At 45.6% G+C, this 245056-nt stretch overlaps 2 protein-coding genes, 1 long non-coding RNA gene and 1 other non-coding gene across 10 annotated transcripts; 2 read left to right on the top strand and 2 right to left on the bottom strand.

The window, feature by feature from the left end:
- Positions 1 to 3303: 3303 nt before the first annotated feature.
- OSBPL3 (oxysterol binding protein like 3) lies at positions 3304 to 163614 on the bottom strand. 7 transcript variants are annotated; one of them, XM_036010488.1, is made up of 25 exons: positions 163278 to 163614; positions 144033 to 144163; positions 109048 to 109097; positions 79263 to 79503; positions 64196 to 64312; positions 63979 to 64032; positions 62923 to 63036; positions 59467 to 59634; positions 58726 to 58849; positions 57650 to 57753; positions 57354 to 57446; positions 55925 to 56081; positions 45551 to 45678; positions 41882 to 41989; positions 36584 to 36718; positions 35570 to 35663; positions 31318 to 31568; positions 28511 to 28648; positions 20927 to 20990; positions 18460 to 18538; positions 17131 to 17275; positions 14090 to 14234; positions 10692 to 10818; positions 8777 to 8899; positions 3304 to 5759 (listed from the first exon to the last, which is right to left on the bottom strand). In XM_036010488.1, the coding sequence occupies exons 4-25, from the start codon at positions 79353 to 79355 to the stop codon at positions 5663 to 5665; spliced, it is 2658 nt and encodes an 885-aa protein (XP_035866381.1). In that variant the 5' UTR covers positions 79356 to 79503; positions 109048 to 109097; positions 144033 to 144163; positions 163278 to 163614; the 3' UTR covers positions 3304 to 5662. The 7 variants fall into 7 exon arrangements, with proteins under 7 accessions (XP_035866381.1, XP_028381961.1, XP_028381962.1 ...); XM_028526160.2 differs by lacking the exon at positions 109048 to 109097; XM_028526161.2 differs by lacking the exons at positions 41882 to 41989; positions 109048 to 109097.
- Positions 160474 to 162003, top strand: LOC118497043. Its single transcript, XR_004899589.1, has 2 exons — positions 160474 to 160862; positions 161056 to 162003. It is a non-coding gene; the product is annotated as an uncharacterized LOC118497043 (long non-coding RNA).
- Positions 163615 to 218911: 55297 nt separating the features above from the next.
- LOC114507970 (ferritin heavy chain-like) lies at positions 218912 to 223682 on the top strand. Its single transcript, XM_036010464.1, has 2 exons — positions 218912 to 219008; positions 223210 to 223682. The coding sequence occupies exons 1-2, from the start codon at positions 218912 to 218914 to the stop codon at positions 223680 to 223682; spliced, it is 570 nt and encodes a 189-aa protein (XP_035866357.1).
- Positions 223683 to 227022: 3340 nt separating this feature from the next.
- On the bottom strand, positions 227023 to 227126 carry LOC114508234. Its single transcript, XR_003685491.1, has one exon. It is a non-coding gene; the product is annotated as a U6 spliceosomal RNA (small nuclear RNA).
- Positions 227127 to 245056: the final 17930 nt, after the last annotated feature.

The following is a 245056-nucleotide window of genomic DNA, read 5'->3' as shown; positions in this document are numbered from 1 at the left end:
AAAGAAAGAAAGAAAGAAAGAAAGAAAGAAAGAAAGAAAGAAAGAAAGAAAAGAAGAAAGAAGAAAGAAGAAAGAAAGAAAGAAAAAGAAGAAAGAAAGAAAGAAAGAAAGAAAGGAAGAAAGGAAGGAAGGAAGGAAGGAAGGAAGAAAGAAACCTGCCTAGTTGCTACCAACGTGCCACTTTTAAAGTAGAGCGATCAGGAAATTAGAAGGCGGTGTTCCGGCTCCGTGGTGAGCAGACTCCGGTCAAGAGACTACGCAGGGCTGGCAGGGCCTGAATGGTCTGGGGGACGTGCGCGCATATGTGTGTGCGTGTGTGCGTGTGTGCACGCGCAAAATCACCTCCAGGACATTGACGAAGTGGGTAGTCGATATATCTTTCCCAGTCGTGTATCTGCTTAAAATATGACATTTAATAAAGAAGAGAGGCTGCTCTTAGCTCATTAAAAATGTTTCAACAATAATGTGGAGAACCAAAGAGTTTCTAAGAAGCACAGTTAATTGTAATTCACCCTTGGTAAAATAACTGGAAGCCAAAATTATTTAACAAATTCTATCCTCCCCCCCCCTCCCAAAAAAGCAAAAGAGGTTCTTATGTCTATTTACTTGCCGAGAATTCTTCTGAAAGCTCGGACGTGAACTAACCTAGTGAATATAAGGTCCAGGTGCTGGTTTTTCCTGGACCCTCCCCCTCCCTGAGGTCTGAGCTCCCAGAACAGCACCTGGGAGGGGCGGGGCGGGGCGGGGCAGGGCCGCGCCTACTCACTGGGTTCAGGGAGGGGCCAGAAGAGGCAGCCGTTGGGGTAGTTCTTACTCCCTCTGGCCTGGACTCTCAGCCCCTGGTGCGGGCCCCTCCCCCCTCAGAGCTCCAGCCCCTGCTGGGCGGCAGGCACTTCCAGCTGCTGCTGCTGAGCCTTAAACCTGCTGCTATCTCAGCTGCCTAGGGCCCCTTCACTGAAGGCTCTTGAACTACAGGGGATGTTGGAATCTCCTGCAGGGAATCCCAAATAATACATGCATAATAAGACGCCCTTGACTGGTGTCACCTTAGATGGTGTCGTCCTGATTTGCTGGCCACTGATGGACATCAGCTGTGCTAGTGCTGGTATTCTGTCAGCATGACCAGCAGATAATATGACTATGATTGTAAACCAATGGCCTGGAACTTGTCCATCTGAACGGTATTGCCTCCTCAAAGCTGACACTTGAGGATGCTTTAAAACCTACCCCTATGGTGATGGCCCACATGGTAAAGCATGCTGAGGCTGCCTTTTAAGGTTCCTTTAGTGTTCGTGACACATTAACTTGAATAACGCTGGAGAATGTTCCTCCTTTGACAGCTGATTTAGCTCCTAACAACAGGCAATACACATCACATACATGAAAATTATCAATAACTTCATTATGTTTATATGTGACTTTCACCAATGCCCTGCAAATGTCTTTTCATAGCTGGTTTTTTCCTTTCTTTGAAGCCAGTCGAGTTTCATGAGCTGCTCTGGGTCACCTCCTTCGTGTTTCCAGGGATGCAGAGGCGTGACTCCACGTGTGTGAAACGCTGCTCTCTGTGTGTTGCACAACACGGAACACCGCCAACATACCCACGGACTCCGGGGGAACCTCAGGGGAAGCTAAGGGCGTTCCTGGCATTGCACAGAACGTGCTTGGGTGTGTGGGGAGATGAGTCGGCCACTCGGAAGGGCCCTGAAATTGGTATGAATAGTCGCTTTCCTTTCGCATGTGAGGACACACAGAAGATGAGGCTATTTCCATAGTGCCCTGAGGCCAACCTACAGGGTGCCAGCTGCCCCAGGTCCCCAGGGCTAAGGATTGCAGGACCTGCATTTGCAGTGCAGCTTGGAAATGTTGGGGCCAAAGGCAGGGCACGCATGTGTCCCACGTTTCCTTAAGCCCCAGGAGATCCTTGTTTTCAGCCCCCATCCCTGCAGCCAACCTGGTGCGTCTTCCTCCTCGGAAGAGCCTCGCTCTGTCCCCTCTCAGCAGCCACACAGGCACCCCTACCTGGGAGACCAGACAGAGACGGCGTTTTCCACGTGATTTATTCAGTCAACTAGCTACATGAGGGGGATAAACAAAGGCACAGGGGGTGAGTTGAAGGGTAGGATTTAAACAGAACACAATCTTATAAACGGCTAGATGGAAGATATTTACAAATATCCATTAAAAAATAGTATCCTCTGAGGGTCCCAGAGGAAGATCACGAATCATCAAGAATACCATAAACCAGCGGCTTCCATTCATTGCATTCCCCCAAACCAAAGTCTCCAACAATGCTTTGCGTTCCAGACTGCCGTGATTTGCAGAGTTGTGTGATACATTGTGTCAATGCAGAGAAATAATGGCTAACATTGAGTAACAGATAAACACAGTGCAGAGGAAAACTGATACATGAAAATAGCTATCATCTGGTAGCAAAAATAGATATATGCCGATGTTAATATCAAAATTAAAGACATTCAAATAAATTATGCCAATACACTGGAACTACTACCCCTAAGGTCATAAGAACAGCTTCTTATTGCTCCTACGCATAACTCAAGGGTCCGAGGAAATTCTGGGAGAGCTGGAAGGCATATGGAATTAATAGAATGTGCAGCTGACCTACGACAAGGTTCAATAGCCAAATACAAACTTTGTAGTTTATCACTTTTCTTTTACAGTCGACACTGTTCATAGCAGAATGAGACGACTCATCATAAATCTGGAAAACACAGGTAAAGGGCAGTGCTCAAAGCCTAAGCCAATGATGCGTGAGAAGTAACTAGAAGTGGAGTATGAGAAAAGCAGCAGCCTGGATAAAGAAAACATTTTGGTTTGTGTACATTTCTCTCCTTCAGAGTCCCCCAGGGGGGCATCCTGGGGACTCGGTAGGTAGCTGGCCTGCTGGCCTGAAGTGGACTGCTCCGTGCGTACCAGGACCAGCCTGGGGTCCCAGGGGCTGACGTGCACAGGGCAGCTGCCATGAGGTTTTGTGGGTACATCTGACTCAGGGAAGTGCTGACCTCGGCTTTGGGGCCTGGGGACCAAAGTGATGGGCTGCCCAGCTGCACTGGACTGTAGGCTCCTCCCCGAATGGACCTCCAGCAGATCAGCTGGGGGACCTCCCCTCCCCGCTGGGGGGAGTCAACAGCGGCCACAGGAACAGCTGAGTGCCATGTGGTGGGCTCACCAAGTCCCATTTCCAAGGATATCTGTGCGATTCACCATACATTGGGGACAGAATTGGAACTAAAAGGCTGGTTATAGCAAGTGTCTTCAATGGTGCAGGGATTGGCATTATTGAATCAGGAGATCTGGAGTCCAGAACACTGGATTTTTACCTCAATTCTACCCCAACAATGCCATGTTTGGTTTCTTCATCTTAATTAAAAAAAAAAAAAGCCACCAAGCTATGAATTAGGTGGCAAAGTGCTTTTGAGAAACAGGGACTGAAGGGAAATAAGGAAGCCACGTCCTACTCAAGGGGGCGTTAAGGTGACAGTATCAGGATGCATCCCCAAAGCTCAAATGTCCGAAAAACCCTTTCGAGATACTGGCACAGACTAGTGGATTTTAAAATTTGCATATAGTTCTGTATCACATTTTAACTCCTCCCCCTCCCCATCTCAAAGAAGATGACTACAAAGATGATATTTGGTCCATTCATCCTGTGATTCCAAAATACAACCCAGTATCAGTTGAAATAAGAGCATCGAGGCAAAGAATTTACAAATACTGCAGGACAAAGCTACATCTGTCCAGTTTTGTTTTTTGGGTTTTTTTTTTTCTTTTTTGGAACCAACTTCTAGAGCAGACCTACTTAATAGTCCGTATTACTAAAATTCAACTTCTATCTTCACTCCGTGAAAACCAGATTTGTTTTCCCCTGGAGTACCCTGAAGTCCACAGCCTGCTCCTGCCCGTCTGGGGGCGGAGTCTGGGCCCATGCTTGAAAAGAGGAGAACAAAGCGCCCACTGCAGACGGTGGCTGGGTCATTTAACGGCTCGGAAATGGAAATGCTATTCACATTGTGTTCACCGTGACATCGTGATGAAAGGGAATGGATGAGTGCGACATCTGATGAGTTTACTGTTTTAAAATGCCGGTCACTTGCAGACTCCTCTCCACTTTGGAAACCTGGCGTCGTCCCACTGGTTCCTCGGTGTGACACTGACAAAGCAGGCGTTCCTCTTTCTGGTATTTATCCTACTTTGCTCTTCAGAGCATGCTACGGGCTCTGAAGTTATGTAAGTATCTAAAAAAATATTTTCGGGAGCAATCTTTTACACCACACCATTTTATTTCACACTCCATAGAATTATTATGGACGTCAGAGTAAAAGGCTTAAAAATTAGGCTTTGGTTTTAATGTAATCTGGGCAGAGGCTGGAATTGCTTTCGGTAGCACAATTTAACTGCTGCACAGACTCCATTCTCGTAACTTGAAATGACACATTTACAAAGACGAAGCTTCCCCTTCCGGCAGTTATCATCTGTAAAATTCAGGGCTGCTGCGAGACTCACAAGAGAGGGACGTGAGTAAGAAGAAAGTGCGGGAAAAGGGTAAGACACCAAAAGCTTTATCAGAGCTCAACACAAAGGAAGAACATCAATTCTCTACACACGTCTATAAGGCAGATGGTCCGACTTTTTATACAAGATCTAAAATACAGTGCTTATTAAGAGGTAGAAAATACCACAACAGTATTTTAAAACAATCAGTTATTTTGCTAAACGTGTACAGAGCCACACTGGTGCATGGAATGTGCTGGATGTTTTACACTAAGCTGGGACACTCCACACTCAGTAGGGGTGTGGTCCGACAGGAGAGGAAGCCGGGGCGTTGGAAGCAGAAAAGAGTTTCTTGTCAAGCATTCAGCTCTAAGGAGAAATTTCCCGCTGCCTCTCTGGGATTTCATTCGGACATTTAATGAATGGGGATTCTCTCAGATTAACGACAATCCTCTGAGCCATGACCTGCATAATTCCGCACATAAGGCAATAAAAACTATGGGGAGGGATGAGCTCAAAGGCTTCCTCTTCAAGAAGATACCATCTGCACCTCGTACAAAAACACACATTCCACCAAACTTACACCATCCTCTTTACCACTACCCATATGCAAATGAAAATGCAAATGTCCTTCAGAATCCAGCACCAGCAGGATCGCTCTGTTTGAGCAAGTCAGTAGCTGTCTGAGGCAAAAAGAGATTGAGCTACCGAATTGAACCTGGGTAGCGTCCTCATGGGTGAGTCACCCTGGGCATTCTTGTTCCTTAATGCACCCGGGAGAGATGGATTGTTTTTTTCTGCAACATAATTTTATAAGGCATAAATTCAACTTGAATTTTCCTAACCTTTGGAAAATTAGTGTTAAAGCTTCTTTTGCAACCCACGCATTAACAATGAATCTTTCATTTTTATTAAATACTTTATATATAAAAAAGAAATATCAGGGTGTTCTACATGTATATAAACAATCATAACATTTGAAATTGGAAAGAACCCTACTGAAGAAAAGATAGAGCGCTTGAACACTTAAAACGCCAAGCTAAGCACAAGTGAACATTCCAGAGAACATTTTCTAAGTGTATAGACACAGGTTTGTCACTTCAGAAAGCCAACACAGAATTACGAGAACGCATCGCTCGGTTTTCATTTTTCACCACAAGACAGGATGGTCCAGCTGGGAAAAACCAAGATCTTTCCTGAGTTCCAAGTAGGTGCCGTTGCTCACCCAAGAGTCGTCGTCGGATTTCCTGTGGAAGAGGAAAGAATGTCTTGAAGGCTCTTGAAAGCACTGCCCTCTGCGCTCTCTCTCTCTCCCATCCCTCCTCTCCTCTCCTAGCCCTGCTATCATTCTCCCGTGCCTGCAGGATCCCTGAGAGCCCAGCACTGGAGCTGGGAGCAAACTGGAAACCACCTTCTGACCCTCTGCGGCGAGGAGAGAGCCACACCCGGGGTGGGGCTGCGTACTAGCCGAGGCAACCAGGCTGTTCCTATCATGTGCTACGTTAACATTAAGAAGGAAAGGAATAGGAGGCGGAGACAGTCTGGAAAAAACCACCTTGGTTCACTATTCTTTGACGATAATGCACAAGTCCAACTTCAAAAGGCAGAAAAGGGTGACTAGCTGGAAGTGTTTTTCCTACTCCTGTCTCCCAGGTCTTGTCGGAGGCAACCGTCTTACCAGCCTCACCCTTGTCGGGGGAATCTCCTGCCTGCAGGAGCAGGCCCACAGACTCCACCCACCCCCATGTTCCACATAGTGGTAGTCCTCTGTGGGGCCCTATCTCCTGAGCTTTCGACGTAACAGTATATTTTGGAGGCCATTTTCCACCATAAAGTCAGCAAACTACAGCCCTAGGCCCAGTTCCAGCCTCCAGCCTCTGCAAGACCGTTTTATCGGGACACGCCCACCCGCATAAGTGCTGTCTATGGCTGCTGTCACGCTGCCGAGCGGGGTCCAGCAATCACCACGGAGACCTCACGGTCTGCAAAGCTAGCAGAACCAACCATTTGCCCTTTACAGAAAAGATTTGGTGACTCTGGCCACAAGAGATTCCGCATTTTTTTAAAAACAGTTACATAATAGTCCATGGTGGGGATGCACCCCAGTTTAACAGGTACCCTACTGGAGGGCATGGAGAAGGTTGTTTTCCATCTCTAGCTACTATAAGTATGTTTATAATAACGTAATAACACATACGCTATTTCATAGGTACATGAGTAGTTACATTAAAAAACTCTGTCAAAGAATTTGTCAGAGAGAATGTGGATTTGTCATTTTGATGGATACTGTCATGTGTTTTAGAAGCGAAAGTAGAGGTGCCTGTTTTTCCGCTCTCGGGAACACAGGTCATTCTTTCTTTCATATTTGTTTCCCTACTCCAGTAGAGGGATGTGTCTAAAGTGAGCCCATCTGCATATCGGAGACTTCACTAGGAAACGAAGAGGCCCCGTTCTGCCCAAGCTCCAGTTTCCACGGGAAACTCCTGATGACGTTTTCACTGCTCCTCAGCGAGCGTGCAGGCAAACCTCCGAGGCCCCACACGCCCGCCCCTCGGGCGTCTCCTCGCCGGGACCACGGCTGCTGAAGACCTCGTGCCTTCTCTCCAGGTTTTTATTCGCCACGTGCAACACTCTGGCAGTTTCACAGAGAAACCAAAGGGAAAAAAAGCCACGGCCCTTGGCTGTAGCTGTGTTCTGTCCTCTCCATTCCAGACACAACTCTCAGATGCAACGACGGCCTGCACGACATGTGATATTTTGCATTTAAATGTCCATGCGCTTCCCATAGGCCTCCGCAGAGCGTGTGAAGTCATTTCTGATGCTTTCGCATTACATCAAGTTGATGAATCTCCTTACCTAGTCCTTGAGACAGCTTGGTTACCCCCAATTTTTAATGATTCTGAAAAATACTGTGATGAACATCTTTATAATTACAGATTCTCCTTGTTTAAAAGTGACACTAGATGATTTATGAGGAAAAAAAAAGAATTGACCTACTTAAGGGTACATGTGAGTATCTACCAAGTCATCAGTCTATTTGTTAATCTATCCATTTACCTGTCCCTGGCCTGTTTTCAAAAAAAGTAATTTAAGGTCTTATTTTTAAAACATTTATACAAAGTTATGAATATTTGGGGATGAAACTCTGGCCAGTCAGCCTCCAACTGCTCACACCCTGAGACTGTAACAATGATCAGGAAGGATCTGGCAGGATCCACATCAACTTTGAAAGAAAAAGCATTGTACTTGGGGGTAAAACATTACTTATTCCCAGTTTGCTGTTTTTGAATACATACTTTATATATTTTGCTAGTTTGCTGCTGTGATATATTAGTAACTGGTTCCTCCCAGAAGTGTTTCTGTTGCCCGATAAAAAAACAATGACAACAAAACAACAACAACAGAATCCACACAAACGACCACAAAACCCTGGTTTCCCTGAAAGCAAGACTCGATGGGAGGGCGGGGCCGGAGGCTACAGCTCCTCTGCATCTGTGTTTTCATGTTGATTGGAAAAAAAATGAATAAATAACAACCCCCCTGAAGCCGTATGGAGCCCTGGCCTGGTGGCCCGAGAGCCAGGCCCCGGCCCAGGACACCGCACAGGCCCCTCCTGCCGCTGCCTCTGGTCCCCGGCCCCTGGTTCCTCCTTGGGCAAAGGAAAAGGGGGGTGAAGGGCCAATGAGCCCCGATGCCCCTTCCACAGCTTCACGTCTGTTTTTAACAAGACCCTCTCGGCAAGTTGAAGAGTGATTCTTCCGCATCCAAGCCCAAGTGTGTTGGGACTTCTGCAACTGAGACTACTGCTTGGACTTGGCATTTTGGGAGCCGGTGGGGTGACAGCTGCTTGTGCCTGTCGCTGTGTATAATGTACTGGGTGGGCGACCAAGCTCAGGCATGGATTTAACAAGCTGGCCGGGCCCCGGAGCCGGGTGATGGCGGTCTCCTCGCTTCTCCACTAGCGCTGACTCACTGACCGCTTCCCATGCGAACTCGCTGGGCTAGAGGCCAAGAGGCAGCTGGGCCGGAGCAAGAGGTGCAAAGCAGAAGTCACTGCAGCTGGGAAGGACGGAGGAAAGGACAGCCTAGAGCCAAGTGTCACAGCCGGGCGGGCCCTCACGCAGAGGGAGCTGACGTCCCCACACTGAAGCCGGGAAAATGCCAAGAACGCTCTTCCGTGGGGACGGGGCACCCCTGTCCACTCTCCACACCAGAAGCACCAGGTGTCTCTACTACCTGTCGACCCCCAGGGCCCAGCACACACCTGAAGAACCTCGGCTGGTGCTCCATGTTATTTTCCTGTAAGACCCGCCGCCTTTCTCTCTGCAGCTGTTCAATCCTCTGCTTCTGTACTTCAGCTTCTTCCACCTTCCCTTCTTCGAGAAACCTGAGGGCATCGAGGAAGAGAATAAAGGAATCCGAATCCCACGGACTTATAACGATCACTACTGCTGGAACCGCATGTGTCCTAACTGGATACACCAGACGCTTTCCTGCACACGAGACTCCCCTTCCACCCTTCAAACGGTATTTGAGGGAGTAAGGAAAGATATTATTCTTTGAACTGGTGGTTTATATACATGGTTCCAAAATCAGATCTATAAAAAGTAACTTAGAGTCTCCCACTCTTCCTCGTCTCTAATTCTTCCTATCGATCTCCCCCCCCATCTCGCCCCCTTCACTCCACCTGTGTTACTAGTTCCTAGTGCATTCTCCTGGAGATTCTTTATGTGCGTAAAGCAAACACGAATGCACATCCTTACCTCTTCCCTCCCTTTTGCAAACATAAGTGGTAGTAGGCTGTGTGTACTGTCTATACCTTGGTTCCTTTTGCTTTACTTTCTACTTAATGACACAGGTCAGGGCAAACGTAGTTTTACAGTTGTGAGTACATGGAACAGAGTTCACTCCTGTTTTATTTACTAATTGCTGTATTATTTGCCACACGAACAACTGTAGACCTACTTTGCCCCCCCACCCCCACCCCGGTGTAACCTGGAGCCCTTCCTGGGTAGCCCATGGACACCTGCATTTTTCAAAGCTGTACAGTGTTCGGTTGTGTGGATGTATCTGACTTTATCTTGACAATTTCCTACTGATAGACATTCGGGATGTCACCGATCTTTTCATGTTACAGTTGATGCTGCAACAAAGGACCATGAATATCTCTCATTTTGCACATGGGTTAGTGTACTGTAGGGAGAAATTTCCAGAAGGGAAATTGCTGGGCTGAAGGGGGAGTCTGTAATGTAAACAATCAAACTGCCCTTCATGGGCATTACAGTGATTTATGTCAACGCCAGCAAGGCTACCAGAGCGCCTTTCCCCACAGGCTCAGAGCACGCCACGCCTTCGGATCGTTGCCATCCGTAGCTTAAGAAACGGCACGTCCGTGGGGTTTTAAAAATGCGCATTTGCCTGAGTCAGATGAAGCGTCTTTTCGTGTTTAAGGGATATCTGCACTTCTTATTTTGTGACCTGTTCGTTTTCTTATGTCCATTTTTTTTAACGGGTTGATCTTGATTTCTAGAAACAGTTCATGAAATGAGTAGCAGATATAAACTTCTCGGTTTGTTATTTATCTTTTGACTTTGCGTCTACATTTTATTTACTTTGCCACGAAGAAGGGTGTTGCGTGTACGTGTGTGTTTTTAAATAAAGTCAAGTTTTACCCCCTTTTTCCCTTCTGGGTTTTGAGTCTTACTTAGAAAGGCCTTAGGGGAGAGATCATCCTCCCCGTTTTTCAGAGTCAGAAACTGAGGCTGAAGAGGATGAAAAGATGGGTCACATGTCACACAGCTGGTCAGTGGCACACGGAGACTCAAACCCTGGATCTCAGCGCACCAGAATAATTCCAGTTCTGGGCGGGGAGGACGCGGATGCTTTTTACCCTTTCAAATGCACAATGCATTTTTTAATTGAATGCAGTAAAACTCTTAAAAAAATTTCTTGATATTTTCACAGGAATAGGGCTCTCCCAATGAACAGAAGTCGTGCCACATGCAGACGGAAGCTGGGCTCCGTGGCGTCCGCGTGACGGTTCTGCGGTCCCCTGCACCCCATTCCTGATGACACCGTCTGTCTTTCCGAGGCTCCTCTGGGGTCCAGGAAGCTGTTAATAACAGTCTATATAAAGCTCTACAGCTCTGGAGACAAAGATGGAAAAAAAGGACCCTTACCTTTGGTCTGGCCTAAACCGAGTGTCAGTAGGTGGTAACAGAGCCTTCAACAACGGATCAAGTTCATTTAATTCTAGTGCAAACTGGGTGAAGCCGTAATATTGCTCGTAGCCTTTTGGCATGGGATCTGCAAGAAAGAGAGACCGTTCATCCCCAACTTGCACTGCAGTTACGTTCCATTTTAACGTCCTCACGCTTTTCATCTCAGACCAGCTACGATGTTTCTCTCTCAGCGTTACACTCTTCCGTTTGCATTAACACGTTCTGGCTAACGACGAGGGCTGGATACTCCCTCTACATTTTCCTCTCTGGAAGTCTTCTTCCACCCACCAGGGAAAGGCCCCTCTGTGCGGTTACACGGCAAATTCACAAAACGTCCTTAAGTTTCCATACTGTGTAACCCGGAAAAAGAATTTGTTCCTGAAACAAACTCATTAAAAAGAACTCTAGATCCATGTTTCCTCACTAACAGGACTATCACTCTAGAGCATCCATTTTTCACTGGAGAGACGTCAGATTCTCCTAAAACTCTGTCTTCTGCCTGCAGTCATGTTGGACCACCCCCCGTCAGTGCTTAATAAATGTTATTCTTCCCTCCACACCTGCCCCTCTTTTCCCGAACTCCTGCCCTGCCGAACCTTACACATTTCCGTCAAAAACCCTCTCAGCGGAGCCAGGAACAGAGGTGGGTCACACTGGCAGAAGCACTGGCAGCTGGACCCGCAGGGGACAGAGGACCCAAGACCAAAAGGACAACGGCCTTTGGGCTGCTGGCATTTCAGAGGACGGGGCCTCAGAGCGAGCTGCCCAGTGGCAAACCTGTCATCCTTCTGGAGCTGCGGAGAATGGCTGAAGGGGATTCAGAGAACGTCCGGCTGCCACTCCCACGACAGGCCCAGACCACCGCGCAGGCAGGGGGTAGGGGCCAGGCAGCCTCTACCTCACAAAGGGCGAGGCCACCCTGCAGCACCAATGGGCCAGGCTGCCGCCAACCAGGGCCTCAGGGAGATTGGGAAAAGGGCCCACTGACCCAGTGGACCCAGAGGGTTGAGCGTTGAGCTACAGAGGATTATCCTGGACCCTTAAGATCCAATAACATTTTTCCTTGCTGGTTTTTAGCCTTGCTTGGGGCCTGTCCCCCTCTCCTTCACTCCTATGTCTCCCTCGTGGGATGCCTGCCCTATGCCTGTCCCACCACTATATTCTGGAAGCACATTTGGTTTCATAGGCTCACAGCTGGGGGGGGATGAATCATTCCTCATGTCTCACCCCCCACCTGATACAGATGATATTTAACAAGACTTCGGAATTTAGAGTTGAAGCTGAAATGAGGCGAGACTTTGGGAGGCTGGTGGGATGGGGTGAACACATACTGCACGTAAGAAGGACATGCATTTGGGGGGCCGGGGTAGAATGCTATGGACTGAATGTCCATATCTCCCCCAAGTTCAAGGCTTGAAGCCCACCCGCAGTGCGGCTGTTTTGGAGACGGGGCCCCTGAGCAGGTAGGCACGGCTAAATGAGGTCGGAGGGGTGGGGCGGGCCCTGGGCTGGCGGCTGTCTGCACGGATTCTTCCCCGGAACCCATGTTCTCCAGCTCCTTGATCTTTGATTCTTCCCCAGCCTCCAGCACCGCGGGAAAATCAGTTTCTGTTGTTGAACCCCCCGGGTCTGCGGTATTTTGTTATGGCAGCCCAAGCAGGTTAGTGCAGGTGTATTGCCCTGACTTCCAGCTAAAGATCAAGCTAAACCCCCCAAATTTGCACTGGGCAAATCAAACCTAGACTAATAAAACCACTCATAGCCCAGGCTCTAGTTGTTCACATACAGATGCAAATGTGTTCCGTGAACTTTTCTACAGACCACTTCTGGACGTTTCGAAGTCCTTGGTCAAATTCTACGTCTATATCTCTGTGTATCCTAAGTATGAAATCACATCAAAGCTTCCTAAAGTGCCCTCAGAAACCTGTCCCTGTCTCCACCCACCAGACTGAAGAGGGGGCTTTGCTTGGAGACGGGCCAGGACGCTGGAGGCCCAGGCAGAGAGAGAGAGCCCGTGAGTAAGACACCGACAGCAAGAGTGACAGCAGCTCATACAGCTCTCCCGTCCAGGTGCTGCCTTAGCACCCAGAGGGGATGGGAGCCCCGCTCTGCGACACAGGCTCCAAGCAAAGGAGAGCGAGTGCTTCCTTGCAGGACCCCATGTGCGCCTCTGTGCCTCTGCGGCCAGGGAGGCGGCCTCGGGCGGCCAGCTCACGCTGACTTCCGGCGACCTGGGCGATGGAGGAGGAGGCGGCTGCTACCCACTGCGGCCCCTTCCACAGGCATCTCCCTTTCTTCCTTGCTAATGGGAAGCTGCTCCAGTCCGGTGGCACCGTGTCCTCCCTAGGGGGTGAATCCAAAGCCACTGGATGCTCTCCGGGCTACCCAGGTGCCCCACATTGCTGCAGGATGGGTCTGGACCCGCTCCAGGCTGACAGAATGTAAAGACACATTCGCTGGGGGACCCGAGGAAACTGAGTTCCTGAGAAAAGCAGGGCATAAGTGAAGAATGCTCTTTTGTCCTCCCTTCTCCCTGCTTGGTGGCCTGTCACGTGGGGATGTGACAGTGACATGTGACAAGGATTACATCCAGGAGGGAAACACAGCCACCATATCAGGAGTGGCAGAATGCACCCTCCCTGACCTGTGCTCCTGACACAGGCAAGCCGTTTCTCGTCAAACCTGGGGCCACCCACCAACTTATTATTAATTATTAGCCCATTTCCTAATGGTTTAAGCCGCTATTAGAATGGTTTTCTTGTTTTGATCAGCCTAAAGCATCCTAATGGTGGTCTTTCAGAACAATGGTTTTTTAATATGACCACAGCTGGGAAACCTACTTATCAGATTAGAAGATGAACTAAAGTCTTAAAACATCCTGGGGTCTGTTAGGAAGGTCTGGCTGCCCCGGTCCTTCCTCCCACGGCCACCCACGGGGCTCAGCATCCCTGTGGCACGACAGGAGCGATCAGAGTGGCTTGTGGGGCTGGATGGACCTGGGGGATCCCTAACTCTTGTGTGCCCCAGGTTGCCCTGCTTTTCCGGGAACATTTCTCTCTTTGCCCTGCTCTAGCATGACTTCCAGTACTTCACTGTACCCCTTCTTAGTGCCCAGTATAGGCACAGGGGTGAGGTGTGTTGACGGGAAGACAGAACGACTGGGGAGTAGCAACGGCTTCCTTCTGGGAGTAAGAACCCAGACCTCCCTGGCCACCGGCGGAGTCGCTGATAAGCCCGGGGGATGCGTCTGAGAGATGACTCGGTGAGTGAAGAGGGACGACAGCTCACATGCAGCTCAGCGCAGGCAGGGGGCGCCAGTGGACACGGATGCGCCCCGCCCCGCCCTCCATACTAACTCGCTATCCAGACACAGGAGGCGGAGGAGGCGCCGCCGCAGTAGATGCTGTCGTGCCACTTCCCGAAGAGCCGGCGCACCGCCTTCCCGCTCCGGTCGAACACGGTGCCTTCGATCTCACAGGCGTTGGTGCTCCAGTACTTCGCCTAGGAGTCAAGTGGAAGTGGTCTGTTTAGTATTATGGGGTCCACTTATTACAGACACTGAGAAGGGTGGAAAAAGGGAAAGGAGAGAACCATAATGATAATTCTACATTGCATATAGTTCTCCAGTTCTGGATTCTATAATTTTTTATTACACTTTTAATTATGTAATAACAATTAATAGCTAACCCTTTATTTACGGTTTGCAACTCAACGAACCAATATTTGATACGTTTCTTTCCTGGCTGTGTAAGATACATTTTCTTCTACGTTTTCGACACACAAAGTAATAAGGGAAAGTTTAGTTCATCCACATCAGCCACAGAGTGTGCTTGGCCTGTAAGCCCCCCCCCCCCGCCCCCGCACTGCCCCCCCCCACCCCCGAACAGCGGTTCCCTGGCTCTCGCTGTGGGCCTGACTATTGCAGCTGGAGAGAAATATACCTCTCATAATTTTTTTCTCTAAAGGAACAAGACAGTCTTTGGTAAACCAATAAAGGTGGCTGCTTCGTAAACCAGCATATGTTCAGTTTCTCCTATAATTCCTTCCCCAAGTATAGATCTTTTCATCCAATCTACAGGAACCTGAGGGAATCCATATGACACTGTGGTTGGACCTGGTCTCAGACCAGATGAGCTCAGCTCAGCTCAGCTCAGCTCTGCCTTGAGGCTTTATGCAGTACTACACCAGGCCCGGCAGAGGGAGCTCCAACTTCCTAGAATTCATTAAAAAAAAAGAAAATCTCCCAATTACTTAGCTGCCCCAAAAAAGTCTCCACTAGAAAAAGGGAAGGCATTACTCCACAATTCAAAAACCCTATTACTATTTCCAGCCAAAACAGAACCCATATTTGGAAACCAATAAAGTTGAGTGGCATTTTCAGGCCGTAGTCTGACGGGTTGGCCTCCCCATCCCAAGTCTGTGCTCAGCATCTTGACCTGAATCAGAAATTTGAAAGTCAGTTCTCACGTCCTGTAAAACTGAGGAAAGAAAGATAAAAATACTGTCCAGGCTGTTCAGTTTGTTCTGAAGCAGATGTCAGGTTTTTTCTCACACATATTTGCCAACAAATCCAACACTGGCAACGGGATGGGGCCTCGGCGGGAGGCAGTCCCGACCCACGGGCGCCGCCGCCCGCGGCGCCTGCTCGCAGGCTCTCTTTCGGCAGCAGGCACACGGCCCGAGTTCGAATGCTCTTCATCTCCTGTGTCTACAAAAACCTACGCTCTGGTCTGAGGTGGACAAGGACCAGGCGGCTGGGAGACAGGGGAGCCCAGCACATCTCCTCGCGGGGAAATGCTGAGAGCTGGGCGGCTCTCCCCTGCAGGAAGAGCGTGCAGATTCTGCACCAGGCTGCCCTTTGCTTCTTTTTTGCAGACAGCTTAGACGAAGCTTTCAAAGAGGCAGGGCCATTTTTATTTAATGCCAGATCACTACTAGCTTTGTGTCTGACTACAGCCCAGTCTGACTTGCAGGGTGTAAAAAAGACCCCAGTCCACCTGTCCATCATGCCCGCCACCAGCTACAGGTGGACCAGGGGGTACCCCGTGAGATCCCATGATGAAAACCAAATACCTCAGCTTAGAATTCACCTTAGCTCAATGCAAATATTTTTGAGGGTGGGGGTGACACTTTCAGGCCCTTTGAAGTACTTGAGATTTTTAACAGCAAGAGGGCATGGAAGGAGGAAGAGAGGAGCAGGAGGGCCGCCACCGAGCCAGGTGGGAGGGAGCGCAGCCCACTCCACGCGTTCGCCACAGGCCCGTCTGCTCACTCATCGTGCGGATGGGCCTCCGCTGGGCGCCAGGCACCACTTCCAGGCCGCAGGCTGCAGCCCTGAGCAACACAGACCAGCCTTCCGCTCGCTCTCCTGGGGCAGGGGTAGCAAGGAGGGCGTGGGGTACAGCAGATAAACAAGTAAACCCACAGGGAGCAAGCTAATCCCAGTCAGCGATGACAACTTCGGAGAAGATGGGATGTGATAACAAGGGGGGCAGGCTGTGGGAGGATCTGGGAACAGGGGTCCAGGCAGGGAAGACAAAGAGAAAGAAAGAAGGTCGGTGGAGCCCAAGGACCACAGTGAGGAAGGACGGGGACACTGAGGTTGGAGGGGAGGGAGGGGATGTGTGTGCGTGCCTGTGTGTGCACGTGTGTGCGCATGTGTGTGCACATGAGTGTGTGTGAGCTTGAGGGGTGGGTAGGGAAGTGCGGACTGGGCGGGGCTCGTGGGCCCCTGTAGGGATGAAGCTGGTACTGTGAGAAAGACGGAAGTTGTCAGAAATCTGGTCGAATATGACACAATCTTCTTTTTAAAAAAAATGTAGTAAAACATACATAACGAAACCTACCATTTCAACCATGTGCACGTGTACAATTCGGTGGCATTAAGCACATTAATGATACTGTAGAACCGTCACCTTCTCTCACCCCAGAAATTGTCATCCCCCAAAATGACCCTCTGAGCTCATCAAACACTCCCTCCCCAAGCCCTGCCCCCCAGCCCCGGGCCACCAGCATTGCACTTTCTGTCACCATGGCCCTGACTGATGTGCGTCCCTCATAAGAATGGAATCACACAGCATTTGCCCTTTTGTGTCTGGCTTATTTCCCTCAGCATACTGTCTTCAAGGTCAATCCACACGGCCGCATGATGACCTGTTTCAAAAGGCTCTCTGTGGCAGCTGCACTGAGGATGGACCAGAGGGAAGGAAGCAGGACAGGAGGAGCCATGGCCCTGGTCCAGGTGACAGAGGTGGACTGGGACCAGGGAACCCCTGGCATGGCTGGTCTGCCGGCACAAAAGTGAAGGTGAAAAGTTCCCCAAGATCCCCTGTGCCCCTCAGCCCCGGCTGTGCCAGGACCTTCCCGGGCCAGAGCGCCCAGGGCCACCAGAGCTCACCTTGGTAAAATTCACTTTGCAGTGGCAGGAATCGTCATTCCGGTTCTTGATGACAATCTCTCCATAATGCTCAATCCACCTCTGCCCGCTTAAGATGTTATGGATGCAGGAGGTGACTTTGTTCCACTCAAAGTGATCTCCGAAACTAGAGGGGGAGAGGCGAGAGGGACAGCTCTCAGCAGAGCCCGCAGTGCACGCAGACAAACACGCCACTGTCACAAACAAGTCGTGTCAGGAAACACTCATTCCTGCACCCAGGGAACTGGCATGGACGGAGCTGCTCAGCCATGCTGGGCGGCCTGAGCTTTTACTCTCCAGGGAGGCACGTGTGCCACGGAGTCAGGAATAATCAGGCTCAGGCAGGCGCTCCGGGAGCTGTCACCAGAGGCTTCTCTACAGCGGGTCATCTCCGCGGACAGCCCACTCCCTCTGACACAGGAGGGAACTGAGAGCCAGAGGTGACTTGCGTGAAGTCCCCAAACAAGGAAAGGGAAGTGGCAGTGGGGGAAGGCTTTCGCAATCTGCTCCCCCCCCCACACACACATGTGAGCACACACATATAGGTACACATATATGTATGCATGTAAATACATGCACATGCAGGCATATGCACATGTATCTTATGTATAAATCTTCACATACATATATCTTAAGTATTTTACAATGAGAAAGTGTTCAGACACTAGTTACGGAGATAAATAATAATTATGAGGATAATGGTAACCAGACCGAGCACTTACAGGGCACATACCACGGGCCACATACGATTTTACATGCTTTGCATATACTATCTATTTAATCTCTGCAGCAGCCCAATGAAGTAGAGGGTTGATATGCCCAGTTCAGAGATGACAGCACTGGAGATCAGAAAGGTTAGGGCACCTCCCAAGGATGTGCAATTAGTAAGGAGCAGAATGAGGGAGGGCACGTGGATCCTGGGGGCGTGGTTCTGGATGCCATGTTCTGTTTTGTGAATAGTGTCAACAGTCCCTGATGGATCAAGGCCAGATCTCCCTTCAAAGAAATCTCGACAGTGAGGCAGGACTGCAATGTTAAAGAAAAACCACCATTCTTAACTTTTTAGAAAGTGGAAATGAGTTTTCAGAAAGCATCTTTTCAAGGGATTTTGGTCTCCAGGAAGCACTTTCATTTGAGGGAAATAAAATGTGAGGTTGTCAAAATGGGAACGTTTGGACTGACTGTCAAACAGATTAAGAAAAAACCACTCAATGCCTTGGGAGTGGGGTGGGGGGGACTGTGGGCAGCCTGTCCTAAAGCCATTATCTTGGCCCTGAATTCTGTCAAGTTCCCACCCACAGAAGCACTTACGTGGGCAGAGTCACGTGGGTTGTGCCAATGGGGACAATTTCCAGGGATTTGCCCCAGAACTTGTTTTTCCACCTCACATCTGAAATACAATAATACCACATGTTACACATTTAGCGGGAGAGCTAGGTAGATAAAAGAGTTCTTGGGCCACGTAGATGGTCGATTACGACACAGGACAGTCTGTCTTCATAATAAAACCCATTACCATACAGGATGCCTTTGTGACTTTGTATGCAATTCAGCGCCCCCTTGGGAGAGCCCCCTCGGGAGAGCTATACAACGGAGTATGTTGTGAGGCGAAACGGCCCCAGAGGAGAGGAGTGGCCACCATGCAGGAGGCCACCAGGCCGAGGAAAGTGACTGAAGGCAGAAGCCATAGCCTGTTCAAGGTGGGGCATGGGGTGTGGTTCAGTCTGTTGGTCTCAGACTGTCCAGAGAGAACACAGACAGACTGGGTACCAAAAATGGGCTCCAGCCCTGGCTGGTGTGGCTCGGTGGACTGAGCACCGGCCTGCCAACCAAAGGGTTGCTGGTTCGATTCTCAGTCAGGGCACAGGCCTGGGTTGAGGGCCAGGTCCCCAGCTGGGGGTTCCAGAGAGGCCACTGATCCATATTTATCCCTGGCTGGTGTAGCTCAGTGGATTGAGCACGGGCTGGGAACCAAAGTGTCCCAGGTTTGATTCCCAGCCAGGGTACATTCCTGGGTTGCAGGCCATAACCCCCAGCAACCGCACATTGATGTTTCTCTCTCTCTCTCTCTCTCTCTCTCTCTCTCTCTCTCTCTCTCTCTCCCTCTCTCTCTCTCTCTCTCTCCCCCTCCCTCCCTCTCTCTCTCTCCCTCCCTTCCCTCTCTAAAATAAATAAATAAATAAATAAATAAAATCTTTTAAAAAAAATGGGCTCTGCAGCCTGCCTAGGAAGTCTGGTTTGTGTGCCCTGGGGAGAAGAAGGTGTGTGTCTGGGCAGGGGACTGACTTTGCAAAGACAATTGGCAGCAGTATGGAGAACAGAATAGGAGCAGGAGAGATGAGGAGCAGGTGAGAAGTTACCAGGCCATGGCAGCTACTCTGGGGATAAACAAGGGTGAAGTGAGCCCAGACCGTAGCGGTGGGGATGGAGTGGAAGGGAACGATCCCAGAACCAATACAGACATAGAGATAGAACGGGGTGACAGATCAGATGCAGAGTGTGAGTGACAGGGAGAACTTGGGGATGATTTCGGACTTCTTCGACTTGCATGAGTGGTGGTGCCAACAGGGAGACGGGGAACAGAAGGAGAAAGGCAGAGACCACTGACCCCTCTGGCTGCGGCATGATGCTTCAGGCCACAGGGGGGCAGAGGTGACAGCAGGGAGGCCAGTGGGGCCATGGCCGATGGCCAGGACAGAGGCGGAGCGGGCCCAGGATGACCCTGGCCACACGTTACATGATTTCATTCACATGAACTATCCAGGAAAGGCAGATCTATGGAGAGTATGGTCAGTGGTTGTCTCAGGGTGAAAGAGACTCACGGAAATAGGAAGTTGTGGTGGCGGGGGATTTGATAAATAGGTTTCTTTTGGAGTAATGATAACGTTACAAAAATTGATTGTGGTAATGGTTGCACAACTCTGTAAATACACTAAAACCCATTGGCTATCTCGATAAAGGTGCCTCAAGAAAAAGATAATTGGCCATTTAAAGCAAAAACAGCAGTAGTAGCAATGTACTGCAGGATTCATAATATACATGAATAAAACGTACGTCCACAATAGCACAGAGGTTGGGAGAGCAGAAATGAAAGCATATTTTGTAAGTTTTTTATAATACAAGCAGAGTGGCACATTACTTGAAGGTAGACCGTGATACATTAAAGATACATAATACGAATCCTAAAGTAACAACTGAGAAGTGAAACAAAGAAGTATAGCTAATAAGCCAGCAAAGGACCTCAATCCAAAAGGCAAGAAAATATTAATCCATTTAGAAAATATCTGTAGCCTTATTTATTCTTTGGAACAACCCATGCCCTCCCAAATCCAAAGGGAACAGTTCTCAAATTAAAGAAAAGTCAGCAATATAATTTTAGAAATAAAATTAAAAAATTTGAAAAGTAAAAACCCCTCTGCTATCTAGACTCTGATAAACAACTGAGTATTTTTGTGTCTCTTGAAATGTGAGGCCTTTCAAGTGTCTATGGAACGAGATAGAGAAAATGTTACAGGAAAACAGTGGTGACCCCACGATTGAGAATTTTTTGAAAGAGGGAGCAACTAAATTATCCTCCTGACTCCTCAGCTGCGAAGCAGACAAATGTCAGTTACTGCTCAGGGATGACAGGCAAGAACACGAGTGGATACTTCCAGCAAGCCCACAACCAGGGCCCACTTTTAATCTTAACAAGCATTCGCCAGCAGCTCCTTATGACACAACTCTATAACATCCCCCCCAAAATACTGGGGGTCAGATACATTAGTCAGCACATTACCTTGCCAGAAAACAAAGTTCCCCGACTCCGCGTGACATGCAGAGATAGGTGGGTGGTGGCTGACCTGACGGAAACAAAAGCCAAAAACAAAACAAGTTATTAATTTTATCTCTTGGGAAGTGCATTCTGTCCCCCTGGCACTGAGATGTGACAATGCTCAGCGCCTCTTCAGCTTCCTTTCAACCAGCCTGTCCTTCACAGGGTACCCTGAATGCGGCCAGCTTGGATTCGCTCAAGTTCGTCAGCGATGAGAAGAAACTGGGTGAATGGGAGCCTCTGGAAACCTCGGAGAAAAGCGGCCAAGGGGGCGAGTGATAAGGACAGAGACACATTTGGAAAGATGTGAAAATAAAATCAGGGACACACAAGCACTGCCCACTCATAAACCCTACATATAATCTAACATTGTCTACCAAGGTCAAAATCCCTATTAACCTGTTCTGAAAGTACCTGCGTTTAATTAAATTATCAAATCACAAATATTTTTAAATGCTACTTCTTGGCAACACAAAAACTAACTTTGCAGAGGGGTGGGGTGGAGGGATTGAGCGAAAAGAAAAACAAAGGGGAAAGAACTCATGGACGCAGACAACAGTGTGGTGATAGTGGGGGGAAGGGCAGGGGGCGGGGGAAGGTGGAGGAGCGCAGAGGGGATAAATGGCGATGGGAGGAAACTTGACTGGGCGAGGCGAACACACAGTGCAGTGCACTGATGACATGTGGCAGAACTGTGTACTCGAAACCTGTATAATTTTGTTAACCGGTGTTGCCCCAGTAAATTCAATAAAAAGAAAACTCCTGGCCTTAGCAGATTTCACTCTTCTGAAAGTCACAAATCTAACCTCTTTGCCAATTACCTATAGGAACTGATTCAAGATTAAGATAATTTTTTTTAAAGAATCCTGTTTCTACAAAGAGCTAAACTGATAAAAAAAATTTATTCACTTTCGGTGAAGATAGAAATACGCAGTCGCATTCTAGGAAGGAGAGGCCCCTGCAGCGGACTGTAGCGCGCCCCCTAGCGTGCGCCCTGCCTTTCATCGCTGCAGCCACCACTTCTGTTCAGTTCAGTAACGAAGGCGCTCTTGGGAAGACGGTGCCTCCGTACGTAACTTGAGGCTCACGGCTGGTGCAGGTGCAGTTATTGTAATTCAGTGTCAGTGAGACCGGTCATGGTGCCAGCCGTGTTTCCAGAAATTCCTGCCAGCTGCTTCTTACCAAAGTATGTTACACTTAGGGCATCCAGCCCGAAGGCTTCCTGTTACACACGAGGAGACAGACACCAGAAAGGTTACGGAAGGTTCCCCGCCACACGGACAGGGAATAAGTCCTGGTAAAACCAGCAGGTTTGGTTCACAGCATGGTTTGGGGGGAGAGAGAAGAGATCCTCAAACCCACCCGCTCCGGAGCCTCGGCTGCAATGAGGGACACGGTCTGAACACCACTTCTGGGCGGCACCCCTGCAGGCAGAGAACAGCAGGGCCAGGACAGCCTGGAGCTGCCTCAGTGCTGCGTTTCTGTCCATGTTAACCCAGTGGCGACCCACAGAGGCGTCTGAGTCTTAGTTGGAGTCGGAACTGACCCAGCCCCGGAGCAGACACTCTCTGTTAACCTACTGCCTATATCCGGTTTAGACTGGTTTCCCAGCATCCCTCTTCCCTCTGATTGGCGAGGATCCCCAAACATTCAGGAAATTAGCATATGTGGTTTTTATATGCACGTGTCTTTCTATAAGCCTAAGGTCAATGAGATGCCGTTGGTGGAGAATTCTTGTAATTGATTTATGTATTTGAAGGCTTTCTTCACCCTGACCTAATCACTTTTGATTTATGCTTTGAATGCATCAAAAGGTAAGAAGCAGATGGGAAAACAGCGTATTTCAACATTTGTGTATTTTATTAAGTTTTTCTTTTTTGGATGTATAAAAATATCCCTTAAATACATCGATTCTGCAGCTGTCCTGGAACATAACTATATAGTCCTAGTTCCTGGCTCACCTCTGTCCTCGAAGGGCAGCTGTGGAAAAGAGGGCAAGTGCCAGATGGAAGGGGGGGGGAACCATCCAGGGAGGGACCCAGTGGCCAGTCTCTGCACCGCATTCATCGGACTTGACCGATCCCCATGAGGTGCCGGGCCCTGCCCCACTCACTGCGGACACCGTGAGAAACAAAAACCTCCACCCTCGTGGAGCTGACGTTTTAGTGCAGAAGTGGGTGAGGCAGACAATAAACAAATGAGTACGTAATTTGTCAGTAGGGCCAGTTTTTAAGGATAAAGCCAGCCATAAGGATGAGGGAGGGATAAATGGTAGTGCTGTCCCAGACAGAGTTATTGGGGCAGGACTCCCGATAATGGAAAGTTCTGGGGTGGAGAGAGATAAGGAGGTGAGCCACACAGAGAGCTGGGAGAGGGGTGTCCCAGGCGGAAGACGCAGCCACTGCCCAGGGCTGGCAGGTGCTCGGTGTGTTTTAGGAGAAGCACAAAGGCAGCGTGGCTGAGGCTAAATGAGTGAAAGCAGGAGGGGGCGTGTTTCTGGGGGCGGCATCTTGGCGGGCTTGGTGGGCCCTGGCCAGGACTTCCGCTTTCATTCCAAGTGACAGGGGAAGTCACTGGAGAGTTTAGAGAACCTGTGCCTCCTACTTGAAGCAATCACTCTGCCTGCGGGCGAGGAGCCTGCTATGGAAACGAGAGACCAGACAGTGAGTCTGTTGCAATAATCCCCGTCATTGATTACAGTGGCGTGGGCACAGTGGCTAGCACCAGTGGGCGGGCAGTGAACACGGCTGGCTTTGGAAGGAAGGCTTCTGCACAAATGCCCTAGGGTTTGCTGGTGGATAGGATGGGGATTATAAGAGACTGAGCTGTTAAGAATGATGCCAAAGATACTGGCCTGACTGGGGGGAACATGCAGTTGCCAATTATTTTCTCTTCCCCTGTGTTCAGAGTTAATCTCTTATTTGATATACACCTGGGTCCTTGTGAAAAAAAGAAAAACAACAGAAAAAAAAAACACATAAAGTGAGGACTTGACCTAGAAAAGGAGAGGCACTGGTTTAGCTACCTTCCATTTAATTCACTGCTAGTTTTACTGGAACAGCTTGAATCCCACCCCCCCCCCCCACAAGGTCTTTAAATAAGATGTCACTGTGATCGGCAGTAAACACCTCTGGCTTCTACCAGATAAAAGAACTGTTCAGAGAGGCGGCGTGAGGGTGCAAGGAGAGGAGTGACAGGCACGGGTATTCACAGGCTGTCCGAGAATTTTTGTTCCAGTTCCCCCGATGCGTCACAGAAAAGGAAGAAGGGCCGAGCCCGTGGAGCAAAGGGAAAAAACCACTTCATCTGAACTTCTCCCATTTTAGTAGCTGTCCGTAACTGCACTCAGTGTTCCTGCCACACACTCTTGAGGGTGTGTAAATGGTTAGGATGACAGGAACACAGGGACCCGACAACTGAAGTTTCAGGTAATTAGGAAAAGCCACTTTTAGGTAATAGCTTAATTGCACATCCTAAATTTAGACGGCAAACCTGTCCCAAAGGTACATAGAGAAGCAAAACCAACTGAAATGAGTTTTCGGAGCCCTGCAGCCACGGATGAAGCTCAAAACGCTTCATCCACTCTGTGCTGGGCAGCAGGAGCCTCAGTCCCTGTGGGGACAGAGGAAGTCCCTTTTTCCTGAATTTCCCCCTTTTTTGGGCTTATTCAGAAAGCCGAGGCTGAATCAGATTTCTTGGCACAAAGGAAGCTCCTTCCCCGACACGGTGGAACGGATGCCAGGGATGTTTATAATGGACTCCTGGAAGCACCCAGTCCGCAGGGGCCGCCCGCCGGCCCACAATGGGGGCAGAGCACAGAGTCCTCCCGTGAGTCTGGAGGATGAAAGGTTGGAGTGGCCAGGGCAGACAAAATCCCGTCGTCTGAACAGTCCAAAAAAGGCTATTTTCACAGGGGCAGCCGATAAATCCAGTGGCTCTGAGCTGATAAATCCAGTGGCAACTAAACCTTCACAAGAGATTTCCAAAAAAGGTGACGGACAGGGGACCAGGGAGTGGAAACAAAGGGCGTTAGCCGAGGGGGACTGGACCATGCTGCCGCCTTCAGTCTCGGCATCCCCACCTGTGACTGATCCTCTCCTCACCGGCCACGCTGTGGGCATTTTGAAGATCAAATGAGACCCCCTACCAGTTTGAAAAGCGTGAGGCACCCTGCATGCCCAGTTACGAGGAAAATCGGAACAACAAAGGTTTTCTCTGGTTTCCGACCTCCTGAGTCACTTTGACATTGCATGTTTGGGTCTGTTAGGTGGGAAACAACACAGCTCGATGTAGCTGAGCTCTGGGGCGCACCTCGACCTCCCTGATCACTGACCACTTCGGACATCCACGCGCCCGCTGAAACCACGAGGCGACAAAACCCAGGGCTTGGAGGAAAGGCACCGACATTGCCTTTCGAACGATGTCCAGAAAACATGGCAGAAAAGCCGAGTGACTCTTGTTACTTTCTGGTTCCTTTCACTTGGAGATACGCGGTCCATCAATGCCCTTCCTCGTTGGAATTCCACCCCAAAAATGCTAATGTGGGGGCCCTCCCCACTTATTATATTAGTCCCTCGGTGACCTCCACTCAGGGTAGAGGTGCAAGAAGACAAAGCAGCCCCTGAGCTCTGAAAGCCGAAGTCTGTCACCTGCACGTGGAGGGCAAGGGCAGGGTCGTGCGGTCTCCAGGAAGGTTCAACGTCCCCTGGGCCGGAAGCGGCAAGCAGGTGGTCCGGCCCCTTGAATTAAACAGCCACCTCTCTCTCTCTCACCACATGCACCTCTCCCCAGTGATCAGTCTCTGGGGGAAGCATGCCTGGTCGTGCTGACAACACCTCTGCGTCCCGCAGCGGGTCTGTTTTTCACGGTGAGTGCACGGAGCAGCTCTGTAGTTCATGCATCAGCCTCTTGTAACCTCGGCGTGGCTCTGTCTCCGAGAGACGCATCCATTCTCGGGGGTATGAGAAGAACTAACTATCTAAGGCCACGAGGCTAAATTCCACACACAGGAGGTGGCTCCCCGTGATCGGGGTGGGTGGTATCACCCCGGGGAAGCCAGCTGTGAGGACTCTTGGCTGCCCCATGCTGGCTTTCTGTCCCAGACACACCGGTGACATTAGGCCCCCTTCAAAGCACTTGAGTGAGTAGCGCAGATACAGTATATCTTATTTCAACACTCCTCTTACTATTCTTAACACTGTATATTTAAAAAAATTTTAAAAGTTGCCTCTAAATATAAGAACAGTAACAATGTGCTGAACATGTATTATTCTCAGTGCAATAATACTCTATATAGCAGTATATTACAATTTCACTTAAGCCTTACTGCTACCTATGAGCTAGCACTACCACTCCTATTTTATAAAGAAACAACTGAGCCCTGGCTGGTGTGGCTCAGTGGAGTGAGTGTTGGCCTGTGAAGCAAAGAACCTATGGACTAAAAGGTTGCTGGTTCGATTCCCAGTCAGGGCACATGCCTGGGTTGCAGGCCAGGTCGACAGTGGTGGGGGCATGGGAGAGGCAATAACATACTGATGTTTCTTCTCCCTCCCTTTCTCCCTTTCTTCCCCTCTCTCTAAAAATAAGTAAATAAAATCTAAAAAAAAGAAACAACTGAGGCTCAGGAAATTTAAGTCGCTAATACACGGCCACACACAGAGTAAGGGGTGGACTTAGGATTTGAAAGCAGGTCTACGTTATACTCAGCACACCCTATGCTACTAACAATGCCCAGATCGCTTTCCTGCCTATTTCCTTGGGATCCATTTCGTGGAACTGAAGACTAAGTTATGTAATGCTCTTTCCATTTCTGTGCGCATGTGCCCGGGAGCTGCACTTTCTCTCTCCGAGTCACCACAAGAGATACACAGGCAGACCCTGAACTTGGCTCTACCCTGTCAGGGCTCACAGGGTTGAAGCTTAGCTTAGACGAGCTCACATTACTATTGTTTCTCATAGCCACTCATCTTATCCTGATTGTCAGCTGTAGTTTGGGGCTATTTTTGGCCTTTGTTTTTTCACATGAGTGCACATAATGCCATGGTAACCAAATTATATTTTCATCCCATTTTAGGTTAAGTATTTAAATAACCCAGATGAATTTGAATCAGATTATCGTATTTCTTTAGCTACTGACTTAACCCCCTACCTCCCTAATATCAGTGTTTAATTCCTCAGTTTAGCTTCTGGCTGGAAGGCCACAGACACCGTGCTTGGGGGTTGCTGGGGGTCCGTTCTCCTTCGAGCTCCAGCAAGCACAGCCTGTGACTGACAGTTCCCACGAGCACCGTCTTCATAGGCCTCCAGCCACACCCCCGCTCCTTCCTTTCCCCATAATGCACGTCCATTGACAAAGAGGGTAGCACGTGACAGGAAGGGAAACCATATTTTAGAAAACCCCACCCCCTTTCCCCTAAGTTTTCTAAGAATCAGCAGGAGAGACATGTATCAAACCAATCACGTTTAATGTCCCTACGGGGCCATTTAGGGTTATATGGTGGTTGGACGTGTTCAGTCACAGCCTTAACCAGGGAGGAGAATTGTTTTTTATTTTTATTTTCAGTACCTTTGTACCCATTTTTTTGCCAAACCATTCCTTATTACAGGCATTTTGGACGTTGCCAGTGTTACAGTATTGCAAGCCATGCCGTCAAGCATCAGAAATGGGAGCAAACACACATGTAACACTTTTTACTTCCTGTGTCAGACCCTGGGCCGAGTGCTCTGGAGAGCGTTTCTCACTGAACCCTCACAAAGCCGCCTGAAGTCTGCGCCATATCACCACCCCACCGCAAAGAGGGAACTGAAGCGCAGGGAGGTGAAGCAGCCTGCCCCAGGTTACAAACCTAGGGAACAGGTAGAGCTGGGATTTGAACCTATGCTGTCTAGACCCAGAGATACTGTTCTTGAACATTTTTCTCTGCTAAGTCTGAGATGGGAAGAGTCTTGTGGAAGCTTAAGGAACTCAGGCTGTGTAAGTATGAAGTACACCCATCCATTAGATGAGGACAGGCATCTGCAGCCCCCACCCCACTGCATTCTCCCAGCCCCTGGAGCAATGCCAGGCACACGGTACGTTCTGGAGAAACATTTACCGATTCAATGTATTCTTACCATCAGAGTAATGCATTGATTTGGCGCTACCCAACCTGATGGGGGCGCTCATGCTCTAGAACGATGGTGAAAGCAAGTTGAGAGCACACATTTTAAACCTCTACATGGCAGTTTGGGCAACTGCTTCTTACTCTGAAATTTTCTCTCACTAGGACTTGGAACAAACAGAAAGGCCTTGCCAATGCCTATGGCCAAGCGAGGGAGCTCACATTGCTAGTACCCTTTGTGCCCAGGAGTGATGGCTAGGTTTCCACGGAAGGGAACGCGATCCTTCTCTTTATGTGCAAAAGCACTGTAATCATCTCAGTTGCTTTGAAGCCGGTGAAAGGAGGAAAATAAATATTTCAAAAGCACATGTAAGGGGAGGCATAAGCAACTCCTTCAGCAGAAGCGGACAAAAGGCTGCGTACACAAACAACAAGGGTGTACACCCACCTGCTCTGAAAAAAACTGGAAGCCCTTGTCCTCTCGAATACACTCGTACGTTTCTCCGAGAACCGGGTTAAAGGGCTTACTCCCGGCTCGGAAGTAGCTGGACGCGTAGGCCGACACGGCGAAGGCGGCCACGTACACCTAAGGCGAGGGAGGGAAAAACGTAGTTATCTCTCTGTGACCGTGGTTTGTTTCAGAAAGCCAAAGATTCATCCCGGGTGTAAAGCCAACCAAACCAACTTTGGTTTAAAGTTGCAGGCTTGAGTAATGTTTGTTGTGGCCCCGGAAACAAATGAACCAAACATTTTCAAACTCCCCATTTGTCCCGATGCCAAAAAGCTGGCAGAGGCTTTCCAGATAATGATATTTACCATGAAATGCACTATTTTGGGGGCTGTTAAGCAGAGGGCAGTACCTCTAAACCTGACAATACCTGAGAATCCTGATACCGTGCTGAGGTTTTGAGGGGGGAGGAGGAGGAAGAGCGCTTAAAAAAGCCAAACCTCCCTCAAAATTCAGGAATAAGCATCCTAAATTGAACCATTCCCAATCCGATCCTGTAGAAATCTCACAATTCATTTTGACAAAAGAAAATCTGTGAGCGTCATTTCCTAAGCCTGGACAACAGGCCACCAGGACAGAGCATGGTGCCTTTTACAAAGTTCTGCTTTGGGGAGAGGAGAAAGGGGAAACTCAAGAAGGAAAAGAGAGGAAAACTCTGGGCAGACATGCAAGATTCATAAACACCCTCCCTGTGAGGCGCTCAGCATCTTTATTTGGGGTAACAAAACACACATTATTATTTTTGTTTTTTGGGGTTGATGGGGGCAGCTAAAAAATTAACCCTAAGTACAATGGCAGCTTTCCCTTTATACTGTTGAGTAACAATTGCCACGTTTCCTCTTCCTAACACTTTCATGAGGTTTCTTATCTTGGAAAAAAAAAAGCTGAATGCCCTTCCTAAATGTTCACTGGTCGCACAACTTCCCTCAGCCTTTTGCAAACAGGATCCACTTTACCAGCTCACACTACAGAACACCCCAGAGCAGCTGGACTGTTTACAAAAAACCAATTCATTGTGTTCAATTCAGGCTTTGTTCTGGAAACCTGGGTGTCTATTCTCTCTGCTCCCTCAGATGTGCGTTACCTGTTACACAGCAAGGCTGCCCTGTCTATGCTGAATGCTGAACCAACCCTGAATCGCCTTCACAGTTTAAAATATACCAAAATGTATAAATGAGCCTGGTGTCATTCATAACACTGGGGGAGATGGGAGGGAGGGAGCAGGCACAATGCAGGCTCCTCCTCTTGGGCTGGAACAGGAGAGAGAGTCCACCCACAGAGGAGTGAACTGGACCCCAGGGTAAGCTTCCTCCTCAGTGCTCCCAGTACTTTCCCAGGATGCACTGTGCTGGAATGCACCACCTCTCCTCAAGCTTCTTCTCAAGGTCAACCACACCAATCAATCAATCAGCTGAACAACCCGAGGGTTTCTAAATTGCCACCAGCATGAAGCACCTTTAAGAATACTTTCATCTTCAAAGCCAATCATTTTCTTTAAAGATGCTGACTTTTAACACTTGCCCTGGAAGCTAGTGCTTCCCTTTGTTTGGCCGAGAGTCTCTGGGCAAGAGCGACAAAGAAGGTTGAAAACATGCAGTGCTTGTTTCTCTCCCCTGCTCTGATTATCCCGTGACGGGAGAAGTCCCCGGAGACCACGGGGTGACTGAGGGATGTCTCTCTGCACCCACTAGAGCTCCCCTTAATCTTCAAATCACTTAAGTAATGAAGCCTTAATTGAGGTTGAAATTGCAGAATGCTTAGAATTTAGAAAAGAATGGTGTCCTGTATCAGGCAGAGGGCGGTGACTTCAGGACCTGAAGCTAAGGGGCTGTGCCAACTCCAGTTTAGCCAATCGGCAACCGCCCAGGACAGAAACTCTTGGGGGAAGCCACGGTGGCCCCAGCCTCCCACGCAGTGAATGACCTTACTGGTGAGCAGGTAGCATGTGAGGAAGCAAAAAGGGGAAGAGAAATTCTTGAAGAACAAAGTCAGCCACAGTTGCAGAGAAGGCTGAGTTCCGCAGTCTCACCGCCACGGAATCCCCCACGAGATGGGGAAGGATGAGCAGCACTTGGAAGCCCCTTCACTGGAAATGCTAACTGAGTAGAGAACAGAAGGTGAATTTTCCTAGGATGAGCTTAAAAAAAAAAAAAAGCTCTACAGAATCAGACAACAAACCACCCCCCGCCCCCAGCTCTGTAGAATCAGAAGGGGTGGGAGAAGAAGAATGTTTCTTATGTGAAAATCTCTTCTGCGTTATTTTCTGAAAATCCAGGAGCCTGGGCAATTCCAAAAATAAACAAAAACATCCTCCAGGGAAATTTACCCTGGATGAAAAAAAAAAACAGCTTGAGAAATTAAATCTGTCCAGCCAGATAGTAAAAATAAACACCCCGACAGCCCTTGAGACAGATGTTTTCCAGCCAGGCTGGTCAGAACAGCCCCACTGGAGGCCGCGGGGAAGAAGCCGCACAAACCCACAGCGCAGAACTACCCCCAGGCACCAGGTGTCACGGAGAAGCGCCCCCCACTTCCCCGCCACATGGCAGGCAAGTCCTGACAGGTGACTGAGAACAGCCAGGCAGAGGGGAACCAGATGCCACTGAGAAATGAACCATCAAAAGAACAATCCCAGGGAACACCAGAAGGGACTGGGGCCCTGGCTCTGGCGGTGCTGGCTCAGCCAGGCCGTGAGTGTGGCGCAGGCGCAGAGGCGGAACAGCGCAGTGGGCAGGCTGAGTCCTCACCATCCTCTCCACGGGGTCGGGGATCCGAGCGGCCTTGTCCAGCAGCTCGCTGTACTCCAGCTCCTCGCAGAGCCTCTGCAGCGTGTTCAGGGGCTCGTTCAGCTCCACCGGCATGGCCACCTTGGACAGGTCCTTGCCTATGTTATTCCGCAGGATGTTCCACACGCTGATGTTGCTGGTGTTGGGGCAGGGCGCCGGCAAGCACGTCCGCCTTCTGGACTTGGCTTCCCCACCGCTTCCGAGAACCGGCTCTGAGAGGGAAATAAGCCTCGTTGTCTTATAAGTCCCTTCACTTTATTTCATTATTTTTAAGAAACCCATAAAGGAAACCTTACCTAAAAAAATACTCAGTTTTACTATTAATCAGTGATTCAGAATATGGTGGAGAGTCATAAGATGAAAAGAATCCTGCACAACTAAATTAAGTACCAAAATTACATGCACTAAAACTCATGGACCGCATTCACAGAGAGGCCTTCAAGCTCCTATTCAAAAGCTAGTTCCTCGTGCTCTACACACACTTACACTGAAACTGGAAACTGGGTTTCTATGTCCAGAGCAGGTTACCCTTTTCACTTTTAAACTCTTTTTAAAGAGCACTTCAGCCCTGGCTGGCGTAGCTCGGTGGATTGAGTGCTGGCTGCGAACCAAAGTGTCACAGGTTCGATTCCCAGTCAGGGTACATACCTGGGTTGCAGGCCACGGCCCCCAGCAACCGCACATTGATGTTTCTCTCTCTCTCTCTCTCTCTTTCTCTCCCTCCCTCCCTTCCCTTTCTAAAAATAAATAAATAAAATCTTTTAAAAAATGGTTAAAAAAAAGAGCACTTCAAATTCCAAAAAAAAAAACCTCAAAACTTTTAAAATCTTTTTTTAAAAATCGCTTTAAATTCTGATACAAACAATTGTGTTTATTACAGGATAATTATGAAGAAAATGAAAGTCTTCCATCATCCCACTACCCAGAAATAGCAGTGATTTATATTTTGGAGCATTTTCACTTATTATTTTCTCCATGGATATAACTCATATTACATGGCTAGATTTCTGCCCTGCTTATTCAGTTAACATAAGTATTTGTCCGTGCTAGTCAAAATTCTTCCAAAACATCCTTTGTAAATAACCGTAAATAAAATGCCACGCTACAGCGCCATAATTGAATGAATCACTTGTCTCCTGCTGCTCTTGGATATATCGCAATGTTTTGCTATGATGCAACAACGTAGTGAGTGTTCATATTCCCAGATATTTGATCATCTGATTATTTTCATAGGAAACACAGAAATGGGATTACTATGCCAAAAACTATGAACATTGTTAGACTTTTGAGTTGTACGACCAGAGGGCTCCCCAAAAAGGCTGTATCAGTTTCCCGTGTATCAGCAGCTTGTGTGACTGTCCCCCCGACCCCGAGAGCTCCTCAGGGCTGTCATCGTGTGCTTTTAATTTTTGGCAAATTCTAAGGTGGACAGTGTTATCTTCTTGCTTTTAAATTCCGTTTAGAAATGTCCTAGTGTGGTTTGGGATGCTTTTAAGAACATGTCTTCGTTTCGGAATCGTCTGCTTTCCTATTTATACATTGAGACATAATCCTTTGTTTTTGTATTTGTTTGACAATTTAATCCCCATTTGACATTTGCTTTCAGTTTGGTCCAGTGGTTTCCTGATGAATGAAGCATTTGCATGTCGCCTTTCATGCCTCTGTCAGTCTCTTCCCTCGTGACAGCTCCCGTTGCCTCCTGCTCTGGCATTCTTTCCCCATCCCAACGGACCCTATTTTCAAATGAAATCTTTTGCCTCACACCAACTTAGGAGAAAGTGGTGAGCTGATCATATTTGAATATATCTATTTGTTAAAAAGAAATATTTAACAGTTATTCTTTATAGAGCCAATCACCCTGAATAAAGAAGCTGCTGTGATGAACAGAAAGGTATGAATGAAACTGGGGTCCTATTTTGCAGTCCTATGTTTATCTAAGCATCCAGTTGATTGTTGAATTTGTTTTCATTGCTCAACATGGGTAAAAATCTGATTGACACAAGTAAATGGCTGCAGATGATTAGAGTTTTTAAAAACAGTTTTCCATGTAATTTCAAAATATTTTCTTAGATGAAACTAATCTAAATTTGAAAGAACACTCTACGACTACTACTAAGGGCTAATACGTATCGAGCCTTTACCCTCAGCAGCAAGTCTCCCAAGTATTATATACATTAGCTCACTTATTCTTTTTTAAAAAATAGTTTTACTTATTTTTTATTTTATTTTATTTTATTTTAGAGAGAGGGGAAGGGAAGGTGGAAGAGAGGAGGAGAAACATCGATGTGTAGGTGCCTCTTATGTGCCCCTTGCTGGGAACACTGCCCACAACCCAGGCATGTGCCCTGACTGGGAATCGAACTGGCGACCCTTTGGTTCACAGGCCAGCACTCAATCCACTGAGCCACACCAGCCAGGGCTATCTCACTTATTCTTTATAACAACCTCTTGAGGTAAACAGTACTATTATTCCCACTTTATGAATAAAGAAACTTATGTACAGAACAGTTAAGTCCTTGCCCTAGAACACATAACCAGTGAGAGGCAGAGCTGGAGTTAAGCAAGGAAATCTTACCCCTGAATATGTATTCCTAATGACTTAACCCCCCCATAGCACCCATATGGTGCAGCTCCTGTGTGATTTGGGGGGAAAGACATCAACAGGAAGCACTCTAAATGCCTAGCATTTAAAATGAGCTCAGAGAAATTCTAGGGTAATAATTTATCAAGGCCTTGATCCCATCCTATTTCCTTTTGTAGGCAAACCTGTGTCAGAGATTGTCAAAAGTTATTTCTTTATTGTTCTTCAATTACAGTTGCCCCCATTCTGCACCCCCCATTGTTCTCCCCTGCAAAAGTTATTTCTACATCCAATCATTTTAGTAGAGCACTGACGTTTAGAAATCTAATCTTCCTCAGCAACTGGAGGGCGTTTATTTTTGTTTCCAAATACTGCAAAGCAGAAAGCTGGGTTAAGCCCGTTGTTTGTTCGAGGCAGTGTTGGTCAGCATTCTAGTGAAATGGCTGTGGATGCGGTAGAGAAAACCAACCTTAACCTCTGACATGTTGTTTCTAGCTGGTGTCAACTCAGCACAGCTGTGGTTTTAGGTTTGAGGGCAAGTCCCCTGTTCTCAACTCTGACCTCTGAACCCTTGGCCCCCTTCCTAAGGTCTCAAAGAGGACTTGTTCAGTTGTTGGTCTTCGTCATCCACGGTGTACTATATGGCAAGGGACTAAGTGATGTTTCTTTATATTTCTTTGAATTCACCTTGTTTTTCTAGAAAGCAAGTAGCTCCTAATAGTGTCAGTCTTCTGCTTTGAACCACTGATTGATTCTTAGACTTTCCCACCAAAACATTCATCTTTCCAGAAACATTTCAAGCAAGATAGAGCCTAATGAGCGTCTGACTTCCAGCAGGTGGATGCTAAAAGGATGTTCTTCCAGAGGGTGGTCAAATGACCTGCCTTTCTTGTGCTCCCCAGAGAGTAGGCTCATGGGCATTCAGATAACAGCTCAAAATCCTCATATTTCACACATGCTTGCTGAGCCGGGAAGCACTGAAATATCAAGAAGGACCTGACCCAGTCCCCGTCCTCCCTGTAGATGAGAAAACAGGTGGTGCTCTTGGGATCCAATGCATGGCTCACACAAACCAAGATGTCCAAGGCACACAGCGTGCCAAGACTGGGAGTATCTGATGCTACAGTACTCTTGCAGAGAACTGTCCAATGGACAGATCCCTCGTGAGGGCACCTTGCTAAACAGACTTCAGTCTGTTCACGGAACTGCTAAATCAGAGCTGTTTGGGAACAGCCAGGTACTCTAGGTACCCCCCGTGGTTCAAACAACATTTCCTGGGCATCATTTCTACTTCTGGGATGAACCAGTAATAAATGAATATCTTAGGGTAACTTGAGGGCCCCCACTTCTTGGAGATGTAAGTTTATTACTTTTATATGTGTTATCTTAAAGAATTTGAATCTAAGTTACTACTCACAAGAGAACGTTTACTATATAAGCCCTATAGAATTCCTAAATTATAAAAACCACTAGAAACTCAAGACAAAAAGTTATACTCTAATACGTTTGCAGAAAGAATGACCATATAAGAGATATCTGTTGCATTAATCTTTGAGTTTATAGAATTGGCATGTGTTTATTAGTAATCCGAAAAGATCCAAGCTTTTAGAGATCAAATAATTTAAATCTTACCCACAGTTTGTCTCTCACTATCTAAATCATTACTGAGATTGTCCACAGAAAGGTTATCACTTATGTCGCTGACATACGAATCATCCTCAGAAACCTATGAGAAAGAAGAAATAATAAGCCTTAGAGTGAGAGTAAATAAGCCAGATTTCCATAACCCATTTACTAATCGTCAAACAGCTTGAACCCCATATTGCAAACCTAGAGACCTAATTTTGGATGCTCTTTTTATTCAGGCCCACACACCTGTCTGCACAGGAGGTGTTCACAGTGAACACCTGTTATTGAAATCCTTGAACTTTCTTGACTTGTTCTCACAAGGAAAACAGGGAAACTCAACATATTAGGTGTTGCTAAAATTCTTATTAATTCAGGCTACATTTTCAGAATTTTTTAGTGCTTGGGTAGAATGAGTTACAATTTGTCTTTGAACTCTTTGTGCAAAAAGAATCTTCTATAGAAATTAATAAACAAAATTAGTGCATCTATACTGAAGGGGTAAAATTACCAATACACACTCATACACAGCAATGCCAATTATGATACCACCTATTCAGGAAAGTATGTTTTTATTAACTTAAAACAATATTGTTATATATTATAAATTATTATAATAACCACATTACAACAGTGTAATAACAATAATAGTGTGCTGTAAATTAATATATAGGTCAAATTCAATGATAAAAAAATACAAGACGCTAATTTCTGGCCCTGTAGTAGAAGTAGTATATTATCAAATAGCTAAGAGTCAAAATGATTAGCATGTAATTGAAAAGAGGGATAACGAATCAGGTAACAGAAATAAGGAAGTGCCCAACACCTACTTTTACAAACTTTTTTCTCTAAGATCTTGTATCCTTTTGTGTTTTGGGGGGGTATGAGTTATAAGAAGATCCTCAGAATATAATGGTAGAAAGCAGCAATGGAGTTTAGTGTTTCTAAATATGGGCATCAGAGAATGGGTAAAGCAACCAGAGAGATTCTGGGGCCCCTAACTGGAAGCAGCACTCAAACCTCATTTTCTGAAGAGCTTGGAGATAACAGAACTTCCTGTGCATCAAAAAACTCTGAAAGGGAGTCAGTGATGGAGAGTCGACTCTCATTGGAAAGCTGATGGACCAGAGGTCGGTTGTCATCTGTGGAGTTTTCCTATTGAACACAAAAACAAAAATACATATATTTAGAAACAGTCTCAAGAGCAGCAAAATAAACAACGGATTCTGTAGCATGATAGGCAAGGTCACAGGCCCATGCGAACAAGCAGCTCGAAGCAGAGTTAGCTCCAGAGTGGAGGAGAAACAAGCCTCACACAAAATAAAATGAAAAATGAAGGTCTCCTCCAAACGGGCACCTCACGTACAGGCACATCGCTGGCTGCTCAGGCACGTGAGCAAACTCGAAGCAGAAAAAGACTGTCCAAGTCAGTCTTTGTCCCACTTAAGAGAAAAAAATCCCAACGCTTTCTGAATCACATCCTCTTATTTTCTGCCACTGCAGGATGTTTGAAATTTCCTCTGAATTGTACTGAACGCATGTGTTTGCATGGCTGGTTCAGAGCAATGTAGCTTTCTTCGGCCGCACGTGCTCCCTGAGCCAATATGCTGCTTTTGAGCCATCCGTTGGCAAATGAACAGTGTGTTTTGGTCCAGAAGTGCCCCTGGTGGCAGATCATTCATTATTCATGGATGAAGGAGATAAACTCTTTTCTGTCTCTCCCCAACCACAATGACTCTTCGAGGGAAGGAAATTCCCAGTCCCCTTCAGAAGCCGCTACGCACAAATAGCACAATAGAATATCTCGATTTTCTCATCTGGCCTGGCTCTCCACCCCCTTCTTCACTGCGTCTAGGCTCTAAACTTTCCCACTAGGGCAGGGGTGCCAAACCCATTGTCACGGGGGGCCACATCAGCCTCATGGTTGCCTGCAAAGGGCCGAATGTAATTTTAGGACTGTATAAATGTAACTACTTCTTAACAGTTAAAGCAACAGCTCGGTGCTGCTGCCGGGTAGAAACAAGGTGCCGGGCCAGATAAAACAAGGTAGAGGGCTAGATTTGGCCCTCGGGCCTTGTGTTTGCCAGCTGTGCACTAGAGAATATGCTTTCTATTCAAGTTGTAAGTGAAAATTCTATTTGCCTCAACAAATTGAGCAACTGCTTTGCGCCGGCCATGGAGGGACACGATGATGGGCAAACCAGGTTTCTGGCCTGAATGAGCTTGGCAGAGGACACATCCAGTACACAAGACCAAGACCGTGGAGCATAAGGATTCTAGAAGTGAAGAGGAAGGTGAGATTGAGTCTGTCAGGGGACTCCTGGTGTGGAGAGGGCTTCCCAGAAGAGGTGACACCTGACTTGACCTTGAGGAATGAGCACAGACTCAGGACAGGAGGGTTCGATTCCTCCCAAATGGAGAAGATGGTTGCCCTGGACTTCCCAATAGTTCCCGTTTCTCACTGGGCTGCCAAAGGAGCCGTTTCTACGTCTTTCCCAGAAGTTTTACAAGTTCAGAACACGCTTCCCAGCCTCATAAACAAATTCTACCCGTGATGGGGATGCTAAAACAGGAGGGCCACAGCAGGGTTTCATAATTAATAAAGGGCAAGTGGTCTCTTTATGAAATGTTTACTCCAGGGACGCATTTCAGTGTGTCTCCTTTCCTCCTGGATTCTTCCTATGACAGCTGGCCCAAGGTATTCACTGAAAGATCCTACCCATTTTAATATCTACCCCAGCTTTCCTTTTTTTTTTTTAACAATTTTATTTATTTATTTTAGACAGAGGGGACAGGAGAGAAAGAGGAAGAGAAACATCAGTGTGTGGTTGGCCCCTCACGTGCCCCCTACTAGGGACCTGACCTGGCCCGCAACCCAGGCATGTGTCCTGCCTGGGAATCAAACCAGTGACCCTTTGGTTCGCAGACAGGCGCTCAATGCACTGAGCCACAGCAGCCAGAGCTTTGTATACAGCTTCCTGAAAAGCAGGCTTCTCCTCTACCCGAGGAAAGGATCACTGTAGGACCTGTAAATGACGCACCCCCGCTGCCACCTGCAAACCCAAGGCCTCCCCCGCACAAGGGGTGACGCCGGGGTGAGTAACAGAGCTCCCCGAGCACTTGCCGAAGCAGCGGGGTTGTCCTGTCTCTGGTGAGCCACTGCTACATAAGACTCTCATGATTTATTTACCCGTTCTACTCATTAATTTATCACCAGCCACTCACGCTCTCTCTGCCTTTCACCCAGACTGATGCGTCAGAAGGATTTCTTGGCTGCTTCCTATAAATGCCTACTGATCTCACAGGGTCTTGTACAACACAGGACCTCGTGTGTTAAAATATTAATCTGGACACAACTGTACTTGAACAGTAAAAAAAATATTAATCTAGTCAGTTCAATTAAATAACATCCCCTGAAGTCTGCAAGGCAGGAGCAGTTGTTTATCTACTTTTTACACTACGAAAGGGTAAGTACACGGAGAGAAGGGGGGGAGGGAACAAGCAGTCCCCGCACATTAAAGCCGCCACGGGGTCTGTTTTGATACGTTTCTCTACAATCCTTTTCATATACGTAGTTTTGCTTTGAAATAACTGCCTTTGAAATATCTACCTAATTTATAAACTTCCCCCAAACAACACTGCAGCATAATCATTCTTTTCAAAATTAACATTTCTTCTGAAGATAAAAGTAACATGTGTTCAAAAGAGGACATACAAAAAGCAAATAAGCATCCCATCCAGTTTCATCACCCAGATGTGGCTCCTATTGATCTATTGGTATATTTTTGTATTAAAATATTTGTATAGGGATTTTTTTGAAGTTTGAAAAACTAGGATTGCGCCCTGGCTGGCGTAGCTCAGTGGATTGAGCGCGGGCTGGGAACCAAAGTGTCCCAGGTTCGATTCCCAGCCAGGGTACATTCCTGGGTTGCAGGCCAGAACCCCCAGCAACCGCACATTGATGACTCTCTGTCTCTCTCTCTCTCTCTCTCTCTCTCTCTCTCCCCCCCCCCTTCCCTCTCTAAAAATAAATAAATAAATAAAATATTTAAAAAAAAAAAAAAAAAAAAAAAAAAAAAAGAAAAACTAGGATTGCACTGTACAAAGTCTTGGGTAGTCTGCCATATTCACTTAACATTATATTGTGATCTTTTCCCCAGGCTGTTAAGAGTTCTTGGAGACAATAAGCTTCAGTTGATAGACATCATTTTACATTAATTGTGTGCCACAGAGAACCAATTCCTTCATTGGAAATTGAGGGCGTTTCCAAATTTGTAAAGATGGTGAACGTGTTTGCAAATGTGTCTTTGATTACATTTCATTATTCCTTAAAATCAGTTCTCAGAAGCATTATTTAAGATGTTTAAGGCAAAATACACATGACCTAATTACATTAACAAGTAAAAGAACCCCTATTTTCTCTATACCTATAAGGGCACCAAATACTTTAGACATATTCTGTGCTAATCTAATTATTTTAATTGACATTTATCTCTTAAGATCTAGGTCGAACTTTTTTCCTTTTAAAAAACTACATGTCGAGATGTTAATTTTGGAGGAGGCTAGGTCAGGGTACCTGAGCCCTCCCTCTGCATTTCTTTACAACTTCCTATGAATTTATAAGTATTACTATATAAAACGTTCTAAAAAATTATCTGTATTTAGGGGTTTTGATGAATTGTTTCTCTTTCCCCATTTACTTGTTGAGGTCTTAAGTTGCTTGCTATTATTTATTAATGATTTAAGCATGAAATACATTACCACCTCCTTAGCATTAGCTAAGTTTCTCATTTTTCATTGAAAACATTTTTCCTACTCTATCACCTACATTATTTTTTCACACACACCATTTTTCCCCCCTAGGAACAACGATAGCCAAATCCTGTCAACATTTCTTTTGTAATTGTTCCTATTGCTTTCACACTTAGGAAGTCCTCCCTACTCTAAGCCCTTTGATAAATATTTAAATCAATATTTTTCCATTTGGATTTTTATATTTAACTCTAATTCACTGGCTATTCATTTTCATGTGCAATGGGAGATGCAAACTGCTCTCCAAATTGCCTTTGTGCTGTGCCCACCTAACTGACTGAACCACCGGTCTCCCTCCCCTCGATTTCTGAGCCTCCTCGATCCCGTGTTTTCCTGGCGCAGGCCGACAGCGAAGGCCACCCCAGGTGATGCAGGGGTGCTCGAGGCTGCGGGAGATTCCGTCTCAGTCTGGGCCAGAATGACTGAGAAGATCTCTTGGGGGGAGCAAAAGTGTAGAGGTAGTTCACAGGCGACCAAAGCTTGGTCTCAGGCATAGTAAGAGGCCTGTGGGCTCTGTGGAGAGAAGGCACCGCCCTCAGCAGAAGAGAGGGTGCCACCCGCCATCACGTGGCCGCCTGTGCTCCAAACGGCCCTGAAGGCCCCTGGGCGTGGCACGCTGGGCACCGACCCACTTTATCCCCTCCTCATTGTCACACTGCAGAATTCCCAAGGAGCGAAGGGATTGTGTGAGGTTTTGTTTTCTTTGAGGACAGGAAAGGGAGAAAGATGGATTAGGTATTAGAAATTCCTTTTAAAATGTACACACGTGAACCTTGTATGTTACCTTCCTTATTTTTTATTTGAAATGCACTCAGTCTAATAAATGTGTGAATAAAATATTCAGCATATCTGAGGCAGGCATATAAATACGAGAGATAGCTATAAAACAGGTTTAACCCTAATTACCCATTTCCATTTCTCAAGCAATTCATTTGTATTTTTCTGAAATTTCTCACTGCAAACACACTCAAAGAGTATTTTAGATGAACACCGCAAGTCTTAAGAAAAGACATTTTTAAGGAACTATTAACTGGCCAAAACCCTTCAATTGTAGTAAGAGTCTTTTTTCCCTCATTGGGTAAGGCTGTGCTTTTAAAAGGAAAGAAAAGAAAAAAAATCATGGGAAAGGAAGAAGGGAACGGCCAAGAAGAGAGAGAGGGGGCCGCACAGAGGAAGCACAGATGCCGGCGGGGAACTGGGAGGCCAAGGTCAGGGACATCGGGGTTTCTTGGGGAGTAAGAGGAGAAACTGTTCATCTCTCCGCAGTTCCCACGGCAGTCACACCTAGTGGAATGGGGTGGGGGGGTACTTGAGAGAAAAGTGGGGGAAAGAAACACAAAGGGAAGAAGAGTTCTGGGGGGAAAACAGTCTTTAACATGCAGGTAGCAGCAGAGTCAGGAGGGCCTGGCACCCCGGCCGCTGTGGGTGTGGCGGTGGGTGCGAGCCGCCCTCTTGGGGGGGGCAGGGGGACCACGGAGACGCCACGGGAGGAGAAGCCTTACCCACCTCTGCCAGACTGTCCGCCGACCTGGCAGCAGCCGGGGGGTCGAGCAGCAGAGACTCGGCATGGATTCTGCATAAGCGTTCTTTAAGGTCTGTGTTTTGTGCTAGGGCCTGGAACACGTTAAAAATAGCGTTTCAGAAAAGCGCCACAGTGGGCCGCGTGCAGGAGCCCCGAGGGGGCACGTCCTGGTGGGCTTCTCTCCCGGAGTGCCACCCAACGGGACACGGGTTCTGAGATGCCTGGGAAATGAAAGAAAACTCTGGAAGCAGTGGCCCTTCTCTAGTCCCATTTCCAGAGACGGGAGGAGGGGCTGTTAGGAAGGCTTTCTTTTTGACGGGGAAGGAAATCACAAACACCTTCAGCTCTTCTTCTGACCAGCAGTTTCCCGGCTGTATCCACAGTGTCCCTCAGTGTCCCCAGGGGCCTGGCTCTAGGGCCCCACTGATACCCAAATCCACGGATGCTCATGTCCCTTTTATAAAATCTTCTCATATACTTTGAAGCATCTCCAGATTACTTATAATACTACATACCATATAAATGCTGTGTAAACAGTATACAGGTACACTGAGGTATACTGTGTTGTTTAGGGAATAATGACAAGAAAAAATGTATGTGTTCAGTACAGACCCAGCCATCACAATCACCACGACCTTCATAGGCCCAACTACACAGTACACTTCAGCGGCAATGTGACATTTTTTAAAAATAATATTTTCTATCCTTGGTTGGGTAAATCCGTGGATGTGGAAGCTGTGGATACAGAGGGCTACTGTAGTCTCTTTGTGGAAGTCACTCCCAAATGATTCCAAGCTTCTTTCACCTTTAGAAAAAGATGCAGCTCTCACTCCTTATGATTGGCTATATTTTAATGTTATTTAATGATCACACCAGTTGAATTGAATCTTAGAAAGTAGAATTTTGTGGAGGATTAATTGTATTGTTCCCCAGTATAGGTGCTGATTGTTGTATTCATTCTTTATGATTATGATTAAGATATTTGATTAAAAAAAAACAACAACTCACTTACCTGGATCAGGGCTAAGAGCCAGGGCCCTGGCCACGGGAGGCGGGGGCGAGGTGGGGACACATGGATGCCCACCCCTGGCCTCTCTTATCCCCCGCTGGGCTGGGCTGATTTCCTAACCCAACCGCCCACCCGGGAAGGAACTGGCCTGGCGGCAAAGGAAGATGTTGCCGTCATGCTTCTTGACCAACCCTTCTCCAAGCGCTCTGTCTTGGGAAAGGAACAAGTTCCGCAGACACTCCCATGATGGGCTCCTCGCTGCCTGCACACAGACCCACCCCGCCCGTCTCCCCCACGCTCTCCCGGGCGCCTCGGGGCCTCCCACCCACCAGGGCCCACACACAGGTCCCCTGTGGAGAAACAGAAGCCTGTGGCCCTGTCTAATCCACGGCCAGGGTCTCAAGCAAGGATTTTGGTTTTATTTGTTAGTGCCGTGGATGGAATGGGTTATTTGGAAATTCTCGAAAATCATTTAGGAAATCCTGAGTAAAAGTTTCTTAAACACACAGAACAGGGATTGTTATAAGTAGCAACAATCTCTACACTGTATTCTGGCCGGTGTGTCGCTGGTATCTTAGTATAAGTGGCTAGAATCCATACCCGTGGCTAGAATCTTACTATGGCTTCAAAAATGTGTGAGTTTACGAGCTTCTTTTTCCTTTGCAAGCTACAGGCAGAAAAAGAAAGATATCAAGACTGCACAGACAGCACAACGTACCCAGCCTGATAGCCCCAAGACGGCTCTATCGGGGGTCCAAGACAAAAAGGAAAGAATCTTCTGATGCAGCTTAAGTTTCCATGATCCTGAACAGGGGTGACAAGGAATCCTTTGGCGAAGGCAATGACACCTTTGGCCTGGGCTACCGTGGCCAAACGCGCATCGATGGCCCCACCAGCCCAGCAGATTACCTAGAGGAGGCCAGGCTCCACAGGGAGGAGGCCAGAGCTCCATGGGGAGAGGGCAGGGGAGAGGACGACCACAGTGAAAGGGACTTGGAGAGCCCATAAGAGGGAGCTACCTTCTAAAAGCACTGAAAGCAACCTGGGAACAATAATAAATGCTTTTTTACCAGTAAATAAACTTAAAAAATAAAGCACCCCCTTGCTTCTCTCAGACCAAGTGAACGCCCCGTGTGAGCTGGCCACTAGAGTCCAAAAGGCGGCATTTCTATCTCTGACCTCGAGGACCCCAGAGCTCCTCAAGGCAGACGTCATTAAGGCTCTACACATGAGGTCGGTCCACATTACTTCTTGTTTCTTTCAAAGGTAACATTCGTGGAATGTTCGACCGAGTGACTATTCCTGAAGTGTTTTATTAGGTACTACTGGCCATGCATTTACCATGAACGTCGCACCAGGAACCTTACTCGCTTTCTCAGTAGCATGGTGACAGGGAACGTGAGTGATACGTTCCCGCTCTCTCAGCTGGCTTCTGAAAACAAGATCCTAGAATTCGTGGCCCCTCCCTAAGCCTAAATAGCAAGTTTAGTATGTCTGCAGATGATAATTTCACAGGGGCACACACACTCTCCTTTTACCACAGGAAATCTGAAGCAGGAACAAAAGCAGGAGCAAATAAGCATGCGATTTTGAAAGTTCTCTAGCTTTTTGTAGATACAAAGGGAGCAGCCAGACAACATCAGCCATTAGAAAGAAGGGTTCTAGGAGCCCTTCACGGAAGCCTAACTGTTCTGACGGATGAGCTGGAGCAGATGACAAAAAGGAGAGACAGGGAGTGAAAGACGGAGCAGCTCCCTGGGGAACATCTGGCGCTGGACAGGGGTTCTCCTGCTGTCACACAGGCAGACGATGACCTTCAGGGCAAAGACTCATCTCTCTCTGCCCATGGGCGGGACGGCGGGTGGGGGAGCTAAGTGTTGCCTACTATCAAATCAAATCAAATACAATCAAATCAAATACAATCATACCCCAGTACTCGTCAGCTTCAGACCTTTTCAAACCTGGTACTCGCCACATTTTGATGAGAAAAAGTTTCAGCACTTGGCACTTGCTCAGGGCTCATCGCACATGCTAGAACTTGTATGAGGCATGACAACACCCCATGAAAGAAAATTTTTAATGGCAAAAATTTGTTTGGTGCTCATCGGTTTCGGCACTCATCACAAGTTCCAGAATGAATTAACGACGAGCACCGAGGTACCACTGTAATTTTCACATCTCTGAAAGAATGGGAGTCAGAATCGGTGCTGTGAAGCAGAGAAGATCAGAGGGAATTTAAAATTTTGCTCTACGGCCTGTTATTTGGAAAGTCAATCAAAGCTTGTGAAGTCTTAGGTGCAGAAATCTCCCAACTGTCAGATTTTTGTAAGCATTAGCAAACCAGTGTCTGTCAGACGCACACAAACACACAACAAAAGCTTTCCAGAAACAGAAGAATCAAGACGAAGAGAGGAAACCAAACCTGAAGTATCTTATGCTCAATGAAATGCTAGCTCCTAGGATTGGGGGTGGGCTTAGTTTGGGTCTTGAAGAAGATCTGAAGAAAGGCTAGATAGAATACCATTTAGATCATTTGTTTGGTTTTCTCATGAATTTTCAGCACAAGCGTGGAGGTGGAAAGCGCGGGACATTCATGAGCCAGGCCCCGTGGTCAGGTGTGTCCGTGCACAGGCGGGGCACTTACGGAGGACAGGGCGCGCTTCAGGCCCACCACCTGGGCCGACGGGGACGAGACATCCTGCTCCAGCAGCTGCTTCAGCTTCTCTCTCTCCGCGGATATGGTGTTGAAAGCTGACCTTAAAGTGAAGTAAACTATAAAGATATAATCATTATGAGAAGGAATGCAGGAAGAGGCGTGGTTAAAAACGAGACACAGAGAGATGTATTTCTTAGAAAAGTTAACAGCCCTGAATATTTTGAGCACGGGAAAGGCACACTCTAAATTGACTGTTGAAACACGCATCTGGAAATGCACAACACCGAGAGGGCACCCTAAGGTAACCTACGGACTCTGGGTGACAATGACGTTTCAATGTAGGGGTACTGATTGGAACAAAATGGACCGCTCTGGTGGGATGCTGATAGTGGGAGAGGCTGTGTGTGTGAGTGTGGGGGGGGGGGTGGTTTGTATATGCTGATCCTGTGCTTTATAAGCTCAATTCTGCTGTGAACCTAAGATTGCTTTAAGAAAAGTCTATTCAATTTTTTAAATCACATTTGTCAATTCCAAAGCACCTACCCACTATAAAATTCCATAATTGTATGACTTATCACCAGGACGTTTTGACACTTGAAAGGACTATACTTCCGGATTCTTATTAATGTTGAGTTTTGCTTTTAAGACTGGAAATGTTTGAAAACAAAGCTATTTGGTTCTCAGGGTAAAAATAGTAACAATGTAGTAGGGGAACTAAAGCAGCACCTTAACTAGGTGACCAAAATTAACCACCAATGAGTCAGATGGGTTTTGTGTTACGTGGGGGTGAAACACCCTGAAAAAGACACACCGTCATTCTTGTTGTACACCAGCCAGGGACGGACAATCTGAGCATGATCACGAGAAAACATCAGATGACCCCGAATAAGGAACATCCTATTTTCAAAATTTGGCCTATGTATCAATTTCATTAAAGCAAAAGAAAGGCTGAGGAACTGTTACCAATTAAAGGGGACTGAACGAGCATGACAATTATATACAGTACCTGATGGACTAGAACTCAGGGGTGTCGAACTCATTTTCACTGGGGGCCACATCAGCCTCTAGGTTACCTTCAAGGGCTCACTGTAATTTTAGGACTGTGTAAATGTAACTACTTTTTAACTAGGGCCAAGGAGCTCGGCGCTGCCACCGGGTAAAAACAAGGTGCTGGGCCGGATAAAACAAGGTGGAGGGCCGGATTCGGCCCAAGGGCCTTGTGTTTGCCACCGGTGAACCAGATCCTATACTGAAAGGGGAACGTGCTATCAAAGAACATTCCTGGGATAACTGACCACATTTGAGTAAGGAGGCAGAAGAGGTAACAGCACTGTTTCAATGCTAAATTTCCTGGATTCCATAACTCCACTGTGGTTAAGAATACCCCTATTCTTAGGAAATGTACACTATGATATAAATGCATTAAAAAGGCATGACATAGGATTCCTACTCTCGCAGCTCAGAAAAATAAGCACACGTGCATGTGGATATGTGTAGAAAGAGGTAAAATGTGTGGCAAAATATTAAAAATGGTGAATTTGGGTAAAGTACATATAGGAGTTATTGGTATTATTCTTATAACTTGTTGATAAGTTTGAAATCATTTCAGAATACATAAGGTGTTACCTACCCTCTTCCTTGTTAGTCTTTCCAGCTGCTTGACCCAGAACACCCCACCTCTAACCCGGCAGCCAGCTGCTCTGCTCACTTCAGTGAGTATTCAGGTACAACGGGAGCTTGGCACTATTAGGCACTCAGATGCCGGCACTGATGTTTAAACAGCCCAAGTGCCCCTCAACAGGTGAGTGGATAAAAAAGCCGCGGTACATTTACACGATGGAATACTACTCAGCAGTAGGAGAAATTTTACTTTTTGCAACAGCATGGATGGACCTCGAGAGTATTAGGCTAAGTGAAATAAGCTGGTCAGAGCAAGACAAATACCACAGGATTGATTTCACTTGAATCCACTTACATGCGGATTCTAATGAACAAAATAATGTAACAACAGAATAGAAACAGAATCATAAACACATAGGAGAGAAGTTGTCAAAGGGGAGGGTACTCGGGGGCTGGGTGAAAAAAGTGAAGGGATTGAAAAACCACACAGACACAGACAATAGGATGGTGACCGTCAGAGGGGAGGCGGGTGGGGGGAGGTAGAAGAGGGCCAAGTGGGGCTAAATGGTGGCGGAGGAGACTTGACCTTGGGTGCTAAGCACACAGTGCAGTATGCAGATGCTGTGGTATTGAGTCGTATACTTGAAACCTGTGTGGTTTTATTAACCAATGCCACCCCAATGAATTCAATTTAAAACACCCACTAATACATACAGCAAAACAGGTCATCAGGTGTTGGGCACAGAATGTACACATGACCTCCTACAAATGAGGAAAGTGCCATCTAAATTACTGGTGATGGCCATCACATCTGAATATCATCTCCCCCATCTCCTTCATTATACTTTGTTTCAGAAGGGCAGGAAGAACGACGAGACATACTTCTCAAATGGCCTGGTGTATTATTGAATCCCATGGCTCTGGATTTTTTAGAGACAGTTATTCAAGAGTGGCCCACTTAGTATGACGGGAACTACAGGCGCATTATTGGCTGGCTTCTTTCCGTTCACAGCCGTGAGGATGACCGAACCTTCCCGTAGGCTGCCGCTGAAATGGTCTGAGGCTGTGGTGTTGAGCAGTGGACTTCGAGCATGTTCACAGTCATAGCACAAATAAACACTCTGTTTAAAAACACACACATTGTGGTGCTTCTGTCTACATAAGACAGAGGTCACAGGTCAACAGGTACTGAATTTTCTAATAACGGCTATGGAACACACTCAGCTCTTTGATTTAAAGGGTTCGATTGCGCTGAAATGAAATGGCGGGCAGCCCCGCAGAGTGACCAGCAGTGTGGGCTCCAGCACCAGCCCTGGACTTGCCCCAGCTCCATCCCTCCCTCGCCGTGCGACCAGGGGCAAGTGTATGATGACGCGGTTTCCTCATTTGTGGATGGGGATGGTAATAGCGTTTACTTCCTAAGACCATGAGGGGATTAATAGGATAAAGCAGGTAAAGCACTAGCCCACTGCAGAGCACAGAATAAATAACAGATGTTACTGTGATGGTAACAGGGATGGTGAGGAGAGAAGCGCAGGACAAGGCCAAACGGTGGAGACTGCGGTCTTCCGAAATACAGGCAGCAGCTTTAGGGGGGTGCTTTCCTCTGTTGCCAGGACAACGCCTACAGATAACTGCCTGCAGGGCAGGGGTTCTATGAGTGAGGGGTTGACCAGACTCTGTGGAGCGGTGGGAGAGCAGACCCAGCTGGAAAGCACCGAGCCCCCAATGGAGTCACAGCCTCTCGTGCCCTCATAGGCGCTCCCTCCCGGCCTGGGCGACGCCGCAGAACACGCCACCCAGCTGAGTGGGTCCTGGGGAGCTGCCACTTTACTGCCGTTGTTTTGAAGTTTCTCTAGTTTATTATTAGAATTCTTTCCTGTTTAACATTGAGGTAAAATTAATAATATAACATTCGTTTCAGGTATACAACAAAATGATTCAATATTTGTACACACTGCAAAATGATCACTGTAGTAAGTCTAGTTAACATTCATGACCTTACCTAATTGCAAAAAATTTTTTTTCACTGTCTTATTTATTGCTCTAAATTAAATAAATGTGGCACTCAGCTGGTCACCACTTTACTAAATCAATTCCTCTGGCTTCCAGATGGCCTGCCCAGTTGAACACTGGGCAGTCAACCACACTGGAAGATTCCTATTAAAATTTTTTAATTGGTAGAACATACACCATTTGGTTCAAAATGCATAGCTGATAAGACTGTGGTGGGCATAAAGTTAGCAGAAAGAACCTCATATAGTCTCTTTCTTTCTTTCTTTCTTTCCTTCCTCCCTCCCTCCCTCCCTCCCTCCCTCCCTCCCTCCTTTCTTTCTTTCTTTCTTTCCTCCCTCCCTCCCTCCCTTCTTTCTTTCTTTCAGAGGGTAGGGGGCAGGGAAGGGAGGGGGGATAGAGAAACATCAATTGGTTGCCTCCCATACGCTCTCTTACCTGGGACTCAGCCCACAATGTAGGTACATGCCCTGACCAAGAATCAAACCCGTGACCTTCCGTTTTATGGGATGCTGCTCCAACCAACTGAGCCACACTGGCCAGGGCATAGTCACTGTATTTAATTTTAAGGTGTAAAGCACTCTCTAAGCCACATGACAAAAGGGCTCAGAAGCCCAGGTCCGCATGCACTAAATTTCTTCAATGACTGCTTGGGCTCCCTCAGGGGACATTAAAACAGTCCTTCACAGCAGCCTCATGACCTGGCACACACAGAGCGCTGACTAAAGGCTGCTCATAGGGGGTCACATTTACATTAATCACCGAAGACACAGAACCTCAGAGGTCAGGAATATTCTCTGTGACGGGAGAGCTTCCTTATAGATTTCTAACACGATGCCAGAGAAAAAGAACGCTGAATGGCCGTGTCCTGTCAACGGGTATCTGATAATAAACAAGACCACATAAAAGTCTTAGGCGCTCACAACTGCCCGGAACCTCAATGATCATGAAGGCCACCGCCACACAGAATGACCAGCAGCTCTCCACCTCCAAGGCCCTTGTTGAACTGTCTTTGGTTCCACGCTTCTCAGAGCATTCGGTGTCTCCCAAAGTGGTCCACTCTTCTGGGGTCAGGAAGTCCTTTGGGTTCCTAACTTGACATTGTCCCCAGTGGCTCCTCCTTGGCAAACAACTACTTCCTCTTCCTGAGGTTTTCAAATATTGGAAGGCAATTCTGGCATCTTGGTTTCCTCATCTCTCTCCCAGGCTATCTTCAGCCATTTCTCAGGTCCCCTCACGGTACTTAGAGGGACTGGGGTCGAGCCTCTTACAGAACAGAATGCCATAGGCATCACACAGCTGACACTTCGTGGTCACTACCTGTATGCTCCTCTGGAATTTTCTCTGCATCAGAAAGGGATAAGGTCTTAAGGAAGACGGGACAATCACAAATGTCACCTTTCTGGTAGCAGTGTGGTAAAAGGTTAAGAAATTTTGTAACAAGGCCAACGTGACCCACAATCCTGCCTCTACCACTCAGTTACTGTTTAGATATCAGACACACCATCAGTTTCCACCTCTGTATGTGTGGGTGATGCCCATGTCTCAAGAATGCTTTAAGGAAACAGTGAAAAAACATGCTATTATATAGCACCCAACACACAGTAGGACTCACGATTTACCTTTCCCTGTTTTGAATTGAAACCACATTTTGGTGAATTTTCTTTAGAATGTTAACATCCCTAAACTATCTGGGGTGGTTTGATCTTTGGTAATCTGAGTCCCTTAATTTTCAAACCTCATAGAATGTTGAGGGTTTTAAAATGCTTTCTAAACTATATTTTATCTAAATGGTTCTTTAAATTTAAGTGTATGGACTGATTTAATTAAATGGTCCTACTTACTGATTATTTACATAAATACAATTGCTTAGCAGATCTTTATGCTAAATTATGTTTGATAAATGATATGGCTTTTCTTTAAGCCATATATGAGTATATCTTTTAGCTTTTAATTGATGAAAATAATGTCACTGTGACATACTTGGTTTTTTATTCAATGCTTCCATATGCTCAAAACCATTAAAAAAGTGACCACTCAATTTGACTTTGGTTGGTAAACACACAATATAAAGATGATGTATCACAGAATTGTACACTCAAAACCTATAATAATCTTATTAACCAATATCGCCCCAATAAATTTAATTTAAAGATAAAAATAAATAAGTAAATAAATAAACAAAATGATCACTCAGTTAAAACTCAACACGGGAAGAGATCCAAAAACAAAAGACTATCAAGTTTAATAGAATTTAATATTGTTCTATTGCTAGCCTTTACATCTGTACATGAAGATGTCTCTCACTGAAAACACCTTCCACAGACTGCAGAAGTATCTGTGAAACCTCAGGTTTTCCCTTCCAAGGGAGACCGTGAACTTCCACTTCGATCTGGAGCACCCTGACCCCAGTCCTATACGACTCCTGGCTTCCCACCCTAAATCTGCTCCCCAAGTCCAGTCATTTCGGTTCCTGTCACTACTGGAACTCTCATAAAATATCCTTGTAACAATATGCAACAGTATGAATTATTTCTATTCGGTGCAAATTGATCATGGAAGACCATTACAGGATCAGAGAGCTAAAAGAGTCAGAACAACCACTTAGGACGTCTCACAGATGCGGCAGCTGAGGCCCAGGGAGGTCCGGCGCGGCCGAATGCCCGCAGCCAGTCCGCCACAGAGGTGGCGCAGGATGAACGCCTGCCCTCTGACTCAGCGGGCGTGGGGGCTAGCTCCAAAGGGGCTTGTGATTTGCAGTGTTCCTGAAGTATGTTCTTAAGAAATTTTAGCTCCATCGTGATAACAGCTCATAGCTGTTTGGAGAGGAGGCGGGGAATTCCCCAAATAACATTGCAAATAATTGAGTTAAACAAGCTCATAGAACTTCTGCTGCTCGACGGACTTATCAGGACCTTTAATATTTATCGTCTCTTGCATAACTGCAGAGGAAACTACAGTCAACGTTCTCCAGACATTTTAAATCTTTTGTTTTCAAAGCCTTTTATGGGTAAAGTGCTCCATAAAGTACAATTTGGGGAATGTGATGGCTAATACATGCTGTGTAAATTACTTATGACTTTTAGATCTTAGGACTTTTTGTTTTTTATGTGTCAGCATAAACACAAAGCCAGACGCGTGAACCAATGAGAATTAGTTCAAAGATACACCATAAAAAACAAATTTATAGTCTATAAAACATAACAAGCACTTTTTACGATGGTTATATATTGGTTGCCTACCATTTGCTCTAACTTCTACACAACAGGGAGAATTCCAATGCAATTTAACAAGTTGAAGAAATGGTGGGTATATAGCAGATTACAAAATCAGTAGAATTCTTGGCTTTAGTTCAACTGTGCTGGAAAATAGGCAATAAATTAGCAATGTGGTCAAGAAAGTACAATCAAGTGTCAGCAAGAAAATCAGGCTTATGCCGAAGAAATGTATGGGAGCGAGAAAGCATGAAGGTCACGGACTTTGGGCAAACCTGAGAGCGAACTTTAGCCCATGAGGCCTCTGAGTTACAGCCCGTGGGAGAGACTCCCGAGATTCTGCAGTCTCTGTGTGGGTGTTAATACGGCAGGAAAGGACCGCAGTTCGTCAGGCTCCCTGTGGAGGTCGCTGTCTATAAGCCCACCAGGTGCTAGCTGTTGTGGAATAAGTGCGCCCCAGCCTTCCTGGGAGCACAGACCTTGACCTTGTCTAGGTACGTGGTAGCTCTGCAGCCAGTGGGCTTTCACAAAGCCCAAAAGACAGAACCGCTGGCTGAGGCCATTAGAGACTGTCTATGAGTCTGAGTCTGATTCTCTGTAGGAGGATGGGATCGATGGATCCACTCAATAACGCTCTCCTGCTGGGGAGGCAGCTTCTTCAGCAGAGGTTAAAGCCGGGCTATTTCCCTTCTGTCGGGAGAGTGATTTTCCCACCTTTAAAAAGACAGTTCATATTATTAAAAAGTAATGGTGCTCTATAGGCTTTTCCTCCCTCCAAACCTAACATGCAATGCCCTAGTTATAACGGATCCTTTAACAGCAGAGAACACACAAGGGGACGTGAGAAGAGTCTTATTTAAAGGGCCAGGGTAGCACGGCCACCCATCCCACAGAGGGATCATGTAACAGCACTGCAAGACGCTGACAACGCCCTAGTAAGAACTAGGGCCAGAGTCTGAGGTGGGCACTGCAAAGAGCATAAAACGGCTTCCTCACAGCCAACGTGTTTCAGGTTTGTAGGGCGAGGGAACAGAGAGCTGAAGGAATTAGTAGTGGGAAGGGAGAGAAACACAGGTCTAGGAGAGCAAGGCAAGAGAGAGAAGGTCTTCTTCCCCGCAGTAAACACAGCCCTCCCATTCAGAAAAATTTAACCCATTTTCTCCTTTAAAAATGATGTGTAAAGGACACATGGACAGAGCCAAAGGGGTAGGATCGAGGGTTAGGAGGTGGGGGTAGGTAGAACAGGGAGGGGTGGGGGTGGGGGCAAATGGAGACAATTGTACTTGAATAACAATTTTGAAAAAGTAAAAAAAGCCCTGGCTGGCGTAGCTCAGTGGATTGAGCGTGGACTGGGAACCAAAGTGTTGCAGGTTCGATTCCCAGTCAGGGCACATGCCTGGGTTGCAGGCCATGGCCCCCAGCAACCGCACATTGATGTTTCTCTCTCTCTGTATCTCCCTTCCTTTCCTCTCTAAAAAATAAATAAAATCTTTTAAAAAAGTGAAAAATGATTAATATATGAAATTTAAAAGATAAGCACAAAGAAGATAAGTATTTATTACTCCAGCCTCCATCACAAAAATGCTGGTGTATCTCCTTCTAGACTTTTGAGTATATCTGTGTATACCAGGCTTGTATAGTTTATTTCTTCTGAAAAATTGGGACCATGCCTATATATTGTTTGTGACCTTATATTTTTAGTCAACGACATGCTATGAGCATCTTTCTATCTCTATAAAATAACCCTGGCAGCCCCGTCTGTGAGGGCATTGAGACACCAGGGGAGGAGCACAGACTCCAGGGTCAGGCCAGTTAGGATTCAAGTCTCAGATTGGCTGCTTTCTACCATGTGACCCTCAGGGAGTTCTTTGGCTTCTCTAAGCTTCAGGTTTCTTAACTGTGTAACGGAGAAGACAGCAACACCTACCCCATAGGCTGTTGCTAGAATTAACGAGACAGTGCATGTAAAGTGCTTAACAAATACCTGGCAGACAGCTCGGACTTTGGAAGAAGGCAGATGTTAGTATTATGTGGCTATGAACTCTTCTGCCATATGATTCTATTACATTGAAAAAATCTAGTCCCTCGACTGTGGGGCATTTCGGTTATTTCTAATTTTTTAAAGCTTTCTATTTTGAAATCATTATCGACTCCCAGGAAGTTACAAAAACCATACCGAGAAGTCCTGAGCACCCTACACCCAGGTCCCCACAGTGGTGACGTCTCGCATAACTGCAGCACAGCACCACAACCAGGGAACTGACACTGGGAGAGCCGACAGCTCCTACCCAGATCTCACCAGTTCCACGTGCTCTTATTTGTGTACACGTGTGTAAATACAGGTCAGTGTGATTTTATCACATGTGTAGATCCATGAACCACCACCAGAATCAGGAGACAGAACTTTCCATCACCACCAAGTCCCTCTTTCTAACCTTTAAAATCACACCCATACTTTTCCCCTCTCTTTCCTCCTTGTCTGTAACCCGACAGCCACTAATCTCTTCCCCCTCTCTCTAATTTTATCGCTTCAAAACCGTTAGTAAGTGGAATCATACACTATGTAATCTTTCGAGATTGACTTTTCAGTCAGCACAATGCCCTTGAGATCCCCTCAACTTCTTGTGCATAACCACAGTCTGCTCCTTTTCATTGCCGAGTAGTGTTCCATTGTAAGAATGTACCATAGTTTGTTTAACCACTCACCTGTTGAGGAACATTAGCGTTGTTCCAGTTTTGTGCTAATACACATAAACTTGCTCTAAACATTTGCATACAGTTTGGTTTTTGTGGACTTCAGTTAATATTTTCTCTGGGATACAGGCCCAGGAATGTGAGTGAACACTAGGTTCATGGTGTGTTTATTTTTATATAAAATTTCCAGACTGCTATACACAGTGGCTGTACCATCTTGCATCACCTCCAGCAATCAATGAGAGAGCCAGTTTCTCCGTATTCTCACCAGCAGTTGGTGCTGTCGGTACTTTGTTTAGTGTTAGTGATTCTTACAGGTGTGTGGTAATAGCATGGTTTTAATTTGCATTTCCTAATGGCTAATGATGTTGAACATCTATTTCTAATTTTTGATGTGATAAGCAATGCTACAATGCATATCTTTACTGGAATAAATTTTAATTCCTACAAATGGTTTCTTTAAAGTGGAGTTACTGAATAGGCAGATTTTTTAAGTTGAAACATAATATCATAGTGTACTCCAGAATAGTACCAATTCGCACCCCCATTGGCAGAATATAAATTGCTCAACTCTTAAATTATACCTAATGCTCTCACTATTTCCCCTAACAGTAATGTTAACAACAACAAAAAAAAAAAACCTTTTTGCCAGTACATTCCCTACTCCCAGGGACATAAAATAAAATATAAATTGGGTTGCCTAAAATCTCATAGATCAGCAAACTACCCTACTAAGGTCCCCTCTCCAAGGACAGCATACATTCAGACTCACATTTAACATTTCCATCGGACACCTTAGGGAGAAAGCAAGCTCACTCACCTTTGTGGGCAATATGACACAGATCTTCCTGCATTTTGGAAAACTCGGATGAGGTTTCAGAGCCGTCGGAATAGTTTTTCTCTTCTCCAAAGTCTAGCGTTGACAAATTAGGATTGGAAGAGTGCAGTCTTTGTGGGCCAGAAAAAGGTTTAGGGACCTGAAGTGACACCAAAAGGAGATATTACTTTTCAGATGCAAATTACTTAGAATATTTATATGTTTCTAAGACTGGAAAGTAGTAGGCAAAGGACTATATGTAGGAAAGTCTTTCTGTTGAATGATTACTTATAAGGAAAATAAATGAAAACTCAGGAAAGCACTTTCTATTGCAAGCTGTACTGGCTTCTTGCAAAAATAAAAATGGGTGAGAAATTGCCTACAAGCAATCAGTCGTTTACGGGGATAAGTTAAAAGACCCCCCCCCCCCCCCCCCGGGAACGCCTGAAACCTCGGACAGCGCTGAATCATCTGGGCATGCAATTTAAAGCTTATGAATTGTTTATTTCTGGCATTTTCTATTTAATATTTTTGGACCAAGGTTGACCATAGGAAACAAACCAGGGGGAGTAAAATTGCAGTTGAGGGGAGACTGCTGTATTCTTGACAAATAACAGAAGCATTGAAGCTACAGGCTGAAAATGGCCACCCAAGCTGCCATGTTCTTTCTCAGTTCCATTCAATTCCTTCCTCCCCGCAACGGTCATCCGGGGTCTAGGTTGTTAGAGTGGGTAGGATTTAAAACGTGTGTGTGTGTGTGTGTGTGTGTGTTTAATTTGCTCCTGGTGCTTCTACAAAATGATCTAATTTCTCACATATTTGTACAGAAATCACTCTTGTATTTAGTTCAGCCCATAAGCCGCTTCGAACCAAAGAGTCTACAAGAATATGACAGATGACGTATCTGTTACTTTCTGGTTTATTCCTAATGATGTTGCAGTTTAACATGCAATGACCAAGCTGCAGATCTCGGCCTCTGGCTGAGCCGGTATTGGGAAAGCCAGCAGTTAGTGTGGCACAGTAAACATCCGACGGGAAACTGGAGACAAGAGGCAAAAAAGCATCTGCACATCACGTACCCAGAAACTCCAGCTCAGAGGGTTGAGGAATCCACTGAGCAGCAGCAGAAGGGGCGGATCAAAGTGCCTACTCAAGCAGGGGCGCGGCAGGCAGGCCCAGCATGAAAGGAGGAGAAACCCAAGTCCTAGAAATGGCTATATCCCTCCAACCTCACACTATTTTCCCTTACACAATATCCACTGCATACCTACTCTAGTGTCCAGAAAAACCTAAGTGATTGAAGTCATCTCTCCGCACAGGGTATGTGAGAGAATAACTAGAATGCCCACTTGTCTATTCTACTTGAGTTCAAGTAGCCCCTAGTGCTCGGGGCGTAGAGAAGAATCCAGCCCGTTGGGGAGGCAGTGGTTACCTGTAGTGTTCCTTTGGCATCTTTGCCAATAGCTCTGGACCGCCACCTCCTGTGTGATCTTTTCTCCTTTTTGGGACTTTCAAAAGCTCCACCCTTTGTTTCAAAATGGGAAAGAGAGCACAGACAGTAAAGTCCACCGCAGCAACAGGGGAAAACACACAGCAAAGTGATGACTTCCATCCCCTTGACCTTGCCAAAGCATCTGACCAGACAACACCCGCTGTTAGCAAAAGGCAGGGAGGAGAAAGGAAGGCAGAAGAGACTCGGAATGCAGATGGAGGAGGGATCCGGCTAACCTGGATGGCGTTGATAGCTGGCGCCGAGTATGTCCGATGCAGCACATCCATACTTTGGAGCAGCTGGCTCATTTCTAGCAGGTAGGAGTGACAGTGTGCCAGGTCTGTGGGGGAGAAGCAAAGGGCAATGCAGGAGCACTTAACTTGACATTCAGGTTTCACTGTGTAGCTAGCACCAGCTACTTTTCTCATTTACTTATATTGGATGCACATCTGTAAGGACAGGAAATTTGACTTCCTTTTTTTTTACAAGAGAAGCAACAGACTGTTGTGGATAAAGGCATGGATCTGGACAACCAGGCTGCTTTCTTTTGAATCCACTTAATGAACTGTGAATCTCGGGCACATTACAGAACTGCTTAGTGCCTCAGTTTCCCCAGCTGGAAAATGGGGACAATTATACACCTAGCTCTAGATAATTATCCTAACTAACAGGATGGTTGGGAGTTAAAGGAGCTAATGTATGCAGTGTGCTTTCAGAGTGTTAGCACATTGTAGGCACAAATCGTCACCATCATTTCAAATGTCACAATAACAGGGTGTCACTGTCCACTTATTAGGACCCGGTACAAGTTAAATTAGTGAAGGTTGCACCGGCCTTAAAGATAACTTGGTTGACCATGGACCTGCATGAGGGCCCTGATGATCCTCTGCAGATCGACCTAACAAGAGTTAACAGTATTCTTAAACCAGTTCCTGGGTCACTAACTCAAGAACAGTCCTCAGTTTGCTGTTCACTGGGCGACAGTAGCTGGTTCTGCCGTGGAGTCAAAGTCCAAATGCATTAAGATCATGCCACTCAAACACTGGTGTCATCAGAATCGCTTGGAGAACCTGTTAAGCCTGTTCACAGGTCATTGGGATCCCGGGGCTGTACGCAACCCCAGGGGAAGACGTGAAACTCTGCAAGGAAAGTGTCACGAAGTGCAGACTGAATAAGCAAAACATGCGAGGGAACGCAGCCCAGTGCTGGGGAAGGAGGTAAGCAGGAGGTAAGTTCACCTGAGGTGTGAACACACGAGCAGTGTAACCTCAGAGCCGTGACGGACAGCAGCAGAGGTTGTGGGTCACTCTACCTTTTGAGCATTGCTCCATGTCCTCCGAAGACTGCAGCCACAACGGAACTCGTGCCTCCCCACCACAAGGATGGGACAGATTGCTGCCGGTCTGAAGCGAATTCTGCTTTGATATACTGCTGCGCTGTTCCACGGAACACAAAAACACGTTGTAAGGGAAAAGACCCCCGTGCAGACACGTTAGGGTAAAAGGGCACCACCGTGGGCTAGTCGCTCTTGGGATCCCTCTTCCTGTAATTGGAAAGAAGCTTCTAGCAAAGCACTCCTCTGAAGAACTTAGGTCGGCCTGTCGCCTCAGCTTGGCCATACCATGCTGGGTGGCCTTGGACTAAAGTCCTTCATGTCTTCTCCTGTCAAGTGATAATCATATCAAAATAATGATATACATGCTGGGAGATTTTGCAGTCTTGTATAGCCACAAATGTCCCTGCTGCATTTCACAACCAGGTAAGAAAACCAAAGTCAAACTGGTCAAGAGAAAGCTGGAGCGTTCAGGGCTGATAAACCCCTCTTTTCACGCTCTGCTTCAGTCACTGTCCCAGAAAAACCAGAGAAGACAGATGCTCCCCAGACCCGGCTCCGACTGGCTGGGCAAACAGGCCCATTGAAACCAGCTCAAGCTTACCTGCGCCTGCCCCCAAGCCTCCCCTTCTTCCAAAACAGCACCCGCCCCCGCCAAGGTGGGACTTCCCCACCCAAAGCCACCCCCTTTTTTTAGATTCATTATTGGCAACTGACTACCTTTTTACTTGACATGGAGTCAAAGACCCCATCCACAGAGTCCGTGACGGTGGGTCCCGGGAAAAAGTGATTGGCTTCATGGGGAAACATGGCAATTTCGTTCTGACGGTACATCCTGTGGTGGCGGAGTCTGCACACCCACTCCTCAAAGACGTCCAGGGACTTTACCTGAATTGTGTTCAGTTAAAAGGAGGAAACGAGAGTGTCACTCACTGAAAGGAACCATTCTTCACCAAATCAAGGTCACCCTGGACACCCTCTCTTTTCACACTGGCACGTGCAGAAATGTAGAAATATCAGTTTATTGACTTAGTTTACATTTGTGTGATCTATGGGAACAAATTTGAGGGGGAAACGGAGAGTAAAGACGGTCTTCATAATGTACATATTTAGGCCGTCTATGAAAGGGTCCAATCGTTACGCTATTATTAAGAAAGCAAACCAGTGTGAGTTATATTAGACAACTAAATCTGAAGTTCACATTCACACGTCTCCAAGCATTTCCAAGTCCTCTTATCTGAGCTTTTCCTCTCCCTGCTGAAGATATGAGCGCCCTATTTCTTTTCAAACTCTTTTATAATCAGGACATTTCAGATTAATCTTCTCTGAACTGGAATTAGCAAATTCTTCCTAAAATACTTAACCAGGTTAATCTTCTCTGTCAAAGAATACATTGCTGAGGAATACATGTTAGTACATGTGAAGGTTATTTAAAAGAACATTTCTCCTGCTCTCAGAAACAGAAAAAGCCAGATAACTATTATTGGTGATCGCCAGGATTTCTCAAACACACACACACACAAACATTTAGCCATTCTCTCTCCACAGATGAGTATCTATCTATCAATGTGTAATTTCCATGAAGAATAATGTTTGTAAAGAGTAACTTTTAGGACAAAATATTTCAAATGTTCATAAAAGTATGACAAAGACTATAACGGACACCTATGCACCATATACATTTCTTAATAGTCCACATTTTTGTGTGCATATAAGGGCATATTAATATTTTCAAAGTGAAAAATGACATATACCTATATATTGGAACACCAAGACTCATGCAGTGGCAATTTATAACACCCCAAAAGGATGCATAGTAGGTTAACTTCTAAAAGGAAAAACTCAGGCCAATCCTGTTATAACCTTTACAGACGCCGCTGCTGAGGGCAAGGACGTGGAAAGAGCTGAGAGCAGCATCATTCACTGAGGAAGTGTTCATTAGAAGCAGGTACGAGGCTCCACACCCCTCCAGGGGCTACTGAACATGTATAGGGAGAAGCGACACCAGCGCTCACCTCTCTGTCTCCCCTAAATCGTGTTTTTGAAGTATATTCATTTCCCAGATGTGGTTAGCAGGAATGTTACAGGCATCTACATCACCCTGAGCACTGACCTCCCCTCAGAGGCCCCTAGCAATCGGTGCGTCCAGGGTGTTCATCGAGACTCACTGGGTACTGGTTGAACAGGGTAGAAGGATAAAAGCACTTAATTAAAGAACAGACCTGGGGTCTGTTTCAGCCCTTCAAGTGGCTCTGGGACCGTGGATGGACAGCAATGAACTCTGCTGCCAGAGCCCTCATCTATAAAATAAGAGAAAGGGACTGGATGAGCCCCATTTAAAAACTGCCTGCCTCTGAGGCCATAAAGTAGGAGCCTCAGATAACTACCCAGACCTATACTGACAGTCACAGTTGATGTTCAGAGAATGAATAAGAAACACAAATAGAACTTGAAGTGAATCAACGCAGAGAAGTATGAAACTGTGTTAATCATGATATTAAGCACTTAATGTATCTTAAGGCATTCTAGTTCTTTAAACATTAGGAATTAATAATCACTTTTATTCAGTTAACTAGAATAGTGGGTGAATAAGAACCTATAATTTCCTGACAGTGTCAAAACACAGAACTAGGAGCCATTGGAACTATGTGGAGAAACAATCTAAATTATTCTAAAGAAGATAGCCCATTTAAATGGGAGTACAGAAAACATTCTTTCTTAAATCTATTTTTAAAAGATTTTATTTATTTATTTTCAGAGAGGGAAGGGAGAGGGGGAGAGAGAGAGAGAGAGAAACATTAATGTGTGGTTGCTGGGGGCCATGGCCTGCAATCTAGGCATGTGCCCTGACTGGGAATCAAACCTGCGATGTTTGGTTCGCAGCCTGCGCTCAATCCACTGAGCTACGCCAGCCAGGGCAAATCTTTCTTTTTTTTTAATGAAGATTATAGGTCTCTCCCTTCTTTAGTTCACACTAGTTGTTCTCAAGCAGGGGTGATTTAGCCCCTCCCCCCAGGGGACAGGTGGCGATGTCTGGAGACATTTTTGGTGGTCATAACTGGAGGGGGTTGTTGGTGACATCTAGTAGGTAGAGGCCAGGATGCCACTCAACATCCTACAAGGCGCACGATTGGCCCCCACAGCAAAGAATCCTCCAGGCCACCGGGTCACTAGCATTGAGGGTAAGAAACCCTGCTTTACACAATTAACTGCACCCACAGGCACAGGCGTAGGCTGGGAAACAGAAGGGCCTGACTGTCTTGTGCGGTCAGTCACTCACAGGCACGCGCTGGGTGCATCTGCCTGGGCACCACATGTACGCGATGGGGAGGGACCCCTGAAGACACGGAGCTCAGAATCTCGTGCTTTTACTCTCCCAGCTCTCAGCCCCCATTGCCAGCAGTCCAAATAATGCGGCCAAGTGAGAAAAGAGTTCTAACATTTTCTCAATTTCCATCATGTGGGTGCCACCAAATAATTATATACAATAACTGAACTTATGGAGATTACTGTAGGCCAGGTATTATATCAAGTTTCTTACTGGAATAATTCCTATTTTGGGTGGTGAGAAAACTGAGACTTTCAGAGATTAAATAATTTGCCAGAGGCCAACATCTAGTAAGTAACCAGGCCAAGGATTGAACCAGATCTGAATCCACCGAGTTCTTGTTTCACTCTTTCAACCATCTCTACTACCTGCAGGACAGAGGGGCAGCGGGAGTCAAGCAGCGCTGAGAGCTACTATTTAGAAGCCTGCACTTTAGGGGGAAAATTCTTAACATTCAATTTAATATGAGCATTTTAATGGATCTATCTAAAAGTAGCCAAAACTATAAGACTAAATATTAAATAGTATATTTCAAGGAACACAGCTTAACCTGCAGTAAGTGGTTCTTAACTAAAGATGGCACCCTCCGGGCCAGGGCGCCCTGTATTTGGAAACATGACGTTCTGGTTATTGGTCACAGCCACAGTCACGGGGAGTGAGGGGAAAGGATGCTAAACCTTCAGCAGCGTGACAGTCCCTCACAATAGTGCCTGTTAGAAATACTTTCACACTGAAGATCTACCTGTTGGCCAGGTGTTTGGAAATATTGAAAAGGCATCGCCAGCAGCCCCGTATGGCAGCAGGAAGGAACTCTGCAACGGGAGCTGGCACCCGGGGGGTGGCCTCACCTTCAGATGGTAGATGTGCTCCTCTGTGTCCAGATCTATGCACTTGGACGACTTCTTCACAGACATCACCGAAAGCCCAACATCAATGCAGCCATGCAGCTTCTCTCTCTCTATCTGCAGAGGCAGGCAGCGGTCACTTGAGAGCCAGGTGTTAAAGTGACCGTAACACCCTTGACACTCCTTCCCTCTGCCGTTACCTGCACACCCACTCGCAGCAACCCTAAGAACTACGGCATATCGAGCGTTTAGCGTGGACCAGTACTGAGCTCTAAGTGCCGTACGTGTGCCACCTTATGTACCCTGGGAGGGGTGACGTAACAAGGGGTTTACACAGCCACTGAGGAAGAAGGTGAGCCCCGTGGACTGACTGCGCAGCAGCGAATTTACCTTCGCCTGCACTGCCTCCTGCAGAATCAGCTTCCAGAGTCTGAATTCATGGGGAAGTGATTTGAAAAGAGGAATGGGGACAGGGAGTCGAGGCAGGCTACCTCGGGTCTGACGTTAGGCACACAATGCTTCAGGACGAGCACCGCGAGGAGGGGGGCGAGGAGAGGAAGGAGGGAGGAGGGAAGGGCCCCCATGCAGAACCAACAGTCATTCCGAGCCCCCTTGGGCCATCTGCTCAGAGTCAACACCGAAGGGGCACTCCATGTCACCTTCACCAAGCGTTCTCCGCCAAACCCCTCAGTCACCCTAACAGTGGGAGTGGTGCTCGCCCTGTGCTTTGTTCCTGTTCTCACTGCGGAAATGTCTTCTCCCACCCACAGAACTCCTCAGTGTGACCCTAAGGCCCAAACAGTCCCCTGGACACACAGTAGGGTGTCGAGAGGAGCCCCCCACCCCCACTCAGCAGGTGAACCGAGCCCACCTTGAACCCAGAGCCGGGACAGTGGGGCGCGCGGCCACCTCTGCTCCATGTGATTAAGTACCACCCCTCTGGGGCCCCCAGGTCAGAGAAATGGAATCCGCCCCCACCATGTGCACAATCCCACCTGTGAGCTGACAGCCAGCCCTTCTGAATTCCCCAACAGCATGTTGGGTTGACACGAGACTTACATCAGATTGGCTCTTGGCATATTTCAAGATTCCTTTGTCCAGATAGAAGAATCTCTGTGGGAAAGAAAGTGCAATTCAGGAAAACATTCCATTTAAATGGCCACCCTTCCCTTGGTCCCAATTTTCGACTTCAAATTAAGTGCCTAAGAACCGAGTGTTGAGTGCGGTAGTCTGGGTGCAAATAAAGGTGAGGCCGAGGCCAAGGCCCGTGTCTTACCTTGTGCCAGCCTTTCAGGGGCCATTTCCGCTTTTTCAGCAAAAATCCTGTCTGAACTGGTGGCTCCTGGGTGTAGTTCATCTCTCCCCTCAGTCCTTCTACCACTTCCCAGCTGTCCTGTTCCAACGAGAGAGTTCATGTTAAATGGCTGCCTTTGAAAGTAATAATGCACACAGCAAAGGAAACCGTCAACAAAATAAAAAGACAGCCCACACAATGGGAGAACATATTCACTAATACATCTGATAAGGGGTTAATATCCAAAATTTACCAAGTCCTTACAAAACTCAACAACCCAATTAAAAACCAGGCAAAGGACCTGAATAGACACTGCTTCAAAGAGGACATACAGACGGCCAATACACATATGAAAAGATGCTCCACATCACTAGTCATCAAAGAGACGCATATTAAAGCCACAGTGAGATACCGTCTCACACCTGTCAGAATGAGATACCCTCTCACACATTTACCATCAGTAAGTCAACAAACAGCAAGTGCTGGTGAGGATGTGGAGAAAGGAGACGCTGGTGCACTGTGGGTGGGAATGCAGACTGGTGTAGCCGCTGTGGAAAGCAGTACGGAGATACCTCTAAAAATTGAAAATGTATCTGCCTTTTGACCCAGCAATCCCACTTCTGGGAATATATCTGAAAGACCCCAAAACACTAATTCAAAAGAACATAAACACCTCTGTGTTCATTGCAGCATTACTTACAATCACCAAGATATGGAAGCAGCCCACGTGTCCATCAATAGATAAGTGGGTGAAACAACTATCAGATATTTACACAATGGAATTCCTCTTGGCCATAAAAAAAAGAAGGAAATTTTACCCATTGCAACAGTATGGATGGACCTGGAGAGCATTATGCTAAGTGAAACAAACCAGTCAGAGAAAGACAAATACCATATGCTTTCACCCATATGTGGAGTCTAACAAACAAACTGAACTAACAAGCAAAACAGAGACAGACTCATAGATGGGGAACAGATGACAGCCAGTGGGGGCAGGGTGGGGGGAAGTGAGGAGGTGGAGGGGTTGAGTAATAGGGAAAAAGGAACCATGGACATGGACAACAGTGTGGTGACTGCTGGTGGGAGAGGGCTTTAAGGGGACTAAATGGTAATGGGAAAAATATAATAAAGATTATATATTTTTTTAAAAGAAAAAATAATAATGACACTAAGAAGTCCTTCATACTATCAGTAAATCCATTCAAGATGGAGAGGCTAGCTGGGTATATTGGGAAGAGATTCAAATTTAATTTTTATACCATTCCTGGATTTTATGGACTTAATGCTGTAATTTAATGGTATCACATTTGATTTTTTTTTCCAAAAAGCTCTTAGAAGGGAAAGTTTCTCTCTCTTTTGGTGCTCAAACCTTGGCAACCATGGCAGAGAGAAAAGATTTCACTGTTAAGTTCTATTTTTGTTCCCTTTGATATTATCGCACAGTCACTGTTTATCCACCACTAGACCTCAGTCTGATTTTTAACCGAAAGCTACAGACATGAGGACTGAAGGAGGGGTAGGGTGACATGGGAATATGGTAAGGCTGCCTTAAGAATTGGATAAAAAGGCCCAGCTGGTGTAGCTCAGTGGATTGAGCGTGGGCCTGCAAACTAAAGGGTCACTGGTTTGATTCCCAGTCAGGGCACATGCCTGGGTTTTGGTCCAGGTCCCTGGTAGAAGGTGCACGGGAGGCAACCACACATTGATGTTTCTCTCCCTCTCTTCCTACCTCCCTTCCCGTCTGTCTAAAAATGAATAAATAAAATCTTTAAAACTATTCTAACAATGACATTTTAGCTGCAGGTTATTATCTTCAAATTCTAGGTATTTAAATATTGAAAATCCTGAAGCATCAAAAAAGTACTTTTGCAATAAGTATTTTCATCTTCTTCCAGCAATTTTGTTCCCTTCCCCCTTTCTTTTGTTTCAGAAGCTTTCTGTTGGCCAATTATTGCTGTTGAGCTGTTTGCAATTTTGAAGATGTACAAACAGTTGTTACAATTAACCTCCCATTGTTGGCTACTAGGTTATTTCAACTAATTGACTGAAAAAGAATTTTTAAAAAGGATGCAAAAGAAAAACTAAAAATTCTGAAGATTTATTTTTAAATGCTTGACAATGCACAAATCATCACAAAATTATCCCAAGATAGACCAAAACTGGCAATACTTCAGTGGTAAGATAATGGACCTTTTGATTACTATTTATTTTTACATTTTTATTAGGATGTAATATACATATGAAATGCGCAGATTCTAAGAGTACAGTTCGATGAATTTATACACCTATATCCTCAGTAACTACCATCCAGATCAGAGAGGAAGCATTTTGAACACAGGGTAACTAAGTTTTGACAAACTGTTACTGAGATATTATCGACATATAACAGATATGTAAGTTCAAGGCATACAATGTGATGATTTAATACACCTCCACTTCCTCACAAAATCACCACTTTTTCTGTTGGTGATGATGATATTTAAGATCTCCTTTTCTTAACAGCTTTCAAGTACATTATGCAATATAGTTAATTACGGTCACCAGGCCATACATTAGATCCCACCATGCTATGTATACTTTCTAGTTCCAGGAAAGCAGGAACCTTTTCTGTCTTGTTCACTACTTAACAGAGCCTAGTATATACAAATATGTTAAACAAAGTAATGAAGCAATTACAATAGCTAACATTTATTAAGCATCAGGAAGTGTGCTAGTGACCATACTTACAATATTGCGCTTCATCCTTGCACAATTCTGATACTGAATTTATTGTCTCTTTATTTTTTGAATAAGGAAACTGAGAAAAAGAGAATTAGATAACTTCCCCAGTGCTATAAAGCTGCCAAATGACTGCAAAAACCTACATCTTTCATCCCTCTGCTCCATATGATAGCATATTGTATATTCTACTGCAGTTCAAATACGTGACTTCTGATGAGCCAGAAATAAATGCCATAGGGCAGGGAAACAGAGGCGGGCAAATCCAGGAGGTGGCCAAGATCCTGAAACAATCCTAAGGAGTTAAGAAACAATGCCCTCTGGATGCTGACAAGCAAGGTCTGCCCCCCGCCCCCCAGACCTGCCACCACACCCACAGGGGCAGGGAATCTGGAAGCAGCCACATCTCAGCTCCTGGGTCTTGTACATCTGAATGTCTGCCCCATCTGCTCCTCAGCTGGGGACTCCCCTAGCCTCCTCCTCAAACAGAAACTCACTCACTCCTCAGCACCTGCACAAACCTCACTTGCATTGTCTTGTCTCCCTCACTAAAACTCAGTTCCACAGGGACAGGAGCTGGCTATTGTTTATTATAATCTCACTACTTGGGACACAGGGGCCTTAAATAAATACTTACGCAGTGAATGAGCCCGAGGAGCAAGGGAGAGCACAGAAAGGACCCACAAGGCCTTTAGTACAGTGTGCTGGATTGGGACGAATGGGTACTTGGGACAGAAAAAAGCCGAGATGCCCATTTCTCTAGGATAAAAGGGCTGGGTATCAGGGAGTGGCTCCACCTGTTTGTCACATCCCCAGTGACCAGGGAGTAGGACATGCACCTTGAGCTGAGATACACAGTACAGAGTGGACTTGGGCCCCTGGAGAGATCAAGGCCCTGCTGACTTAGCCCAGTGTGGCGATGTCCCATCCCAAGGGTGTCAGGCTTAAAGCTCACCCTGGAGAGCCGGCGGAGAGAGAAATATGGCAGGGTGTGGGGGAAGGGGCATCTTAAGAGTTTCGCTTGAGTTTAACTGAAGACAGTCTGGCACTGTCATCCGGCGTTGAATTCAGTCTGTTTTACAGAACATCTAAAAAATGCCAAATATAGAAAGAGACTTTGTGATTGGAAAGGCAGCTAAGCATTTACTCATGCTCACGAGCTGGCCCAGTTCATCTCCATATTGCTGACTGCACTCGCTGAAAGCACTTTCTTCCAGCACAGCTGTTTTCCACGGTGCGCCTCTCCCGGGCACCTCGCAGGCTGGGTGCTCAGTCACTGTCCTGGCCGCGACGTCAGAAATAGAAAAGAATTTCAACTGTCATTCTCCCTGCAGCTCGAGTGTGATGGAAGGAAGTTTTGTGGTTGCCTCTATCTGCCGTGACTCAGAGAGTGAGTTGTTCTGATCAGTGGTTGAGTCTGTTTTTCAGGATTTTAAAAATCTCAAGGCAAGACCCAGCATGAAATCACATGGAGCATAACTTCATGCGTCTTTAGTTCGTCACAGGCATTTTTGACCTTCTAAAGCCTCAGGGTCATCAATATCACCTTTTACGATTGTACTGTGGACACATGGAAACACTTGTCTGTGGAATTCCAGTTGATGCAATGACAGCTTTAACTTAGGTCAGGCCAATTCTGTACTTATATTTCAATTACTGAAATTTGCGATTGTTGCTCTTGTTACTTGTTTCTTCCTCAACTGACATTTTGTGACCACCAGTAGGCTCAGGTGACAGCAAGCAAGGGAACAAAGTAGTGGAATGTACAGTGGTCGTTCCTGTGATCAAACGCAGTGCTTCTCATACCACAACGTGCACACCAATCACGGAAGATCTTGTCAAAATGCAGATTTCAGTGCAGCAGGTTTGGGGCGAGGCCTGAGCTTCTGTACCTGCACAGGTGAGCTGCTGCTGCTGTTGCTGCTGCTGCTGGGCCCCAGGCCCCCTTAGAGTAGCCACCCTCTAAGAGACTGGGCTAGTTTAGGAATTAGGATTTGAGCCCTGGCTGATGTGTCTCAGTGACTTGAGTGCTGGCCTAAAAACCAAAGGGTCACCAGTTCGATTTCCAGTCAGGGCATATGTCTGGGTTGTGGGCTGGGTCCCCAGTGGTGGGGGGGGGGGTGCGCAAGAGATGGCCACACATTGATGTTTCTCTCCCTCTCTTTTTCCTTCCCTTCCCTTCTCTCTAAACATAAAATAAATTCTTAAAAAAAAGAATCAGGATTTGACTCAATAGACTATGAGGGCAACCCTGAAACTAATAGGTAGGAGTTAGAAGGTCCTGCATTTCAGGTCTGCATAATGAAGGGATTGTCTGATTATTTAATAATTAGTGCTATGTAAAATTACAAAACTGATGTGGCTAGCCAATAAAAGAGTAAGTCTTCTAGTCCCTGGAAAGCTCTGTCAGAGGTACCTGCAAAGGGGATTCCTAGACTAGGAAGGAGGTCAGAATAAATGAGCTGTGAGATCCCTTCCAACTCTTGTATCATAATCTCCTATCACATTAAGTGAATATAAAGTCCCGGTTATGCAAGATGAGTAAGCCCTAGAGATCTGCTGGGTGACTAGTGAATAGTACTGTACTGTGCACTTACAATTTATCAAGATGGTAGATCTCATGTTAAGTGTTCTTACCATACTTAATAAAATAAAACAGTGGCTGGTAAAGTCTCCTAAAAAACAAACAAAAAATAGAGTAGCATGAGCTTCAGTCTGGTATCCTCAGCACAGTCTCTGACATTAAGCTCTAAGTGAGATGATTAAAGAAAAAAAGGAGGGCTAAGGGGGAGAGGGGGAGAACCCAGTCCGATTCTGCTTCTCAAGGCTATGCGGGCAGCAGCAGTCATCACGGCCAACGGCCACTTCCTTCCTCCCATTCACACACAGATGTAGCTCACCGACCCACACCAGGGCGGGGATAGTCAACAGACATACGATGCAGGCCCCCAAGTGTTTTAAGTCTTAATGACTTGGGTAGTCATGGACCAAAACCATTGGTGCCGTAATTACTTAGGTGATGGGAGAATATGTGCTCAGTCTTTGGCATGAATCCTTGAGAAAGCACAGGCGGTGCCAGAAGGGAAGGTCACTGGCAGCAGCTGATGCTGACAATGAGGAGAAAAAAAACAGGTGAGCTGCCAGCTGTGTCTCTACCTGAGGTCATCCCCACCTTGGGTTTCCACAGAGAAAAATGCTTTCCAATTGTGTTGACTACAAATGGATTCATAATTAAAATACTATTAGTAAAAAACTTGAATGCACATATAATGATTGTTTCTACCCTGTGATCACTCACTTAGCATTTGTGGCTCTAATTATATTGGAACTCTTTTAGGATTTTCAAGTAGATCTGTGGGTCATTAATATTTGTTAAATATCTGCCTAGTTTGTAGGCAAGCCCTTTAAAAGTATGAAGAGCATCTTTCATGCACTTTTCTCCCTGTAATGCTGTGCTCTGTAAATAAGGGCCTCTTGAGAGCTGTAGCGACTGTTATGGATGGAGACACCAACCCATAATGCCATTCTGCTCTGTCCATGCAGCCCACCGGGGTGGTGGTCGAGTTTTGATGGTTGTTATTGTGGTAGTGATTATAGTAATACTATTTCTTGAATATCTTCTGTGTGCCTTGCAATGATTCTATAATGAAGGTACTTTTACAGTTGAGAGAAATGAAGCTCCAAAATAGTTTGCCCAAGATCACAAAATGTTAAGTGGTGGATCGTTTTCTGGATGGAAGACCACCCCCAGAATCTCTCTGCTCGACGACCACACTGGACAAGATCACCGGCAGGTGCATTAGAGTGCATCCGAGGCTGCCCACTCTGCGGCCGGCCCAGCGCTCGCCCCCAGCACTACTTTCTCCCCAAGCAGAGTAAGTCCATCCTTGGCGTTCCCGCACTTCGTGTGCATGCTGATTAGCCTATGATGACAACAGGACAATTTTGTCCACCCAAGGGACGCAAGAGTCTTTTTTTTCCTGGGTATACTGTAATGATTTGTTTTCCCTCATAGAGTCATGGAATATTTTTTCTTTTTATTTATTATTAAAACTACTGGGGTGACACAGGTTAATAAAATTACATAGTTTTCAAGTAGACAATTCTACTATATATACGTCATCTGTGCATTGCATTGGGTGTTTACCATTCAAAGTCAAGGCTCCTTCTGTCACCAGGTATTTGACTCCCTTTCCCCTTCACGACCCCCCCTCCCCCTGGTAACCAGCACACTGTTGTCTGTGTTTATCTGTCTTGTTCGATCATTGGTTGCTTTCAGTTTTATATTCCACATATGAGTGGAATCATATGGTTCTTAACTTTTTCTGACTTATTTTATTTAGTATAATATTCTCGAGATCCATCCATGCTGTTGAAAATGGCAGTATTTCCCTTTTTTTTCTTTTAAATGTCAGAGTTTGAAAGAGAAAGTAGAAGTCACCCACCCCGCTCTTTCATTTTAGAGCTGCGGACTCTAACCAATTTGCGTTGGGCCACAAAAATGAGCAGAGGACCTTTAAGGACCATGGCCCTGTCTTCTGACCCCAGCGCAGTGTCCTCTCCCCTCCCCTTTCCAAGAACTTCCGGTCTCCAGAGGGACAGACGGGCTGTGGAGGAGATCCTGGGGTAACTCATCATACTTGGGCATGGACCGTGTGGTGACAAAGAAAATCTCCAATGTGGACTCTTCTGTGAATGGGCCTAGGTCAGAGGTATGACAGGGGGAGACTTCTGCTCTTCATTTTATACTTTTCAGCCCTCTTTCCATATTTTCTTTTACCTTGTAATTTAAAAAAACAAAACATTTTTCTTTGGCATATCATAGAGCTCCGCACTTTGGTGCCTTAGCCTTGGAGAGAATCACAGACTCTGTATTCAGAATGCAGAGAGAATGCGTTTGCACTCCAATTACAGGGCCTTCACAACGCATCAAGAACCCCCCCCCCCCCCATTGCTGGATGGCATTCGCCGATAATGGTGTTCTCTCTTAGAGAATGCACAAGCTATTTTTTCAGAGCTAACTGAAACTTGCAGTCAAAGTAGAGACACCTTCTGATTAATTAATGCATGCATGATTTAAAAGCCATAGCAATAGGTGGCAGAAGTTTAGCATAATAAAATTCCTTATCCTTCATCCAAGTTACCAGTGACTTTTTTTCACAATATTATACAAGAAGTACTGGTTCTCATAATGAGAACCTAGCAACAGGTTCAGATCCAGGAGCAACTTTCGTATTAAGTGGGTTATATTCGAGTTCATACTGAGCTTCTATTTAATAAGGTAATGTCTACTCAAAGGTGTGTGGCTTAGCACCAGGTACTGGAGATACAAAGATGTAAAAGCAAATTCTGGCCCCCAACATACATTAAAAATAAAGATACCACAAACATGCAAACTTGTAAATACAGAATGGGAGATTCAAACAAACCCACTGCAGAAGGGCTCAGACTAGATCCACCTTAGGGTAAGGACTTGAGCTGGGATATAGAGAAAAATTGACCTACAGGGAGAAGCAGGGTCTCTGAGGCTGCCCTGACAAATTACCACAAACTCAGTGGCTTAAAACAACAGAAATTTATTCTCTAACAGTTCCAGAGGCTGGAGTCTATAGTTAAGGTGTTACAGGGCCACGCTTGCTCTGGAGGCTCCAGGGAGAATGTTTGTCTTGGCTGCAGTAACAAAAACCCACAGACTGAGTAAAGGCTGGGACGTCCAAGATCGAGATGCTGGTGTTGCAGATTCGCGGAGGGGTAGGAACCCACGTCCTGGCCTGTGGACAGCTGCCTTCTCTCTGGGTGTTCGCATGGCCTCTCCTCCAAGCGTGAGAGAGAATGAGCGCTGGTGTCTTTCCTCTTACAAGGGTGCTTAAGCCCATCTTGAGGGCACCACCCTCATGACCTCACCTGAACTTAAACTCCTGACGGCCCTGCCTCTAACTGCCACCACCTTGAGGGTTAAGGCTTCAACACAGGAATTCGGGGGCCGGGGGTGGGGGACACAAACATTCAGTTCATGATAGCATTCCTTGCCTCTTCTGGGTTCTAGTGGCTATTGACATTCCTTGGCTTGTAGCCACATCATTCCGATCTCTGCCTCCATGTTCTCACCTTCTCCCCCATGTCTATCTTCTCTGTGTGTTATCAGAACACTGGTCATTAATGTTTAAGGCTGACCTGGACAAGCTGACCTCCTTATCTCAAGATCCTTAAATTAATTACATCTGCAAGGACATTTTTTTTACCAAGTTAACATTCACCGGTTCTAAAGATTAGGATGTGGACATATTTTCGGGGTGGGAGGTGGACACCATTTGCCAGCGAATGCCAGGAATGTGACTCATCTGGAGTGGGGACAGAGGAGGTGATTTTAGTTGATGCCGGTTTGTGCGCAGGTGCAGAGGGAGACCAGCCAGACTCGATGCTGGGGCCAGAGTGCAGAGGACCTCAGAGACATGTCAGATTGTCCCAGGGAAGCCTTCTGTTTTGCCTCTTTCCTATTGCTCACACTGTCATTCCATGGCCTTTAGTATTTTACTATCATCATATCACTGAAGTAAATTTAGCCTTTCCCCTCCCTAGGACAGAACTGTTGAGCCAGCTCAGTTCACATTTGCATTATAGCTTCCAGAGAAAATTCCAGTAACTGCGCTGCTAGTAAGCTGTGCTCTCAATAAAAGCGTTTGGGCCAGGGTTCTGCTTCCTGTCCCCTGCTCGATGGCCCATGCCAACCCCGAACAAATACATTTATTTTTTAAGGCAGCCCATACAGTTCCTGTCTAGGTAGTGTCTCTAAAACCCACCAATACGCACACGCTGTGCTCGTTATTCTGGAACTGCAGAACAGTATGGACAGCTCGGCAACTCCCCGAAGTGTTCTCAAGGTTCAGTTGCTCTGGCTCTTTGGTGGGAACCGCAGCTGACAGTCTATCATTTGTGGACACGGAGAGCAGCAGAGATCCCTGACAACCCAAATATGTCATCTTAGCTGGAGTTCAACCTCTTCCTATAGCAAATGTTTGGTTTTTCTTTGCAGGATTTACTCAGAATAGAAATACATTGAGAACTGAGTCTTGTATCTTTGCCCTTCCCACTTCCAAAGTATACTGTCACAACCAGAGATGTGACTAAAAGGTAGACAGTAAAGGTTCAGAAAGGCAGAATCAGGAAAACTAAGTCAGAAATATATAGTTAATTATTTTTCTCTGTTGTTCCCAGCAGAAAAAAACAGCTCCAGGCAATCAGACCCCAGGGATCCTTAAGGCTGCTTCTCTCACCCATGTTATTCCTGTCCCTGCATTCACAGAGGCCTAGCTTCTGCGGGTTTGTTTAAACAGTAATCATTTGTCCATAAGGCACATGGAACTTGAATGAACTTCTAAAGAAGCTTCATGGCATCTAAGCAATCCAGTGTTCTCCAAATAGATGGTTGCCTGATTCCCTATCACTTGTTACCTGGGTAACTCTGCGCAAGGCAGTATATCTCTGGACCATATTTTCTTTGCAGAAAATGGTACAGACCTCCCTGGATTGTTCCGAGACCCCAAAGTATCATAGGAAAGAATATTATGAGCTGTAAAGATGCCACCAGATACGTGTTCATGTCTAGGGTCCCTTGCTGACTCTTCCCCCCAGAGCCATCCAGACAGAAGCCAAGTCACTGGCTCTGCACTGTGCCCTGTCCCCGTGCAGCTGAAAGGACAAGGCAGGGAACAACCACCCTAAGGAACTGCTTGAGGGCTCCCGAAACTCTGCTTGGGGAAGGGGAATGGTTCATGCATCCATCACTTGTATAGCACTCTCCACACGCAGGCTGTCTTCTAGCTAAGCAATTTGCACAACCTTATAAGAAACCAAGGCACAGAAGGGTTCAGTAACTTGCCCAAGGTCAAACAGCTTATAAACAACCCGAGATTTAAACTCAAGCCACCTGGCTCCCCAGCAAGTTCATAGTCATTGCCTTTCATCTTCCGTGCCCATCAAAGAACAACGTGATAAACTATGACATTCCCAAGTCCTTCCTCCTTGACTGGTCTTGCTCGTGGTATTTACGAAGCCCATGCTTACCAAAGGCAGCTGGTAAATCTGCATGTCTCTGAAGACTCGATAAATTCAAAGAAATAAACAGGACTAAGTATTTTCAATACCCAGACAACGGAACTTATAAACACCTGAGCATGATAGCTTTAATTCACATTTTTCTTCTTGGCAAGTTCTCTCTCATTCAACTCCTGTGTTTTATGGGTTCTGGCACCCAGCCCAGCCAGCCTGGGCTGCCTGCTGTGCTGCATCACCTAATAGCCAACAGAAATAAACTCTCACTGATGACCCTGGGAGGCTCAAAGGCCACCTTAGATTAGCCCAGGGACAAAAGGGTGACAAGAACAAATTGCATGGCTGTATGAGACTTATCTGGCAATATATCTTTCCATGTCAAATCCCGTGATCATGAACCAAGGCATTACCAATTATTTTAGCAGGATTCTCTTTCTGATTTCTGACCTATATAGCAAATGCTAGCAACATAGAGAAAACGAGAAAAACAGATGGAGGTCGTGCCCTCCTTCCAATTCAAAGTCTTCCCAATCGGAGTTGACCTCATGTTTGTAGTGGTCTGCTCAGCTGTCCTGACCTTTGTAGCTACAAATCTCCCTGCCCAGTCTTTAATAATAGCTTCTCGATAGCCAGTGGTTGAAGAAATAGAAGTTTAGGGCACACAATACTCTTTCAATAAAGATACAACCTACTCATTCATCTTCAGCTCAGTCTGGCTTCTGAAATGTGTTACTTTGAGAGTTCTAGGAGAGAAACGGAACAGGGCGGTGGGGAAAACACAATGGGAAAGTGCAATTATTCGTATTGTACAAGTTTTGAAAGAGCCGTTGCCTCTCCCACTCAGATACCTCTCAACATGCTTCACGGGTCTACAGAGCTTTGTGAGCGGTAATTTTCTACCTAGCAACCAAAGACTTCTTCATTCATTAATTTAATCCGCACTTACCAAACGTCTACCATCTGCTAGTCCAGGTACTTTGTATTTATTATTTCATTTAGTTCTCAAAGGGAAGCGCAATTATCCAAATTTCACAGCTGAAACACAGAGACTTGGAGGTTTTATATAACCTGGCCAAGTCAGCCAGCCAGCCACAGGGCCAGTGTGAGTACAGGTCAGTATCAACAGAGACAGTCTGTACTCCTGTTCCATAGTTTCCAGTGGAGCAGCTCACTCAGAGGCCACAGGAATACAAGGTATTTGGGATTACATCATCACATACCAGAAGAAACTCAATAGTGAGCCCTTTGTTCATTATTTAAGGTCCTCGCAATATGTCACGAGTGAGGGAGCTGAGGAATCTCTGAGTTCCCATGCCACATGCACACCCGGCCCTCCGTTCTAACCTGCCCTGACGGGGACGGGGGGGCAGGGGGTGCTTGCTGCTGGCACTGACTACACTCAGTCCACTAATTTGCATCTGCCATGAGCTGTGAACACCGAAAAGATATATAAATAAGACCTGGGACTCAAAGAGCCATATACTCTTTCCATCAATGAATAAATCTAAGAATGTTTCATGTAGAGGGAGAAGGCAGTGTTACACATGGCATTAGTCAAGCTCAAGGCTCCCAAACAGAACATCCATGAAGGCTCCTCACAGACCCTGTCTGGGGTCTGGTAGGACTTGGGGAACCTCTCCCTCTGTTCCTAGTCCCTCATGAATAGCCCCTAACCAGCCCTTTATGCCCCCCACTCAAAGGAAACCACTCGACAATGTCACTCGACAAGGATGACCTCCACAACCAACAGTCATTCTCAGGCTTCCTTTAACTTGACCTGTCAGCAGCCATTTAAAAGTAAATTAGCTAAGGTATTGCAGTTCACATAGATGACATGTACCTGGGAAATGGCCTACAGTGAGCAGGTACTATTTTTATAAAAAAGTCATCTTTAAAGTGTTAAAGCAATACACGAAGACTCTGCTCAAGAAAATCACAAAACTCAAGAGGGCAGAACAATTTCATGTGGGTCAGTCTAGCTAAAGGGACAGTTGGGCCAAAGTCTGGGACGGGGAAGAACGCTGAGGCAAAGATCGCCCCAGAACACTACAAATAACAGGGTACGATTAAGACAGTCAGCAGGGACCAACAACCTATTCTCTGTGGAAGTTGTCCGCCTCTCGTCGGGGATTTCCTGCAAGGAGCACAGGCTCCTGTCCGGTAAAGGCCCTAGATGTACAGGATGGTCTACTTCAAAGCAAACCATTTCCTCTGCAGGGGGTCGGGGGTCTGGAAACAAGGCCATCTTACGGACAGAAAACTGAGGCTAATGTCACTCGCCTGACGTGTCTCCAATAGCAGAATACAGAGACTGTGGCAGAGATCTCCTGATGCCAATCCTCTAATGTCACGAAGGGGTGACAAATGTGGTACCTGTGCTGCCACTCACCCTGCCTGTGCCCATGAGCCACAGCTAAAAACACGGCACTTTCCCACTGCGCCCGGACTCAACTGCAGAATCCTCTTCAACACAGTGCTCCTAGCAGCTACGACCAATAGACAGGTGCTGGCCCGGGGGGTGGGGTGGGAGAAAGGAGGAAAACATTTACACCCATGCCACAGAGGGAAAATGCGTCTTTATTTTTATAAAGAAACCCACAAGCACATTAAAGTGGGAGATTCTAAATAGAAAAGACGGCCATCTGATGAACAGGTGAGAGACCAACCATTCTAAGTCAGAAAAAGTTGAGGCATCAAACACATTCCTCTTATCCTTTAGGATAAAACCTCAGAAAAAGCTCTATAAAAACCAAATCAATTTCAAATAACACACCACCCCGCCAAAAACGTTTCTGTAGCGTTCAGTCCTAGGGTTTCACTGGACTGCTCCAATTCCCATGGTGTTACAAGCTCTGGCTTAAATAAATCATGTTCTCCCCCTTCATCCAAGGAGAGTAAACAATAGATGCTACTAGGTACAAAGTGTAGGGGGGAAATCTGCATTTGGTTCTAACCCCAATCAGAAATGTGGATTAGGGAGAGAAATACCCACTGGAAAGCTGACAAAGGGAGCAGGCATAGCTACCCTGGTGAAAATGGAAGTCCCAGGGAGCCATGACGCGTCAGCCAAGGACTATTTTTAGTCATGGTTTAAATCCCAGCAGAAAGTAATGACTGTGCTGAAAAAAAAATTATTCTTCTTAACCCCTCAGGAGAGATCTCGGAGAACTCCTCAAATGTCAGGCCTATAGAAAAATCTAATTTGGCTAGAGTCACAGATTCTAATGACATGGGGCAGTATTGTAAGGTGGCAAGCTCCCTGTCCCCAGCAGCGTTGGAATGGAGAGACCCGTGATCATGTGTTCTAGATGTGTGGACATGCGTGCGGTCGGAGGTTGCCAAATTGTTGCTTCCAAATCTGCAGCCGAGACCTCCGAGCCAACTCTTAGGCTGGTGCTTCCCATGGGGCGTCAGCAAGGCCAACAGAGCCAGCAGACAGCGAAGAGGCGAAGAGGCTGCCTTGGTGGTAAACCCAGGGCTTTGGGACTGCCACTCTCTCTCTCTCCCTAACTGAAGGTGGAAGAGTTGTAATGATTAATGTGCATTTTCTGCCACTGATCTCACACCAGCCAATTCTGCCCATGAGGGTTTACTAGAAAGGAAACCAAATCCAAACCAAACCAAAAAAAAAATCCTCACATAATTAGGTAACTGTTATTTAGGAGTTAATTATTTAGTATTTTGACTCGCTTTTTTACTCTTCCTACTTTTGACCGCTTCTCCATCTGTTGAGGAAGAGAGCAGGTGGAACTCCAAGTCGCTGTCAGGGCAGCCTGTGGTTGGACGGTGTCATAAAAGGTTTGGTAAAGGGAAGGCAGGGGAGACTGGGGGGGTATCATAATTACTGCAAAAGCAGTTGTTTTTTTGGTTTGGTCTGCAGGGTATAAATGACGGCGTGGGCTCTGGAGTCAAGCAGACTGAGTTTGGGTTGCTTGCTCTGCCGCTTGCTAGCTATTTGTCCTGAAGAAAGTAACTCAGGGGGTCTGACTCAGCTTCCTCATGGAGGAAATGGGGATATTAATATCTGTGTTGGAGGACAGTTGCAAGGATTGAGTAAAATAATGCAAAGAGCCAAATACAGTTCTTTCCATCTGGTAGGCACTGAGGCTGCATTATTAAAATCATCTAAAATGTACTTGTCTCGTGTAATTAGGATATGACTGGAAGCAAATGATCTTAAACTGAGAAGCAGGCGTTCCCAAGTAAATATACACACGTTAATCTGCAAACTTCCTGACTTAAATTTGCATTTTAAAAGTGGCATTAGTTAAAACTTTACCTGCCGACTTCCCTGCTTGGAGGAGCAGGTACTTGGACTCCTTGATGGGGAGACCAATTTCTGAGACACTCCGAGGTTCTTCTCATCACTCATGATGAGCAGGTGGGTCGCGTGGCCTTGACACAGTCAAAATGCCATCAGAAGACAATGGAGTAGAGAGTATGGAAATTCCAAACAGGCAGGAGGCTCAGCTCTTATCCAATATGTGTTGAAAGCATTTTGGATGATCCAGAGGAAATCCCTAAAATCAAAGAAAAAAATGAGAGAGAAGGTCAGAGGCATGAGGCATCATTTATAATTGGCCACTGACTGTCTGCAAGTGGCTTACCTACAGGACAGATTACAGAGCCACGAGGCTTAGCGACACCAAGGACTGTGAAGGCAAAGGGGCTTTCACACCTCCCTCTTCCTGGAAATCATGTGTACGTGATTTTTTATGTAGCTTTGCATAAGAACAGTGTGTAGTAAAAAAGTTTGAGTCCAGAAACATACAAAATCAGTAGTATTAAAAACCACCCAAACCACAATGGGATACCACTTCATACCCACTATGATAGTTATAGCAAAAAATTTTTAAAAAGCAACAGAAAATAACAAGTTTTAAAAGAAATTGGAACCCTCAGGCATTGCTGTGAAGGATGTAAAATGAGCAACCATAGTTGAAAACAGTTTGGTAGTTTAAAAAAAAATTAAATATAGACTTATCATATGATCCAATGATTTCACTCGTAGGAAGAGACCCAAAAGAATAGAAAACAAACAAAAATTTGTGCAGGAATATTCATAGCAATGCTATTCACAATGGCCAAAGGGAGAAACGACCCAAACATACCTCAACTAATGAATGGCTAGGCCACATATGGCATATGCTATGGTCTAAATGTGTGTCCCCCCCCAAATTCACATGCCCTAAGCGATGGTGTTGGGAGGTGGAGCCTTTGGGAGGTGCTCAGGTACTGAGGGCAATGCCCTCATGAATGGCCCTTATAAAAGAAACCATGCAGAGCTCCCTAACCCTTCCACCATGAGAGGACACACCAGTAAGTCTGTTACTTGAAGGCGGCCCTCTGACCATGCTGGCACCCTCATCTTGAACTTCCAGCCTCCAGAGCTATGAGAAATATATTTCTGCTGCTTATAAGCCACGCAGCCTGTGGGATTTTGTTACAGCGGTCCAAAGGGACTAAGAGAGTATACAGAAAGTATACCATACAATGCAGTGTTATTCAGGAATTAAAAATAATGAAGTACTGGAACATGCTATAACATGAACAAACCTTGAAAATGTTACAGTAAGTGAAAGGAGTCAAACACAGAAGACCACATATTGTCTGCTTCTGTTTATATAAACTACCAGAGTGGTCAAATCCATAGAGGCAGGAGGCCAACTAGTGGTTGCCAGGGGCTGGGGAAGCTGGGGAGTGGGATATGACTAGTTAATGGTTGTGGGTTTTCCTTTTAGGGTGATTAGTTCTGGGTCTAGATAAGAGTGAAAGTTGCAAAACATTATGGATATACTAAATGTCACTGAATTACATACTTAAAATGGTTTAAAGGTGAATTTTATGTCATGTGTACTTAATGGTAACTTTTAAAAATCTTTTTTTGGGAGAAGGGGGATAGGAGATTTATTTTACCAAATCTTATCTTAAGCTTTTGTCTTACCAGACAAAGCTTATCTTCCTGGTAGGGGTGCCACCTCTGCCCTCTTTTACTTCACCCTGCTTGGCCCTGGACAAATCACCAGTTAGCCAATGACAGGTAAGATTCCTCAAGGAAGGGACAAACCAAGACAGGCACAGTCACAATGGGGTCCTCAGAGAAGGACTTCGGGGGCTATAGAAAAAGGAGGTGATGGACCCTCACCCCTTGGCTTTGACATAGCTTGAGTCCTCATTCTGTCTACAAGAAGTCTCCTAATCTCTTGGCTGCCTTACTTCCCCTGCCTGACTTAAGCCTGAACCAATGCCTCCTGGGGGTGCAGCCCTGTGCTAGAATGGGTGGTTCCCCAGGGCGATCAGGCCTAAGAAAGAACACATAAAATCCTGTGAAAACTGCTTTGCTAAGAATGTCCTCAATTTTCTGATAAGTGTCCAAGGATGAAATGAGTTTGTTTCCCAAAGTTTTATGGCCCTTTAGCTATCTGACCCTGACTCAGAATAAGCCCTTATACTTCTTTGAGTATTATCTATTGTTTGATCATAACTGCCTGACAATGGTGAATGAAGATCTTCCTTGAGGTAATGCCCCCAGAAAAGCAATAAAAGCCTGTCCAACCAAGGTTCGGGGTGCTCTCTTACTCAGAGAGTGGCCATGCTGTCCTTTTTTCTCCACAGGACTTCTGCAGTCCGTGTGAATTTGTTCATCACATACACACCACTGCAGACACCGCTGGTCGGAGTCTGCATCATTGTATCAAACTTTTGGTTAATTATTAAGTACTTAAATCTCCTCTGCCTTTCACTAAAACTTCACTCTTAAAAAATAAATAAATAAATAAATAAACAAGCAAACAAATAAATATGCTAAAGCCATACATTAAAACCAAGACAATGAAGAGAAATAAAATCTCAGAAAACAAAATCAAGGTACCTGTAGTTACAGAACTCAGTTCCCATGTTTCTTCCTTAGAAACCCCCCAAATCTCTGTATGCATTACGCATTGGATCCAACACTGGACCAGCCTCTTCACATACTTAGCCTTACTTTGGGGAGTTACTAATTGTACCTGAAGTTAGAAGCAAATGCAATCTAGTTAACAACTGCCAATAGAGGCTGTGAAGATACATTAATGGTTCATTTAACAACAGTGTTGGCTGTTGCTGTTTAAGATTTTAAAAATGGTGAAATGTGAGGGGGGGGCAGCCATTCCTATGACACCTGATTCCATAGTGGCTTAGGGATGCCACCAAAAAGCTTCTGTTATTGTTTCTCAAGGCTGAGATTCTAACAGTAAGTATGGGATGAGATAGCACACGACATGGGAAGAAGAAAAAGAAAAGAATCCTTGGGCAATGAAATGCAGTCAGGGAAACTCTGAAACTGAAAAATCAGAAGCACCATTACCCTGTGGTCGAGACAACCAATGAATGGGGTCATCTCCTTATCTTTTAACTCCACCAAACTTCCCTTCACAGGTGCCAGCTGCCAAGGCCAGGGCTGTGAGCAGGCCACAGGCCCGACTCCTTTCAACTGGTAATTAATGTTAAGACTTCTGCAAAAACCACTGTCAGTGGCCACACCCACTTCTCTCTCTCCCTTGGGGAAAAGAAAGGGTGGGAATGCACAGCCCCACCCCCACACCCATCAGGGTACATCTGGAATTCTTGCCCTAGGAAAATAGATCTGTTTCATCCACCCCCCAGAACCTGCCTGCCTAGCCTCATCAAATTCTGTTAAAATGACCAAGAGCAGCTTAAAGGACAAAAGAAGTCAAATTCAGGGGGAAAGAATTTGCTTAAAGCAGGGCAGCATAGGGAATGAAGGCCATGGTGGCTCTGGGGGCGTGGTGGTTACTGGGAAGAGGTGGCCACTGCCTCCAGCCTAGAGAACCCTGAGGGCTGGCCTGGGGGGTGACCAGATGGGTGAGGCTCGATGGGAGTCCCGAAGCAGAGGACCTCGACCAGGACGTCAGACAGAAGCCTCGTGTCTTCTGCTCCCTGTAGCTGACATCACCGCACCGACCCAGGAAAACGGTGAAGGACAGCACTTCGGGGAGCTGGATCATGTCCAGGGGCTGGGCCACCAACTGGGGTTGTTTGAAAGGATGAGGAGGGCTCGAATGAAGATCCTCGCGTGATTTTACCCTCCCCTCGGCCCTTCCGTGGAAAACCTCTAACTCCAGGGGTTTGAACAAAACACAGGAGCTCCCCTGCTCATTGACTGTGAACAGCTTACAGACAATCATGCATTCCCCCCTTTATTTTTTACTGAGACATAAGTAGCACATGGTAAAGTGAACAAATCCTAAGGGCACAGACAGCTCTGTGAAATTTTACCCTTGCAAATGCTGCCATCGCCACCACCCAGATGGAGAAATGGAGCATGCGCAGCCTCCCCAGAAGGTCCTCCATCCCCTGGCCCCTGATCCAACTGGTGGGGGCCAGTCCTTCTGCTGAACAATGCGGTACCTGTCCAGGGTAACCTTATTCTGCAGGTGCTTGTCCCCATGCCCCAGGACAGAGCTGGGACATGCCCAAGCTTCCAGGAATAGGCTGTGTGGCCGCTCTTGTGCCTCCTGCCTAACCCAAGTGTCTGAAGTGGGACAGAGTCCAGTCCGGAACCTGCTTTCGTTTCAACAGACACCTGGTAGCCAAGCCCGACAGGTGTGTAAAGCTTGATGCATTTACATCAAATCAAAAAGGCCTCTGGGGTGAGCTGGATCCTCTGTCACCATTGCCACCCAGCCTGGGAAGCTGCTGGGTGAGGCCCAGGTGAAAAGGGGGTTCCAGCTAAAAGTCCAATGGGCGTAAGACGTGCAAACACACGGGGCTTCCATTAGGGAGAAGAGAACTCTGATTTCTACCAAGAATGGCCAAGAATAGATGACCAAGGCACTGCCAAGCATTTTTGGCAACAAAGGCCGATTTCAAGAGTTATTTGGGACACATTCACTTAGGAAAGAATACAGAGTTTGGAAAAGGATAGAAAGGAGGTGTATGCATCCCATACGCGCCTCGCGAGGAGCCAGACCTAAGTTTGAATCGGTGCTCCCTCATTATAAACCCTGTGCATCTTGACAAATATATTAACCTCTCTGACCTGCGGGTTTTTTATCCCGGAAATGAGGAACTGTGAGGAGGAAAGGAGGAAATGAGGATCAGCTGCCGGGCCTGCACAGGACAGACCCCGAACAGATGTCAGTTCCATTTATTCCTCTCCCAGCTTCCTGAGAGGGGCGGCCGCAGCTGAGACCAGCTCCTGCCCGCCCTTGCAGCCACAGCTATATAAGGACTCTGTGGAATTCTAAAAGACTTTTGTCTTTCAACATAGTAACATTTCCCCAAATCCGTAGCACAAGTGCGAACAGATTTTTAAATCACCCAAATAGCACGCGTGCTTGGGAGGCAGACAGAAAGGCTGAAGTGTAAAAGCCACATTATTCATCACCATTGGCTGTCCAAAAAAGCAGCCTAACATTAGCTGGCAGATTTGAAATGCTGGTATATAACACAGCTCCTTATTCTCCCCTTAGGCCGAAGGGCCGACACTCACACACACGGTCATGTTCTGTTTGAGAACCACCGGTTTGGATTCCATCCTTGCAAACAAGTCACATGAAGCCCAGATGGCATATAGATAAACCATGTCCTGAATTAACACCAACAAATGTATAATGGAATATGCACTTCTGATCTTCGGGTCTTCTTTGGTAAAAGAAAATTGTTCTATTCCTAGATACGCAGCTTTTTAAAAATAAGTGGCACTTCCTGTCTTGCCTTCCAAAACGCTCCATGGCCACAAGCAGGGCTTTGGTTACGTGGTGGTGAGTTCTGCAGACAAGCAGGGGATCCAGGGACAGGGTTCCAATCACAGTGCCCTCCAGGGCCGATCCTGGGCCAATGTGTGGGGTGCGGCTGACTTGCCACAAAGACCTGGACTGCTGACCAAGGCAGGGACGCTCCCTGGCTGTCCCCACAGGATGAGGGCTGAGACTCAGAGTCAAAGACACCTCCACCCCCCACTTCTCTGTGGGCAAAGCATCCCTCCAAAGACCCTCTGTGTCTTCTGGGAGGGCTGGGGTCAAGAGGACTAAAGATTCAAATGCTTCCTCTCTCCTGTTGAAACAGAACAGCCATTCCCACCCCTCACCATCCATGAAGCAGGTGTCTCATGCCCTTGGCAATCCACTTCTTAGGGGAGAATCTGTTACTGCTCAGAGCCCGACATGGCAACGGAAATGCACACGGACACAGGCTGGCAGCATGTCAGTTTCCATGAGACAAAAAGTCTGACAGTGGCTCAAACCATTTATTTACCACTGTTGAGTAAATAGAAGGAAAAGCACGAAAATACTTGTCAATCATCGCCCAGAATCTTGGAACCTAAGTGCGAATTCTAGCCCAGCTTCTTACCCAAAGCAAGAATTCTTTCTGTAGCGCTGCCAGATCATCAATGTTTGACCATTTCCCAGAACAGAGATTTAATGTTGTTAAAAAAAGAATTCCAGATGGTTTTTCATTTACAGTTGAAATTTGTCTCACTCTAATTTCCATACATCGGTCCTAGATCTACCCTCTATCACGACAGGGAACAAGAGTTACCTTTCTCCCCACCATCCCCACCTCCCACCCAGCAGACCGTTTCTTCTCCGGACCAAAGAGCCGCATTTCCATCAGCCGTTTCTCATGTGACACGGATCCAGAGCCCTCATGGTCACAGATGTCCAGCTCTGATTACACTTCCATCCATCTGTGCCTCCCTGAAAATGGTGCCCAGACCAAAAGACAAGCTCTGGTGTGGTCTGGCAGTGCTGGATGGAAGGGGGCAATTGCCTCTCTTGCCCTGTGCACACTGCGACCACTAACTGTGCTCCCTGTTCTATGGGGCTCGGATATCGGAGCAATTGTGGAGAAGCTAGGTTTTCTTCTTTCTGAATAGGCGCCCCTGACTTCCTTTTACTGAAATTCGGGGTGTAACTTTGTTCTTCTTCTTCTTCATTATTATTATTATTATTATTATTATTAATTTTGGCCTGTTATTCCAGTCTGTCAAGATATTTTCAGGGACCAACTGTCATTCCATGTACTTGGCCCACGTGTTCTTCATCACAGCATCCATGGATGGCGTGGGTATGTGAATTCTGTCCTCACCCAAGGAGATCACCCTGGGAGACTCACTAAGAGAAGCCCACCCAGGGCACTGAGATCCTCTCCATCGCTCATGGATGTTTGCTCATTAGCTGGCATCTCTGGTCCAGACGTGCCGACCCACTGTAAATCCCCCGTAACTGTGCAGGCATGTCTGACTTCTCAAAGTATCTGGGTTCACCTTCCTCAAAGTCTCCTAGACCCTTGATTAAAATGCAGATCTTGGAAACTCCACTTTAGATAAACTGAATCCGAATATCTAGGGATGGGCCTGATAATGTGCATATTTAACATGTCCCCTAAGTGATTTTTGTGCATGTTAGAGTTTGAGACCCTCTGACATAGCCAATAGTTTTTAACTGTTCTTATCCACCCTGAACTCATTCTTCCACTTGTGTATTTGTGATGTAGCAGATAGAGTAGGAAGCCAAAACCCTGGTTTATTATCCTAGGCCTGTGATTTTCAAAAAGCGGTCTTCAGACCAGCAGCAATGGCAGCCACTGGGAACTTGTCAGAAATGTCAGTTCTCAGGCTACAAATCTGTGATGTCAGGAGCTGAGGGTAGGGCCTGACACCCTGCTTTTTTTTTTTAATTGATCAATTTTATTCACGAGAGACGCACCACTAATTTACCTTTCAATTTTTTCCTGTAGATGGTACTAGAGAAACTTTGTCATGAGATGATTAAAGAGTATGTAAACAAAAATTATAAATTATAGAAATGTATTCACTTGTTAATTTTTAAAATAATTTTTACTTTTCAGTTGCAGTTGACAGGCAATATTTTATTAGTTTCAGGCATGCAACATGATGATTAAACTTTTATATAACTTATGAAGTGATTATCCCATTAAGCCTTCTACCCATCTGACACCAGACATAGTCATTATAATATTATTAACTATATTCCCTATGGTGAACTTTACATCCTTATGACTGCTCTTTAACACTGACAGTTTGTACATCTTAATCCCCTCCCCTTTTCCTCATCCCCCTAAACCCCCAACCAATCTGGCAACCATCAAAATCTTGTGTGTTATCTATGAGTTTGTTTCTGTTTTGTCTGTTCATTTTTGTTTTTTTGTTTTTTTCAGATTCCACATATAAGCGAAATCATAAGGTATTTCTATTTGTCTGTCTGACTTATTTTGCTTAGCATAATACCCTCTAGGTCCACCCTTGCTATTGCAGATGGCAAAATTTCATTCTTTTTATTGGTAACAGTCTATTGTATATATGTACCATCTCTTCTTCATTCATTTGCCTATCAATGAATATATCTTGGCTATTATAAAGAATGCTGCATGTACACAGGAATGCATATGTCTTCTAGAATTTGTTTTGGATTTGTTTAGATAAATATCTAGAAGTGGAATTGCTAGGTCTGTCTTTGTCTCATTATAACCTTTGTTTTAAAAGACTATTTTGTCTGATATAAGTATTGCTACCCCAGCTTTTTTTTTATTTCCATTTTCATGAAATATCTTTTTCCATTACTTTACTTTCACTCTGTATGTCTTTTGATCTGACATAGGTTTTTTGTAAGCAGTACATATATGGGCCTTCCTTTCTTATCCACTCAGCAACTGAATGTCTTTTAACTGGAGTATTTAATCAATTTACATTTAAAGTAATTATTGAGAGGTATGTAGTTGTTGTCATTTTATTATTCATATTTTTTATCTTTTTTTCTACTTCTTCCTAAATAAGTCCCTTTAACATTCCGTGTCATATCAGTTGGTAGTGATAAACTCCTTTAGTTTTTTTTGTCTGGGAAGGCCTTTATCTGTCCTTCAATTCTAAATGATAGCCTGGCCGGGTAGAGTAATTTCAGTTGTAGGTCCTTGCTTTTCATCACTTGCAGTATTACTTGCCAATCCCTTCTAGCCTGACATGTTTCTGTTGAAAAATCAGCTGATGGTCTTACGAAAGCACCCTTGTAGGTAACTAACTACTTTTCTCTTGCTGCTTTTAAGATTTTCTCTTTGTCTTTAATGCTTGGCATTTTAATTACAATATGTCTTGTTGTAGGCTTCTTTTAATTCATCTTGTTTTGGACTCTGCACTTCCCAGACTTGTATGTCTATTTTCTTCACCAGGTTAGGGAAATTTTCAGTCATTATTTCTTCAAATGGGTTTTTAATTCCTTGCTCTTTCTCTTCTACTTCTAGTTCCCCTATGATGTGGATGTTATTATGTGTGATATTGTTCCAGAGGCCCCTTACATTACTTATCCTCATGTTTTAGATTCTTTTGTATTTTTACTGTTCTTTTTTCTCCTATCTTACCTTCCAAATCTCTCATTTGATCCTCTGCTCCATTGACTCCACTGTTGATTCCCTCTAATGTATTCTTCAGGTTGCTTATTATATTCTTCATTTCTGACTGGTTCCTTTCTATGTTTTTTGTTTTATCTCCTTCTTTATGTTTCCTGTGTCTTTGTTAAAGTTTTCATTGAGTTCATTCAGCATCCTTATAACCAGTGTTTTGAACTCTGAGTCTGGACTGCTTGTCCCCATTTTGTTTAGCTCTTTTTCTGGAGTTTGGTCCTATTCTTTCATTTGGAACATGTTTTTTCATCTCTTCATTTTGGCTGCCTCCTTATGTTTGTTTCTGTGTGTTAGGAAGAGGTGCTATGTCTCCAGTCTTGGCAGAGTGGCCTTATGTAGTAGGTATCCTGTGGGGCTCACTGATGCAGTCTTCCTGGTCACCTGAGCCAGGTGCTCCAGAAGTGTTCCTTGTGTGTGTGTGTGTGTGCCCTCCTGTTGTAACTGATCCTTAACTGCTGTTAGCACATCAATGGGAGTAACTGACTACTCCTCAGGCTACTTGGCTGCGGGGACTGGTTGTGACTAGATAGTGAAGGACCTGTTATACAGGGGCTGGCTTCATAGAGCAGGATTCACTTTAGCAGGGTTCTGATGCCTACTGAACCTGCCCTGTGGGTGTATTATTTGTGGAGGTGATTGGGTGGTGCTCTAGTGTGGTCTGAAGCTGTTTCCTGGGTGTGTTGATTCTGGGGCCTCTTGGTAGGAGTCTGATGCAGACCAAATCAGCTGCTGCCTTTGCTCTGCTCAGGGCCACCTGGTATGAGTTACAAAGTGAACTGCTGATGGTTGCTACTTGTGCTGGGCTTACAGGTACCTGGGAGAGACTAAGATGCAAACCAAGACTGGCAGCCACTAGTGTCAAGTTTAGGGCCACTTAGCAAGAGGTATGGAGCACACCAAAGTCAAATGCTGCTTATTTGGGGTTTGTGAGCTTCTGAGAGACTTTAGGAAAGTCTGAAGCTTAAGCCAAGACAGGCTATTTTTTTAATGGAAAAGCCATTGAAAATGGCTTGGATGGACCCACAAGTTGGGTGGGACAGGGTCTCAGGCAATCACCAGGATGGGGTGAACAGTGCGAGCCAGGTTGATGAAGACTCAGATATGGCACCTGCCTGTACCTGCAGAGGGGAGGGCTTGACAAAGAAACAGTGGCCTCTGCCAGCACGTACGTCAAGGAGAAAACAGCCCTTGCCTGAAGCATAACAATTCAGTTCTTCCCCATATATCTCTGGAGGTTTTCAAGCTGCTGCTCCAGTGTCACAGCTCAAAGCAAGTGAGTCCCTCAGCAAGTAGGTCCATGCATGAGCCCTTGAAGAGGAACACCTGGGACTACAGAAGCCCTCCTTCTCACTCAACCATCATCCTCACTGGTTTCCATAGCCAGAGCCATGGGGACTCCTCTTCCTGGCACTGGAGCCCTGGGCTGTGAAACCTGGTGTGGGCCTGGGACACCTCACTCCTCAGGGGGAACCTCTGCAGCCAAGATATCCCTCCAAATGTTTAACCCCCACACGTGGGCATGGGGCCAGCCCATTCAGCGTCTCTGCCCCTCCTACCAGTCTTGATGGAGCTTCTTTATATCCTTGGTTTTAGTTCTGTTCAGCCACACTGCAGGCAGTTCTCAGTGACGGCTGTTCTGTCCTCCAGATGTAATTTCGGTGTGGTCATGGGAGAAGGCAAGCACAGCATGTTTTCAACTCTGCTGTCATGACCAGAAGTTCAGTAACTTGTTTTTAACAAGTTCTCCACATGACTCTGATTTTAAGAACCCAAATTTAAGAACCACTGCCAAGGTTAATATTTCATCCTGGGCATAGACTCCTGCGGCATCTTCTATACGTTTGACAACAGACTGGAGTGGACCCCCAAGCTCTTTTTCAAAGACAATACTGTGCCACTGCTTAGCTCCTACTTCAAACTAGGGATGGTGAATGCCAGATACACGTGTTTCCAGTCCCCACTCCCATCTTTTATCACCACATCAAAGTTTCTCAAACAGCTCTGCAGACATGAGGACAGAGTTGGCCAGACAGACCTATCCTGCTAAGGTCTACATGGCATGGTGGGGTGAGCAGAAGCCCATGCCACGCCTCATCCTGATTGGGAGCCCTGTTTTCATTAAGGCATTAACTGCAGTCTGGTCCTAAGAGTCAGCGCCCATGGATCTATCCTTGATCCTGAACACAAAATATCTACCCTCCAGGCTCTTGCCATATACTTCTCCTGCCCTATCCCCTGGGTTAGGCCCCCGACCTACAATGACGGGCATTACATCCAACCCACTGGGAAATTTTGTATAGTCGTGTAGTAAGACTACAAGCTCTGGATTCAAACTGACTGGGTCCAAAGCCAGCCTGAGTGGCTTTAGGTACATTTTTAGCCTCTCTCATTCTCAGCTTTTCACTTGACAAATGGAAATAATTAAAAGCTCTCCCTAAAGGGGTTGTTGAGGCGATGAGCTAATCACATAAACATATATAAAACACGACAGGGCAGTCGCCTCTCGATGAGTTAGCCTGTGTGGGACGGGACGCGGGGGTCACTGTCATGCACAACGTCTCAGTGGCTGCTTTTCTCTTGTATCAGAAAAATAAAAATAATCCATGTTCTTATCACGCAAAATTAACTGCTTTCTACTCTTATTTATACAAACATACATAGCCACCATTTTTCTGGCTTTTTAATTTTTTTTTCACAATAAACAGTACCATACCGGACATTTCTGCAGCTGGCTTATTTCTGCTCACAATAATTACACACCACACATACGTTCTAGTTTATTCCTGCGACACCGCTCCATGGCATGACTATGCCTTGTTGAACTTATTCTTCCTTTAGGTTGTTTTCCTGGCCTTTGCTATTAAAAAATGGTGCTGCAGGATCTGCTCCCAGTGAGGCTGTGGCGTAATTTTCTAAAATAAGTGGGACTGCTGAATCTTAGGGCAGAACTAGTTTCGGTTTTACTGGATGTTCCAAATGGCTCTGCAACATGGCCGTACCAATTTACACAAGACAAAGGCTTTAAAGGACCTTTATGAGAAACACTTCAGGTCTTGGATCAAAGTGCCACTCCTAAATGACTGGCTTGTTCTTGGCCTGCAGACACGAAGAATGTACGTCTGAGAACATACCCCTCTTTGTTGGGGGTACGAGGGTGGACACGGTCAGACTAGTGGCATGCCTCAGGCACTCTTTAATAGATGAGTGTTTCTGTGTGCCTGGCTTCCCTTGATTGTCACGGTGCTCCAGTTCTCTCAGCTACCCACTATGCCTTTGTGTAGTATATGTATTCTTGGAAACGACTTCGGATATGTTGCAAAGTAAGACAATGTTTAAATAATTCATCATCGTTGTTTTTTTTTAAGCTAGAAAGTTGTACAAGCTGCTGCTGGGCCACTGACAAGGTGTTCTGATAGTAGGTAGTTTTCTGCTCAGCCTCCAACTCTAGCAAGCCTTCCACGTCATCTTCTCGGGTGAGCCCCCGCCTTGGACTGGCAGTGCTAATTCCCCAAACACCCTAAGAACCAGTGGGAAGGGAGGGAGGAACCACACAGTAACCCCTTGCTCCCACAATCAGAATGTGGCCTATCAAAGACTGCTCGTGAAGAAAGGCAAAGGAAGGTTTGAAGAGACCTGGGTGGCCAAGGTTGCTAACTGCCAGCCTTTCGGAAGATGACAGGTGGACAAGTCAGAGCTGGTAGGTTTTTAGGAGAGAACACTTGCAGGCAGGTATGGAGAAGGATGCAAAGGTAATTTCTAAAGGGTGATTATGAAAATTCCATGTCACACCCAGTGGTGTCAAACTCATCTTCACCAGGGGCCACATTGGCCTCGCCGTTGCCTTCAAAGGGTCAAAATAATTTTAGGGCTGTATAAACATAACTACTCCTTAACTGTTAAGGAGCTGATATTGCACTCGGCCCTTTGAAGGCAACCACGAGGCTGATGTGGCCCCCGATGAAGAGGAGTTTGACACCCCTGCCTAGTCCAGACAGTCCTATCCTGCACCAGCAGAGAAGCTATCAACTTAGACCTTAAGCCTCCACCTTTCACAAGGATATCACAAGGCAGAAACATCAACACCAAATAGAGTTTTCAGAAATCTGACATCCTCCTTTAAAAAGTGGGCAAGGAGCTCGCTGCTCATAAAGACCTTTCTCTGGCAACACTGGCTGGTGGCCTCGATGCCCAGGACGCTGCTGCAATGCTGAGCCCTTACTCCTCATCACTCCTGGCACTCACCCTGCACCCCTGAGCGCACGCTTCCCTCCAGAGAGGGGCGTGTGCCGCTGGCTCTGCTTCATCGGGCTGTGTCGTCCTCACCAGCTCCCAGATTCTCACCGAACAGTCTTCAGCCCAGGTGGTTCCCAGTGTTGTAGACCTCACATCCTGTGTCATCCAAGCCCTGCCAAAGACACGTTCCTGAGCTGGGGGTGACCCTCCCCCAATCCTCGGGCATCAACTAGTAGAAATAAGATCGACTGTGTCTAGTATTTTTATGATCCGATAACCTCACCACAAAGGGAAACTAGGTCCTTCAGCATCTCGTCTTAAGTGAACTCAAATAGGCCCCTTTTCTAAGCGTGAACTGTCCACCTATGTAGTAATAGATAACTCATTCAAGAACTTTGCAGTGATAGAACTCGTGGGTGTGGAACTGTGCTTCCAACCCCTGGATGCCTGTTGGAATGCCCTAAGGGGTGGTATAATGTCCTTACACCGCTTTCATCATACACTTTGAGGGTGGGACCTGAGCCACAGTATTTCGTAAAAGCTCCCGACCAAGTTCCCGTGCACGGCTGGGCTCAAGAATCACTGGTCTAGAGTTTTCAGAAATTTCCTTTCTCTGTCTAATAATCCTGTCAGCATCTACCCATTTTTGGACTTCAGGACCACATCTCAGCCTCTTTCATGTGGCGTACTAAGTTTACTCCCAGAGGTCCTGCGAGGATGGAAGTGGTTCAGTCTCCGGTGTGTTCGGGGCTGGACTGGAACCCAGAACCTCTTTCCTATCCCTTCACCTGTCTTGGGTTTCACTTTCCTCTTCTCCATGTTTATTCTTTTTAACTAGTAGTTCTTTAGAAAACAGATGGAAAAACAAGTAGAATTAGAGTAAGTCTTTTGACTTCTGATGTTTTGGGAAGAGACACTTTCTACACCTAGAAGCTTATCTTTTATTTTTTCACCTGGCCCTGGATATATGTTTGTAAACTGTCCTTGTAGCCTTTAACCACTTGTTGCAAGCGTTAGCTCACTCCTGGCCTTAGTTGTACTGAGATTATTCTATCATCATTGTGTGACACCCCTACCTAATTCCTCTTATCTTTCAAAGTGTTACCAAAATTTTGTCCTTCACCCACTGGCTGGTGACCGACTTTAGCTCTTGGTCGCCTGACCCACACCCACGACTTCAACATGGCAGCTGTGCATTCCCGCTGTTCTCTTTGCTCCCCTCTCTGGTTCCCAGCCTGGTGGACAGCCCCTGGGTTTATCACCTGAACATGAAGCCTCCTCGTCACTTCAAGAGCAAAAAACTCATCGTTTCCTCATGCTGATACCTGTGCTGGCTCCCCTGACCTGACTAAGACCCCCACCCTAAGCCACCCAGACTCCCCCACCCCAGGTCCCCAACACTGCGATGCAGAGCTAGGAGAGCTCTGTCCTGACGTGCATCTCATCACCCCCAACTCATCTTCCATTCTTCCATGCCCACAGCCACCAATGCACTGTGGAACCCCACTCAGGGGGTCTCTGCTTCACGCCTCCCTTCACTTTAATCCACCTGACATTCCCTCCCCCAGCCCATCCTCCCAGAAAAGGTCCCAGGGTCTGTTCTCTGCTCTAAACTCCCAGGAGTCATGGAATTAAGTTAAAAATCCTAAACTCTTCACAATACAGTTAAACTGAACTGGCTTCGGACTCTGGCTCTGTCCACTACAGACTGGGTATCTCTGAACTTCTGAGATGGTTCCTCATCTGGAAAGGGGAACAAAGAGAAGTACTAAGTTTGTGTGAAGTTTGACTGGAACAATGCATGTAAACCTTGAAACAGGCTCCCAGATACAGAGAATCAACTGATGGTTGCCAGATGGGGAGGGAGGCCGAGGGGCTGGCTGGCAGAGGTGAAGAGGTTGAGGACAATTGTTAACTAGAAAACAGTCACAGGGATATAAAGTATAGCACAGGGAATATAGTCAATACTATTATAACAACTATGTATTGGTGCCAGGTGGGTACAGGGCACACTTTATAAAGTATACGATCATCTACCACTATGCTGTACCCATGAAGCTAATGCAAAATAATATTGCCTGCCAACTGTAAGTGAAAAACAAATTTTAACTAATGCATGTAAAACTCAATGAAGTACACCACTCAATTACATTTTAGCTGTTATTATTTCAACCTAATCTCCAAAAACCCACACTGCGCCCCCCCCCCTCCCCCTGCCACATTCTAGGTTCTCCTGCAGCTAATCATGCTGCTCTGCCTGTTTCAGGCCAGTCCGTCTGCGCAGCACGCCCTTCGCACCCGGTTTCCCTCCTCCACCCACGGAAATTCCCTCCACCCTCCGAAGAGCACTTCACGGGTCGCCTTTGCCTTGAAACGTTTTCTGAAGCCGTCCCACCCCCAGTTTTATTTCTCTTGTGAGCCCCTGCTTGATTCTGAGCTCTCTGAAAGGACGCTATGTATTTCGTGCACTCTGACTTATTCTTACTACCCTGGCCACTAGGTGCTGCGTCTGCCTCTCACCCTGGGGCTGCCTTTTGCTCATTTTCCGTTCTGTGGGAAAGTAACTTCCAAAGACTGGTAGTACGCTCTGGCTTCTCTTCAGATCACATAAACCTTTAGCCTTTTACCAAAGACTGGTAGCAATCATTGTTGAGCCACACTGCATATATATCCTTCACTGATCTGAGTCAACAGGAAAAAAATTCTCAGTGTGAGCACGCTTATGTATTCCATAGGAGCCTTCCTCCTGTCCTCTTTATGGGAATCGTTTGGGGTTACGTGTGTGTGTCAGAACATGCCAGCTATCCTTTCCTTTGGAAGTCTCCTTACCGTTTTGTCCTTGGCCAATAGAGAGCTAATTTCTTTCTTTTGTCCAAACTGTTGAAATGTTTCCAGAGGACATGGCTTCTTTAAGGATGTCATCTCCTGGCTCCTGCCATTCTATATAGCTGACCCAAGTTTCCATTCCTTTTCAGAGGCATCTCCTTGCAGCATTTCCTCACTCTTCTTAAAAATCAAAGGACCAGCAAAACGAGTCAAGAGTTGAGTGTAAGGGAACGGAACGAAGACTACAGTGGGTTTTCTCGGCACATGTGGCCTCTATTGTAGAGTTACAGTGTCTGGGGTGAAAGCATCCTCTGTGACCTCTGTCAGGCAATCAATAATATTGATCCTACCCTAACAACCTTTCCTGGCAACCTTATACCTGGCAATGTACCTTTAGGGGCTGGATTTCCATAGACTGCTTCTTTAAAGCAAAATATTCCTTTCTGGAATCATATTTCGGTCATGAGAACCACCCTAACCGAGGTGGACAGCTCAGATGACCCTATCTATGTCCCAGTTTTAATGCTGCAGGTTTACTCTGCCTCGTCCTCAGAGGCTGCACTGGTGGCAGGCAGCTACAGGTGTTCTGACCACCAGGCTTCCCAGGTGGGGGGTTGGGAGTGTGTGTGAATGACTGACATTCTCTTTCCCTGATACCAGTCTTATCTTTGCTATGCCTAGTGTTCTCCATCCAAATGTTATTAATGTTTTTCCTTCCCATGAAATTTCAGTTGAATGCTCTTAAGTTGGCAAATCTCTTGCCCAACACACTTGTCCTGAAAGAAGTCAAGAACCTCCCCCAAACCACACCCCGTTCGTAAACACTAGCTGGGCTACAGTTATTTGAACATTTTCCTTATCCTCTTCCAGTCCCTGGAAAGGAAGAAACACCACACACCCCCCTCCAGTCCTTCAGCTTTTCACCACGACTCCAGAGGACTAGGGACACGTTTGAGGCTTCCTGTGACAGTTTAGTTCCTTTTATCCAAACCAATGAACAAAGGCGAAAAGTGGTAGATCTGATATTTTGGCAAGTTATCGCGCATGACTTGGCTTGTTGTTTACCAATATCCGTTCTCCCTTTTCTTTCTATTTTCAGGTTCTAGGAGTACATTATCTTCTCCCAAAATAATCCCACACCCTTCAGGTGCAGGATTTACGGTACAGGTGCATTACGGTATAGGTGCGTTCCTCAGGTCAGTTCCGCCTCCTCCAGCAGGACAGCCCGCTCTGTCTTGCATTTGTCACCCCCATGGTCCTGGGAGCCACTCTAGAACAGGGTGACTGAATGTTGAGGCCACAGATCAAGGACAATCCCTCCACTCTTAGGTGATAAAATCAGGAATGGGCTGCGTTTCCTCCTCCTTCCACAGGTTAGCCACTCTTGCTTGCCCTTCCACAGCTCAGGAGGAAGAAACACTCGTGGATAAATGTGGGCTAATAAAGTAGGCTACAGTGCAAAGACAAGGGGATAAGGGAGAACAGCCACGCTGATGCAAAATCAACTCAGTATAGATCTATAAAGTACCTACTGTGTGTCCACGGCTGTGCCAAATCCTAAGAGATGGAACTAAATGATGAAAGCTTAATCCAAGGGGGAAATCAATCTGACCAAGGAGAGAAAATGTACGTGATGAAACAAAACACAGCTGAGGGTAGGAAACCTAGTTAGGGGTTGTGGGGACTCACAGGGAGGAGCTCACTGGCTGGAGTTGTAAGCGAATGTTTGAAAGAGGTGGCCTTGTTTTGGTCACCATGAAACAGTGCTGCAATGAACACAGGGGTGCATATATCTTTGCAAATAAATGCTTTGAAATTTTTGTGGCAGATACCCAGCAGAAGGATTGCTGGCTCATATGTTAACTCTTCTTAATTTTTGAGGACCCTCCATACTGTTTTCTGTGTAGAAACAACCAAAGTGCCCTTCAATAGCTGATTGGATAAAGAAGACATAATACCTGCATACTATGGAATAATACTCAGCCATAAGAAAAGATGAAATACTACCATTTGCAACAACATGGATGGACCTTGAGAATACTCAGCTAAGTGAAATAAGTCAGTCGGAAAAAGCTAAGAACCATATGATTTCGCTCAGATGTGGGATATAAAGCTGAAACTCACAGACACAAACAACAGTATGGCAGTTACCAGAGGAAAGTGGGGTGGGGAGTAGTAAAGGGTAAAGGGGGCCAAACACTTGGTGACCAGAAGATGATCTGACTTTGGGTGACGGGCACACAATGCAGTATATAGACCATGTATCATAGTAATGTTCCCTTGAAAGCTATGTAATCTTACTCACCAAAGTCACCCCAATTAATTTAAATTAAAAAAAATTTAAAAAGAAAGAGGTGGTGGCCTGCAGGGAGCCTTGAAGATGTGGGTAGGACTTGACTATAGAGAGAGGCATGTGGAGGGCAGGGAGGACACCGCATGCAATATTTCTCAGGCCTGGCTACAGGTTGGGATTGCCCCAGGGAGCTTCCACAAATACCAAAGTCCGGGCCAGCTCCACGCCATTCACTCAACCACTCTGCGGGGAGGCCTGGGGGAGGGCATTTTGACAAGCTCCCCAGTGACTGTGATACACGGTGAGGGTTGGGAACTGCTGCCCGAAATCTTGTCTCCACCCAGAAATGATACGGAGATTTACTCTGCAGAACTGCCTTCTTTCATTTTAGTGTTTAATTTCATGTTAGTATCTACTGCCAGAAATTCTTCTACTGCATGTAAATTTACATGAAATTAAAATGCAAAGCAGGATGTGACTGAGCAGTTTAAAGGGTAGGAAGAGACAGCATCCCCCAAGAGCTATAAATAACATCTTGTGGTTTGACTTTTATCCGTGGGCGTTGTTACCCTCCCTCACCTGACAACTGCTGGCGAATGCCGGGGAGAATTTTAACAACTGGCAACCACGGACTGCATTTCATTACTTATCTAAACAGACTATCAGTCGAGTCACTATGAAATAAATATGAAAGGTAAATTTTTAAAACTTACCTATCTACCATAAAAACTTACTAATCAGTCTTTTCAGAAATGTAAACACTGAGCTCAGAATGAATAAAAAGCTCCATGAGCACTAACTGAACACTCTCAAATAACAAGAAACTAAATACCTAATGGTTAATGTTTCAAATGTGCACACTTCCAGTTTTGTCTACCTCACTAAAAATAACCCAAGGACTGAGAATCCAAGCTTAAACAAAGTCTATAAAATGAATTTCCCGAGATATATTTTGGGGGTGTACTTCTGAAACGATGCCTGTAAGAAGCCACAGAGAAAGCAAGGAATCACTAATTTAGTGAATGCGGGCAGGGGGGTGGAGAAGGGGTACAGGAAGCTCTGTTCACTCCTAGGGGAAGGATGCTGCAAGAAAATGGACATACAACACTTTTAAACTGTCCAAACTGAACAAAAATTACAAGAAGAAATAGAAGGAAAAGACAGAGAAAACAGGTGATAAAAACAGGGTGATTACTGGCACACTAGAGCTTAAATGGTAAGAAAAATATACACACCCCTTTGTCACTAATGCCCACAATACAATGGTTATTTTTTCCCTCCAGGAGAAGCAATTTAAAGACCATTTTATTGTTCTGTCTTGTTTTGTTTTTTAATTTCCTACAGCTGGCACAGAGCCTGGCGTGTGGCAGGTTATTTACCACATTGATGACCTGTGTCAGCCCCCCCTTATACTAGCTACAAGATTTTTACTAAAACTTACTTGATCTCAAATAGGAAAAGAGATATTCTAAAGTATCCATTTATCGAACTTAAAACTTGGGTAGAAAGACGGGTCTTAATTGTTTAGGAGCATCAAATGAGAACGTCACAGAAGAGTCATAAGTGACAGACATTACAAATGAGGAAACCTAAGTCAAAACGGGAGGTGTAAATAATGTTCTCAAGTCCAGCTGGATTCCATCAGATCAATTTTAAAGGTAACTTTCAGCAAGCGGGCCCCTGACTTTCACTCCAAATGGCCATACATGGTGCATTCATTGCCGATGTCAGTTGAATCAGGGAGCTTAGCACACTGAAGGTGCTTCAGTATACCATTCTGTTTCGATAGCATCTTTCAGCAACTGAGTCCCAGTGCCATGCAGGTGGTGACCCCCCACCCCCACTGGGAGGCACAGCAGCCCCGCACAGAGCAGTGACAATCCTACCTCCTGAAAATGAAAGGGCCCCAGGTCCCAGACGCAGGCAGACCTCGAGGCTTATGGATGGCCTCGAGAGAGCTGATGCCAATCCTAATTCATCACAACAAGGTATGGAAGATCCATTGTTTAAAGATGATGAGACCAATATACATCTTATCGCAAAGCTCTTCTTATAAAGTAACAATGATGCTTCTCCATCGACTGGTGGGAGTCACTGCTCCCTTCCCTTGAATGTGGGTGGGACTATGATTATAGGCAAAGTGATGCTGTGTGGTTTCCAAAGCTATGTTAGCAATGGTAATACAGTTTTCACTTGCTGCTCTCTCTCTCTCTCTCTCTCTCTCTCAGGATGCCTGCCCTTCAACTTAGCCATCAGGATGTGAAGAAGCCCAAACTAGCCAACGTACAGAGAACACACAGAGGGGCCCATTTAGAAAAGGACTAAGACCCGCCCAGCTCCCAGCCATGTGAGCAGTGAGCCTTCGAACGTCCCCCACTCCAGCCTTCTGAGAGGAAAAGTCCCGCTCTCCCCACTGAGTCCTGCCCACATGGCAGATTTGATGGCTAAAGGTCATTGTCTTAATCCACCAAGTCTGGGGCTGCTTGTTACACAGCATTAGAAAACTGCAACGCCAGGCAGGAACCCTTGACAGACATCCGGGGGGTGGGGGGGATGAGAACATGGGGTCAAGGAGACTCAGAGTTCAGTCAGCAGTAATCCCCTTCTCCTGACCCTCAGGCCAGCAGGCTCCTCGTAACACAGCATCCTGCTTTTGTCATTTAGGCCAGACTTGGAAGAGGGCTCCCCGGTCAACAATCCTAGACTTAGCCCCATGACTCACATGCAGCACACTGTGGAGTGAATGGGCCGAGGAGCCAACCAAGCTGGGCATGTGTCTGACAGTGACAGACCACAAGTGGGACTCTGGAAATCGAAAACTAGGCACAACAGTAACGACACAGACAAGCCCCTTAGGAGCCCTTGAATACAAACTTTAACATTTCCCACTTATCACTTGGCATTTATCTTCACTAGCTTTAGCATTGATTGAGAGTGGGTTCTCAACGGGCAACTGAGCCACAAAGAAATTGTCTTACTAAGGTCATAGGGTCCGTCCGTGGGGGGACAGCTGGGACAGATCCCAGGACTGCACTCTCCATCAAGAAGACACATCCAGCCCTGGATGGCGTAGCTCAGTGGATTGAGTGAGGCCTGCGAACCAAAGTGTCACAGGTTCAATTCCCAGTCAGGGTACATGCCTGGGTTGCAGGCCATGACCCCCAGCAACTGCACATTGATGTTTCTCTCTCTCTCTTTCTCCCTCCCTTTTCTCTCTAAAAGTAAATAAATAAAATCTTTAAAAAAAGAAGAAGAAGAAGAAGAAGACACATCCAGAAGGGAAAGAAGGAACTGAAGGAAAAGTCCTAAGTGGATACATTTAAAGATAGTGAAAGAACAGTTTTATTATTAAATTCAAGAGTTGGAATCGCAAGAATCACTCAGTCCTTGGGTAAGAACACTGACTACCTCCTGGGCCTTGGCCAGAGCGTTGTCTGGCTGATCCTGCGGTGCGAAGGTCTAGTCTGGACCACACACGGGATTCCCCAAGGGCTACCCATGCCCAGGAACCACAGGACGCCAGCAAGTTAATGTGGAGACCAGCGCTTCGTCACTGGAGCTGCAGCAGCAGAATGACAGAAGGCAGAAGGAGGGAGGGAGAAAAGACAGGCGATCAGCTCTTCAGGGCTGTAATGAACCCTGACTGACCACGAAACAGAAGATCGGCACGCAAACCCGAGCTACGCAGAACCTCGGGTGCCATCGGATACGGCCGCGCCCAGCCACACGCGGCTCCGGAGCCCCTGCCATGTGGCCAGTGCAACTAAGAAACTGAATTTTAAATTGGATTTCATTGTAAATAATTTAAGCTTAGATAGCCCCACGTGGCTGCCACCTACCATGTCGGACAGCACAGCCTCACAGCGTACCGAACCGCACTTGGCCACGAATTTCCCCCTCCTTCCTTCGGCACCAGGTGGGAACACCTCGGGCATCTCTGCCTCCGGAAGTCTCCCGGCTGTGCTCTCGCTCCACGGGCTCGAGAAAGCCCACGGCGGGACTTCAATGGAGAAAATGTATTGAGTCATTGGGGAAATTTTCTTTCCCATTCCCTCCACTGTTAGGAGAACATGAACTAGAGGGTGGCATGGGCTATGCATCTGCTACATGAGGTCAGCAGGGATTTTTAATAATAAGCCCAACTGCAACTTATAGGCACTTCCAACTGTGTCAGTGCCGAAACGAGCTGCGCTAAAAGGATCAGACCTTCCGACTCCCACAGCCTCAACCGGAAAGCACTGGGAATGTTACAAAAAGACGTGTGAAGTCCATGAGTCATTGAGGAATGGCTTATAGCAGATACTCAGTTTTTAAAAAGTAGCCTGTGACGTGAAACAAAAGATCATATTTTGGAACAAAGATTGTTACCAGTTGAAACAATTATCAGATGCTAATTTTTGTTTTGGCAGATATAAATATTTACCCCTTTCTACTATCTTCAGATGGCAACAAAACTCCACTCTCAGCCAGCCAGATGCCTTTCCAGACAGTGGGGATGGATGGGGAGAGGCTTAAGAGGATTCCCACACAATTTACAAAGTCCTGGAAACAGCTCCAAAAAGCACCCAGCAGCTATCATTTGGCCTGTAGGCAAGCTGTGAATTTTGCAAGGAAATGAGACATTCACCAGGAAAATAGCCACTATCCCAACATTCAAGTGTTCCCGTAATCTGATATCCAATGTACCAACTCCAACTTATTTTAGTCACTGCCCAGTATGATTCCACCATTTCAGGCAAACACATATTCTTAAATAAAAGTTGCCCACTCAAGACAGGCATTCCCACAGATTGCTAATGTTAGCATAGGGAGCTAGTTAGATATTAGTCAACATTAACAAAAGAGAAGGGAGAAAACTGGCTAAGCCTGAGTAAGCCAGGAAACTATAGTTTCACAGAAACGCCAGAGAACAGCTGGGATTATTCCCCCACACCAAACGAATTAATGGCCCTGCCCCTTCGAGTGGGCAGGAAAGACTGGCTCTCCCATCACCCCAGGGAACAACCGGCCAGTTCCCCTAGATTACAGTGGGGAGGAAAGTCCTCCTACTGAGCACGTGTGCAGAAGCCAAAATGGCAACCATAAAGGGGAGGAGGCAAACCTGGCAAAATCCGGGGAAAAGATCAGACAGGATAAGGACACAAGCTCAGAAAAAGCCAGGAAAAGTATTGGATAGTTTGAAGGAAAGCCTGCTCTCTCCCAAGCCCAAAGAAATATAATCAAAACTTAACAAACTCCCGAGGCTCGCTCTCTCTTTGGCAGCCCAACGAGCAGGAGCACAGAGCCGATGGGGTGGGGGCCGGGCAGGAACAGAGACTGTGCTGGAGCACTGGAGCCTCAGGTGCCCGGCGGCAAAGGGCTCAGCAGCTCTGGGTCCTGGCCCTCCTCCCGGACCGGGTGGGAACAAGTGCAGGCCTGCCGCTCCGGAGGCTGGACTTCTTCCGCAGGCAAGAAGGAGCTGCATCACCGGTAATGGATGAGACATTGCCTAAGCACTTCCCTTTGTTTTTGCTCCAATGTATCTTGCCATTCTATCTCGAATCCTCCTGCATCCCTGAAATGCACTTCCTGTGACACTGTGGGAGAATCCCATTTCCTCCAGAGAGACTAGTAGAACATAAATCAGAATTGTTTAGCAAAATATTCAGCAATAGGAAGTTGTCTTTCAACAATAAAGACAATAGGCAACAATTCCCGAAGGTAAAACAACTCAGGGAATACGCTCTTTCTTAAAAAACTTAATGACTCCTGACAATAAAAGCCTACCAAATAGTAAATTATTAGGAATGGTGAAGCCATAGAAAAAAATCGAGAGTTAAAAGGGCATTGACGAGAATTAAATATGGGGAGGAATGACCAGAGGAATCAAAGCTGCTGAGTGTTGAAAGCATAAATCCTAACAATCAAAATAAAACAAGCACACACCTCTGAAGTCAGAGGAGGGAGGGGAGTGAGGTGTTAGATCCTTTGTTAAGCAGTCACAGCGGGCTGAACCCATTCTGGCTGCCAGACAGCTCTCTTCTGAACCAGGAAAACTAACCCACTTAGCATAAGGAATAGCCTTTCAATAGATTGGCCATTTCTTTTCCTTTTGTTAAAGTCAAGTAAGATCAAATGGAATATTTTACTTTTATTTTTTTTCATCGTTGACTAATGTTATGAATGTGACAGATGTCTGTATATTCAGTTTGTATTTTGTTTCTTAATGAATTGTGATTAATTCTATTAATTTTGTTGAATTCTTTAAGAAATTCTGTACAGAGTATCATGTCTTCTACAAGAATATTCTACTTTTAAAACTATGTTTGGTTTCAGCCCAGTCTGATACCATTATTTCTGCCCATCATTTTTCTACCCATTCCTCTCCTCGCCTCTCTCACCATATATAGAGAGACAGGCCTGAAATGAATGTTAACACTGGTTATTTTCTGGTTGAGATTTCTGAGTAATATTTTAATTTCCCCTTTAAACTGTTGCTGAAAACGAAGCCACAGACTAACCCTGACAGGCTCAGGGGAGGCCTGCGTGGTGGCCTCACAAACTCAGAGACGGAAAGTAAGCACATGGGATGGTCTGAAACAAAAACTTCTCAACTAAAAGTGTGACCTGGTGGGTAGTCAGTCCCGGGCCTGCAGCTTCCTTGATAAAGGTCAGCCTTTACCGTAAGTGAGTCTGCTTATTGTCTTTCTGCATCTAAGATAACATTCCCTTGGAATGTCAGAGTAATCCCCTTTTCCCAGAACCCTCAGGGCACAGGCTCCCACCAGGGCAGGGACCCTGGGAGCCCCTAATTGCTAGCCTGTTGCCCAAATACCATCTCTCTGTGCTGTGAATGCTACTTTTTAACTACCCCACACCCACCAATGTAAAAATATATGTTTATCTATTTTACTTTTTATCCGACCTCAGAGATTCCCCCACTTTGCTTTCTCCCACCTCCTTAATCTATCACCGATGGATTTCATGTAACGCCCTTCCGCCTTCCCCTTTGATTCTGATGTATAAAATAAGTGGTAACACTGCCACTTGCTGAAGCATTTCTCAGTCCGTTGAGATTTTGCTTCCTGGCAATTGCTGTCAGTTTGGCCCAAATAAACTCATAAACATTCTCTACAGGTTTGGATGTTTTTTACATTGACAGAAATACACACACACACACACACACACACAGATATGTGTGTATGTATATATTGCCTGATGTTTAAAAATAAGAAACACAAATCACTGAAATAAAAAGAAAACAGTCATTACTTTTCTGATTCCTATGGTTCATTTCTCTAAAATGCTCGGTGGTCACCTGATCCAGGTTTCTCTCGTTTCCTCAGTACTCACCAATCTCAGATTCTCACTCAAATACCTCCAGCAGTCCTCATTCTCTGACCCTCTTTCCTGTGCTGTGTCTCTGTTGTTGGGGAAACCTGATGGTCCAGGATGGGAGAACCTGCCTAGGTCTCCCTTCCCCACAGTCATCAAGCAGGGGAGTGCAGGAACCTCCCAAGAACGTCAATAGGACAATCAGTGGCGCTAAGGTCTTTTACCTAGAGGTGTGAACGGAAACCACGGACGCTGGGAACCCCCAGATGTGCTATTGTTACGTGACAATGGTGTCACTCCAACACATGCAAACTAGATTTACTGGAAACAAGGCAGCTACACCACTAAGGCCTCTTCCAATGCCTCTTTCTTCCTCTCTCTGTTTCTCTGCATGCCCTTCTCCCTCTTCCCCTTCCTTTTCTCCCTCCCTCTCTTTTAAAGAAAGCTAAACAAACAAACCATACCAGCTGACTTGGAAGAAGGAAGGCAGGGTGGGCGTCTGGGTGGAGCCAGGGACGAGCGGAGAACTGGGAGGAGTACAGAATAGCCCGCATCCACAGTTCCAGCCGTCTTCTCTCCTGCGGAACCCCAGGACTGTATTACAGTCATAACAAGCTTGCCCGACCGCTTGGAACAGCTGTCCCCATTTGTTTATTTCACAGCAGAAGTCAGTGGTTTCGCTTTGTGTGTGTCCCCACCCTGTCCTCCACCCTAAGGAGTGTGTACAAGAGCAAAAGTCGCAGCCCCCAAATTTCACCAGGTCATTAGATCAGGGATTATAGGGCACCAACCACATAGACCCACCTATACAAGTAGCACATTCCAAAAACTGGATCCTGGGAGGTAGGATACTTGATGCAATACATTCACAGTGTTTCGGGAGTTTGATTTTAACCCCTAACAGAAGCACTTGCTGTTTGGAAAATTCCCTTAGTAAAACAATGGACGTAGTCCGCTTCTACGTAATGTACCAGCGGACATGACCCTTCCTAGAAACAGCAACTCGCTCCCTGCTAAACACCAGTCTCGCAGGGCTCTCTACGGGGGAAGAAATACGTCCCCACAGACCATTACCTTGGGGAGCACTGCTTCTGCCCGCCCCCGTGAAGACACACAGTGATACATACTAGCACGTCAAGGCTCTGAGAGGTGCTGCATTAAAACAAGCCAACAGCAAAGCCAAATCTGTTCACTTTGTTGAATTAATTGTAAACCTATTTGATCATGGAGTCCATTGTTTGAGGTAACCTTCACCAACATTCCTTTAGCCTGATGGTCCTGTCTAATTTAAAAACTCCATTATCCTGCGAGTCCATGAAATTAAAACTCTTTTAAAGCTTGGCTTCCTCGTCATGTAGATAGTAGTTTAACGTGCACAGGCACTGTTTCTTGGCTATGAATCAGGCTCACAAAAGCCAGTAATAACACTCGGATACCCTTTGCTTATAGTTTCATGTCCAGGCTTGAGACATGTAGAGTCATGAGAAACCACGACTGTCCCACAAACACCATAAGCAATGTTCTAGACCCTGGAGATGCACTTCTCTATTTGACCCCATCTCCCCTAAAAGCCCCTCCCCGGGCTCTCATTATCACGTATCTTCCCCCAAACCTAACTTCCCCACCCCTTCTCGCTCTTTAAAGGTTACTGCTCAGACTCAATCTTTTCTATTTCAGTCTGAATTACCCTGTAAAGGGAACATCTGAACGGCAAGTGCAACATCACGGAGAGGAATGAAGAACCACCCCAAGAGTGGCACTCAGTCAATGGGACAGAGGCTCAAAAAATCTTGTGGAAAGTATTTCAGAAACTAAATACTCATGCAACTGTTGACTTCAAAACCTACCTCTGAGCAATCTGCACTACAGTTACCAAGGAAACAAGAACAAGAGATCGATAATTTATTCACTTAACAAATGTTTATTGGTCACTTACTATGGGTCGGGTACTGTTAGACATTGGCAATAAAGCAGTGAACCAAGTCTGCCACACTGTACTACAAACAATACCACAAAACAGACTAGAAAGCTCCACAATACCAACCCACATGATGACTCTGGAGAACACAGCTTCTAAATGGAAGAAGGCTGACTTTAAGGAAGAGTTCAGAACCATCTCACGAGGTACGAGGGAAGTTTTCACAACCATGAGAAGGGCATGGGGAAGGCAACAGATAATTGATTTCATATCTATTGTTTCCCAGTGCCATGCTAGATGCTTTTCTATGTATATCACTTTTTTAGTAGGATAACATTGGAAGAATTATTTTATTTATTTTTTAAATCTCTTATTATAATTTTTAATTCTCAGAATTATCCTTTGACTTAGGTTTTAACTTCATTTTATAGTTACGAAACTGAGGCAGAGCTATTGCTCAAACTTCTGTAATATGCCTGACTCCAAATTCGTACCTTTTCCATAAGAACAGCGAGGTTGCACCTGGAACCAAACTCATGGCCACTTGAAAGTAGCCGGTCGAATACGACTTCACGACGGCAGAGAACAGAGCTCTCAAAGAATGTGGGAGAGGAGTAGATGGCAACATCATATCAAGAATATGATGTTCACGAATTTGTAGGACTCATACTTCCCAATTTTAAAATTTACTACGAAGCTACAGGAATCAAGTCAGTGGGTCCTGGCATAAAGAGAGACATATAAATAAATGGAATGAAATTGAAAACACAGAAATGAAACTCTCACATTATGGCCAGTTCACTCTGGACAAAGGTGCTAACACAGTTCAATGGCAAAAATAGTCTTTTCCACAAATGGTGCCAGGAAAAGTGGATTATTCACATGCAAAAGGAAGAAGGCAAACTGCTACATCATACCATATGCAATAGATGTAAGTGTAAGAGCTAAAACTACAAGATAATGCTCTTGAAAGAAAACATAGGGGTAAATTTTCCTGACCATGGATTAGGTCATCATCTCTTAACTATGACACCTAAAACAAAGGCAATAAAAGAAAAAATAGTACGTTGTACCTTATCAAAATTGAAAAATTTTATGCTTCAAAGGATAACATCAAGAGAATGAAAAGACAACCCAAGAATGGGGAAAAATACTCGCAAATCTTCTATCTGATACGAGTCTAGTATCCAGAGAATATATAGAACCCTTACAACTCAACAAGGAAAAAAAAAACCCAATTTTTTAAATGGGCAAATGACTTAAATAGACCTTTCACCAAAGAAGACACACAAATGATCAAAAAGCACATGAAAAAAATGTTCAACATCATTAACCATGAAAGAATACAAATTAAATAACCCTTAGACACAGACAACAGTGTGATGATGGCCAGAGGGGTGGGAGGTTTAAGGTGGAGGTGGGCAAGGAGGGTCAAAAATGGGGACAGCTATAAAAGTATCAACAATCAAAGAGATAATATTTTAAAAGGTTAAAAAAACTACAAAAAGATACAGACAAGCAAACAACAGGCAGATAATGGCAAGTGTTAGCAAGGATGTAGGGAAATTGGAACTCTCATACATTTTGGTGGGAATGTATATTTTGGAAAGCAATCTGGCAGTTCCTCAAAATGCTAAACATCATTACCAGATGAGGCAGCAATTCCACTCCTAGGTATGTACCCAAGAGACCTTAAAACACACGTCCAGACAAAAACTTGTACAAGAATATTCACAGCATCATAATAGTCAAAAAGTAAAAAAAAACCCAAGGGTCTATCAACTGAAGAAACAATAAACAAAAAGTGGAATATCCATATGTTATAAATTAAATGTCTGTGTCATCCCAACATGCACGTGTTGAAGTTTAATCTCCAGTGTGATGGTACTTGGAGGTGGAGCCATTGGGAAGCAATTAGGTCAGGGGGTGGAGCCCTCATGAATGGGATTAGTGCCCTCATAAAAAGAAAGCTTGCTTCCTCTCTCTGCCCTCTGCCCTCAGCCCTGCAGGTTACGGGTTACGAAAAGATGGCCATCTACAAACCAGGAAATGGCCTCTCACCAGACAATGGCTTCACCGCCCCTTGAGCTTGGACTTCTCAGCCTCCAGAACTGTAAGAGATAAATGTTTATGGTTTAAGGCAACCAGTCAGAGGCAATTTGTTATAATAGCCCAAACTGACTAAGATACCATACAATGGAACATCACTCAGCTATAAAAATGAATAAAACATTGAGTCACACTAAGCATGGATAAACACTAAAAACATTGTGCTAACTCAAAGAAGAGGGATTAAAAAAAAGCCACATATTATATGATTCCATTGATAGGAAATGTCTATTATAACCAAATCTATAGAGACAAGAACGTAGTGTTTGCCTTGGCTGAAAGTAGGGGGAAATGGGGAAATACAGGATTTCTTCTGGGGGTGATGAAAATGTACTGGAATTTGATAGTGATGATGATTGCACAATTTTGTGAGTGTACTAAAAAAAATCACTGACTTACTCTAAAAGGGTAAAGCTTGTGGTATGTAAATTACATATCAATAAAAAAATTATCCTCTTCTAAAAATAATCTTTGATTCAAATAGAATCAGACACATAGTTATCTATCTTCTTCCACAAAAACCACTGGCACTGAGGTGAATCTGTTTTTGCAGAGTCAGATTTCTGACACCGAAATCTAGTCCCAAGATTCAAAGAACTATTCTGTGCTCCGAAATAGAGGAAAAAAGAAAGAAATTTTGAGAACTCCACCATGACTGCTTTAAAAATATCACACTAAGTTGAAAACAAATGAGTTAAATAATATCAACACGGGAGCCTATAATTTCATATCATTTCACATAAAGCCTGAATGTATATGCGCTAGAGGACTCATGGAAAGGAAAGAATGAAAGAGCAAAAGTCAGAGGTCAAAGTCAACTTCAACACGTGGAAACACCAATACAAATTATAACAAGACTCATCAGCCCCAGCTGCCACATTAGTCATCACAGAACTCTCTAACAGATCACGGAGATTCCTCTTCATTTGAGAGGTTGCTGACAATCATACCCAGAAATAAAACACAGGGTCCTCCAAGATCTTGAAGGCCTTCTTCTATCCTGGTAGGCGGTGCCCGCTTAGATCACTGAGGGCCTATTTCCAAGCAATCAGAGGTCTAATTAAATCCCTTACTAATTAAAAGCCAAATCTAGATATGACGTTCAAATGACCTTTAAGCTCCAAAACAGTTGTGTAATCTTTGATCTGTATGCTTACTTTACATTTGGCAAAGGCCCACATTAAAAAAAAAAAGTTACTACAACTCTGATTCTCAGAAATACCACCATGTAGGTTAAAACAGATACATGTACATACGTAGTATTCACTACTCAAAAGAGCAGCCCAAACTGTAGTCAAATGAGAAAGAGAAATAGAGCAAGGACAAGTCATCTCAACTTCTGAAAGGTTACATTCCAAAACTAACAGCTATTTGAAACTCAAAACTCATTTTTTCAGAGCAATCTGTTGTGGTCACGTACCAAGGGCATCCAGAAAGCTCTATGCAATGCACTTGAAGCAGAAAGCTGATGGCACTTCTAATAAGGGGAAATTGCCCTCCAAGTTCAACTCCAGAACACAGCTCAGAGCGGCAGTCCCCCTGCTACAGCGCTGGGGAATGGGGTGCACACTCTCTGGTCCCATCATTCCCCTGGTATCCCAATTGACCAGATAAACACAGGCCACGCCCCGCAGTGGGAAGCCCACCCCACTGCCACTCAGACACTCAAACCCACCCACGAGGGATCCGTGAGGCTGGAGTGCCCATGGCATTTTGCTCCTCTTGCCAAATTCTAATTCCAGTAAATGTTTGCCTATCTAGAAAATGAAAGGAAACAAAGGAGTTTACATCATAGGATTTTTTAAAAAACTTTTGGTTGAAGTACAACATTCATACAGAAAGTCCAATTGCTGGATTTAAAAAAAAATATCTTTTTCAGGGAAGATACATGAAAAGTCATGACTTTTGGCAACTTCTAAATGTCTCTTAAAGTCAGTACAGTCTTTCATTACCCTTATGTCCTCCGCCCAGTACCTAGCAGGCACCTGAAAGACATCTGTGGAATCTCTGGACCTTGAACCATTAGAATTGTGGACGTACTGCATTCTAAAAATACCCTAGAATAATTTACACACACTGTGATAGGGACTAACGGGATTGGCCTGGTCTCAGAAAAGGTATTGTTTAGGGAGAGCTAGAAAACAGGTGGATAAAATGTCAACAAAAACTATCCATAAACCCTGAGTGTCTGGACTGTGTTACGAAGGGCCCCAACAGAGCAGGTGAGGAGAGCAGGGCACAGCGCCAGCCCTGGTGTTAGAAAGGCAGGCCTGCCCTTGCCCCGGGGTGATCCCAGCGATTTGCCTCTCCGCCTGCTGATTTCCTCAACCAGGAAACTATTCTTGAAACTATTCTCACCCGGGGAACATTGTGTGGCTGAGTAACCAGGGTGGGAGGGAAATTAAGTTTTCAGTGAATACCTTGGTGCCTTTAGAATGTGGTTTCGAAAATATGTATTGCTTATTATACAATTAAAGAAACAGACTGCATCTTGTGATTCATCATTACAATAAATCCCAGATGAGAGCTGGGAAGTTTGTAACAACTCAGGCCGCCCTCCCTGGCCCGCCCCCACCCCACCCTCTCCTCATCCCCTCCCCGGCTCTCCTCTGACTTGCACAGGGCCCCTGGCTCGGCCCCAGGCCTGCGTCCGACCTCATTCTAGCCTGACCACCTGGTTCTGATGTACAGCTTTGCTGTCAGCCCCGCTTCAGGTTTTCAGGTCAAGGATCTCTCCCCCTCCCCCACCCCCTACAACCTCCCACCCCTCACTGACCCAGAGCTTCTGGGGAAAAGTGATGGATTTTCCTCCTTTCGGAAAACCACAGGGTTTCATTCAGAGTACAAAGTAAGCTAATTACCTTAGGGTCAATACAAAAAGAAAACAAAGCAAAAAAAAAAAAAAAGTGGGGGGTAGCACGATTGAATAAGCTTTAAGAGCAAAAGAAAAAGAAAGAGCAAACGTGTGTGACCCTCCGAGATTGTCTGCAGTACAGCTCACTACCCCCAGCCCCCCTGCCCTCCCCCCACCACACACACACAGTTTCAGTGGTGGGAGCAATGAAGCAAAGTCACCTTCTCCTTAGGGACAGCAAATCTAATCCTAGAAGATGCTTTCCATCAATTATGGTACATCCTCTGGCAAGAGAAGGTCTTTGCTAATCTCAGCTTTCTTTAATAGGCCCACAAAACACCACCAGCCCCGCTTGCCGACTTATCTCTGTGGAGTGAAACTCATCAGGACTGGGCTCAGGACTGTCCCCCAGGCACCTGGAAGGGGCACCTCTCCACAGCGCCTTTCTCTCTGAGCACCATCCCCTCCCCGTGCTCCGCCCCTCCCCGCCCTGGTTACCGGGGTGACCCAAAGCAAAGGCAGACACTGCACTGACGGAGCTGAGCCAAGCAGATTCACTTTGTCCAGAATTTGTAAGAGACACAGGGACAGAGACAGGCTCGTGACCACGGAACTGAAGGGGACAAGTGGGGCTACTGTGAGGAGCTGTTTTTAGCCATGTGCAGGGGAAGCAGAGATAAGAGAATGGGAAAGCAGGGCAGGCAGGCAGAGAGGAGTGAGAGGCAGGCAAGGAGAAACAGACCATGGACTCGGAAACGCAGAGTGAGGCACAGACAGACAGACAATACACACGTGCAATGACACAAAGTATCAGACACACAAAGACAGACAAAGCAGCTAGAGAGGCCAAGGGGTGGGACACCTGGCAGGGGGAAGGGAGGACTTGACAGATTTGCACCAAGTTTAAGGCCCTGCCAAGTTCCAGCTGCGCTTCCTGCCACCCTCCCTGCGGCCCTGCAGCTACCCCCCGCATGGGTCCAACAGTTTCCTCCTTCATCTGATCCAGGGGCAGATATTACTTTCCGCATATAAAATTAGAAAAGTAACTTTAAATATCAATACCCTGCCCAGGCCAGGTGGCTCAGTTGGTTGGAGCATCATCCCATATACCAAAAGGTTGCCGGTTCAATCCCTGGTTATGGCACATACAGGAGGCAACCAATGGATGTTTCTGATGTTTCTCTCACCTGTTGGTATTTCTGTCTCTCTCCCTTCCTCTCTCCCTAGAATCAATAAACACATCCTCAGGTGAGGATGAAGATCAATTAATTAATTAATTAATTAAAATAAATATTTGGGAAACCAAGTTAGCAATTGTTATCAAAATGTTCTAAAATATTCTTATCCTCTTACTCAATGCCCAGCACTAGAGGTAAAGTTAAGCAAATTTGTCTAGAATATATTATTTTATACCATGAATAATACTGCCTCTAAAAATATTTATGAAGAATATAACATGTAAATTGTTAACATGTTAAAAGAAAAATGCTAGCCATGACCGATGTGACTCATTTGGTTGGGCATCATCCTACAGAGCAAAAGGTTGCTGGTTCAATTCCTGGTCAGGACACATGCCTGGGTTGCGGGTTCAGTCCCAAGTCGGGGCGCCTACGAGAGACAATCACTGTTTCTCTCTTGCAACGGTGTTTCTCTCCCTTCCCTTTCCCCTCCCTTACCCTTTCTCTAAAAATGAATTTTAAAAATCTTTTTAAAAAATGCTAAATATAAAAGTACATAGAACTATGTAAAAAGTATATTGAAAATAAAGATCACAGAAAACACCCAAAGAGATGGTTACATTTGGGTGGCAAAATAATGGGAATTTCCACCTTTTTTCTTATTAATTTTCTGTACTTTCAACATTTTTAAAAACAAAAATATATTCAAGACATATTTAATCGTTTGAAATAAAGTGAGAGGGGAAAAAGTAGTGGGAGTCTACCACCTTTCGTGTTTGTACCTGTTCTTCTCACGTTGCAACTTTCCTATTACTATAGTACCAAGTACGGATTCCTACACATTATATATATAATATAAAATTTATATTTTATATTATAAAATATAATATAATTATGTATTATAATTATATAATATATAAAATATATAAAATCTCCAGATGCCTTTTCTAAGACAGCAGAAATATCCCTATTCCCGCCCAAATACTCTGAGACCCACTAGATTCCACATCTCTCCTTCCGGGCTTCTCATTTAACAATAAGTATTTTCTTCCTTCCTGGCAAGTGGCCAGTCACCTGCCTGCTTCAAGTGAGAAGCAGGCAATGTCTCAGGCGAGTACTGCAATGTCTCAGGTGAGTTCCACAAGGATGTCTTTCCCCCCAAGTTACATTCCTGGGGAAAAAAATCCCTTTTTTGCAAGAGCATTTTCTAGCTTCTCAGGGCTGAAAATGCATTCAGCGGTTCCTGCTCACATGGGAACATTTTGCTGCTCTTCCCCATCCCTGTCTGTCACGAGCGACATCCCTGAGTCACACAGAGAGGAGCAAAGCAGGAACAGAGAGGGGTCCCACTAGCGATGTGTTTAAATCAGGCTGTGTCCCCACACTTGTAACTGGTTGGACTTCAGAGAGCTGGCTGGTTTGACATGCCCAACTCCACAGCCATTATTTTCCCCATATCTGGGACATGGGAAGGGCTGAGTAGCTGTTTTGGTTTCCATGGATCAGTTTAGGACAGGAGCGCATTGCGGGAGTTAGAAAGATAAGCTTATGCTGTCACAGTAAAATGGCCCTTAAATAGCCAGAGAGGGAGCTCCACCAGCCTCCGGTTTCACACTGCTGTGACCATAGGTGAACACAGCTGCTAGGCAGGCTCCTGGAACGGGGCTTGGTGTGCGGTGATGGCGGAATTGATTCTGCCTTTATGCCCACAATAGTTACCTCCAAGGCATTCCGGATTGAGGAGAACGATAGCGGCCTCTCTGCAGCTGCAGAAGCAGTGCTTTCAAGATGAACACTGGTTTATAAAAAGCTCTCTCTGGTTTTCAGTTTGAGCCTGAGAGGGGATGCCATGTCCCTGCCAAACTTCCTCAGTGGAGACTCATTTCCCACAAATAATAGATAACCTGGCTACACGGAGAAGCATCCTTGGACATGTTCAAGGACAATACATGCTGATGGCCTCTTCCTGAAGATTCTAATTCACTAGTGCTGGGATCTACATGTGGACATTTTTCAAAAGATGATTAACATGCACAGGATTGAGGATTACCTCCTTTCACAAGGAAGTCTTGAGTTGTCAGTCATACACACAAGCTTCAGTTCCCCTCACTACCACCTCACGTTCCACCTTCCAGCCCACCCGCCCACTGCAGGTTCCCACAAACTGTCTCCGAGCCTTTGCAGCAGCCATCCCGCCCCCCCTGTGAGCGCGGCAGAGCAGCCCTACCCAGGTTGTAGCTCAGATGGGGCTTTCTATCCACTCCCTCCGAACATACCCAGATCCACAGAAGACAAAGGTAACAGAATCGAAGCATATTACTATAGAAAAATCATCAAATCACAAAGGAAGGCAGCAAGAGAAAAAAGGAGCAAAGGAATTACAAATCAGCCAGAAAACCATGAACAAAATAGCGATAAGCACATACCTATCAATAATCACTTTAAATGCAAAAGGACTGATTTCTCCAATCAAGAGACACAGAGTAGCTGAATGGATAAGAAACAACCCATGTCTATGCTGCCTACTCACTTTGGATATAAGGACACACACAGACTGAAAGTGAAGGCATAAAAAGAGATTTTCCATGTAAATGGAAACCACAGGAAAGTTGGGTTAGCAATGCTTTTATTGGACAAAGGAGACTTTAAGAGAGAGACTGTAGTAACAGAGAAGGTCACTGTATAATGATGAAGGGGTCAATCCAACAAGAGGGTATAATATTCATAAAAATTATGTACCCAACATAGGAGCACCTAAATATAGAGAGCAAATATTAACAGACCTAAAGGGAGAAATAAATAGCAGTACAATAACAGTGGGGAACTTTAATAACCCATTTTTTTCGATGGAGAGATCATCCGGACATGAAATCAATAAGGAAACATTGACCTTAAATTCCATGGTAGACCAGATGGACTTTACATTCCCAAGCTGGCCCACACCAGGCTGCTGCCTTCCCACATAACTTATTCTGGCAACTGTATTATAAAAATATTTGTTTGCACATCTTGCCTTTTTTTCTGAATTGTAAGCTCGTGGAGGGCAGACACTTTTCTTTTTCATCCTTATATCCTGCTGTCTAGCAAGATGCCTGTCAAATGTGTCGTCAGCAAACTAATACATGGACCCACGTGAAAATAATATAGCCAAAACTGTAACAAAGAACACTGGTGGCCTTTTTTATTTTAGTTGAGCAAAAGAAAACTTGAATGACTATAATCACTAATGTTATTTAAATCAGATGCTCCATAATGTGCCTTGGGTTCTAAAAGTTACTTAATAATCCTCCAGCACACTAAGGAGAAAGCTCTTGGCAATCTTTAACTCAGTTAGAAGCAATGCTGATTTCATTTTATGTCTAGACCTCATTTCAAGAGGACTCACGTGACTTCACTTCCAGCCTTAGATGTCACTGAAAGAAATGTCTGAGAGAAGCTGGCAAGAGGAGTTGGCAAGACAAAGACACATACACAGTTTAAGAGTTTTCTGAATAGCATTTGCCTAAGCTACAGGCTTGAAGGGTTTAAAATATGACTCAGAATCCCAACTGTGATGCCAACATTTTCATTTTGGGATTTTTTTTTTAGCTGAGAACATAGCTATAAAGTCAATCTATTCAGTCTACAAATCCTCTAAACTTCCTCCTAGAGAACAGAAAAGCACTTGGCATTTTTCCAGGTATCATTTTATTGGCATATACAGTTATGCTGGTAACATTTGGGTAACTAAAGAAGAATTAATAACTGAAGCTCTAGATGATTTCCATGATTACGGTTTAAGTTGGCAAAATATCCTCCAGCACAGAGGAAACTTGCTTGTGGGAATGTGCAAGAGTGGATTGTTCATTTTTTTTTTTTTTCACAATGGTACGCTGGCTTATTGTTATGCCTGTGCTCTCGGGCAAGTGGCATGGGACAATAACAAAAAGGACCACAGTTCTGAGAGGGAAAATGAGATCAGAGAAAATTCAATAGCATGGTAAAAATATTTTATGCTTTATATGAGCTACGCTTTGAGGTTCAGGACCTTAGCCTCTCATTATCCCAGCTCTTTCTCTTTTTTAAATCAACGTTACTGAGGTACACTTTATATAAAATAGTATGCACCCCTTCTAAGGGCACAGTTAGATAAGTTCGGACAAACGTGTACGCCTAGGTAACCACCCCTGCAGGCAAACAACAGAAACAACTTTCCCCTCACCCCAACAGCTTCCTCCTCCGCTTCTGTGATCAAGGTCCACAGTCACCCCTTTGAATTCTATCACTGTTGATTAGTTTTGGTTGTTTTAGAACTTCAAGTAAATAGATTCATGCAGAATATACTCTTTTTGTGTCTGCTTCTTTCTCTCAACATCATAATTTGGAGTTCCAGCCACACTGTTGCTAGTTTCAGCAGTCCCTTCCTTTTCACTGCTGAGTAGTACTCCATGGTATAAATATACCACAATCTATCTGTTCACCAGTAGGTGAGCATATGAGCTACTTCCGGCTCTCAGTTGTTATGAATAAGCTGTAATAAACATTTACATATAGGCCTTTCTCTTGGGTAAATGCATAAGAGCAGAACTGTTATGCCATTGGGTAAAAGTGTTTGTTTAACTTTAGAAACTGCCAAACTACTTTCCAACATGGCTGTGCCTTCTCATACTCCAACCAACCACGCCTGATAGCTCAGTTGCTCCACATCCTAGGCAACACTTGGTACTGATAGTCCTTTAAGCCATGCCTGTGGGTGTAGGCGTACCCCATACAAGGTATAAAATCTGTTTCCTTAATCATCCAACCTTTTCCTCTTTCTATAAAACACAGGCAATGTGGTAAAATGAAACATCACTGGGTTGGAGTATGGAGCCTAACATTTTATCACCAAATTCGTCACTAAAATCTGATAAATGCTGTAAAAACCATCTATCCTAACTTCATTTTTTCCCCTTTCTCTAAAATGGTTAAGTTGGGCTAAATGAGACTTAAATTCTTTTTCTTAAAAAAAAAAATGAACATAAATAAGGTTTATCAAAAGCAACATATTCCTTTCAAATAGTTCAGCAATATTTTTGCATAATTTCCCACAGTTTTCAAAGAAAATGGGTACAGATCCTATTAATGTCAAGGGAATAATCCTCTCCAAAACACCACATATTAGACAAAAAGAAGAATAAGAACCTGTCGAGAAAGGAGATTTCATACAATGACAGGCTCCCTCTTCTGCCTGGTGCTTGGAAGTTGCTTTGCCAAATCAGCGAAACTTAATATTCCCTTCTGTAGTCATCTGAGCTTAATCCCAAATAGTACCTGTTTTTAAAAACCTTTATGTTTCAAAAAGCATAAATAATCACCTTTGGTCATTTATGTTTTGCTCACTAAGCTTGAAATTGTATGGAGCAACTAACCACACCATTGGATTCCATTTGCTATTTAGCCTTATGCACACACAGTATTTCTTTGCTACTGTAAAGCCTCATTTACCTAGCAATGTATGGAAACTAAGCAAACTCCAAAAGTCAGTCCTTATCCTTTGGGTTCCATAAGGCAAGATAAGACTAAAAGCAAAGGCAAAGTGAATGATAAAGACAGGAAAATATCATGCATTCTTCATGAGGAAACTTGAGTCAGAAGAAAGGCTAAATCGCAATCAAAGGTCAGGGAGAAATGCATGGCAAAACACTAAAGGAAGTTAGTTTTCGGTTCCAAAGGGGAAAAAAATTGCAAATAAAACAACTGGTATTCAGGAGGTATGAGAAAAACACCACAAAACTTTTTGTCTTCAATTCCTGCTTAAACAAACAAATTATATAGTGCCTATCCAAGACTCAGATTACACTTAACAAAGGTTTCCCATATCTTGTTCTAAAGATATCTCAGGATATGCCAGCAGAAACAGAATAAACCTTTTACTGCAGACAGCAGAAAAGACATGGGCTTCGGTGGGAGGTCTATTGTGACATGAATGGAGGAAGTTGAGTTCCAACTTAAAAAAGATCTCTTCGCGTATTAAAATACATGCAGCGCACTTCCAAAGGCCTTTACCTATTGAGGAAATGGCAAGTAACAAAACTGCTGTCTATTCTGTGGGTCATTAGCCTTTCCTGGGTCACTAAGCTCCTTAAAACTCTAATGGAAGTTCTGGTGAGTCTTTCCAGAAAAATGATGAGATGGCCTTGCACAGTCCCAAGATGTCCAGATCCCTGAAGACCTTCCACTGAGCCTTTAAGGGTTCAGGGACCCTAGGTTTAGATGAAGGACCCCTGATTATATAAATGCATCAGTGAGATTTCTGCTGACAATCATTCCAATATGAGGTACACTCAAAAAGAGAAAGGCAAACCTTTCCTAATCCAAACCCCACATATCACATGGTAGAATTTAAAGAAGACTTTTTAAATTCCCCAAATTAGGTACTTTTCTCACAGGAAGCACATGTTTAGAAGGAGAAAATGAACATGCGAATGCTCTCAGGCATCTGTTCCCCAACCACTGCCTCTCAGCATCAGGGTAAGCTGGGAACAGCTATTTGAGTAGGTGGTGTCAGTGCCTTGAAGTTCTAGAATAGGTCTATTCTTAAAAAATAAATTCATTATGAGTCACAGAGAGAGTAAATGGATATCAAAAATGTATGTGAGCAGACTGACAAATTCAGAGCTATAGGTGAAAAAGAAGGATAATATGGGAATTTGGGGTTGTAAGGCAGTTGTCTGTCTGGGGTAGGTAGAATAATGGCCCCCAATGAATCTACATCCAGTCCTTGGATCCAGTGAATCTTACTCTTTGCTGGTATGATTAAATTAAAGCCCTGGAGATGCGGAGCGGGGGGTGGGGGGGAGATAATTATTCAGAATGACCCATGTGGGGGCCAATGTAATCACAGAGTCCTTGAAAGCGAGGCAGGAAGTCAGAGTTAGCAACATGCAACGTGATGAGATGTGATGATGGAGAAGGAGACATGATGCGGGATCATGAGCCAAGGAACGCAGTGGCTGCTAAAAGGGAGGAAGAGCAAAGAATTAGACGGTTCACAAGAGCCTCCAGAAGGATGTTAGGCCTATGACCTCCAGCGCTGTAAGGGAATAAATGTGCATTGTTTTAAGCCCCTAATTTTGTGGCTTAAAACAATTTCATTTGTTATAGCAGCAAGGGACAAGGAAATAAAAGTGAAATATGAAACTGCATATGGAAAAAGTAGTTTCTGATGAACAACAAATATTTCTGTCAACAAGGCTCAGGGTAGTTCAAATGCAACCCTGCCCGTAACATGCGGGGCAGTTCTGTGCTCTAGTGGGAAAGCACTGGACGGTGAGTTAGAAAATCCCGGTTCTCATCCTCGCTCTTCATGTACAGCTATGTGTCACCAGGCAAGCACAACCTCTTTGGGTGACGGTGATTGATCTTTAAAATGAAACATTAGACTATATGAATTATAATGCCCCCCTAATAAAGGCTAGAGAACTTTCTCTTTTCTTTTCTTTTTTTTTATGTTTTATTGATTATGCTATTAGAGTTGTCCCAATTTTTCTCCTTTGGCTCCCTGCACCCAGCACCCCCGACCCCCTCAAGCAATCCCCACACCATTGTTCATGTCCATGGGTCATGTGTATAAGTTCTTTGGCTGCTCCATTTCCTATACTGTACTTTATATCCCCATGGCTATTCTGTAACTACCTATTTGTACTTCTTAATCCCCCCACCTCTTCTCGCATTCCCCTAAACCCCCTCCCACCTGGAAACCATCAAAACACTCTCTGTATCCATGATTCTGTCTCTGTTCTTCCTGTTTGCTTAGTTTGTTTTTTAGAGTCAATTGATGATAGGTATTTATTGCTATTTTATTGTTCATAGTTTTTATTTTATTTGTCTTAAATAAGTCCATTTAACATTTAATATAGTAATGATTTGGTGATGATTAACTCCTTTAGTTTTTTCTTGTCTGGGAAGCTCTTTATCTGCTCTTTGATTCCAAATTATAACTTTGCTGGGTAGAGCAATTTTGGCTGTAGGTCCCTGCTTTTCATGACTTTGAATATTTCTTGCCAATCCCTTCTAACCTGCAAAGTTTCTTTTGAGAAATCAGCTGACAGCCTTATGGGAACTCCCCTATAGGAAACTAACTGTTTTTCTCTTGCTGCTTTTAAGATTCTCTCTTTCTATTTAACCTTTGATATTTTAATTGTGATGTGTCTTGAAGTGGACCTCTTTGCATCCATCTTGTTTGGAACTCTCCCTGCTTCTTGGACTTACATGTCTATTTCCATCACCAAATTAGGGGAGCTTTCTTTCATTATTTTTTCAAATAGATTTCCAATTCCTTACTCTTTCTCTTCTCCTTCTGGCATCCCTATGATGAAGATATTGGAAGGCTTGAAGTTGTCCCAAAGCCTGCTTACACTATCCTCATTTTTTTCTTTTGGATTCTTTTTTCTTCTTCTTGTTCTGATTGTTGTTTTTTGCTTCCTTGCGTTCCAAATCATTGATTTGATTCTTGGCTTCATCCACTCCACTGTTGTTTCCCTGTAAATTGTTCTTTATTTCAATTATTGTATCCTTCATTTCTGACTGGATATTTTTTATGCTGTTGATGTCCTTACTAAGTTCCTTGAGCATCCTTATAACCAGTGATTTGAACTTAGCATCTGATAGATTGCTTATCTCCATTTTGTTATTTTTTTCTGGAGTTTTGATCTGTTCTTTCATTTGGGCCATATTTCTTTGTCTCCTTGTTTTGGCAGCCTCCCTGTGTTTGTTTCTATGTATTAGGTAGAGCTGCTATGACTCCCTGTCTTGGTGGCATGGACTAATGTAGTAGGTATCCTGTAGGGTCCAGTGGCACAGCCTCCCTGTCACCCAAGCTGGATATTCAAGGTGTGACCTTCATGTGGGCTGAGTTCACCCTCCTCTTATAGTTGAGCCTTGGTTACTGTTGGCAGGTCAATAGGAGATATTTACCCAGGCCAGTCAGCTACAAGGGCTGGCTGTGTTTACTGACCACCAACCTCCACCCTCCATGGAGGATCAGCTGTGTAGGGGAAGGGTAGTGGTGCTCTGATGTGTTCTGTGGCTGTCTACATGGTGTGCAGGCTCTGGAGTTTCCTGGGTAGTGCAGGCCAAGGTGAGCCCCCACCTGTGTTCTTTACAGGGCCACCCTGCCTGAGTTATAAAGCAGTCTGAGATGGCTGCTACTTGTGCTGATCTTGGGGGTTCTCAGGCAAAGCCAAGCTATGAATCTAGGTTGGCTACTGCTAGTGCTAGGTCTGGGGCTATTTAGCAAGAGGTACGGGGCTGAGGCTCACTGAGACCAGCCATTGCTTGTTTGAGAGGATTTGGGTAGAGAATTTATAACGCATAAGCCAAGACCAGCCACTCATATGGAAATGCCATGGTTAACAGTTTTGGTGGGCCTGTAAGTTGGGTGGGACAGAGTCTCAGGGGATCTCCAGAGCAGGGCAAACAGTGTCAACCAGGTTGATGGAGTCTCAAATATGGCACCTGCCTGCCTGCTGGCTCTGTAGGTCTGTGCTGGGATATTTCAGAAAAGGGACAATGGCCTCTGCCTGTTTTTGTGTCTGGGAGACAGCTGTCCCCCAGCTCTTACCTTCATGCCAGACACTTTATTTCTTCCCTGTATGCTACTGGTACATATCAAGCTGCTACCCTGGTGCTGGAGCTCAGAGAGAATGAATCTGAATAAAGCTGTTTATGGGTTCTTTAACAGGAACTGCTTAGGGCTCCAGAAGTTTATTCCACTGACTCAATCCCCACTAGTTTTTGTAGCCAGAAGTTATGGGGACTTCTCTTCCTGGCACTGGAACCCCGAGTTGGGGGACCTGCTGTAGAGCTGGGTCTCCTCACTCCTGAGATAGCCCTCCCAAATTTTTATCCACCACATGTGGATGTGGGACCAGCCTATTCCATGTCAGCTAGAGGATTTTTTCTACCAACTTGTTCTAACCCATAGTCAGCTTTCCCATTAACTAATTCTTACACATCTTACTTATTCAATCCTTATAGTGCCCTGTGCAGTTGTGCACACTTTCCTTCTTTCAAACTTAAAGAGGTTATGTCATTGGCCATCACTATAGGGATTCAAGTGTAGGCCTCACCCGAGGCCACCTTCCTATTCGCTGTGCTTCCTTTCTTTAGTCAAGCCTTAGTCAAGGCTTACACTATGCGCCTGTAGATCTGAGCTCTTCAAAAGGTTAGAACACAAGAGCAAGAGAACAACACGAACCAGGATTATGGACATGCTAGGCTCTATCAGCCAGAGAAAATGAAAGAAAAAGGAAGGGGCCGTGGTGGGATGGAGGAGGGACCCAACTGCCGATAGTCAGGCATTTTAAATACTACACATTCAGAAATGAACTTTCTGGGGCCACTTTTTAGCACAAAAAAATTTTTTTCAAGACACAGTGTGGCCTCAGTGGGCACACAGCTTATTGTCCTATGGGTGGAGTACCCTGTTACAAACCAGTGAACCTCCTTTCCTTCTCATTCAAATTCCGCTCGGGTCCTATGCTGCTGTAGCAACTCCAGCCTTCAAAGTTCACATAAGGAGGAGAGAAAGGCTGCTGCCCAAAATAGTTTAATAAGGCCAGCAGTGATTCATGGAGTAATAACAGACCAAGCAGGCAGACGCCCGCAGAACTGGGGCCCAGCTGCGAGGGGTTCCATGGCTCAAGGTTAAAATGGAGAATAAAGAGGACATTGGTTACATGTGCTCAAGGAGGGTGGTATCATTAGTACCACCTGCAAACTCCCCCAGAGGGAGTCAAATGTGAGGCAATTCAGCTCTACAATTTATTAACACTGCCCTAGAGTTCAAAAGCAAATGATCTGTGAAGGTGAAAAGTAACTATGCAAACAAAAGCCCTTTAGCATGTTTCTTCTCTCAGTGGACTCTAATTTATACCTGAGACTTACTAAATGATTTCATGTGCATAACAGCATCTTAAGTTTATGAGTAGATTAAAAGAAGCAAAACATGTAAAAGAGAACAGAATCACCCAGAAAGCTATAAAAAGACCACTGACAATCACAGGCCAGTCTAAAAACCCAACCGAGACTAATCCCAAATACACCACACTGGGGTCATTAATGATATTTCTAATTATACTTCTGTTCCCAAGGGAAAGTGACAGTTGAGCAAAATTTTAAGTATATTATGCAAAAGAAAGAAAATCTGCTTTTCCATAATTCATTTATCTTACATTGCAGTTGAGGCAAGCATTTGCATATACTCCCAGTTCTTACCCATAGTCGACGTTTACATAATTACTTATTAACAGAGAAAAGTCAATAGATGAATAATTCACAAAATTACCTGTCAAAATTTGGAATTTCAGCCAAAGAGAGTGTCAAACATATCCATACAAAGATACATGTGAGTTATATATGGTGTAAATCATAAGGATAAGATAAAAAATACTACAATTTCTTGGAATTATATTGCTTTAGTCTATAAATAGCTCCATGGATAAGATGCAAAAAAAAAAAAAAGCCAAGTTTAAAAGAAGAGATGGAATGCGATGCAGCTGATAAGAGAAGGCAGACCATATGTGTAATTGCTCTAAAATGGAAATCTGAAAGTCAGTGTTCTCAGCTGGAGTCAAAGGGAAGAATTTGGAAGTTACAGAACATAAGGTCACCTGAGAGCATTTTTTTTTACTTGTGAAAAAGTTACCTCTCTGTTGGGACCTGCCCTGCCTGGTTTCAGAAGCTGTAACCCACTCCCTCCCCCTCCCACTATAGCTAAGGCTGAGTGAGCGACCTTCGGACCATAAGCCACTAAGGAGACAAAGTTTATCTCCCTAACAGGGGTGCCACCTCTGCCCCTTTTACTTCACCCTGCCTGGCCCCAAATGCTTGATTGGTTAGCCAATGATGGGTAAGATTCCTCAAATGAGGGACGATCTAAGACAGGCACGATCAAGGGGGAACCCCCAGGGAAGGACTTGGGGGGCTACAGCAAAAGAGGGTGATGGACACTCACCCCTTGGCTTTGAGATAGTCTGAGACTTCATTCTGTCTGTGAGAAGTCTCCTAATCTCTTGGCTGCCTTACTTCCCCTGCCTGACTTAAGCCTGAAACAATGACAGAAGGTGGGGCAGCCCTGTGCTGGAAAGGGCAGGTTCCCCAGGTGATCAGGCCTAAGAAAGAATATATAAAATCCTGTGAAACCTGCTTTGCTAAGAATGCTCTCAATTAAATGATAAAGGTCCGAGCAGGGAATGAGTTTGTTTCCCAAAGTTTTGTAGCCCTTTAGATAACAGACCCTGACTCAGAATAGGCCCTCATAGTTCTTTGTATGCTATCTATTATTTGATCCTTACTGCCTGACAATGAATGATGAGTTTTCTCTGTATTCCTGTGCACAATGAACCCAATAAAAGCCCATTGAGGAAAAGGTTCTTGGCCCTTCTCCTTTGAGAGATCGGCCACCTTTCCTCCCCCAGCAGATCATGTGTCTTGGTAGACTTATTTTCATCCATGGCAGCCAGGGGAGGGGGGGAACCTTGTGGGCGGGACCCCCCACACACATCTCCCCACTTCAGTGCAAGCCTCATTTGAACAACCAGTATCAATGACCTCAACAACTTTTTATTTAAATATTACACAGATAAACCTAATGTTCTCGAGGCTAATCTCGTTGATCATGTCCAAGTCTCCTTTGCTGGACCTCTGAGAAACAGTAATATTTTCATTGTATTCTCCTCATGTAGCTGAATTAGAAACTTTCATGACAAATAACATTGTTTCTTAGATTAAGACAAGATTGTCAGTAATAGAATATAAATGAAATGAAAACTATTGTTACAAAGCAGCAACAACAAAAAATACTTTCCCCAACTATTAGCGTACAAGGTGCCTGCTGGGCCAAAGTGGAAAATAACCCTCATCAGATATGTGTTTAGGTCAGATTCGTCCCATCACTTATGTGTGATATCAGTTTGCATTGCCACAGGTTAGGGGTCAGCAATACAAGGCACACCTGTATTTGGCATCATTTGGAAGAAACATAGCCCAATATTTTAAAAATAAAAATTTTAAAAAATACAGACTCAATTCTTCTCTGAGCAAGATGTCACAAATTCCCCCCCCCAGGCTCCCTCTCTACTTCTCTGAAATCTTCAAAGTTTGACAATTGAGAAAGAAGAATCTTTTTTCTTTTATTGATAAATAGAAGATGTCTGTTATATGCCCACTCCCTTGCAAGAGTCATAGGACTGTCTTACACTGCTGGGACTGGATTGGGGTACGCTGATCACACAGTCTGCTCCTTTAGGAAGACTGTCTGCAATGATACCTAAAAGTGCCATTGTTTTCCCCAGTCCTCCCCGACCTTCAAAATCACCCCGGAATCAAAGCACCAAATTCATAACCAGAAATTTACCATCTCCAGTCTTATCTCCATGGTCTCTATATTTGCTTTTGTGGAATATTTTAATAATGTAATCAGAGCACACTTTTCTAAGAACTCTATTAAATTACATACGATCAGGGTTAACACCATAACTCTATATGTATGCATATCTCCAAGGAGACTTATCTAATATTAGAGCCATGCTAAGAAGCAGACTCAATTTTGAAAGCAATCAGGCAAGGAGAATTTAATAAAATGGAAATGCGGCTGTAAGAAGAGCTCTCATGTTTCCTGAGGCTGACTTTCTCTTCCCCAGGACATGAGTAAACAGGGATGGACCGCTGAAAAGATCACTGCCCAGAGTACAAGTTATAAATAGATGTCACTTCGGTTGGTCCATTCAGAATCTTTCTGAACACTTATCTCTGTGCTCTGGGGAAGTCAGTGGTTAGTTTATCTTGTGTTTCGGGTTAAACACAACCTGGAAGAGACAACGATAGTTAAGAATCCCTTATTCCATTAGTCTTCCCAGCATGGACAAGAAAGTATAGTCAACCATTTCCTTTAATATGCAAACAAAACCAAGGAAGAAATTTTAACATCTGTCGATCAGAAATCAAGAATAATTTAAGAAACTAATTTTATTGGGGAGAAACCAAAGATGAGAAAGTGATCTTGATTTTGAGGGATGGCTGGAGTCTTTGTAGTCTATTCTGGTTACAAACAAGGCTATAACTTATTAGGAAACTTTAAGCAAAAGCTTCTATTTTCTTATTCCCATTAACCTTGTTGACTCGATTACTGAGACAACAGTGCTGATGCTAACAAGAAGAAACTCTAGGTGTTAAAAATGCCATGGCGCCACTTAGAAATTAAAAATCTCAATAAACCTGACCCCCCTCCTTCCTCAAAGAAGGAATGCCAAGAGCTCTTCTATATGACCTGTTTCATCCACAAGTCTATACCACAAACTAGTATTTGTAATCTCATTTGGCAAAGTACATAACTCCTCTGAGGGCCTTCTCACTCTTTAATACTGACACTTTAAATTAATGAACAACCTACATCTACATTGTTGTCAAAAATATTCCACACCCTGGCCAGGTGGCTTGGTTAAGTATCCTCCTGTATGGCTAGGTGGCTTGGTTAAGCATCCTCCTATACACTGAAAGACTGCAGATTCGATCCCCCCATCAAGGCACATACTTAGGTTGTGAGTTCAATCCCTGGGCACGGCATCTGTCCTCTACAAAGGAGGCAACTGATCGATGTTTCTCTCTCACATTAATGTTTCTCTCTCTAAAATCAATGAGCATGTCCTTGGGTGAGAAGTAAAAATGTGTGTGTGTGTGTGTGTGTGTGTGTGTGTGTGTTTTATAAAGCATAAAGCAATAATTCTGGCACAATGAGTCAATGCCTGTTTTTTACCCTGACAAATTCCATGGTTAGCTTTTTTCTTGTATTTGGACAAGCAACATTCTGAAGCCAAAACAGCCACACCGAGTATCTGATAAACTCCACCTAAGGCATTATTTGCTAATAGAAAGACAAGAGAAAATCCTCTTTCAAACCTAGCACCATTTGTCTTCCTCATAACAATCCTCCCCTCCTTCAAGCAACTCTTCTCTTTTCCAGGCTGAGTATCGACATTTCCTTTTCCCACACGATGGTCTCCAGCCCCTTCTCCATCCTAGTCACTCCCCCAAGGACAGAATCCATTGTGAGCACCTGCTCTGACCACCTAACACAGTGTCCTCTATCTGTTCATTCAGCAAAGGCTTAGTGAGCCCTGGGAATTTTTCCAGGAACTGGGGATACATCGGTTTCAACTGCCCATTGCTCTCTTAAAGCTTAGCATCTCATCTAGCACCTAGACCAATGCTCCCCACAAAGTAAGTGCTCACTAAATATTTTTTAAAACCGCTCTCATAAAATGTAGCACCTGAATTTGAAAACAATGATTCCAAATGTGGTTTAACCTTGAACGTGGCATACTCAGACATGGTGAAAAGATTATCAGCGGCAAAGGGTAAGAAAAAAACTAGAAGCACACAATTCACTGGCATATCTTAAGAACCTAATAACTGCATGAATCACAATGGGAGATATAAGCTGTTCTTGTTCATAAGAGGTTCAAATTATGTCTACACTTTGTTCAAAAGTATAGTTAGTACATTTTAGAGAGATGCAAGACAGTTGATTTAAAATGCTACTTCTTGGTACTTGCTCCTACTGCTATGTAACATGTAACATTAGTAGCTTTAAACAACTATTTTATTTGACTCATAATTAGAGGGAGGGGTCGAAAACTTAGGAAAGGCTTGGCTGGGCAGTTCTGGCGCAGGTGCTCACAGGGGCCTGTGATCAGATGCCAGCTGGGGCTGGAATCATCTGAAGAAATTGCTCCCTCACAAGGCCGGTAGTTGAGGCTGGTAGTGAGTGCTGGCTGGTGGCTGGGTGCTTAGCTGGGGCCGTTTACTAAGCTTCTGCAGCATGGAAACCTCAGAGTAGTCATATTTATGTATGGCCGTTGGCTTCCCCAGAACTAGTATTCCAAGAGAAGCAGACAGAAGTTGCATGACCTTTTATGACCTAGTGTTAGAAGCCACACAGGGTCCTTTCTGCCATATTCTATTGGTTGAAGCAGTCACAAGATGACTCATACTCAAAAGAAGGGTGTATAGACACCACCTATCAATGTATGGGAATTTCTGGTCATTTTTTTAAAAAACTGCCACAGTTCTTAAAAGGGCAAGTTCCAATTATTTAAAAAATGTGGTTAAGTAGAATAAATAGTGCCTGCTAGATAGGAGTCATTATGAGGAAATATTATCGTTATTTTGTTTGCTCCAAATATCTTCTTTTGTTAAATAAGCTTAGCTAATTGATTTGCTTAACAAGAAAGTCATAGAACAGCTTCTGGACTCCTGAACTCTGAAGCAACAGAAGGCCACACAAGCACAGCAGTCCTGCCCACTTCCTAAGGCCAGGCTCCAGGTCCACCCTGCCTTCTCCAGGTGGCACTGACCTCTCCCTCCCCTGCTCTGCTCACTTCCCTCGTCATCATATACTTTGGATGGGCGCGCTGTAGTAGCAGGTGGGGTGGGGAGGAAGAGCAACAGGTCAGACACTGACTCCATCTGTATCATCAGCTTTGTGAGAATAATAACTCTCTTCATTCTTTCTCTTTCCCACAGCACCAAGCAGTCACCCAAAAAAGACTGGCTGTTTGGCTTGTGCTTCAAGTAAAATGGATGAGCCTTCCTGTTCATGATTTCTGCCCCTTTAAATCACTAGACAAAGGAGACAATCTGTATCAGAGAAGGCTGGACTGCTGAGTTCCGGGGAGGCTCAGAGCTGTCTAAAAAATGACAGAGAATGACAACATATGATCTCCTTTATATGTGGAATCAAAAAGAAAAAACAAGCCCTGGCTGGCGTAGCTCAGTGCATTGAGCGCGGGCTGCCAACCAAAGAGTCGCAGGTTTGATTCCCAGTCAGGGCACATGCCTGGGTTGCAGTCCATGACCCCCAGCAACCGCACATTGATGTTTCTCTCTCTCTCTCTCTCTATCTCCCTCCATTCCCTCTCTAAAAATAAAAAATAAATAAAATCTTAAAAAAATAAACACCAAACGATAGCTTCATATTTAAAAAAAAAAAAACAAAAACAAGAAAAAAAATCTCACGGATACAGAGAACTTAGTGGTAGTTGGGGGGTGGGGGGTGATGGGTGAAGGAGGTTAAGAAGTACAGAACCTCCTGCTGTGAAATGAGTAAATGATGGGGGGGAGGGGGGCTGGTGTGCAGCTTGATGACTACAGTTAACGGGACTGCGGTGCGTGTATGAAGTTGGCTGGGAGAGTGGGTCTAGAATGTGCTTATGACAAGGAAAACAGTTATAGCTCTTTATGGTGACAGAAGATGACTACTCCTACTGTGATCATTTCAGAGTGCACACAAGTGCCACATCATGCTGCACATCTGACACTGATACAGTGTATGTCGGTTATACCTCAAGAAAATATGTATATAACAAACAAACAAACAAACAAATACAAAGATGGGAGTTCCTCTCCCCGATGAGATGTTTAGAAAGGTTTAAACGTCAGATGGAAGGCAGGCTCAAAGATGTTAAGGTTCCTTCTAAGAATTCACAGTTCTATGATATAGCATTTATAAAATAAAAGCAAAGCTGAAGTCCTACAAATGTGTGAAATGTTACCATTTACTATTTGGCTTCCCAAAAATGTACTTAAGTAGAGAAAGAGACATGCAGGAAACTCAGAATAAAGCTCTGCCGGGTGTAAGTCAAGGGTCTGCACAATGGGCCCACAGGAGGCTCGAGGCCTGGCTGGAGCAGAAACCTGCCAAACGGCATTCCGGCTGCTGCCGGCACTCCCCAGAGGCTGCCCCTCGAAGTCACATGTTGTTATTTCACCAACAGTCCCTCACAAGGAATGAACCTCAGAGTCCCATTTTCAGTGTAATGTTTTTTCAATCTTCATCTGAGGATATGTTTATTGATTTTAAAGAGAGAGAAGGGGGGTAGGATGGGTGGAGTGGGAGAGGGGGATGGGGAGATGGAAAGGGAGGTAGGGAGGGAGAGAGAGAAAGAGAGGGAGAAAACTCTTTGTTAGCTGGGATTATATTATCCTGGTGTTGGGAAGGGCCATGTGCTCCTTCAAACGAACCAGTCAACCTCCTAAGCTTTCTGAAGGCTTCTGATGGGTCCACCCCCTAACCAATCTATTTCCTAGGGGTTCTGCGGTTCTCTCTCTTGGCCAATCCAACCCTTTTCCCAGGCTAGACCGACCAGCCTCTATGGTTGCCAACTTGGCTTCTACTGTGCAACTGCTACCTCCCCTCATAGTCCGGGCCAGTGGACAGGGGAGACTGAAAAGCTGGCCCTTCCTCCCTGTACGGGGGAGGGAGGGGTGTTGATCCCCTTGGTGGGGCAATGCTGCTGTCCCCTGGAGTGTGTGACGTGGTAGCTTCCTGGTGAAGCAGGCTAATGCTTCCTAGTGGATGATGCTCAATAATGTCTGATTTCCTTCGCTTCCTTCCTTTATTCATATCTAGCTACCCATGCCAACAATAGTATTATTAGATACTGTTTCATCAATTCTAGAAAATATTTTCCCCCTATTTTAACATCTCTGATATTAGGTGTGTCTCACATTTAATGGCCATCAGAGTCTACTTGACAGCATATTTTTTTTCCTTAGTGGTACGTTTTCTTTCTTGGAGGTACATAAATTAATGCTGGATCTTACAATTAATTTGATTCAATGGTATAGTTGGCTGCACTTTATATAATCAGTCCATTCTCGGTGTTGGTGTTGGCAGCAGATACTTCTCATGCCCCTCGTCATACCCCCTCAGCCCAGCTCTGATTTCAGCCACAGACATTGCGGGGGGGGGGGGGGCTCCGAGAAGGGTAGACTCAGGCTTCCAGTTCCCACCTCAGGCAACGCAGGTGTCTCCCTTGTCTTCCAGGACCTTCTCTGGGGCTGAGCACCACTCAGCCTGAAGGCAGGGCAGCCCCAACATGGGGAAGCATTAACAGCCCAGGTTACAACCTCCCCCAGAGGGTACAGGGAGAGCTGTATACATGCTCTAGTCTCTTACCTTTCTAAAGGAGGAATCTGAGAGCAGAATTGAGCCCTAGTTGCCTATAGTATCAGCCTTCATACCACACTCTCACACTGGCTTTTCCTCCTCCCTGAACCTCTCCCTGCTCTCTCACTCCTGCTCCCTAAAATTGCCGCCCAGATGAACCACCTGCACTCACTCCTTGCTTGAGGCTATGCTTTCAGGGAAACCCAAATGAAGGCAGTGAGCATTCAGGTTATTTCTAGGTCTCTGTTTATACCTTCCAGCTCTGCATTCGCAGCCTCCAAGGGATCACCTTCTTTTGTACATCCCAGGGAGGGTGGACCACGTCCAACCAGAGGAGCGAACTGCCTCCCTCTCTGGAAGCTCAGTGAACTGTATGGCGAATATAAGACCAGGCCGTCCAAGAGAGACAGAGAGAGCCACTGAGAGAAGTCATAGCTGGTGAGTACTGGGCTTCAAATGATGATAATCACATTAATAAAATCACTTGGTAGGTCCTTTACACAGACACAGCGCAACTGGAGGGCCTGGCCTTACTGGACTATTGAAACAGCTTCCAATGTTCCAGTGTTTTATAATGTTTGTAAAATTCATCTACTCGGAATCTGCAATTGGTTTTCCCCTTGGAAATGCTATTATAAATGGTTAGGTTCCCAGGCCAGGCCATCGAAAGTATTTATTCTGTAAACACACAAAGTGCCAGCACAAAAGTGCCGAAGCAAACATGACTTTACCACACCGCATTTTTCTCTAACCAGAGAAAATATTTAGTGATGCAATCAAGGTTCCAGGAACAAATATTCCCCCATCCACATGTGCACAAACAGACACGGGGACACACACGCATGGGTGAAAGGGACTTTCTCAAGAATCAAGACGCCTGCACTGATGTTCGCTTAAGTCCTTGTCACCAGTCTTGAAACCAAGAGAGACCCAAAAAATAAATAAATAAACTCATCAAAGCTCTCAAAGGCTGAAGTAGAAACTATTTGGGACCCAGCAATTCCACTGATGGGACTATATCCTAAGAACCCTGAAACACCAATCCAAAAGAACCTTTGCACCCCAATGTTCATAGCAGCACAATTTACAATAGCCAAGTGTTGGAAGCAACCTAGGTGCCCATCAGTAAATGAATGGATCAAAAAACTATGGTACATTTACACAATGGAATACCACACAGCAGAGAGAAAGAAGGAGCTCCTATCCTTCCCAACAGCATGGATGGAGCTGGAAAGCATTATGCTAAGCGAAATAAGTCAGGCAGTGAAAGACAAATACCATATGATCTCACCTTTAACAGGAACCTAAACAACGAAACAAAGAAACAAGCAAAATATAACCAAAGACACTGAAATAGAGGACAGGCTGACAGTGACCAGAGGGGAGAGGGGAGGGAATTTCAGGGGACAATGGGAAGGATTTACAGGAACAAGTATAAAGGACACATGGACAAAAACTGGGGGGGAGGGGGGGTGGAAATGGGAGGCAGATGGGGAGGGATGGGTAGGTGGGCTGGGATGGGAATAAAGGGCAGAAAACTATACTTGAACAATGACTAAAATAAAAAATAAAAAATAAAAGAAATGAAAAAAAAGAAACTATGTGGTTCAACACACAAAACTTGTAAAAACTTCTTGGCTAAAGATAAGAGGGGAAAAACAGGGCTGTCCAGAACAAGTCCGCTCAGAATTAAAGCTGCCGTGCAATCTGGAACTCAGACCACCACCGAGGACAGAACAGAGTCGGTGCGCAACAGATGAAAGGCAAGCTACAGAACCACAGAGAACAAACCTGAGGTGAAACAAAAGTCTAGTTTCACATTTATGCAAAGCTAAGTCTTAAATCTTAATTAAGATAAAAGTTGCATTTGTATGAAATTGTGTCAAAGTCTCACAATTAATATTTGTTTATTTAATACTTATATAACAGCCGCCACCACCCCCACCCCCCATAAATAGAATGACCCTAATATTTGAAAATCATATATCTCATAAAGGATTGATGTCCAAAATACATAAAGAACTCATATGACTCAATAGCAAAACAAAATCCAATTAAAGATGGGCAGAAGATACGAATAAACATTTTTCTGAAGATGACATACAAATGGCCAACAGGTACATGAAAAGGTGATCAACATCACTCATCATCAGGGATATGCAAATTAAAACCACAGTCAGACACCACCTCATGCCTATTAGCATAACTGTTATCAAGAAGACAAGAAACAACAAGTGTTGGTGAGGATGTGGAGAAAAGAGAACCCTCGTGTACTGTTGGTTAGAATGTAAATTGGTGCATCCACTATGAAAAACAGTTATGAACATTCCTCTAAAAATTAAAAATAGAACTACCACATGATGCAGCAATTCCCCTAATGGGTATTCAGCCAAACAAAATGAAAACACTAACTTCAAAAGATATATGTACCCTCATGTTCACTGAAGCATTATTTATAATAGCCAAGACAGGGAAACAATCTGAGTGTCCATCAATGAATGAATGAATGAAGATACTATATACACACATATACATGCACAGATATATAAACATTTTCTTTATCCACATATACACATACTACACACATATACATATCTGCACACACAATCAAATAATATTTATCCGTTTAAAAGAAGAAAATCTAGCCCTGGCTGGCATAGCTCAGTGGATTGAGCGCGGGCTGCGAACCAAAGTGTCGCAGGTTCGATTCCCAGTCAGGGCACATGCCTGGGTTGCAGGCCATGACCCCCAGCAACCACACATTGATGTTTCTCTCTCTCTCTCTTTCTCCCTCCCTTCCCTCTCTAAAAATAAATGAGTAAAATCTTAAACAAAAAAAAAAAAGAAGAAGAAGAAAATCTTGCCATTTGTGACAACATGAATGAGCCCGGGAGCTTTATGCTAAGTGAAATAAGTCAAACAGAGAAAGATAAATACCATGTGATTTCACTTATATGTGGGGTCCAAAAGAAAAAAAAGGGAAAAAAGAAAAACCTAGTTCACGAATACAGAAAAGAGATTGGTGGTTGCCAGAAGTGGGGGAAGGGGAGAAGAATGGGTGAAAGAATCAAAAGGTCCAATCTTCCATTTATAAAATAAATGTCACGGGAATATAAAATAAAGCAGAGTTGGCTATAGTTAAAAATACTGTATTGCACATTTGAGAGTTGCTAAGAGAGGAAATCTTAAAAGTTGGGAGGGGAGGGGAAGGGAGGAAGGGAGGGGAACGGAGGGGAGGGGAGGAGAGGAGAGAGCAAGAAAGGAAGTCTCACCTAACACCAATTATTGATGACTGTGGTATCAGAGCATAGAAAGTGGGAAGAGAAAATAAAGAAATTTGGGATTGTGGAAATAGACTGCCAAAGAAATCAATCAAAATCTTATGTGTGAATCTTTTTATAATGGCCTAACAAAAGTGGGTCTTTAAGTGATCTTTGTTCATGTTTCTTAAAAATAAACATGCCTTGGCCCTAGCTGGTTAGTTCTGTTGGTTAGGGTGCCATCCCAACATGCCAAGGTTGCAGGTCGGATCTCCCTGCAGTCAGGGCACATACAAGGATCCACCAATGAAGGCATCAATAAGTAGAACAACAAATTGATGTTTCTTTCTCTCTCTTTCTTTGTCTCTCTCTCAAATCAGTAAGTAAAAAATATTTTAAATAATAAACTTGAAATAATACAAATAAGTAAATTTCCTTTTATAAAGCAACGCCTTGTTCAAGGAAAAAGTAAATCACAATTACGTATTCCATTGTGCATAGAGGATTTATATTTAATTTCAGATCCACTTTGGTTTAGAAAAAAAGAGAAAAATTAAAAGTAAATACAAACCAAAAAGGTCACTTAGTAATATTAAATATATACACAGAGGCCATGAATGTGAATGCAGATACAAAAATTTAAAAAAGAACACTTTTAGAGCTGAGGAAGAAATTCGGTTTACACAAGCCAGAAGAGTGTTTATAACCTAAACACACAAAGATATCTTGTTCTTTTCCCCCAAGTTCCCAACTTTACTGGAAAAGATGTAAGAATTGAGCTTTAAAGGAAAGTATTCTGTTTTCTTCCATTTAAAAGCCAACAGAAAAAGCACCACAGGGGAGAAACCTGTATTGATCCTCCTTAGTGTTAGTAAGAAAAGCTCTGTATTAATTTTACTCTAAACAAATACAAAAAAAAAGACAAAACACTCTAGACATAAACCTTCTGCAAAAGCTCTCAGAAATCAGACATAACACCCACGGTACATCATGCATCTTGAATGAATAAACACTTTCAGAGAGACCTCAAATGTTTTCATTTTTTTAAACATAAAAGGGAATCATTTTATTCAAGTACAAATGAGACTATAAAGAGTTTTTATATCACTGATAACACTTCCCGGGGATACTCTTAACTGGATTATCTCACCAAATAACTGAAAGGAACAACAGGAGGGAAGATGGAGGGACCTCCTCCGGCTACCCTTTCATGCTCGGAAACAGCAGCTCAGACACGGATAAAGTCTTAGAATGCAACGGTGAAGACGCACTTGAACTACCCAGGCACCAGAAGGACACACAAAATTCTATTCAACAAGACTAATATTCTTTGAGCTAAGATTAGTATATGAAATAAGGAGAAAAATTTTAAGGACTAAGCAAAACATAAGTAGTTCAACCTTTCATTTGAGGGATGGGAAAACTGAGGCCTGCAGGCTCGAGATTTGCACAGCGTCATGTTGCCACTACTGCCGTGCACCAGGAGACCTGGGCCTGCCTGGCGTCTGCCCTGACGCTCATCATGCACTGCGGCAGGCTGGCGCCTCGGGGAGCTCAGAGGGTATGGATTACTCTTCCACCCCTGCAAAAAAGTTTAACATCCTGAAACAATAAATGAAATTTTAGGTGTTCTACTGATTAAGAAAGGCCAGGGAGGGAGGGAGGAAAGAAGGAAAAGAAGGGAGGGAGAGGGAGGGAGGGAGGCCTCACATAAGCCTCCTCAAGAGACTTGGTACTAAAACTTTTCATCTAGGTCAATGTAATTCATGCCAGACACACGTATAGCTATAGACGAAATCCTACAACATTCTTAACTCCGTGTGTTACATCAACCCTCAGGAGATCAAGGTAATTTCCAGGATTCCCCAGCCCTAGCAATGGCAAACCACTGAGTAAGAGTACCATTGAGGTTCCCAAATTTAAAACATCTCCCTGCCCAATTCCCTTTCCCTTCCTCCACCTCCCCTGAAACAACTCTGGGCTTTTCGAATGCCATACTCCTTTAAAAGATGAAAAGATTAAACCCACACCAGAGTAGTTTTGGTTCATCCCTCTAGTGGTTCTGGCAACTCATCCAACAGCTCGATTCCGACAGCCAACCATTTGTCAGCTCTGCCAGGGAGTCAGCCCTCATCTCCCCAAATCAAGCACCTCTTCCCTGGGGTTTCCTTCAGGGAAAATTATACCAGCAAATTCTAATTTCCTGTCCCTGCAGGAAAGATTGCTCAGAATGTGGGTTTAAATGTCTCTTATGAAAGGAGTGCATGACAGCTGAATTATGACCGAATTTTCAATCTTCATCTTAAATAGGAATTTATTAAGTGAGCACTTGTTATTATTCTCAGTATGAAAACCAAATAAATGAAGAGAAAAAGGACTAAGCTTGTTAAAAAGCAGTCAGATTGTATCACTGATTAAGCATTCCATGGCCAAGGAAGGACTTGCTCATTTTAATCAGAAGCTATAGATTTATATCCACTCCCTGTTTTAGGACCTGGCACAGTAGATGCTTAATAAATGCTGACTGAACAAATAAAAAATGAAATTTCGAGCCACTTTTCACCAAGGCACGACTGAGGCTCCATTTAATAAGCGGTCTACGCCATCTGGAACTGTGTTAATTGTGCAACAGCATGAACTGAAAGGCTGCGGCATTCACCCCAGGATAACCCTTGCTACAAACTGTGAAACAAAACAGTTCGTGAAGAAAATCACCTTCCTGAAAATCACTTCAATAACAGTGACAGGCGATCTGAAACGCTTCCTCAGTCGTTGGGACAGACCTTCAAACGTACTCAGAGAAAGGGCTTGAGTAACACTAGAGATGACAGCCCCGGAGAGATCACACGGAGCTTTTTCCATCCAAGACCTTTCTTCCTCCTTCACGGTGATGTGTTCTTCGCCCTTCCCCAAGAACTGCAGTTTTCCCGGAGACGAACAAAGGAGCTATGATGTCAAAATACACTGTCACTCATGCCAAAACACCACCCTGAACCCTAGAAATCATCATCTGGCTGCGTTATCATGAAAAGTCTTTCTAGTCAAACACTTTGGATCAATCTTTTTGCAAATTAAGGTATCTTTAGACATGAGGTTATTATTTATTCTCTGTACCAAGAGAGACTGTTACTTTTTGAACCTTTTTCCATCAGGATGTCAAAATCTTTCAGTCACGAGGTAGGGCATCAAACCAAAATAGCTTGCAAAGTTCTGTATAATTATGAATGTCATTATAGCTACTCTTACACCAAGAATCATTTACACTACCTGAATTCACATAAACACATTCACTAGGGACCCATTTGACCCGGACATTTCTGCTCCCGGCGAAGCGTTTAGACAAACAGTGCTCTCACCATTCCACCCATAGTGTTCCCGGCTGCCTGGCCAGTTCTCTCACCCCAATCAGAGCAGTGGGGCGGGGGAGGGCACAAAACAGCAAGTCTTGCAATGCTTCTTACTCCTCCTTCTGCAAAGAAACTGAGGTTCTGTCCAACTAGTGAAGGAAAAGGGAGTTCAAACTGGGACGCTAGACAAACAAAAAGTCATTCTGCACCGACACACTCTTTAATTTCAAATCTGGTGATTCTTAACAGGAATATGGGGACCAACCTATGGTACCTAGAAAATATAATACTGGAAGACACTTTGAAAGGATTTTTTCAAAAGAGTGTAAGAAATATACTAGGCCTGACACGTTGTCCCATGACCAAAGAGTCTTGCCAATGGTACTAAAGGGATGGGATAGGTATTCCTTCCAATAGAATGGGTCAGAATAAAGGATAAAGCAATTGGGCAGATGAGGAAGGAAAACATGATCCCACCCTCCATGACCATGACTTCAAAGACCCATGATGTCCCTTGGTCACTAGAGGGTTCATGAGACCCGGGATTTTATTTTGCTCCCTACTACACAGACCCCTGTACTTGAACAGTTTCTAGCACATAAGAGGCTCCCAATTAATTATTTTTGAATTAACACAACATTATAGCACCATCACCCATGAATTTGCTTAAAACCAGTAGCATACTAATTTACCAGTTAGGCCTACTAATGAGAGAAAACACACTTAAACCTTTCCCATAATGGGCCTGGGTGCCGCTGCATCATTCAGGGATTCATTTATTCCTGCAACAAAAAAGTACTGAGCACCTGCCATGTGCTAGGAATTTTCCTGGCATCATAGCGGTAAAGTGGCAGACAAGACACAGAGTTCCTGCCCTCATGGTGCGTCCAATCTAGTGGCGTTCCTCGGCTGCTGTGGGGCGGACAGGTTGTTAGGGAGGAGCGGAGGGGCAAAGAGGCTGGTGAGGACACTAGTCTAGACCAAAGGTGAGCTGATGACAACTTGGACCTGAAAGGTTTGGTGACAAGGGATTGGATTCGGGATACCTTCTGCACATTTAGAGGCTGATGGGAAAAATCCAGAAGATGGAGAAATTGATAATGCAGGAAAGAGGGGATGAACCCATGGGCAAAGCCCTTGAATGAGCAACAGGTTGGAACCCCAGGCACCAGTGGACCGTCTCAGACGGGGACAGGGAAAAGGGGTTCAGTGTAACAGGTGCAAAGGCGGACAGTGTGGGTACCATCATCTTCCTGAGCACCAACGCCTTCAAAAAAGGAAATTCTTATCTAAACAAAACCCCTTAGGCGGCAGGTTAAGCCCATTCTCTTCCCAGATTAAGAAATGTAACACATGTTCACTGCATTTAGACATTTTAGAAAACATGTAATTCCACCATCTAGTGATAACTACTATAAATTTTTGTTGCATTTCATCCCTAAATATTCTCTGGTTACCAATCTAATTTATTCTGTCATTTATTCTGTGTATGTAATTTGCCATTCTACCTTTCTCAGAAGTGCTCATCCTATGTTACACTCACGCATTTCTCAGTTTCATGGAAAGACTGATTTGGAGTCAGCGTGGTGTTTGAGTCCCAGCCCCACCACAGACAAGCCTTCAGCCTCCCATGCCCCTTCACTGCTCTGGCCTTCAGGACAGCTCCGGTGGCCTCTGGGTCCTTGCTCCCGCCATCTCCCCACCTCCCTGGAAGGGGGTGGGGGTGGGGTAGGTCTCCATGACCAGCTGCTCTTCCGCACACACCTGAACGGTTCTGTCTCAGTCATGTCCCCGTGCTACATACTCTGCCTGGATCAATCCATGTATCCCTCGGTTTAAAGCTGCTTCTAGACAAGTACTCTCTCTGCACGAGCCAGGGCAGGCCTCTTCTCTCTACCCGTATGCACTTCTTCCCACAAAGCTGCTCCTGTGTATGTGATTCCTCAAGTGCCATCCACCTGATCACTCTGCCACCGTCTTCTAACATCTGACCGCTCGCGTGCATTCTACCTCCTACATCTACATCCTCTGACCCTCTGACCCTCCTCATGTACAAACATTGTACCTTTCTTTTCATATATGCTCTACATCATTGAAGCCCACCCCACACCTCTTTTATCTGCCCTGCTACTTCTCTCCACTTCTTTCCACAAACTCGTACTGGGCTCCGTTACTCCTCAAACACCAAGGCTCCCCCTGCCCCAGGGCCTTTGCACATCCTGTTTCCTCTAGCCGAACCACTCTTTCCCTGGACATTTGTGTCACCTGTGCTTGTCTCTCCTCAGGTCTCTGCTCAAAGGTCACCTTATTAGAGAGGCCTTTCTTCATTCTATATAAAATCAAGTTACAACCCCCGGCGCCTGGTACTCTTATTTGTTTAAGCCACAAACTCTCCCAGGGAAGAACTGTGTTCACTGTTGTATTTCCAGGACCCACAGGGGCCCAGCACATTCATCGGCAGTCAGTAAACATCTATGGAATAAATATATTTTTAAAGATTTTATTTATTTATTTTTAGAGAGAAGGGAGGGAGATAGAGAGAGAGAGAAACATCAATGTGTGGTTGCTGGGGGTCATGGCCTGCAACCCAGGCATGTACCCTGACTGGGAATTGAACCTGCAACACTAGAATAAATATTTTTGAAAATATACAGTCTTAGAGAGTGTTTCATATCAATATTATCAACAGAGAGGGACCACCCCCTTTCTTTTCATTGGGTCTTCCACATTTAGGTTATTTCCAATCTTTTCCCATTATAGCAGCTTGCTCATGCATAAGCTATTTATAAGGTACGTTTCTAAAAGAGAATTGCTTGATCAAAAGTACACATTTTCAATTTGAGAAAGAATGCCAGATTGTCTTCCGTAGAGATTTATGCAATGTATTCCCCTTTCAGCCACAAATAGAGACTATTTCTCCACACATTTGTCAATATAACCTCTTGTCAAACATTGTTGTAAAATCTCGGCAAATGGGATAGTGAAAAATAGCATCTCCATGTGTTTCCATTTGCTTTTTCTAATGAGTTTTTCTGGTTCTTTTTTGATTGATAGTCTCACTTTGAGCATTATGAAAATTTATTTTGTTCCCTTTGACTTTCCTCTTCTATATCCTTCTGCACATCCTGTAATCCAGCCATTCTAAACCACCTGCTGTGGCCCAAATGGGCCACATCTTGGAAAATGCCCATTCCTGCCACCTCCAGTCAAGTTCAAAGGCATTTCAATGCTTATGGAATGCCCCTGTATTCCTTTCATAGGACTTAATCCCTCCCACCCAGGGCACATTTTTAGAGCTTTGTAATAGCATCATTTCACTGTGCTGTGTACTTATGTGAGCTCCTCAAAGTCCAAGACCAAAGTCTTCATCTTAGCATCCCTTATGATGTCCAACACATCCACTCAATTAATGCAGGATGAAAGACTAAATCAGAAATAAAACTGTGAATTTTAATTACAGACGTTCCTTAAACTCCCAAACCAGTGCTGTAGATCCAGTGACGGAGAAAACGAAATGAAGTGAAGGCCTGGAGACTTGTTCTTGGGCCTAAAAGTTCGTATCACAACTTAATAAATGCTAATCAAATCCTTCTTTTGAGTTTTTTGCTTAGTGTTGTTTAACACTGAAATTGTGGCTGTGACTTAAATGACTAAAGAACACAACAAAGATCAAAGCACTTTCCTAAGCAAGGCACTAATGACCCATACACTTAGGAAAAGGTGATCAGCTTCTCTGCTAATCAAGGAAATGCAATTTTGAAATCACAAGATACCACTAAGCCTCCACCGGAATGGCTAAAAAGAAAAAGTTGGGCAATGCGAGGTGTGAATGTAGATGAACTAGAACTCATATGCCGCTGGAGGAAACTGGCACAACAACTCTGGAAAAAGGGGTAAATCAACAAAAGCTACCCACATGCCAATGCTGTGCCCCTGAAACTGTACTCCTAGGTACACAGTCTATAAAGACACACGTGTTCACCAGAAGCTCTGTACAAGAAGGTCCACAGCAGCATTAATGGTAACAGCCTCCAATCAGAAACACACAAATGTTTGTCAATAGTAGAATAGAAAAACAAATTTTGGTATTCCTACAATGGAATTCTAACAGCAAAGAGAACGAACAAGCTACAACATCACACCAAAATATGTGTGAATCTCACTGATCCAAAGAGCAACTTAAATGACAAAAACAGGCAGAGCTAATCTGACGGTGCTACAAGTCAGGGGACCCCTTTGCAGTGGGCATAGGGACTGGGGACAATATAAGGAGGCTTCTAAAGAAGGGGTAATCTTCTGTTTCTGATCTGGATGCTGGTTGCACACTGGTGTTCATCTTATGAAAACTCACTCAACTACATTTGTGTTTTGTATCCTTTCCTGTGTGGGCATTACACATCAATAAAAAGTTTACCTAGAATAAAAGAAAAGCAATGGGCTAAACCTCCCAAGGACAATACATTTTTTAAAATATCTTTCACGAACAAATGTTTTTAAATGTCATAACGAGCATTAGCCACTTGCAAACCCAACTGCTTTGCACTGTTTGACCCAAGAGCCTACGACTAAAAAAAGATCCCAGAGAAGGCAATTTTCTATTCCTGAAGTAATGCAGAGGCCACAAATGGTGTTCACAATTGTTTAAGAAGAACAACAACAACAAAAGGAGGTGACCAGAGGCGACCAGCTATAGGGAACAAGCCACAATTGCAGAAAAAGATGAAAAGGAACAAAACCTTCTTAAAATTATACCAAAATAGCAATTACTCTTAAATAAGCCTTCTGTTGAGCTACTTAAAAAAAAAAAACAACAACTATTTATTCTAATGCAGATCTGTGCCTCAGTGCCCAACTTCCCTCCCAACATTATTTTAAAACACTGCACAACAGACAAAGAAAGGGAGAGTGTCATGTGAGCAGTAATTAGTGGCAAGTGCAGGTGTCTGAGCAGAGGGAAACCAAGGGAATGAAACACAAACCCTTCCACCTCATTAGTCTTCTAAAAATATTCTCGCCATACAAAGGCATGCCCTGCTTACGTAGTATTTAAATGAATGAGAAACCTAATCAAAATGGGTTTTGTGAATCTTAACCATAGCCCAGATGCAAATACTTTGGAGATTTAAAAAAAGGGAAAAAAGAATTGATGGCACAACTAGCCGAGCAATGCTTCAAATAAGCACAGAGATGGACAAAATAAAATCAGTACGTATTAAACTCAGTTATCTGTGCCAATGGAGGCAGATTTTGAAAAATCTTTTCTATTGGGCTATGAAATATAGAAATAACAGACACTTGGGAGGCTGACGAACAGACCCAAATACTTACCCTCTTATGAACTTGGCATTAATTCATTTTTAACTTGATCTCAATAGGACTCAAGAAGCAGGCGAATGGAAGAGATCTGAAGTCTTGGCAACCACCAGAAGGAGATGACTTTGCAGCCGGTTTTCAACGTCCTATTGTAAAAGGAGATACCAAGAGGATGATTAACTGGAACTCACAGATAATCCATCACAGTTCATGTCGGTCATTGTACAAAACTGGTTTTGCAGAAATATCACCAAATAAGGAGCCCTAGAAATTAGAAAAATGATGCTGTTGAGGTTTTACTACTCCCTTGGCCTTATCTCGTCCACCTCCAGGCAAAGGTGCTAATAAATAGTGAAATTTTCAGAAGGCAGGTAGCAACAATGAAAACAAGCAAGAGATCTGAATAATCAAACTTTCAATTAATTTTTTAAAAATCTGGAACTAGTAATTCTTGGCTCATATAATGATTCTTTTAAAAAAGTGTTGCTTACAGAAGCAACAATTTGAATTAACCACTCATGATCTGAGCTAGGAATGGCATTAAGGGAAAAAGAAAAATGGGAATTACCTCCTTTATCAAAGCAGGTTTATTAAAGACACTTACGCCGACGGTTCAGCCAAAACCAAACATAAATTGTCTAACGCTAACCTGGTTAAACGGGTTTAAAGAGAAGATCACCATCATCTAGCCAAGAATAATTGAAATTAGCAATAAAAACAACAAGAAGACTTGCTGAGGGCCCAACAAGGGCTGACAGTCAGGTTAGCACATTAATCAAAGAGTAACTAAGAGGTCTCGCTAGAAGAACCCACAGAATAAAGACGAAATCAACAAACGCATGGAGAGCATCCAAGCTGAGCACGCACTCACTCATCAAGCGTTTACCCTGAGCGCTCACAACACTGTAAAAGACGGATATCCATCATTTTTGTCCAGCCACCTCATCCTTCTGCTACCAGAACCTCAGTCTTTCTGTGAGCTCCCCTGACCCCTGCCAAGCCAGTGACTGCCCTGATGACCCTGTCCCCAGTTGCTGGTTCAGAGTTAGGGGCGTGACCAAAGGCAGGGACAATCAGAAGCAGCCATCATTGGCAGGACAGAGTTGGTCAGCATGCAGGAAAAGGCCTGTAGCTGATGCGAGGTCCTCGCACAGACAAAGCCTGGCTGCCAGTGAAGCCAGAGGAGAACAGGCTGGGAGATGGCAAGAACCAAGGCCCCAAAGACACGACTTGAGCCCCTAGATCCAGCCATGCCAGAAACTAGGCCTACTCTTAGACTTTTTAGCAACATAAGCCAATACATTTTCTTTTAAATTGTCTTTGAGCTGGATGGGTTTCTGTTACTTACAAACAAAACATCCTAATACACCCCTGTTGCTGTATTCCTTTAAAACGGTTTATAGGAATAATTCTTCAGCCAGAGCACTCCCCCTCAATTATTAAAAAATCAAAAAGTATCTTTTGAAATGGAACATCTGAGAAGCGAACATGAAATAAGTCTTTCCCTTTATTATTCCCTGCATCTACAGACCTTTTGAAGACTGACTTATTTCCTCCCACAAAAGAAAATAAGCTTCTTGGTGTAACTGATTAGTCATACCACATCCTAACACTCGGCTCTTGGGGCCTTCAGGACACCAAAAACCAGTGTGTTCAGCTCAGTCTTTGTGGCAGAGCCCAAGAATTCCTAGGATGAAGTCGAATTTGAGTTTTGAGGCTTACAATCACTTCACTCTGCCTCCCCTGTGAAAAGGAGGAAAACCCAAATAAAGAGTGCGCGGATTCTACGAGCCTCCCTCGGACCCCACAAAACAGAGGCCAGTCATGTGCTCAGACCACAGTTACAAAGGGCCGATGTCAGCAGTCAGATCTGTGGGTTTTTAACGTGCTCACCATTCCAAAGCCATACTCTGATAGAAAAACACGGGCTGGCCACAAGAACCCACGAGAATCGGGCCCGTACTCTCTGCCCCTTTCTGCTGGGATCTGTCCTGGGTAGACAGTAGCACGTGCAGTTGAGCTCGCATCTGATCACCTAGGCACCCTTGGGTGAGGGGAGGATGCTGAGCCAGGTGCCGAATGGCAGAATTTGCCGGCATAAACTGGCAGAGAAGGCACAGGACCAGAAAGAAGCCCAGGGCACCGAGACCTGGACCTGCTCAGGCCCTGGCTTTGCAAACAACTGTGTGTGACCTCGAGTAGGCCATTTCACCTTCCCAGGTGCCAACTGCCTTAGTTTCACCATGTGACAGATTCATGTTTTCCGCTGTGGGTAGTGACTCAGGGAGTGGACGGTGAAATCAAGTCAGTGGATCGAGCCCAACCTTAAAAATATGATTCTGGGACTGAGACGGAAATTACACCAGGTGGGTCTGGAGCATCTTGTAGTGCCGGGAAGTGAGGATGCACTTCCAACACAGACAATGATGGGCTTGTGTCAAAGGGACACAGGAGTCAACTGAAAAAGCTCCTTCGAGTCAAAGCTGGAAGAATTGGAACACTGACATACATAAAGGGCTATTGTATTAATAAGCCAAACAAATATCCACAAACCCATACTGATATAAACACTGATTAACTGAATAAATAAATCAACGAATGGGGGAGGATAGACAAACCTACATGCTGAGCAAAATAACCCAGCAGATACTCCGCCCTTGAGACGGGACATAACTCCCCGCTCCTTCAGTGTGGGCTGCGCGCAGTGGGCTGGGGAAGGGGTAACTTCACAGCGCAGTAACCGGATGGACACTAGCTCGGCCCGGGGGCCAAGGTCAGCATCAGCACGGACACATCAAGTTGGCAGAGCGTACACCGAACACGATGTGATGAAAATGGCATTACCTCTGTGGCCTTCCCCCCCAAAACCCACAACCCCAGCCTAATCACGAGAGAAACATCAGACAAATGCCAACTGAGGGACATTCTACAAAATACCTGACCAGCATTCCTCACAATTGTCAGGCTCATCGCAAACAAGGAAAGCCTCGGAAACTGTGACAACCAAGAAGAGACGTGATGACTAAACATAACGTTGAACCCTGGATGGGATCCTGGAACAGGAAAGGGACATTAGGTAAAAACCAAGGAAATCTGGATAAGGTGTAGACTTGCACCAACAGTAATATATCAGTACTGGCTCCTTTAATTGTGACAGATGTACCTCATTACTGTAAGGTAGTAGTCATAGGGGGAATGATGGAGGGGACATATGGGAACTCTTGCCATTATCTTCACAACCTTTCTGGAGATCTAAAACTATTCTAGCCCTGGCTGGGTGGCTCAGTTGGTTAGAGCATCAACCCGTATGCTCAGCCAAAGGTTGAGGCTTCAATCCCCAGTCAGGACACATACCTAAGTTACGGGTTCCATTCCTGGTCCAGGTGCGTATGGGAGGCAACCAATGGATGCTTCTCGCGTCAGTGTTTCTGTCTCTCCCCACCCCCACTTCCTCTCTCTAAAAGTCAGTAAACACATCCTCAGGTGAGGATTAAAAAAATGATTAAAATTGTTCCAGAACGAAAGGCTGATTGAGTAGAAAGGGCAGTTTAAACAAACTAAGCCATTATTAGAGCACATGACCTTTAAGCTTTCCACTACCTTTAAAGACAAGGAACACAAAGGCTACCCTCAGGCCACAGTAAGAAAATGCAGATGCACGTCTCAGGCTCTGCCATTTGCCCCTGGGGTATATCACTTCCCCACTCAAGGTCCTCAGCTGGATTTTCCCCTCCCATACAACAAGGCTAGTTCCCATCCTGCCTACCTCACAAGCTTTTGCTTTGTTGTGAGAAGTATATTGAAGTGATTTACAAGTGTGGAAATGCTAGGCAAGATATGGAGGTTATGATAACCAGAATTCTCTAGTTCTTCCCTGAATCAGAGTGGACTCGGGGCTGGTGGAGGGAGGCTCAGAGTCTTTTGCCCACTGAGCTGGTGCTTGGATTCTCAGAGGGGTCCCTGGGCCAGCAGCATCTGCATCACCTGGGGACTTGTCGGAAACACAGAATCTCGGGCCTCACCACAGACCCACCAAATCAGCAGCTCTGGGGCGGGGCCCAGCAATCTGTGTTTTCACAAGGCCTGCAGGTGACACTACTGAAGTTTAGGCCACCAACTCAGAGAAAACCATCAGGGACCGCCACACGGGGAATCCCATTCGAAGGGGCCACACTCCTCCAGCTGGCTCCCTGCCCAGCCAGCAATCACGTGGCTCGCGCGCCCTCCAGAACCCCCTTCACATGTATCAATACTTGGCTAATTCTCACACGACTCCTCTGAGAGAGGAGGAGGGTATGGGAAAGTCCCTCACATGCCAAACCTCTGCATGAGTTCACTAGCCAGAGTAAGCCCCAAGAACATGGTTATTTTGCCCAAGTAATCTGTGCAGTTCTTAGCCACAAAGGAAAATCTCTCAGAACCACACATCACACATTTTACAAAGACCCAAACTCCAGCATCCTGTCCTTCTGGTCACCCAGCACTGGTCAGATAAAGGTGTCTTAATCCATGGGTCAGAAACGGCAGCTATCTTATATAAACAGCCACCTACACCCATGCACGTACCACATTAAAGTACGACCTGCAGATGCCAGAGAACAAAAGAGGCTTTCAGGTCCTTAATCAAGAAACAAATGATGCAGAACCCAGAGTAACAAACAAGCTGGAATGGTATTTTGGCCGGGGGTCAAAGACTAGAAAAACAGGAATTACAAGTCAGGAGTCTAAGCGGGTCGGCATGAAGAAGTCCAGACAGACCTTTTTCTGAACCATGTTTAGGCCACAGTTACTGTTATTTTCCTCATATGTGTCACTTCCTCCCATCTGACACCTCACTCTTGGTATTACTCCTAACAGCTCGCGTACAACAAACTTACAACAACAATAGTCTGGGGAAAGACTGCGTTGAAAAGCTAATTGGAGTGAAATTTTATACTGTTGGTACACATGTGTAGCTCCAATATCAGAGGACCGCTGATACACGCTCAGTGTCTCATGTATGTGTTGTAAAGAACAATATTTCTATAAATCATATATAAATCATACACAAAAAAAATTCACCTCCACTTTCCTGATTCCCTATTCGCTGTCTTCTGGAAAATAGAATGTCCAGCCCATAATTTATTGACAGATAAAATGAAAACAGATGAACAATACATGACCACAATAGGCAAATTCAGCTTGAGTCCAAAAAACAACTAAGATCGGGTGCCGGAAGTCGTGGATGGAAAGGAGCGAGGTACCCACTGCACCTGTGTGCCCCTTTGTGGACCTCCCGGCAGGTGGGCCTCAGCAGGGCGGACGGAGGGATCCACGTGGACCCCAGGCTTTTGCTACACCCTCAGGGACCTCCTGGCCGTGTCCCCCAGCCTAGGAACCCCAGCAGGGGCAGATGCTACCAGAGGATCCAATTCCCACCTTTCTTTCTCCCTCAGTGTGGGATGTGATATGTAAACTCAGGTTTGAAGTCAGAGAAAATTGTGATATTGCTGGTATTATAACTGAAAACAATGAAGCATGCTGGAAGATGATCACAGACCGTGTAATTGATACAAAATTAGAAATATTTGCTGTCTTGGAGTGCCTACAGTCTCCTACTACTTCTTTTAGCTTAATGAAGCTGATGTCATGTCTAGAACTGGCTTTGGGTGATTAATTCGATATTGACGACCGTTCAACACTCTGCAGTCCTTGACTGGATGAACATGCTGAAAGTTTCCATTGGTTCTCTGTGCAGACTCAGCCTGCACAACAACTTATGGGCCGGGTTCGCATCCCCTCATGGAGTATTTCCAAAGGAAACCTGAGAGTGTGGAGATTGAAGCTGGAATCAAAACGCTGAGTTCTCCTGGGCACAAAGCCTTGGTCTGTAAACTCTGTAATAAGTACACAAAGAAGTGTGGAAACCAAAGGCTACTTGTTGGAGAAAATATTCAATTGTTCTTGCTTCATGCAATTACCAGCCATCAGTAGAAATAGTCTGTCTGTGTGAGTAGTGATTTTTGAAGCTACAGGACCATAAATGTTAGAAATTTCTGAGCCAGCCTTTTTTTTTTTTTGCAATGGGTCCGTTGCCAGAACACAGGTATTGTAAAACCACTACTAAATCAAAGCCAGAATGGGAATGAAAAAGACACATATCAACATCATCATCACTGCGCATGTAGATGCTGGCAATTTACCACTACCGGCCATCTGATCTACGAACATGGTGGGATTTTAAAAAATAAATAAAAATGCAGAGAGAAATTTGATAAGGGCACTGCTCAGACAGGGAGGGGCTCCTTCAAGTATGCCTGGGTCTTGGATAATCTGAAAGCTGAACGTGACCGTGGTATCACCGCTGATAGCTCTCTGTTGAAATCTGGGAGCACCAGGTACTATGTGAGCATCACTGATGCCCCAGGACATGGGGAATTTATCAAAATCACTACTACAGGCACATCCCCACCTGACTGGGCTGCCCTGATTGCAGCCGCTGGTGCTGGTGAACTTGAAGCAGGTGTCTCCCACAGCTGGCAGACCCGGGAGTGTGCCCTCCTGGCTCACTCACAGGGCATGAAACAGCGGATGGTTGCTGTGAACAAAATAGATTCCACCGACCTGCTCTGCAGCCAGAGAGAGGATAGTTTAAAAAGTCAGCACCTGCATTAGGAAAATTGGCTACAACCCTGACACAGTGGCATCTGTGCCAATTTCTGGTTTGAGCGGCAACAACGTGCAGCTGCCAGTGCTAACATGCCCTGGTTCAAGGGGTGGAAAGTCACCAGTAAAGATGGCAGTGCCAGCGGAAGCACTGCTTGAGGCTCGGGGTTGCATCCTGCTGCCAACGCATCCACCGACGATCCCCTGCGCTGCCCCTCCGGGATGTCTGCAAACGGTGGCACTGGTAGTATCCCTGAATGCGGACTGGTGTTCTCAACCCCAGCAGGCGTGGGGGTCACCTTCACTCCAGTCAATGTTACAACTGAAGTAAAAAGTCTATGGAAACGCACCAGGAAGCTTTGAGTGAACCCCTCCCTGGGGAAAATGTGGGCTTCAATGTCAAGATGTGTCTTTCAAAAATGTTCGCTGAGGCCACGTGGCTGGCAGCAGCAAAGATGACCCCCCAGTGGAAGCAGCTGGCTCCACGGCTCGGCTGATTATCCTGAACCACCCAGGCCACATCGGGCCGGCTATGCACCTGTGCTGGGCTGCCACGCAGCTCACGTTGCTGGCTGGTTTGCCGAGATGCAGGAGACGATGGATGGTTGTTCTGGGGAAAAGCTCCTAGATGGCCTGGAGTTTTTTAACTCGGGTGATGCCGCCGTAGTTCCCAGCAGGTCGGTCGAGAGCTGCTCTGACTATCGTCCTAGGGTCCATTCGCTGTTTGTGACACGGGACAGAGAGTTGCTGTGGGTGTCCTCGGAGCCCTGGAGCTGCTGCAGCTGGCACAGGGGCCAAGTCTGCCCAGAACGCCGGGAAGGCTAACTGAAGATCACTTCCAATACCTGCCACCCTAGCCTTACGACGCGGTGACGGAAGAACTGTCTCAGAGCTCTCTGTGTCAGTTGGCTGTTTGATAGGAAAAGACTGGTTAATGATTACAGTGCACTGTAAACCCTTCAGAAGGAACATGTTTTGTACACCATTTGTTTTGAGGGCTTTTTTTTCCCCATGTGTGGCAGGTTTTGTTATTAGTTTTTAAAATCGGGACTTTGTCATGGAAACCACTTGACCAAACATCTGTCAGAGAAAACGAGACTCATTACAACAAAGTTCCACGGGAGAGGAAAACAACACGAAGTAAGAGAGGGCTGGCACGGGCCGTCACGGTTCCTGTTTGCAGACGGAGCACCCGTGCTCGCGGGCCCTCGACGGGCCGTATCTCAGAGTGCCATGGCGATGCTTCCCGTCTCCTGCCAGACCTCGCCTCGGACAATGAATGCTGAGTAAATGCTCAAGAGCACAAACTGATTAAAGCATATTTCCTGGCTCAAATACATTCTGTGGCTCTCCAATTGCCAGAGAACGGGGCAGCCACTCACCACCGGCAAACTCCCATGCACCTCTGCCTACATCTAATAGTTCACTGTCAGCCTTTGCTCATCATTCCCCTCTTCCCTGAAGTGTCTTCACCTTTGATATCTTACATTTCAAGGTCATGCCCTATGAACATCCCTCCAGGAGCTCTTTTCTAGTTTGTTTGTTTTGGGGGGGGGGGGGGAATTGTCCTCCTCTATTCACTAGCCGTCATGGAAATAATACCCACCCCGGAGAGCAGTTCTGAGAATTAAGTCAGGTGATGTTCTTTCAAAAAGTACTGAGAATAGTGCCTTGCTTTTTGTAGGCCATCCGTAAAAGGAAGCTGCTATTAATGTTGTATCATTATACCATCCTCCTACCTCTGTGACTAATTACCCTTTCCCTACCTACCTCTTGGCTGGCGTTCGCCACGATCCCACATGCATTCCCCTCTCTCTCCTGGGACCAGCCCAAAAGGGGTATAGACTTGGGCCTCCCTTGGAAACCTGCACTCCCATAACTTCAGCTACACTGCTGGCTCTCAGAAGTGACCCCCAGCTTTGCCCTCTTCTGAGTTACCTACAGGTCATTTCCACTCATCGCACCCATCCCCTTGAAGCTCCGTGTGTTCAAAACCCAAACCGTTCTTTTTCCCTAAGATCTATTCATCTGTTTTCAATGGCATCTTAAATAACACAGTCACGTAGGCCTACAACTCTAGAGCCACAGTTTTTGTTTGTTTTCTAGTATATTTGATGCCAAATAAGTAACATATTTACTTGGGACACAATTCAGAAGGTGCAGTTTGAATCTCACATCTGTACCTTTGCCACCATTCTCCTTTCCCTGGGGAATCTGATGTCACCAATCTCTTGTGTATCCTTCAGAGACAGTTTATATTTAGGACACACAGTGGTTACTAGTAAATGTTTATCTACCAGCTCTCTGGAAAAAACGACGTCCTGGTTTGTTGCTTCTGCTGGTTTCCATGATACAAATACTTCCAGCATGGCCAGTTTGCAAACTATGACCCGAAGTCACTGACCCACTTTGTTTTTGACCTGATTGTACCAGCACCGTTTATTATCTCCCATAGAATCACCTCTACCTTCTCCCTCAACCCCATCCCCCACCCCCTAGTTCCCAGAGGCTCTCATTCTAACTTCCCAATGTTTCTGTGTTGTCTTTTCTTTCTTCTCCCCTTGTGAGCACCCCAGTTCCAGTCTCCCTTCGCTAGAGTACTTTCTCTAGGGGAGCTCCCACCCCGCACCTCCTTGTTCACTGTCTGCAGCATAAAGTCCAAACCCCGACTATGGGGTTCAAGATCCGCTGCGGCTGGGCCCCAGCCTACCTCTCCATTCTCCGCTCCTGTCACTTTTCTCATCTGAAAGAGTCCTTCTCCATAAAGTGAAGGGTTCGTCATTCCTTACAGTGCTGTGCGTCAGCTCACCCCGCACCCTGTGCCTGCCGAGTCCTTTCTGCCTCGCCTTCTATTCTACTCCCTTCCTTCGTCCCAATCGTACGGGGCCTTCCAGGCTTGGTACAAATGTCCGCTTCTCAGCAAATGCGTCTCTGATGGCTCCTGCTCTGCTCCTACGGAGTCACGGAGGTGGAGGCACTGCTGGGATTGGATCCACATCCCGGGCTCCGAGTCCCGTGCTTTCCACCACACTGAAGGCCTGGCCACAGAGGCAGAATGTCCTGCCTCCACCCCACTCCGCCCCTTCTTCCCTTGTGATGATGGGTGAACTACTTAAGCCTCTCTAGGCCTTTGATGGTCAGGGGTCCTTTGAGTAGAAGCCACAGAAACCAATCTGGTAAGTGAAACCACAGAAAATGTATTGGGAAACTATCAGTTTAAAGAACTGGGGGGAGGCTGGAGAAGCAAGCAGTTGCACAGGGTCAGGGCACCGGAAGCCAGACCATGACAATGTGGTCAGAACAGAAATGGTCTGGTCAGGACGTGCACCTTAGGCAGCAGAACCTCCATGACCCTCGGCCTTGGACCCAGACTCCAGCAAGAGGCTCCCGGGGCCACGCTTAGCTGAGGAGAATGGGGCCCTCGTTCCGGCCCCAGGAGACCATATCCAAAGGCCCAGGAGTGATTTCTCACGTGGAAATCCGAACGGGTAAATGGATGTGGGACAGCCAATGAGCAAATGACTGTCATTGTTCCCCAGCCACCTCTACAGACGGGATGGGTCCCCATTCCCTAACGCCTCCAACAAGCTCCAAGGGACACATCAGTTCACTCCACATCCACTAAACGCTTGCTGGAAGTGGCTCTGAACCTGTGAGAAAAACCCAGGAGGATCTTCCCTATATTCTCTGGGGCCTTCCAACACCCCCAACTCACTTCATCGCGGCTCCTAGACAGCCGAGCTGCACCAGAGTCGGAGCCAGCGAGTTACTTTAAGCTCCTTCCGTGGCTCTACTGGAGAACAAATTGTTAGATCCCATGCAGTTTTAGTTACAAAGGTACTAGAAATGCAACTTCGGATTTAACTTCCCGTGGCAAATAAACAAAGCTATGTGCAGCATCGCAGCAGCTGAAAACCTGGAAGAGGAGTTACACGCCTCCTCGAGCTTACTCACTTCCGCCTGACCCCCACGGTCAGCAGAGGGGAACAGAGAGCGCAGGACTCCCCAGGTCTGGCTCCGCTGAGGATGCCCCGGCCACATCCCCCTCCCTCCCCCGCTTCAGACCATCCATGGCCTGAATCGTGACCTGCAGAAAAATGGAACTTCACCCTCCAGGGTCCCAATTAAAATGCAGACTCATTCCCTCTGAGCCACAAATCCCCATTATAATTAACGAAGTCTCTGTCACTGTTTAACGTCTGTGTCTCCTCCTGTACGTACATTCCTTGAAGGGAGGTTCCACAGTCACTCAATTCACCTCCGTGTGCCCTGTACCCATCATAGTGCCCGGCACGTACAATAAATACTTATTTAATGTGTGAACAAAAGTCCTACTGTGTGCTTTCAGACTAGGAAGGCATTTCCTTCAAGTTTAATAATGTTTGTGAGATTAGAAAGATATTATTTAGCTTGTGCTTCTAACCATTTCAGATTACTGCCCGCCACAAATAATTTGGGGAAGAATATTTGTTTTCTAAGATTCAAACTGTAACTTTAAATTCCTTGTATTGCATTTGATATCAAGACCGAAAACAAGCACGGGAATCTTTAATAATAGTACATTTGAATACATAAGTGGAGGAATGTTATACTGAGAAAAGTGACCCACAGAATATCGAAAAAACAAACAGGTGTTACTATTTTCTCCATGGAGAGTAATCAAATAATAAACTTTATTTTGTTTTATAGTGACAGTCACAGATCCTCTGATGACCTCTTGGCTGGGCTGCTAGCTGCCATTGAATTGGTTTCTACTTTACATTCAAGTGATTTTTCCATCCAGGCCCACTCCGTTATGTCAGAAAGCACAGGTGAGAAAGAGTGTCCTCTGGGCTCATCTGTCTCAGAGCACTGGGTTCATCGCCTCGGCTACTGTTTTGTGAGTTGACACAGACATCCACACAGAGACGGGACATTCGTCTAAAGAAACGTCACAGGAAAGCAATGTGCTTCTCAGCTCAGAATCCACCCATTATTGTTATTATTGTTTAAGAGATATGTACATTCCACTTACATCCCAGCAGTTACGGGGAGTCTAGAAACAACTGTTGTCTGGCTCCCAAACAAACAGACGAAAGAATCAGGAGAATAACTAAAGGAGAAATTCTACTTCCTCGTGCTGCTTTTCCATTTTTTTTAAGATTTTATTTATTTATTTTTAGAGAAGGAAGGGAGGGAGATAGAGAGAGAGAGAGAGAGAGAGAGGGAGAGAAACATCACTGTGTGGTTGCTGGGTGTCAGGGCCTGCAACCCAGGCATGTACCCTGACTGGGAATCAAACCTGCGACACTGTTCACAATCCGAGCTCAATCCACTGAGCTACACCAGCCAGGGCTTGCTTTTCCATTTATTATAGAAGAATCTTTAACTTTTCACGTAGATGAAGTCCAGGAATGACACTGGAAGACTACAGCCTGCCTGCTAAAAGCTTCTACAAAGAATCATTTTTGAGGTCATTAGTACTTCCCAGTCTCTCCATATAAGAGTAATCATTTACAGAAAACATTTTACTCCAGATTTTTTTGAAAATTCAGATGTCTTAGACATTTTTAACTCATTACAAACAATTCCAGACACATACAGAAGTGTCGAGCAGCACCGTCCAGCGGAATTGTCATAGGGTCTACATATGTAATTTGAGTTTTTTAAAGTAGCCAGTTAAAAAGGGTAAAAGGAAACAGGTGAAATGAATTTTAGTTGTATATTATGATATATCCAAAATATTATCATTTCAACATATACACAAAAAATTGAGATAATTTTACATTCTTTTTTGTACAAAACCCAGTGTGTATTTTACAGCCACAGTAACTCTCAATAAGGATTAGCCACAGTATGAGTGCTCAGTAGCCACGTGTGGCCCATGGCACCCCAGTGCGCAGCAGACACCGTGGGAAATGGCACTAAAAATCCCATGAACTCTTCACCTAGCTCTAGTAATCATTAATTAACCAGCAGCCTTGCTACCGCTGTACTCCTTCTGATCCCCGGGTTATTTTGAGGCAGATACTAGAAGTCACAGCATTTCATCCATGTTCAAATTTCCTTATCTCACAATTTTTTAAACAGTTATTTTGTTCAAATCAGAATCTAAACAATCAACTAGAAGGATCTCTTTTTAATGACTTTTTTTATGACACCCACGTAATGGGAGTTACACTTTCAGTTAAATGCTTTATTTGCTCAGATGCTCATTAAACATCTATCTGGTGCCAGGCACTTTTCCAGCACCAAGACACAACAAAGAACAAGACTCAAAAAAAAACTTCCTGTTTGGCTGCCAAGTGCACATTAGGACTGTCTGCGGAAGCTTTAAAAAATACCAGTTCTACCCTTAGCCAGGTAGCTCAGTTGGTTAGAGCATCATTCCCATACACCAAGGTTACAGTTCAGTCCTGGGTCAGTCAGGGCACACACAAGAATCAACCCATGACTGCATCAGTAAGTGGAGCAACAAACTGATCTCTCTCTCTCTCTCTCTCTCCCCCCCTCCTCTGCTCCTCCCTCCCTCCCTATCTCCCTTCCTTCCTCCCTCTTCCTCTCCCTCTCTTCCTCCCTCTCTCACTTTAAATTTTTTTTTAAAGGAGGGAGAGAGAGAGAGAGAGAGAAAGAGAGATATCAATGTGCAGTTGCTGGGGGCTATGGCCTGCAACCCAGGCACGTGCCCTGACTGGGAATCGAACCTGCGATGTTTTGGTTCGCAGCCCGAGCTCAATCCACTGAGCTACGCCAGCCAGGGCTAAAAATTTTAAAAAAAAATAAACTACTAGTTCCATCAACTGGCAAATAAATAAAACGTGACATATACATACAATGCAGTTTTATTTATTAGGCAATAAAAAGGAATGAAGTACTGATTCATGCTACATTAATTTAGATTAAGGAAGAATCTTAAACACAACATGCTAAATGCAAGACCACATACTACATTACTCCACTGACATGAAATGTACAGAATAGGCAAATCCATTCATATTTGAAGTAGATTAATAGTTAAGGAGTGGAGGAGACTGCTAACTAGTGCAGATTTCTTTCAGAAGTGATGAAACTCACTTCTAAAATCAATTTCTAAATGTTCTAAAATTAATTATGGTGATGGTTGCATAGCTGTGAATATACTAAAAGTATACTTTAAGTGGGTGAATTGTATGAAACGTGAAGTATACCTCAATGAAACTGTTATTAAAATAGAAATAAGTGGATAAAATCAGTTCCATTCACACAGTGGAGTACTCTCCAGCTACAATATACACTGAGAAAACGCCTTTAAAAGAGAAAACGATGTCAGTGACCAGCCCTCCTTACCACAAGCTGCTGACCTGATCCAGAAACTGTGGGAGCGGGGCCTTGGCAGGGAATGCTTGTAAAAGATCCGTAAGTGAGCCCTGGCCAGGAGGCCCAGTTGGTTTGAGGACAGTCCCATACATCAAAGGGTTGCGGGTTTGACCCCCAGTCAGGGCACATACCTAGGTTGTGGGTTCAGTCCCTTGGTCTGGGCACAAACAGGAGGCAAATGATTCAATATATCTCTCACACATCAATGTTTTTCTCCCTCTCTCTTTCCCTTCCTCTTTGAAATCAACAAGCCTGCCCTGGAGTGAAGATTTTTAAGATCCCTAAGTGATTCTAACGTGAGCCAGATGAGAGTCAGTGGTTCCAGGAAAGATTCAGTCAAGTGACCTACAATTGTAACTAGGTATGATAGCCACTCCCTGTAACATGGATGGCCACAGGGTGCCATGAGTATTCTCCACCTTCAACCTGGAGTCTGCGGAGGAGGGCTTCCTACAAGGGACATCCATGCCGAAATGTGCTGAGTGAGTGGGAATTAGCCAGGTGAATACGGGGGAAGAGGATAATGTTACAAGGAGAACAAAAGATACGCAAACGCTGGGAGGGCAGAGCACCTTCCAGGTGGCCTGGGAGCAGGGCAGCAAGCAGCATGCTGACCTTAGTACACACGCTGAGCAATGAGCTAAGAGAAGAGCTTATTCCTAGGGAATCTGGTAAATCAGGTATAAAATGTAAAATAGTCATCGATCAGTAAAATATCAACAAACATTTATTTTCAATTCCATAAGTTTTAATATTTGTAATAACATTACCATGTGTATGAAAACAATAGTGCATGTAAGACGCAAGATATTTACTCTACAGTGTTTGCTTTATGTGGGGGTTGGAGATCTCCGTGCAATGTCTCCAAGGTGAAAACAACCACAAAAGGTGGTTTCCATGGACTTGAATAACTAGGATTTTTATTGCTTCATCATAAATTGCTGAAGGCACTACCGTACTGTGGATCAAAAAGAAGGAAACACAATGCCACGTTCTAGTTACTTTTTCACAGAATATTCTAAGAGAATATAACCAAATACAGTTGTTTTATAGTCTCTTTTTTAATTGAGCACCTATTTAGTACAGATAGAATACCAGGTTTAATAATGTGAGGGACAGAAACAGGAGGGATGCATATTGGCCCTGCCTTCAAGGCACTGACATTCTAGAAAGGAAGGCAGTTCATTTGCATAAGTGACTAAGCCAGGAGGCACTCCCGTGGGGGGATGGGGGTTAGGAAAGGAATAAAGTGCTGAAGGAAGGAAAGAATCCAACACACTCACTAGTCAGAAACTGAACTGGGGACTCACTTTAAAAATAAAATGCTGTAGGAGATGGAGTTCAGAGAGATTATTCTGGTGAAAGTAGCTTATGAAAGTTCACCCTTGAAAGGCATGGGCTTTCACCAAGAGACACATGAACGAGCTTTCTAGGCAACAGGAGCGCATGAGCAAAAGGTAAAATGTTCTGTTGCTGCACCAAGTTCAGGCTGCCAGTGCACAGGGTGGGGTGATGACGGGGCGAAGGCGACTGGGAGTCCAGGCTGCCAGATCAGGCCTTTTGGCTAAGCAGTCTACACTTAAGTGAAGAGAGAGAAAGCACCTGGGGTTTGGGTCTCTGTTGCACCTTGGATTTGTGTGAAGCTGTTGCAAACTTAGCTTTTCCTAGCCTTGTCTGGAGACGGGGGGTACAAATGACAGTGCCAGTTCGGGTGTTGTTGTTCTTGACGAGTAAATGTAATAATTCACAGGCAGCACTTAGCACCGTCCCTGGAATAAAAAGTTCATAAGCTGCTGCTGCTGTTATTATTACCATTATTCACTACATAAGCTTCTCATGAATGTTTAAAGACTTCACTGGGCTGTGATAGGAAGAGACTGAGGGAGGAAAATCCACCTGTGAGCAACGTTAGGCCAGAGCACAGAAGCCTCCAAGACCCTGAGCTAAGATGGTACGGGGGCAGCCGAGGGCATGGGTATGAGAGACCATGAGGAGGACAGAGACAAGAGTTGGGGTGAGCATAAACCTGGTATGAACAGAAGTCAATCCTTCTAGGATTTGGAAGTTAAGAAGGTTTCCAGAGGAGAGGGCTAAAAACCTGGTGAGTAAGACTTACACAGGATAGGAATTCACAGCTGCTTTAAGCAGCTCTCCATTATTCACGGAAGGCGTTTTCAACCTAACAGCTTCCATCTCCCTTCGTGCCCCATACTCCCGTCACTTCTGTGGGCATTCTAGGTGGGAGCATTCTCCTGCCCTCCTGGGGCTACTGAAATGGAATTAACAATGAGGAAAATATAGTACCAGCCCTGGCTGATATAGCTCAGTGGATTGAGTGTGGGCCTGCACACCAAAGCATCACCAGTTCGATTCCCAGTCAGCGCACATGCTTGGGTTGCAGGCCATATCCCCAGTATGGGGTGTGCTAGAGGCAACCACACATGTTTCACTCCCTCTCTCTCACCCTTCCCCTCTCTCTAAAAATAAGTAAATAAGTAAATAAAAATATAGTACTGCTGAGAGGCATGTTATAAATAAAACTGGATCATCCAGACCCTCACACAGGGAAAAACATTATACTACCCCCCTAAAACTAGAATGGAAGTAGAAGAAAAAGAGTCCCTAATTCCTTCCCATCCCCTATTTTGCAGCTAGCCCTTTAGGAAGTAACCACCACACTCTTATGTAACTTCTTGCCCTCAGTTTCACTACAAGAGTATAAAGAGTTGAAACTTAGTTACTTTACTAAAAGATTGCTGCAGGAGCTTTTGGGATTCACAGTGGTCTCTAAACTCTTCATTCCACATATGGGACCACAGGAACCAGCTGGATGTTCCTGGCACTTTCATTAAGAGGCACAAAGCAGTCCTGGCTGGCGTAGCTCAGTGGATTGAGCACGGGCTGCGAACCAAAGTGTCGCAGGTTCGATTCCCAGTCAGGGTACATGCCTGGGTTGCAGGCCATGACCCCAGCAACCGTACATTGATGTTTCTATCTCTCTCCCTTCCCTCTCTAAAAAAAAAATAAATAAAATCTTAAAAAAAAAAGGTGCACAAAGCATTCCTGTGTTCAGATTTCACTTATCAGAGCAGGCAAAACCCACAGGGTTTCTGTTTAGATTTAGGTGAAAGTAAATTTAAATTTAGGTGAAAGGAGAATTTCCTTTCCTCCTACATTACAGTCCCTCAACTAGCAGGCCCACAAACCATACACTCAACCACAAAAATCAATGGCAGCAAGAGCCTCAATAATTTAGAAAGTAATACAACAGAGACTTGATACTGGCAGCACAGAGTTTATAGCCCAAATTCTGTTAGTTTAATATGTTGTATCAATTGGACTCTACAATAATGAAGTAACCTTTAATTAAGTAGTGGGAGCAGGACACATTTCTTTGCAGTGGAAGGAGCTAAATATTTGCAGTCAGAAGGGCTATTCACAAAATCTAGCCCAGCAATGGACTGTCCACCCGGCAAGTCCCTGAGGCTAGGCCGCAGTTTCTTCATCTGCAAAACGGAGGTGACCTCACAACACTGGTGAAGATTAAATCAGATAATATGGGCTTATGGCAGCCTCGTAGTATCTGGCCTATTAACTATTAACTATTATTGAAACTATATCTGAATGAGAAAACCACAAATCTTCCTTTGGCGAAGCAATAGCTTCTGTTACAAATAAAGCTCAATATCTATGGGCTGTAATGGTGGAAAACACATTTCAGTTTCTTGGGAGAGGCCCAGAACAACAGAAGAGAAAATGAGCTGGAATTCCAGTTCTGCCAGGATCATCCTGGGAAAGCTGGTTAACCTGGTGGAGCCCCAACTTCCCCCCTGGTTAGAACTATCTAGCTAGCAAGACCACTGTCATGTTGAATGAGGTAATCTATACAAAGTTCCCAATACACAGCTGGTCCTTAGTAGGCACTCAATCAAGAGGAGTTATTGGTATTTAATTTTCTCCGATAGAAAAAAAAAATTACACATGAAAATCACCAGTCCTCATATTTGAAAGAGGATTTCATCATTCAGTAAGTATGTCTTGCACACCTACTGTGTGTGTCCAGCACGGCTGCTGACACTGAAGACAGTGATGAACAAGACTGATAAGATCGCTGCTTTCCTGGAACTTCCATTCTGCGGGCGGAAAGCAGCTGGTAAAGGGCCCGAGGAGAGAATTTCAGAGAGCGTTGAGCGCTGCCAGGAATGTGGAACAAGGTGGTGTGCTAGCAACTTGGAGGAGGGGCTTGAGCCTCAGTGCATTTCAGCCCAGGCCTGCTTGGCTGGTCTCCTTGGGCCAGAAGGGGGACCTCACCTTGTATGGTCACGCTTGGGGGTAGAGGGCCCATGATCAGAAGTCAAATCTACACTTTCACCTGTCTGTGGAAGGATCTCCTTCGCGTCTGAAGCTTAAAATACTTCTAAACGCCCCATTCCGCAGTCAAACCCTGAGGGTCAGTGCAACACCTGGGGGACCTTATGTACCTCCACGCAGTTCCCAGACACATCTAACGCGACAACTTCACAGTCCCCTCAGCTCAGAGTCCAGACTCGGGAGACTGGTAATTTGTGAGAGGGAGGAGGGAGCGTACAAGTGTGCGCAAGGTTGGCAAGTTTCATTACCGAAACAAGGCGCCGCGTCCAGGGTTAAGAAGTATCTGCACTATCTAAGACAATAACCAGGGCGCTAGGAAGCCCCGAGGGGCGAGAGCCCTCAGACCCCAGCCTGGGCACCGTTAGGTGGAGCAGGCCTGGCGAACGAGGCGAGCGAGTCAGCCGGTGCCTGCAAAGCCAGCGTCACCCGGGTCCCCCAGCCGCGCCCCATCCCGCGGATGTGGTAAAGCTTCGCGCTCAGTCCAATTAAACGGGTTTCCTGTGACCTCCCGCCCCGCGGCCGGCGCTCCTCCCCACAACCCAGGACAGCCCCTCTGCAAAGCATCCTCTGGCGCGCCGGCGACCCAGGCCCCCCAGAGCTCCACGCCTTCATGCCTGTCAATCCCAGCCAAACCATCCCTCCAAGGACAGAGCTCTGGGGTGGGCAGCACTCGAACCCTACGTCCAAAGAGACTGGCACGGGCGCCGAGGACGGTCTCCTTGGCTCGGGGCTGCCCCTCCGGCGGGTAGGTTCTTCTCGGTGGCAGGAGGCTGACTCGGGCTGACCCGGGGTCCTGCCGAGACTGGTCGCCCCCACTCCGAAATCGCAGCCCTAGCCAGCCCACGCCGCCGCTGCCGCCGGGCCCCTACCACACCCCGGCACCGATCTGGCAGGCGTCCCGGCGCTTACCTGCTCGCTCTGCAACCGGGAACGCCGCCTACTTCCCCGGTGGGTGCCGGGCTCCGAGGTTCGTCCACAGACCCGGGAGTAGGCAAACCCGGTTTCTTCCGTCCCCCGGCAACGTGTGTTTGACAGTTCCCCCACCAGCTGCAGGAGACCGGGGCGGGGACGGCCACTCGAGGGCCCACAGAGAGGTTGGAGCCCGCTCCGCTCCGCAAACTGATTGTCGTGCGCTGCAGTCCCTTGGCCCGGCAGGGCTCGCGGGCTCCCGGGCGCTGCGATAGCGCCACCGCTTCCCGGGACTTTGCCCAGAACTTCTCCGCGCTCCTCGCCCAGCGATTAGCAGGAGCGAATAAACTAGGAGGAGGCGCCTGAGCCCACCCTGGGGGCGGGGCCATGCACGGAGGGCGGGGGAAGACGAGAGGGGCCGCAGAGTGACCCATGCGCCCACCAATCAGGAGTCGGCTCCGGGGAAGGGGGTGGGGTGAGACGCCTGGAAAAAGCGTGTGGATTCCATGACGCAGTCAAGGGAGTTGGGGCGCTGGGTTCCCGGCAGGTGGGGAGGGTGGAGGGAGGTGGGAGCTGAGGCGGGGCCTGGGAAGGGGCTTCCAGCAGCCCCGCGAGCTATCTGTGCGCGGTAGATGCCCCATAAATACTTGTCGAGTGGCCTTTCCGGGCTAGGGAAGGAGGGGAAATGGGAGGGCAGCGCGGGAGGAGCTGGTTAGAGGGGAGCCTGCAGGGGACACCGTGGTCGAACTGGCACAGGGGACTGGACGTTTTGAGGAAGTCAGACCGAGGCCAAGGGGTCGAGAAGGGAGGAGAGCAGGTGGTGACGGGAAGGTTGCAGGCACGGGATGGCGAAGGACAGATTCGGCACGGAGCCCTGGCCCAGACCGTGACCCTGTCGCGCAGAGGCAGTGATGCAGACCGGTGTGGGGGCCTGGGAGGCAGCCTGCAGGCAGTGTGGTTGTTTCGTTCCGTGCAATTCTCGTGGGGGGGGGGCGGGGGGAGAAAGCTTCAGAGTTACAATGCAGGAGCTCTTTAAAAGACGGTAAAGTCCACATAACTCGACTGCCCACACACTCCTAGGCCTCCTCGGATCCTAGCGTGAATGAAAGCCAGCTGATCACCTGCAGTCAGTTTGGAGCCAGCGAACCTGGTGCAGGGTGCCGCACGTGGCGGGCGGGCCAGTTGTGGGCGTGCGGCAAACCTGTCCGGTGGCGCCGGTGTGCGTCGGAAGCAGTTGCAGGCGCGCAGCGGGGATGACGGCACACCAGGTTCCTGCTCTCGTGTATTTTAGCGGGAAGACAGGCCATAAACAAAGAAGAACATATACAAATATAAACAAACGAGAAAATGCTGACGAACTGTGAGCACTGGGGTGATTGCTAAGCAGGGCTTTCAAAAGTGATCATTGGTGTGACAGGGAGCCCGAGGCGCCCCAAGGGCCTCTCCGCGGAGGTGGCTTCTACGCAGATTCCTGAAAGGAACTGGTCTCGGGAAGAGCATTCCAGGCCGAGGAAAGGGCAGATGCAAGGTAAACTGCCTCACCGAGCTGAGCAACGAGTGTGGCTCGCTCGCCAGAGCTCACTGGCGTAGAGTAGGGGCTCCCGAATGTTAAATTCCAGCGCCACCTGCCACCTGCGGCAGCTGACGCCTTTCCAGTTTCCCACCTGACCCCAAATTAAGGTGTCTGAGTCTCTTGCCAGAGCCATATTATTCGCATTTCATTCATCGCGCTAGATTCTCGGCTTCTGGAACCATCCGCGTTGCGGGGTGTCTGGGACTGTTTTGGATCTGGCAAGCCGCGAGCGAGAGAGGGAGGATCCCAACCAGCTGCACAGCGAACCCACTGTCAGGCTGCCCACGTCCGTGTATACGGGGAACCCTACCGGAGAAGATTTAAAATCTAATGACTTGGAGGTTCTGAAGTCACCCCCCTCCCCCCATCATCACCTGACGAGCGCGGGGTGGGCGGACAGGTCCGGCAGGCGCCTGACCATCCATTCCAAATTCCAGGAAGCACCGTGCACACACCCAGCCTGGGTGGCTGGAGCAGCTCCGACCCTGTGGTCCCGGCCTTTCTCGCATTTTTGCGTAATTCCTCCCTGAGAGGGAAGCTCGGTTTTGCCTCCCCCTCTTCCCTCAAGCTCTTGGCCGTCTTTTTCTTTTCTCTGTTTCCCACCCTCACCCTGCTATATTAGCCCTGTTTTCTTTGCAGGAGACGAGCCTCGCGTCCTAAAGGAAGTTATTTGCTAGGGCTTTATTGTGGAAACTAGCATTCAGTTCTTGGCTTCTTCAATTTCTTCCAGCTAACCAAGTTTTTGTACATATATATTTTTTTTTCTATTTGTACTTGAGGCAGTCGGTTGGACAGGATGAGAAAGTAATTCATACTCAGATTGTACCTTACCTCCTAGAAAAAGAGGAATCATACTGTGTTTTAATAGTTTCATTTCCTCTTCTCCTCCTAAATAAGCTTCCAGGCTCGCTAACTCCTAAAACAAAAGAAAAAAAATTAAGGTTGAATCCCACGCAGAGCTAATTATTCTGGGGAGAAAAGCTTGTTAATGTTCTAAAATTAGTTTGCTCCTCCGAGTTTTGTGTTAGAGCAAGGATCTGCATGTCTACACCAGCGAGATCAATGGCTCTATACTATGAACTTCTAAAGACCCTCTTCTTTGAACTATTGAACAAATACAAATACATTTTTTTTATTTTATAAAGAAACAGCCACAATGATGGAAATTTTTCAGAACTGGCTGTACATCCTTAGCTTCTGAAATCTGTAATATGTAAGCATGTGTTTAAAGAGTTTATGTGTTTCAGTGTCGCAGGTTCGATTCCCAGTCAGGGCACATGCCTGGGTTGCAGGCCATGACCCCCCCGCAACCGCATATTGATGTTTCTCTCTCTCTTTCTCCCTCCCTTTCCTCTCTAAAAATAAATAAATAAAATCTTTTTTAAAAAAAGAAAAGATAATGAGTTTTTTAAAAAAAAAGAGTGTATGTGTTTTGAGAGTAAAGGAAGCTGATGAGAATGGAGTTTCGTGGAAGCGGAACTCCAGAGGCCTCCAGAATCAGGCTACCTGGGCTCCTGTCCTGTGATCTTCCTGTTCTGAGAGCACTTTTCCTTGTCTGTGAAATGGAGACAGTGATTATACTTACTGGGCCACAGGAAGAGTTTCATCATCGGTCTGAAAATGACTTTCACACGGCCTAACTCCAAGTTCTCAATCTCAATACTATTGACATTTCGGGCCAGATACACCCTTTTTTCTGGGTGCTGTTCTGCGCAGCTAGCAGCATCTCTGGCCTCTAGCCAATAGATTCAAGGAATACCCTCTGGTTCCCACAACCAAAAAGTCTCTGGACGTTGCCAGAAGTCTCCAGGAGGGCACCTGGCTGTACCATTAGCACAGCACACAGTTAGTGCCCCCAGATTAGGAGGCAGTATAGGGAAGTGCTTAAAAATAAGGATTTCCAGAGTGTGACCTCAGGGCAAAATTTGCTTCCCTAAACCTCATCTGCAAAATGGGACTCAAATAACGCTAACTCACTTTGAGACTGATTAAGGATTAAGTAAATATGTACATGTGAAAGCAACTTGAACAGTGCCTGGCCCAAAGTAAGCTCAAGACATGAGCTTCTGTTCTCATTTCCTTCCTGTGAAATGAAGGCAATGGACTAGATCAGGGATAACGTATCTCGGCTTATTTGCTGCTACTCCCCTCCCTGCCTCATACCAGGTAACACTATTAAATCAACACCGTCTTTCCACTGAGCCCAAAGAGGGAGGCAGAATCCTTCTAAACACAGTGCTTTAGGAAGCAGCTACTGATAGGTCAACATGTGAGATGATGCTGAATTACCACATTGAGGATATAAAAACTTTAAGACATGTTAAGATTATAATCTTAAATCATCATAAAATTAGAGCTTAAGTCTTCTGGAATGCTGACTGTAAGACAATGTGGAGGAACTATGGTTCTTCGCTTCCTCAATGCCTTTCATGAGGAAGGGGAGAGAGTTCCAGCATTGGACTAGAATCCTACAGCCTATGAGTGATCAGAGGCCAAGTCTCCTACCCTCTTAAAGTGTCCCCTTTGTGCCACTCCCGCCACCAATGGGAGCTGGAGAAAACACTTGTCAGAAGCAGTGATGCCACCTTCTCCATCCTGTGCACTCCCACTCACTTTTTTTCCCCTTCTCTCTGGAAAATGAATCAAAGTATATTTAGTTGCATAGAACACCTCGTTAGCATACTTGCAGAAAGTGTTAGTTCTGATGACTCGGGACTGTGCAAGATGCCACAACTCCTTCATTAAGTACAGACTAACCGCCTCCTTTGTGTCAGGGATGGTTCTCAGCAGGCACTTGAAGAGACCGAAAGATGAGTCAGTGTGTGTCCCTGCCCTCGATGTTTTTACAGTTGCATACATTGGGCAGATCAGTCATGGACATAAATAACTACAATGCAAGCTTTAAAAAAATGGGAAAAGGTCCTAAGAAAGGCACCAAAAATGTGTTCAGGGAACAGAGAAATTATTTGGGGAATTAGGAGCACAGTGTCACTTCCTGCCTGTCTTTGTTGACATTTTTAACTTTTTGATCACAAATTCTTATTTGTCACAATAAAGTGGTCCTCGCAGAGGAAGTTGCAACACTATTAAGCTTCCTGGTTTAGACACAGCTCCTGCTCAAAGTGCATATTATCAGTGCCACTAAAAGTGACAGTTCATTCTAACTGATGGTCATTTTTTCATTAGACGTTTAAATTTCTGGGAGGTTCTAGAGAAAGACTGTTCACCTTCGGTGACAACAGGCTACCTTTCTCACAGGCATTTGAAAGAACCAGATTTTTTGCATGTTAGACTGAGCGAATACAGGGCAGTTGTAAACAAGGAACAGAGGCAGATACAGGGACACCAATGTCATACACTTTAAACCATGGATCCGTATTTCCCTCAGGACTGAACCACCTCCGAAGTCACCGCTGAGCACTCCGTTATCTCTCAGGTACTGTCTCCACGGCACATGGGCATCCTCCAGTATTGTCTGAGCTAAATCCTAAGGACTATAATAAGAGTCCACATTGATATGCCAGGCACTGCCAAGCTAGGCTGCCAAGATGACTGCCACTCCTGCCACGACCAGGAGGCTGCCTGTCAGACCAGAAAGACTTGGCCGAACTGCCCCGACCACACCCTCCTGGTACCAGCCTCACCAATAAAGCGGGCACCTTGAGTGCTGCTTCTCTTTAATGACCTCATTTGCAAGTTCGTGCCTTCCATGCATGCATGTGATGGGTACATTCCAAATCCCATCTGCAAATCTAGCTGCAAAGAAGGCTGGGAAAGGAGGTTTTCAGCTTTGCAGCGAGGCACGCTAGAAGGAGGCTGGGTTAGGAGTTGAGTGAGCCAAGCTACAGCATGCACTGTCTATCTTTATCTCCAAATCTCCACCAAGTGTGCTGGCAGAAAAGGGTTTTATATGTTACATATCCTCTTCAGTGTGTTTCAGTTTTCACAGAGCAACCCAGAAGGCTCCGTCTTTCACCAACCCCCCTCAACCCCCACCTCAGGGTCCCCCAGCAACACCCCTGCACAGTTCCCGCCACCGCCATCTCTTGCCTGAAAAGCGGGAGCAGACTTCCGACCAGTTCCCTGAAACCCGCTCTTGCTCTCCTGAAGGGCATTCTGCACTTTGTCGCCAGAGTGATTTTTTAAAGCCCAAATCTAAAACTAAAACCTGTCCACAGCTTCCCCTTGCTCTCAGGAAAAAAGACAAAACTCCTTACATGATTTTCAAGCTCCCAAGGGATCTGGTGCCCACCGGCTTCATCTCCTGCCCGGCGCCCCTCCCTCTCACCCCTCTCTCTCACGCCAACCTGCTTCCAGGACTGGGCTGCTTCTCCCTGGCGAGGAGCACTCTCTGGGATATGCCTCTGCTTAAAATGCGCTGTTCCTTTCTCTTCGTTTAATCAATGCTGACTCACCCTTTACATGTCATTCTGTTGTCACCCTTGACTTGCAGGATTAGGTCAAGTCCATCTATCTTATGCTCTTGTTAGAGGTTGTGTGTGTGTGTTGGGGGGGGAGGGTGTATGTTGGTAGCACCCATCACAGTTGCAATTACATTGATTTTTGTGATTTTTTCTGATTAACTTCTGACTAACTGGATTACAGGTTCACAAAGCCAGGGCCTATAATCCAGTTTGTAACCTCCCAAGGACTGTCTTGGCGCCCAGCAGCTCCTTGGCCTTCAAATGTTTGTTGAGTAAATAAAGGGAATCCCAGAGAAATGACCTTTACTGATGCGGGTAGGGCTGGGAGTGGAGAGCATGCCGATGATCTTGTAGCAAGCTGACATCAGAAAGATGCCAGGTCCTTAAGTTTTCACTTTGCCGGGGTCATATGTGAACTGGTTTTGATTTTACCCCTTAACACGTTTCCCTGCTCCTTAGAAGACCCACATCAACTCTCCCAAGTCCCATCAGAAGGAACTTCAGAGACAGGCTTCCCTCAGCTGCCTCCCCCTTGCCATGGCCCAATTCCCATAGATCTTGCCCTATTTATAGAAATGAAAAGTAGGAATCCTTAATGGCTGTATAGTTTCACCTTTTCTGGAAGTGGGTCTTTCACCTTCATGTTAACCTCTTCCTTTCTGCAGCGGGGCTGGGACTCGCGTCCGGTGGGTTTCATCCCGCGCAGGGCGCTGCTCACTGGCCCTTCACCCCATCCCCCTCTCGACGACCCACGGCATCAGGGACTGTCTCACTCAGGTGAGACCAGCGCTGCGGGGAAGAAACTGTGATGGTCCTGCTCTGGCTGTTAGAGACTCACAATGTGATGAACTGAATTCCCAGAACCAAGAATGAATTCGTCTGTGAAGAATATGTACCTGGAAGGAGGCCTAGCGATACCCAGATCCTGTGCTTTTCCTCCCAGTGAGTGGGCAGACTTGCTGGGGCTGCAAAACGGAGAAACAAGAGGAAGTCCATTTGCTTTACGTTGTTATTTCTCATAAACACTACTTTGTAACAAAAGGAATATAAGTAAATGTCTGGCCACTATGCTGCATCCCTGAAACTAATAGGATACTGAGTATCAACTGTCGTTGACAAAAGCGTTTAAAGGGAATAAAATGGCCTATAATTCTTACCCAGACAACAACCCTAGCTTACATTATTATTCTTCATTGTTTCCTTCTAGTGTTTTTTCATGCAATTGTAATTTTTAAGTAAATACAAACTTAAATTGTGTCATATGTTTTCCTAATTGCTACTTCATACTCATCAACAGAATACTGTGACTCCTTTAAAATAATTATTGTGAAGACTAAAAAGCCCTAAATAGGTATGATGCCAACTCAGTTTATACCAGGACAGATACGACTGAATTTTGAAAGACTCCAAACAGCTAGGTTTAAATGCCCCTTTCCCTTTAGTAGTTGTTTCCTCTCGGGCAGTATTCCCATCATAGGCTGCTCCGCCTGCCTGGGTCCCGGTATGAGGATGATGAAGATGAAGGCGCCTCAACCCAGCCCAGCTGAGAGGCATTCTCGGCACAAGTGAGAAATAAACTTTTGTTGTTACATCACTGGAATTGTGGAATAGTTACTATATCATATCTTAACCGATTCCTACTGATGACAACAAGGAAAAAGTGGAAAATGGATATTGAGAATGCAACCAGGAGGGTATCTGCTTTCGTTCCTAAACAGAAAGTAAAACCCGTGTGGACCTAGAAGTGAGCGGCATGACACACCTGCAATGACATGTCGAAGGTGTCCCCACGGCCTGACTCAGACCGTGAGTCAGCTCCCTTTCCAGCTTTCCAAACACCATCCAGGGCACCGCCATCCTTCACCTCACCAGAGATCACAGCGCTGGTTCTGAATCTCCCCTCCTCTGCTCCGTCTCTCCCCATTTACTATTAGTTTTCCATACAGGTGACTCCCTGGTACATTGCTGCTTCTTCATAAGCCCAGTCGCCTCCCAAGGATAACACCTCAACCCCTGTACGAGTTCTTCTCTGGTCTTCCAGCATCCACTCAAATCTACGGGGCTCAGAAGTGTCAGCATGCTCTTCTCCATTTACTATGTTCATCACACAATTCTGCTTGAGACACGGCACTCCAAGGTCCCTATTATCTGACTTGTCCTCTGCAAACTCATAGCTCATTACTTTTAAAAAGACACTGTGTTGCAGTCCCTGGAATGCCATGCTTATGTACCATACCTAGTGCTAAGTTCTGGTGGAAGTTCGGCAATGTGGTATCACACTCATCCTTGCCTTCTTACCCAGAAAATGCTAACCATAGTTTCACTGTTAATCTTTCACTTGTGATTCAGGGTCACTGCTTCTTCCATTAATTGTTGAAGTGATACAATGATGACCTCAAGAATTATTAGGAAGTATAAAGTCATCTGCCTTGATGGAAATGAACTCCTGATGCTTTTTTAGTTATATATATATATATATATATATATTTTTTTTTTTTTTAAAGCCCTGCTGGTGTGGCTCAGTGGATTGAGTGCCAGCCTGCAAACTGAAGGGTCACCAGTTCAATCCCCAGTCAGGGCACATGCCTGGGTTTCAGGCCAGGTCCCCAGCTGGGGGCGTGTGAAAGCCAACCAATCACTGAATCTCTTGCACATCCATGTTTCTCTCTCTCTCTTTCTCCCTCCCTTCCTCTCTCTCTAAAAATAAATAAATAAAATACTTAAAAAATAAGATAATAAAATGATAATAACAAGAATTTCTTGAACTTGAACCGTGTCCCAGGCACTATTCTAAATGTCCACTCCTCATTAACCCTAACAGCCCTGTGAGGTGAGCACCCACATCATCTGCATTGCCGAGTGAGAACCTGCGTTGGCGAGAGTCGGGGGACACGCAACGTTTCTGTTTCTGGCAGCGCCGTTCATAGTCGCTCTAAAGTAGGAACAACCCAAATGTCTGTCAGCTGATAAATGGATAAATCATGGAATGTCTATACAATGGAATGCTGCTTAACCATAAAATGGGTTCAAGTACTGATAATATGCTACAATGTGGATGAAACTTGAAGAAACCTTATGCTAAGTGAAAGAAGCCATCCACAAAGACCACGTATGGTATGATTCCACTTGTATGAAATGTCCAGAATAGGTAAATCCACGCAGACAGAATGCAGGTCTGCGGTGGTTGGGCTGGGGGCAGGGGAGGATGAAGAGAAACTGCTTAATGAGTATGGGGTTACTTGGGGGTAATGGGAATGTCTCAGAACTGGAGAGAGGGGACGGTTTACAATGCTGAATATTCCAAATGCCACTGAATTACTCACTTTACAATGGTCAATTTTATGATAGGAATTTCACCTCAATGAATTATTTAATTTCCTAAAAGTCAGGGGAGAGGGAAAGAGAAATCAGCATTTAAAAAATGCTGCCCAGACAATCAATTCATAAAAGAAAAAACACTATTTAACCCCAGGAAGGTCTTGTGACCACTGAGAGTAGTTTTCATGGAGGCCAAAGACAGATTTTGGGGGGTATAGAGTTAAGTTCAAGTGCACTCTGGGCAAGGACCAAAGTAGCAGAGTCACGTGGGCTTTGCGACATCCTTTTTGACCATACAGAGACCTTCCGTTTTTTGGGAGGGGTTCTAGAAAGTTGGAATTGTTAAATAATCAGTCCTCCACTACAGAGTTCACCCTTCCGGGCAAATGCCTTGTGTACACATTTCAAGTTGCACGCGGCCTTAAGGCCACGAACGGTTCCTCTCTCTCCCGAGGTCCCTGCTTCCTCAGGCCGTGCTGTGCCGGCGGCCCAGGGCTGTGAGCACGAGTTCCCGTTTACCGCAGCTGGGTCTGCCCTCCTGACTAATGCCGCTGCGGTCAGCTCTCTGCCCGTTCTTCGGCGAAAGCGCCAGAGCCTCACAACAGCCAGCAGCATTCCAGAGTTGTCATTTCCAGACTTGCACGGCAGAGACTTGCTCAAGATGCCTGGAGCTGCCCGGCTCCGGGTGGTGTGGGCTCTGCCACAGATGAGGGGGGAGGAATGGGAGAAGCGTGGGCCTCTCATTCGCATACCTGACCCCACACCACTGGGCTCCTGGGCGCCCTGAGAATGATCCAGTTGGTCAAGTGCACTGAGGAATTCCAGGGCTTGGTGCAGAGTTCCAAATTCTCAAACACCTAGATGCGAGCCTCACTTCCAAGAAGTCTGAGAACCACAGACCTGTGAGAAATCAAGAGCCAGCAAGCAATTCCCTGAGCTTCCAGAGCACCACCCGCTTCCTGCACGCTCATTATTCATTATCCAGTTTTGGTTCCCTTTCTTAAAGTGCTTTTCTGTTATTCTCGAAAATGACATCTTTCTCAAGTTTTCTCCAGGGACTGCCTTCAAGCTTCAGATAACAGCATCTGTACGTATATATTTCTGCACTAACTATCACCACAACAAGAAGGCCCCGGCCTAAGCCTCCAAAAGCACTTTGACTTTTCCCAGAAGTTATGGACTGAAATTGAGTGCCAATGTTTTAGGAGGAAAAAACGTTTTTTTTTCTAATTAACGTCAGCTGGTTGGTCCCTGCTTCCAGCTCCCTCACAGTTTACTTAGGAGCGTCTTCTACAATAAAAGTAAAAAGGCCCTCCCTCTTGTTCCATGGCCTTCTAATCCAGAAAATTATTTTTTATATAGTAAATTACTTTCTATCTATAGCAATCCCAAGTGGAGTGCCATCACTTGAATCACTTACAAGTTGCAGTGATGTCAGCATCCGTTTTTGTAGGCATTTAGCTTAAAGAGGCGCTTCCTCCTGCTAGCAGCTGCTCTTCCGCCCAAGGCGCCCCGAGACCACCCCCACATTGCAGGATCCACTAGGGGGGGATGCACAGACTCGGGACACTGTCAGACCCCTGGCTCTGAGTCATTCCAGCCGAGGGATGCGAAGCCAAACCAGCAAAGAGCACAGGCGCCTGGGCGACATCGGGAGGGAGGAAGCCAGGCACTGGTTTCCAAGGGCTTCCCTGTGGAGGCGCACAGGGCAGGACACGCTGAATTTCTCTAGCAACGAGTGTCATGACAACATGTGAGAAACCATGGGACGTGCTGCCACCCAGGGAGCCTACGTGTCCCCGGTTTTCACTGGGGGCTGGTCCCACGGGCACTCCCTTTCCAGCACATACTGAAACTCCAGGCTCCCAGAAGGAAGACAGGTGTTCAGCATAAACCACATCGTTTGCGCAGACCCTTTAGGCACAGCAAGTCACTTAGCAGCTAAGGAACTGTGGGAACCTCCCTACATCTGAGTGCCCAGATGCCAGGACACGTCAGTGAGGCTTTGGGCAAATCAAATCATGACTCCACGTATTCGCGTTTTTTTAAGAGCCTTATTCTTCATGGTGTATATTATCTTTACATCCAGCTTGTCACTTCTCTTTCCCCACCAGTGTCAGCAGTCATCATGAGCTATAAAACCAAGAGGTCATGCGCGTTCTAAGCACTTGCCCTTATTTAAAGAAAACAAGGCCATCGTTGCCTTTGCTAACGGAGAGGGAAATCACACTTCCTGACAGTGCTAGTATTCAAGAAATGAAGACTCCATGTTGTCAGAAGACACGGAGAGACACGCCACAGAGTCATGGTAGCGGCTTTGGGCACATTGGCAGAGAAGGTGCTACCTGTCGTTTGGGGACAGGGCAATCAGTGGCGATCACAGGGAGCCTCTCCTTCAGGGTGGTGGTGGGCTTGTGACTTATTTCCACAACTAAGTGATGATGAATTTGCCTTGTTCGAGCCCCAGTTTGGGAGTGGCACGAATATTCTTCACTGCAGTGAAGAATCAATAACATCTTGGTTTTGCCTTCAATTCCCAGTGGAGGGGACCATCACTATGGTAGAACCATGTCCTCAAAAATTCATATGCTGAAGCCCCAAACCCCCGTACCCCAGAATGTGCCCTTGCCTAAGAATATAGGGTCTCGAACAAGTTAAAACGAGGTCATTTGGGTGGGCACGCAACCAACACGATTGGTGCCCTTTCACAAAGGGGAAATCGGGACACAGATACACACACAGGGAGAAGGCAGAGGCTGGGGTGATGCTTCAAACAGCCCAGCAAACTGCCAGAAGCGGGAGAAAGACATGGAACAGATCCTTCCTCACAGCCCCCTGCAGAAACCGGCCCTGCAGACACTTGCATCTGGGACTTCGGTCCTGCAGAACTGGGACACAAGACATTCTGTTGTTCAAGCTACTCTGTTCGTGGCACTTTGTCACGGTCACTCTAGTAAAGTCATAGGAACATGTCATTCAATTCCACAGAGGTGTGCAGACGACTTTAAGGGCAGAGAAGAGGACTGGGTGGCCACGGGGCAACAGACACTGTGGGGGAGCTTCCACTGCCGTGGGGGAGGCGGCTGCACACACACAGCACCCAAGGGGGCTGGCAGCCACCCCTGAGAACGCCTCACACCTGTTTTGGGGAAGAACCCTTCCCTCCCCACAAAGTAATCCTATAAATAGTTTCTTCTGTTAGGTTTATCTTTTTTAAAAATCCTTAGTAAGAATAATAACCAAAATTGCTTAAGGTTTTAAACCCAGTAGCCACATTAATGGCCACAAACACTTCCCAAAGCTTTATACCTGTGCAATGTCTCCAATCTCACAGAAACTCTGCAAGGTGGGTTCTGTTTCATCCTGGTTGGGAACTGCCCTGCCTGGTTCAGAAGCTGTAACCCGCCATGGCTAAGGCTGAGTAAAGGACCTTGGGACCATAAACCACTAAGGAGACAAAGCTTATCCTCTGGCAGGGACACCACCTCTGCCCCCTTTCACTTCACCCTGCTTGGCCCCAGGCGGATGACTGGTTACCAATAGCAGGTGAGATTCCTCAAGGGAGAGACGACCTAAGACAGGCATGGTCATGAAGGAGCCCTCAGGGAATGACTTGGGGGGGGCTATAGAAAAAGGAGTGATGGACCCTCATCCCTCGGCTTTGAGTCCTCATTCTGTCCTCAGGTAGCTTGAGTCCTCATCCTGTTTTCGAGAAGTCTCCTAATCTCTTCACTGCCTTACTTCCCCTACCTGACTTAAGCCTGAAACAATTCTAGCCCTGGGCAGGAACAGGCAGTTCCCCAGGGTGATCAGGCCTAAGAAAGAATGCATAAAATCCTGTAAAACCTGCTTTGCTAAGGATGCCCTCAATTTTCTGATAAGGGTCCAAGCATGAAATGAGTTTGTTTCCCAAAGTTTTATGGCCCTTTAGCCATCTGACCCTGACTCAGAATAAGCCCTCATAGTTCTTTGAATGTTACCTCCTGTCTGATCATTACTGCCCAATAATGATTGATGAGCTTTACCTGTATTCCTGTGCAAATTGAACCCAGTAGAAGCCCCTTGAGGAACAGGCTCAAGGCCCTTCTCCTCTGAGAGATTGGCCTCCTCTCCTCCCCAAGCAGATCATGTCTTGGGAGACTTATTCTTATCCGAGACAGCCAGGGGTGCTCTGTTGGACAAAGCTCCTCCACATATCCTCACTTTTCAGATCAGGAAACTGGGGTTCACAAGTCTTACCTCTTCCTCCAGGTTACACGGCCTGCATGTGGCAGAACCCAGTATGACTCCAACTTAACTCCTGACAGGGTTTCCCCAAGTGTCTGGGGACACCATGGCAGAATCACCTCAGTCACTCGTTAAAATGAAGCATTTTGGGCTCAACAAGAATTGCTGAATTCATCTCTGCTGGTGAGAAATTTTTTGTGTCTGCTTCTTTAAACAAATTCCGGGGATGCTGATCAACAAGCACTGCTAATGCAGTAAATGAACTCTGCATTTCTGAAGTTTCTCAACACTTGAGCCTGGTAGAATCAACAGCGTAGTTTGGAAAACTCCCCAACGGAATCCGAATGCCACTAGCAGACCTGGAACCACTCATAACAACTCCCCAGATGATCTGAATGAAGAGTGCTACAAGTGCTGGTGAGGCCCACAGGCTTTTAACCTGAAATGCTCAACTCCGTTTTCAAAACAGAAGACAAAAAATACATAAAGGAGAAATAAATAAATAAAAGCAAAAGGCACATCTAAATAACCACAACCAAATTTCTTTAAAATTTTTTTGATTACAGTTGATACTCAATATTATTTTATATTAGTTTCAGGTGTGTGACATAGTGGTCAGACAATTATATAATTTACAAAGTTATACCCCCAATAATTCTAGCACCCACCTGGCACCAGAATAGGTATTACAATATTGTTGACTATATTCCCTGAGCTGTACTGTACATCCCTGTGACTATTTTGTAACCACCAGTTTGTACTTCTTAATCCCTTTCACCTTTTTCATCCAGCCTCCCACACCTCCCCCACCCCACATCTGGGCAATCCACAGTTTGTTCTTTGTACCTATGAGTCTTTTTCTGTTTTGTTTGTTTGTTTGTTTTGTCCTTTAGATTCCACATATAAGTGAAATCATATGGAATTTACTTTCTCTGTCTGACATTTCACTTAGCATAATACCCTCTAGCGCCATCCATGTTGTCACAAATGATAAGATTTCATTCTTTTTTATGGAGATATTAATTAGTCCACTGTATACATGTATCAGTTCTTCCTTATCCATTCATCCATGGATGGACACTTGGGTTGCTTCTGTAAATAATACTGCGATGAACATAGGGATATACATATTCTTTTCCAATTAGTGTTTTGGGTTTCTTTGGATATATTCCCAGAATTGGAATTGCTTTGGTCATAGTTCTATTTTTAATTTTTTGAGGAAACTCTATACTGTTTTCCACAGTGGCTGCACCAATTTGCAATCCTACCAACAGTGCACATGGGTTTCCTTTTCTCCACAGCCTTGCCAACTCTCATTGTTTGTTGATATATTAATGATACCGTTCTGACAGGTGTGAGGTAACATCTCATTGTGGTTCTAATGTGTGTATCTCTGCTGATTAGTGACAGTGAGCATTTTTTCATATGTCTACTGGCCAGCTTCATGTCCCCATTGGAGAAATGTGTATCCAGGTCCTCTGCTCGTGTTTTAATTGGATTGCCAAACAAACTTTCAGTAGCTAAAACTTTAAAGCATCTAAAGGCAGAAAAGAGGATTACGATGGCGGGATGGGGACGTGAAGTCAGTGGGCACCTGATGGGGAGCGAGCAGAAGTCAACCTGGGAACTATGAATAGATGAAAAGGCCAAAAGAGCAAAAGAGGGGAACTTACAACAGGAGGTACTGACCTCACAACTGGGCTTAAATCAATGTTTGAAGCCTGTTTAAATTTCTGTTTTAAATAAGGGATCAAATGGTATCTGTAACTGACAACATCACGTCATGGAATGACTACAGGATTTGGAGCTAGAAAGACCTGGGTTTCAATCACTGCTTCCCCACCTGGGGTAGGGCACCATCTTTGTCCCCTGAGGACACTGGACAATGTGTGGAGACATTTTTAGCTGCCATAACTGGGGTAAGGAGAGTGCTACCGGCATCTACTGATCAGAGCCCCGGATGTTGCTAAACATTCTACAATGTACGAGACAGCAAAAAATGATCTGATATTATCAGTAGCGCTGAGGTTGAGAAACTCTGGTTTAAACACTAGTTGCACCCCCAACTAACTATATGGCCTTGATCTTAACTCCTCTGAACTTAACTTGATATTCCATATGAAAAAATGGGGAGGATAAAACTTATGCCACAGCAGTAGTACCTAAAACACTTAAGAAGTGCTTCCTATGTGCCAGGCACAGAACATCAGGGAAAAGAAGCTGAAGTTCAGAGAGGTTGGTGACCAGTTCAAGTTGCGCAGCTAGTGAGTGGCAGAGCAGGATTAAAACCTAGTCCAAGCACTACCCCTTACATCAAGGCATCTCCAAGCCTGCAGCTCGAAGGGTGTAGGGCTCCCTCCACCATTCAGCGGGACAGGTCACTCATACTGCCATAGCCTCCTTCCTAAGAACTGATCAGAATAATGGATGTACATTGGCAACAATTTGCTCATCTGGATAAAGCTGAGGTGTCAGAGAAGAAAAGTGTTAGCCAGGAGCCACGAATTTAATCGAATGGATGCCCAAATATCTCCAGAGGGTTGTGATGCATTGCAATCAGTGGATAATAGTCTTGCTGGATGCAAGTGGACAAACAATCCAACGTCACTTTTACAGGAACAAAAACCCTGACTCTAGCTTTTCAGAACCACAGGGTATTTAAGAGTCTCAGCACCACACCCATTACTGCTGCCAAAACAGACAGCTAAAGTGCTTTAGCTGGAAACTTCTTACTCAAATGGGTTTCTTTAACAGAAAATGATGACTGCATAAACACAAACACCAAGGATCTTGTCTTTTTCTTTTGTGGATATATGTTTCCATTGCTTTTCTGCCTTCAAACCTACCATACATTTCTTATCTTGAAAAAGATTTCATAAACATAAGGTAGAAAACTCGAGTTTAGAGCCCTGGCCAGGTGGCTCAGTTGGTTACAACAGTGTCCCAATACACCAAGGCTGTGAGTTTGATCCCTGGTCAGGGCACACATGAGAATCAACCAATGAATGCATAAACAAGTGAAACAACAAACTGATGTTGCTCTTGAAAGAATGAGGGAGGGAGGGAAGGAGAGAGGGAGGGCAGGAGGGAGGGAGAAAGGGAGGAAGGAAAAGAAAGAGGGGGAATTCTAATTAGACATCAGATATGGCTCTGACTCTGAACAAATTACCCGATTTTCCTAAATTTAGAACTCCAGGTTTGAAGGAAATGACATTCTCAGTGTTAAGTCATATTAATAACAGCCAATTATTGCCTTGTATGACACCCCATGTGCTTGACATGTGCACTAATATTCCCACTTCACACTTAAGGGGACTGAGGCTCAGAGAGACCCGATGGCTTGCCCGATGTCACAGAGATAGAAAGTGACAGAGTGGGCATTTGAAGCTGGAGCTCTCTAAGTCTGAAGCCTGGCATCACGCTGCTGTGCCCCAGCAATGACAACTGTGATGCATGTATGGTGACCTACCCTGACAGTTTCAAAGGACAACAGATTCCAGAAAGCCAGATCAGCACTATCATCTTTAGGACGAGAATTTGGCTACTTGGCAGGAGGAAAAGGGTGACTGGCAGGAGGAGCAGGGGTCAAACTAGAATTGAACCCCATGATCAGGATGCATAGTCTCTTAGCACTGTATTGTTTTCCTTTGTAACTTTACCAAAATCATAATTTTACATTTATTTGTGTGATTAGTGGATCTATCTCCCCTACACACTCCAAGGAACTTGAGGGCCATGGTGTTTGCTAACCTTTTTATCTCTAGGACTGAATATAGAGATTGGCACATAGTAAGTGCTTAATAAACATCTGTTAAAGAAATAGTAGCTGAAAAGAGCAAAGAAGAAAGAGAGGGAGGGAGGCAGGCTGGGGAGGAGGGAGGGAGCAAGCAGAGGAAAAAGGGAGGGAAGGAGGGAGAGACAAAGGGAAAGTCTCTGATTTTCAGCAAGTCCTTTAACCCTCTTCTCCTCAGTAAACTTTATAATGGAAATGTTTGAAATGCCCGAATAACCTCATTGGGTTGATGGTATACAATGCGGTCTGGTTGTTGTTATTAGCACTGCCCAGTAACTATTTCTCTGTGCCTCACAGTTTTGTATTTTGACAGTCAGTAGATAGTGTCAGTTTTACCCAACACTGTCACTCACTGTTTAGTGGGTGTGATTTCTTTCCTCAACCAGATTTTAAGAACTGATAGGTAAGGACTATCGCTAGGATGTTCGAATCCCTTGCCTTCCGGCACAGTGCTAGACAGAAGGAAGACAGATCCTCAGCACACTGTTTCTGTACCAGAGCCAGCTGAGTGCCCCGGCAGGCGTGCACAGCTTTCATAGGCAGAGGGGGACTGAGGTGTTTGGGGGTGTGAGAGTGGGAGCATAGAGCGAGAATTACTTTCCTTTGGATACGTGTGTGTGCACACGCATGTGTATGTAATCTGGAGATCTAATTGGCTATTTAGCAATCCGTGAATTGAGCAGCTTCCCCTCCACAGGGCTGCTTTGTTTCTGCCGTGTACACTCTCACCAGCAGCACCTGCGGGGTCCCATCTCTCTGCACCCTGGAGCTGACCCGACTCGCTGACTTTTGCAGGTTGTTTAGGGATGATTAAGATTGTCAGTAATTTTATGAAAGGGCCACCTTTCTCTTCCCAGGTTTCACAATCCCAGGGTTAAAAGAAGGTGAAGGGACTAGCCAAGAACACACACACGCATAACCCACAGGCACAGACAACAGTGTGGTGATGGCCAGAGGGAAGGGGAGGTGGGGGCTGGGTAGAGGTGACCAAAGGGGAGAGGAAAATGGGGACATGTCTAACAGTGTCAACAATAAAAATAAAGAAAAAAAAACTGGGTCACAAGCCAGTCAGGAAACAGAATTTCTCTGATTCTTGCGATCCGCAGTTGCTGGGTCTTCAGCCCCACCTCCAAGTTCCTTCCAACAAACCCTGGGTGTTTCACCTGCATGCACGGCAAAGGCCTCTCAGTGACACAGGGTGCGACCATTTCCTTCTCCGTTGTGCTGTCTTAGGTCCCCACTGAGGCCACCAGTGCCCCACTGCCACCCATGCCATAGCTGTTGCTGAGAATTATGTCACATCTGTCTTGCACTGACAACAACTCACAGATGTTTTAGTGAATCAGCTCCTCCTTCAGATTTTTTTTAAAGTTCTGGTAGTGTTTTTTTTTTTAAGATTTTATTTACTTTATTTATTTTTAGAGAGGGAAGAGAGGGAGAAAGAGAGAGAGAGAAACATCAATGTGCGGTTGCTGGGGGTTATGGCCTGCAACCCAGGCATGTACCTTGACTGGGAATCGAACCTGCGACACTTTGGTTCACAGCCCGTGCTCAATCCATTGAGTTACGCCAGCCAGGGCAGATTTTTTTTATCAATATAGGTTTGCTATTGAAATTTCAAATGTAGAAGACTAAAGAGTAAAAAAATGAAAGGCCTTCACTGCTTCCTCACACATTTTGTTTTATACCAATATTTCCATATACATATTTGTGTATATATATATATGACTCTAATAAATTCTACATTCCACATAGTCCAGCCTTTGAATAAAGTGAGATTCAAGGAAATATAGTACATAAAAATGCTAATTAAGAAGCATTTCTAATCCTTGCACCCATCTCTAGAAAGCCCTTAAAGGTGCCCCAATCACACCATGCACTATGCTTTCCTAGGCACTCCAGGGGCTCTGACACGCTAAGTCACAAAACTTTCTCCAGCCCCAGTTTGTGCATATTTTTCTCCTCTCTCTTCTCCTTAACCTTTAGCTCTTTATTATGTAAACTACCCTGGTTTCTCACTAAATCCTCCTAACTCTCAGGCAGATCTCTTTATATGCTCCTGACTCAGCACCTAAAATGAGGGGTGAGGGGAGGCGAGACTCACTTTGGTGTGTGGAGAGAGAAGAGGGCAAAAACAAAGGCTGGAATAATCATATATATCCACAAATCTTATTCCATCTACCTCTTACACATTTTAACTGTGGTGTTTTTTATACCCATGGGATCACACCACCTATACTAAACAGCAACTGTTTTTTTGATATTTAATGTTGCTATATGGCTACTGTGTCCATGATCTATTGCTGCATAAAAAATTGTCCCAAAATTTAAAACGCTTAAAGCAACAGACATTTATTATCTCACAGTTTCTGTGCATGAGTTTCAGATGCAACTTACCCAGGTGACTGGCTCACAGTCTCTCATGAGGCTGCATTCAGCTGTTGGCTGGGCCTGTGGTCTTATCCGACAGCTTGACTGGGAGTGGGGTGGGAATTGCACGTGGCTGTTGGCCTTGCCACATGGGCCTCCTGCAGGGTCACTTGAGCACATGGCGGCTGGCTTTCCCTGGGGTGAGTGACCTAAGAGGGAGTGAGAGAGAGTGAACCCAAGATGGAAACCACATCCTTTTTGTAACCTAATTTTGGAAGTAACAACTCGGCACTTCTGCCACATTCTGTTCATGAGGAGAGAGTCGCAAACCCAGCTCCGGTTGAGGAGCAGGGATCACACGAGAGCATCAGTGCCAGTAAGCGGGGACCAGTGGGGACATCAGCGCATGCCCACCTGATTCTTTTCAATTACAGCACACTATTCCAAAGTTTGAAGGGGCTAGATGTACTTTTTAACCCTCAGCCATGATTTCTCATTTATTTTATTTTATTTATTTATTTTTTTTTCAATGTGTGGTTGCTGGGGGTCATGGCCTGCAACCCAGGCATGTACCCTGACTGGGAATCGAACCTGCGACACTTTGGTTCGCAGCCCGCACTCAATCCACTGAGCTACGCCAGCCAGGGCTTATTTTATTTATTTATTTATTTATTTATTTATTTATTTATTTTACTTCCTGCCTTTTGTTTGATTGGTTCTTCTTTTTTCTCCAGTGTTTTAAAATGTATCCATTGCATTTATGTGTATTAATTAACATTTTACCAGGATATGTAAGTTGCTGCCTACTCAACCCGGAGAAGAAGACAAGATTCTCAGCGTGCTTTTACTCCTGATCGACCTCTTCGTTTTCTTAAAATTATTTGAACTCTTAGGTCTAGATCTGCGCTGTCCGATGTGGTGGCACCAGGCACATGGAGCTACTGAGCTCTGGAAACGTGGCTGGTCTGAATGAAGATGTGCTTTATGTAGCCAATGCACACTGGGTTGCAGAGACAGTGTGACAAAAAGGTAAAATGTACCATTTGCACTTTTTATGCTCACTCTGTTTTGACCATATCACTGATTCCGATGTGCAGTCAGGGCTGAGACCACTGCTGGCTTTCAAATACGCAGCAGTGGGAGAGGAAGAGGAAACGGCCACCTCTTATCAACGGCAAACATACCTATACTATCTGAAAATCAGGACGAACTAGTGAATACTCATTTACCCTTTTAAGATAAATCTTTAAAAAAAATACAGTAGATCCTTAGATATGCTGGTTAGTTGGTTCCAGTTTGTCTGGGCTAAGGGACAGAAGGCGTGTGGGGTCTGAGAATGGCTTTTGCAAATGATTTCACATTAAATTCTAAACCAGAGCAAAGATTCCATAACCTAACCCTGGCCCCTGCTGCTTTTATAACTATGGCTTTAGTCACCAGCTTTTAAACCTTGAAAATGTATTAAATATTTTATTTATTTATTTGTTGAGAGAGGGGAAGGGAAGGAGAAAGAGAGGGGAAGAATCATCAATGTGAGAGAGAAACATAGATCAGTTGCCTCTTGTACTCTCCCTGACCAGGGGATCGGACCTGCAACCTGGGCATGTGCTCTCACTGGGAATTGAACCAGTGACTTTTCAGTTTACGAGATGACTCCCAGCCAACTGAACTACACAGATCAGGGCAGAAGCTTGTTTTTTTCTTTCTTTCTTTCTCTCTCTTTTTTTTTTTTATAATGGTGTCTCCGCCTCTCTGCCCATTTAACGGATGCTAACTGAAGACTGAGGACACGGGTGAAAAGTTTTGTAACCTGAAAACCAAGTGTCAAGAAAGCCTAACTCAAACCCAGTTTTCAGAACATGTTTAGACAAACATGAGAAAAATCAGACTCTAATTTCAAGTGCCTGCCACTCTTTTGGAGGGTGGGGGTGGTGGGGAGAGGTTCTATAGCAACTGTAATTATCAAAGGGGATTTAATAAACAGTCACTTATTTATGTGCTAAGACCTTGTGTAAATTAAGTAACATCCCTTAGAGATGACAAGAGTCTTAGATATTTTTTTCTTCTTTTTATTGTATTTTTTTTCCATCACCATTTATCCCCCCATACCCTCCACCACTTCCACCCACCCTCTTCCCCGCAGTCACCACACCGCTGTCCACGGCCATGAAGGGTCTTAGATATTTTGCTAGAAACCAACACTCACATCAACAATGATCTAGAAACTCAACCACCTACATGACCGAGACAAGTAATCGAACACAGATGACATACGGTAATGGAATGCTGCAGCAGTTAATTAAACCTTGTGGTATTGATCACTGTGCTTTCAGTTACTAAAGGTCTTTCGACTTGACCACAATTTTTCTTGAATTCCAACAGCCCATTTACAACAAAGTCCAACTTTTAAATTTAGAAAACTACATGAATGAGACCTGGTTTTATAGGTTAGGTTCAAAAGCAAAAACCGCCATTATGTGAAAGCCCAGAGGGAGTGTACATGAACTAATTTCTTTTCTAATTTTTGTACTCAGACAGGGGGATATTTAAGCATTTAGCCACCGAAGGACCTGTGTGTCATACCTTTCATGTACTGTGTGTCATCCTTTAGCAAACGTATCTTCAAACACCTTCTTTCAAACTTCCTCTGTACCGGGATCCTGAGGGGCAGGCAGGAAGTATTCCTGACCCCACATCACAGGGGCTGCTGGTCAGGAGGCTTTTGGCTGTAAGTAATGGACAAGTCATTTCACACAATAAGAAACTATTATCTTCCACAATTGCAAATAGAGACAAAACAAGTGTTTGTACAGAGGGGAGGAAGTCAGTCAGAAATCACTACCTGACGAGATGGCATTTACACATCTATCAGTTACCATGACTTAATAAGAGCCTCAAAACAGCTCCAATAGATGAACAGGGCTAGACCTGGTCACGTAAAAGGGTATGCTGAGTGTAGACAAAGAAGATTTTCCACAGAAATGCAAAAGAATTGTTTATCTCCCCAAAGGAGTCATATAATAGGTATTCGTTAAGCCATATGGCCATAAGAGAGAAAACATTCATACTGAAAACAGTTTTTAAGGGGAAATTCTAAAGTTTTGCAACTGCTGGATCACAAGTTATCTTTTAAAAGAAAGCACTTGAGAACCAAAAAGAGAGTCAGCTTGAGGCTCAAATACTAGAGATAGTGTCTGCACAGCACAACAGGCTCAGAGCGATACACTTGCAAAGAGGAAGGTGTCCCGGTTACAATCTGAGCAAGCCAGAGGATGGCCCAGGAGTGCCCTGAGCTTGGGTGAAGCTGCTGAAACCAGACGGCGACCCCAGAAGGTCAGAGTCAGGGTCCTACTGATCCCTCTCATGCAGGTGTTGGAGATCTGAGCAAAGCCAATCAGGTCAAAAAAAAGTCCAAGAGCACTCTGAGGTCTGAAGTCAAGCAAAAGGGACATTTGCACGACAAGCACTTTAAACACACATCCTATTCAATCTGTAACAACACGAAAGAGAGTGTTCTGGGTATCTTCCACTTGCCTCTTCAGGGCCACTCCCACCATTCTCCACCTTCCTATGAGCCCAGGACTGTATCAGTGGTTCTCCAAGTGTGGCCCCCTGGCCATGTTCTTCAAGTGTGGGAACATGTTGTGACGGAAAATCCAACCCTCCTCCGCCAGCTTGATTCGGAAGTCTGCCTTTCAGCAAGACCTGCAGGTGATTCTGATGCAGGCCCAAGTCCCACAGCCAGTGAGCTTCATCGACAGCCTCTCTTGCCCTCTGGATTCAGGTTGGGTTCATCAACACAAAAGCGCCTGAAGAAGGTGAGAGGGGGAGGTGCATGAGCTCAGGTTACTTGTTCTCTGAGCTTCCCACCTGCACAGTCACATCAGGCTTCACAAAAGGTGTCCCTTCCTGTCGGGCTGGCATCTCTTTCTGAGTTCTGGTAACTGACCCTGTCCTTCCGGTCTTCAGATCTAGGAGTGGACGTGGACCCGTTTCTACCCTTGAGGTATTGCGCTATCCTTGCGGCTTCCTTACCCTTTGCCCAGGGCTTTGTAAACAGCCTTTTTATTAAATTTTGCTGAACTCTTCTCAGATTATTTATTTTAAGTGCGTCACTGGTTTCCAGCCAGATCCCGTCTTTTCTGCCGTTACTTCCATTTTGATAAGGAAGCAATTTCAGTGAACAAGCCCAAACTTGCCCAGCAAGAAGAAAAGATGGGCTTTGTTGACCCCAACAAATAAATAGCCAGATGGTTCTCCAGCAAAATGAGCTTATTTGGGAACAAAGAATTGCATTTTGGGGCAAGGAGTGAATTCCTGCCAGTACGGAAAACAGAGGATTAGAATGCTCTTTAATGGACTTGGGAGGAGCTGTGGTAAAGGAAGAGTGAGTGCATTGGAGGGAACTGAAAGTGCGAAGTGTAGTGACTTTCCATTGGCTAAGCTATGGCCGTCTCTCATTGGCTGAGCTATTACTGGACCAGGAGGAATCTCTCCTTCTTCCTGTTGACGTAGTCAAGTGGTTATACTTACCATCAGACAAGTAAGGTAGTCTCTTCCTGTTGGGATCAGTAGTGTGTGAATCCTCTCTTCTAGCCTCCTGATTTCATCTTAAATGAGGTGTCTGTTTATTAATTTTTATAGGCTGGAATCAGGGGTGTCAGGACACAAAGCCACAACTCTTTAATCATATGGTTGGTCTTTCTGATGTGGCCAGCTCCCCATCCTGGGTCATCTTGATAACATAAACTATCAGTTTGCCAGGATTTGACAAATGGGTGGGTCAGGAGCTGATCACCAATCAAATATTACCCAACTGCTTATTATGTGGAGTCTATTTTATCTACCTATCTGTCTGTCCTCAGGGAGAGTAAGCTTTGAATGAATAATGAAGAGATATGAAAGACATTCTTGTATTAAAGACTAAATATTGAAGGAAAAAAGAAACAGTACTTCACAAGTTAGTTTATAGGTTTGAAATATTCTAATCTAGAATTTCAAAGAACTTTTCTGGAACTCAAAAGAAAAAGATTTTAAAGTTTATCCAAAAGTATAAACTGACTAGTAGAGCCAAATAATATTTGAAAAAGATAAAAAATGATGGGAAAGCATTCCTAACCAAGTGCATACACAAACACATTGAAAAAAACAGTTAAAATTTGTATCATAAAACTAGAATTAACATACAAATCCATGGATATAAAATAGCAAAAAAGCAAATTAAATTACATAAACTAACCCAACTTATTGTAAAGAAAGTATTATAAATCAATTAGAGAAGAATCAGTTAATAAAGGGACTCAGACTTGGACATTAGGAGAAGTGAAAAAACATTAAAGAAAATAAATAAGAAATCATGACTGTTAGTTAAAACAGTAACTGTAAAGAAGAGAAACAAAACAAAATAACAAAACACCACAAAATAAGATATATTTTTCCTAACAAATAAGAAAAAGCTTTTTAACACTGAAGTAAATTTAAAATATCACAAAAGAAAACATGAATCAACCATCTTAAAATCTAGTAAAAATAACTAGAAGCCTACCAAACTTATGAAAAATATCTAAGACTGAAAGTGCAGTTTTTTCTTAATGGATAAATATTTTACAGAACTCAATAAGAAAAACACCAATGTTTTTATAAAACAATCTGTAAAAGATAATGGCTGACAATGAAATTACAAAAGACCAAAAGAAATATTTTTAAAAAGAAAAATATTCAGTCGAAACATCCAAAAAATGCAAATCTAACAAAAGAAGAATATGTTCAGGACCTTGAAGTAGATAAATTCTCTTTAAAATGACACAAAAGCATTAACCATAAAGGGAAAAAATGGATACTCTGGAGTCTATTAAAATGAATTTCTTTTATTCATCAGAAACAGGAAGAAGGCAACCCAAAAAGTAGAAGATATATATTGTATTACAAAGGGCTCAAGTCTGGATTATAAAAATGACTTATTCAATTCACTGAGACAACTTAATTTTAAAAAATGGACAAAGTACTGAAACAGACTTGTTTCAAAAGAGGATTATCTCTCAATAGCCAGTAAACAGGAAATGTTGTTCAACCTCATTAATCAAAAGAAATGCAAATTAAAGCCTCAATGATATATCACTACACAGCCAAGTAGCTAACATAAAAAAGACTGGCATTAGCAAGTGTTAAGCAAAATTTGGAGAAACTAGAACCCTTACACATGCCTGGTGGGGTATAAAGCCATACACCCCTTCGGAAACCACCATCTGGCTGCGGCATCGGAGCTGAGTACAGGCACACCCAGCAACTCCACTTTGGCGGGGGGGGGGGGGGGGGGGGGGGGGGGGGGGGGGGGGGGGCGGGGGGGTGCCTACCAGCAGGTGTCCACATGGTCAAACAGGAGATGGGGAGAAGTGCTCGTTAATCCAAAACTGACAACGGTCCACAAGTCCCTTAGCAGCAGAAAGGGTAAGTACACTGTGATATACCGCAGTTATAAAATAGAATCCTACACCACAATGAGAACACACAGAACAAATCTGCTGCTATTAGCTAAGCATGGTGGCTATTCTTGTGGTGATAAGGACTAGAAGAGGAATGCGGAAGCCTTCTCCAGGTGGTGGGTTTGTTCTCTTTCTTATTAGTAATGCTAGTTACTCAGGTGAGATCCTTTTGTGATAACCAGACACTCTTCTGTATGTATCTTTATGCTTCAAAAAAAAAAAGGTTAAAATAATAATCAGAAGCATGTTATGGCTTCTAAATTGATGGCTCTCAGTGTTGGCAAGGGTACAATAAAATGGATGCTTTCATACATTGTTGGCAGAACTGTAAGTCGGTTCAACCCTCCCAGAAAGCAAACTGGCAATAAATGCATAAAAATATGTAAAAGTCTGTGCTCTTGGACTCATTCATTTTACCTACACGAGTCTATCTTAAAGTAATAATCCACTCAGAAAAAAAAGGAAAAAATTTATGACAGGATACCAAACAACTTACATACAAACAATCCCAACTATTTTAAACACAGTTAAAAAAAACTGAAAGGGAATATACCAAAATACGCTTATCATATGCTGAATGTTTATATCCTCCCCCCTCACTGCCCCCACCCCCCAATTCATTCAAAGCCTTCATCCCCTAGTGTGAGGGTCTTTGGAGATGGGACCTTCCACGCAGATGCGGCCTTGAAGGCGGAGCTTTGCTGATGAGATTTTGCTCCCTCAAAAGAAGAGGAAGAGGTAGGAGAGCTCCCACTCCGCTATGTGAGGATACAGGAAGAAGGCGCCCGTTGTTAAAAATCATTTTACACGACAAGCCAAGAAGAGACCTCACTAGACCTGGGCTGTGCTGGCACCCTGATCTTGGACTTCCTGGCCTCCAGAATTGAGAAATAAATGTTCGTTGTTTAAACCACCCAGTCCATGGTACTGTAAACAGCAGTCCGAGCAGATTAAAACAATGATCAGTAGTCATATCATAGTTTATGACATTATAGGTGATTTTTAGCCATAATTTTCAGTCTTTTCCAAGTTTCCACAGCTTTATGAATTACTTTTTAATTTGTATAAAGCACAATCAGTCATGAATACATCACTACATTCCCATTGTAAAAGCCACACAATAGAGAGATATACAGTAAAACTTAAAATCCCACTTTCCCACATTCTCCCATCAGTCCCCCTTCCCCAACTTTGGTTCCTCAAAGATAAGCACCAATAAAAGTTTATATATGTATTTTTCCAGGTATTTTACTTTGCATTTACAAAAATGCATACATATGTAAGAAAATAAGCATATACAGAAGTTTGGTGTTGCTTTTTAAAGAATTACTGCTTACACACAGCCTTAGGGAAACTGGCTACTCCCAGTAGGGTGTCCTGTTTGCCCCATACGATGATGTGAAGGGTTGCATAGCTACACAGTAGTACTTTATACAACATAAAAACAGCTTGGTACCAACTATCCTATACCTGGACCTTCACATTTTTCATTCCAGCTTAGCCTCCCTAGGTTTATGTCTTCATCACCTTGAATTTCTTGAACATATTGTTCTGTAAAATGCTTTAAAATAAAAAAACAGCAAATAATAAATATGTTTACATGTCAGTATGTGGAAACCTACCTCCTTCTTTTCTACGTAGTATTTCATAGTACACATTACTTTCATAGTTAAAATTTTGAAAAGTGAAAAAAATGGAAAAGTCTAGTTATTTTATTTTAAAGGAGTTCAAGTGCAAATTTTTATTTCGACTCAAGGTTCCTAATGCGTTCTTGTCTGCTCATTAGCGATGGAGCAGGAAGTCTTTGTAGCCTCTGTTTAATTTTTCATCAAAGCTGGCTCGTGGAAGGGTGCCTCAGTGACCTAGAAGACAGCCTCATACTAAATGCTACATCAATAAGAACTTCTGTTTTGCACAGTGGAAAAACAAATAATTTAGAAGCTCCCTTGAGGAAACTTGCTTTTCACACAAAATAAATTATTTGTCTTAGTGTCAAAGGACTCTCCAAATTTTTTTGTAAACATCTTTCATGCCCAGAAAACAGCGGTGAGTTGGAGATTTTATGACTCTTGATTGCCCCGTCACCCCAGCTCTAGCTGAAACCTTTGGTTATACTTAGTTCCATATATTGCTATAGGCTGTCTTATGTCCCAACCATTTCAGGCCTCCTTAACTTAAGTATTTAAGCTTCTTGCCCCTCACATTCGGCAATTTCCTGGAAAACAAAGATTCTTTTGTCTCTGTGCAGACAAAACAGAGCCCGGGCACCCACCTGGCTCCGTCTCATCGGGAGCTGCAGGCTGATTCCAGCAGCCAAGAGTAAGTAGAGGGAATTCTAATTCTTTTCTACATAGAATTTTGTAGTACACATGTCTTTTATAATTACATTTTTGAAAAGGGTAATTACTTTATTTTAAAGGAGTTTAAATGCAAATTTTCAATTTGACTCAAGTTTCCTAATGTGTTCCTGTCTGCTCATTAGCTATGCATGGAGCAGGAAGTCTTTTTAGCCTCTTACCGGAATCTCTCAAATATCCTTAGTGGGTATGCACAGTTCTCCAAATGCTCCTTCCTTGGTCCTCTGCGTCCCCTACTCTTCTCCCAAATCTGCCCCAAAGCTTCTCTGCCTACAGCTCACCCTAGTCCTTCTTTCTGAAGGCCAGTTCCCATCCTCGCTTCTCTGTTCTGCCCAGCAGATGACCTCTGATCCATGGTTTAGGACCCTGGAATGGGGCAGAGGTGGAAGGGGACTAGCCCATCACATAACACCAGGACCAACCTAGCAGGAAGGGAGAAGGCATGAGAGGTGGAGTAAGATGTAAATACATTTGCTTAATAATTTTTTGTACCTGTTAAATACACCCACAATAAGTATATGTGTCAGATCAACAGTTCATGTGCATTGCTGTGTATTGAAGCAGGGATTATTTTTGCTAACTCAAGGAAGAGGATTTTTTGAGGTTTGTTCGTTGGTTTGCTTCTCAGGAAGAGGATGAAAGGAACACTTACTGAGTTCACAATACCCTGGAATGCCCCTTCCACAGGTTATTATGTCTGGCTAGCACGGCAACCCTGAGAGGAGTGTGTGTCATCTCCATATCGTCTGTGAGGAATATAAGAGGTGGGGAACAGGAGAGGCACCTTTGGTCTCTCTGGCTAGCTCCTAAGGGCACTGTGTGCCCTAGGAATTGTCCTGTTAATCCCCCCATCCACAAAGGTGACTTCTCTGGCCACTGCTGATCGGGCCAGAGGTGTGAGCATACGCCATGAGGTGCACTGATCTGATTTTCTCTCGCAGGAACATGGAATGGGGGTTCTGAGGCAGGGGGCTGGGCCGGTACCTTGCAGAACAATGAGCCCTCTCCCAGAGTGCGTGCTGGTGTCCAGAGCATCTTTGTTCACGGACTGCCATGGTGGGGTGGGTGGTGCTGAGGGTTTACACTCAGCTACAGAAGCTGGAGAAAGTTAATGTCCCTCCTTGCAAAAGGGCTGAGAGATGGAGAAGCCTGATGGGGGTTCATAGGGTCAGGAAGGGGAGACACAGAGCAAACCGGCTGACATGTTCGGGGTACGGAAGGAGAAGAATCCTTGATGAGCAGCTGCTGGTACATACACAGGCACACACACCAGACCACAAGCTCCTCCAGAGCTGGGACCAGCTCTCTCGTTCACGGCTGCATTTTCAGTGCACTGACTAGGGCTGCATTTGACATATAAAAAACACCCAGCAAATAGTTTACTTAATCCACGCATTACACCTGATCCGTTCCTGACTTCCATGCTATTTTCATGGTCTCATGGTGCCTGGCACAATTCTAGAGAAACTCAGGAAAGTCCTGCTGGACCAAGGATGGAAATCACACATAAAGGGCCCCCGTGAAACTCAGCTCATCATCCTGTGAGGACCAGGATGTCTGCTGGCCGTTCGCATGGGCTGAAGGGACATAGACCTTCAGGCAGCATGCTCCAGCCCAGCGTGTGTAAGAAGAGAGCTGAAAGCTTCTAAGTCCAGTCCTGTTCTCTCCTAATTAGTTCTTCTGACAGGGAAAACAAAGCTTCCCTGACCGTAGAGAATGCTTCTGTTCCTGTGACACCACACGTTAAATCACAAATGACATCTACTTGCTCCTGGGTTAATGTTATTTTCTGGGTCCGTTCCATAAGGTGGTTTGCCTTAATCATGCTCACGGTCCCCAGTCGGCCTGAGACAGGTCCTGGCTCTCTGCGGGCGCCCTGCCCCTACAGCTGCCAAGAGGGAGAGCCGCCGGGGACTGACTTGGACGGCCCAAATACCGTCAGAAAGGACACGCTGAGGGAGGAGGCAGGGGAGATGAGACAAGCTCTCCCTCTAGCCTCTCTCAGTGAATCATTTTGGAACTGCACCATCAGACAGAGGGTCACTTCGGTTACGGCTGTCAGACCCCGCTCCTCATCCCCAACACTTGCACGAGGGTTGATGGTGGCTCCTAACTAGCTATCCTAACCCATGCATTGTTTGATCTATCACTTTTAATAACGAGCTAATAAAGGGACGCAAGTGGCATGAGAGTCCGTAGCCATCGACAACCAATACTGGAAAAGCACAATTGGAAAAGTGAATAATAACTTTAGCTGCCACCTGTATATTTCTCCTTCACCTTAATTTCTTTACTTCTGCAGCACTTTTAATAGATGGGAACCTCACCATGAATAAATCGCTAACTTTGGGTACTCAGCTAGTTAGCGGCGAAGCCAGAACTCAACCTCAGATCTCTCGACTTCCAAGTCATGGCTTTCCACACTGTGGCTGCTTCCCTGTCTTTCCTCTCGAAGAATGGCTCGCTATATAAATTCGTGTTCTTGACTATGTTATATTGCTAAATAAGCACTGTCTTTAAGAGTCACAAATTCACAGAAAGCCAAAGATAAATCAGCAGCCTGCAGAAGACAGTTGGTAGCTTTGATTTGGTAAATCACCACACGATGTCAGACATTTACCCAAGGATGAGTGATAGCCTCATTTCTAAGGAGAGCCGAGTCGGATGCATCGAACAGATGCAGCTCGGATTCACAGCATGCCAGCCCTGGCTGGTGGGGCTCAGCTGGTTGGGGTGCTGTCCCATAACGGAAATGTCGTAGGTTCCATCCTCAGGCTACGTGCATAACATCCCTGGTTTGAGCACAAATGGGAGGCAACCAATCGATACTTCTCACTCACACAGATGTCTGTCTCTCTCCCTGCCTCTCTCTCTAAGAAAGCAATGACAAAAGTGTCTTCAGGTATGGATTAAAAAAAAAAAACAATTATAGCAAGCCGAGTCCTCTGCCTGGGGAGCCAGGGCCCGGCACGTTTTTAACCAGCATCGTGGGGTCCAGGTCACCAAGTGGTTCAGTTTCACAAACAGCAAAGTTCACTTTTCTCCTTGGCTGACTGCTGCCAATTTTTTAAAGAGTCTTCTGTTTTTCTTTTTTTAATTTATAGATTTTAGAGAGAGAGGAAGGGAAGAAGGAAGGGGGAGAGAGAGATAAGAAACATTGATTTGTTTTTCCATTTATGTATTCACTGGTTGACTCTTGTGTGTGTCATGACCAGGGATTGAACCTGCACCCTTGGCGTATCAGGACAACCCTCCAACCAATTCAGCTACGTGGCCAGGGCCCTGCCAAAATTTAAAGCTGGCAGCTGAGGTGGCCAAGCAGATGTCATTCCTTCACCAGCTCCCGACAGAAAGTGAAGCGGTGAACTCAGTGACCCTCTACCTCACTCCAGAAATTTCCAAGACCTTAATAATTAACCCCAACTCTCCCTCCCTTAAACTGCTCACCCCTGACGGACAGAGGGGAGTGTATGTTTGCTTGAACCGCCCAAATGATTGCTTATTCTTTCCACTTGCCTGGGCAGGTTCTGAAAGCACAGATATCAATTACCAACAGGAAGTGGCGGCTTCCCCCCCCTTACCTCTTGGTTTCATCGTTAAAAGTGTATCGAGACTGGAGGGATAGTCCAATGTCCAGAGGCTGAGATGCACACACAGCTGGAGCGAATGGGGGAGAAAGGCCCGGAGCTGTGCAGACAACTACAGGTGGAAGGGCTTGAAGGACAGAAACACAGCGGGAAGAAATGTTTTTCAACTTCAGTTTAAAAATTCTAGTATTTTTCACCCAGCAGTTCTACTTCTGAGAACTCACTTTTATATTAGTTGGAGGCCACCCTGAGAAAGAGAAGCCCCTCTTGAGTATTTAGTGCAGGGGCACTCCAGAGCGGAGTGCCCTCAAGAAGTCTCTCCAGCCCTGGCTGGTGTGGCTCAGTGGACTGAGCGCCGGCCTGTGAACTGAAAGGTCTCAGGTTCGATTCCCAGTCGGGGCACAGGCCTGGGTTATGAGCCAGGCCCCCAGCTGGGGGCGTGCAAGAGCCAACTGACCAATGTTTTTCTTGCATATTGATGTTTCTCTCCCTCCCTCCCGCTCTCTCTAAAAATAAATAAGTGAAATCTTAAAACAAAACAAAAATGAACAAACCCAGCTAGGAATGCTGGCATGGGGCCTAGGAGCTCAGGCTGTGGGTGTACTCCTACCCTGTGACAAACAGCAGAACCCAGGGGGGACAAGCACTGGATCTGAGGACTCGCAGGCCCAGGGAAGCAACCTGGAGTGAAGTGATACGTGTTTCAGGAGGTAAATGCTCACGAATAGGTAGACAAAGTCATAGGGGCTTGTACCTAATCACAAAGAGTGAGTTTGGATTTAAGAGAAGTGAGATCATTAGGAGCATTCCAGGAGAAGAAGTCCCAGAAAATGTAACTGAAATACATTATAGGTATAATAAAAGCTCAAGTCAGGAGAAATAAAAATAGTCTGCCTATTTGTAAATGCTGAGGGAAATAATCCTAGGGGAAGCGGGAAAACGAGTCACGACAAACTGCACGTTACAGCTTACTTTTTCACAAAATGAGCTGGGCCTCACTAATAACACTAGACAGTGAAAATAATCCCCTGAGATGTGACAAGGGTGGGAAGAAGTGACAAAGAATGACAGAAATCGTATCCTGTATCTCACCACAGGTCCGGGCGCTTGTCCAGTACCTGCAGGCCCTGCTGCCAGCATCCTGATGGACGACAGAAAATAAAGACTGAGACGGACGAAGGGACAGTCCCACAACAAGTTGTAGTGCAGCTGTGGTCTAGGCCTTTGGGGACATGATCAGGACGAGATGCATTTCAGTTGCACTCACAGGCAACTCCGAGAGAGGACTATCAAAGGACAACCCCATTGTTCTTGAGCCAAGAAAAGCCTAAACAAACAAAAGCTGTGAAGTACAGATCCATGGATCAATCACTAAGGAGATGGGAGGTCAGAGAAAATCTTAGCGTAAGGCCAAGTCTTGGAATGGGATATATTTAGATAAAACACAGCTAATTACATTGCTCTATTTTTCTCCTCTTGCTGCAAAGTGGTACATGGTAACCACTGGATTTTTAGAACCCCTGAACTTCTCCCTATTCCCAGAATTCTATGAGCCTGTGCTACCTTGGTAAAGCAGTTGGTGTTCTGTGGGAGGCAGGAGCTGAAGGATTGTTAGGGTTAAGAGCAGATGTAAACTTGATATCTAGTCGGCAATTGTCTTGTCATCAATCGCCACGAAAGAATCCTAATGGTAAGGGAGATTGCTCTGCTCTGCTCTGGCCACAGCCCATGGCCCTGGAGCCCCTCACACTGTTTGCCCCAGAGGAACTTAACTCCCATTGGCTGCAGTGCTTTGGACCACACTTAGCACCTGACCCCAGTACAGTCAATCTCTAAACTGGTCAGAAGTTTAGGGGGCAGCTTGGCCCAAGAAATATTGTCCAAATGAGGGTGATGATGAATCAACAGACTCTTGCTCTTTTTGAGGCTTTGATTATAGACGTATTCAGGGAGGATTTAGTCCTGATTGTTCTAACGATGACACTGTTGTGGAGCAGGAGACTTCCTGATACCAGAAAAGGCAGGCGCTCTCTGGGTGGCCCAGCTCTGCAGTGCGGTTTTGCAAGGGGCTCCTGAAAGCCTCATCTGAGTCTTTCTTTGCCCCTCCCAATCACTTGCTAGCCATTTAATATCTTGTAGTAAGTCCTTTCCTGCTTAAACTGGTTAGAGTGGATTCTGTTCTCTGAAACTGGCCCCTGACTGACACAAATGTAATTCCTGCATTAAAGGCATTGTGGCGTTTTGAGAAGACAGGCTTTGTTTAAGTCCCTGAGAACAATGCCATCGTTTAGGTACACATACAGGACACCAGAGGCACGGAGGCGTGAGCTCCTAACCTCGAGGGTGCCAAGGAGTGACTCACAGGGAAGGTAGCGCTGAAACCTGAACACTGTGCATAGGAGGTCCCCGGGAAGACAAGGAGAGGAGGGCATTCCAGTCCGAGGAACTGGCAAAGATCCAGAAGGTGAGAAAGGAGGGTTGGAGAGCTGAGCTGAGGGGCAAGAACAACGAGAGAAGAATCCAGCCAGGCTGCAGTCGCAAATCAAAGGCCCATGTGTGTTACACGGAACTGTAAAGAATTTCAGGAATAACCTGGTTCAGCCCATTTATTCACACATCCAAAAGCTGAAGCCAGAGAGATGAAATGGCCAGCTCAGTACCAACGACTAGCTTCAGTGTCCATGCCAGAGCACAGGCCTCCTGACTCCCTGGCCATGTCCTTCCAGGTAATGGATTCCCAATGTATCAGTGAAGGTCAATGTTACAGACCACAGAATGGGCTCAATGCTTGACTCGTTACCTTTGAGGCATCAAAAACTACGGGTCCAGCTAAATAGGGGAGTGGCCATAGATGGGTAAATAAGGGAAGAATTATTTTTATTGAATCCTTTATTCGTTCCCTTTATTTGTTTATTTGGGCAGAGCAAAATATTTCCTTACTGCTCTCAGCCACCTGCCTTTAGTTCAAAGAAAATATGGTCAAACCTGGGTAGGTGCCTGGAGCTGGGGGTAAGAGACCCAGCATATTTCCGGTGTGAGGCAAGGAGCCAGAGATGAGGAGGAGGCTGGAAATGGAAGAGCGAAGGGAATCGTTTGGGGGTGAGTGAGATGGGAGACTCAGGGCAGAAATCTTCAATAGGACCTCGGGGCCTTAGGAGCTCCTGGGGACCGAATTGACAGGAAAGTCTTCACAGGACAATGAATCATGCCAATTATTCAATTACGTGCAGTTATAAAAACTGGAATGAAGGTTGTGCCTCCCAGCAGCGGCTCCAGGGAGGCGGTAATTCAGAAATGGAACAGATCAGCTCAGTTCTTTGATGAGAATCCGATCAACCTCTCCCTTCATGAAACCGAGCCCGGGCCGTCCCATGCAGGAGGACTGGTTTAAAGTACAATTGGCGGATCTTGACAGCAAAGGCACAGCCTGCGAGCATGGAGCTGGGGGGTGGGCGGCCCTCGTCCCTCTCCCTGCTTTTGCCTGCTGACCCCCAGGACAGCTTGTGGGAATGTTCTCTTCCCTCCGAAGTGGGGAGAGCCCCACACACCCAACCTGTGTGTCCCCGCTGGAGAAGAGCTCTGCCAACTGCAGCACATTACACTGAGGGTGATTGCCTGTTCTTTACACGTCATCATGTAGGTATGTTAGCATGGAAGACTGAATCCTTTGTAAAAGTCAGAGTAGTTTCTCAGTTTCTCAGAGCCCTTTGCCTACCTGCGTGGTATGCAGCCTATTGTACTGTACTGATATCCCTTCTTTTCATGATTATCATTCTCGCTATCCTGTAAATTTTTCTAGAGCACAGACCAAAAGCTATGCATCTTCATGTTCTCAGTGCCCAGCACAGGGCCACTCAGAGTATTACCACTATTAAGTGAAATTATTCAATGAATGAGTGACATTTATTCAAGAAGGAGGGGGAATTCCCAGCCAGGGTACATTCCTGGGTTGCAGGCCATAACCCCCAGCAACCGCACATTGATGTTTCTCTCTCTCTCTCTCCCCCTCTCCCTCCCTCCCTCCCTTCCCTCTCTAAAAATAAATAAATAAAATCTTTAAAAAAAAAAAAAAAAAAAAAAAAAGAAGGAGGGGGAAAAAAAAACACCAGTATATAAAAACTGATTAGAACTCTATATTGAGAAATATGTGCATTTTAGCAAAATAGCAGAAGAAAGTTTGGAATTAATTCATAAAAAATGGAATGTATCATGGGATTTTTTTTCACCCATAAAATTATGTTCACTAGGAATTTTAAAACACTTTCATTATGAAATAATTCTAGACCTACAGAGAAGCTGCAAAAATAGTACATAGATTTCACACAAAGCATTCAACCCGTTTCCCCAAACGTTAACAACTTACATGACCATAGTGCCATTACAAAAACCAGGAAATTAGCACTGGTATGATACTATTAACTAAATTATACACGGTACTTAAATTCCACTCATTTCCTCCCCAATGTCCTTTTTCTGTCCCAGGATCCCGTTCAGGGTTCCACATTGCGTTTGGTTGCCGTGTCTCCTTCCTGTCCTCCGCTGTCCTCGAAGCTCACCTGTGCTACAGCGCATGGCAGGGTTTTTTTCCTTTTCAAGGAACAATGTTCCATTTCAAGGAACGACATCCTGTTGCATGTATACACCACGCTCTGCTTATCCATCCCTCAGTCAGTGGACACTTGGGTTGCTTCCGCGTGTGGCTGCCGTGAATAATACTGCTACGAACGGGGGTGTGCAAACAATTCTTCAAGACCTTGTTTCTAATTCTTTTGGATAAATACCCAGAAGTGCAATTGCTGGATCACATGGTAGTTCCATTCTTTAATTTTATGAAGAACCTCTATACAGTTTTCTAAGACAAAATTCTTAACCCCTTTCCTCCTGTTATCTCCCTGTCCCGTTAGTGTTGTGAATCCTTCCTAACTGGTGCTTTCATGCCAGAACGACACACTGTGTCTCTCACACATGCTCACCGTAAGTTTGGCTGGAATTAGGGTTGGGGCTGGGGTGAGAGAAGTAAAGCTCTTATCTCCAATGCCAAAATTTTAATAGAGTGCCCATAAAATTCAGTCACTAACATCATGTTTTAATGCAATACTTTTTTAAAAAATATCAAAGTCAGCGCAAAAAATCATTAGGAACAATGCCAAATTTTTAAATTAAAAAGGTGTCTCACAGAGCCATATTGGAGCCCGAGGCAAAAGGAAAGCTCAGTAACACTCATCTTATCTTTGTTTAAGGCGTTGTGCTAAGACATTTTTTATCTTGATGAACGAGTTTGGCACCCCCTTAAACTTTACACCCAAGACAAGAACCTCCCTTGCCTTGCCCTACTTCTGGCCCTCGCTGTGAACTTCCTAGACTGTGTAGGACAATGATTTCAGACTTGCTTTATGTTTAAAAAATGCTGAGGACAGCAAGCTGCCTTTTGTCTGTTACGCCATCCCTGCCCCCTTTCACGCTCCTCCTCCACTGAATGCATCAGTTGTAGGCTGCTGTTTGGCATGCCCTTCCCCCACTTGATAACCCGCCAGTCATCCATCCAACCCAGTTTATCCACCACCTCCTGCTAGAGCCTTCTTCCACATCCCCAATGAGCAGTTACTGTTTACTTCCTCCTCGTTATATTAAAGCACCCAATGCATTCCATTACTATTACTTATTTATCGGTGTATTAAGAAAAGCAAAATGTTTGTCTTAAATTGGTTCCAGAATACCACTGAGGAGAAAACTGTCTTTATATTCTCTCTGAAGGCACAAGCCATTTTCACCTTGAGGTTAAAGGCAGGGTGACTCCATGAGGCCGGAGGCTTTGGGGATCGATGCATTTGTGTTTCCCCGTGTCCTGAGGTCCCTGAGAGCAGGGCTGCCTTCTCCATCCTCTAGCAGCGTGCGGTGGGCTTCCAGTAACTTTTGCACAGACCCTGGGCCCAGTGAGCTCACGCTGTTTACAGTCAGTGGAACAAAAGAGACAAAAAGTAACTATGAAAAGCTATTTGAAAGACAGGTTCTTTTACAAAACAAACTAAGAACTATGGGCAGAAATAACCGCGTGTCAACTTTGTAGTGTGAATACAGTTGGTGGTGAGGTAGGTGAGCCCTGCAGCAGAGAAAGAGGTCGGGGAGCCAACAGGACAGGAGGCGGGCTAAGGAGAAGCTGCCAATCACGCTGCCTGTCCTGGAACAGGGGCTGAGTTAGTCTGAGGGGGGAGGTTTGGGGTACAGGGAAATGATCTCTGCACTGCTTCCAGCGGAATTCTTGGGATCAGGAAACTATTCCTTGCAAAGAAAAGGGTTAGCAGCTGGCTATTCTCTCTCTTTGCCTGAGATGCCTCTCCAAAGGAAGGAAAGGAGGGAGGGAGAGAGGGAGGGAGGAGAAAGGGAGGAAGGAAGGAAGGAAGGAAGGAAGGAAGGAAGGAAGGAAGGAAGGAAGGAAGGAAGGAAGGAAGGACTGACTTGATCAAATCTCCTGTAAACAAACTAATGATAGGCTTTCCGGAAAGGAAACTAATGGGTATTTACTAGTAAGAGAGTCCTCACCTATGGAGAACTTTTTAGCGGCATGTACCTGGTCAGCCCAGGATGGCTTATGATAAACGCACCTGGAACCTATGAATGTACGGGGCAGAGCTTCCTGAAAATGACATGTAAACTATGCGAGTATAAAATCAAGATGTTTCATGAACTAAGTTGTTCTTTCTGCTTTCCTGATGACACCATACGTTGCTTAGAGACCTCATATGTTAAATCTGGGCCAGAGTACTGGTGCATCCTAATGCGGCAAAAAAGGACCCAGAGAGCAGCTTTCATGGACCAGAGTCAACAGACTCACCTGTACCTCACAATTACCTGTATTCTTGGAATTATTAGTAATTCTTATTACTGAGCCAGATCTCTAGCTGCCCTGGGCCTGATTTGACAACCTGCCCCTTTTGTGTTAGCTCATCTTGAATATCTGACTCTTATACACAGGTAACATTTTGTCTATTTTTCTTCATGTTTAGAAATATTGCTTTAAGTGAGATAGTATTTGTAAAGTGCTTAGTGTCTGAGACACACTAGGGCACTCAATGGCTGTTAGAGTATCTGCCTTCCTGTTCTTCAGGAGTGTAAGCATGTCTCAGTCCTGCTTTCGGGAAAAGAAGGGCACCGTGTGGTGATGGAATCGAAATTTCTCGAAACTACAGAAGCTCAGGATGAAAGACCTCTTGATACTTACACAGCCTTCCTTTCCTTTTTGGAAATTTTTCCATCAGGAGTTCTTTTTGTCTCATCCCTAGAGCAGTTCCCAAAGGAAGCCCGGAGGAGCCCACGAAGGTCACGAGTGGAAGATCACGAGTGGAAGGTCATAACTGGAAGGTCAAGGTGCACCCAGGCAGGCTGCCCTTCGCAGTGAATGCCTCTCGGTGTGCAGCAAAGCTCTCAGGTCTGCAGGCTCAGACACCTGATTGGTTGGTGCCCCAAAGGAGAATTCATCTTTTAGGGACAGAGTCATATTCACCAAACTCACAGAGGCTGACATATACAAGCTCAAGCATCCATGTATTAATGTGTATTTATATGAAAAAGAGAGCTGTTAGGGAACAGGAGATATCCCTGTCCTCCGGCTGGCAGACGGTCTACAAGCAATCTCTTTGGAAAGTTACATTAGAGTCAGAAATTCACTTGCTCAGTGGGCATTCATGCAAGAAGTTTTACTTAGTGCCTACCAGCTACCAGAAACGTTTGGAAACAGAGGTTACAACAGTCAACAATATTTACAAATCCCTTCCCATAAAAGGGACACATTCCTGAGGACGAGGAACCAAGAAGCAAACAGAGTAAACAACAATTAAAACTATCTCCAAACAGAGATAAATCCCATAAAGAAAACAGATGAGGAAATAGGTTTACTAGGTGACAAGGGGTGACCATGTTAATTAGGAAAGGCTTTCTGAATGACAAAAAAAAAAAAAAAAAAAGCCGGCCAGATGAGTTTGGGCTTGGGAAATAGCAGGTACAAAGGTCCTGAGGCAGCAGGAGTTTGGCAAGCTTAAGGAACAGGCCAGTGTGGCTACTGGAAAGTAAGTGAGGGGCAGAGTGGTGGGTGAAAAATAGAGAAGAAAAATGGAGGTCACTTCTCATAGGGCTTCCGGGGCTCGCATCAGGAGTTGGGGCACTGTTCTGTGTGCAGTTGGAAGCAACTGGATGATTTCAGGTGGGGGAGTGACTTCACAAATGATTGTGGCAGCTGGGTGAGTGGGGACAGAAGCAGCGAAATCACTAGGAGGCCAGGGCAGTGGTCCAGATGGGTAATGATGTGGCGTGGAGTAAGAACCATGGTGAGGACAGAAAGATTCAAAACCATTTTGGGGATGCTGCCGATGGGGATCCTGGACTGGATGTCGAGAAAAGGAAAGAATCAAGTAGGCCTACTGGGTTTGGATAACTGTATGTTAATGATGTGTGATTTGCATAGTGTAGATATCTGGCTGCATTAGCGTGGGAAATTCGCTATTCCTCCCTCCATGACCAGAGAGATGGGCGAGGACTCTCCTCCTGGCACAACATGGGTGGAGGGGTACTTCCGACGCTGCCTTTTGACCCCCTTTTACTATGCATCCATCCCAGTCATTCACCCCGTGTTCCTTTCCTCAGCACCTCCTGCACGGCAAACACTGTCTGAGGTCCTGGGACCGCAGCAGTGGGGGAAGGATGCCATCAAACATCGGCAGGTCGTTGGGGGAGCTTGTGCTCTGTGACGGGGTCATCCCCTGTCCCTCCCCTCTCCTCTCCCCCGTCCCTCCAACCTCACCCCTCTACTATAAAGTTTTCTCAGGGTCATCTCTCTACCCGTGCGCCCTCTCACCCAATCCCTCAACCCCCAGCCTCGCTCCACACTGGGCAGAGCCTCAGCAGTCTTATGCCATCCGTTTCCCAAACACTCCCTGTGGCTCTTCCCCCACCTCCACTATGGACATGTGGCTCTCATGAGTCTTCCCAGTCTAGCCTGGTGAACCAAAAGTCAATCATCTTGCAGATGAGTGAGGGTGGGCTTTCTTCAGACACCATCCAGGGGATGAGCTGAGAGCCTGCAGATACCACCTTGAGTTGAGTACAACCTTGGAACCCTTCTAAAATACCTTTATCTCTGCGTCCTTAAAAAGCCAGCCTCTCTCTCTCTCCCTCTCTCTCTCTCTCTCTCTCTCTCTCTCTGGCCTGCATCACATCTGAGCAGTGATTGGTACTAACCGGACCTCAACTCTTGTTTGTGAAATGGTCCCCTCTCTGACACTTGCTTCCTCCCCTCTCCTCATTCTCAATAAGAACAAACCACTTCATATTTGTACAACAGTTTGCAAGTTAAAACATGCTTTCCCTATTTGGCAAGATCTCATTTCATCTTTAAACACTCCTGGGGAAACAAACAGATATGCAAATGCCCTTGGAACATGTTCCTGGCTGAGGATGCAGAGGCTCTCAGTCCGGTGGTATTTTTACTGTCACGTTGCCCTTTTGCTCAAAGCTTTTTAAAGAGCATGTTCTTAGTAATCCCCATATCTCTATGGCTACCAACATATATGCTGCATCTAGATATGGAGAATGCTCATGATCTGAACGTACGTTGCTCGCACTTGCTTTTATCAGAGTTACATTCCTGGAAAATATCTGATCAAGTGGATCCAAGTGTCCCATACGTGTTGGTGGCAAAACAACACCAGGTGTCAGACCTCGATTGAGCAATCTCAGGACTTCAGTTCTGACCCAGAAAGAATTCAAAGGCAAGACTCAAACTATAAGAAGAAGCTTATTTAGGGAGTCAGAGGCAGAAGTGAGCTGTTGGAAGAAGGGGCTCAGGAAATGAGTTACAGAGGCAAAGAAGGGCCCTTGGGGTTTAAGAGAGAGAGAGATGCCTTGAGAGACAAAAGAGGGAAGAAAGGCGGGGCTGTTTTCTGGAAAGAGAGCGCGTGCAGGCACTTGCAGAGTCCCCGTTTTAGGGGCTTTTGTCTGGATGCTCAAGGCAGGATCAGTAGAACACGCATCCCCTTCCCAGGTGCACCCCCTCAGGATCATGGTCTCCACTGATTGGTCAGGGCCAGAGCAGGGGTCATTAGTCACGGCAGCTGGTCCTGATGTCAGCCATGGTGTCACTCTGTCTGATTTTGCTCTTCCTCTGGGACTGGAGCTGAAACCCCCCTCCCCACCCCGAGGTTAATGCTTAAGGGAGTCGTTGTGCAAGGGCTTGTAGTTTTGCCCGTTGCTAGGCACCCAGGACTCTCTGCCCCGGTGGCCTTCTGCACCTGGCCTGTCCTTCCCACTCAGCTCATGCCTATCGAATCGCCTACTACACTAAGAAAATGTGATCTCTGAGAATGACTCCGCTAACCGATGACCAAAGTCAACTGAAGCACAGATTAGAATCAGAGTATGTTGCAAAAGCAGTGCTCTATCAACCAGAAACTTCTCAAGTAATGGGATTTACCACTTCAAATAGTAAGTAGTGGTGTTTTAGAGCCACATGGAAAGAGCAAGGTCATCTAATGCAACTTGTTTATTTTGCAGATAAGGGCCTGAGATCGATCCAGAGAGGTGACATGAACCCCACGAGGTGATGTAAGAGGCGAAGAGACAGAGACCAGGAGGAAGCTTCTGGTTCGGTGCTCCCTCCACCATGCCACTCACCTCCCTTGTGAAAGTCTGTGCATGCTGAGTATTTGAAGAACCAACCCCAGTGTGTGTGTGTGTGTGTGTGTGTGTGTGTGTGTCTTGTTTCAACTCCTGGGGTTTCCCCCCCCCCAAACTTGGTAGATGAATTACATACAGAGGCTTTCAGTGAACAACTGAATGAGCTTTGACAAACTGTATACAAAGTAAAAGAAACGTCTAGTAGTGGAATTAATGGACTATTGGTAGGATAGATACATATTTAACTTTATGAGAAACTGCCAAACAGGTGTTCAAAGTGGCTGCACCATTTTACATCCTATCAGCAAATTATGAGAGTTCCAGTTTCTCCACAACCACTGCTTGCATGCTCAGTCTTCTAAACAGTGACTGTTCAGGGGATGCCCAGTGCTGTCTCGTTACAGTTTTACCTTGCATTTCCCTGATTAATGACGCTGTGCATGTTTTTATTACCAATCTACTATTAAGGATACAGAGGATAATTTATACATATAAACACGTGAATACACAATCTGTAGAGTTGCTGATTGTGTCAGTCCCTGTAGAATTCAGTCCTTCTGCAAGAAAATCTGAATATTCTCATTTTCTTTTTGTGAACTCTGATGCTTCCTGTTCTCTCCACAAATCACTTGTGGCAAGCAGATGTATTCAGAAGGAAGCCATTAGTGATTCTTTCTAAAGTAGTTGTTCCAGCAATTAAATATTTGATAGTTGCAGTGAGGACATTCGTTATAAAAATTTAAGAGGGGCAGCCATGGTGTCTAGGGCAAAGTGGGACCTTTGAAGGCATAGAGAATTAGATTCCAATCCTGGCTCAAGTTCTTCCAAGCTTCAATGTTCTCCCCTATGGAATGGAGACAAAAAAATACCCCTGTACTGGTTTTTTACTGGTGCACCAGCAACTTACCACAACCGTGCTGGCTTAAAACAAACAAATTTACTTTACAGTCCTGGAGGCCGAAAGTCCAAAACTGGTCCCACTGGGCCAAAACGAAGATGACACCAGGCTGCGTTTCCACTGTGTTTTCTTGCCTTTTCCAGCTTCGAGAGGTGCCCACTCTCCTTGGCTGGGGGCCACTGCCCCGCTTCTTCAAAGCAGCAGAGGCAGGCCGTCTCTCCAGCATGGCATCATTGGCGCCGCTGCTCTTGTCACATCTCCTCTGACCCCCACTCATCTGCCTTCTTTCATCACCAAGGGTTCTGCTTTAACACTGGGCCCACCTGGATGACCCAGGAAGTTCTCCATCTCCAGGTCCCTAACTCCATCCCTTGTGCAAAGTCCTTGTCACCACGTAAGAGAGCACAGTCATAGGTTCTGGGGACAAGGGTGGAGACAATGCCTGGGGTCCTTATTGTTATTCTGTGAACCACCTCTACCTCTACCTCTCAAGGCTGTGGTGATGACTAAAAGTAAAGGTATACAAAAGGTCAGCTCATGAAGGCTGCTCAAGAATACAAAGTGTGCAAAGTTCAGCACACAAGGCATACAGCATGCTAGGACTCCGTGATTTCTGTTCTCTTTCCCTTTTCCCTGGAAGGATCTGGAGAACAGTAGTCTCTCGAATCTTACTCTCTTGCCAGTCTGCTCTCCCCGCTGTTTACAGCAGCTAGATAGCCTCAGCCAGAGGAAAGAGGTCCAGGGCGAGATTAGCAGTGGTTGAGAAGAGGTGGGGAGAAAGAGTCAAGGCCTTCTACCTCGGGGATGACAGGATCATTTAAGGGTATGACGGGCATTGGTGGCTGAACCAGTGTTTTCCCAGGTTAGGATCCTGGGGGCACAATCAGCCTCAATGATAGCAACCACGTAACCATGTAACAGTTCTCCGGCGTAAGCCCCAACCTGCAGAACTGCAGGGCCTCTACCCCTCACCTGCACCCCCGAGAGGACCCCACAGGTGCTCTCCAGCATGTGGCACCTTCTCCCCTCCCTGCTGAGATGCTGAAAGCATCAGAGAAGCCTGTGACACTGGGGTCAAGTCTGGAGCAAGACCCCTGTCAGACACACGTGCCTAACCTTCTCTAGGTCTCCACCTCTGTGATCTGCCTCGGAGCCCAGAACTGGGGTTTTCCCTTTTACCACCACTACCCACATGCCATTTCTGCAGGATTGTGTGGCCCCTTAAGGCCTGGTCTCCACAGAAGTAACCGAAGCCTTGCCTCACTATTGTTGCCTCCTCCACCTTCTCTGAATACACTGAACAAACCTTAGGAGCATCATGCTAGCTGTGATCACTCACTGTGTACGTTCATGTCTATTACAACAACAGTCCAACAGATGGCAGTCTAGAGCCACAAGGAAGGGGTGGTTTTTCTAATTGACAAAAAGGTGCCACAAGGACCAGCAGCAGTGTCCCTGCTGTGGAGGCGCCTTGAGAGTGTATTATCCCTCCCACGGTACCTGGGAGGCAAATTCAGCCCTGCAGACCCTGTTCTCTCAACCCTGGCATCATCCCCCACACAAAGGACCCAGAGGCAAACGCACAAAGACACCCAGCAGGTACTCCTGCCCGGGCTAAAGGGGAGAAGTGCCCTGCTGGGCAGCAGGTGCCTCCAATCCCTGACGCCTTCCCTGGAGAGGAAGTTCTCTTTCATTCACTGCAGCATTAGTCATAACAGCCAAGATATGAAAGCAACCTAGGTGTGTCCATTGATTGAATGGATAAAGAAGACACACACACACACACACACACACACACACACACGCACACAATGGAATGTTACTTGGCCATAAAAAGGAATGAAATCCTGCCATTTGGGACAACATGGATGGACTCAGAAGGTGTTATTTGAAGTAAAGTAAGTCAGAGGAAGCCAAATCCTGCGTGATGTCACACATGCGGAATTTTTAAAAATCAAAACAAATGAACAAGCAAAACAAAAAACAAACTCAGAGAAATGAAGAACAAACTGATAGTAGCCAGAGGGGCGGGAAGTAGAGGGGCGGGTGGAGAAGGGGAACATAGTCGACAATAGTGTGGTAACTTTACGCAGTGACAGACGGTATTGGATAGAGTGTGGTGAGCACATCACAAGCCATATGAATGTCGAATCACTTGATTGCACACCTGGAAAACTAATACAATATTGTCTAACAGCCATACTTTAATTGAAAATTTTTTTTAGTTTTTTAAAAAAGAAGTCCCCTCACTAGAACGCAAAAGGGATGAAGCCACCCACTCTCTTTTGCTACCCCACCCAGGCGCTATGCTGCAGTTGTATGGGGGCCCGGGGTTGGTTTAATTCTCCCTGGTAGCAGAAGTTTCTCCTTTTCTGGCTCCATGACTCCACAAGGCATCGAGAACAAGGGACGGGGGGCCTGCACAGGCCTTCAAGAGTGACCTTCAGGGTGCCCGTTGGGTAGTCCTGAGTGTGCTCAGAGCGAAATGGGAGGCATGAGAAAGCTCGGATTGCCCGCTCTTACAGAATGAGTCACACTGAGCAGAGGATGTAAAATATTAAACATCGCAGCTCAGAGCACTCTGGTAGCTTAAATGCCAGCCAGCGCCCCAGGAAGCAGGGACTGTGCCGTATGGTGTGGCAGGAAGTCACATCCCCTAAGGCCTGGGCGACCCGGGAAATGGTGAGAACGTCACCACAAAGAGAACAAGTTATAAATCGCCAATTACATCAATTACTGGCTGCACAAATCAGTGGAAAAGGTGACGCCAGAGAAATAATTGATTTAGCTGGTTCGTGACTGACAAGGAAATTAACAAAGTTAATGACAAAACGAATGATCAATTGGCCACGGGTGGCAACTCGGCAAACATCAGCAGAGATTCTTGCGATGATAAAACCTTCCAGACCCTCTTCCTCCTTTCTTCCCAGGACTGGGAGTGGATGGAGGTGCACATGTGAACACGTGTGCAAATGCACAAGGAAGCAAGTTCAATGAAAGGGAGGATTCTGTGAGATTTTCTGTCTCTTTGTGCCTCGTCTGTCTTTGCCAGGGAGCCATGGAAAGATGCTATGCTCTGCATTTCTTAGTCTGTCTCTGAAATCAAGCCAGTCTCAGCTATCCCACTGCTTTTCAACCATGGCTTTCTGGAAAGATGAATAGCTGTAACAATGATAGAAGAAGAGAAGCACAATCATAGTCGTAAGGATAAAATAACATCCTCTGACTTTGCGTTCTTTAAGATCTCTCCTACACATTGTCCCATCTGCAGCTATCAACACCAGATGCTGTGGAGAAAACAAGTGATGGCAAATCGCTTGGTAAATAATTAAATACCAGTCATCCATCCTGGTACAGTCCTAAAGGAAAATAGCCTTCGGCAAATTGAAGGGCTTCCACCATAAATAAACCACCAGAAAATCTGTTAACATCAGTCCTCCCTTGAAGTGGTTGTTCTGTCTTTTAAAAATGTTGCCTTGCAGACCTGAAAGCAAAGGTGTCCAAACCAGTGGACAAAGGGCTCGACCAGGCTCCTTGGGCAAGAGCCAGGAGAGCGATATTAACATGTCGTTACACCGGCTCCTTTGCCAAGTCCTTTTATGACATTGGTTTTTCCTCCTTGACCTTTTAGCCAATATACAGTCACGCTACTCCTGGGGAGACCCCCCACCCCCACGCCAGCCAACCCCACCTGTACCATCTCACTTCTTTAGAAAACATTACCCAAGAGATTTCCCCCCATCCTTTTAAAAACTGTGATAATTACCATATAATCTAAAAGGGTAAAAACCACCTACATTTTGATGTACTTGTTTTTAAAAGGAATAAGCCAGGTAACAGTTGCTAATTTCTGTTGCTTGCCTTCTGGCTCTGAGTTAATAACGCCGTCGTTTACAGGCACCAGGTTGCAGGTTAGTGCCTGGTGACTTCCTCTCTTTAAACAAGCAGCAGTTCGCCTTTTTGTCACTTTGCTTTTATGCTTGTTTGATATTGCGAATAAACAATGGATGGTTATGTAATTAGGGACAAATTCCCTTTCTCCAGGAATGACACACCCTTAGATAGGAAATGAGCTGAGCCCTGAGTCTTAGAAGCAGGAAGGGGATTTTCCCGATTGTTGGTTGCGATAATTACGGGTCTGGTTAGAGGGGCAATTCCCCAGGATGTCCTGCGGCTGCTGCCAGTAATCCTCTTTGGGTGCAGCCATCATGGCCCTAAGATGGGGACCGTGGAGCACCCAAAGTGAGCCAAGGGACAGAGGTTTCCTTTTCTGAGTGACTCCGGACGCAGAGGCAAGAGGGCAGAACAGTGATTGTGAGTTTACCTACCAGTGGCTGTAAATCATCAAAACCTTTTTACCTAGGTGGCCAGAGAGTGGATCAGAGTATGGGATTGTTGTGGACAAAAATGGGGCCGCATAGTAAACCTGGCAAGCTCAGGGGAGGTCTGAGGGGTGGCCTTACAAACTTAGAGACCGAAGTAACCACATGGGATGGTCTGAAATGAAAACTTCCTAAATGAAAGTGAATCGAGGCAGGTAGTCCGGTCCTAGGCCAGTGTCTTCCTTGACAGAGGTCCATCTTTACCTTAAAGTGAACCTGTCTGCTGCCTTTTTACATCTAGGACAAGCTGCCTGTGGAAGGCCAGAGTCCTCCCCTTTATCCAGACCCCTCCGGGCCCAACCTCTCACCAAAGCACCAGACCACAGAGCCCTCATTGTCATCTCGTTCTCCACACACCGTTTCTGAGTGCTGTGGAGGTTCACCGTTAATTATCCGACACCAACCAAAGCGAAGGAAATACATGCCTCCCCATTTTCCACTTTATCCAGTCCCAGAGCCTCCCCCACTTTGCTGTCTCCCGCCTCCGTCACCTACCGCCAGGGGATTCCATGTAACACTCCTCACACCCCCACCTTGGACTGGAAGGTATAAAATAAACTGCAGAGCTGCCGTTCTCCAGAACTCTTTCTTAATCCGCTCACTTACTGCTTTCCAGCAATCAGGGTGGCTCAAATAAACCCATAAAAATTCCCTGTAGATCTGGATGTTTCTAACGTCAACAAGGTCACCAGATCCCAGTGGGGACACCTGCCCGGTCACCGCAGGTGATCTGACCTGGACAGAACGAGGGCATCAGGGGGCGGGATGTCCCATTTGTGGGGATCATTTTAGCCCACCGCAGGAAGCTGAGAAAGCATGTGGGACATTGTTAGTGGGTTTAGAAGTCTTACAAATATTGTGAATTATAAGAAAATGATTTTGAATGGTTTTTAATTGCCTGTTAACAAGAACTCAATACTTAAATGCACTGTCACTGATTTTTTTTTTTTTTTTTTTTTTTGAGAACAGAATGTGTGAGATGCCGTCTTAACCGTGGGTGCTGGTTGGCTGCTGGGAGTGTCAGTCCGGAGGAGGGTTGAAGGTGGGAAGCGCTGGCGTGTGGGATACAAGAGATGATTGGCTGCCCTGAGAGGCCCAGGCACAACGCAAGTCACGACCCAGAAATGCTCTGATCAAACCCCAGAACATCAAAAGCAGATCCGTGTATCCAGACAGAGCCTTAAATCCCATTTCCAGCAGACTGTGTCCAGTCGCAGCCAACTGCCCTTCCGTCGATTTGCGCAGTAAATGTCTACTGACTGCCCTTTGCATCCCAGCTACGGGCTCAGTGCTGGAGGCAGAGCACGCACCGAGATCCCTCCTCATGCAACATACTTGCAGCAGAAGAGAACAAGCAGTTAGCAAATGTCTTAAAATGCCTTAATATATAATCTAGTGTCAGATGGTGATGGGTGCTATGAAGAGAAATAAAGCTGGGAATGGGGTGGAGGTGGGGGCGGGGAATGTCTTCTTAGCATGGCCGGGGGAGGCCGCGGGGGGAGGCCCTCGTGAGCCAGGCTCTGAAGGGGGAAGAGAATTCTGAGCAGGAGCGGCCCGAAGGCCCCCAGGGTAGTTGATGGCACTGTTAGGAAACCACTGAGGCTGGAGTGGAGTGAGCGGACTGAAGGGTCACAGAAGGTAGAGTAGGGGAGATAACCAGAAGCCAGGTCAGGGAGGCCCTGGGCCAGCCATGGTAAGACATTTGGATGTCATTTGTAGTGACATGGAAGCCACTGGAATGTTTTGAGCAGGGAAGCAAGTTCACCTGATCTGCTTTGTTTGGGACTCTCTGTGCCTTTCTGGACGTGTGTGTCTTCACCCTTTACCAAGTTAGGGAAGTTTTCAGTCATTATTTCCTCAAATAGGTTCTCAGTTCCTTGCTCTCTCTCTTCTTTTTCTGGTACCCCTGATGCAGATGTTGTTAAGCATGACGTTGTCCCAGAGGTCCCTTAAACTATCCTCGTTTTTTTAAAGTTTTTTCTTTTTGCTGCTTTGATTGGGCGGTTTCTGCTACCTTGTCTTCCAAACCTTTGAATCAATCTAATCCCTCGTGGATTCCTTTTAGTGTGTTCTTCATATTGGTTTATTATCTTTATTTCCAACTGGTTCTTTTTATTTTAGGCTTACCACCTCTGTGTTGACATTCTCAGTGAGTTCATCCATTCTTCCCCTAAGTTCCTTATGCATCCTTGTAGACAGTGTTTTGAACTCTGTATCTGATAGACTGCTTGCTTCCATTTCATGTGGTTCTGTTTCTGGAGATTTCCCCTATTCTTTCATTCGGGACTTGTTTCCATGTCTCCCCTGTTTGGCTTCCACTCTGTGTTTGTTTCTAGGTATTAGCTAGACCTGCTCTGTCTCCCAGTCTTGGCAGGGTGGCCTTATTATGTAGGTGTCCTTTGGGGCCCAGGGCCCAGTCCCCGTGACTCACTGAGCAGGTGTTCTGGGAGTGTCCCTAGTGTGGGCTGCGTGTGCCCCCCTGTTGCAGTTGAGCCTTGATTGCTGTTGGCACATGGGTGGGTGGGTGGGTGGGTGGGACTGACTCTCAGGCTGGCTGCTGCTACGAGGGGGCTGACCACACGGAGCAAGATTTGCTGCAACAGAGTCTGGTTCCTGCCAAGACCTCCCTTTGGGTGTGTCACGTGTGTTCTGAATCCTGCCCCTAGGTGTGTTGGTTCTGGGGACTCTTGGGGTGGACTTTGGTGCAGGTCAGTGTCAGACACTGCCTGTGAAGGGCCCTGGTCTACCTGTTACAAGCTACAAAGTGACTCCTGTTTGCAGCTGCCTGTGCTAGGCCTGCATGCATGTGGGAGGGGCCAAGCTGTGAACAGAGGCCAGCTGTCAGCAGTACAAAACTCCATCAGCAAAAGACCCAAGGCGCCCAGAGACATGCTGCCACCTGCTGGCTGCTTGTAAGACCTGGATGCTGAAAGAGCCTCAGGCAGTGAGTTGGGTGAGGCAGGGTATTAGGGAATCACCAGGGCAGGGCAGGTGGTATTCACCAGGCTAATACAGATTCAGATCTGGTGCCAGCACTGGGTCTGAAGACACTCAGCAAAAGTCTCGGGATACAGAAAGGCCAACTGCCACCTGCCCGGGGCCTGCAGAATTCTGCAGTGGGTCCGGGTCTGAGGGCGGAGTCATTGGAGTTCACAGGTAATGCAGATTTGGACTGGGTCATGTGAGCAGAAGGCTCAGTACAAGACATTGGTGGCCGTCCCTCCAGCCCTCACCCTGAAGCCACACAACTCAGTTTCTCCTTATATGTCTCTGGCACCCGCCCCCGAAACACTCCCCCACAAGCCACTGTTCCTCCTCCGAAGTTCAAGATCAGTTTCTGCAACCGAGAGTTTGCGTGCTGACCCTTTAAGAGGACTCCTGGGTGTCCAGCAGCCTTCTGTCTCACCATGAGAGGTGGAATCCCTGCTGATTTTCACAGTCACATGTTACGCAGCTTCCTCTTGCTGTCAGTGGTGGTCTGGGCTGGGGAGCCTGGCGTGGGGCTGAGACCCCCTCTTCCTCAGAGGAGACCTCAGCAGCTGAGCTATCCCTCCAGATTCTTCCCACCCACATGCGGGTGCAGGGTCAGCCCGTTTTGTCTCCTCCCCCCACTGCCAGTCTCAATGTGGCTTTTCTTTATAGTCCTAGTTTTAGGACTTCTGTTCAGCTAGTCTTCCGATGGTTATCCAGGTTAATTGTTCTATAATTTAGTGATAAGTGCATTGTCTCCCTACTCCATCATCTTGACCAGATCCCTTGCAATAAAATTTCATGTTTCATTTTTGTATACATTCTTCAATCTGTGCCTTAAAAAAAATCTGTAACAACAGGAAAAGGACTAAATTGGCCCGTGGTGGGCATGAGTAATTCAAGTTTCAATAGCGACACCTACTGGCAGTAAGTAGCACCAGCCGAATTCCTGACAGCCAGTTTCCCTTTCTCTCTCCCTCAGGTGCCAGTGTCCAGAATGAACTTTTGTATTGAATGTGCATTCTGAAAGGTCTTGGAGTCATCTGAAGAGGGAGGGTTCCAGAGAAGGGAAATATTTATTTTCCTGGTGAGTGGGATGGGGACCCAGAGTCATAATTTAATTTTGGTAAGAAGGATAAACTGTTCATTCTCTGAAGTAAAAAGCTCTTCGGATAAGTAAGTGGGGGTTGGGTTCTCCCTTGACTGGAATTTTCTGAGCAGCGGCTTGGTTCTGTTACAAACAATTCTTTTGTTGTGTAATCTGAGAGGGAGGTTGGAACGGACTCTGGCCCACAGAGGGTCTCACCGTATCTCTTTGAACTTCAGAACAAAGGCAGCGGCAGGTGGGTTCACTTCCAATGAATTTCGGTTCGCCCTTCATGTAGAGCCACTCCCAAGACCCCTAAAGAAGCGCCATGGTCAATGTTAAAGACAGATTACAGTTTCATCTCTTCTGCCCAGAGCCTGATGCTACCGGAGATCCTTAGGAGCCGACAGTCCCCAGAGGCAGCTCCTGCAATCCCACCAGTGTCTTCATTTTAAATAAAGAATACTCTGTGCAAGTAAATGGAAACATCCAAGATGATAAAGGGAGAAGCTCACACTGCTGAAACAATGCTTCTACCCTGAAGTGGTTATCATAGCAATAGCATAAAAGGTCAGCATCATATGGCAATGTCACATGGATTAGAAGGCAGGTAAACTTTATAAACTTTAAAGGCCATGGGTTTGCACATGGCCTTCCCAGTTGGAGTCTGAGGCAAAGGAAACAGCAAGCACAGTGCTGACAACCCTCTAGATTCTCAGTAGTTTGGTCTTCAAGTTCTTTGTGGAAATAGAATTTGCCTCCTATTCCAGTCTGGTGTGTATTTTTGTATTAGCTTCCTTCTGGGCTCTGTTCAGTGTGTGGGGAAAGATTTAGGCTTCACTGGACTGGGCATTGTCTGTATTCTAGCAGACACCCCTCTGGGGTCATCTGATTCCAACTGTGTCTCGGTGAAGTGTACATAATAATAATCATGGTGTGTAGGCCTGCAAATTCTGTCCTGTTGAGTAGAAGTTTAATTGACTTCCTTCTCCTACAGTGAAAGGGACCAGTTTTGCCTCTATTTTTAAATTCATATCAATATTCCTGAGCTACAAATATGTCTATTTTTCAACTTCTACCTAAACTGTTTATCAGTTTCCTCATTAACAAAATGTTTGACATATTTTCACTTTGCTATCTGCATTTATGGCATGAGTCTACCCTATTTGAAAATTATCATTTGAAAATTATCATTTTTGAAATTATCAAATTACTTTTAAAATAATCTTTTTGAAAATAATTATATACAATATAAATATATAATATATAAAATAAATATATAAATGTATATAATATACATTTATATATATATTTAGTTGTTACCTACTATTTCTATTACTTTACTATATTTTGCCTAACTTTTAAGTTGCCTTAAATTCTTTCTGAAATAAGCTGGGTGGGGCATGAATGAATAAACAGTATTTAATAACCAAAATGTTCAGGTGATATCTAAAGCTCTTTCCTTGGTATTCTATGCAGCTGGAAACAGGAAGGTCAGAGGTACAGCTTCTCTCCTATAACTTCTTTTATTGATGTAAAACATATGTAACATAAAATGTACCAGTTTAATCTCTTTTAAGACATATGCTTTCTTACAAGCAGAATATAAGATTTCCTTGAGAAAATGCAATAATCTCAGAAAACAGTGATGTCTTAGCCACGTCCCAGGTGCAGAATTTAATCCACCTGGGCCCTCACTTGCCACCAGGGACCTCCGCCAGCTGGCCCAGTTACATGGCCTGGAATGAACCGTGTTCAAAACATGTTGCCCCGGGGTGGAGGGCCTGGGCTACACCACTTCCTACTGTCACTGTTAGAAGCCCCCAATCCTTGATGTAAGTAAATTTTTGAAAAGAAAATCCAGTAATGAAATTCCTTGTAATTACCATGCCACCTACGTCTACAGCTAATCAGGGAAGAAAAACAATCAGAGGAATCAATGCAGGGATTTGTGAGACCGGCTGACTCGGACAGCGTTTGCTTGAGGAAGCCGAACACGTGGGGAGAGGAGGACTAGTCTGAAATTGGTGAGGTTCCTAATCATCTGGATAGCACAAGGCACTAGAGTGAGTGGTTTTATAAAAGAGCTTAGAGAGGTGGCTCCTTTTTTTTTCATTCAAGAACAACGAAATGAATGCTGCTTTTTCATTCATTTAATACTTAAATGACCCACTGCGGGTAAAGGCAAGCTACCCTCCTCTGGGGGGACCGGCCGGAGCTTGGCCACCCTGGGTCCTGACCATCCCTGGGGGGCAGACACAGGGCATCAGCTTGTCGGCACGCCTGTGGCCCGAGTCAGGAAGCTCTCTGCCTTGGCAATGCCATCTGCAGCCCCTCCAGAGCGAGCACTGGGACTGCAGGGCCCGAGCCCTCACCGAAATCACATCGTTAGACCCTCTGGTGTGGCCCAAGGCCCCCTGGGTAAACAAAGACACTCTTATCGGGTAGGACATTTCAGGGGTCTAGAGTAGGGGTGTCAAACTCATTTTCACCAGGGGCCACACCAGCCTCGTGGTTGCCTTCAAAGGGCCGAATGTAATTTTAGGACTGTATACATGTAAATACTCCTTAACCAGGGGCAAGGAGCTCTACCTTCCGCCCTTTGAAGGTAACCGTGAGGCTGATGTGGCCCCTGGTGAAAATGAGTTTGACACCCACCCCTGGCCTAGAGATAAGGGAACAACGGCAAAGGCCAGACCATTGGGTGAGGTTAATCCTTTACTACAGACACTGAGTGCTGCCAAAGTGCCCCTCAGAGGGAAATTCTCCCACTGCTTCTGTTCAGTCCGCCCTAGTCCTTCGGCCGCCATCCCTCTGCTCACTGGACTTAGAGAGTGTTCAGATTATTAAACAGCTGGTTTCCGCGTAACAAGTGACCTGAGCTAAGAATGTTTTACTTGGAGTTCCCTGCAGAGGTACCGCCTGAGACAAGGGCTTGCTGGGAGATGGTTTCTTTGGGGAAGTGGTCCCAAAGGGGAAGGGAGGGGAGGGACTGGGAAGAGTGAAGTAGGTAAGGAAGGAAAGCCAGTACAAGCGCATGTTATCAAGACGACCACCATCATAGGAACTGAGACTTTGGGACCCCGTTAGGGACTCTTCCCGGAGCTGGGTGGAGCGTGCCTCTGGGCTCTCTGCCCTGGAAATGGAAGGAGGCTGCCGCGCTCCTGCACCGCCTGCTGTTCTCTTTGGGGATGCCTGCTCCCTGGAGCGTTAATGCCACTGTGCCCCCAGATCTGCCAGGTGTCGGGATGTCTGTGTGGTCCACAGGCGGTTCTGTGGCACAGGCCAACACCACCCAAAGGGGACAGCTGCAGCCCCTCTGGGACACGTCTGACAGACAGTGGTGACAGTAAATTCTCCCATCATACAGAACTTCAGACGGTGCACTTGCCTGGAAGGAGACCTATAATTATATACCAGTGGTGACCCATGGCCTCGCTGGGTGGTCAGGACTGGGAAGGAATGTGACTGCTGAACTGGCTACAAATCTGAGGAAGAAGCATGTGCACAGACCTCACAGAGCGGGCCAACTACATGAAGACGTTTGTGCTCCGTGCGAATGCCCACCACAGGCTGAGCTCCGCAGACACGGACTCAGGTAATCAGTGGACAGGATGGCCCTCCCTGTGCACACCAGCCAGGCTCTTTCTCCAGCCACCCCTGCTCTCACGCAGGGGGCACACAAACAACGTGGCCGTGGTGGCAGGGATGAGGTCACCCGTGGTTTCCGCTACACAGACTCCCCCTCGCCGGGGCCTAACTGGCTCTGGTCACCGCTGAGTGCCTTATCTGCCCGCAGCAGGGACCAGCGCTGAGCCCCCCCATTTCCCAGATGATCAGCCAACTGCGTGCCTGGCGGCAGGTTGATTGCCCTGGACCGCTTCCGCCGTGGAAGGGGCAACGCTTTGTTTTCACTGGAATAAACCCTTAGTGTGGAGCCTGATTAACCTTCCCTGGGAACAGTGCTGCTGCCAGAGCTGCTCTCTGTGGGCGTACAAGAGGCCTTACCCTCTGTCACGTATCCTGCACGGCCCTGCTTCGGATCAGTGACGTCGGTTCACAGCAAAAGCGGTGTGGTCACGGGCTCACATTCATGGAATTCACTGTCTCGCCCTGTCTCCAACCACCCTGAAGCAGCCGGCCTGGCAGGACGGTGAAAGGGCCTTGGGAAGACTCCGTCACAGCAGCCAGCACGGCGGCAATACTTTGCAGGAGCGGGGCAGGCGTCCTCAGAAGGATCCCTCTGCTCCGACGCAGCACCCGACCCGAGGTGCTGTTCGCCATAGCTGGGGCTCACGGGGCCGGGAATCAGGGGAGCGGCACCCCTCACTGGGACCCTTAGTGACTCACTAGCAGAATTTTGCTTTCTGTTCCCACTACTCCTTGCCCCCCAATCCTAGAGGTCTTAGCTCCAGAGGGAGGAATGTTGCCCCCAGGAGACACAACGACAACTGCACTCACCTGAAAGCTGAGGTGGCCACCTGGCCACTCTGGCCTCCTCCGGCCTCTGAGCCACCAGGCGAGGACGAGAGCTATGGTGTCGGCTGTGGTGACTGACCATGACTACCAAGGGCAGACTGGACTGCCTGTCCACAGTGGAAGTCAGGAGCACGTCTGGAATACAGGAGACCCCCTAGGGATCTCCTAGTGCATCTCCTAGTGCTACACTGTCCTATGATTAAGGTCGGTGGAAAGTCACAGCCCGATCCAGGCAGGATGAGTGAGAGCCCAGGCCCCGCTCCGAGTAAAGACCCACAGCCGGCTGAGGTGCGGGCTGAACACTCAGGCATTGCAGAGCCGGGAGCAGAAGATGGTAATTATGATACCAGCTACGAGCTCATGAAGAGTTGCAGAAACAAGGACTTATAATGGCCCCGAATTTTGTTATAAACTTGTTTGTGTGTCTATACCTATATTAAGCAAATATCTTTGTTTTCTTTCTCCTTGTTCTCTTATTGCGCTGTGTAAGATGCACGGACTTCATGGCAGTATAGTCATGCACTATGTAACAGAAGGATACCTGGAAATCCGCATGCGTGTGATTCAAGTTCACTGAATACTGCCTGAGGGCTTCCCCACAGGTTTCAGCAAAGCACATTCCTGTGTATGAGAGGGCTGGTTCCCTGGAGAGGACTTCTTTCTTCAAAGGTGGTTTGGAGGACAAGCAAGACTCATAAATGATCTCTTTGGCACAAATGCCTTAGAAGAGGAAGGATGAAAAATGGAAATAGCACGGGATTCGGGGCTCACTGTTCTGTGACATTGAGGAAAACGTTCTGCCTCTCTCGCTACACCTCACTTCCCCACAGAGAAGACTCCCAACCGAATCCTCTGGAGCCCGCCTCCTGGGCGTCCCGCGCCATCACCATCGCTGACGAATGTGTGATCCTGAGCAAGTGAGCCTCTGTGTGCCTCGGTATCACCGCCTGTTTGATAACAGTAACAATGATTCAGGTTACCACGTGTCCTGGTTTGCCAGGGACAGTCCTGGCTGACGGTGGTGGTTCTGCTGTAATTATCAGCTGTGTCCTGGTTGCGGTGACAAACACAGGCTCACTCCAATAGTAGGAGCTGTACGTTACGGGGTGGCTGAGAGTATTGTTCGTTGTTACGTACAAGGTGTTTCAGCCGGTCAGCCACGCTCCTATTCGCCCTTTCGGTGCATTTTAGTGGCCGCTATGCTCCGGGCACTTTCCTAGTTTCTCTGTGAGAAACTGGGCAGATGCCCGGGGCCTGGGGCCTGGCACAGTGCTTAAGCGCACGGGCTCGGATGCCAGACAGCATGGGTGTGAATCCTGGCCCTGCTCTCTGTGTGACCTGGAGCAAGTCACTGGAGTTCACACCCGTCCTGTGGCTCCTTGTGGAGATGGGATGGGTTCGTATTTGCAAAGCACTAGGACCAATACCTGGTGCATAGTAAGTGCTACATAAATATCCATCACACAAAATAAATGGAATTTTCATTCTAACTGTTACAAAGATTGGATGCATTGGTATATGCAATGGTTGCATGCATTTATACCAGAAATTTGCCTTTTTGAAACTGAAGTTGTTCATGCTGGTGATCTTCCCCAAACAAAGGAAGCCTTCTCCAGAGGGGGCGTGGGGGCTCCTCAGCTTCCAGAGCCAGAGGCCTCCCAGGAATTTTAGGGGGCATTTTTTTTTCTAATTAAAAAAATGACAGTCCCCTCATAGTCTCACAACAACCATAGAAAGTAGTTATTGTTACCACGGTTCTTGTAAGGAAACTGAGGCTCAAAGAACCTCCCAGATCACAAAGCTTTGGTCTTTCTGGTCAAGTCTTTATCAAAGGTGTTAAAGTGCGTGTGGCATTGAAGTGTTCGCGAGGGGGGGACAGCAAGAGAGCTTCCCTCGCCACATGAGGCCAGAACAAGTCGGGAAAACACATTATCAAAGCCAACTCGAAGAAGCAAGATCGTTCCATTCCTGGAGACAGAAAAGCCAAAACCAGCGAAACCTGAACTGGAAGGCAGGCAGCCTAGCGCCGCAGACCACAGATAGAAAACCGGCCGAGGGGGAAAGCAGAGACCCCGGAGCCAGCCCTCATCTCCCGTGGGCTGGGACAGTACTCCCACCGGCTGTGCTCCCGCAGCCTGACTCTGTGTGACTGAGTGGTTAAGGACCCTCTCCACCCACCAGCTCCCAGGCTTCAGCAGGCTTGGCCCATCACTGCTTCCAACGCCCATAAGCACAGGAACGCTTTATGTCAAGAGACTCCAAACATTTCAAATGGCTAATGCATGTGGGTCTAATTCCAGCCTTGCCGGCAGAAGCCCGAGCGCACTGACAACCGTTCGCTGTGATGTACGCGCATCCGTGCACTTAGCCACGCTTCCGCCCTCACCTCTCAGAACGTGCAGAACGTGTCTGCTAACTGTCCTAATCCTTTTCACTCTGAGTGCCTTTCTCCCTGCGGAGCCCGGCTCCAGGGAGCGTGCTCTCCTCTAATGGCCTATTTTTAAGGGTCTCCTTGAGACAGGAGATGACAGGTAGGCTTTAAATCTAATGACATCAGAGCCGGTCCCCATTTTAAACATTTCCAATACGCTCAGAAAGAGGCCCGGAACAATGGACTAGCTTCACCCTCGGTTTCTCGGGTGCCCCAGGGAATTCCGATTGCGAAGATGCCCCTCTAACTCAGGGTGGGCTGCAGCTGCAGATGGCACGTCTAACTGGGGGCTGATGGCCCCGACACAGGTCACAAGCCTTTGACCCATCTCCCAGTCTCCTCTGGGTGTCTGTTTGTCACAGATCCAGAAGGAGAAGCATAAAGAGCGAAGATGGCAAAATCTCAGAACTGTAAAACAGAGGGAAAAACATCCTCTTTAAATATTCATTATTTTCTATGTATAATTCTAAGGATGCAGTGATGTTGCTTGACAGCTGTCACGAGGAAAACCTCCTTTCCTGTCTCGACTCTGTTCCCGGGGTTCTCTTATAGCTGAGGTCAGAGGTGAGCGCACGCCCGACTCCGGCCCCACTGGTCGCCCACAGCAGAGGCGGTCCGGAGGCCCCACTGCCAGAGCTGCTGACTCGGCCTCCCGCTGCCCTTACCGACCACCACAGGGGCGATCCGGGCCCCGCGGAGCCGCTGCCCGCACCCACGCCCCTGCCCGCCTCACAGCCCTCGTCATGGCGCTTTGTTGGCCTTCTTGGCCAGAGGGCCCGACCCGCAAGCCCTGATGCCTGCACCTGCAGCCGAGGTTCCTGAGCCTCCCGCGGTGGGGATCCTGCCGCCCCACTGCCGCCCCCCTGAGTGCACTGGAACCGCCACCCAGAACGCGAGGCAGCCCTCAGCAAACACATCAACCCGGAGCTCCCCGCCTTCTACCTGTACCTGTCCACGGCCTTCTGCTTCGACCGCCAGGAAGTGCCCTTGAAGCACTTCGCTGCCTTCTTGTTGAGGCAGTGGAGGGAGGAATGGGAGCAAGCCCAGGTGCTGACGCGGCTGCAGAGCCAGCGAGGGGAGCGCGTCCGCCTGGGCGGTATCCCGAGGCCTGACCGATGCGGCTGGGAGAGCGCCCGGAGGGCCTTGAAGTCCGCCTTGCACATGGAGAAGATGGTGAGCCAGGGCCTGCCCAATCTATTCCCCCTGGCCACCATCAAGAACGATGCCCACCTGTATGATTTCCTGGAGCATCACCACCTGCGCCAGGATGCGAAGGTCATGAGAAACTTGGCAGCCAGTATCATCATCAACCCGAGCAAACCGGGGGCCGCGGAATCCAGCCTGGGGGAGTTACCTCTTTGACAAGCTCACCCCGGGCGACAGCAAGAACTGAGCCTGGACTGCCTTCACGGTAGCCAGGGGTGACTTCCCCTGGTCACCAGGCGAGCGTGCCTACTGCCACACTGCCCTTGCAAAAAGTTCACTTCAGTTCTTACGTTCAAACTTGCCATTTCTTCCAATAAAGTTATTGGCTCCTAAATAAAAATAAATAAATAAAGTCAGGGGTGAAGCTCCATTGAGTAACTCTGTGCTCTGCTCCACATCCTGTGGTTCTCTCAGGGGGCGGCTCTGGAGGAATCGTTAACCTGGGGCTGGGTGTTACTCCTTTTGACACTGGGTTGTGAATTTCTAACTCCTGAGATGTCAGGCAAACACACAGCGACAGAAGAAAAGGACAAAAGGATGAAGGGCCTGAGAAAATGTGCTTTCTCCCTGGCAGCCCTTTCTGTCTTTGTGCTATGGGGGAAGCGCTGACCCAACAAAAACCCATTCATAATCAGCGTTAGTGCAACCGGGAGCTTCGGGGAATATTGGCCATGCACTGAGGTGAGAGTGTCAAATCTTGATACATTTTGCAAAAGGGAAGGCGCAGGATTTTAAAAAGTTGAAATACAGAATGTCATATATTAGTTGCTAAAGTCATAGGATCCTACTTAAGGCAATTTTTAAACAAATGTTATAAGGATACACTTCTTTTAAAATGTATATATATTACCCACACATCTGGGGAAGGGATTCACTCTTGCTGGAAATGGTCAAAGCCACACAGTCTCACTGGTCTGTGTCCTGCTGTTAATGCCTGATGGTGAGAGAAGTCCAGGTGAGAGGCAGGTATTTCAGTGTCACCACCCAGCCGGCTGTGTTAGTCTTGAGCACTTTCTCCAGGGCATCACATTTTCCCTGTCACCTAATGTAGCTTCGGGAGTGAAATTCCTACCCTCTCCCATGCTTCACCATGGGGAAGGGGAGGAGGCTGGAACTGTGCGTGGGCGAGGCTGGAGTGGAGCCAGTGTGGAACTCACACGGAAACCTTCTGAATTAGGAGACTTGCCTTCCTGCTCCAGCACACCCGGGTTGCAACTTGGTTTTCCTTTGGCAACGAGATGCATCCAGTTGGCCACAAGGCGCTCACCCTGCATTTACTGCTCACCTGCAAGCAAATCAGCCTGTTTACCGGCTCTAAAAACACTGTGCTCTGAGGTTGTGCTTCTAGAACATGTAAGAGAGTCAGACACACAGCACATGAGGGAGCTTCTGGGGCTTCCTGAGATCCAGGAGCAGGGCAATAGGTCATGATGTACTCAATAATCAAGTTTTTATTATATAGCTCTGTACCATTTATGACATTATTTTGTGCCTGCTCTGGCAATACGTACAGTATATGAATTATTTTGACCAGCATCATAGTAGTTAGGAGGCAGCCTCGTTTGGTGGGAAAGACATCGCTTTGGGGTAGAGCAGAGCTGTGTTTGTATCTCGGGGGCCTCCCCCGAGCAACACTGGGAACTCAGGAACGGAACACTTCATCCCCCCTGCCCCCCGCCCGTCCTGCACTGGCAAACTCGATACCCAGCCACGCAGAGTGAGACAGACCCGACTCAAGTTCATACGAGAGTCCTGGTCTGAGGAACACACTTTGAGAACCAGAAACTGAGCGACTATTATCACCTTCCTGCGTTTAGTCTCCTTATAGGGGACACCAATTTCCCACTCATACTGGGGTCTTGCTTTCCTTTTTCTGTCTGTGTCAGAATTTTAAAATGACTTCCTTGACAAAATCTCCTGTCTTGGGTTGTTAATGCTTTTTATTTCTGTTATGAATAAAGTTTTTAGACATAAAGTTGCACTCCGTGCAGCAATGCATTTGATTCTCTTACATTCTGCAACTCTAACTTTTTCATTTCCTTCATTTTGGTTGTGTTTGTTGACTTTCCTAAGTATCCAAATAGTAGTGTTAACAGGGACATGAACCAAAGCAAGTGCAACTTTGCTCTGTCCTCTAATCACCTATCACACTGCAGTCTTCCCTTCCCTGCCCTTGGAGGAAATCTGTGGCGGGTCTTGTGATTTCTGTAGCTGCTCCTGAGTGTGATACTAATAGTTGTTAACCATTGTTCCAGCTGGGCCCCCAGCCCAAGGGCTGGAGCAGGCTGCTGGACGCCCCCTGCTGGGCCAGGCAAAACTTCTTTAATTTCTGTATCTTGAGGCCTATGGTGGATCCCAGAAGGAAGGGTCATGGCAGGTGTGTGTGTGTGTGTGTGTGTGTGTGTGTGTGTGTGTGAGAGAGAGAGAGAGAGAGAGAGAGAGAGAGACAAACGGGGGGGGGCGAGGGGGCTGGGGCATTTACCACCTAGTACAGAGGGACTTATGGATTAATATTTTGAGGATCGGTCCAGCCATGCTGTTGTGGACTGGCTCGGATCGGCCTTATCCTTAGGTATTAAAGAAACCCTCTGGTCACATCTAGTGCCAAGCCACTGGTCACAGTTTTATCTCATACGTTAGTCAAAAGGCTCACCTTCACTTACCATCAAAGCCTCCCCTCTACCCCAGCCTGAAGAAAGGAGAGAAGACGGGGTCTCTGGCCGGCCCGCTCCTCGTTCCCAGGCACCGAGATGACTGGCAGCTCCTGGTTGGACAGGGCTGGGGGTCCGGGAGGCAACTGATTGGCACCGGGAAAGGTGGAACTTCACAGGCACAGGTGCACTGGTGTCTGTGGCGGTCGCAGTAAAGAATACTGTCTGTAAAACGCAGATGGCTGCTGCCTACATTCCTGAGACTGTAGTAAACAAATCCGAGCGTGTTAACTGGGGCTGTGGTTGTGAGAATAGACCGGTAAGTAGCAGCAGGTTCGAGTGTCGATATCGCCACCAACTGGGCACAGATTGTAATGCAGCACCTTACTGCAAGTTGGGCAATAATCATTTGTAATTTTTAAAATACCATTATTTTTTCTTTTTTAATATATTTGATTGATTATGCTATTAAAGTTGTCCCATTTTTTTCTATTTATTTCCCCTCCACTTTGCACCCCTCCTCCCACCAGCATTCTCCCCGCTTATTTCATGTCTGTGGGTGGTACATGTAAGTTCTTTGGCTTCTCCATTTCCTATACTATTCTTACCCTCCCCCTGTCTACTTCGTACCTACCATTTATGCTTCTTATTCCCTGTACCTTCTCCCCCATTCTTGGCCCTCCCCCACCCCACTGATAACCCTCCAGGTGATCTCCATTTCTGTGATTCTGTTCCTGTTCTAGTTGTTTGCTTAGTTTGTTTTTGTTTTTGTTTGTTATTTTAGGTTCAGTTGTTGGTAGTTGTGAGTTTGTTGTCATTTTACTGTTCATATGTTGTGTTGTTTTTTTTTAATGGAACGCTTCATGCGTTTGGGTGTCATCCTTGTGCAGGGGCCTTGCTAATCTCCGTATCATTCCAATTTTAGTATGTGTGTTGCTGAAGCGAGCACTACTGTTCATGGTTTTGATCATCTTCTTTTTCTTAGATAAGACCCTTTAACATTTCGTATAATAAGGGCTTGGTGATGATGAACTCCTTCAACTTGACCTTATCTGGAAAGCTCTTTATCTGCCCTTCTGTTCCAAATGATAGCTTTGCTGGATAGAGCAATCTTGGATGGAGGTCCTTGCCTTTCATGACACCTTTGAAAATAGTTTAGTTAAAAAATTAAGAGAAAAAGGAGCAGCTAAAATGTGTGTATGTGCACTTAAACTAATTTTCAGTGATCAAACCACATTACCAAGAAACACATATCATTCAGAAAAAAGAAAGGGAAGGAAAACAGAATCCCTCAACCCTAATACAAATATGTTAAAATTTTGGTGTATTTTCTTCTAACATTTTCGTGTAATAACAATGATAATTACTAGGTGTCATTGAGCAAGCTAAATGCTATATGCCAAACACTTTTCTAAATGTTTTTAAAATATTTTCTCAACAGGTAGGTGAATAAATAAAATATAGTATAAACATAAAATGGAATATTATTCAATGATAAAAAGAATGAGAATTCTGGTGTGTTAGGAACCACCCTGCCTGGTTTCAGAAGCTGTAACCACACACTCCCCCCACCCCCCGCCCCCAAGGCTAAAGCTGGGTGAGCGACCTTCAAACCAGAAACCTCTAAGGAGACAAAGCTTATCTTCCTGGCAGGGGCTCCGCTTCTGCTCCTCTTTCTTCACCCTGCCTGGCCCCCAATGCTTGAGTGGTTAGCCAATGATGGGTAAGATTCCCCAAGGCGGTAATGATCTAAGACAGGAACGATCACGGGGGTCCCCACGGAAGGACATAGCAAAAGGGGGTGATGGACCCTCGCCCCTTGGTTTCGACATAGTCTGAGTCCTCATTCTTCAAGAAGTCTCATAATCTCTTGGCTGCCTTACTTCCCCTGCCTGACTTAAGCCTGAAACAATACCTTAAGCCTGAAACAATGACAGAGGGTGGGTGTCACCCTGTGCCGGAAGGGGCGGGTTCCCTAGGGCGATCAGACCTAAGAAAGAATATGTAAAATCCTGTGAAACCTGCTTTGTTTAGAATGCTCTCAATTACATGATAAGGGTCCAAGCAAGAAGTGAGCTTGTTCCTCAAAGTTTTGTAGCCCTTTAGCTAACAGACCCTGACTCAGAATAAGCCCTCACAGTTCTTTGTATGTTATCTATTGTTTGATCCTTACTGCCTGACAATGATTAATGAGCTTTCCCTGTATTCCTGTGCAAAATGAACCCAATAAAAGCCCATTGAGGAAAAGGCTCTTGGCCCTTCTCCTTTGAGAGATCTTTGAGAGACCTTTCCTCCCGAAGCAGATCATGTCTTAGTAGACTTATTCTCATCCATGGTGGCCGGGGGGCTCTGCAGGTGGAGCCCCCCCACACTGGTATATGCTACAATATGGATAAACCATGAAAACTTTATGCTAAGTGAAATAATCCACACACACACAAAGCAAATATTGTATAATTCCACTTATTTGAGGTACCTACAATAGGCAAACTCATAGAGACAACGTAGAACAGAATTTTGTGGGGGCTGGGGGAAGGGGAGTGTGGGGGCTAGTGTTTAATGAGTAGAGTTTCTTTTGGGGATGATCAAAACTTTTGGAAATGGACAGTGGTGATACCTGTACCATATTATGAATACTTAATGTCATTCAATTGTGCACTTCAAACTGGTTAAAGTGGTAAATTCTGTTTACGGCAAAAACATAGTCTCATTCAAAACTCCTAACAATCCCATCAGATGAATTACACAACTAATAAATGAATCTGAACACAGGCTGACTAGCAAGCACAGATTCTTTGCCCATATTTTTTAAAAGAGAGAATATTACAATGAGACTCCACATACCCATCACCTGGCCTCATCGATGATCTGTTTATGGCCAATCTTATCTGTTCCTCCACCCACTCCCTGCCCTACCCCTCGGGTATTTGGATGCAATTCCCAGGCATCACTAATCTGTAAATAGTTCAGCATACATCTCTAAAAGAATAATTTTTTAAAATAAATAAATAAAAGAATAATTTTTAAAAGCCTTGTAACACCTAAAAAGAAAATCTAACAATTTCTTAATCTCATTGATTATTCAGTTACTGTTCACATTTCCCAGCTTGCCTAATGATTTTTTAGGTTCGTTTGAATCAGGCCTCACATACAGCCCACGCAGTGCGTTGGTCCTTACGCTCCTGTCCTCCAACACGAAGTGCCCCCTCCATCTTTGTTCTTGTTGTCCTGAGGTTTTTTGTTTGGTTGTTGTAATGATGTGCATTGTGTGTCCTGTAGAGTTTCTCCCAGTGCAGATTTGGCTCTTTTTACCCTACAGAGTCAGTCGATGTGTTCCTGTGTCCCCTGAGACTCCTGGCACTGGTGGTTCTACCTGGAGCCTTCACCAGGGGCGGGATCTGCTGTTCTGGCAGGAGGAGCTCACAGGTGTTGTGCTCTGTGTTCCCAGCAGGAGGCCAGAATATCCAGATGCCTGTTTTGTTGTTCATGATGTTAGCTGTCATTGATAATTATGGCCCAGATCATGAATTCACCCAGGACTGGGAAGGATGATGTGCCCTCTTTATGTATTAGCTGGAATCCTTTTAAACAGAAATTTTTTTTTTCTTTCTCAAATTGTTGGTTACCAGGCTACAGGTTGTACAGGAAGAGTAGGATGAAGACTTGAATATTTCCCTTTATTTGCCAGTTTTCAAAATGCTGTGTTTCCTAGCAGTGAGTTTGATTTGCCTTAATAGCATTGTGGACTCACGCATTTGAAGCTATTTGATGTGCTTCAATCTGCTGTCGTTACTGTGGCAGGCAGAATAATGCTCCCCAAAGATGCCCATGCCCGAATCCTAGGAACCTGTGACTGTGCTATGTCACAGGGCAAAGAGGAATTAAGGGAGCAAATGGAAGGAAGGATGCTACTCAGCTGACCGTGCAATAGGGAGGTATCCTGGACAGTCTGAGTGGGCCCAATGCACTACTTTCTAAGGGCCTTGAAAAACGAAAGAGGGAGGCGGAAGAGGAGGTCGGACTGATGCAGAATGAGAGCTCTGCCATTTCTGGCTTTGAAGCTGGAGGAGATTGGTTATGATCCAAGGAAAACAGCCTCCATAAGCTGGAAAACACAAGCAAACAGTTTCCTCTACAGCTTCCCACAAGGTATCAGTCCTGCTGACATCTTGACTTTGAGCTCAGCGAGCCCCGTGTTGGCCTTGTAATCTACAAAACTGCAACTTGGTGCTGTTTTAAGGCACTAAATTGTAGTTCTTTGTTACAGCAACAATAGAGAACTAATACGGTCGCTATCCTTATTGATGCTTCAATCAACCCATCTTTGGCCAGTGTTCTCTTTTTCCAAGGGACTCCCAAGTCCTTGAGTTGTCTTGCTTTCTGGTATGAGAAGATGTTCTTGGCCCACCTACTGCTAAACTCTTAGAATTTGACTTCTTCCTCAACTTCTTTTGTTCTCTTGATGCAAACCAGGGGCTCTAAGTAGAAAAATCCAGTCTTTACCATTTCTGTCTTCTCTGCAGCACTTAACACTACTCTCGTTCTTTTCCGAAAGACACGGGTCCTCCTTCATGACTACAGAATCCGGTCCCGGTGCCCTTCTGGGGTCTTCCTGCCTAACCCCCTACAACTGTCCTCAGGCCTCATTTCTTCTCTGTCCACTCTCCTCCTCAGTAGTTCCACCCATGCCATGCCCGCCCCCCACCAATGGCTCCCGAACCTGTGTTTCTCCCCCTCTTCTCCCCGTTTCCTGGCACCAGGACCTCGTTTCTGACTGCTTGCTGCCAGTCGCCACCTGTACAAACTGCCTGTACCTCAAGTCCATGGCAAAACCATTACTTCCATTCTCCCCCAACTCTTCACTATTTCTGTTCTTTCTGACACTTAGGTTTAAACTCTGGGTGCTATTTAAAAACCTTGCTTGCTCTGCAGCTCTCCTAAAACAAGAACTGGAACTGCCACCATATACTTAATTTTGATATTTTTATTTTTTATTTGTTTTTGCCATAAGAAGCAAGATTTTTAAAGTTTGTTTTGCCCTTGGGCCTCCACCCATGGACACAGACCCCCACAAGAAGCCATGTAATCATCAGAGGCTGCTTTGCGAGCAGGGGTGAAGATTTAACAGTCTCCAGATAAACTGGTGTAGGCGTGTGGCCTTCTTATGGGGTTACAACACTTGACGTCTTTGCTAAGACTACCTCTTCACGGAGATAGCTCAGGTGGTCCCTGCCAATGCTTCAGCAACTTTCCCCTCTATGCCCCATGCCGACCAGCCTTGTTTCATTTTCCTTAGAAATATTAATATCTTTAGTCTGGTGACTGGCAAAATTACTGGTACATAAAATCACAAAATTAACTGAGATGGATATCTACTAAACTAGCGATATATCTAGCTAGAAGACAAGCTATAAATTTCTGTTTAACACTTGGTATAACCCTTAAGAAATATCACTTGAAAAGAACTACTTGTGTATGTGCTGTGATGCGCTATGTGGGCCTTAAAGCCTGAGCATCACTGTGGAGCCTAGCGCCCTCTTGTGTTCACTGCAGAGCACAGCCGGCTCTCCATGACTTCCCAAACATACTTCTAAACACATCTTTTATTTTGCAGGAACTGAGGGAAGAATGTGAAATTCTTTAGATGCCGTATTTTCTCTCTCACCCTACTTTCTCCAACACTCTCATTTCCACATTTGTTCCCTCCAGATCTCCCATATTATATTGACCCTGTAACTTGTTAGTAAATCATCTAAATTTACATCCACGTAATTTTTGTTCTTTTAAGAAACGCTGTCTTATATGAGGCATCAAAACATGCTGTATGGGTGCGCGGATGAGATGGGAGAGGACGCAGTCAGGTGCGTCAGGTGATACAGGCAGTGGGGGAGGTGGGGGCGATGAGGAAGAGAGCTGGGAGGCTCGCCAGCTCATGTGTGCCCTTTAAATAAGGCCCCACATTTTGAAAGAGTCTGGAGAACGACATAAGACGGGTGGGTGTGCTGACCACAGACCCTGACAGTGAGGGATTTTAAACCTCCATTCTTATTTTCACCAATTGAGCCACTTGGCTAAGTTATTTAACCTTCCTAATCTCAAATTTCCTAATCTGTAAAAAAACAATAGTATGTTCCTCCCAGGGCTTTGAGGAGGACTGACTGAGGTAATGTATGTAGTAGTATATTTATAGTATACAAATGGTGTATTTAAACATACACATTAAACTAAAATAACAGACACAAGGCAAATGTGATACGAAAAGGCCATGTCAGGACAATGTAAAATCTCTTCTTTTTGTAGAGGCGCATCCTGAATGATTCTGAAAGAGGAAAGGACATGTTTCTCTGGCAAATGGTAACTTAAAAATACAGTGTCGTGGCTCTAATCCCATTGAGGAGAATGTTTAACCTCCAGAGCAAGTTGGCCTCCTTTTTTTCTTTTCTTTCTTTCTTTCTTTCTTTCTTTCTTTCTTTCTTTCTTTCTTTCTTTCTTTCTTTCTTTCTTTTTTTGTGAAAGGCGTGAAACTGACTGTGGAAAGAGGGACAGACTCACAAGCCCTTCCCGACTCCTCAAACAGCAATGACGGCTACAAATCAAAGAGCAGGACATTTGTGCCCTCATTCAATGTTAAGACCCAAACAAATAGGCAAGATACACCACACAGAATTAATGTATACATAGTCATAAAATTCTTAATCCTCCCTTCTGATAACCAAAATAAACATTCACTTCTGAACTCCGGCCAAGACCCTTAACAAATAGGCCAGTCACAGTAACTGTCAGCTAACAGTAACTGCCCCCCCCTTCCTCCAGCTACTGCCTCCTTGAGAGCCTGGAGCTAATGAGGCAGGTCCTCTCGAGGATGTTTTTGGAGTAAGAGAAAGCCATGGATTAGGACAGAGATGGGGACCTGAAGACAACAAAGTGGCTTGCTTTAGAAAGCTCTACCTATCAGGGATCATTAATAAGGCAATTGGATTCCCCCCTCCCATCATTGAAGGGGAAGTGTCAGCTAGTTTGTAATCAGAAAAGACACCAGTGTTTGGGCTGCCTGTCACTACCAAATCCAATAAGCAGTGACAGCGATTGAATCTTTTATGGGCACTTTATTCAGATGGCCGGCGATCGGAGAAGATGGCGAGTTCATGCCCTAACAAACCATCTTGCCTTCTCTTTCCTGGACAGATCTTTTATAAGGAGGGTGGGGAAGGATAAGCAAGGTGCAGTGAGGGCTTTGAAATGCAGCAATTGCAAATTCCTGTCCTGGGCAGTTAGCTGTCTCCAAGGGGGAGGAGCAGTCACCTGCTTCTTCCTGGTACAGACGTCTCCAGGAGGTAATCTCTAGCTAGTGCCCCAGGAGGTTGGCTGCTTTTCCCAGGTGCCAGGATGGGCCTTATCTGTAGTTTCTGAAATGAAAGCTTAACATACACATTTCCTGCTAGATTTATGGCTATTTACCTTAAGCTAAAATTTTCCAGGTCTTAAGTCCCCTATCAAGTTGATAGCAGGTGTAGACGCAAAAGAGAAGGGAGTGCAAAAGACGAGTTATGTTAATGACAACACCTTAAGGGTCCAACACCACCTGCTGAAGGGGCGAGCCTGCTAATCTGGTCTCTAGAGCCGCCTTTGACTGTGACCGCTGCTGTTCTTAGCAGTCTTTTAATAACGCCCTTGACTTGAGCTAGCGTGAGGTCTCCAATGTGTGCAATCAAGAAGGAGTAATTAACAGCAGTGTGGGGGAAATTAAAGGAGATAGTCGCTGCCACATCATGTGACCATATGATAGTCACATCATAGAATGTGAGTTGTAGTTGGGAAGATCATGCATATTATGGTAATTCACGGAACATCGATTAGTTTCCTACTGTCAAGTACAGTAGACCCCCTTATCTGCGGTTCTGATTTCTGTGGTCTCACTTACCTGTGGTTAATGAAAGTCTGAAAATATTAAACGGAAGACTCCAGAAGTAAACCATTCCTCTCGTGCTGTCCCACTCCATCCTGCCTGGGATGTGAATCCTAACTAAGCTGCGCTTCCATTACTCACCTGATAGCCATCTGGGCTGAGTGGGAGAGACAGAGAGACCACATCACACAGCTTTTATTACAGCGTATTGTTATAGCTATTCTATTTTATTATTAGTTACTGTTGTTAATCCCCTGCTGAGTCTAATTCATAAATTAAACTTTATCAGGCAGAAAGACCACATCACATAGCTTTTATTACAGTATTGTTATAGCTATTCTATTTTATTATTAGTTACGGTTGTTAATCCCCTACTGAGTCTAATTCATAAATTAAACTTTATCGCAGGTATGAATGCAGAGGAAAAACAGCATGTATAGGGTTTAGTGCTATCCACGGTGCAGTTTGAGGCATCCATCCACTGGCGGCCTTGGAATGTATGCCTCACAGACAAGGTGCAGGGGCGGGGCTGCTGTAAAGACGTTTAAAGCAGAGTGAACCTGTGCAAAGGCAAAGAGGCATAAAGCAGCTCTCTGTGCTCGGAGAACTGAACAATCGAAGGGCTTGAGCTCAGAGAATGAGGAAGGTTAGGGTGCAGGGACAGCTGGAGCTAAAACCGAAACTGTAGTCCCAGCTTAGGTTATAGGACAATGTTCTTGATGCTTAAAGAGTTAGGACTTTGTCCCGAAGGAAGTTTCAGGAGAAAAGTAGCAACATCAGCTGGCTGCGCCTTGATGCCTCTGAAGAGGGTGGACTGGAAGGAGGAAGGATTGAAGGCAGGGACAACGCCCATGGAAAGGATGATTATGCGTTCCCCCAGGGCAGAATGTGGGCGTGAACTAAGAAAGTAAGTAGAGATGAGTAAGACCCTGAAATCAAGATAGTGTTGAAAGGCAGAACCGACAGCTGGATAAGGAATTTGAGGCTCATGGGAAAGAACTGGGGTTATGTACTGGAGACAAATCGAAGGTTTTCAGCTTGGATGGTGGTGCCATCAGCTTCAGAAGGCAACGGAAGTAGAAGACGGCTGTTCATCAGGGAAAACAATGATTTGGACATTGGCCTTGCTGAGTGAACCGTGTGGGGGCAGCACACTGGAGACTGGGGTCACAGAGTAAACGCTGCTCCACCCCCACACTCGGCGAGCCCAGCGGTGCTGCGTGTTCTGATCTGCCCTGCCCCCCAGGGGCGGTTCAGGGAGCACGCCCAGTAGACAGGGCAGAGTGCGCGCCCAGCAAGGGATCACAAGGTAGGAGACACGGCGGCACAGAGCCGCACTGGCCACTGAAGTAGCCGATAGCCACGGGTGTCTATTTCAATTTAAGGTCATAAAATTAAAAACCAAATTGATTTCTGCGGTCTCACTAGCCACACTTCGTGTGCTCGGTGACCAATGTAATTAGTGGCTATTGTACCGAATGGTACAGATTATAGACTATCCCATCATCACATGGCCCAGGTAAAATAAGAGGAAAGGTGTGGGGACAGAGCCCCGGGGAAGGGAAGAAGGAAGATGGGTGGGGTGAGAAGGAGGACGGAAAAATCATCTCTGTGACCGAGAGAAGAGTTCAAGGAGACGAAATAGTGAGAAAAAAGAAAACCTAGAAAGAGATCAAATAAGAAAAGTTAAAAAAGAAAAAAAAGAAAAAGAAAACACCTAAAGGCAGTTATTGGCATAGTGTTGGAATCATGACCAATTTTTTCTAATGTAAAAACTCAGTGAGGTGAATCCTACCACCCAGGTGACAGGTTTAGCTTTTCGAAAGCACTGAGAACCGTGCAGGAAGGGAAATGCTGGGAACGTGACCATTTTGTTCCCACACTTGAACGAAGGGGAGGCCTTGCCTAGCCGCCACCCTGAGCTATCGCCCTTCTAGGAGTTTCTAAGAGTCTCTAATTCAGATTCACGTCATTGCCGAATACGTTTCTTGAAATCATATGTCTGATAACTATATTCAGACATAAAAGAGCACACAAAATTATCTTCCCGCATAAAAAATCAAGCTGATAGAACAGCAGTTACCAGGGGTTGGGGGCAGAGAGGAGTGGGGTGTTATTTTTAGTAACTACAGAGTCTGGGTAGGAGATGAGGAGAAAGTTTTAAAGACGGATAATGTTGACGTTTGCATAATAATGGGAGTGCCACTGAACTGCATGCTTAAAAACGGTCAGAATGTTAGATTTCTCTGGCTATATTTTGCTTTTAATTGTTGATTATATTCCAGATATTTGATGGAGGGACATATGTTAGCAATTAAAAAAATGGTTAGAATGCTAAATTTTTTTTATGTATATTTTACTACAATTAAAAAAACACCTTTTTTTTTTTTTTTAACAAAGCCACATTGTAACGTGTAACTTGGGAAAGGACCTAGAGAGACCTCTCATAACTTGAGCTGCCAAACGGACAAGCTGGAAACAGCGCTCACAAACGCCCGTCCCCAGAAGCAACCGGCCCCTTGTGTCGGATTTACGGTGTCAGGTGGGAAAGGATGGTTTAAGTGGCGAGGTGTTAAGCTTCCCTTATCACTGTCGACGTGTCTCCCAAGACACTCACTGTCAATGGTCTGAAAAATTAAACAAGTTAGGGCTCTCAATGACGCTAACAGAACAAAAATGCATTAGGTCAGTTTAATACGCAAGATGACATTTATACCTTTTTTTTTTTACTATGTATTTGCACCTCAAGTCAATAGCTGCCATTAGCTGGTGGAACAGCAAAGCTCAAATATCAGTGCAAACCCCGAGGCAACCACATTTGCACGGGGAATGCGCACTCCACCAAGATGGGGGGGGTTGGGAGGGGCGTTGGGCAGCGCCCGCAAATCACTCCCCCAGCCGGCTCTGACAGGTGGGCCTGGAGCCAGGCGCAGCGTGAGGTGAGAGCACAGGAGATTCTAAGAGATGCCATTGGCTGCTTCCTTTGTGTTCCTGCATCCAGGGAGCAGAAATGAGGCCAAAATTAAAGCAGGTGAAAGTTTGTGTATGTAAAAAACGCTAAACCAATGAATGTTTGGCCCAGAGATTTTATTAGTTTTACAATAAATAATCTCACATGGATTTTAACTGCAAACTACCTCCCATCAGCATCCACTTTTCCTTGTGAACATACTGAAAACCGGGAGTCACCACTAGCACGTTCATGGGTGCCCCCCTGCTTCTCCTCCAAGGGTGCTGACCAAACCCAGGGAGGGGGACTTTCTTTCAACCAACCCAGTTTCCCTGAGCTCCTTTTGGGAGCTCTGCTCCGATCACACGGGGATTCTGCTGATGTCACAGCAAGACAAATAAAGTCGCCTCGTGACTGCAAGCTAAAAAGGCATCAACACAATGCCAGAACAGACACTGGAAATGGAAACACACCGAAGAGAACGAAGGAAAGAAGGAAATCACAAAGACAAATTTCAAGAAATGAGTCACAATAGACTTCAACTTTCAGCCCGATAGTAGGGGCACAAACTGCTCATTATCATCAGGTATCTGAGCTGAAGGGGAAAAAAGTTAAATTAAGAGATAAACTGCAAAGGCGTAAGGAATATCAAGTGAGATCTTTCGCGTCAGATCTTTTTGGGCTGGAATCAAACCTATTATTATCTGCCAGCGAGCTCCTACTTAAAAGCGCGCTGACAGCAATACTTGGGAGGGGAAATAGAAGCGATCACCGATGTCGACTAGAGAGCAGGTATGCCAGAAATGGGGGCAGCCCCTCTGAGTTTCACCTGCCAGATGGAAATCAAAGAGACATGCACAATCAAAGACGCTACAGGATTTCAATTAGCTGCAGTGTTTCTTTTTGCAAAAATGAGTAGAAAGGATTTCAGTTCACCCACTGCCAGTGTTTAAACAGCCCACTTAACTGAACCACACAAATCTTTCAAATAATGCACAGTTATCACACACACCCCTCTGCTCTACAAATGTCTGGTTTTGGTATGTTTGGTCTGTAGCAAATTAGACTACCATCACTTAAAATGTTTGCCCTAGATTTGGCCAGAATATGCAACAAAGTTTTTTAAACAAAAGCATTGTCATTGATTTTGGTCATATACAATAAAATATTATGTCAATGAACATGGTCATAATAAAAAAATAACAAACAATAACAATAAACTCCATCTTTTCATGTACAATATTTTCCTGAGGACTCTTCAGCACTTTGAAAAGAGATATCACCATTTTATCAGCCCTAATATCAGGTGACTTTCCTATTTTTAGTAAAGGAAACAAAAAACCGAGTATCAAGAACTTAGTGCATCCAGCAGCGATCAAAGCACAATTATACTTTTTCAGTTCTAAAATATTTTTATCCTGTGAGTGAATAGAACATCCATGGTGCACTCACACGATGGAATACCACTCAGACGTAAGAAAAAGAAGAACATGTTCCCCTTTATGACAGCCTGGGGGGACCTGGAGAACATTATGCAGAGTGAAATAAGCCAGTTAGAGAAAGACAAGAACCATGTGATTGCACCCATATGCGGATTCTAATGAACAAATTGTACTAACAAGCAAAATACCACATTTTGTGGTATAATGTGTACCCACGTCTTTGGCCCAAACTTTCAGGAAAAAAATCTTTTGTTTAAATTTTTTAATTTGATTTTTTATTTATTTATATTTAGGAACAAATTTTGTATTGTAAAGGAATTTTAGCATTTATTTTTGAACATATTATGGTACAAGAAATTTTATGTGATAAAGAATTACAAAACACAAGAACAGATACAAGGTATTTCAGGTACTACCCACGTAAAATGCGCATCCTTATTTTTCCCTCAAAGACTTGTGCAAAAGGAGTGTGAGGGACTCTGCCCGCAGGGCCCCCCCAGCCACCACAGATGAGAATAAGTCTACCAGGACATGATCTGCTTGGGGAGGAAAGGTGGCCGATCTCTCAAAGGAGAAGGGCCAAGAGCCTTTTCCTCAGTGGGCTTTTATTGGGTTCATTTTGAACAGGAATACAGGTAAAGCTCATTAATCATTATCAGGCAGTAAGGATCAAACAATAGATAACCAAGAACTCTGAAGGCCTACTTTGAGTCAGAGTCAGATAGCTAAAGAACTATAAAACTTTGAGGAACAAACTCACTTCTTACTTGGACCCTTATCATTTTAATTGAGAGCATTCTAGACAAAGCAGATTTCACAGGATTTTACATATTCTTTCTTAGGCCTGATCACCCAGGGAACCCCCCCTTTCCAGCACAGGACTGCACCACCCTCTGTCATTGTTTCAGGCTTAGGTGGAGCAAGGGAAGTAAGGCAGCCAAGAGATTAGACTTCTCGCAGACAGGATGAGGACTCGGGCTTTGTCAAAGCCGAGGGATGAGGGTCCATCACCCCCTTTTGCTGTAGCCCCCAAAATCCTTCCTTGGGGGCCTCCCACATGATCGTGCCTGTCTTAGATTGTTCCCCCCTTTGGGGAATCTTACCCACCATTGGCTGATCGATCAAGCATTGGAGGCCTGTTATGGGTGAAGTAAAGGAGCAGAAGCGGCACTCCTGCCAGGGAGATAAGCTTTGTCTCCTCAGTGGCTTATGGTCCCAAGGTTGCTCACCCAGCCTTAGTCATGGAGGGGGGGTTACAGCTTCTGAACCAGGCAGGGTGGTTCCCAACAAAAAAGTGTGCATTATATATGGGAAAATATGGTAGATAGAGAGCAGGCTGACAGCCCTGTTGGGGGTGTGGGAGTGGGGGGTGGAGAGGTGGAGCAAAAAGGCAAAAGGGCTCATGGACACGGACCGCAGTGTGGTGACTGCAGGGTGGAGGGGTGGAGGTGGAAGAGGGTATAAGGGGGTAAATGGATATGAAAAAAAAACTATTAAAAATAAATGATTCATAAAATGTATATAACATATTAAACTAATTGAAAGATTAAAAATATAAAATATTTTCTTCATGGTTGATTAAGATATCAAAACAACCTTTTCCAAATGGACAGAATATGATAAAAAAAATCATGTTTATACACGCACACAAATACACACACCCACACACACAGAGACCACAAACAGGCTACTTTTCATTTGTTAAAAATATAATGAGCTATTCTAATTAACTTTAGCTATGACCTAATTAGCTAGTGTTACTTTGGGGGTTTAGATAAGATTAGAGAACTGTGGAGAAAGGTCCATATCGGCTTCTTCCCTCAGAGGAAGGACCCAGGCTGGACGTGGGGCAGAAGCCAAAATACCCGGGGGAGGGGCTGGGTAAAGGGCCTCTCCTGAAAGGCAGAGAAGCTCCTGGGGAGGGAGAAACAAAAAGTAGAGATCTGAAGGGTGAATGTGTCAGGAAGAACGAAAGGGCAGAACCTGTGCCCGACCCCCCACTCTTATGCCGTTGGCCACATTTTCAAGCTGCGCAAGGCGGGAGGCCGAGGAGCCCAATGGAATGGCTCCAGGGAGCGCACCTGAGTTTGTGCCAGTCTCGTGGTGCTGAGAAGACGAGGGTGCAGGGCTCAGGATGCACCTTGGGAAGAGCCGAGGCAGCTCTCCTGGCTCTGCTGGAACCTTGGGAGGCTTGACCACTAACTTTCAGAGCTCCGTTGAACCCAAGCCTTTCCCAGCCCAGCCCCGAGTCAGCTCCGTCTCTAAATGGATTAATGTGATCAGGCTCCAGTCTACCTAGCGGGCAAAACAAAGGGCGGGCTTTCTCTAGAGGAAGATCTCACCCAGAATCGCTATCATTTTCATGCTCCATGTCAGTATTCAATCAAAAATTCCTTGGCATGTGGAGAAAAAGGACAAAATGACTAAAAACTTGATGCGGACTCCAGCCCGCGGGGTCCGTGTGTTGTGGCTGCGGCGAACAGATTCACAGGGACTGCAGGAGTCCCGTGGAGAAAAAGGGATGGCATGGCCGCTCTCTAAGTGAGCGAGAGGGCCCCGCCCCCTGCCTGGACAGGCTTTTATTGCTTTTCTGGGCACATTACATCGAGGATGGTCCTCATGTACTATGCACAGGTTTGCCATAGGTGGTTACCTTTTACAGACAGCAAAGGAAAGAATGTTGCAAATACTTCAAAGAGAAGGATGTTGCAGAGTAAGGGGAAAAGTGGTTGAACTGGTTACACTCCATATTTGGGAGGTTTAGCACAGATTTTAGGATGTTACTTTAGGGATATGCAGTAAACATTTGCTGCCTCAATCCAGGGTGAGGGAGTTTTAGCAAAAGGCAAGCCTCACAGCAGCCGAGGTACAACACAGGCCTGATTCCCCACAGGAAAAGCAATTTGTGGGTTTGGCTTCCTGTGTGCCAACTCGTGCCTGTCGGTTTTCCGATAGGGCTGGGCTACATTCGCCGTACCACGTGGATAGGTTCCCTATAAAAACTGAGAGGAATGAAAGACCTATAAGTGATATAGGTGTTGGAACTATGGGTTAAGGACTCTGCGGACCTAAGAACATCCAAAACCATAGCAAATTTGTGTAAGATTTTTATTTCAGCCAAAACAACACCATTGCCAGAAAGCAAGATCTCAAATGCCCTGGAGAATAACAGTTGAGCCATTTCCTTTACCTTTCGAGTCAAGGAGGGAATGTAAGGAAGGTTACCGGTAAGAAGGTAAGAAAGTGAGGTGCATGACCCTCAGCAAGATCACGTGCCCCACTGAGGGGATTACCTTCCAGGCGGTCTAAAAAAGGATTACTCTGACATTGTGAAGGTGTGTTAACCTAGCTGTCCAAGAACAATGGACAGGGCTTGCTGAAGGCAAAGATAAGCCTTTTACTAAAAGAATTTATATGCTTTGGGCATGATCAGAATTATGCACCCGAATCATGGATATAAATCTCTAATGTCAGGTACTTAGTCAACATCATCTCCCATCAATACAATCTGTCCAACTATTAATTTGACAAACATCTTGTCCATCTACTTCAAACTTAACTAACCTTTGAGTGTTTATTGGATGTCAGGCAATGTGCCAAGTACAATCTTTTATTTAATCCTCAAAACAACCCCAAGGGCAAATATACTTCATGTCAGTTTACAGAGGAGGAAACTTCAGCACGGAAGGGCTAAAGTGCCTAAAATTCCGTTAAGCAGTATCAGCACAGAGCTCACACTCAGCTGTCTTCCTCCAGCATTCGCCAGGAAAAAGTACAAAGTTTTCATCGTACAACATGGTCTGCCCCAACTGAGGGCAGGTGACTCAGAAAATTTTCTGTAGATTTCCCCTCTCACCCCCAAACTGCAAAGATTCATCATCTCTTAGCTGTATTACCCATGCCTGATCCAGGCAGAAACAGCTACAATTTCATTAAACTTAAACTGAATGAAGAGGACATAATTTCTAGAACCCAGGCGGTGTATTTGTTCTGCTGGAGCAGCTCCAAGGCCAAGTCCCTGCACTGGAATGGAAGCGAGCTTCCGGCTCATCCAGTTTCCAGGGAGGGGGAGGCAGAACACAGGGGCACGGGGAGTGGGTGGCAGATTGGCCATGCGGCCTTGTAGGTGACCTCTGGAGCAACTGTCTGAGGTAACCGAACATCCCAAGCCACATCTGAATTAAGACCAACGCTGCTGAAGGTAAGGCATGGTGAACTGCACAAACCTTCCTTGTGGTCAGGAAGCAGAGAATTCATACCTGAATTGGCCTTGCCGTCTGCTGTGAGGACAGAAGTTAGGGGTGAGATAAGCTTGAGGAGCACAATGAACTTCTGAATTAACCATGAGGAAGCCCCAGAGATGGTGAACATTTAAAGGGACAGTTGCACAGGATGTGTGCGGGTTCGGTTGAATCAGCAATAGCAGTGACAATGAGAGACATGGAGGGACATGAGGTTGTGATCAGACTGGGGCAGGGGGATTTCTAGCTTCAGAGGTGGGGAGGTTCTGAAGCAAAGACTAGTCTAAGTTGCAACCATGGGAAAGAAGTGATTCCCTGGCTGGTGTGGCTCAGTGGATTGACACCAGCCTGTGAGCCTAAGGGTCGCTGGTTCGATTCCCAGCCATGGCACCTGCCTGGGTTGTGGCTGGGTCCTCAGTTGGGGACGTGCAAGAGGCAACCGCTTGATGTATCTCTCATACATCAATGATTCTCTCCTCCTCTTTCTCTCTCCCCCTCTCTAAAAATAAATGAATAAAGTCTTTTTCTTAAAAAGTTCACTTTATATTAAAAAAAAAGAAGTGTTGAGAAGAGTTAAAATCAAATAAAAAGTTTGAAGCTCCAGTGACATTGAGGATGGGTCATTACATTTACTAGTATGTAGCTGTTACCATTATAATTTCAGGGGAAAAGCCAGAATGCAGTATAAAAGCCAGGTGCCGAATTTCCCGGTGTATGAGGAAGGTCCAGAGGCAGAGACAGCAGCAAAGGGTCTGAGCAGACGCCACGAATCTCACACAGGGACATCAGCATTGAGAAAGGAGGAGTAAGGATCTTCTGGAAGGTGCCGAGACCACAACAAGGCCTCTGCTGCGGACAGTGTGGAAGACCCAGCAGGCTCCCCTTGTGAGGGCTGCAGAGGCTCAGAGGCCTGGAACGCCATCCGCAGGAGGGAAAGTGGGGGTTCTTACAGAGGCAAGTTGGGGTGACCCAGTTTACATAGAGTTTTAGAAGGCTCCGTGGAAAGGCAGGGTCAGTACATGTGCTTCTCCCAAAGTCATGCTCCTGTGCGACCTGTGGCTGTAACAACCGCTCTGAGCCTGTTTGCTTAGGTGTTAAGTAGGGACAGGACAGCACAGCAGGTCCGTGAGTGCAGTCATTTCATTGTAAGTTGAGATGCCACAGGACCTTAACTCTTGTGTGTAAGCAGTCTAGGAAAAAGTTGGTTTTGTCCTATGTCATTTCGCTAAAGTTGCAGAACCTACCCACAAAGGACTTCCCTGTTCCATATGGAATCTAGGCAAGTGCTGTGCCGAATGATGTATTTGGGTCACCAACAGATAACTACAGCTGTACATCCCTAAGACTTTACCATGCCAATGTATTTTAGTCCATGGAGTGTGAAACTAACTTACACTGAAGAAGGTAGGAAAAAATAAGTCACCGGTGTCAGAAGTCCTAGAGCGCATAAGAGTATGCGCTCCTGAGAATAAGAGTACCAGACACAGCAGATCACTGCCGGCCCTGGGAGCAGTCATTTTATGTGATTTTCAAGGAATTGGACCTGGGTATAAAATGAACAAGTTTCAGTGCTGACCTGGAAGAGCTTCCACGGGTGCCGTGCGGTGAGTGCTCAGCAGCGATCTTGTGAGGTGAGGCTTATTTCTGTTCTCCAGGTGGCAAAAACGAGACTGCAAAGCTCCACTGTAAACCGGGGGACGAAAACCTTATTCCATCAAGTGCCAGTCAACAGGTTAGGCTTTGGGGGCCAGAGTCTGCAGCAGCCACTCAGCTCTGACCATGTGGTGTGAAAGAAGGTAGCCCTAGAGAAGACCCGGATGAACGTGGCTGTGTTCCACCCAAGTTTAATTTACCGACACAGGGGTCTGACCAGGTTGGGCCCGGGGGCTGTGGGCCAACCCCCACTGTGAACACGATTTTTCTAATTCCAAACCCAGCACTCTCTGCATTGCACCACGAATATAATTCCGGGCCACGGTCTTTCTTCAAAGTACACTGTCCAACCTATAGACACATTATTCAATGGGACCAGGGTGAACCACAGCCGCATCTCAAACGAACAGAGAGGGAAAAAGCAGAAAGGAAGCTCATTTCTGTCTGGGAAGAGCAGGTTTAGAGCAAAACTAATGAGTCAGGGTATCTTGTGATTTCAGCTGTGTTGCTCAAAAGCTAGAATTTTTTTCAGTTTAGGTAATCTTTATTGGCAGGTGTTGAGTGCAAAAAGGTAACAAACCCAGAGGGATGGAAAAGGAGGGGCCTGTAAACCAGGTCAGTGGGGCAAGAGCACATTTTACCTGTGGCCACTCTGGGGGCAGCACCCTCCAAGAACACGCTCCCAGG

The sequence above is a fragment of the Phyllostomus discolor genome, chromosome 10 (assembly GCF_004126475.2).
Source record: "Phyllostomus discolor isolate MPI-MPIP mPhyDis1 chromosome 10, mPhyDis1.pri.v3, whole genome shotgun sequence".
Lineage (NCBI taxonomy): Eukaryota > Metazoa > Chordata > Mammalia > Chiroptera > Phyllostomidae > Phyllostomus > Phyllostomus discolor.
This window is presented reverse-complemented; position numbering and strand designations above follow the sequence as displayed.

Excerpts from the sequence above, each read along its gene's own strand:
- OSBPL3 (XM_036010488.1), bottom strand. The coding sequence starts at position 79,355 with ATGAGTGATGAGAAGAACCTCGGAGTGTCTCAGAAATTGGTCTCCCCA. Across the intron at positions 63,037-63,978 it reads ATGCCAAGAGCCAATCTGAT|ATAGAGAGAGAGAAGCTGCA; the intron begins GTAAGTCTCGTG and ends CTGCCTCTGCAG. Across the intron at positions 56,082-57,353 it reads ATGCCAAAGGAACACTACAG|GTCCCTAAACCTTTTTCTGG; the intron begins GTAACCACTGCC and ends GTGTCACTTCAG.
- LOC114507970 (XM_036010464.1), top strand. The coding sequence starts at position 218,912 with ATGTGCACAGACCTCACAGAGCGGGCCAACTACATGAAGACGTTTGTG. Across the intron at positions 219,009-223,209 it reads CTCCGCAGACACGGACTCAG|AACGCGAGGCAGCCCTCAGC; the intron begins GTAATCAGTGGA and ends ACCGCCACCCAG.